Here is a 263,194-nt window from a genome sequence, read left to right on the forward strand (position 1 = left end):
AGGAGTTTGGCCTGTGAAATTCCTGGAGAAGCTTTCTGTTCACCCCAGGGAGCACCGGGCCGACTGCTGAGAGAGCGCCTTCCCTCCTTAGCCTTCCCCTGCCATTTGTCTTCCCTGCTATCCCCACGTTTCAGTTCCCCTAAAAATCACCCAGAGATCATTGGCCATTTCAGAAAAGACCACTGCTCCATCGCAGTCGAAATCTGAGCTTACACATATGGTTGAAGTTAAGCTAAGGTCTTCTTCCCAGAAATGCTTTGTGAAGTTCTTCTCCAGGCAAGTCTTTTCCAGTAAGATAGTGTCTCCTGCCTGCTATTTTGCTTAGTCTCGCTTTCTTTTATCTTCCTTGTCGAACTTAAATGTCGCCATTCACTGCTAGCAGATGTGGTTTGGGATTCCTACATTCTTTTATGCCTTTATTTCAGTGCTTTCATCACAGCTTCTCTTTCAGCTAGGTGAATCAAAGGCCTTTCCATAGTCCAGTCAATGCAAGCTACACATGATGGCTTGTTTTATTTGGCAATCTTCTCCAGTATGTGATTCATTGTCTGCAGGTGATTCATAGTTAGGAAATTACTTCTGAACCCTGCCAGTGCTTGTGGTTGATTAAAGTTCAGAAGTCCCTGTAGTCTGTTCACCAGCGCTTTTTTGTCAACTCAAATATTTTTGTGCAGTAAAGAACAGTAAAAAGTGGATGTGCTATTGACATGAGCAATTTACTTGAATGTTTGCATCTTTAGAAAGTTCTACCGAAATCTCTAGAACTGGCATGAAACTGTTCCACAATGTCTGACTAAATGAATCACGTTTCACAAATAAATATCTGTCAAATTGTTCAATTACTCGAGATCCAGTCATTAAGCAATAAAATAAAGCAGTAAATAGGAGACATCTGCTGCAAAGTGCTACAGAAACATAAGCATCTTTCTCAAGTTACCTTCTTTGCATTTCAGTATAATGATTCACCAAAAATGTCTTACCCAAGGCAATCAAACATCAGAAAATTGTCCCCGCAAAACAATACTGGCATACCATGGTACCTTACCCAAAGCAAATACAGCTTAACATCTTGGCGGAGGCTACCTAGGAACAAAGAGGAGAAGACTGATCAGTTGATGTGCTGCAGCATATTATTAGGTAAGATCAGATGGTTCAGGATACCAAACCTTGAAAGAAAAATAGAATTGGAGGTCATTGCTTCTGATCTTGAATTAATTTTTTGTAAAGATGTAAATGCTGCCCTTCCTTTGAAAGGTATTTCCCATAATGGGCGAGAGAGAACACAATTTTTTCTTTACATCAGAGATACTTTACATCAGAGGTGCTTGTGGGAATAACATTAAAACCCAAAGCATGGATAGTTAAGAGGTTTAAACACCGAGTCTTTCAAGACCGCCCGGTCAAATCCACTGCAGCAGTAACTGAGTGCCAAAGGTTGGTAACTTCCAGGTAGCTGCTGTCAGACCGAAGAGGGGATAACAGCTCATGTTGTTCAGGCACACCTCCACATCAGGACTGCCACTTTCCCCTGAAGGAGGAGGAACTTCCTGGCAACAGCAGCATACAGCATTGACCCATAAAATGATATTTCCAAGAATACAAATTAATTTAAATACCTTTTGGAAAGGCAGATAACAGCAGATGTAAAGAGCTGTAGACTCTTCCCTTCCCTTCAGGCAGCTCAAGCTCATTGCTTCATCTAGAGTATCAGTTTGCAGAGCAGTGCTTGATCCACATTTCTTTGGAAAAAAAAAAATAAATTAAAACTTATCTTGATTGTTATAGAATTTCCTGTGAAAGATACATTTTTCCTGCCAAAAGATTCCTACAATTCTCAAGTAGCACTTCAGAAACAGTAAAGCTGGAATGACACTTGCATATTTTACTGGTAATGGAGCATAGAAAAAACAGAAATGGAAATAATACCCAAATATCTAAAGCTGTATTATCACAGAAGTATCAGATTCCTTCAGACCTTTCTCTGCATAACTTTTCAGCACCAGCAGCCCTACCTAATGTTTGACTCACAGATTATCTTTAAAACTGGAATTGCACATATTAAACCCATACTGTATGAAGGTTTCTGTGTATAACTTGAAATTCTTTTCTAAACAGAAACCCTGCAACTTCACAGTGCTTCAGGTTGCAACAATTTCTCTGTACATATTTCCACTTACAATTGGTGGTTTTTGCCACAAGTGAGGTTTCAGATATCTATTTAGTGATTTTAGTTAATTTCTGCAGCTCTCACAAACTTGAGAAGCTCTAGCAAGTGCAATGTGTGTTTTAAACCTCCTCCCAAAATGCTTGTTTAAACAAATATTTTTGCCGCGTTCAATTTCCCCCAGGCAAATTTACTTGGATATGAAGTGGTTAAAAAAATCTCCCCCAGGATTTGACTGACTATAATTGGCAGCAATTTAGTAAGAACACTGGGACATCATGAAGTGCACTTCAAAACAAACAAACAAACAAACAAACAGACAAACAAAAATCTGTAAAACAGGAGATCAAGACCTCAGTTTTTCATCTCATCCAAGAAACTGCATCCAGTACAATTTAAATAAAGATGTTCTACAACTAGGAGCTGAATGCCTGTAGCCACCCTTTAAACCTGTCTCAGAAGACACAGAAATGCTCCCACTAAGGTGATCTTTTCCAAAAGCCATCAGCTCCTCCCTGCCAGCTGCAATGTGTGTTTGCAAGCATCACTGGCTCAGCAAAACTCCAGGTTAGATTTGCCCACTGGGATCAGCCTACAGCCCTCCTCTTTTATAAAAAACTACAAATAATGACAATGGCTTTGGCATTTTATTTGTACCCAGTTCTCAGCTTTGAGTTCCTGCCTCATTTAGACAAAGATATTTGGCTTGGTCACTCTTCCTCTTTCACAGCTTAGATATTGGTGCACTTAGCCTTTATGCAAACATGTGCTTTTCATTTTAAGCTATGCAAAACCTATGTCATGACCCTCAGGAAAAAATATCCCTCTGCAAATTCCAGGATAAAAAGGGTGGTAGTTGATTCAAATTGGTGTCCACTCTTCCATGGCAAGTGTGTGCACATCTAGCTGATAAATGCATTTACTTCCAGTGTCTCTGTACGGTTCAGGTGTCAAGAGAAGCACAAAATCCACCAAAGTGGCAAAAGGACTTCAATGAAGAGCCATGCCTCTGGCTGATCTTTCTAATTAACCAGCTAAGGTCCAAAACAACAAATGTGTCTTTAAAGTAAGTTTTGGTGTGTCTCTCATTAAGGTTCCATGGGATATAGCCCTAGAGGGCAGGGGTGGCCAAGACTCTTGGTTGATATTCAAGGATCAGCTGCTACAAGCTCAGGAGTGTTGCATCCCAACCAGAAGGAAGTGCAGCAGGAGGGCCAGGAGACCTCTTTGGATGGATAAGGAGCTGCTGAGAAAACTCAGAATTAAAAATAAGCTTATAAAAAGTGGAAGCAAGGACATTCAGCCTGGGAAGAATACATGGATGTTGTCTGGGAAGCTAGGGACCAGGTCAAGAAAGCTAAGGCCCAGTTAGAATTAAATCTGACTAGGGATGTTAAGGATAACAGGAAGGGATCCTACAGGTACATTGAGAATAAAAGACAGACTAGGGATAATGTAGGCCCTCTCTGGAAGCTATGGGGAGAACTGGGCTACACAGGATTTGGAGAAGGCTGAGGTTCTGAATGACTTCTTTGCCTCGGTCTTCACTGGCAAAGGCTCTCACCACACTACCCAACTCTTGGAAGGCAGACGCAGGGACTGTGAGAATGAAGACCTTGCGCCCACTGTAGGAGAGGATCTGGTTCGAGACCATCTTAAGAACCTGAACGTGCACAAGTCCATGGGACCTGATGAAATCCATCTGCGGGTCTTGAAGGTTTAAACTTAAACAGGGCAAGTTCAGGTTAAATATAAGGAAGAAGTTTTTTACTATGAGGGTGGTGAGGCACTGGAACAGATTGCCCAAAGAAGTGGTAAGTTCTCCATTCCTGGGAGTGTTAAAGCCAGGTAGCTGTCGTGGGTGACAGGATCTAGTGTGAGCTGTCCCCATGGCAAGGGGGTTGGAACTAGATGATCTTAAGGACCTTTCCAACCCAAACCATTCTATGATACTAAAAGTAGGATGCAAAAGACAAAGTGCACACACTGATATAAACTAGTGTGGTTTTTACCTTTTTTCTGAAAAAAAAAAAAACCCAAACCCCGGTGTTGTTATAAAATTCCAGTGTTCCTAGTTATGATATAGGGACTAATCACACATGGGGGAGAGACTGGAGGTAAAATTATGACTTTCTGAAATAAAACCCCAGGATTGTATGTCACACTCAATTACACAGAAGGAAAAGCAAGTGGAACTGCACATGCAAACACCACAAGAGCTGATGTCCAGACGCACCCTGGCTGCCCAGTCATCAGGAGATGGTAGGGAGGTAAACAGCATCAGGAGTTGCCCTGTCTCACTGGCACATTTTGGGGACATATAGAATAAATTAAAACCAAACAGTGAGCACAAAGCACTAACGTGGTGAGAACCCTTCTTGAAAGCCTGGAGAGACTCCTTGGAAACAACAACTCTTCAGAAGCATTTACAAATGCTGCCCCATCTGTAAACACATGAAACATCCTTAATGTAAACAGTGTCCTCCGCTCTGAAAGTGTGAGAAGAAATGAACAGGAAGCAAGGCAGCAGAAGGAGAAATAAATCAATGACGGAGTTTTATGAAACAAGACATCTTGGTCCTTACACATATACTCACACACCAAAATCGCTTATTAACTCCACATGGATCAAGCAAACTCTTTGGAAAAGAAAGCCTGAAGAGATGAAGAACATGAAAGGAGCATCTAGAAACAGATGGGACATAACGTTTTCAATAAACTCGAACATAGATGGGAATCTCACATAGCAGCAGCTAAACTACCTCGTGCTGTGAGCCCATCAAATTTCACAAGCTTAACAACATTGGACTGAATCTATACATGTGGATGAGAATATGCAGAGGATAAATCTAGCATGTTATTTGAAGCTGATGAGCTGTGTGGTTCAGCAGTAGAGACGCTCCCTCCAGGTTAATATAAGATACCCATGTAGCACATCGTTAGAAGCGGCAGCTTCTCAATGTGATTTGAAAGCAGAGGCACAATCATTTGCCAGTGTATCTTGTCTAGTCTATGGCTAATTAACTGATCTTGCAATTCCCTTTCCTGTTCTCTAAACTGTGACTGTGTCAGACTGGGTCAGAAATTCTTGCTCTAAGCCTCACTTTTAAATCTTTTTTTTTTTCTTTTTTCTTTTTTTAATCCCCAGTGTCTGGTAGTATTCTGTGGTAATTATTTGTGTTATGGGAAGGTTGACAAGTCCAAAAATAAGATGAGAAACAGTATGCTCTCCTCTATACAATATAGTGCAATTCATCTTACCCTGAAAATTTTACCATCAAAATAGGCAGAAATAACCAGTGATTCAAACACAAGTAATTAGCAATACAGAAAATAACCCCTTAGTTCCTTGACAACCCACATACTGTCCTCTCCGTGCTGCACATCCATCCTAGGCCTTCTAACACCTCATAATGACCACTGAAGGTTGTTTTTTGATCAAGAGCTGCTCTGGTACTGATGAATACAAGTATTTCCTGTGATGATAGAGAAGAAAAGCAATCTTGACTGCAGACAGAAAATGCCCCCAGGTGCAATCAGATTTCTGTTAAAAAAGGTTTGTGTATCTTCAGATCTGACGAGACACTAATAGGCACCAATTAAACCTGACAGGACAGATAATAAAAATCTATAGCTATCTCTAATATGTAACAGAGCCTACAACTTAATTACCTTAATCACATTTATCTTTACTGTGAGGCTGGCAGTTCATGACCAATCATTACACCAACCTCCATCAAGTGTTTGACAAAAAGCACCTTTGAGGGAAACTTGTGCTTTACAAGAACGCTCTATTAGGCTGCAGATTAAGAAAGGAAATCAGTACCTAGGGTCAAATAATTTTGGTACTATTTACATTGGAAAGAGGCTCCCTGATTTATATCTCTATAAATATTATCTCCTCACGAAGTGCCAGCTGCCAATGCTGGCCAAGCTAGACTGTGTAGGATGTAAATCAGGACAGGGCATGGTGCATCCTCTATATCTCAGGTTGATGAGTCCACTTCAAGAGCAGGTCCCTATGGGACAGCACCATGTAATGAGGAACCTTCCCTGGTGATGTGAGTGGAGGTGTAGGCTGTGACACAAGATGCACTCCAGAAAATTTAAGGCAGAATAAATAAAACAGAAATGAGCATCACAGGCACAGAAGGTAGGTCAAATTTGTATCCACACACATATATAATGTTTCTCCCATTTGGATAAATATGGATTAAGGGGTATCCCAGTAATTTGTAAGCACTCCTTTAAGAGGGATCAACAGCCACCTGCCTGACTTGAGGCAGGATTTATTCAGAGGACAGCAAATGCACCTCACCCTTCCCCTCACATCCATAAAAATGAGGCTGTGCTCTGGAAGGTGGATTTTTTCCTGACTATTTCAGACATTATCAGCCTTTAACACGAAGTCTTGCAAATGACTCACAGACCAGGTTGGTCCTGCCTTTTCATCTTTTTCTGTATTTTGAGGTCAGTCCTAATGGATGAATGAGCAATGAGCATGGTGCTGGGCATCCCCTTCCTGCTCCGAAAGCTCTTCAAGACCCACTTTAGCACTTCACACTGTTCTGGGGCACAAGGTGGTGCGAGTGATTCCATCATGGGTTTTTGCCATGATTTTGTGTAGTCTTGGCCCATTCAGAAAGGAAAAGGTGATGTCAAGGCAGAGTCCATGTTCAGATCAGAGCTGAGCTGCTGCCGTGGGGGATTGGAAGCAGAGATGGCACTTGGGTCACCAAGCCACCTCCAAGGATTTTATTTGTGAAGTGCCGTTGCTAAATCAGCAGAGGCTCTGCAATGCGCAGCCATTTGCAGGAAGCATTTGGGAGAAAGACCATTAATTTTGTTCTATGTTTCTGAAAAATGCCTGTTCAATTTAAACTCAAGGATATCTTTAACAAAAGATGGCACAGCAGGAATATTTCAGAGAGGAAATCTGGACCACTCCATAAGACATTGTTCTCCTAGTCCAAGTGTTAGAAGGATTTATGGCAAGATTATGACTTCAATTATTGCTACCACAACTGCTAGTTCTACCCAGTCATTAAATTCTGGGCTTTTGGAACAGCTAAGAGCCTTTCATAGTAAATAATTATAAGTACCCTTATTTTACTATTGGAGAAACAGGGACAGAGAGCACAGACTTTAGATCTTCCTGACATCCCGGTCTGTGAAATGTCCATACTAGAAAATTGCGATGCTTAGGAAAAAAAACCCAAAGATACAGGATCTAAGAAAACTTCAACTGTTTTATAGAAACATTTACACACATCAAAACATTTCATCCCAGGCCACTGCAGGTAGCTGCTAATTAAAATCTGGTGTGCTGCGGCTACTGTCTTTAAAACTCTGGCCAGCATATGTTTTATTTCTCTTCATTATATTTCTTTTTTAGTTTCTAAGCTTGTCTGATGATATTTTCAAAATTCAGCTTTATGTTTAAAGACTGAGTTTAATAAGCTTGTACGATATATAAAGAGATTATAATTTATTATTTAGAAAGTTTCCTGACAAGATGTCTACAAGAAACATGACCCAAACCACACTGCCTTGTAATAATACCTCTTAAAAATTCCTGACCTCCCACTAAACACTCCTGCAGACTTCCCTGCTTCAGTCCTCACTGAATATCTTATATATGTTCCCTATAACATTACACAGGAGGAAATGAAACAGGAAAGTCATCAGCTCAGACAGACAAACGATAGTAATTATCCAGCACAATGTTATTTTCTTCCCTTTTCTTAAAAATTAGCCACCAAGAACATGGTGCCCTGAAAAAGGGGAGATGGCACAGGCTGTTCCTGTGCATATAGGGGTGCAGTACCTCAGCGATACCATAAACTAAAGATTATGTCTCCTTTCCCAATGGTTTCCATGTACCCAATGCCCTCTCCTTACCCATGTGTGATGACTGCCTCCCTTCCCTGCATTATACTGCCTCGAGGGAGTTTATCTGTGGTATGAATCACAATAACTACTCAGCCTTGTCTTCAGGTCTGACTGCAAATCCTTGCTGGGCTGTGGGCCATGACTACCTTTCTGGCATTACTGCTGCCCCTGCGTCCCTGCAGCTGCTGGTGACAATCTGTTGGGCAAGGGGTCGGAACTGCATTGACACAGTGATTTGCCAGTTTGCGAGTTGTATCAGCATGGACCTCATATTTCCTAAAAAGTACATACTTTTCTAGCTGGAGAAGATTTCTTTTTTATTATTATTATTGTTTGGTGGTTTTGGTCCTTGTCATAGGGGTTTGTAACTTTAGGAGCATTACTATAAGAGAGCTTTTGTGTCAGCTCAGCCCACAGCATGCCAGGAGCAATCACTAATAGGTAAAACTACTCTGGGATTTTAAAGCTTTTAACAAGGCCCTGTCTAGACTTGTATTTAGTAGCAATACAATTAAATCATATTGCAAAAAGAAAAAAACCCAGAGACTAAATTATTATAATTACCTTTTGAAGGCACTTCTTCCCTGTAGAGGTCAGATCTTGATCTGATTTAGATCGGTACACATCAGGTGTTACTCCAGTGACGTAGCAGCAATATAAGGTTAAAGGGGTCATGGGTCAGTCTGTGAGACTAGCTAAAGCCTGGTCTATAGTACAGCTATATTTGCAATAAATTCGGTTGCTTTTTTTTTTCCTTTCTACAAACTTTGCCACAGGAGTCCCACAGCATGGGGTAGTGACTCGGGACCTCATGTGACACACCCAAGATACAGACATCAGTCATAAACCTTCCTGGGATGCATGGATGCATTTTCCCTGCCTGCTCCCCATGGCCATCTCCTTGCCTTTGCGTGTCACCACTCTACCCTGCAAACCCACGTTGTGGAGTGAAGGCCACTGACAGCTTTGCTGAAGGCAAATGCCAATAGGCTTCCACCAGTTACTGAGAAGAGGCATTTGCAGCCATTCAACATGGCACTGACCTAGGGAGTATTTTACCTCTTAAATGGGCTCATGATCCCCAGCACAGAGTGGGAGAGGGCTGGTGCTTATGTATTTCTCTCATATTGTCCCGGTTATATTTTTCCAGTTATGCTGGGGTGAATGGCTCACTGCTGTTACTTTCCTCCTTGGGCTTTTGCAGCCCTCTACATCAGATGCATTTCCAATGCCTGATATTCTTTCTGTAGATAATTAAACCTTCATTTGTTGCTTCCTTGCAACTCCAGATTTTAAAACTATACATTTTTTTTTTTCTGTTAGGTTAGGATTGCTTCCAACTTCCAATCCCCAATTTAGATTACATGCTCAGAAACTAACTCCAAACATTTATGCGTTTGAAGGTCACAGTGCTATTGATTGATTTCCAGTTATAATGTATGTTGTCCTAACATGAGTTAAAAACATTCTGGGCTAAATCCAAAAATGCTGGGATCAAAGCATCTGGACTTGTTGCTTTCATGTTTGGCACATAAAGGGGCTGGCAGTCACCAATGTGGTCTTGGCTGGGCTATAGTTGTTTTCATTCTCTGATGTGAAACAGTTGGGAATCACAGACCCTCCAACAGTTATAGTGGACTAAATAAAAATTGGCTTAATAACCTGCCAAGCATTTGAAAGTGCCAGTCTCCAGAGTTTTTCACAACTTATTGGCTATGGCATGTTTTCCTTTTCATTTCTCTTGCTTTTTTTTTAAGAAAGAATTTTCTATAAAATGGACTTTTTCAGTTCACTACTTGAAATAGGTGAACTCTTCATCTCATCAGACTCAATTTATCATCTTTGATCTGACTTCACTCATTCCTTTGGCTGTTCCATCTGAGTTTTAATTTTTGAAAAAAAAACGAACAACAACCCACAAAAAAACAACCCAAAACAAAACAAAAACCCCAACCCCAAAACATTTTCCCTATCTAACTTACCACATAAGGAAATAAACAAGGACCGATTTCTTGGCTAGCCCGCCTTAAAGATATCCCAGCACTGTATCTGCATGTCAGCTTTTCACTTTCAAATTCACTTTAAATAGATTATTCGTAAAGTTTTTTTATTAGTCTCCCTAAAATTCTTCTATTTATATTTGCTGTTTATAAAATAGTATCCAGAGGCCATTGTGCAATGCGCTGCACATAGTCAAAAGCCATCAAGCTCTCGAGACAAACAATGGAAATACTTTACAGATGGGAGCTGTTTTACAGATGGCGTACGGGGGCAGGAGAGACACAAAGGTTGGAGAGAGGAAGAAATATGGACGTTGGCCATGGTTGCGAAAGAAGCCAGTGGCAGAGCCAGGCACTTAACCCATGTTCCCGTCCAATTGCTTCCCTATTAATTTTCCTCTCTCATCCTTTTAGAAGACACATTGTAATTTTTACCCCCTTCTCTCATGTTCCTAAAAAAATAAAGTGCTGGAGATTGAAAAATTTAATTCTCCATGCACGTCACACATTTTTCAGACACTTGGCTAATTTCAAGGGACTTTGCAATGGCTTTCAAAGTGATGCTTTGGAGCAGACAGGGGGGCTGCCCCTGGTGAGGGCACCCTGGGGCGGTACCAGGAAGGTCACTGCCTCCAAAGTAAGAGAACTGCTCCTGTTATTTCCAGCCAGGCAATGGCATCTCGTTGCACATTAGGCTGAGGTTTACGCTCAGACAACTTTTAGTGTAGTCTATCTGTCAAAGAGAGCGATGCCGCTCCTCTCACTTCCCACTCTTGACAGCTAATCCACAGAAAAAGTGAATTTATTGTGGCCCTATCAGTGGTTCAGCATTGCACTAGACCTTGGAGTTCAAGACTGATGCCATAAATGTTCTTTGCCCATCCCTGCGAGGCTTGAGCAAATACCTCCCAAGGGACCATGTGCTGCAAAACCCTTTTCAGCTGCCCTAGTTGAGCCAAGATTCCTTGAATTCATGCAACTGATATCACAGGGGGAAATAAGAGAAAAAGGACTGCATGGTCCTTAACCTCTGAATGAGGAGCAAGGTCTTCTCTGATTTTTAAGCAGCAGATTTTCAGCATCTCCATGAACCTTGCAATCAGTTCTGAGATGGTGAGGCTTGGCCTAAAGAGAGACTAAAACCAGCTAAAGCTAATGTTTTAGAGACAGTCAGGACATGAGGAATGAAGTGTTTAAGTAAAGAAATTATTTCAGTTCTGTCACCTTTGGCAGGCCTAAGTATCTCTTTAGGACTCGTAATAATGAAAAAATGAATCTGCCGCTAAAAAAAGCAACACTCAGCACAAAAAATGTATTTACCTGTTACCAGCAATTTCACCGTTGAATTTGTAGTCTAGAGACATCTAAATGTAAGATTACTTTATACTAAAATGAATATAAATTTGGCCTGCTAAAGGATTTTGAGGACTTTTTTTGTATTCAGGTGAAACATTATCAGTTGGTGCTGTGTGTGGCTGCATTTATACAGTTTGCTTTTCATGTTGCCATTAGAAAAACCCATGCACATTCTTTCCATGTAAAATAATTTTGTAAAATAGCTTAGTCCAACAGTTACACCTAGTCTGAGTATCAAAGATTTTCTTTTATTTTTAATGTTTTGATTAAAAGTGAGTAAATGAGCATATGTGCAATTATATTTTGGGTGCAATAGCTTCAGCCGCCACATTTTGGCATTTTATTTTATTAGCTAAAAGCTCACATATGGTTTCCATGTTTCCAATCTGGCTTTAAGGATGCAATGGCTGAATTAAGCAATGTTTCTCCTCACTCCAATTCCCTTAGATACACTTAAAAAGTCCATTCAGATTATAAAAAAAGTAAATTAAGGTTTATAATATTCAGAAGGTGGCCCATGGTAGTGACTAATACAGTGCTATCTTGTAAGTACCCTTGCACCCTGCAGAAACTGTTAAAAGCCATGTTTCATAGTTTAAAATATTAAATCATTTCTATGATCCTGTGGGGCACAGTCATGCCTGAATGCCAACATATTTCTTTTACTAACAACAATTCTGTTGTATCCGTGCAGGAGCTGCCAAATCACCCCATGTGGCTACCAGGATTTTCAGGTCCTTCAGCATCTCCCACTGTTGGACCCAAGGGGCGTGGGGAGGACTTTGAGAGCTCTGTTCAATGCTGTCTGACAAAGCCTAGAGAAATGACCTGAGGGAAGGTGCTCAGGGCCATTTGATGCATAGCCATGAGGGTGATCAACAGTAGGAATACTGGATGGGATAGAGGTCTGGAAGAGGGGCACAGCTCCAATGGGGACATCACTGGGGAGAAACAAGTGTTCTTCAGCCTCAGAAACAGCCACAACTGGGGAACAGTGAGACTGAAGTACCATTATATATATATTTATGTATACACACACGTATATATATATGTAAGCTTGAGAAGACTTGAAAAGATGCTTGTTTTCACCAGCCGTTGTGCCAGCTATCTCCCAGTGCACAAAGTGTGGCTATGAAAAGGGAAATGAACTCTGAATCCCATGGGAAAAGAAATGACTCATGTTTGCAGCAGAGGTGGTGTAGCTTGGATATTATGCAAAGCTTCCCAACTGCAAAGGTCATGAAGCACTTAATAAAAAGAATGGAATTAGTGAGTCCCTCAAGAAGAGGTATTCTCTAACTGCACAGGCAAATACATGTCAGGGATGGTCTTGGCATCAGTGCAGCAGCTTGACTATGTGACCTCCCAGGGTTCCAGTCAACCCGAAGTTTCTGTGACCTCAAGAAAAATGCATCTAGCATGTCTGGAAGCACAGGAGCATAGGACTTCTCTACTGCATTTATGCAAAAGGAAATCACATTCAGGATATCCCTCTTTTATATCCTTCTTCTCCAGGTTACCAACCTAACACACAACCACAGTCCCCTTCGGGCTTCCTCATACACTCTGGTCCACACATTTCTGCTGTCAGTGTAAGATGATGTGTATGCCCTCCAACTCCACAATCACTGTTGACAGCAAGTGTGACATTAGGGTTTTTTTCAGAGCCACCTTCTCAGCATGGCTTCTGTTGGTGGTTGGCATGAGATGTTCAGAGAATGAAGTACTGTGATCCAATCTGTATCACATCTTACAGACATGATAAAAAAAAAAGATAGTCAGATACTGAGCCCAAACCTTTATCAGTTGTCATTGCCATGGGGGAAACCTGTCTGCGCTTTCATTACTTATCTGACTTTTTATTGATCAGTAAGTAATCTGCCTGAGTAAAAGCCCAAAGGCTCAGAGATACAGACTTGCTTCTCCAGATAGTCACGTTTCCATCTAAATCCATCCTAATCCAACGAAACCTGCAAGTTTGAACATAAACCATACCCACAGGTACACTTAAGTATGGGATTAAACATTTAGCTGAATAGGGTCCCTACATTACTAAGGCATTTGGCTGTTAGTGTTGGCTCTTTTTTTCAGCTAAATTGTGATGGGAAAAGGTTTCCACGCTGGGCTGAAACCAAGAGTTCTTTTCTTACCTTTTCTCTCTTTTTGGCTTCCCGGAATTTAGGCCTGCAGGTATGGGAAATTCAAGACCAAATCTTTGTTCAGACGCATTCATCTGAAAGTTGTAATCCCAGTTCTTGCACATATGAGCTACCTGACCACTGGGCTGTATAAGGCAGCAACATGCTTTTGATTTGGGTAAATCACAGAATAAGAAGTGGATACAGCGGAAGGTACAGCTTAAATTCACCCGATCCTCTGCAGGGCTTTGGTGTTGACAAATGATTTTCTAAAATTGTATTTTAAGTGTCCTAATGAACTCTAAACATTCAACTGCTATTTTAAAAGGTGAACACTGTTTTTTTCCAGTTCTTCAGAGATATCAAACTCCCATAACTTTGCCTGGAGTCATGAAGAAGAAGGTGACCTCAGCTTTTCTGAAAATCAGCTGTGTGTATCATGTTTATGAACAGAATTACTGTCTGCAGTTACTTTTTAAAATGTAGACCTTGGAAGTCTTCCCCCCCTTAGTACTAGTGAAATGAAATAATCAAAACACTGAGAGCTGGGAGAACAAGTGAATATTGTATTGAAAATTCCACATAGTGCCTGGACTGGTCCACATGGACATGCAATCTGCGAGATCAAGAGATGCTTCAGCCCTTCTGCTGACACTTGAAAAAAACAGTAAAAGGCTTAAGGAGGAAAACAAATTAATGGAAACACCCGCTTAAAAGGAACGTTTCCAGTCACTGGTACTCCATTCATTACAGGCCTGAGTGGTTCCAGAGACAACAGAAAACTATGCATTGTTGCAATGCCAAGAACAAGAGAGGCAATATGGATGTTGTGTTGCTACTCACGGCAATCTGAATGTTTTCATGCCCTTCCCATCCTGTTTGGAGGTGACTGCCATTGTCTCACTCATGACTAAACTTTGGGGTGTTGGTGGTGTTTCAGGGCCCTTCTAGCCAGCTGTAGCTTGGGTTGGGGTGCTGGCACTATAACTGAATCCGCTTGCACAGCCCCAAGAGCAGCATAAGGCTCGCGAGCAGGCAGACACCAGGCAGTTTTTCTGCGTAATGCATTGTCAAGCTAAAAAGCTTTTATGGGAGGTAAAGGTTTTTTATGGGAGGTAAAAACACAGCAGTCATTTAATTAAGAGTACCTCAAAGTCTTTAGAGAGCCACATGGCTGAAATTTTCCCAGGCCCACTGTGATAACCTTGTTAAAATTTGGACAACGTTATTTAATCTTTGCTCTGTAAGTCAGACTTCTGCTATTTCCCCAGTGTCACTGCAGAGTAGCAGTTGCCTACATTATGGCACAGACTCTCCAGCACAGCAAAGATTTGAAAATGTTACCATATGCTACAGGTATCTCAAAAGCACCAAGAAACTTCATCTCAAGACCCAGGAAGACATGCACAATAATATAGTGCTGTGGTCTTCTTCAGGAAGTGAACCAGCAGCCCTTCACTGGAGCTTCTTCCAAGCTATGTCTAACAGAGGGGAGGGTGCAACATTTCTGATTAGTACCTGAGGAATTTCTGCTCAAAATACTCATTGCTTCACAAGGTATGGCAGAAATAACCCTACATTGACCAATATTGCCTGTGTTGAGTTTGACAGGCCAATGGACCATAACCAGGAGTAAGACATCATCTTCCACAGCCTAGTGTAAAGCTCATCGTGGGTGTGTAATGAAATTGTACAACTTGTATTTTTTTGGCACTACATATATTCTAAACTAATGATCTTGGCTGAGATAGCCTTTTTTTTTTTTTTTCCCTTTCCTTTTTGGCCTCTTGTAATGTAATCTTTCTTACCCCGAAATTTATGGAAAGAATATATATCTGCTTTATGCCAATTGGTGAGGATCCGTATTTGCAAAGACTACTTTTGTTGTGCTATTTTGTATCTTGGTGCAGTTTTCTAGATCTCTTAAATGTAAAAATAAACAAATATCCATACATCTGGGAGCAGATTTCCAAGTGGAGCTCAGTGCCAGTTCTTTTTGCTTTTCTGAGTGCTCAGCACCCATGATGCGGCCAGATTTTAAAGCCAGTTCAGCTAAATCAGGGCCAGGTTTCCACAGAAACACAGAGATCCAGAGGCTCCCATCATGACAAATATGTGCAGATTCATCGTTTAACTCATCCTCCCACCCAGGAATGATAAAATGACATAGCAACATAGCAGTAATAACATCAGCTATTGATAACAACAGCTATGACCCTATGATGGACGCATAAACAGCTGGGAGGAATGTTGGCTGTGGAGGGCGATTGCTTAAGTCCCCAGTGAAGACCTGAGTGTTTGCTTATGTTCTTGCTTGGCAAGATACGGCACTATCAAGATACTATTTAGCATTTGAATAAGAGTATCATTTCTGACATGCCACTGATTCCTTGGAACATAAGAAAGCCACTGGGAAGAGAGATATGCCCTTGGTAACTGCTCTTCCTAACCGATTTACTGGGCCTAACCCTGATTTATGAAGTGCAACTCTGGACAGGATGTTGCCAATTGAGGCTGTACATAACATGTCAGCTGCAGAACTTAGGGATGACCTATGTCCTGCAGGAAAATGGCTCTGCACTGGACAGAAGATGATCCGAGCAGGTGTTTTCCATCTCCAGCTTCTGTGGTGAACTAAGTCATTCAGCTTGGTGACTGCCAAGTGCACATTTAATTCGATGGGAGAGATAGTTGTGTGAGCAAAGCAGGGAAGTCCTGCTCTTAGCATACAAATAGCCCGATGAATTTGTTTCTGCTACAATCCCTCCTGTTTTGTGTTTCCTTGCCACAAACATTTGAGTGAACCAAATTAATGGAAAAGCAATTCCATTCTCTCATACAAACGAGTTACTGGAAATCATTTTTGCACATACAAATACTTGCACTGGTAATCATGTGCCAAACAAGCCATGTGGTCAGAAGTTGGGTACCTGAATGACATCTCAATATCAAAAGCAGGAGCAGCGAATAGCCACACTAAGAAACAATTTGTTGAGAAATTAGTGAGAAAAACAATTGTTATTGCATAACAATTATATAGGTCACCTACCTTGTAAGAAATTACGCAGCATGTTGGGAACACCATTCATTTTGTCTGACTCCTCTGCATGCCACATCTTTTTCATAAGACTTTTCTCCAGTGTTACAAAAACCCCCAAGCAAACCCACACTTATTTGCTCATTGCTCGTAACACTCTGCAACTTTAAAAATTCTTCCTCCCCAGTGCAAACATACTTCCTTAGAGAGGCAGCAGCAGAGCCCTGCTAAGATGCTTGAGAGGAGGTCAAGAGAAAAGTCATTTACCAGGGGAATCTCTCACTCCTCAATACATTTTTATTACTACCTGTGCACACAGTGCTCCCTCAGAGGCTAGATGAATAAGTATGACGCTTTTGAGCAAACATTTACAATACTATTTGAACATGGTGGAAGAACAGTTTCAGCTTAAAAATGATACTAGTACCATGTTTACATTTTTTTTCCCAAGCTGCAGTTAAAATGAAATTATCCAGACAGACATTCGGCATGAAGCTAGGGAAAGCATGTTTTTTTTGGCCACTTCCACTACAGAATTTCACCTAAAAATGAAATACAAAAGATTGGGGCTGAGGGGAAATACAAAAGAAAGATTTGTTTGTAGATGAATTACCCTGTGCAAATCCATCCAAAAACATCAATATAATTGTTCATTAATAATAGACTTGGAAGGTACCTAGAAATGTTTCTCTTCTTTTGAAGTTTCTGAAGGCAAACAGAGTCCGTGAGCTAGCAATGGACTTGCATGTAGACTTCACTTGTAGTGAAGGGGTACCCTTTGCCTTCTCCTCCACCACCCAAAGTCTAGCAGATAAGGCCCTTGCCCATTTTGGGGCACTCTAGGCTCAGCACTCTGGTGGCAGATCTGCCCTTGGGCAAGGAGCTTTCCTCCTCTTTTTCACCTTTTCACATCCAGATTTTGAATTCCCAAGGTCAGGGCACAGCTTATGTTTTCTAAGATGATGGAGGCATGAGCTGGTCCTCTGGACAGTCTCTCAGCAGTGTTACTAACACCAGTTTCAAGAGGACTCCACACATACTAAAAGTTAAGCAGCGCTTAAGGGCTTTCCTGACTGGGGACTGGAGGAGGGTAATTAGCCCCTGTAAGGATCCCCATCCACCAAGCTGCAAGAAACTTCAAATCCCGCTGACTTCACTGGCACTTCAGGGCATTCAGCACCTTCCAAGATTAATTCTTCAAGCAGGGAGAGGTCTAGAAACATATATATATTAGAGCACTTTACATCTTCAGTTGCAGTAGGGCTCTTTCTGGTGAGCTTGACAAAAGGCAGATTATATGTTACCCTATGCCATAAACTTCAGCAATCTAAGAATTCAGAAAATACCCTGCTCTATTACTCTCCTTGCTTTGACATGAAATATTAAACACCGCTTACTAAAGTAATGTTATTGAACACAGATGTCCGCTATCAGATTCAAATTGTTCAAGTCAATCTAGGTTTATATATTTTCTTTACTTGTGCATTTGTATAAACCCAAGTATGCCCTGACAGTAATGATTTCACAATATACTATATTCAATTAAGGAGACAAATATGCATTTACATTTTTACTGAACTTGCTTCACACACATGAGCTCCAGCTCCAGCTCCAACTTATTTTTGACATTTGGTGGAAAATAAAGGAATAGAAAGGGTGCCACCTACGGAGTCACTTAAGACATTTTTGGAGGCCAAAAACCCATACAGATTACCAATACGCTTGTTCCAGTTAAAAATAAACAAACATTAAAGCTGTGTTTATAAGCCTGTGGGAAGATACGCAGATAGCGTTTTCCTTATCAAATCACTCAGGGACTGAAGGACGTACCAGGGTGTAGGAGATCCCAGCTCCACCTCCCTCTTGTATCTCAGCAGGTTTGAATCCACCTATTCCTGCAGAAAACCCAATTAAAATGAACCCGGCTCTGTCATTACAGTCCGCGAAAATCTTTTACAAGCAATGGACGGGATACTCAACACATGAGAATCTAGGAGTGTTGCCCCATCAACGCGGACTCTTCCTTGGGCTGCATATCGTTTAGCAATCTGTCACTAATTGGAAATGTATGTTTGTCAAAGAGCTGACACATAAACTGTACAAAGCAGATGAGAGTTAAGCAGATAGATACGTAAACTTACAAACCCACTGAAAATGTGTAGGAAGCCTTAAGAATGAAGACAGGCTCTCAGTACTATTTCAAAATCCAATGTCCCTTTTTGAGATCCATCAAAATATAGCCTCATCTTTAAAATCTGGCAGTGAGGCAGGTATATTGGAAGTGGTGTGCTAGTGTTGCAGTTTCCTTACTTGGGGAGGATAAAGTATAGTCCCCGAGTAAATAAACTTCAATGTTGCCTTGATATCAGTCAGAGAAGCTGCAGTTTATGGCTTTTCTTTAGTTGCAAAGGTACACGGCCTTGACAGCCTTGACTTCCACAGGATGAAGTCTATCATGCCCGTCAAGAGCTGTGTAAATACACCATGAAACAGGAGGCTCACATCTCTAATAAATCATTTTTTTTCTGGTGTGAACTGGAGCTGGTGATGAAGCAACACCTTCAGAGGGATGAGGCAAATACAAGAAATCCATCCTGACTGGCTGCCAATGACACAACTTTTTATTCTTCCTCACTGCATAAGAGCAGTGGGAGATACGATGTCAGGTGTACCCCATGTAAGGGGAATGGCATGAAAAGCACAAGTCTGAGATTTTTTCATCTTTGTTGATGTAGATCAGCTTTGGGATTGAAAAAGGATAGTTTTAAAGTGAAGAATCACAAGGCCGGGCAAACAAACAACTCAGCGACAAGTAAGACCTCTAGTACTATGGTAAGGAGGCACGGGAATAGGCTGATTTTCATCTACAGACTGCTTTCTCTTCCCTAGTGCTAGTTCCCAAAGGATTCCAAGTGTATGCCCAACACACCCTATTAATCCCTCCCTGCTGCATGCAAGCTTAGCTCCACTGAGTCCTCACCAGACCAGCAGATGCAGCTTTATCTTGGTCTTTGCAGATGCAGCCAGACCAGCAGTTTTCACAGGTATCACATGTATTTAATGTCTGCCAGACTTTCTTGTGCTGGGGACTGGTGTAGCAATAACATACTTGGGAAAATAATTGTGAAACATTAACAAGTCCTTATTGTTAACAGGTATTGCTGCCAGAGATTCCTTCAAGGCTACTTGGACAACACACCACAGTTGAGTTGGTAATGGCACTTTTCCCAGAGGGACTTTCAAAGTCTCTTGTGTGGTGCTTTGTATTCCTGGCAGCAGAGTCAGGAAGAAACAGAGTTTTCAACATCCTCCTTCATGCTTACTCAAAATAAAACATTCATTTATCGGCCACAGTGTTTTTCACATCTCCTGGGACTTGGCACACGCTTATCACGTGACAGCTGTAATGCAGGGCACTGAAGCACCGTTTATGTACTCAGATTACACAGGCTGCGGATTTGTCCCTTTTTCAATCCTGAGGTGTTCAGCGGCTGTTTTCTGCTAGCATAAGCACTTGCTGAGACAGGCATTAAAACGGATTTTTACTGCTGCCATGTTTAGGTAAAATCATTCTGCCCCAAACCATTAAAGGCCTTTCCTAATTTTTCCCACAGGAGGCAGCCCTGACTCTCTAGAGGACCTTGTATGGTAGTCTTGGAGTTATTTTTCTATGTTAACCCCCCCAAAAAAAAGCCTAAATCATTTTTCTTGAGCTAGAAGCCAGAAATGAAGAGAAAATTCACTGCAAATTCATCATGACATTACACTTAGTTTTTAGGGCAAACCCCCTGGACTTAGAGGGCTGGATGCACTGCCCAAGTTAGACATCTCCATTATCCCTCAAAGAGAGCACATTATCAAACTAGTGACTACAAAGTTAATCTGAAAAGCTTCACAAAGGAAAAAGAAACTCCAGCTACCATTCCAAAGCAAAAGAAAAAAGAAACCAAACCAAGACAATCCATGCCAACACTCTGAAAAGATGTAAAGATTTTCCAGGACCTTGACATCCACCTTAACTTTTTAAGTAATATATCCTGGAGACAGGATTCCCATTGGATCAGAGTGGAGACTTTCGCTACAACAATAGCTGCGCTGGCAAACTGTCTCCTTTCAACACATTTTTGAGTTTGTATTTTAAGTGGTTTTGTCACATTGGCAGCCAAAAATAACTTCTGTGATCAAATTCACTAGTTCTTGCAAAAATTTAAACATACTAAATATGACTGTGAACAGTTTGAATACTCCTTCAAGGTGTCTGTTCAAACTCCTGCTTTTGAGAGAATGGAGAAGGGCTCCATAAAGGGCTAGAGAAGAGCAAAGCCCTGGTCAGAACGGTTTGTTGTGAGGCTGCTTCTGCAGCACTCCCATCCCTCATTACCCAGGAACATGGCCCATATTAAATCTGATGCTATTACACTTGCTATTTTGTACTTCATATATACCCTTAAGGTTAAAGTAATAACTAAGAGCAGGCTTCTCATGTGCCTAGTTGAGCAAGTACAAGATCCACAATGGCTACCACAACGTAAATGTTAAATAGCAAAGGGAAAAAAACAAATAGGCAGGAATTACCCCCACAGCCTCTGCTTGTGCTAATCTTATTCTTTTCTGAGGACATACAGTAAGGAATCCTACTGCATTATCTTATGGGAATAGAAATAATTTAGAACTGTATTTCTGGTTAAACCCCAACAACCTCCAGCTGCAAAAGCCCAGAGAATTTTCATTAAGTCACTTTGTCAGTAATTTATAGTGCCTACTACTTACAAAACAATGACAAGCCAGTCTCATGTTAAGAACTGGAACAACAGCGTAGAATCAATGGGAGCATAGAGCATTTACACCCCAAATATGGCTCCATTTAACCAGGTGATATTCACTCAATTGGATCTGGTGGTCTTATGCTGGGAAGCCTCCACACCATCTTCAAAGACAGGGACAGAGGTCAGACAATCCTTGAGTTTCTCAAAGCTTCCTTCAATTTTCTGGACTTGTAGGTGAAAAGGAAACACTGATGCAAAGTACAAAGACTTATGCAAATTGGAAAGCTGCAAACTTCGTATTACTTTTGGTAAGAGGTCTGTGGAAGCACTAAGGCCACCTGAACGGAGCTGGATCTGAGCTGCTGTGGACAAACATGGTGGTCTCAGGGCAGGACCATCACCTTACAGCCTTTGCTCAGATGGGCCATGGTATACAACTGTAGTAGGTCATATTTTATTATATTAATTAATTAGCCAAGATTTGACCTCTGAGGAACAGCAAGCCTAAGTCTTTGATCTCTTACACTGAGAAATCACAGACCTTAAAATAATTAATTAGTTTAATTATCATTAAGCTCTTGGAGTCACTAGAGAGGAAAAATGAGCACATGCCTTAAGCCAAGATATTACATCTGGCCTGGAAAAAACACCCAGTAGATGATGGCATGAAGCATTTTAAACATTAACTATAATATCTACACCACATGCAGCTTCTCAAGATATTTTGCTGTCATCAGCTTACTAAAAGATAAAGATTTATAGAGCTATTACTGAAAAGGAAGCTAGATACTGCCAAATGGCATGGACAGTTAGATGACTAGTTGCTGACATCTTTATTCATATATAAAACAACACAACTGAGTTGTATTCTTTTTTTAAGTACCATGCTTGAAGGAATCAACAAAGCAGTGCCTTATCATACAGAAATTTTAAATCATTTTTAAATCATTCATGAACTTTAGACAGCTTTTGTTTTTACTGTGCGTGTACAGAATACTCCATTAGCACCCTGTGAACTTTTAGTGTTGACTAAAAGAAGAGATAAGCAGTGCTGGCTACAGATTGGTTTTACAGTGTCTAAGGACACTGAGGGGACCATACCATGGAGCAGTGCTTCAAGGATCACAGCCACACGATCCCTCTTATTCCAGTGCCATACATCTATTGGAGGCATACATGACCATTCCAAGTGTTGCAGAGAAATGGCTTAGTTACAGGTTTAAGACTTACCGGTGCTAACTCTGCATAGGTTGAGAATATTATGGTTTAATATTCCCATGTCTGTTTTTTGATCAGCTCTCAATAGCAATCATTGGGACTGAAAGGTTAGTGAAAGATCAACAGTTTCTTTAAATATTTCTAATAAAGAAATGACTGAATGAGTTGCAATTATTATAGAAGTCTTTATAATATAAGTTAAAAAGACAAACTAAGTGAACTCAATTATTCTATTCCTTGTTGAAAACTACAGGAAACATGAAGTAAATCACATACAACAAAATCCTGCAGTACTACAGAGCTCAATTTAAAATGTTTCCTCTAAAATTTAAAAATAAGTCGAAGCCTGCAGAGCAGTTCTCCTAGACGCTAACTTGCCGTATCTGCCCACTTCTCTGACTGCTTGATATACTGTTCCCCCTTTGTTAAACATTTTGAATTCAATTTAGCATGCTACTTCCAATTAACCGGCACACACTTACTGCGTTATTTGGCATTAAACAGTCACATGTGTTCCTTTAGCTCCTGCCAGTGTGAGAAGACAATACTTTTAAGGTTAACCAGGCTATTTGTTCAGCGGCTATTTGGCTCTGGGAAGTGTCCAAGAATGCTGATGGAAGCCTGCAGGTGTGCAGCTTCAAATGCTTTCAAAGTGTTTCATGCCCAAGTCTTCCAGAAATGTTACACTTCATAACCATCCCCTTCAAGCAAGATTTATGCTATGCTTTGAATATTTCTAATACTCTGAGTGCCAGAAACCTCTATTTACCAGGCTCGGTCACTGGACAAGTTGGTCTGGTCAGGGATCACGTATAAACCCATTTATGTATAGGCCATTATTTTATACAAGCTACTAAAAGCAGGTGTGATTTCAGTGTGCTTGCTCTGAATGTGAAGCCTATTGCTTTAAGACTATCAATAAGGAGAAAACAGGAACAAGTTTTAATGACATGTTTATATAAAAAAAAGAAAAAAAATCAGTGTTCTTTCACTATGATATGTCTACAACAGAAAGTACAGTACAGTTTCAAGAGATATCCCACATATTCTTTGAAGAGGGATTACATATTCACAGAGACATAATACTGCTATGCAAGTGCTTATTAAAAGCAATAAAAATACAGAATGATCAATTTATGCTCTACAAATTTGAGATTTGGTGTGTACCACTGGAAATTGCTTTACACAGTGTTAGAATTTAAAGGCTTGACACTGCAAAAAAATTACTGGGAACAGTTGCAGCTCATGCTGCAGTTATCCACAGGTCAACATGCAGGAGAAGTTCTTAAAGAACTGGGCACTGAGAAGGTTTCTGGCCTAACTATACAGATACATAAAATTAATACAAAGGAGGGAAGATGGAGGTTTCTTGGTCTATCGGTTCTCTCAAGAACTCTCCCTAAGCTTTTCTTTGCTCTGATAAGAAGCTAAACTCTATTATTTGTCACCATTAGACCAACAGTACAAAGCCATGATGGCTCCAAAATGTGTCTTTGGCTCTTCTGGGGATTACATAAAGGTATAATTTCCATGTTTGTCCCTTTGGCAACTCCTGACACTAGGATGGTTATTACTCACACAAACAGAAATCTGCAGCCAATCAAAATAACATGATTGGCAAGAAATCTGGGCAAACTTTAATAGCTATGGTTCCTCAACATCAAAAGGATGAAAGTAGAATAAGAATTTTTGGCAGGGGAAGTGGGGATTTTTAAAATTCTGATTGTTTTCCTATGAGGATTGTGTTATAAATACTGAAGACTAACTTAAAACATGTTCTGGTTTCATGAATTCACATTGAGTATGATTCTGCTGGACCCACTGAGTTACACTCATGTCACATCCACTCTTCTCAAACCGAGGTTATCTGGGACACAACAAGGTAAAAGAGTGGGATTTGGCACAGAAACTGCATGGCCGAAATTATTTGAGTGTCTTTCTGAATTTTTTTATCTATGCATGCAAGCATACTACAGTGGAATACAGACAGTGATCTTTTCGAGAAAGTCTAATAACTTCAGCCTTCTGGGAAATGGACAGCCAGAAAAGATTCCTACAAAGTGGAAGATGGACGTAAATTTAAATGTAAACCCTTTAATTTTCAACCAGCTCCAGTTCAGGACAGTATCAGCCTGTCTTTCACTGGAATGTGATGAAGCAAATGAGCAGCTGTATTATTTTAGTAGGAACTGCACTCACTTGCCACAAGATTAACCTATGGAAAGGCTGTTTTAGTAGACTTTCTATTAAAAAAGTCCATGCTAACTAATAAAGACTATTTTGCAGGCACAGAATTAGGTATTCTTGTTAATCTGCAGTAAGGAGCAGAATCAAAACATATGAATGAGATTGCAAGCAAGTAAACTTCCTTAATTAATAGAAAATGACATAAAGGTTGGGCTCTTCTTCTAGAAAACATCCTGTAAAAATTTTCCTTGCCTTGTGAAAAGTGAATACCTTCACAGAGAACCAAGAAAAAAAAAATGTTCAAAACCCAATCAAACTTCATATTTTAATATTTTTGAAATATTTTTGATTTTTACCTTTATATGAGTGTACTCTGAAAAAGTCATATTGAGCCCTGAATCAGAATGATCTGTTTAATGGCACTGAAATGAACTTCTTTCCCCAAGGCAATAACATAAAGAAGCTAAGAAGTATTTTGAAGGAGGAATAAATAAAAAAGATTATTACATGCGAATGGTTTTGTATGAATTGGTATTTTTTGATTTAAATAAAAAGTTTGCTGAAAATTTCCCAGGCAGATCTACTTGGGCCTCTCATTCATTGGCACAGGCTCAGCATCAGTCACTTAAAATATGTGTTTCATCATGTACTTAAAATTGTGACATCCCTTAAAAAAACATAATACAAAAATCTTTCCTTTATATTTACAGTTCTATTATCAAGGTACTGTGGAAAACATAAACAAGTATACACACATGTAAATACTATGGCTTGAGAAAGGTTTCCTCTTTGATTAGCTACTGTAATCACAGATCAGTATACACAGATAAGAAAAAAACAGTACATTTTATAAACTGCTGTCAAACAGCAAAATGTAATTTCTGGGGTTTATGCATTAGCTGCTGAGTAACCACACCAGTCATTGGGCATCTTTCCCTAGACTGAAATGTCCGACATACTGGAACAGTGGAAGGCCATCAAGGTATTTGGGCTGATACAGGTGGGTCTGAGGGAGCAGGATTTGCTCAGTCTTCAGAAGGAAAGACCAAGGGGAGGCATTACTGCTGTTGTCAACTACCCCATGGGGGCTGTAGGTGAGATGAAGACAGAGATGCATGCTGAAAGGATGAGAAGCAGTGGACCAAAGCTGAAACTTAGTAAATTCTGATTAAAAACCAGGAAGGAAAAAAAATAAATCATGAGCATGAAATTTTCACTGGGACAGAAGCTCAAGGGTTGGTGGGATCTTCATCCTTGGAGACACTCAGAACCCAACTTGGAGGATCTCTGAGCAACCTTATTTGACTTTGAAGTTGACCAGGTTTTGTAGAGAAGCCTGGAACTCCAGAGGTCTTTACAACTGAACTTTACGATTCTATGGAAAATCATTAATATAATGCAATGTTTTCATTACCATTGTAGTTTGGCTCTGTGGTAAACACATAGTTAAGATCAAAATATGTCAATTGCTTAACTTGGATTGTTCTTCCCCAGCAGTTGCTAGCATTTTACCTAATTGTCTCACACAAGATTTACCTTATCAGTTCCAGTTTAGTGAAATTGCTCCAAATTCACATAATTGCAGATTCAGACTCAGGCCACCACACCTCCAAAAGAACATTTAAAATGTCACAGCTGATAGTAAAGCCCTGCTGAGAGCCACACGCTTCTGACTGGTTTTGGGACAACAGCCATTTTGTCATATTTACATTGAGTAAAGTTTCCAGTGATTCACAACTCTGAAGAGGAAATGACAGGGGATCAGCATGAGCCTTGACCAGCATTGAAAAATACCAGCCAAACTTGTATTGCTCCTGGCAGATCACAGTTTGAATTAAACTCACAGGTGAGCAAGTGTTGCTTGTTTTTTACTGGACAGTTACTGACTGTAGATGTATTTAAGACCTGAGGTGAACCATGGGCTAAAACTGTTACTTCACCTTCTCATTATCCTACTGCAACAACAATCATCATCTTTGAAAATCACAGGTTAGCATCAAGTATTGTCACTTTGTCTCTTCTAAGACAATTATCTTTTCTTGCAGAGTTGCAATTTGTTATGATGTGCAAACGGCGATATGAATGAATCCAAGACCTGGTACTGCCTGTAATACCTGTCTACTGAGCCCATGGTCCTGATGCCCTTTAATAAGTGCACTTCAGATACAGCCAGACTCAACAGGTTACAACACAGATTTTGTAACTCCTAACCTAAAAAGTAGTATAAAGAGGCACTCTGAAAGGTTTTAGTCTGGTTAATGCAGAATATTAAAATAGAGAACATTTCTATATAATGACATAGTCCTGTATTAAAGAATAATGTGTCTAAATACACAAAATAGCACCAAAATGTCTCTGTTCTATTAAGTGACCAATAGCAGCTGTTGAATGGTATCAGGACATTTTAAAGCTGACTTAATTGAGGTATTGTGCAGTAAGTGCATATTAGAATCCTTTATATAAAGAACACAGATTATCTTTAAACATCTATCCTTGCTTACTGTCTGCTTTCTCCATCCCAGATAAAAGTCTTTTCGATGTTAGCAGGTACTCTTTGATGAGAACTGCTGCAGAGTTTGACTTGACAAAACACCAAGAAACTCAACTGACAAGGTGGTAGGATGCAGAAAGCCAGAATAATCTGACAGATGACACCATGCCGTTTGGAAGACAGATTCAGACCTAAGCAAGATCTAGATGGAGGCCTTCCAATCAGTCAATCCACACTAGAAATGCGGAACATAAATTAATTAACAACTGATCAAGGACTGTGGTCGCTTTTCCTTCAATTGCAGGTGTAAAATTAGACTGAATGCTTTTCTAGAACATACATGTTATTCAAAAAGGAATTAATTTGGTGAATCCCACTAGTTTCTGTGCAATGCCATTTTGCAGTGAATCCATACTGGCTTCATAATCTGTGAAACGCTTGTTAAACTTCACGCTGGTTGTTAAGTGGGTTTAGAAAGCCACTTATACATGTTGTGGCTCTCTGCATGTCAATATGTTATATACTGCTTATCTTGACACTCTTCGGAGCTGGTCTTACTAAAAACTTGCCCAAGCTTTCAAACAATGAATTATATCAGAAAGAATGTCCAGGGCAGATTAATGGAGAGGTAAGAGGCTAGGAATAGATACATGAAAGAAATCCAACTTTTTAAAAGGAACCAGCTACTAAATGGCCTCTGCAGTCTTCCATAAGAAGTGTGAATATTTTGGTACAATTCAAGCTGAATTGAATAACTGTTTTCATATCCAAATTCAAATACCGTCTGTGCATATAAAACAGCTCATTTATTAGTCCAAATGTTACTGTTGTAGAGCTCTTGGAAAAATATTCCCTCTTTCTTGAGTTTGTTCTTCATAAAAAGGAAGCTTCGGAGGGCCACCTAGAGAATTAAGTAGAAACACAGTTTCAGGTCTGTATAATATAATACTGAAATATTACAGAGATTATACATTATACAATTTACACTTACATAATTCAATAAATGGTACTCTTCAAAAGAATGTAGAGGACTGAGTTACACTGGCCTCCTCACAGGGGCAAAGAGAAGGCAAAACAGTAAAACATCTCTCAAGTGGAGAGGTACTTCCTAAACTAAATGCAGAACTATATGGTATCACCATCAAGCCAGATGTGATTAGAGTACAAGTGGGAGGAAACTTTCACTCAGTACTATATCTTGCTAAGAATAAAAATTATCTAAAAAAACCCAACCAAAAAACCAAAAAAGACAAAACCCAAAACAAAACCCTTTTGTGATAGGGTGATGAGGTTTTGAGCATGCTCAGAAATCAATCCAAATCTATTTTCCAATGCTTTGTCTACTTATCTGTCTTATCATGTCTCACCATGCTCTTCAAAACCTGACAGCTTTACAAAAAGTAAGCGAATATGGTGGCATGTACTGCAAGCAAGCCCCCTTATTCATTTTACAGAGGGTGTGGATATCAACTATTTCAGGGCAAGATTTCATACTGGCAGGAATAGAACAGTGATAGAAGAGGGTACCACACTCTGGCACAGCTGTGCTGGAGGTAGCCTCAGGAATCCTGCACCATGTTTGCATGGTGGGTTGATACTCCCATACAAATGGTCCACTGCCCACCACCATGGTCGATGTGTGATTTTTCCTACTAAGAAAGGCTGCACTTCTCCAGCTTGCATTACCTTCTTTGCAGGTTGGTCCCATCCATGTTGCTGGACATACGCAGTTCCCATTGTACGGATTGCACTGGGATTTGTTGGCACACTGGCATCGTAGGGAGCAGTTGGGGCCATACTGGTCTGACCTGCATTCTAGAAGAACAGAAATATTTGGAAGAGGGTGAATGTTCCCCTAGTAGTCTCCCTGTTCTCTGAGATCAGGAAGCTACTTAGATGCATCTGGTAACATTAAACCATGACATCTTGGAAAGCTTTGCAATCTTCAAGTTTCGTCTGCCCAAACTGCAGCCCAGCTGTCCTAAAAGAGTTCCCAGAATGGAAATCATTACTGGTGTAAAAACAGGGGTTGACAGCCCAACAGAAAAAATCTTGAGATCTACTCAAGAAAGTTACCATCAGCATCCTGGATCCATGCTATCTCCTGCATCTCTCCACTGCATGGCTTGGCTGTCACATTGTGTGCCAGCAAAGACCCTTCACGCAAAGAATGGGGAATTAAAAATTAATCCATTTTACACAGACTTTTATGTCTTACACCCATTACTTGACTCCTGGCAAATTAAACTTACAAAATGTCTCACTTCCAAATACAAACACATTTCATACCTAGGCTGATAAATCCTCACTGCAATTTTTTAATGCAGTGAGAGTACAGGCACGAAGCAAAAGTTGGCAGCAGGTCACAAGGCAGGGTGCTAAATACACTGTAAACAACAGCCCTTTCTCCCTCACCTCGCTAGAAAATACTGTAGATAATCAAAGTGCTTGCTTTCTCACACAAGCACCATTAGGTAAATTAAAGTGTGGCTAAGCCGTGCATCAGCTGCAGCCCCAACACATGGGAGAACTCTCCCTGTGTGCTCAGAGCTTGGCCTTTTCAATTAGCAAATGTTATGAGGAAAGGTCGCCTCAAACACCTCTGGACCTGATTTTAATTTATGTAATACCACATTTTCATGTTAATAACAATGTGTATTTAAGACATCTGTTTGAAAGTCTGCAATGTTAATTTACTACAGAAAAAGAGTGCCCATAAAAGTCTGTTATATTCTCTCTCTCTTTTTTTTTTAATTAACATTTTGCCTGTTTAATGGGTGCTTTACCAGAGTTCAAATTAAAATCAGGCCTTTTATCTTTATGGCTGCTGCACAGTCACAGCTGCTCACAGTTATATCACAGATGAACTGAGCCTAATTGAAAATAAAAATGCAAATAAAACCTAGCCCATAACAGCTTTTCATGGATGGGGGCTACCCCTGATGATTTAAGAAAAATAAAAATGATTACTAGAGTTTGCAAGATACAAAAACTTGGTTTGCATTTTTGGTGCTGAGCTTCCCCCTTGTGTTCCACTTTTGCCTAAAATGTTGCTGGAAAGGCCCCTGGATATCCAGTACCAGGCTGGCCGTTGGGGTGGCTGATGTACCCCACTGGAGCAGCCCCTGCAGTATCGGTGGGTTTGGTTTCTGACCACAGGACAGTGTGGAGAGGGAAGCAAATCCTTTCCCATTTCAGTTTTGCAGGTTGCACTGGCGCTTAAACTCCTAGCAATTACTTTACGTTAATAACAGGCTGTTTAAAGCTGCTTCCTGCCCTATCCTAGAACAAAAGGAGAAACAATATTTCCCCACTGTGACTTGAAGGCTCAGGAGGATTATGGTTGCTAGCGTGAATTTCCAGTGTTCACTCCTTTTACCTCGTTTGCCACAGCATTAAGATCACAAATCTCTTCCTACACTTGTTTAAACTGCTGCAATTCCTTTTGCTCCAATTATTACCTTAAATGTACTCCGTCATAACTGTGAATTTGGCCCAAGAATCTTGCCTGCCATTGCTGCCTCTCAGCTCTGCCACCATCTCATCAGGACACAGTGGTGGGACTAGTCTTCCCTACTGGAAAATTTTCTCACCTACAAAATAATTCTGCTCTTGTAGGCAACCATTTCCCAAACATATAGCCCAAGTTCACATGCTGCAAATGAAGGAATTTTATTTGGATTAAATGTTCATGGACTACTGATGAATCCTACAGGCAGGCATAGCTGCTACAGCTCTGCTAGCCTCATCACAGGGATTCTGCCCCCTTCCCAGGGAAGCAAACCTGGAGCTGGATATACTTTTGCATTGGTCTGAAAAGGGTCACAAATGTCCATGTGACAAAACACACTGTAGTAAGATCCCTCCTTCCCCACTACATCTGCAGAGATGTGAGCTTCGTGGTATATTCTTCACCAGCATGTGCTCCCCAAAACTCAAGGCAAATGACATTTTACAGCAGACCCATGAGCAGTTTTCCTGTCAGTGTATCCATTTAAATATTGACTAAATCAAGCGGTACAGCCTGTTGATAAAGCTGTTGATAATCCGTAAGAGTAATTTGCTACGAACAATGTGTTCCTGAATACCAGCAAATGTCCTTTTATAGGTACACTTAGACAACAGTTCAGATTGGTTTAACTATACAGAGTCAGAAAATATTCCCCTTACCAATGTCACATTTTTCTCCAGTCTTCCCAGGTGGGCAGAGGCACTTCCCAGTCTCTGGATCACAAGGAACATCTCCGCAATCGCACTGATGTTGGCACCTCTCTCCAAACCAGCCCCTGTCACAGCCTGAGAGCAAGAGTGCTTTTTTAGACACATATTTGAATAGCAAGACATATATTAAGCCAGAGGAGATTTTCCGGGATGTCTCAGAGGAAAGCCCATAAACTCTCCACTGAAGCTAGTGTAAATGCCAAGTTTAATAAAGAATCCAACACAGTGGAATAGGCATATTTATATTTATAAACTCTCTTTATGTTGGGTTTGTCTAATCTAACATATCAAAGGTATCTGTAAATCTGTCCCAGAAATGTAACTGGCACTTATTTTCATTTTTAATTAGAACTCTCTTGAAGACCATTCCATAACACTCAACAGATCTGACATGCACCTATTTAATAATCTTATTTGGAGTTTTAGAAGCAAATTTAGAATCAGTAAAAAGGACTTATTTTTAATAAACATGTGGAACTCATTGTTGCAAGACATCACGGAGACCAGGACTTTCACCATATTAATCGGAACCAGATTAGTTAATTTATAAGGAAATGAGGACACCCAGCTATATAACAGGTAAACTATCCCAAATTTAACATTTCAGGATATTCGTAAACCTTAAAACATGGAAGAAGTTACTCTCAACAGACAAGTATTTCAGTAATGGCATGGAGCTTTATGAGTTTTATTTTTGGTTTTTTTTTTTCATTTGTTGATTTGTTGTTTGCTTTTTGTTTTGTTTTGGGTTGTTTGGTTTTTTTTTTTGTTTTTTGGTTTGGTTTGTTTATTTTTAATTTTACATCAGAAGAGTACGAGTACCTTTTTCACAGTGTACACCTTGATAACCCAAAGGACAAGTGCATTGTCCTGTCACTGCATCACAGCTTGCTCCATTTTTACAGGCACACGTGTGAAGACAGCTTAGCCCATAAAATCCAAGGGGGCACCCTGAAAAAAATTAAAGTATCAAGTGAGGACGGTTTATGAAGAAAAACATACACCTCTTAAAAATTCTCTGTATTCTCAGCTACATCCCCTGGGAGCCAACAGAAATTATATTTACCATTAACTCTAACAATGCCAGGTGCTTTCAAACTTGTACTGCCCCAGCATCAGAGATATGCAAGTTACTCAGATCTGGAGCAGCAGGGTGATCTGGGACACACCAAAAATTTCAACTGAACTAGCAAGGAGTTTCTGTGACTACTCCGAAGCGCCAGCCACGTCCCATCACTCGGAAAACAGGGCACCCAGAGTGCCTCCACTTACTGTGCTCACATGAGTGGCCGTAGTAACCCTCAGGGCATTGGCAGCAGCCTGTGAATCTGTCGCAGGTGCCGTTGTGCTGGCATGAGCAGTCTAAGACACAGCCAGACCCATACTTCCCTGGCAGACATTCTGCTGGCAGAACACGGAGAGAAAAACAGACAAACAAAAATAATCACTAACCTCACCCAGAGAAGCTCTTATGTGATAGTTCATACAATAACTTGCAGACCCAAGGAGAACATTTGTTATGAAGATGCAGCATTTCTGCACAACTATGATGTATTGTATGTATTGTATGATGTATAGTAAGTATACATATTTGGATAGGATTTTTTTTTTATATTATATAGACATTCAGACAGCAATTTCCTTGTACTTTTTACAGTCCATCTTGTAAAATTTGTCTGTTAGCGTAGTTGATGTTGAACACACATCACATTGTAAAGCCACTCAGGAAATGGCATCAATGGTATCTTTTTTTTTTTTTTTTTTAATCTACAGCAATAATTTATTTTAGGCACTTAGAAAGTGTGAAAGAGAACATGAAACTTTTCCTCCTCTGTGTTATGACTGGAGTTCAGACTATTCCAATTCCTAATAAAATTGGGGGATCTCTCCTTCACGAATAGCAAGAGACTTTCCATGTATAATGAGATATCTGCTTTTACAGAACTAAATATGTCTCAAATTACTGAAAGTCAAGTCATGCAAAAGCGACTGTGCCAATGTAATTAACCTAGACATTATTTCTGCATAGGTTCACTTCCCACTGCTGGGATAATGTGAATCTGAGCAGACCAACTTAAATAAGTGTGTCAGTCCAAATAATCAAGGCTCATAACTCTGCAAATGTCAGACAACATCTTTAAAGAACATCATATCTAATCACTAGAAAAAGGATGCCTGTTTAGCAGTCTTCGACTTCTAGTCAAAACACAGTCAAAACCACACTGCTGGGGAAATCAAGACTCAGTTTTCCAATAATTTGGTTATTTCTCTCAAAAGATAAACCTTGAAGCTCTTTCTAGTGATATAACACACAGTCCCTTATATGATGTCTTCAGAGATATTTAACCTAAGCACATCTGTAAGATACATGCGCAACATGCTGCTCCACATGGTGACACCTGCGTGACCTACTGAGGCCTTGCAACCCAAATGCAGCCTACGGGTCATTACAGAGATTTCAAGGAATGGACAAACAGAGGTGAACACAGGTGGCCTACACAATGCAAAGTTAGCCAGTTATTGGTAAACTGCATTTTTTAGTGCCTGTCCATAGTGGTATTCACATGTGAGTGGCTCCATTTAATTAACATCATTCCTTTTCTCTCTGAACACATGTATCTGTGAAATGGGTCTCTGAGTCTTCTCCTGAGGTTCAAAGTGAAACAATTACATTAAAGAATGCTGCTAAAAAAGTGTAATTTCTATATGACACTTCAGATAGGAATACTTCCTTAAAACGACCAATTCCTGGAAAAGGTCAGTACAGAGTTTGAGGTGCACGTACTGTACAGATGTCAGGAACAGAAAGGCTGTAAGTCAGGGCCTGGAATATGTATTGCACCATGGCAGTTACAATGTAATGGTGACATTTGTCTTGAATGTGAACTCAGAATGAGTTTTTATTTCATACCAGTAAACTCATGGTTTCCTGAACATTTAAATCCATAACTACACAGATATCTCTCATGTACAGAGAGAAAAACGAGAACACAGAAATGCGGAATGATTTTTGGGAGATGGACAGAAGGAGAGATGTGGAAAAACTGTACTCAGGACTGACAGGAGGGTTTCTGGAGAAAAAACTGAGCTTATTACATTTTAATGAGCTGTGTCTTGTGTAAGAAAAAGCTGTCATGGAGTAGTAAGGGAGAAATAGCAGGACAATCTCAATTGCTTTTGACAGATGTTGTCAGAACTGTACTAGCAGGGAAGTCAATACATGGGAAGTTGAACTGCACTCCAGTGTCAAAGGGAAGAGAATAACAAGAGAGCAGGGTGATGTAGGATTCTGCTGACCTTGGAGGAGCACAGGAAAGAAGATACAAAACAATGTTGCCATGGAACAAAATAATACGAAAAGTTGGACATGAGAAGAAAGAGTCCATGTAAAGGAATTTATAAAACTTACAAAGCAGGACTCAGAAGATAACTGTCTCTGAAAAAAAAGACCTAAAGCTTTAACTAGGGACAGTTCTGTGTGAGAGAAGGTAAGACATGAATGCAGCTGGAAGGGAGTCTACTTGAGCAAAAACTGTCCCCTTTTGTGGGTCTGTATCTGTAGAGACCGTGAACCCTTGCTTGAATGCACACATTCACTATCATCAAAGCAGAAAATTACCTTTCTCACACAATTTTCCTGTCCAGCCGAGCCCACAAGTGCAGTTGCCATCCACATGGTCACAGATACCACCATTCTGACAGGTACACGTCAGGAGGCAGTTTGGGCCATATTGTCCCTGGGGACACACTACAGAGAATTAACAAAGTTTGGAAAAAAAAAAAAAAAAAAAAAAAAAAAAGGTTAGCATCCCAAATGATGAAGGTGACAGGGAAAAAATATAAACACATGCTCCCCACAGAATATCCCAAGTGCCTTGTGTCTGCAGAGAGCTGTGGGACACTCTACTCCATGCTTATTCGCAGTTTCAACCAAACACTTTGTCTCACCATAGCTTCTCACTTGGCTTAATTCCACATTCACTTCCTTTGCTCTCCTTCCTTTGTTTCATCTCTCAACTCGCCCTCTTCAAATCTCTGCCATTCATTTCTTTAAGCTAAAGCAATTTGCTTCTAAATTTGGTCCCATCTAACCACAGCTCCTTCACACTGCTCATGTCAGGTGGTTCAAACTACCCTTTTCACCTTCTTTATGTTCTGTTTGGACTGCAGTCTCCCAAAGGAGTTGCTTTGGCTTTTTTGAGAAACTGGTGCAATGGTATCAAATGTGGTGGAGCATAGAGGTGAGATGTGGGCAGGAGGAAGGCAGGGTGGTGGAGCGGAGAGGGACAGGGGCAGAGTACAGCAAACTGCAGTGTTATCAAGCAAAGACGTTGGGAAACACACTTGTAAACACTGTTTGGAGCTGAGTCCTATTTGCTGGTTGTTTCAAGTATGCCATCAACTGACAAGATGACCTTGGGTCCTGCTTTGTTACCTTGCTGACAGCTGGGTCCCATTTGGCCGGGAGGACAGGTACACTTGCCAGTGCGCGGGTCACACTGACCTTTACCACATGCACAGAACAGGGTGCAGTCCTTCCCATATCGATTTTCAGGGCAAGCTGAAGGAAACAGATTCTTTTGTTAAACACCCTGGGTATCCAATGTCAGTTTTCATTTTTAACATAGGCAGGATCTTAGAGTTAGCTTTGGTTTTATTCCAGTTAGTGTGCTTTAAAGCAACAACTATGAAACCAAACCCCATCCAAAGACACAACTGCTTCATTCTCTAAAACTTTACTTAAGGTTATAAATATAACCCATGGCTTCACATGGTACATACAGTAGGTTTCCTATCAAAAAAGGTGAGTGTACAACTGGAATATCAGCTGCTCATCCTTCCAGCTGAAGACTTCTGACAAGTCCTTCTTTCCTTAATATTGATGCTGTCCTTTGCTGAAGAACAAAGCTATAGACTACTAAATATTACAACACTGCCGTTCTGTGAGTAAGTTGAAGAGAACTTCACAGAGAACGTAGCTTTGGAAATAGCACAGAAAGTCAGCCACGCTATTTAACTCTGAAACAGAGAAGTAAAAGTAGAGTTGCCATGGAGTTTTTACCAGTTTTGCCATGACAAAACTTGATCTTTTTCCCATTTATTGAAACTAATGGCAGCACAGTGTGAAGCAAAATATTTGAGCTAATTTCTCAACCTAGAAATTTTAGACAGGAAGAAGGAACTTGAGCAATTCATGCTGAGCTAGCTTTAGAAATAGATTTGGGCAAGCAGGTTGTAATCCTGGGATGAGTGTCCTTGCTTCTACACATGCAGAAGAGAGAGAAAATATTTTGCAAGAGATTTTTTACAAAGCTGGAATCCTGATTTACAATTCAAGGAGGAGGTAGCTGGAATCTGTCTGTTTTTCTACTGACAAGCTCTTATGCAGATTACTCTTTCTGCTGTTTCTTGAAAGAAGCAGAACATGAATGTTGGCATACTTTTACTACAGTCGGCTCCAATAAAACCAGGCGTGCAATCACAAGTTCCTGATGCGGGGTCGCAATGGCCTCCATTCATACATTTACAGAGGTTTTGGCAGTTTGAACCATAAGTACCTTTTGGACACCCTATTTTAAAAGAACAAAACAGCAATTAGGCTATGTGCTATAGAGCCCTTTGCATTTCATGTCATAAGCATTTTTGTTACTTTCAATCAAAATAAGTTTTTCATTTTCTAACTCCATTCACTTCTAGAGGGCCAGGAGGAGGCACTGACGAGCAGATAGCTGCCTCAGCCAATACAGTCCACTGGGCAGCAAGGCAGCACTGACTTGCAATGGCAAACCCCTGAAGAGCTGGAACAACTGCTGCCACAGATCCCAGTCTGGCTACTCCTGGCTCTGTCTGCTCCTCCCATTCTTCATGTGTGACAGCAGCAAGAAATGCAAGCCCACTTCTTCAGAAGTTTTCCTCTTTGATTTCTGTTCCAAATCAACCTGTTCACCCTTTCCCTCCTATGTCGGAGATGGGGAGATGGGGCCCTGGTCCCTCTTCCTTTGAGCAGTGACAGCCTACTTTGCCTGAGGTGGTGAAAAGCCTTTTTCCATCTCTGCCTATTTTAGCAGTTATTTTAGCTGACCAGTTATGGATACTGGGGCAGGTCTCACCTTTTAAAGATGTTTAAGTTGGAGAAAGTTTCTTTTCCCTATAATCTACTCTTTCTCTCCAAACTGAAGTTGGCATTGCTCTGGCACATCTAGTGCTGTGCATGGAGGATGATGAAACCGTACACATGACAATAACATGAAATTTCAGAATATACCTTCTCAGAAGATAGACACAGGAGAGAGATGGTTTAAATGCAAAGCCAGAAAATTCTCTGACTAAAATCACAAAGCAGATGTATTTCATATTAACCAGAAGAAACATGGATGGATTGCTAAACCAGGGTTACATGGCAACAAGCTGTCCATGAAGAGGTTTTTGAGGTGGTAGCAAATATTTCTGGTTTGTTTTTGGACAGCTAATGTTGAAGGAGCACTGAATACAAGATCAGGGAGACATGAATGCATCTGCCATGCTTAGCTCATGTCCTCAAGATACTCTTTGGAAGGATGGAGCACAGAACGGAGGGAGAGGTGGGCAGAACTGCTAAGCACTTGCCTGTGTCTGCCGGGGTTGCCTTCAATGTGCCATCACTGAACTCTGGAGATGCGGGTTATCAAATTTTTTCACTGCATTGGAATAAGGAGAAACTGGTGCTTTTAGAGCCACATGATCATAATTGAACTGTTACACTAGTGCTACCACATTCACATGTTATTTCTTTGCTCCTTCCTTCTCTTCCCTTGGAAAAAGGAAAGAGTATGGTTACTTTGGAAATCTGGTTGAATATATATTTGCACATGTCTCCAAGCAACAGATCTCTCTCAATCTGTGCATAAGTAACTTCATTTTTTTTTTTTTTTTCTCTTTTCTGAGGACATGAAAGCGTGCTCTGAGCAGCTAGTGAAATCTCTGGATATTTTGAACTATTGAATAGAGAGGGAGAGCTTATGATGAAGCTTTAAAGGGATGTCTTTTAAAATAAAATGGAAAATTGGCTTCTCCTCGAATCAGGATAGCAGATCATAAGAACTAAACACAACACACTTTTATACCATGCAGATATTTGCCCCAGCCCTTCTCAAACATGGCTTCTTCTCTGAATACTTTTGTCATCAGTGCCTCATCTGTCTGTACATAAAATCTGTTTCATGTGCAAACCCTGGCATCCAGGAGAGAGCCCTGCAACATCTATTTCATTTACACCAAGACATAAAGTTAAGGACACACCCAGATTCAATAATTCAATTGGACTCTCAGTGAGTTTCTCCTCTTTTCCCTTTCCTTTCAGTCATCATTTGGCTTTTCTCTTTTTTTTATTTCTGTTTCCCACAGTCCCAAGCATGTTGCTTCTCCCTGGCAAAGCCCTCAGAGTTGTTCCTCAGCTCAACACTAGCAAGAGCTGCTCCATTACTGAAAGGGATGCAGTAACTCCCCCCTTACAAATTTATTTACCCTTGCAGCATTTTATTTATTTCGGTTCAACAAGGAGCAGCACAAGCAGGGCAAACACATCAGCTATGATGTTCACATGATTATTAATAAGGCCATCTCATCTGTTACTATTTTGTAGTAGATCTTCTATGCAGGTAGCTAGGGTAATTTACAAAGTGTCCTGCCATTTAAGTAGGTTCTGCCTTCATAAAGCGGGTTAGCCTCTAACCACCAGTTATCTCATAAAGACATTTTCTAATTTAACAGTTTCCTGTGCATCTGACTTATGTTTTTTGGAGAACGGCAGGAGTGGCAGCCAGATTTTACAACTCATTTCCTGATTTTTTCCTTCTGATTTCGGCGGGTTTGCCATGACCAAGAGCTCCTAAATCTTTGCATACCAACTGCATACACTGGGGCTTTGCTTACCAGTTATTAATTGCATTGTCAAAAAAATCACTTCTGAAGCATCCTGTTACCTACTGCTTGAAGGTGAAGCTGGTGATGTCTTTCTGGCTCAGAGTTCACCCAGTCCAGTAAATGTCACAGAAACATAGCATGTTTTTTTTATCCATTACACCACCACTTACTGATTTTTATTCATAACTTCACTCAAGTAGATCTGCCTGTCCACTGAGTTATGGACAACTGATGGGAACCTTATTGCTAGTTTGTCTACCAAGAGACTGTTTCAGCTCTTCACTCCAAAATTTGAGAACATGAAAGCCTTGTTGCTCTTGGCTCCTGGAAATTCGACTTCCCAGCCAGCTACACCTTTTATAGATACTTTCTCGAACCCTTTTTCACAGTACTATAAATACAGCAATAGTTGCCAGAAAACATTTCCAGCAGCATCCAGCCACATGTTGACTGGACTGAAGCCCATTTCACATCTTTGGGAGCAGCTCCCTATGCTGTTTTTAATATTATATCAAATGCTTCTTCATCCTGGAGCAGCCCTACATGCAATATTCCCGCCAAAGTAATGCTAGCTATCCTTGGTTATCAGACAGTCACTTTAGAATCAGGTCCGCAATCTCTCACTCCACTAACCTAAACCTAAAAATAACTCACTCTTAACATGTTTTCCATCAACTTTTATGTCTATGCAATAGTCTGAGTGGCACAGGGGAGAATAGGTAAAAAAACGCCCACACAGATGCACCCTCTCTGAGCCTCTACCATTCCATTACCTCTCCAGAAAACATCTAACAAAACCGTATTTATTAGGAATTTGCTGCACAAAATATTACGTATTTTTGGAATCAAAGAGAACACAATGCCATGAAGGCTCGTGTCTCATATGTTGTAGGTTTAATCCTGGCTACAGAGAATTCTGTGGCAAAATCCCCTCTGAATGCAGTGAACCACAGACTTCATTTTGTAAGTAATTTCTTTTTATATCAGGACTTCAGTGTAATTATGCTTTAAATTTCAAAATTCTGAAATAAAATCTTAAGGATCTAAGCAAGCTTAATAATTTACTGTAATCTACAGAGATTTAGTACTATATGCACAGGTAATGACTACTGAAAGATTGCTACATAAACATAATAGGCTAACCATGACTAAGTCTTTTAAAATGATACTGCTAAAAAGTTGATCTCTACTATCACTCTACTATAACATTTATTATAATCTAATATATAATGGATCCAGATGGCTCTAGCCTAGATGTTGAAAGATAGATTTTGATCTCACAGTGAGAACTGATGCACAAAGGAGGATAGAATCAATCCTTACATTTACATTTATATTTTAAAGAATAATTTGTGATGACATGATGATAATATAAATGCCCATCTCTAAAATAAGCCCCTTTCCTATTTCTACTGAAGGAATAAAGCATAGGTTTAACCCTTACTACAACCATATATATTGCAGCTGGCCTTTGTATCCAAAATATCACCCCAAAAAGCAAGCAAACCAAACAGAGCCACACTGGATTCCCAAGAAAAGAAAACGAGTGTTTGCCAAAGACAGAGCTTGAAAGACCACAGCTTTTTTTCTTTTTTTTAAATGAGACTTACGAGCCATGAAGTAAAAACAAAATTAAAGTTGTAAATAAAAAGGTAATAAACTGTCTCTTTCATTGGATACTTTGGTATATGTTTCTTATCAGTTGCCACATTCCGCCAGAAACAACTTTACAGATGTCCTAAAATACCAGCATGCAGCATGTGGATCTGGTAATACTTTTTATGATGGAGTGTTTGGCCAATTGGCATTTGTCCTCTACACTAGTCACCATTTTTCAATCCTGAGTAACAATTTGTTTAATTTGATTGCTCCTCAGAAGGCCCTACAACTTAACTGACTTTACGAATCACTTAGATTTATTGCCAATTGCAGCTTGTTGTTTTCTAATAACCATTTGTCCTTCCTTGAGCAGTCAGAGGTTTTTGTGAAGTATTTTGGCCTAGGTATTTGGAAATGAAAGAGCTACACAGTATTCAGGTGTAAATGTGAGAATGATATTGATATTCTTCAGCGTGGCATGAAATGGTAAAGAAATTAGCTAGCAAATGAGTCTTTTTTACTTTTTTCCCCATTAATCCCTTGCAATTAATACAGGTATTTTTATCATTGTAAATTTATCCCAGTCTATGCTTACTTCTTATAGTATAATTTACTTCTTATAACTAACCTATATTTATCTGAGTCAACACTGAAGGTACTGACACAGATGAACTCAGAATGCTAGCACATGCTTCTGCATAACTTGATCCTTGCTCACAAAGTGCGCAGCCCACAAAGATACTCACGGATGTTGCAGCGTGCCCCGTAGTACCCCAGGCGGCACATGCAGTTGCCCGTCACTGGGTGACATTCCTCATTCTCAGCAGAGCACTGACATACTTGGTTACAGTTCTTGCCATACGTGCCTGGTGGACAAGCTTGGGGAAGAGGAAATGTAAACCAATAAATTAAATTTGTCTTAGTAAATATAGAACACAAACAAAGCTCAAGCTCAAATTTATTAAATAAAAGCCCTGCCTACAAAATGATGCTCTCCTCTGGGACTTTGGATTTATTACATTTACTTGGGGGTTACTTCACTGCTTGATTTTGTTTTGTTCAGTCAATTTCTGCCCAACTGTCAAGGGCAAGATACAATTTTCTTGTCACTAGAAAAATCATAGGGAAATGTCAGGCAGAATTGACTAAAACAGCATAATTCACAAGGGATCAGGCATGTGGATAAAGACATTCTACCTTTTGCAGGGAGTTTAAACTTACAAAGCTGCCGTAGCACCAGCATCTTTACAGGTTTCTTTTGCCCTGTTGACAGTCTTATTGCCTAGAGGTTTTGGACATTCCACAGCTAATTCTTGTGTTTCATTAAGTTGCCCTGGTTGTGGGTCAGGATTTAACAGTCCTTTAGTGGATGATATGGGACACCAATGTCAATTCTTTTCATTCTTTTTTGCAGTTGTTTTTGGTTTTGCTAAAGCAGTGCTAGGCAAAACATTGTAAGGAAGAACAAAGTCAAAATTATGCAGCTGGGGTCACTATTTTCAAAGCCAGCTCCAGACAGGCAAACTCAACACTGAAGAAAAAACAGATAATGACATTTCCATGAGCTCTGACAGCAGGAATAGATGGTCTCTCATGGGGACAAGGCCAACAGAAAGAAGAGCTGGTGCTTTACCTATGGCAGAGTAATGGCTGCGGGCTGGGCTCTGCAATCATCTCCTTAGCCTATTTTGATACAGTTTAGCCCCCAGCTTCTCCCTGCCAGCCTGTGAGCTGCAAACCGAGAGAGGGCAAACCTGGCAGCCCAAACTGTGTCAGGCACAGGCTCAGAAGTGGACAAATCATTTGTGTGAGTGACAAGCAGTGCTTGCCCATCTTCACTGCTGTGAGGCTGGTGTTCTCTCCCTCTTCAAGCATTGTATCATCAGGCTTTTATTTAAGAAATTAGTTTCTTAATTAATTTACAAGGGAAGTATTTGTATTCTGATAACGAACTTACTTTTCTCACAGCTGTAGCCAGTGAATCCTGGAGGACATCCACACTCACCCGTCAGGTGATGGCAGGGTGTACCTATGGGACACCGGCACCTCTGGGCACAGCCCACACCATAGTGGCCAGGCAAGCAAGCTGCAACAGCGACAGGACATTGCAAAGTTACTCCCTCCAAAGGATCTGCTGCACCCATTCCCATGAGCACTCCCAAACCAACCCCACAGAGCAATGCAGGAATGAAAGGATCCTGTCATCAGCTCTGGATTTGGGAGTAAGGGACATGCCGACCTGAACTTCCTTCCGTAAATGCCCAGCAGACACTCACGTCTGTCACAGTGCCTCCCTCTCCATCCGTTTTCACAGTGACATGCTCCAGTTTGATGGTGGCAGGACAAGCCGTGTATGCAGTCACATTGCTCCTCACACCATTTGCCAAAAAATCCCACGGGGCAGACTGTGAGGAGAAGCAGAGAAAGCAATAGCTCTTCCCGCTGCATGGAAAGCATCTGTCACTGGCAAATGAGCCAATATTGTTCTTCTTGCACACGGTGATGTATATTTAGAAGACTGCATGCCCAGAAAACATAGTTGAAAATATATTAAAAAAATTAGTATTGGCTATTAATGATTCTGCATGTGAAAGCTTGTAAAGACTTAGTCCTAGCAAAGAGTACAAATCCAGATGGTGTCTATACAGATGACAATGCCATTCACATTTGCATGGTTATCCACAACGGAACAGATGTTTGAATGGTGAAAATATGCTGTGTCCACATACTGCTTTCCACCTCACAGGTCTCTGGAAAGTGATCAAAGAGAAAGTGAGCCCTAAAGAAAAGGAAGGTGGGCACTGCAAAGGCTTTACAGGCTATGCTGGTGTGTGAGGTTCCATGAGTCCTCCACACTGCAGGAGACATCAGAAAATTGCTTGTGGCTTGCAAAAAGTCACAGCATGTCAATGCCAAAGCTGAAAGCCCATTTCAAGTCATCTGATATCTACTGCTTACAAGATTTCTATTTCAGGGATTTACATGGCCCTAAACACACCAGACAGCTATGTCAAATCTGGGCAATCTGGACCACATGCAAGATTGGTACAAACTGAACTGTCACAGTCCAATTTGATGAGCTCCCCCTCAATGGCCCATAGAGGTACAGCAGCATGTGGCTGATCTGGCAAACTCTCCTTACAGCTCGCTCCCTTTTACATGTTCTTCGTTGTGCCCATAAGGTAGAGCAATACCTTCATTTTCTCAGCAGGCAGGGAACAGAAGGCCCAGAAAGCCAACTGTATCCTGGGCTGCATCAAAAGGAGCGTGACCAGCAGGACGAAGGAGGTAATCCTGCCCCTCTACTCTGCTCTTGTGAGACCTCACCTGGAGTATTGTGTGCAGTTCTGGTGTCCTCAACATAAAAAGGACATGGAACTGTTGGAACAAGTCCAGAGAAGGGCCACGAGGATGATCAGGGGACTGGAGCACCTCCTGTATGAAGACAGGCTGAGGAAGTTGGGGCTGTTCAGCCTGGAGAAGAGAAGGCTGCGTGGAGACCTCACAGCAGCCTTCCAGTATCTGAAGGGGGGCTATAGGGATGCTGGGGAGGGACTCTTCATTAGGGACTGTAGTGATAGGACAAGGGGTAATGGGTTAAAACTTAAACAGGGGAAGTTTAGATTGAATATAAGGAGGAAATTCTTTCCTGTTAGGGTGGTGAGGCACTGGAATAGGTTGCCCAGGGAGGCTGTGAATGCTCCATCCCTGGCAGTGTTCAAGGCCAGGTTGGACGAGGCCTTGGGTGATATGGTTTAGTGTGAGGTGTCCCTGCCCATGGCAGGGGGTTGGAACTACATGATCTTAAGGTCCTTTCCAAACCTAACTATTCTATGATTCTATGACATAAAATGATTTGGACAAGGGCGTGTATACACAGATGGGTAGAGACCTGCCTGTGGTGCTTCTAATATACTCGGTGAGTGCTCACACCAGCATTATCTCTTATTGCCCTACACTGGAAAATTAAGATACAAAATAGAAAATGACTTCACATTGTGGAGGCAGAAATGGCTGACTGCAGAAGAGTGTCCAAACAAAGCATCTGCAGAAGAAACTGCCCTTACCAACATCACAGCTGTCCCCAGTCCAGCCAGCATGGCAGATGCATTTTCCTGAGTGCTGTTCACAAACCCCATGGTGGCAGGTACAGTTCTGCTCGCATCCCTCTCCATACCTCCTGTCCCCACACTCTGAAATGAAACAGGGGACACTGACTGGGGGGGGGGGCAAGCTGGAAGGACTCCAGAAAAAACACATGCCTCTGAAATAGGCTCATCCTAAAAACCTTCAGTGAAGGAGATTTTGAAACCTCCCTTAACAAAATTCTCTAGAGATAACTTGTTTTCCTCTTGGAGGATTTACATTTTTTTTTACTCCTCAAATTGAGCTCGTTACCTATCTTCCCTGTCCCGAAGGGACAGAGAATAGCTTACTCCTCTCCTCTGTCCAGCAAGTTTCTAGCACCATTGTATATTCAAGTGCCAACGCCATATCTCCCCTCAAGTCTTCTCACCTCTGACTAAACAACCCCAATTTTTTCAGCCATTCCACACTTGGTGCTCTCCAGCCCTCTATGCATCCTCTCCTTTTTATGAGCTGTCTCAAACTGTCATCAGAACTGAACTTCCCTGCACAGCAACAAAAACAAGGTGCTGGAAGGATGGGGGACATGAAGAGACTCACTCAGCTCACATGCTATCCCCTTCCAACCCGGGGGACACTGGCACTCGCCCGTTACATGGTTACATGTCGCCTGGCTGTGGCAGATGCAGCGCTGGAGACAGTTTGCACCATACCATCCAGTGGGACAGGCTGTGAAAAGGAGGTAGGACAAAAGCCTTCCATTAAGAAAGTAGAAGAAGGACACAGGTTAAACGCAACCTTTCCCAGCTTACACCCCTTCTTGCCCTGGTGATCACGCAGACACTGTGGGAGGTACAACTGAGTAAAAATGAAGCCATGACTGATAAGGAATAACACAGACCAATGTAAAACTGGTCTGGGAACAAAATAAGTGATTAAGTGAATCAGCTGTGACCCAGCAAAAGGCCTCAAGATTTTCTGTTCACACCTGCGAAAAACATCTCTTGGTTCCTAACAGCTTTCTCAGCACCAAGGAATGGAGTTACTGATTTCCTGTTTTCAGAGTTTCTTTGTAGTCCTCTTAAAATCACAACTCCTTTTCTAATTGATCCTGCTACCCACAGCTGGCTGATGACATTGCACATTTTACCTAATTTTAATTAAGCAAGTTTATTAATTCCCATCACAACCAATTCCTATGGACAGAACCTACTTTTTTTTGGCACAAAAAATACACACCTCTGTCATGTCCTAGAATAACATCTTTTTAAGATGTTAACAGGAGCAAGTTCTCACTCTGCAAAAGCAGTTACCAGAGGACAGCTCACCCAGCCTCACACACACACCTACCACTTTACATTCAAAGAGAAAAGAAATTCCCAATGTATCATTAAAGAAAAAGGTTATGTTTGACAATGTCTTCGTATTTGACAACAGCTTTTTTAACTTTAGCTTTGGTTTTGTATTTGAGGCCTTCATGTAAACCAGAAAATTTTAGTGCTGACTCCAGACCGCAGCATACATAGTAGCATCCACAGCAGCATCCCTGGCTCTGTGGCACTGCTTACCCCCCAGGGGAGGCACAGAAAAAAAGAGCCTTCCGCATCAGGGATGGATTGAAGTTTCCCAGCTGCTTGTATGCAGGGACTAGGATGTAAGCCTCAGGGCAGCCTTTCTTTGCCAGCCTCTTTTCTTAAGGTTCCCTGAGTTGGGCTTGTATTTGAGTCACACGTATTGGTCTAATTGCCAAGGCTGGAAGTCCCAATGCCTTACACATGTTCTGGATTTAGGCTATGTCTGGAACAGTATACAGTAATGAGGAGGATCAGTCAGGCACATGGGACAGTAAAGCAGGCCATAGAAAAAAAACAGAGGTTCATTTCAGTGTCATAATTGGGAGTTTTATGGACCTTTTCTCCCTTAATCAGCATTCAGAATCAGCTCTCTTTCCAGTTTATGACTGTTTCAGAGTTTGCCCAGAGAACCAAGTTCCTGCACCTAGCCCCTGCAGCATGGTGTCACAGATGTATTTAATGGACCAATCCGTGTAATTGTGCAGATACAAAACCAATGACAACACAGGACAATTAGCTGATAATTAAAATACCAGTGAAGCCCCCCTGAGTAGAAGTGTAATTTTTCCCTCCTGTAATTCTCCGGCAGGGGGTTGAATTTCCAATTGTACCTTCTTGGCAGGTGGCCCCTTTCCACCCTGGGCTACAAAGGCACGCCCCAGTTACATGATGACAGAACGCTCCGTTGTGACACTGACATGTGTGGCTGCAGCCTGGCCCATAGCTGTCCCCCTGGCAGGCTGCAACGAGAGAATTCTGTAAAACCCCATCAGGAAGCATCAAAGGAGGCAATGCACAGAGCAAACCTGAGACACAACCCAGCAACAGGGAAATTAGTTTGAAACTGGCTTCCAATGATGCACTTTTCACATCATACGGGTGTGTAAGCCCATATACGAACCATGCCTGACACTAAATAATGTGGCTTAAAAATACGTATCATGTATGTTCTGAAGAGGTATTTCTCAAAGGGCAGGATTGCTTGGGTGATGGATCAGCTGTCATCCCCTGCCCTGCAGAATGCCTTTGTACTAAACTAATGGTCCAGCAGAACCGCCAGCTTGACAGCTCAGGCATTTATTTGCATCCTGGTAGGAGAACTGAAAACTTCATTGTTTTCAATGTTCATTTTTCACAGCTGAATGCCTTTGCTCACCCAGAGTCTCATTCTTTGGTCAAAGAGGGCTGATATTTTCAACGTGTTCTGTTAAGCAACTGGCTCCCAGGTGAAAACTTAGCCATCTCGCAAACGTACTCCTGCTGTAGCTCTGTTTTCAGTGCTGCTGCCTATGAAAAAAGGCAGTGATAAAAGTCCTCTAGTCTCTATTGCACTGGAGATTTGGATAGCTTTAAATGGTGGAAAACAGACAGTACTGCTACCCTGTTTTCTTCAGCTATCACCCCAAAAATACAAAATGAGTTGATGAAGTTGGATAGCTTCCTTATATGGTTTTTGTGCCTGCTTTACAGAGTCTCTCTTTCACTGGCATGAACATGTCAGAACCTCTTGTGTCTGCGGTACTGCTGGCATGCATTGAAGAGGCAAAAAAAGACCTGATCCCTGATCCAAAAGTGTTCTGCACTCACTGAATGTGACCATCTCCTAGGATCAGATGCAAACAATGACTTTTTACTGAAACCTCTATGCCTTTGAGGGTGCCAGAGTACAGAATAAGATGTAGGGCTGTTGGAGGACACATCCCTGGGGACTGAAGTGAGGCGTGAAACCATTTTGACCTCAGGGGTGAACTTGGTTGACATATCTGACCTGTTCTCAGCCCTGTTCTTCCCATCTGAGGACTTTCAGTTTCCCAATACAATTCTCACAGACACCTTTTCTCCCAGTACTTCTCTCCACGAATGTTCATTTTTGCCATTGGCTGGACCCATCCACACTGAAACTACAAGAAAGTGCAGGAGCTCAATCCCATCACAGTTAAAAGTTTGTTCTGCAAATGAGGCTTAGTTGCCAAGTTAAAAGTTCAGCCTGTCCTACACAGCTCTGGCTCAGTTTTGGGAGCAGAACTAAGTATTTCCACAATACAGACCAGAACTATATCATAACCAAGCCAAAGGAAAAACCAGCTCATAACCAGGTCCCCTGACTGGTTACTAGTGGTTTGTGTGAGGTTTTTGGAGTACGCATGCAAAGCTCTTGTTATTCTTACTGAGAAAACGCAGGAGTGTTCCAGTGAAAGTTCTGGTAAGAAAGCAGAAATTTCTGGAGAAGAAGATTTTAAATATTCTTTTGGGTGGATATAAACTTTTTTTAGCTTCTCGGTGGAACAGTCCTGATTATCAAAGTGCTTTTCTAAAGATTAAGATAACAAGTGATATATTGAAGCCATTTTATGGAGTTCCACAACTGAATGTACAAATATCCCTGGGCCTTTTCTTCTTTCTTCATGATAAATGCAAAGGAAAAAAGCGATAGAAAGGTTTAAATTATTACACTTCTTCCTGCTTCAAAATTTTCCACTCAGTGCCTTTCCTGTGTAAGAGGAGGATTTATTCGTTTGCAGTCTTTTATATCCCTTTTTGTATGCAGAGTACGGAACACATAAAATTGGAGATTTTCTTCCAGACTGGAAGTCAACAGCCATCAAAAATGTCGGGGAGAACAGGGAAATAACGGGCACTAAGACACTACAGGGTGTCCAGAAGCTTTGATTTCATGCAGCTCCGGTGCATTATTCTCCCCAAAATGAAGCTTCAGCTTTAAAAGAACAGGGAATTTGCAAAGTCAGGTGCTCACACACTATGAAATGTCAGACCCCTGGTTATCAGTTCCCATGAGCAGAGACTCTGGCAGAACCAATCTTTTCATACTCATACATTTTGCAGACCAGTTTGGTCTCTTCTATTTTACCACAGGGAACTGCTTCTGTGAAGATCCCGCTGAGCCCCAACAGCTCCAGAATGACACATTTTTATTACTAATAGAATCAGAGGAAAATGCAGATGCAGAATTGTGTTCAGCTTCTACAAATCATACGCAACTTGAGACTTTTTTTTTGGGGGGGGGGGAGGGGGTTAGGTGGTTTTTTGGGGGGTTGTTTTTTTTTTTTTTTGAGACAGCAAAATTTGGACAGGTTTGTATACAGAAAGGAAGGTGGTTACATCTCTGACACAAAGAGATGCCAGATGTCAAAACCTCACTTCTGTAGCACTAAGGCATTACAAAACTTTGTGAAACTGTTAAAACCCCACCAACAAATAAGCAACATACTTTTCCTAAACCTGTTTCCTGGAAACCTGAAATATCTTAGGCGGACACTCAACCCTCCCACCAGCCCCCTCCCCAAAATAAAAAAAAGAACACCAAACACGAACTTAAGCCAAGGCAGAGCTTGCTTCACAGATTTCATCCCAGATTAATATAATTTATTTATAAGCAACTGAAAAACATGATCTTGTAATGGAAAGTGTTAGGCAGCTTCAGCAAAAGGCATTACAGTCCATATAGCCCATAATTAGATAGCAGTGTATAAAATGCACTGCATGGCTGGTTTAAGATCAATTCAAATCCCATGATGTCAAAATTATTCCTCAATATCCTCCAGCACATTGCCCAAAATCTGATTACTTGAACACGAATGCTGTCCTTCCAGCTGCTAGAGCTAGCAAGTCCTAGGAACTGGCAAGGTAAGGATTAAACACTAAACAAAGATGGAGAATGGTGGGCTGGCATCTCAGACCCATGGTTGCTTTATTCTGAGCAGCTTTGGAGTGGTGTGGCTGAGCTCCAGTCTTAAAATCAAAATGCAGACTCATCATTTAGCCATGAGAAAAAGAGGTTACCCTCTGCATAATTAAGTGATCTTGCTTTTTTACTTACAGGCAAAGGAGGCCTTGGAGGCTTTGGCACCTTCACCAGTGTGAAGAATAAATCAAGTCAGCATAAAGCTCTAATGGCTGCAGCACAAGAGAATAATTATTTTGTTTCAATTCTCACGAGTAGAGGGGGGCATAGGAAGCTGTTGACAAAGAGCTACATTTCTTAATTGAATTTAATGAAATATGAAACAAAGCTTCTCATCTCTAATGCAGTCTAAGGAGCAGGGAAGGGCCAAGGTGATATATCGCTAATGCCCTGACTTGGCAGTAAAAATGGGCTGTGACCGAGAAGCAAACATTATACCTGTTCAGCATTACCTTTACTGCTCTGCAGTATGGCTGTAATGGCTCTGCCTCTGAATTTATTTTATGGTCAGCTCACCAACATACACCCACAGGAGAGTATTGCCACCACAATTTTCAGGTGGTGAGAGATAGAGATCCAAGCTTTCCTAGGGGGGCCCACGAGGAGGCAAAAAGGACTGCAATGGTGGGATATTTTGCAGAAATATCTAAAAAGCAGAAAGATTCACCAGCATTGACCCTCCTGTAAATAAAAAAAGCAAGGGATTTTGGAGAAGCCTTTCAGAAGACAGGTTATGTTATGCAGTGGGGGAAAATGAGGGAAAAATATGAAGAGCAAGGGCCACCCTCAAACAGGGCTGATAGATTGTAACACGGTGTATGGCTGGAGAATGGAATTGTTTCAATACAAGTAACGTTTCTCCATTTCTGTTTACTAAATTAAACCAGTTTCCTACTGCAGAAATCTGCAACCTATAGATTAAAGAAATCCTGTGAAAGTGTTCACTAACAATGGAAGTTGGCTCCTTGTGGAGCTGCTTTGGACCCCAGGCCTACAAACAGCAGTCAGTTTCAAAAGAAAGTATAGATGATGACATCACCTTAAAGTGAAATGAGAAAGTTGAGAGGCTAAAACCTGAAAATCTTAAGCCCCCCATAATTGCTAAATATTGCAAACAGGCTCAGTGATATCCATATGTAATGCCATGTAGCTAAAGAAAGTAATTTAATTTGCCATGAAATTTCATGAACAGTATCTCAGAAGAGGCAATCTTATATATGCATACACACAAACATACAAAAAACCCTTATTAGTGTAAAGATTGTAGGATAATCTATACTAGTGAAAATCTAGGTGTCTTTTTTAAAAACAACTTTTCTAAGAATTAGTTAAAAAGCTATTTTTTGTCATGCTCAAACAAGTAGTCCCAGCTCTGATTTTTCCACATTGTGCATTTCTAACCTGTAACAATAAACGGATAATTAGATGAGATAGACCAGAAACAGTGATACAACATTTCCTCTCTTAATGTTGCACAAAAATAAAAAGCAGAGATTCGTCATATGGTAGAAGACAGCTCTGCTATTTAAAAACTGATGCTTATAATGTTTGACAAGTGCCAACAGCAGTTAAAAAAAAAAGTTGATTATTTACACAGCTACCAAGAATTATTCCCTTTTTGGGCATCTTTGGAAAGGAATGTGACCTATCTAAAACTGTACACTGGTAGGTCATCCTACATTCCCAGAAGGAACCCATGTTAGCACTGCAAGAGTTTGTGAACGAGGATAGTGAGTGCAGCCTATACATACGCTGCTCGCAGGTCTCTCCCAGCCAGCCAGGGAGGCAGCGGCATGTTCCCAGGACACGGTCGCAGCCAGCGGCATTCTTGCACTTGCACACCTGGTGGCAGTCAAGCCCAAAGAATCCATCTGGACAAGCTGAAAATGCAAAACATTAATTTTTTAGCAGAGTTCCTGATTCTTTTCTGTATAAATTCTATCTCAGACATCTGAAAACACAGGGCACTGCTCATTTTTCATGGATGCTTTGTCACGCGTCACTGTGCTTAAGAGCCACAGTTACTTCAAGGGTTAAGCCTGCACAACTCTGCTACATGCATCATAAAACATGACCCATTTTACACAAGCAACAGATTTTTGCATAGAAACATGCAGCCAAGAATACATAAAACAGGAGAGAGAAAGGATCTGGATTCACACAAGCCAGTATCTGTGTTTCTGTAACTGACTGAGGACAACGGAAATAATTCAACATAATGCAAGACTATGGGGCGATCCGTGATGATCTCCCTGACTTCTAAAATGTAAAACTTATGCTCCCATTTACACTTTCCTAAAGATTTTTTTTTTAACAGGGAACATAAGCCATAGTGGTGTAATTTACTGCTGAAATGAACGCCTGGCAAAGAGAATGAATAGAGATGTCCAAGACAAATTAAATGTAGCAAAACAGCAGGGAGTTTAAGGAGCTCAGTACCTACATCTAGGACATGTAAGGAAGAGCAGACCCATAGATTTGATTTACATCTGTACCAGTGTTGACAGAAGTGAAAATAAGCCACCAGTGCTTGTCAGTGAGCTACATCATACCAAAATGCTGCTGTATTTGCCTAGGTGAGCAGCTCCATAGAGGAGCCTTCAACCCCGGAGGGAGGGGAAACCCCGCATCCATGAGCCTCAGTTCTGGGCAGTGAGAGCCACCGAGGGCAGTGAGAGCCACCGAGGGAGCCTCGAGGCCTTGCCAGGCCTTGCTCAGGAGCTGCAGCTCCGCTGAGGGAAGTAGGGACTCACAGGGGCGGCACCAGGAGGGACGGCCCCGCCCTGAGCCGGTAAAGCCCAACCCAGGAAGTGAGGTTCCTCGATTGTGTGGAAGACAACTTCCTTCTGCAAGTAATAGAGGAGCCGACAAGGAGAGGTGCCATGCTTGACCTCGTGCTCACCGACAGGGAAGGCCTCGTTGGAAATGTGATGCTCCAGGGCAGCCTTGGGTGCAGCGATCATGAGATGGTCGAATTTGAGATCCTCAGGAGAGTGAGAAGAGCGTGCAGCAAGCTCACTGCCCTGGACTTCAAGAGAGCAGACTTTGGCCTCTTCAGGAACCTGCTTAGGAAGGTTCCGTGGGATATAGCCCTAGAGGGCAGAGGGGCCCAAGGCTCTTGGTCAATCACAGTATCACAGTATGCTAGAGATTGGAAGGGACCTCAAAAGATCATCTAGTCCAATCCCCCTGCCGGAGCAGGAACACCTAGATAATGTTACACAGGAATGTGTCCAGGCGGGTTTTGAATGTCTCCAGGGAAGGAGACTCCACAACCTCCCTGGGCAGCCTGTTCCAGTGTTCTGTCACCCTCACTGAGAAGAAGTTTCTTCTCAAGTTTAAGTGGAACCTCTTGTGTTCCAGTTTGTACCCATTACCCCTTGTCCTATCATTGTTTGAAACTGAGTAGAGCCTGGCTCCATCCTCGTGACACTCCCCCTTTATATATTTATAGGCACTAATAAGGTTACCCCTCAGTCTCCTCTTCTCTAAACTATAGAGACCCAGCTCCCTCAGTCTTTCCTCATAAGGGAGATGCTCCACTCCCTTAATCATCTTCGTTGCCCTGCGCTGGACTCTCTCCAGCAGCTCCCTGTCCTTCTTGAACTGAGGGGCCCAGAACTGGACACAATATTCCAGATGGGGTCTCACCAGGTGTCCTGGGTTCAGCAGTAGCAGTCATGTTTCTCCTCCTTGGTAGCTGGTGCAGTGCAGTGTTTTGACTTTCGGCTCGGGAACAGAGCTGATAACAATGATGTTTTGGTTTGGCCAAGGACTTTGTGAGCCTCATGCTCTGCCAGGGAGGAGGGGAAGCTGGGAGGAAGCAGAGACAGGACACCTGACCCAAGCTAGCCAAAGAGGTATTCCATACCACAGCACGTCATGCCCAGGATGTGACTGGGAGTTAGCCGGAAGGGCTGGGAGACTGCAGGGTTGGAGGAGGTATCGGTCAGAGCATGGTCGGGTTGGGGGGGGCAAGTTATCGGTTGGCTGGTGGTGAGATGTCGTATTCTCTTCCCTTGTTATTTCCTTTATCATTATTATTACTGGTGGTAGCAGTAGTGATCTGTGTCATACCTTAGTTACTAAACTGTTATCTCAACCCGGAGGAGTTGCATTCTTTTTGATTCTCCTCTCCGTCCCTCTGGGAGTAGGGGGAGGGAAAGAAGAGGGGAGGAGTGAGTGAACGAGTTACCTGACTGGGTTTAAACCACAACACCAGGGCAGAGCAGAGGGGAAGGAGGACCTCTCTCGACCTACTAACCATCCCCCTTCTAATACACCCCAGGATGCCATTGGCCTTCTTGGCCACAAGGGCACAGTGTTGGCTCATGGTCATCCTGTCGTCCACTAGGACCCCCAGGTCCCTCTCCCCTACACTGCTCTTTAACAGGTCATTCCCCAACCTATACTGGAACCTGGGGTTGTTCCTGCCCAGATGCAGGACTCTACACTTTCCCTTGTTATATTCAAGGATCACCTGGTACAAGCTCAGGAGTGTTCCATCCCAACTAGAAGGAAGTGCAGCAGGAGGGCCAGGAGACTTCCTTGGATGGATAAGGAGCTCCTGAGGAAAATTCAAAGGAAAAAAGAGGCTTATAAAAGGTGGAAGCAAGGACAGGCAGCCTAGGAAGAATACAGAGATGTTGTCCGAGAAGCTAGGGACCAGGTTAGGAAAGCTAAGGCCCAGTTAGAATTAAATCTGGTTAGGGATGTGAAAGATAACAAGAAGGGATTCTATAGGTATTTAGCAAGCAAAATACAGATAAGGGATAATGTGGGCCCCGTCTGGAAGCTATTGGGAGAACTAGCTACCCTGGATTTGGAGAAGGCTGAGGTTCTTAATGACTTCTTTGCCTCGATCTTCACTGCAAGACCACACCACCCAAGTCTTGGAAGGCAGACACAGGGACTGTGAGAATGAAGACCTTGGGCCCACTGTAGGAGAGGATCTGGTCTGAGACCATCTTAAGAACCTGAACATGCACAGGTCCATGGGTCCTGAAGGAGCTGGCAAATGAAGTTGCTGAGCCATTGTCCATCATATTTGAAAAATCATGGCAGTCAGGTGAAGTTCCTGAAGACTGGAAAAAGGGAAATATAATCCCCGTTTTCAAGAAGGGGAAAATGGATGACCCGGGGAATTACAGACCAGTCAGTCTCACCTCTGTGCCTGGCAAAATCTTGCAGCAGATTCTCCTGGAAGGCATGCTAAGGCACATGAAAATCAACAAGGTGCTCGGTGACAGCCAGCATGGCTTCACTAAGGGGAAATCCTGCCTGACCAATTTGGTGACTTTCTATGATGGGGCTACAGAACTGATGAACAGGAACAAAGCAGTTGACGTCATCTAACTGGTTATGTGGTTTGATTGACAAGCTGGAGGGAAGGGATGCCATCCAGAGGGACCTTGACATGCTTGAGAGGTGGGCCAATGCCAACCTTATGCAGTTCAACCAAGCCAAGTACAAGGTCCTACACCTGGGTTGGGGCAATCCCAGACACAGCTGCAGGTTGGGCAGAGAAGAGATTCAGAGCATCCCTGAGGAGAAGGACTTGGGGGTGTTGGTGTTGGGAGTGTGTATATATATATATATATGTGATATGTATGTATGCATATGTATGTGTGTGTATTTAGATTACGTAAATTCATAGATAGAATCACAGAATGGTTTGGGTTGTAAGGGACCTTAAAGATCATCTAGTTCCAGCCCCCCTCTAGTCCCAACCTTTCACTAGACCAGGTTGCTCAAAGCCCTGTCCAACCTGGCTTTGCACACTGCTGGCAGCCACAGCTTCTCTGGGCAACCTGACCAGGGCCTCACTGCCCTCACAGTGAAGAACTGCCTAATATCTAATCTAAATCTCCCTTCTTTCAGTTTGAAGCCATTCCTCCTAGTCCTACCCCTACATGCCCTTGTAAAAAGTCCCTCTCCAGCTTTCTTGTATGCCCCTTCAGGTACAGGAAGTCTGCTTAAATTATATTAAATGTTAATAAATTTGTACCTATATGTCATCCTTTCCAGAGAATCCTCAAATCACTCAGTCTCAGGAGTGACAGTACTCTTTAAATAAGCAGTTACACAATAGAACTGAGCTCTCTGTCCTTGTTCATTTTAAATTTATATTTAAACCCTGATCCTTGCACTTCTACCATGAAATCAGAATGACTGGCTTCCCAATAGTCTTATGATAATTACCATCATATACACTACCCAACAGACCCCACACTAATTTCACAGCTCTTTGCCAGATCAGAACACCACCATTACCCATCTGGATCTTCCACTGTTGGACTCCTCTGCCCAACTCTTTTCTTGCCTTATGTCTTCTTCACACCCATGGTCTTTGTCCCAGTCTACTCGTACTGCCTCTCCCACAAATGTAAATTCAGCTTTTTAGCAGAAAGCACAACTGTCTGCTTTGGCTACAAGCGTGGGAGAAATTTAGTATCCATAGATTGAGGCAAACTTGGACTTTCAGACAGGAATAGCAATAGTGCAACACACTGTAACATCTGCTTTGGCGTTTCTATTCTCCAAACTCCTGCTTAACATGTGACTACATACGAGTGCTTCATTTCAGCTATTCAAATCAAAAAGCTCTTCCCTTCATCCTGTCCAGACTGCAGCTTCTTCTTTGGCATAAGAAAAATTTCAGGCTTACACCACTTTCCAGGTATGCACTGTCTACAGAAACAGAAGTGTGCCTCATACCAATGTAAAACTGTAACGCATTTGCCAGCCTCTATTCATTTCATACTGAGGACAGAGCTGTTATCAAGTTGTAAGAAAGAGACATCAGCATGTGGTTCCAACCTTTCTGTCCTTATTTATTATGCTTCAGAAGCGTGTAGAGCACAGCATACAAGAAAGGACTTTTACTCAACCCTAGGTGACTTCAAAGGCTGACAAAGTTTTCCATTGTTTAATGCAGGAACTACACAGTGTTGTCGGCTATTGATAGACATGCACAGTATTTATTTTTCCTTATATCTTGTTAAAGCATAAATCTTGCTGGGCTTTCTTATGATAATGATTAACCACTGAAATTCTAAGAAAGACAGTCAGACTGTCCTGCAGACAATGCTGATTTAGGCAGAGGCTCAAATGCAACCTTTTAGTGCTGCACTTCACAAGGGCTGTATGTTGCTTATATTAATGCATCAGTTAATAAAGAGACTGTAGGAAAAGTTCAAGACTCACTCCTGCTGCCTCCAGTTTGTGGGCTAATTGTCTGGCATTTTGGATATTCAGTCAGATCCAGCAGAGAGCTGGATAATTCTTCTGTTGCCCTGATTCTGTAACTGGACACCTGCCTTAGGCCATACAACACGTACCAGAAACACTGGGGAACAAAATTAAACAAAACCACAGTGTGGTGAAGGCAACTGCAACCTTCAAAACGGGAGCAGCAGATGCTCAGCACTTCACAGAATTAAATCAATTATAACAATTGCCTTCCCAAACAGGAGCAGAGCAGCCCTGGCACAAGGCAGGGTGACTTGGCTGGCTCAGTGTGGTATGGCACACTTCTAACTAATCAATATTAGATTTTGTAAGGTCCTGTCTTCTCCTTGGACTTTGAACTTAGAAGGCTGCAACAACTTCAGTTTCAGTGTTTCTGTGATGACAGAAAAGTCCTTCCCAGCCTTGGGGTGAACCGTCAGCAGTATGGGAGAAGCGTAAGGCAACTGCTGTGCCAGGTCTCAATCTCTGCATTATTCTCTGCAAGGCACAGAGCTTGGCAAACGTGGGTGGATTGCCAAGAGGACAGCAAAAAGCACATCCCTGCCAGAAGGAAATGCTGTTATTCTGAGAGCAACTAAAAACAGAAGTGCTAAAGCTCCCCAGAGAATAGCTGCCAAAAATGCCAAGAAGGCTCTACCAAGGGCAAACCACCCACACATTTTCCTCCCTCTTCATCTTTTGGAATCAGCTGAACAGTACTGGCTGAAACTTTCTACATGAAAAGGTAACACTGGTCAGCTCAGAGCACTCTGCCTGCTGGAGAGAAAATGGGTAGAAAACAAGGTTTTACAAACGGTAAGCACTAAATTCTACTCTCCCCTCTACCATCTTCTTTCAGGAATTTAAAAAGATAAAAATGTCCCACGTGAGTAATTTGAATGCTGAGACTTGTATTTTTTTTCCCCAGTGATGTCACCCAAGCTTCTCCATGTTCTTCACACCTACTTTGGTGAAGAGTATTTAGCCTCTTTGTCCCCATTTTGATTCCTGCTGGAATTAACATATTTAAAGCATAGCACAGGTAACTGTATCACTTCTCCAGTAACAAATAATAATAATAATTAAAAAAAATAAACTTGAAAAAACAGAGTTCACTAAATAATTTTAAAAGGGGACATAATTGAGATGCCATAAATTATGAGGCAAATTTTGCAGCAGAACCTTGAAAAGGGTATTTATTTTGTATAATAATTCCTGGTAAGAATGAGAGGGAAACAGCAAGCAGTATCTCATCAATGGAATTTGCTACGTTACTGGTGAGGCTGTGAAGCACCTTCCTTCCCATCAGAGGGCAGTAGCTGCTTACGAGAACTGCCACTTCTCTCCATCGTAGCTATAATGCTACCTCTGTAAACCGTCCGATAGGCAAAATAATTGTGACTTTGGTTTAATGATCATCATTTGTACACTCTTCAATCATTTACACTTAAATAACTTTCATAATGTCTGACTATGTGCTGCTTATGTTGCATTCAAGACACTATTTTATATGATCTGTGCAATGATGCAGCATGACAGTAAACTCCTTAGGCGATGCAACTCACAATAATGTATCTGAGGAACCCAATCCAAACTTTCCAACACTTTACCAAATGATCAGGTAATAGAAAATGATCTGTTGGCTTTATTAAAGTTAAAAGTATATCTGTTCTTAAAGAGTTCCTTTGGGATGATTCACAAATCCATGTTTTTTCCCTAAAACATGTCAGAGAGGCACTAGGCACACGCAAGCGTAAGGCATCTTCCTGTTCAGTGTTCAGACAGTAGGACTCTGCTTAAACAGAGTCTTCATAAAGATGTGATTCATAAGGAATCTAAGGAATCTTAATTTCAAGGAGTCTTAAGCATGTACCTCATTTTATCTACTTTAAAACATGCGCCCATCGTTAGGCACCTAGCAAATTCTTCCGGAGTTTGGATGGAAGTGCACATTTCAATAATGTCCTCCAATTTAGTTCAATGGTTTATTTATATCAGGTGCTGTAAACTGCAAAACCAACTCTGTGCATAAAAAAATCCCATCTGCATAAACCCGAAAGGGACTAGAGGGAGCAGCAGTACCTCTTTCACAAAAGGTTCCTGTCCAGCCCGCTGTGCAAGTACAGGCTCCGCTCACGTGGTCGCAGGCAGCTCCGTTCTGGCACTGACAGCTGTGCTCACAGCTCGGGCCAAAGCTTCCCTCAGGGCATCCTGCAGCAAAGGAATCAAAACCAGATGACAGGTTAATTCTGGAGCAGATCATGGATCAATGAGGAATTTTTAGATACATGGGAATCCTTACTATTTCCAAAAGAATAATCCAGGCATAATGGTAATTCCTTAAAACTGATGTGATTAAGTGTTCTCCTTGGGGTCCAAGTAAGTTGGGCTGTTTTTATTATGGTGTATTTTAGAAGAACGCCACAGTGTTGAAAATCTAAATTCTGCACAGGAAACTAATCTCATCTGATAGTTGCAAAGCCTGTGACTTCCCAGGTTCTGCTTGATGACACTTTGCACACTGGTCTGGAGTCACGTATGTGCACATCTCCTCTGGGACTTCACCAGCCAGAGAAGGAAAGCTCCCAGCTTTTGTGCCTCCTTTGGAGGCCCTGTCCTCTGTTTTCCTGCAAATCCTCTTTGCCCAGAAATCTGGAGAAAATATGAATTGTAGTAGAATCCTTCAGAAAGCTCCACACTGAATGCTGCGTGTACTTTGTTTTCAGGTTCTGCTTTGAAAAATCAAGCAAAGCATTACATCTGGAGGACAGATTAACAATTACATTTCTACAGCAGTAATATAAGGAGTTTTAAAAGATTTGCATGGTATTCATTATTGGAAGAAAGAAAACAACACTTGAGAATGAAAATAATTTCTTCCGGGATTATAGGAAAACCAATTAAGAACAGGACCAGTTGTGTAATTCATGTTAGACATTTTGGACAGGCTGAAATGTATATATATATACTTGGCTAAACACAGTATTACATGGCCTCTACTCATGTCTGAGGGTTTTGTGAACTCCTTTCTAAATGAGTTACAGAGATTATTGCCAGGTCTCTCTTAAAAATGTATGATTTTAGCATTTACATCAACAAAGTGAATTTCAGGCAATCTGGAAAGAATTACAGAGAACAGAGAACAACGAGGGTCCTCAAAGACAGCTCTTTATCTGGAATAAATGGATGGGTTTGGTGTTGCCTATTTGGTGCTATAGGTGAGCAGTGATCGGAGCCAGCATGAATGCAGTTGCTCCTGCAGCTTAGGGACCCTATACTAACTGATGCCAGCCCCTGGGTCTCTTATAGGAGATACAGGCTGGGATGGGAGACAGGACAGCAAAGTACCTTGAGTACCTCTTTGCTTTCAATCATCTGTGTCAGAAAACGGGCTGTTTTTTAAATGTGGAGTTGTTTGAATATATTTTTTGCACTTACAGGTGAAGTTCAGTGCCAGGATGGAACCAGTGTAAAACCCCATTTGCATCACCTCCTATTCCCAGAGCTGCAGGTCACCAGGCAGCATGCTCTACACTAGTTTAATGAGTAAATAGATAGGAGTGCACTTGTGCCTTAAAAGCTTCATCCTGCTCAGTGTTTACATTTCACTTGAAATTTCAGACAGAACCCAGAGAATCTGCACAAGGAAAATAGTATTCCAGTGCAGAAATAGGGGTGGGGCTCTCAGCTGAGATTTCTACAAACCTACACTGTTAAACCTTGAGGTGAGACTTTCAAGGTAATGGCAGAGGAGCAGTACACTTAACAGATGATTTTGCAGTCCACATTACAGAAAATCTGCCTCCTGCTTGAGCAGGCATGGGCTGCTGCAGTGTGTACTGAGATACATCCACCCCACTGGAGAACCTGAGCTGCCTGCAAAGCCACGAAGAGCCCAACCTGCAGCAAGAGGCTAGAGATGCCCCAGGAAGAAAGGAACTCTCCAGACACAGTAAAGATCTTGCCTCAAAGGCAGCATAAAATGTTTCGGGAAGAATTATGGCTTTCATAATCTTGCACACACACATATATGTATGTACATATATGTATATACACGCACAACTAAAGTGGGATAAAAAGCAGACTCAATAAAACAGGAAACCCACAGACAGACTACTAGAGGTTGCCAGATGTTTTGTCAGTGACAATGGCTTCCCTGCTTACCTTGCCAGAGAAGATTACAACCAGTTCTTTGGCTACCTTCTGTCTGCAGGGATGCTATTTTGAGAGAGGTCAAGAATGAAAGAGAAGTGGAGCTAGCACCTTTTTCTCTGGGAGCTGGTCTTTCCAACTAACTCTCCTTCCACTCCCTCTGTGCCAACAACAACAGGAGCTGTAAGATCAACTTTCCAAGATTCTTGTCTTTGGTCACTGCTGCTCCAGATTGTTTTGACATTCCTGTATGACGCCAACAGTTAATTCTGCCTACGCTACTGAGACCCTGGTAGTTATGTATGTGCTACTGTAAGACTGTTAAACTAATAAATAGAATATTTATTTTATTTAACAACTTAATACTACTACTACTACTACTACTACCTAAATATGCAACTTATTGCCACAAGATGAAGTAGATACCAAAAGTCTGCATGGAATCAAAAAGGAAATAGGCACATTAATTAGAAAAACACCCCAAGTTGTATTAAATATAGAGATACTGCTTCTGTCTCAAGAAGCTCCTGAGTGGCAAACTGATGAAACCTGGTGTCCTAGGTTTAGCTGTGAGAGGTTTTTTTCTCCTTCCTAGTAGGTGGTGCAGTGCTGTGTTTTGGCTTCAGTCTGAAAACAATGCTGACAACACATTGATGTTTTAGTTGTTGCTAAGTAATACTTATGCCAATCAAGGAGTTTTCAGTCTCATGCTTTGCCAGGGAGGAGGGGAAGCCAGGAGGAAGCAGAGACAGGACACCTGACCCAAACCAGCCAAATGGGTATTCCATACCACAGCACGTCATGCCTAGTATATAAACTGGGGGGGAGTTACCCAGAAGGGCAGATTGCTGCTCAGACCAGGCTGGGTATCAGTCAGCAGGTGGTGAGCAATTGTATTGTGCATCACTTGTGTTTATTGCTGTTTTTTCCTTTCCCCTTTTAATTTAAATCCTCTCCCCTTGTTATTTCCCTTAGTAGTAGTAGTAGTAGCAGTAGTACTTTTTATATTATACTTTAGTTACTGGGCTGTTCTTAACCCATGGGATCTACATTCCTTCAATTTTCCTCCCCATCCCGCCTGAAGAAGGAGAGGGAAAGGGGGAGTGAGTGAGTGGCTGCATGGATCTGAGTTACCAGCTGGCCTTAAACCACAACAGTTCTTTGTGGTACCCAACGTGGGGCAGGAAGGGTTGAGATAACGACAGATCTGACCAGAGTGCATCTAATCACAATAAGCATTCATTGCTTTGTATTGTCACTTGTCATAATATTGATTTATTTTCTCTCGGAGTTGTTGCACTTAGTCTCACAGTTTCTTTATATCACACCTTACATGCAGCCATGATTTGCTGTTTTAGTGTTTATCGGCTTTTTTGGGGCCTGGGCTTAGGTTCTCGTTTTGCTGTACTTTATGATAATTGCTTATGATACGATAGAATTATTGATCATTAAACTGATCTGGTATGTGTTCTCAGCATTGCCATTGCCTATGTAATTTGGGAGCATGCAATGGGAATTATTAATAGTTACACTTGGTTTCTTCCTCCCTTGGAGGGCCAACCTATGGAGGAGACATCATCTCGCATCTTCCCCTTCCCCACCAGGCTATTTACAATGGCATTTATGAATTTCAAAGACTGTGAATATCCTTTGAACACCCTTGAAACCAGCCTGCTTCTTTTGCTGGGAACCATCATTTTGTTGAGTATGGTTCAGGTCTTGTCTAAGGTTAAACAACTGTCTAAGAATACCACCAAGAGATTTTCCCTGAGGCTAGACAGTCATGAGTGGCAGGGTGTGTGGGACAGTATGGGCAAATATCTAGGCCAGTGCACCCCTCCAGTGTTTTGGAACTTCAACCCTGAACAAGAGCAAAATCCATAAAAACTAGTGAACACTTAAAAAAGGCATGCTGTCATCCTGGCAATACCAGGGAGATACAAATAACTGCAATGTGCTGGGACTTGGCCTATGCCTACAGAGTTCTGCTGAACAATACCCAGTACCCTCAGGTGGAAAAGAATGTCTCTGGATCTAACGGCAAAGCAACAGATACCATGGCTACTCCATCCCTAACAATGAGCACAGCAGCTATCCCAACCCCAGCAACAAGCACAGCAACTACTCCAACTCTAACAACAGACATTGCAACCCCTTCAACTGCATTGAAAGATACTGCAGTCACTCTAACCCCAGCTGAACCAAAAGACCAATCTGTGCTGCTATCAGTTGCCCCTATATGCAAGAGGAAATTGAAACAAAAAGCAACTCGTGTAGTGAAGCAAGATGAAGATTTCATGCCAGAACTACAGGGGGCAACACCAGAAAGAGAGGAATCAGTACAAGAAACAGAGGAAGAGGCAGAACAAGAAGTAATTTCTCAATCTCTGTCCTTTACTGAGCTGTGGAATATATGAAAAGATTTCAGCCATCTTCCAGGGGAGCACATCATCACCTGGGTGCTCTGATGCTGGGACAACGGGGCCAACAGTCACAAAGTAGAGGGTAAGGAAGCCAAGAAGCTAGGATCACTTGCTAGTGAAGGGGGAATTGACAAAGTGACTGCAAAAGAAAAAAGAGTCCTCAGCCTCTCGAAGCAGCTCTTGTCATCTGTGAAAGAAAGGTATCCCTACAAGGAAGATGTTATACGTTGCCCAGGCAAGTAGACCACGACAGAGAAAGGCCTCCACTACCTGAGGGAATTAACCATTCTAGAGATGATCTATCATAAGTCAGATGATACACCCATAGATCCAGATGAAGTCAAATGTACATGACCCGTGTGATGGAAATTTACATGGAGCCATCATTATATGGCAACTCATTGGCAGCAAGTTGGGTGGATGCAGCACCACCAACAGTGGATTAAGTGAATTGTTTGAAGACAATCCTGCCCCTCCATCATTTCAGCTGTGGAAAAACTCCTCTCCAGGAGTTCAAGCAATTGAGAGACAATATACCCAGCTCCCCACGTGTACAGACCCACATCTTGGCTATCAACAGTAAGTGCCCTATTGTTCGAGAGGGAAGATAAAGGAGGTACAACAACAGTGAATGCGGATCCTCCAAAGAAAGTTACTGTTCCAGACTCTGGTGGGCAGTTTTCCAGATGGAATGAAAGAGTTGATTTTACTCTGACTCTTATGAAAAGGAATTCTAATCCAATCCATTTGTATAAGAAGTAAGTGAAGAAACTTAAGATCACTATTAGAAGGGACCTGCCTACAGCCAGGTGGAAGAGAGGGACAATCAGATTTACTGGACTGTGTGGATCAGATGCCCCGGCACATCAGTCCCACAGAAGTATAAGGCTCTAGCAGATACTGGTGCACAGCGTACCCTGATGCCATCAAGATATCATTAGGTAGAACCTTAAACCATGATACCTGTGAAACATATCAGAAACTAATTATATTATAGATATCTGTATGTTTTTATCCTCTTAAGGCATCTGCTATTGGCCTCTGCTAGAGATAGATTAGTGGAGATCATGGGCCTCTGGTAAGACCATTGTGTATTTACAAAGAAATAGTGCAGACCTAAAACCAGATAAATAAAACCAATATGGAAACTTTAATAGCACAAGCCAAATAGACAACACTCCTATCACTCACATGAGGTCTTAACATTAAAAATAGATGTTGAGTCCAAAACGAGTCTGAAAATAACTTTCCTGGAAGCAAAATTAGGGAAACTATCAAACCCAAATGAAACCTGAGAGCCCTGTGATGTGCTGGGCAGACCGGAGGCAGCACAGCCTGGAGGGAATTATCAGGAAAAACACAATTTCTGCTGCTTGGTTTTGAAAATTCCTTGTGTTGACAAAGTGGCAACTTACTCCATTCACAGTGTTTCCCAGTGAATCCTGGCTCACAGAAGCAGGAGCCAGTGACTGGATCACAGCTACCATCGCTGTTATTGCAGACACACGTGTTTTCACAGCGCTGTCCCCAACGGCCACTATTGCAGGCTGTAATGTAAAAAGATATTTACATTAAGAAGCAACTTTAAGTTTGCCTAATGGATTATTTTACATCTAAATAAGACCAGAAAAATGCAAAATGACCCCTTAAGACACAGGAGTTCTGGACTAGGCTCTCCACTGCGGCACGGGGCACAAATTGATAGAAATAAATACATTTTTGCCAATTTACTTCAGCAGATATTATACCATCCACAAAAAAATAATCATTCACAGCCAATCCATATCAATCATTCCACAGTCACAAGTGTATAATTTCATGGAAATAAAACATCAGCTATTGACTCACTTCGCAAAAATCTGCATAATCAGAATAGCAAATGGGTAAAACTAGAGAGATTTGCAAGCATCCTCCATATTTTCCTCAAAAATACTGTGAAATGCAACAAGGATACAGACAGAGAAATTTCACAATCTTTATTAAAGCAACTTCCTGCTTTCATTCTAAAAATCACCTAACACTGACACGATTATGACAATGTACCGTAGCATCTCCTTCCATTCTTGCAAGGATAAAGATGAAAGTTCCAATTAAGGCAACAGTAACCTGGTTCTGGAGTTGGGCATCCATTTCAAGCCCGGTCTGCAATAGTTGGTAGCACTGCCTTACCGAGACATCTTTGCAAAACAACTTTTCTCATATCTTATCCTGAATAGAAATAAAAGCTTTTCTTTGCCAGGTCTCTTAATTCTTTACACAGCCTAGGGAGTCATGAAAGCTATCCAAATGACTCTACATGTTACCAACTGATTTGATTTTTAAAATATGTATATTGGTGGAAAATGCAGATTTTCCCAGAGTGTTCTTCAATACTGAGCCTGAGAAGCCAAGTCCAAAGCTTATTTCTATCAACACTAGCAATTAATTTACATGATTTTATGTGTTTAAGACCAAGTTTAGAAAGAGGTTTGCATTCTGTTGGCTTCTTGCAAGAGCGATCATAATAAATCAAGCAGAAAAGATATGAAAGAGGAAAAGAAAAGAATCAAACAAGATCACTTAACATTTATATGGTGCTATCTAAAAAGGGCAAATCTGCACTTTTACATGGCCATAAATATGGAGAGTGATGCTAAAGTCAACAGAAGGATGCTCTGTTCTTCCAGGGAATAGGATTTCTCCCAGCATTTATATTCACAAGTTCAGAAGTGACCTTAAGACACACAACTGTACGTGCCACTCACTTGTTGAATAAATCTCTAAACAAAATGAAAAATTGAGAATTAAACTTGAAACTAATCTGTGCTGAAAATGAAAACCAAAACTGTCAGTCAAAATGCTGTCAGGACAGATGGTATTAGGCAAAGGGATCCATAGCGTTAAAATAAGAAGTTATATCAATACTTTGTGCTTCATCAGCCATCTATTTCAATACTTTGAACCTAGATAATTAAGGATTATAACCACCCAGGCTGTGCAAACCCATAGACACACAATTTCAGAAGCAATAAGATTAGCAAAAGTATATTAAAAAACTGTAATAGACTAAGAACAAACAGAGCTGGTTTTTACATTTTAAGTTCAGTTCCTGGGAGATACCATGTACCCTGTAGGGTAAATACGCAGTTGACTTACGGTGTTTGCAGTCATGGCCAGTCCAGCCAGGGGAACATGTGCACTCTCCGGTGACATGGTGACATTGAGCACTACCACTACAGCTGCATAACAGCAGGCAATTTGGTCCATAATAACCATCGGGGCAGGCTGAAAACAGATGCACCTAGGTAGTAACTCAGACAGACTGATCTTTTCAAACAAGACAGCAACAGCTTGCCCCTAAAACATGCATAAGCTGAACCTAGAAATCACAGTGGAAAAATTAAACATCTGTAATTTGTATGCTAGGCGTTTGGGGCCAAGTTCTGCAAAGTGGGAATAGCTTGAGTTGCTTTTGGTTACTTCTCCGGCACATCAGGATCAATCAGAGGAGCAAACCTTCATCAAAAGTGAATTTGTGACTAACAAGAAGAGATGCCACCACAGAGGTCTTGCATGAAGCAGTGCTATCCCTGAGAGCCTGTCTATGCCAGCACGACAACCATACTCAAAGTAGCCTTTAATACCCAGAGACTAGACAAGGAGCCATACCACAGTAGCACAGACCACTTGTGTGAGCATATTCCTATGGTCTCTGGTCAATCTGCAGAGAGAGCACTGATACTATTCCACCATCCTTAGTGCTATTTAATCCTGAAGTATATATACCAAGGAGTGTTGCTGCAAATATAACCCAAGAATGATGCGGTATGGGCCAACTGGTCAGCACCTCTTGCCAAGCAACCAGGATTGCAATACAAGTATTGTGCCTATTAAACATTGTCTTTCTAAAGACATATTGTCATAAATTAGGTCTAATGATAACATCAATTTGAGATGCAGTTTAGCTGGTCATCTGCATTCATCTGTATTCTCCTGTATTCTCCTTCTGGTAAATAATGTCAAATTCAACCCAGAGAATTCCTGAAGCCAAAAGGTAGTTTATCTTGGCTCAGTGTATCTGACGTAACAAGCATCTCACAAAAGAGCAAGAATGTAGAAATCAAACCATAACTTGACTGCCTTTTCATGGGGATGGCCAATGTGAGGACTTACATGTGGAACAGGATGCCCCACTGTAGCCTGGAGGACAATCGCAGGCTCCAGTCTCTGTGTTGCATTGTCCCCCGTTGGCACAGGGCTCACAGGAGTACTGGCAGTCTGGTCCCCACTGACCAGCTGGGCAATCTGGATGAGAAAAATCACATGACATGTTCCCAGTTCCATTTTCTGTTTCAAGGAAGTTATACATTTGTGCCATTACCTTGAAGAATTTAAAAATATTAGTAAAATTAAGCTGGATAAAGGATGGTTGTATCTTCTCTACAGACCTACAGTGCTGTCACAGTAAACCTGAGTCAACACGCCTCTGTAATGCAGCAGATGAGAACACATCTAAAAAAAGACCCAAAGTCTCTGTTTCAACTTCTGTAGTGGTGTGCCTGTGAGGCAAACCCAGGTCGCCATATAACTCCACCTCCTTCATCAGGTTCCTGCAGTGGTGATCCACAACCTGGGTCCAGACAGGGTAGATGCTCCTCAGGTGTGCAACAGCCAGAGGTCCTGCAAGCGGTAGAGGGGGAATCCATGGCGCCTTAGTAGTTTAGTATCCCTGAGACTTTTTTAATCCATTTACTTAGTTACACACAGTAATGCTGTCCTTTTTAATTCCTTCTTCTGTTAACTTGCTGTTTTCCACAATAGCTGTCTTTGGCCAAGGCCCTTCAGCGCCTCCTGAGGAACACTGGGTGCATATGGCAGCACAGTCCCAAGTTCTGCTCTGGGACTCAGAGGTGCTGCAATACCTCAATATCTCTGCCCAACATGCATGAACACAGCCTAACATATAAATCACTATTATTAACTGGAGCAGAAAGGTGGCTCAGGGTAACTGAAGCATGTTCCCTCCTTTGCAAGCAACCCCCCGTGGTCGATGTCATGTGATCTGTACCAAGACTTACCCTTTACCCATTCTGCAAATGAAGCGTATTGCATTGCAGCAGTTTTGGTGGGAAACAGAGTCATTCCAATTCTTCTCACGTCTTCCAAAGAAAGACTTTCACTACCCTAGTCCAGCATCTAACACACCTTGCTCACATGTAGCACCAGTCTTCCCAGCTGGGCAAATACACTGTCCTGTCTTCGGATTGCATGGCGCTTCTCCACAGATGCACCTCTGCTTGCAGCTCACACCAAAACTCCCAGGCTGACAGGCTGGTCAAAAGAAACCCAAACACAGTTAGTATAAGGAAGCATTTCCAAGATTAGGTTGCTGCACAACCAGCAGCAATTTCAAACTGAACTGTGCTGGTACAAAGTGATCAATGTTAGCATCAGTGTCTCATCAGCTGGTGGTCTGTAGTTAACTGCAGCAGAGCTCTAGAAAGTCTGCCCCTGAAACTTTAAAAGGAACCACAGTTACCTGGACAAATGTTTGTTTTAGCAACTGGCCTCAGCCTTGAGCCTCAACCTTTGCAAGCAGGGAGACACAGTAGTTGCCAGGCTCCAAATATTAGTTTGGCTTCAGTGGGGAACTGCCAACCCGTACCAAAACCAAATGAACCCTTTTATTTGCAACTTCTGAACATAAGTTTCCTGAGTAAGCTTTCCCATCTGAAAAGTAAGTTTCTTGAGTAAGCTTTCCCATCTCAAGAGTACCTCCCAGGAAAACATGTGATGAGTACCTACATAAATGGCATTTTTCTCCATGAAACCCAGGTGGACATGGATGCTGGCAGACTCCTGTCTCATGATCACACAAAACATCAGTAGGACAGTTACACCTCAGTTTGCAACCAGCCCCATAAAATCCAGGCATGCACTCTGGAAAATGCAAGTAGACACACAACATATATAAGAAAAAGGAAAATTTAAAAGAACTGATGTCAGAAAATAATTTAGCAGAAACTTGCAGAAAATATAATATACATTTTAGAGGTGCTGATAAGGAAGCATAAATACTTATTAAACACTTGTGTGGACATTTCAAAGAGGTTACAGCTTAAATACAACCCATAAACAGAATGGCAGTGTACTTAAGGATATATTTAATTATAGCCATTACAGAATTACTCTTCTTATCTGTCTGTACCTTCTGCTGCTCTCTGCCTTGGTGCAAAGCCAGTGCTGGGAGAAGGATGGTCTCCCCCAGAACTATGCACATCACCAAGAATGCTAAAGATGCTAAATATCATCACTGTTATTCTCCACCAACCTCCTTCCAACAACTAGTGTCGTAAATCTGACACATTCCTGCCTGCCCAGAGAGGAATCTGAAGGAAGAATCTTTATTGTGTTACTCCATTACTGTCTGGAGAGGGCTACTGAGACATGCAAACATGAATGTGGAATACAATTCTCTTTCAACTACCCCATAAACTACAAAGAGTAAGTTGAATTCAAAGACCCACAAACCTGAACTAGCATTACTGAAACCGTTTACAAATAACCCTGCTGCCATAAAAGAGTTTTTGCCACTTATTTACTGTCTGTGCAGAAAAAGGAAAGAACAGAAGTGATAACTTCCAGAGTCTTCATTATTTAGGGCTGTATTAGAATTTGGTTTCTAGATTTCTGTTGTCATTTGCTCAGGCTAAAACTCCTGTGTTCTTAAGCTGTATTTCTTTGATGTCCCTGTAAGCCCTGTGATAGCCAGCACTCATGGGTGTTTGATGTATGAAAAACCACAGACAAAATAATTAGCAGAATACGAGTATCAGTATCAGCAGCAACCGAACAAAGCAAATGAGAAATAATGCTGTGACAAAGGAATAAGCAGACACAGGCAATCTGGCTTTCTATTATACCTTTCTGACATTTTTTGCCATGATAACCAGGCTTGCAGGTGCAAGCCCCATTCCTTGCGTTGCATTCCAGCGTGTACTCTTTCACGCACTGACACTCCTCTGAGCAGCCAGCTCCAAAGGCCCACCTGGGACAGGCTGCAGCCAGATAAAAAGGAATCATTAGCTCTGTAATTATGCATGAGTTATTTGAAATTGCATACTGCTGCAGAATGCAACTGCTGCAAAAAAGCAAAACGTTCATTTTACTTTCAGCAAATACGTCCACATTCCTATGATGGTGCCCATTAATGTGTGGGTGTGTAAAATATGGTTTACATGATGCCTATATTAAGTAATTAATTTCATTTCAAGCAATATGTGGTGAATGCAAGAAATAGAAATGTTTCAAAGAAAACTTAGTTAAGTTTCTGAATGAAAAAAAATATTTGGATACAATCCAAGACAAAATCTTCTCTTAAAAAAAAACAAACCCAACCAACCAAACAAAAAAACAACCAAATCACACAACTAACCTTGCATAGATTTAGGAACAAAAGCTGTAAGCCATATTTTAATATTTTTGTTTTGATTCTTTGCATCCCCATTTGACATTTCATCCTCATCCTGCCCCAGTCAGCCCTACTCCTCAGCTCCTACTTTGACATTATTGGCAGCCCCTAACTCCAGCTGGACTTTAGCCTCACTAACAACCCTGACATTAACCTGGCCAATCCAAACCAACCCTACCTATAGTCCTCACCTTTGCATATCAGTAAATCTCAGTCCTTATGGCCAAATTTAATTGCTAGAGGAAAAGATTAATGAAATTTCTGGGGCTTCCTGGCATGCATCCAGAGTCACATCCTCTTGCTATTCCCAGTTCATCACAGAACCCAAAGCCCCACTCATTTTGTATGTGATGTGGAATCTTTTAGACACCGTTATGTTGTGCATATGTTAAACAGATCCAAAAAATTACAGAAACTTACTAAGATGGCAGAAGCGCCCATAAAGCCCTGGGTCACATAGGCAGGCTCCATAGAGTCTGTGGCAATAGCCGTTGTTGGCGCAGTTGCATGGTTTATTACAGTTCTTCCCAAAGAAGCCTTTCGGGCAACCTTTTAAGTGCATAAACACAGCAAGGCATCAGCTGTTAAGTGTTAAAACATAAACACCAAATCAGCTCTCTTTTAGTTGGCACTACAGAAAAGACCAGGTTGCCTTTTTGCTGACCTGGGGCTTGTGAGCCCATCCTTACAAAGCACGTGCTTTTTCTCTGTCTTGCTTATTATTTAAACAAAAGTCACCGCAAAACAAGCTGCAGGGTTACGTCTCACACAATGGAGACTATTCTCATTAGCGCCACTAAGGTTTACTACACACAATTACATCTAGATAGAAACAAAGGGAAAGAAATGGTGAGGTTTCAGGCAAGACAAGGGGAGCCATACCATCTTCACAGAGCTTGCCGTGCACACCAGGTGGGCAGCGGCACTGCCCTGTGACGGGGTCACATGAGCCTCCGTTCTGGCACTTGCAAATGCTGGCACAGCCTCTGCCATATGTCCCTGGGGAGCAAGCTGTGGAGAAATCAGGGAAAATGAATGGGCCATGAAATCTCGTCCCTTTATAAAAATAACACTCCAGTCATCAAAACTGAGCAATGAGAGTTCTTTTAGTCAAGCGGCTCTAATCAAAGTTATATTCTTTCTATATAAGGTAACACACGTGTCTGATATTTACTATTTAATTTTAAAAGGACACCTGAATTAAGCTGACTTACGTGAAGTACTGCATGATGTATTCAAATTCTCCACTGCGTATGCTTCCCTCCCCACAATACACAAGGCTCAAAAAACATTGCTTGTTAAGTACAAAACTTTTTTTTTTTCCCCAAATACTATTATAAAAATAACATTATGTTTTTCTAACATAGCCTCTGAAATTCCCCAGATGATCATGGCAGAAACGGATCCACAACAAGATTCCTTCCTATCATCGCTCCAGTGCAAAACAAGTTGTGAAATGAAGCCTTGATCCACCAAGCTCATTACCTGAGTAAATACAGTTGCTGGAGTTATCTGACTTAACTGACATTTTATCAATGTACATTAAAAAACTTTACATTTCACATCAATTTCCATTCAGCTTCTTTGGTGCGTTATTACCAAAATTTAGTTTCAGTTTTCTCAACTGCTTGTCTCGCCCTGAACCCATTAACTATGCTGTATGCTAAGAAAAAAATAGAAAAGAGTGAAAGCAATCACATATGACTAAATCATAGATTATCTATGGTATTTATCATTGTCAATGGCTATGTCACTGGGTTGCAGGTTTTGCTCAGTAATGCCTTAAATGCATCCCATTAAAGTTCTTTAAATTATGGAGGTGATTTCCACCAGATTACATGCATGCATATCTACTGTAAATATAAAGCAGAAATGTTATTATTATTTATGAAGTGGACTAAAGAATATGTATCCTCTCTTGAAGTTTTTATGACCTGTTCTGAACCACTAGAGCACCATGAATAGATGTAAGAATAATCTAACTGGTCTAGTCTTAGGTAGACTAGAAATTACCATTTTAATTCTCTTCATATCTATTCTCTTAGCTGTCCCCAGTGTTTACAAACCAAACCCAGGATCAGCCACCCAAACTAATTTTGGGCAGACTGTTGGTTTCAATAATTTGCCTTTTTTTGTATATTTCTGTCCTTGTGATGATGCCCCCTAAACAATCTTGATTACGTTAACCTGAACATTGATGTCTACCGATGCTGAATAATAATTCTTCACTGACTGCCTCATCAGTGACAGAACAGACTTTCTGAGTATGATGGGCCATCGTGCCACACACGATAAAACAGAGGGACCTATCTCAAACACACAGGAGACCTACCATGTAGTCTCAGACAAGCAACAGACAAGTTTTGCCAAACTACAGATGAAGAACAGTGCATGGTACATCAAGAAATCACCACTCTGTGGTTCTAGTTGGTTCTGACACAGACTTCTGACCCAGAAGGATTCTCTGCCAGGAAGCAGGAATAAGGAGAGTAAAAAGCTGTTACAAAGGACACTGTTTGACTTGGTAGGAGAATTCTGAAATATAAAATTTCCAATATTAAAAATTAAACATCACAAGAAAATGATGCTAATAATAAAAAGAATGATAAGGGGAAAAAAAAAAGTCAATGTCTGGGGATGTTACAATGGAAAAAAAAAAAAACCAAGCTTAGTACACATGTCCATCCAGACTGTCACACCACCTGCCGGGACAGATTTCTGAAAGTCAGTAAGGCAAATTGTGGAATGAGGCATTGCAGGCAAAATTCAGCAGTTTTTAGCAGCAGAGTGAATAGGAATGAACACCAGACAAATACTGTACAATACTGCACTGGCAGGCAGGGACCCCGCTGTCTGAGGGCTTGTAGTATATATTGTAGCATCCCTTACTTTCTGTTTAATGTACCTCATTACAATAAAGTTTGATCTGCCTGTGAGACAGCTGTGCTCCTTAGAAAGCTTTACAGATTAAAAGTACAACAAGTTATTCCTATTTCCTACCTATCTGCAGCATCACACCACTAGGACAAAGTCCACACCTTTGAAACCCACTGTACTCACTTTCATTACAGATAATGCCAGTCCACCCAGGTGAGCAAACACAGCCACTGTGTTCACTGTTACATCTGCCTCCGTTCAGACAATCCTCACAGCTCAAGCTACAGTCATTGCCGAACGCGTTATCAAGGCAAACTGGAATGAAAAAATACAGAAAGCTTAGTGAGCATACAGACAAAATACTTCCACAAGCTTTCACCTCTCATCCCAGACATATAAGTGTAAAAAGGAACCTACGCAACGTTGACAGTCTGAGAAAAAAGTATTCATGTTGCTAGCATTAATGCTGGTAATGTTGCAAATACCACTGATTCATTTCATGTCCCAAATAGTGATTCCTAAACTTCCCTCTCCAAATTTTATAGTCAAAATAAAAGGAAAGCTGAGACTTAGCTGGAATTTATTCCTTTAAATGCTGCAATTTATTCCTTTAAATGCTGTAATTCCTATCAAAGAGCACTTAAAACTACTTTTTAAAAGCAAATATCTTGCCTTCAGAAAAAGTGAATTTGCACCTAATAAAAGCTTGATAATATTGTATACAATTAGAATTATTTTGTGGGAGAGAATCTCTTTTTCTCCATACTAGGCTATGCTTTTTGTTCTATTGCAGTAGGTGGACGTGGTGCTATTTAAGCTTAGCTCAGTGATATTTTAACAGCAGAGGCTGAGTGTTATTCTAGGAAAACAATGCATAATAGACATTTATCCCTACCTTTTTCTTCACGGATATGAAAAAAGGGTTAGTTTATATGGGAAACCTTATGTGAAAATGCATTTCTCCCTCACCTTCCCCAACCTCTTTTTTTCCCTTACGCCCACAGACACCTGCACCCTCATGATCTTTCCTTGTGAGGTCTATTGAGAAAGGCACAGAAAATAAATGTTACTTGCTGCTAAAATACCTTGGTGTCATTAAGATCCTATCCACATGGTCAGTTTACTGCCTCTGAGGCTTTATGGCTTTGGCTGGAAGCATTTTGGAAAGGGATTTAGAACAACACCTGAAAGCGAGGTGGCAGATTGTTTCAGCTAACAGTAAGTCAGCAGGCTGGTTGCTTCTCGCCAGCAATTTTCCATGTGGGGCCAGATTTCCTTTAGGTCTCAGCACCCAGCTGTTCTTTTCTCTTGTTAGCTCAACAAATGCCGAAGCTTCCAGAGACATTCAGAATCTCAGTGCTCCCACCTGGAACGGGTTGTAAATTCATACTTCAGGAGAATAATACAGATTACCGGTAAAAACATCATGCTTCTACCTTAAGAAGTCATTCAAGTTATAGAAAATATTTAATTACTTTTGCCTGTTTACTGTTAAAGCATGGGGGTTTACAATATAGATAGCAGCACAGAAAGCTGTCTGAAAGTATGAGAAATAAATTAGTATTTGGGAGTTAAAAGTGCTTATTAAACCATTAGAAGTTCCATTTCTCCCTCACCTTTTCCTTCCATCATGTGCTGCAAAGCCTCAGCTTTAGGACAAGTGCAGATGCTCTGCTATGACTGATAACACCTAAATTTATGTGGCTAAATATAAATAAAACATGCAAGAACTGGTCAATAAATATTTGATTCTGGTTTCTAGGCCTGATAATTTTGCCTGTGGTTATCTCATTTATCAGTTTCCCAATTGGTTACCAGTGTTGTTGAGTCCGACTAGATGCTATGTGATTTGGGAGGTCTTAACTGTTTTGTTCATAAAAATAAGTTAATTTTTTTATTAAAGCCAAGACCAATTCCTGATTTTTGCCTGTAGGGCACAGTACTCAGATGAGTAATTAAAGCTCATATAAAAATCACAGGACATATATAACAAAAATAAGAATTTTCTTTCTTCCCTGGTGACCACTGGCACATACTGTACTCATCAGGAAAGCAAGCACAGGGTTTCAACTCATAATACTCTTTAGGTGATGAAGTTTCTACCTTCAGGTGGAAAGACTGAAGTCATGCAAAGCTCAAGTGGGGTGCAAAACAGCTTTTGCACTCACTCCTGTGACTGTGTGGGTTCATGTGCTCTCTTTGCCACCAGTCATGCCAAGCCCTTGGCCAGCCTGAGCATTATGTGGATGTGTCCCAACTTTTTCCAGAGAACATGCCCAAAGCATCAAAAGGGATGTGAATCTCCAGAGGGTTGTTTTTTTCCACAAAAAAGAATGCAAAAATATTAAGCAAAAACCCTCCAGTGATTATAAAAGGGCTTGTTAAAAGGGCACACATGCCCCCAAACCCATTGCAATAACCCATGCAACCCTCTAGCCCTAGGATCTTTCTCTTGTTGCTTCTGAGGCTTTGTGCAGACTACCTGTTTTTCCAAGAAGCCTCCCATCCCCTGCCTGCTATGCTCTCGCTTTTCCCCTGCATCCGTCCCATCACATCCAGCCAGCAGCCATGAGCAGTGAGCCTCCCTGTTCCTCAAACGTGTCCCATTTGGGATGGGACGTGTAGTAACGCCACCTCCCTGATGGCATAGAGGACAGGCAGAAATGATTAAAGCTCATCCCTCCTGACAGGGACCCTCCATCCCTGACAGTATAAGCCCCAGCCAGCCCAGCATAACTCTCACGCAGAATTCTCTTTCTGACACTATTCCCCCAGTTTGCTGTAATGGCTAAAAGTGATGCTTGTTCACTCACCAACCCTGTGCACCAGGGTGAGCTCTTCTCGTGGATCTTCATCCTCGTAGAGGGCACCAAGTGTGTAGTGAAGGAGCTGCGGGGGATCTCTGAACTGCAGCCCTGGAGCCCCGGCAAACCCCACTGCTTCCTCTGCATCCACGTCCTCCCCACCTAGGGCTGACACACACACATGCCATCAGGAACTTGCCCTGACTCTTCCTTACAGCTTTTTAATTTATTGGGTTTTTTTTTAATTTTTATTATGCTGGTACATTTTCCACCTACACCACTGTGCAGTCTGCACAGCTGATTCGTTTTCTCATCTGTATGTACAAACAGAGTTTCTGCTATCCAAAAAAAGAGAAATGGGAGAAATGGGAGGGAAGCAGGGCAGGAGAAGAAATCCTTCCCTTTCCTTTCTTCTGGAAATAAACTCTGGTCATGGAAAGTCCAAAAAAAGAAATTAAATGAGGATTTTAATTTTCCTCACTAGAAGTCTGAGATTATTTTTAGTTAATGAAGGTCATTACTTTGGCTCATTTTGGAGATGACATATATAGAGTGAGTCTGGCTGTCCAATTTATCTTCAGAAAACCTAAAATTTGATCCTTAAAAGTGATGGGAAATCATTTGGCTTTCTTTTTGGAGCTAGTTAAAATATCAAACTCTGCCTAAGGTTTAACAGGTGCTGAAGGTGGTTGTAAAACTAAGTTGCTAGGCTAAATTCTGTACTGGTTACGCTGGCAGAAATCCAGAATCACACCACTGACTTTAGTGGAAAACTTGCTATAGTTTATAAAAGCACAATTGGACTACCTTTTTTTTCCACAGGATGTTAAACCTCACCAAAAGGTGCAAGAAAACTGTCAAAATAGTATTCATTTCAAGAACGTGAGGTTTAGGTTTTCCAGCATATCCAGGGGATTTAAGCACTCATCTCCCATTATCTCTGGCAAAACCCATTACTTGAGGAATAACTTGGGATCATGCAACTTGGCGTTGTATGTAGCTCTACCCTGGCCACATTCAGAGATGGATCCCAAAATCCCAGAACCTGTGAAAATCCCAGTTCTGAATTCACATTTTAGATCAGTGGGAAATACTTAATGGCCTCCAGTACGTAAAAATAACTTACCAATGCAGGACCATCTGTTAACACCAAGCCTGTAACCCTCCTTACACGCACATTCATATGACCCCAGAAGATTAACACAGAAATGGTCACAGTTGCCATTATTAAGATGACATTCATCCACATCTATTAAAAATAGATAAAAATGCTGATTAGGTACAAGTCCTTCTCTTTGGAGAGCACACTCTCTGCCCGGCTGCATCTGAAAAATTATTCTGCACATATGAAAACCTGAATTTTTAGTATTTTGGGGGGGGGGGGGGTGTGTGTCTGCTTCTCACTAGAATTTGAGCTATTAAAACATTTCAGGACAACATGGATTATTTCATTTATATTTTTGTCTCAAGTGAAAATAGCTGCTTTAAGCTGTTAAGCTCAGTTGATCCTCTGGTTATTTTGAAGGCTTTCCTTTTGTAGAAGTAGTCTTTAACACATATCAACATACAGTGTCCATGGAGAGAGGAGGAAAAGTTCCTCTTTGCTGGCTTGTTTCCCACAGCCCCACTTCTCCATGCTGGATCCTGGGTTATTACTGTATTCTAGTCTCACAAAGTGGAAATTACACGTTTGCAAAATCTTATCAGCAAAGCTCGCATACGGTCACTGATTCTCTTATTAGAGAAATGTCCACACAGCTCTGTGATGAGCTTTGACAGCATTTCTTCTATCTACTGCTGTGCTTAGTTAGACTGAGCCACTGGTATCAAGGGACTCACCGTCGCAGGCACAGCCATCGGCATTTGGCTGGAACCCCGCTTTGCAGGCACACTCATAGCCACCTGCATAGTTGATGCAGAATTGGGAGCAGCAGGACTCTCCGGTCTTGCACTCGTCCAGCTCTGCAAGAAAGAAGCAACTTGTTCAGCCCTTAGGCACAGTCTGAGCTGTTCCACCAGTCTGGCTCAGTTGCTATTGTGCTTTTCAGCACATGCCTTTCTATGTCTTCCACTCCCTTCACCCACATAAAACACTGAATCTGACAGCAGCTCTCTTCTACTTTCTCCCACAGTAGCCAATACCCTTTATGTCCAAGGAGAGGCACCTTTTCTTCAAGTCTTAGCTTCCATGAGGTGATTTACAAAACAAACAATGATTATGTCTCACCAGCCCACAAATACCATCTATTTAACAGTAATCTACATTTAACCATTTGTACTTTTTTTACATTCAACTTTATTCAAAACAAACTGGTAGCGAAACAGAGCTCTGATCCAACAAAGCATTTGCTGGACATCAGCAGCTTACTAGGTGCACTTGCAGTTTTTGATAACTAATTGCCCATTGCCTTATCTTGCCCTGTGTCCATCTGGAAATTGGTATAATTGACACTGCTATTCCGGTGATTAGACAGGAGAATCGAGCTGTTATCTTTCCACTGCAGGCTCTCAGGTGATGCCAGCCCTTGCAGCCTGCTGAGCAGGTCAGTGGCCATTCAAGGGCCACCTTGTCAATGCTGAGTCTGCAAAATGCATTTGATGAGCAGCCGCAGATGGGAAAGGTCAGTGTCTCAATTAACCTTGGAAGAAGTACCAACATTATTAGGAAACACCGACAGGAGAAAGAGGAGGAAGAAAATGTAATTAATCAATTGAGGTGAAGAGGTCAGCATGAAAATGATAAATGCAGGTTATTTGAACACAAGAGTGTTTTCCAGAAATGCTGCAAGCTGAGTTCCTCTGCAGTACATCAGACAATGCCTTGCTCTGGGGTCTAGCAACAGGCCCTTGTCTGTGCAGGAATGTGAAGTGTGCATCCAACAAAAAGGAGATTTTTGCTGTTAAGAGTAGCTTTTCATGTCCTCAGCCTTGCCAAATCCTTCCCCTGTGCTCTCACTTCCCTCCTGGACGCACCCAGTGTTAACTGCTTCCCTCTGAAATCCTCATCAGCAGGTCACTGAGCTGGGGCACAGGCAGGAGGCTGCTCTGCCTCCTCTCATCCGTACACAAACAAGACTGCATAAACCATCCTACCCCTGCAAGGCTCTGTGCCCAAATCTGCCTCCCTGACCTGCTTTTTAAGCTCCAGCACAGGTCAGCCTTGTAGACCTCAGTGCTTCCCTCTTCCCTCCTCTCTCCTGCACTTGGCCTTTTTTGTTGCAAGGCTCTTCTTGTCTGTAATGCCTGTCACATTAACCAGTGCTCTCACTCTCTACCTCTCCTCACATCTTACTATACTGCTGTGTGGTACCTGCTCTGGTTTTTTCCTCCCTTTCTTCTTGGCTATTCTTTAAAATTTTAATGGCATAGTGACAGCAAGCCTAAAGCGGAACACGATACAGTTTGCACAGCAAAAGGAGTAAACAAACAAAAAAATTGAAAATCACATTGTAAAATTGTTTAAAACGTGAATGAATTTTTAAGCTCTTTTCTTGAAATGAAAACAAATCTAACTATTGCTTTCACTTCCTAAGTGAGACTTCTCACAGTCAGAGGTGCAATCTCATCGCTGAGCCAGTCTGACAGAAATACAGCAACTTCCACAACACAAAGTGGGGTTTGCACATGAAGCACTTCAGAATAGCAATGCTACCTCTCCCAGCCAGAGGTGACCTCTTCCCGGCCGCCAGCTGACGAAGGGAAGGCAAAAAAGTCAGACAAGTGATGTTTGAGCTGCACACAATGAGATACGGCCACAGCAACTGGCAATGCACCAAACTGTCATCTTCCATTTGGGAGGCAGAACTCCTTCCCCATGTTAATTAATACTCCCAGCAAACATGCAGAGTGAGGCAAGCTGGAGCCGTGGCTTGGAAGCACCTGAGGATGGTATTAATTAAAACTTGTAGAAGAAAGGAAGGAGATGGGAAGGCATTTCCTTGAGTGACAGCTCTCCTGCAGGCTGCCCTTGCCGAGAGACCTGCCGTGTCTCCTCCCTCCTCCCACAGGAACACTGTATTTGTCATGAATTACCTGCACATGTTTTGCCATCAAAATCGAGGTGATAGCCATCGTCACAGGAGCAGCGTGGCCCCTCAGTCGTGTGTTCGCAGTGGTGAGAGCAGCCACCGTTGTTTTCCTGGCAGCTATCGACAATTTCCATTTCGATGCCTTGCAGAGAAATAAATCAAAATGATGTTAAAAAGCAAGCACAGGGGGAGTCACTGGAGAATAAGCTTTCTGTAAAAAAGTATACATAAGCTGACTGCTGTAGCAGGAAATATAAACTGAACTCCCACTCACACCACAGAGAAGCATGTTTTGGAGCCACTGAACTCTGGGTATTTGTCTCCTTGTGTCATAACAGTGTATGCTCTTGACTTGGGTAATGCGAAGCTGTCCACCGTTCCAGCAGTCTGCCTGCTACAGGAGCCCTCAGGTTTCCTGAGATTTATGCTTGCTTTGAATGCAATAGCAAGTTCTGCCCTTGCCTCAAAGGAGGAAAGGAACCATCTGAAGAACCCAGGTGGTCCATCTCAACCCAGACTGCTTGTGCTTTCCAATAAGGAACTTTTAGTGTCGTATGCAAATGGCAAAGAGTTGGGTTCTGAAACATCCACCAAACACAAATGTCTTAAAACTTTAACAGCAGAGTGCTGTGTGACACCAAACCACAAGATGGCAAGTCTGACACCTAACCACAAAGCAGAAGATTCCACAGGTTTTGACTGTTGGATCTAAGGTTAAATATAAGGAAGAAGTTCTTTACTTTGAGGGTGGTGAGGCACTGGAATGGGTTGCCCAAGGAAGCTGTGAATGCTCCATCCCTGGCAGTGTTCAAGGCCAGGCTGGATGGAGTCTTGGGTGACATGGCTTAGTGTGAGGCGTCCCTGCCCATGGCAGGGGGGTTTGAACCTGATGATCTTAAGGTCGTTTCCAGCCCTAACTATTCTATGATTCTATGTCCCTTCAACAGGGCACACAGCAATTTCCCTGCTGGGACTTTGCCCGTAATTAAGACAGTGTGGTGGCATGACGCCGTTGCCACCCCTCTTCACCCTGATGGACCATCCCCATCCTTCTGCACTGGGTTGTGCTGGACAGTCCTCACAACTGGCCAGGTCCAGTAGAAGTCCTCAGATAGAAAAGGGAACATCTGGCCACCTCATTCCTACCCAGGTACTTCATTGGATGATTTCTTCGGGATGAAAGCAAATTGTAAGCTCAGTTCTAAATTTTCTCCGAAGTTTCTCTGAAGTTTCTCCGAACTCTCCAGAGTGTCTCATTACAGAACTATGTAGAGAGGAATTAATTTCCCATAATATGCAGGAGAACTGAGAAACACCCTCCTTAAAGGAGCCACCATGCTTCCAGAAACAGTCCAGCTCAGAGCTGAGGCCATCAGATTTGGTGCAGAAGGATGGGATTTCCCCACTGCTGTGGCTCAGGGACACATCTGTGTTGGAGGTTCTGCTCCTACGCTTTTTGTGCCCTCAGGGAGCAATCCACCTGCCGAAATGCAAGTCTAGCTGGAAGAGGATATAAATTAGGAGAATATATATTGAAGGCTACATCCTGTGTATAGTATGATTATTTGCAGCAGGGAGAAGAAACCTAGTCTCCTGTCCTGTGTGTCAAGCTGGGATTTAGGAAACCCAGCAATCAAATGCAGAATCTGACTTCATATACTGTCTTCATCATTTACTTTGTCTCAGTTCTTCATCAGTAAAAATAGAATAATAGCTCTTCCCCCTGACACTGGGGAAATGAAAGAATAAACAAAGATTATAAATTTCTCAAGCACTGGGATAACCCAGATCATGAATAGATGCAGAATGTTTTTATTTTTATTTGCTTTAAATATTGTACATAAGGCACAGAGAATCACCATCGCCTGAGATTTGCAGGACATGGAGAAAATACATTATCAGAAAAATCACAATAAAATCTAAGTGGTCTAAAGCACTTTTTTTTTTTATCCCAAGATAACAGATCATTTCATATCTATATATTAATTGCATTTCCTCTGCCACTGCACTATTCACAGTTCCCCCCATAACCTATGAAATAATTCTCCAGGATATCTCTCACATAATTTTTTTTTGTTTTTAATGTATGTTAATGCCTTGAAACTGAATTTCATCCCCAATAAGTATTTCTTACACACACATTCTTAAAGAAAGCATACATTCTCTGGCATGCAGCATATTTTCCTAAGGAAATTCTGCTGAAAGCTCTTGCACAGTATTATTACATTGAATGGTCTTTGCCCACCTCTTTCCTAAAACAGGTCATTCTTTTGTCTGCATTCCAGTGAGCTTATGTTAGGTCCATAATAACACAAACTTTTCCACATCATCTCCTTTATTTATCTAAATTTGCCCTCAAGGACAGCCTAGGGATCACCTATCAACTAATAGTGCTGGAAATCAGTCCCCTCCTCAAGAAAAGCGGTGTTGATTAAGAAACCCTGCTGGCAAGAGATAAGCATGTGAGGGAAGACAACAGAGCTCAGCATCATTTTAGTTTGGGAAATTTCAGTTGTTCAAATATTTTTTGCATCCTAAACCTTGCTTTTTTCCTTTTTTTTTTTTTTAAGGCATCTACTTAATAGTGTCAATAATCTCAGAAGAAACATAAGTAAATTTAGAGAGATAAAGACAGGAGTAGAATATTACATTTCTTTCTTGCCTCAGATGTGGCATATAATAAAATTGGGAGGAGGAGGGCAGGAATGAATGTATTTCACAGAAGAGCAATATTTTAGTAGTTCTACACAGAATTCACCAGTCTCTGAAGATAAACCAACATGGCTATTTGCTCTTTGAAATGCAGTAATTAAGGTCTGTGAACACAGGCTTAGGAATATCAACCTGCAAAACCAGCAGTGGCAGAAGATGAAGAAAATAGTATTAAGCTTGAGCTTTTGCATACATTTATGTTGCTGTGAGTGCTAATCCAACTGAATTAAAAATGAAGTATAGCAGTTTGCAGATAAGAATGCCTGAAATGCATAACTGCAAAAGTGTCACTTACGGTAGCACTGCTTTCCATCAGCCCCCAGCTCGAAGCCTGGATTACAGACACAGGTGAAGGATCCCAGACTGTTCACACAACGATGAGCACACCTGGCTCTTCCTTCTGCACACTCATCAATGTCTATGAAGCGTAGAGAAAGGCAAAGACATTCATTTGGATATTAAAGTAAAAAATAGTATTTTTCTACATGCACATGGCTGAAAAGCACATCGTGATGTTAGTCTACAAATGACAGCATCTGATGAATCCAGGAACAGTGAATTCAACATTGCTCTACAAAATAACCTTTTCTTCTGAACACCATTGACCTTGAACCATTCAGTGTGAATATTTACAATACCAAGCATTATATTTACAGAATCAGTCAAAGCAACTTATTATTCCTGTAAAGAAAGCAATGGCCAAATAAGTCACATGAAGAATTCAGAAGAAATTCCTACCTCCCACTACCCTAAAATTATCACTAAGTCTTCAAAACTGCTACATTTAAATTAATGGAACAGGAAATAGCTGAATGTCAAATGATTTGGATTGAATAGTGGCTGGGTTTCAGCAGGTACAATGGAGACAGATCTCGGTCACATCCCTGAATCATGCTTCTACAGAAGTCATCTACTCTAACCAGCAGAGTTTCACCACACCTCACCACACCTATAAGTAAAGAAAAAAGGTGAGGAACTGTGGATGGAGAGACCGTTGTTCGCCCAGCCCTCTCTTAACGCTGTCAAAGCCCTTCTCAGCTTTATACTCACTAGTTTGTATTTTGGAATTAAATGCGACCAGAGGCATCCATTTTCCTAAAATCTCAGTGGGGCATAAAACTACTCATAAAGAATAATTATTGGGGAAAAAAAAAAAAGAAAAGAAAAAAGGCAAAGCAAAAACTTACACTAAACGCTGCTGCTGTGGAGCACAGCTGCAGACAACATTAACCTCTGTGCAAAGACTGACATTATCTTGCACACAGCAAACCCATAACCCACCTCCTGTTCCTTCTCTTGTTCTGACATTTTGCTTCCAAAATACAGATTATTCATTGCACCGATCCTGGGTCAGTGTCTCACACAGAGGAGAGAACAGTCTGGTGTGCAGCTCCTCACCTTTTGCCACAGCAAACCACTTTCTAACAGGTTTTATTTTTTTCTTCGCATATGCTGTAACCAGTGCCATAGTCATGGCCCCTTGTACTTGAACACAAGCAGCTTTACAAATGCAATCAGCCTACTTGCAAAAAGAGGCCTCAGGCAGTGCAAACACCACACACCGACTCATGAAAATTTCAGGATAAATGACAGCTTCTCTGAAGCAGCCATGTGAGTATAGCTGCTGTTTAGACTAAAGTGGGCTCTCTCTCCTTTTTCTGTAATTGTCATTTTGCAAGTAGACTATGTTGGCAAATTCTGTATATGTGCTTTTCTCTTTTTCTGCTTTTTCAAATAGAAAGAAGTTGGAAAACTGAAACAGCCACCAATCTCTACGTTTCTTCCTATCTTTTAAATACAGCTAATAGCTAAAGTATGACACTTTAGTTGCTCTCTGTCTCCTTCTAGCTCATCTTCCAGAGAGCCAAATACTAGCTTGAATTTTGCAAAAGATATTGAATAATTTCTGGAAGAAAAAAAAAAAATAATTGCATATCCATAGTAAGACATGATGCCTAGCAATTCAAAAGACTGTTGTCATGAAGGTGGGAAGAAAATTTGTTCCAATATGTGACACTGGAAGTTTCCTAGTGTGTTAGTTTATACATAAATTAATGGAATTGTCAATGTGTATCTTAGATAAAATGAATAACATGCTGACCCTAGTATTAAACCCACTGCTGTTTCCATCTATTAATCGTCAGTGAAGTGTCTACACTGCTTTAAAATACACTGCTTTTTCAGTAACCTTACTTATGAGTAATCGCAGTAAGAGAGGATAGTCACTGAGCTGTGCAATGTTACTCACAGAATAGCTTAGAGACAACTGAGTAAAATAATCAAGGTAGGAAGTATTTTGCAAAGCACCCAGCACCACACAAGACAACAATATGAACACTGGCAAAATCTTGACCAGGTTTTCAAAAGGAGGAGCTCATAACTGGTGTCCAAATACATACCCTGACAAGGCTGTTAAAAATCTGTGCACCATGAAGTCCACAATTGCTTTTTCCTTCAAAAAACTGATAATCTAGCTTCCAAGTATCATATTGAAAGAAAAGCAGGTATTCTGATAGGTAATTGCCCCACATTTCAGCTCAAAAATGCTTTAGATCCTTTTGAAAATCTCAGACTAAATACAGGACTTTGGAATTCAACTCTTTAAACACCTTTCTTTGGAAATCTTACACTTCATAATTTTCCTTAACAGTAGTTTGTCTATTAATATGGAAACAGTTCTCCAGCTAAAAAGCCCTTTGAATTCTAAATAGGTTTTTAGTGACCTGGTTCAGAGTTAACTTGAACCAATTTTCCAGGAGCTGTATCTGGGGCATTATTTTAAAGGGACCCTACAAGAATGACATTACAGTATCTACAAATCCAATTGCTAGAAAGCATGGTTTAAGAGATCACAGAGTAATTTTCATTAATAAAATGGTTCTTCAATAGTATTGTGTGATGTCAATATCACAGAAAGAAACAGCATTTCAAAATGCAGACATATATTTGTATAATATATTCTTTTCCATTCAAAGCCCAGCAAACCAGAGTGCGTATTAGTATCTTTCTTCCCAATAAATAGTCCATAGTTTCTTACCTAAACAGGACGTTTTGTCTGCAGAAAGATAATACCCTGCATGACACTCGCACTTTGCAGTTCCTCTCTCATTTTGACAGATTTGTGAACATCCTCCATTCCCAGTTGTGCAGAGGTCTATCACTGAAACCAATTAGAACATACTGTCAACTTAAAGGTCATGGTTTTGTCTGAAAATGATCTTACCTGCCACTGTTATAACTAACAACAAAGATTACTGTAGCTGCAAGAGATTAGACTGGAAAAGAAATATTTGACAGAATTTGGTGTACAGTAGAGCCATTGTTTTTCTGAACACTGTTTTCTCTGTTGCTGGACAGCATTTTTCAAGAGCAGCAACAATGCTTTGCACAGTGGGAAGCTGGGCTTGTATTACACCTTGAAAGTAGGATAAGATAAGTACATTTTATTCTTATTTTGCTGTAACTGAGCAGATTTCAGTAGTTGTCCTAAACAATAGCAATTAGCATTCCAATATGTGTGAACCCATAAACACATACAGCTGTGGAGTTTGCCACAGAACAGTGTGTATTTAAAAGTCTCTAGAGGAAATAAATGCTGGAGAGCCACAAAAGACCTCCTTCAGTCTAAAAACATGTCATTCCTGTTATACATCAAGATTTTCTTCCTTTTCTTGAACAAAAACATACCATCTCAAGGATAAGCCACTCTTAAGTGGCAAGTACTTAGCAACACATTTATAAAGTGCTTATAGAAGTCTCCACCTCAGAGATTTCATTGTGCTTCATGGGTTTATTTCTGGAATACATACCTGCTGGAAACAACTCTGATGTATCTGCCCAAATAAAGACTTTGCACACAGTAGAAGAGACCTAACTGGGACTATTTGGACAGGTCTAATTCGGGTTAAGAGCCAGAGTTTTCATACCAAAATCTGATATTCTGCAGAAGGTTGAGGTTTCAGTTTGGAGTACTAGTTATGCTAACACACTGGTGATTAACATCACATAGATAAATTTGGAGGACACCTTTGAAAATGTGTCCTCTGGAGTTCTGCTTAGCTTCAAATAAAGCTTTTCAAAAGTCAGAATTCAAGCTCTAATTCAGTTTTAGCATTTTACTAATTATTCTCTGATTTGAGACATTTGACCAGTATTTCTCACTCGCCTCCAACCTGAAAACTCCTTCACCAGCCAACTCAAGCTCTGTACAAGCCAACTTTTATCAAGGCATGAGGAAGAAAGTTAACATCAGTACAAAGCACTGGCAGTGCTGTCAGGGTTTCAGTAACCCTGGGAAAGGGTTGAAGCTGTTCTCATTTTTCATTTTTTCATTTTCTTTTTCATTTTTCCAATTTTCACTTTTCTGTGTAGTGAGTGGCATTTTCAGCCATCATTTGGCAAAGAAGAATATTCCCCCAGAACACCTTTAAATTCCCTTGTTTAACCTCTGCCATCTCAAGAACATAACAATTCAAGTTTGCAGACTGAGTTTGCCTTAAGAGTATTAAGAATAAATAAAAAAATCACTGTTAAGTATGTAGAACTGAAATTTTCTGTTGGATTTTCACCACAATAGGTTGCAAATATTTTTCCAAGGGACAGCAGCACTTCATTTTATGTAACACCTTCAACACTGACAGCTTGGATCTACAGTTTGACAATTTGTGGTTTACAAAAGATTCAGCATCAAGAAAGAACTCGTTCCTCACTGATATAAAATACTGAGTTATTTGCTGATTTTTTTCTATTTGGTTAAACTAAACAAAATTACTAGCAAACAGCATCTGTTAAACCTGCATATTATAATGGTTTTCAGAGCATCTAAAGCTTTAATTTGAGAATGATTATTGCACCAGAGTAAACTTGTAATACTGTGTGACATGACAACAAACAAACAACAAATTATAGGGTAGATGTTAGCACAACACAGTAATCTGAATAAAGATAGCAGCCTTGGAAGTCCTTAGACAAGGTAAAAGATCGTAAAGGAAAGATCTTCAGGACATAAAGCAACCACTGATTGACTTGTTTTCCACTGACATATCTGTTCCTTCCTGTTATAGGCAGGTTTCAGGAAAAACTAAAAATAACTCATTTGGCTCTTATTGACTTAACAACTTTAGTAGATAACAGACTGCATCATACAAAACTCTATTCCAAGCTGTTAAACACTATGGCAAAAAATTTAATGGAATGGTTAATTTCCTAGATGTTCTAGATCAGTCTGCCTCTATGCTGAAAGCTGCACTACCCTGCTAGGCTTGGATGTTTCTGTGTGGCCTTTCAGGGCTATGGGGTGCAGTATTAACTCCAAAGCAGTCAGCAGGGATGACTCCACACATGCAGCACAGCTACACCTGCTGCAGTAAATACCCTCATGACACTAGTTTCTCCAGCACTGTGCAAACCAGTGCCTACAGCAGCCATCCTTTCTGCTTGGAAAGTAAAATCAGCAAAGCTCACCTCCTCCCACCTTTTCTACTTACAACATCTCTAACTGCCAAGCCAACTGTATTCATGGCCACTTTATGCTCATTTATTCCTGTAAAAATCTTGTCCATCAGTTTAACTATCATTTTTCTTTCCCAGGTGTTTATTTGCTAAGGTATTTATGGCAGAAAGCATCCTACTCAATATTCATTTTGCCAGCTGAGCTCCCCTTGTGAGACAGATTCTCCTTCCTCTAAGGACAGTTGTCATCCCAGCGAGGGCTGCACTATTATATGTTGATTTATACCATTCTGAACACAGGTAACCAGGTAGAGACGTGAACTCCAGACAAGGTCTCACCTGCAGACAAAGCTGACCTTGCCCCTTAGCCGCTGTTCAGTAGTTACTGGCTGGTGATGAACTGCTGCCTTTGGTGGGTGTCTGACCTCATTAGCTTCATGATGTGAGGAAGCCAATGGCCACAGCTGCGTGTGTGGTGGCAGAACCTCACCAACTAGGGGAATGAACCTGCTTGTTTTGCTGCTGAGCTGAACCAGTCACTAACAGCTGAGATAGAGCTTTAAGTGGCACATGGAAGTTTGAACAGCTCCATGACCATCCAAGTGACCCAACCAGGCATCGCCACACTCAGACCCTGCCAATCCAACCTCTGTCCCAACACACCACCATAAAAAAAAACACTGAAAAGTTTTATGCAGGGGTCTGCATGCCCAGCTGGCTTGGCCAAGGACAACTTAAGTGCCAGAGGCACAGAGGAATCACAAGAGGTTTGGAAATAGGCTGGAGAACAGTGGAAGAAGGTCTCAGATGCCCTTTCCCCTACCCAAAACTCCCCTTGTCTGACTCTTTCTGGCAATCTTGGGGACAAAGCGCAGCCACCCCATGAAAGATGGAGAGGTGAGCTGGTTGTGGGTGCCCTGTAGAGGGAAGGACTTGGGGAGGCCAAAACTGAAGGCCAAGTGCTCAGAACACACAGTGTGAGTTGGAACCAAGCTGAACAGCAAGATTTACTTACACTTTATACACAGCATATGAAAGCTCCAAGCAGAAAAGAAGTCATATGGAAACGGTTTTGTGACAGGAATTTTAGTGCAGTATATCCACATATTTGGCCCTATCTTACTCTGGCATATTCAAGGGTACTATGTGTATGCACCTATGTTGGGGAAGGGGAGGAGTTGCCTTAAAAACTGATGAATACGTGTGAGAACCCCCCCTCCCCAAATAATCAAACGCAAAGGTAGCATTTCTGTTCTGCTTGTGAGAGTGTTTGCTTAGAATCCTGAAGGGGAGAAGAAATTAATCAGACTATGATTAGGAGAGACATAAACCAAAACCAGATAAAGAAAAGTTTATGTAGAATAAAACACATTATGGAATTATGTAGAATAAAACACAGGCCAACTTGATAAACAACTTGATGAGTAATAAGATGTTAGAATTACAACATGATTAAGTTCCTAACCTATGTCATCATCGTCAGTGTGCAACAAAGAGCAAGTGGTCTATGAGGCCAAAATCTTGTTCAAAATTGTGAATCAATGTGAACTTCACACCTCAAATGCGCCATTTTAAAATTCTGTTAATAAGCAATTCCTGGAGCTGCTTTTGGCAAGCAGGGTGAAATATGAATGAACACAGCCACCCGAAACACTATCCTGGGGTCTTTTTAATTGCCTTTAATGTGTGTCTCCAGGCAGGTAGTGCAGGACTTACCTTCACAGGATCTGGCATCCTTCTTTAGCTGGTAGCCTGGCTGGCACTGGCACTTATAGCGGTCTTCACTGAGCTGAACACAATCCTGCTCACAGCCCCCCTTGTTAACACTGCAGGAATTGATGGCTGGAGCCAAGGAAGCATTGAAGGAACACATGTCAACAACCCAAGAAACTTACTTCCTATTTTAAATGCATAAATGACAGTAAAAATACACAAACATCACCAAACAGCTTTCATAAATGCACCTGTCCCCATCGCCTGCGTGATTGCCCTCCCTTGCATTCAGGGTGCTTGCTTGACACAGTGTTCCATGTCAGCGAAAGCTGTGAATCCAGTGAGAGGCAGGTGAGATCCAAGAGCTGTAATGCTGACTGAAGTACAGCCACCCTTTGATCTGACAGCAGCAAAGCACTTGAGATTCCACTGAGGTAAGGAGGGAAAAAAGAAGTCCCTACTGGTATTTGCCCATTGTTGTTTTGTTGTTTGGTGGTTTTTTCTTTCCTGTCCCTGCTGTCATTTATTTAAAAAAAACACATATATACAAAACCTGTCTTTTAGTTTGATTTCCTCAGCCTCATGCATAGGAAGCTGCAAATAACAGGAGTCACAAGCTCCACAGGACAGAGTTAGAAAGTAAACCACAAGTAACAAGAGGGTCTTTAGTACATCTCTAAAGATGCTGCTTCCTTTACCCAAGCAAATTAATATTCTTTTTTGTTCAACTTATATCTCTGGCTTCTAGAGAAACATTTCTCCTCCTGCCAAAATACGTTATCACACACCCACACCTATTCGCACACTGCATATAAAAATAAGAGCGATCGACTGAACCTGTTGTTCAGCTGTACATATGTAAGTGTGAGTGTGTGCAGGACTGCGTCTGTATGTATTTTAACATCAGTGGATGTATTACGTTCTCAATGAATAGCTGGAAAGATTATTTGATTCTTCATGAAAGGCATCAAACTCCAGACCCAATGAAGTCAGCAAAGAGCTTTGATATTTATTTTAGGAATATTCATATTAATTCATTTATATGTAATAGACATTAAGAAAACATTAGCCACAAAAGCTGCTGTAGGAAGCAAAGTGTGTGTTAAAAATACCCAAAGAAAAGCAAATTTTTACATTATCATGGATGCACACATAGCAGCAGCCAGGAGATACCTTGCTGCACACTGGACCTGACCCTGGCTTCTGATCTTCACCTGTGTCTGCAAACCTCCCACCCAGTTGAAAGCAGCTTGGTTTCTACATGGAAGACAGCAGACTTAATACACTGAGCTTCCTGCTTGCTGCACATTTGTTTCCAAAGACCTGTTTTTCAGCAAGAATATTCAAATGAGATGAAAATATTTCAGAAGATGAAAATGGCCTTAAATCAGCTCCAAGTGATGGAATATACATCTCAGTTTTTAGAAGTGCATTTTCTCCCTCCTTTTCTGGTGGGCATAAGCCAATTTGGATGTAAGGGGAAATAAGCAGCAACCTGCCATACTGAGGATTTTGGAGGCTTCGAAGCCAGAAGGTGATGGGTGTAAACTCCTGCACAGAGAGTTTGCACTGAGGGGGCTGTGCTGCCTGGCCCAGCATGGGACTCTGCTGGCAGCTGTGGAGGGAGGGATTACTACTCCAGAGCAGCCACAGCCAGGTTTCATGCCTGCTGCCAAGGCATCGCGTGTGCTACGTGAGAGGAGGTGCCAGACTGAATGAGAAGAGCCACTGGGGAAGTAACAGGATGAATTGTGCTTGTGCTGTCTGATGCCAGCAATGCATCTTTGATCAGAAAAATGAGAGACTCGGCATATCATGAATGTAATCCCATCTCCTGTAAAGGGGCTTGTGGCTAGAGGTCTGAGCACATGGAGTTCAGGCAGAAATACCGTATGCCCTCCTGCAAAGATTTACTCTTGAAGTTTAGTAGAAAACTCACCCTGCCGTCAAGTCCAGAGAAATATACATTTTCCAACTCATTTATTTTTATAATAATGGTCATATTTTCACAGAAAACCCAACTATGAAGCCAGAGCTAGATGCATACACAGCAACCACGGGGTTAGAATATGCAGTCTCTTCAAGCCTGTGTTTTCCATCACCTTCAATCCAACCTTATCAATTACAAAAAAAACTCCAGACATACTGTGCTTTTACTGATGTGGAAAAACATAAGTTATAGATTTATAGCAATATCTTGTCACTTCCTGTTAAAAGCCTTAGTGTGCAAAAGTCTCTGTAAAAACCCACATCTCAACAGCTTTTCTACATAAGGCAGACACCAAAGATAACAGCTGGAACCAGAGATGAATGGGGGTCTGAAAACTCTGTTCTGCTTTCACTTCTAGGATTTTAAACAAGAACAAATTTCAGTGAAGACAATGAATTTACATCAGTCTAAAACCACAGCCCAATACTACAATAAACATGTATTCCCTCTGAGTTTCTGCCTTCCAGACACCAGTCAGCTAAACGTTATTGAAATTAAATTTATTGCGTTAACATAATCAAGGCACTAAAAACAAGGCAAAAAAACCCAGACAATGTAACCTCTGGCTATTTTAATTACCTAATTTGTAGTGAACATTCAGTCTGGCACATGTATCTAAAAGTGAATTCAATATTGAGCAAAATTGTGGGACCAAAAAGCTAAGGAAGAAAAGGTGCATAGAAAAAGATGGGATTCTGGCATGCCACATAGTATCAGAGATCATCAAAGGATTCAAGATGACAGTAATTTACTTTCACATACTACTTATCACTGAACAAGGCAACCCATTTTAGAGGTTGTTTGCCTTAGAGTATGGGCAGAAGTTTCTAATGAGAGCAGGCGGAATGAAAAACAACAAACTTCAAACCATGTATTTTGAGGCTCATACAAGCAGTGGAGGTGTGGACCACCAGCTGTTAGTGAGGATCCCAAACATACTGTGATGACATCGTAAGAGGACTGGACACTGGGAAGAGTTTGACAGAAGCTCAGTAATCTTCCATGCAATTACACAAGAAAGCTTATCCCAGGTTTTTGACTCAGATGTAGGCTGAATATCTCACAAGAAGATAGACCCGCTTCCTTATGTATGAGAACCATCCAAAATCTGCTTTCCCTCAAGTGATTTTGGCACTTTTGCTCCCAGAAACATAGGGTTGCCAAGAAGAAAAAGACAATGTGGAAGGAATGAATATAACAGAAGTCTGGGTTGGGTTCATCTGAAAAGTCTGTCTGCGGGGATGTTTGTTTCTTATTTCTGCAGCTGAGGTAATCACCTTCCATAAACAGTTCGTTTCCAGAATGTAGTTCCTTTTCATTTTTAGTATGTGGCAGAGATCTTTACATCTTCTAAAGTATCCACAGAAGAAATATAATTGCTAATGCAAGCCCGATTTGAAACACTAGATGTTCTGCTTAGCTGGGCTAGGTCAGAATGCCAATACCTAAAGGGGGTCTACAAGAAAGCTGCAGAGGGACTTTTTACAACGGCCTGTAGGGATGAGACAAGGCGGAATGACTTTGAAAGAGGGGAGATTTAGATAAGATATTAGGAGGAAGTTCTTTACTGTGAGGGTGGTGAGGCACTGGCACAGGTTGCCCAGAGAAGCTGTGGCTGCCCTGTCCCTGGCAGTGTTCAAGGCCAGGTTGGATGGGGCTTAGAGCAACCTCATTTAGTGGTAGGTGTCCCCATGGCAGGGGGATTGGAACTATATGATCTTTAAGGTCCCTTCCAACCCAAACCATTCTATGATTCTATGATTATTGGGTTTACTTCTTGATCAGATGAGTGCTCAAAATTGAATATATGAACTGCTCCTGCAGGAAAAGGCAAACTCTATCCCCAGTGGTCAGCAGTTAGTGCCCAAATCCTGAGGCTAGGAACTCCTGGATTACTGGTTTACATGAAAAGCTTCTCTGTCCTCATCAGTTAGTAACTGTCTTGTGCTCCAGTGCATGAGAGCTTATTATATACATTTATTTTGGTGTCTTGTCTAAACCTGAAACAGAATTCAATATCCTCCATTCAGTATCCGTTTTATGATAGCAGTTCTCTCTGAAACCTACTCCTGTCTCTCATTTTAGTATTTATTTCTGTTTCTCCTTGATAATTTCTGAGATACTGAAAAAAGAACTGACCATGTATTAAGGTTTTTAATAGCTTCTTGTGAACAAATTTGTGAAGTGAAAACTCGCTTTCTGATAATGTTCATAGCTAGGACAACTCCAAACGGAGCTTTCGATTATTTGTGCCATGAGAAAACCTTACTATTCTATGCCCACAGAAGGTTTTACACATTACACAGGTAAATTAATTTGTCGTACCACCTGCTTTTCGTGTTCATTCAGTTCTCTTGCTCTTTTTCCCCAAAGCCACTTTAGTCCTTTTTTGTATAAAATTCCCTCTCCCCACAGCCAAAAATGAGACTATTCAGGAGGAGTAACAGAACTCAGACATCTCATCTTTCACTTCTGGGTTTTCCCTTGTCAGACCTGATCAGAGAGATATGAATTTCTCTCTCTTCTTTTAATTCACAGAAAACTGCTAGTGTTTCTAGTTGAATATGCACTGCTCTGCTTTTACATTAATTTCTTCTCTCACACTAGTGTTTCCTTACCCATACCTTATCCAGCTAAGATAATCAAGAAAAGATTGAGACTTTACAGTATTTTTAATTGCAGTTAAGCAATGACCAAAACACTGAAAATCTCTGTATGTGGTAAACCAAACAAACCTAAAAGAGCAAGTTCTTTAAACAAAAAATACTATTCCCACAGCTTGAGCATTGGTACATCCCGTGTTCTAGCTGCATCAGTAAATTTATTGCTGTGATAATACCAGAAATGACTAATGACATCTTTGGCTGACGTTAATCACAACCAAGGGACTTTGTACAAGAACAATGACCAAACTGAGTGAACTTATTCTGCAGATGTGAGCTGACCAGACTTGACTGCTCTTCTCATATTACCTAAAACCAGCCTTAAAAAATTAAATAAATAACATACTTTTCTTCTTCCCAAATGACAGAATATTTTAATCCTTTTTACAAAATTCAGCAACTTGACTTCAGTACTGATTTAAATGTAAAATAAGGATGGCATATTTTATTATTGGTTTTAGCAACATGCAGAATTAACTCCGCATGTCTTGTTTCAGGGCTCAAAGCCCAACCTAAGAAACACAGGGTTTATTCTTCCACAAGCACATAAACAGGCACCAGTCATGGGCTGAACTGCCAAGATCCATGGTGCTCTCATCTACATGAACATACACAGGGTAACTCCATACTGTGAATCAGTGGCTTTTCATCCTGTTTTTCAAACTCAGGTACAGCCTTTGGGATCATATCCACCCTCTTCCTACTGTTTTGTAATGCCTGTTTCTTGGAACAGGATGTCTGTCAGTACAACTGCGAGCATCATTCAGATTAGCAGAGCAGCTGCCAAAACCTGCAGCCAGCCCAGGCTCTCCATTTAATGTTGGCAGAAAGGGGAGCATATCCACAAGCAAGCATTCATGAGCTGAAGATCTTCAATATGGGAGATATAAAACTGATTTAAAGAAAAGCAATCAGTTTGGTTTGCAACTTCTTTTGTTATTGGCTTTCATATGTTATCTTTTGTTTGAGTGTGCCACAGAGGAGTACAGCAGGGGTTTTGCTGGCTGAGCAAGGGAAATTAGTTATTGGTTGTAACGGAGATGTTACAAACAGGACCACAGCAGATGAAGATGTATCCCTCATGTACAGGGGCAGTGCAACCTTTCAAAGACCAGTGTAGATAAAGTAACAGATCAAAGGGCATAAGATCACTATAGGAACAAGGAGCTTTCACAAATCTATAGCACCCTAATTATCAGCCCACAGCACAAGCAGAATCTCAGGAAAAGTGCTCAAGACTCTCAGATTCACATGCATGGGCACCCCCTGATGGAGTTAAAAGGATTAGCGCAAGCTAAATATTCATTCATATACTTGGAGGAGAGTTTTCAGCCCACCCCATCCATACTTCTCACTGTACCGTACCTAATAACTAAAATGCAAAACAGACTCAAGCAGACAATTCTGCATTACTGTTTTACATAAAAAAACCCTCAACATACAGCAAAGACTGAAGAGATGAAAGGTAGGACTGTTTCCTTTCATGGACTCTCTGAAAACTAGAAGACCTCTGAAGGCATACTTAAATATTTCATTAGCCTTTTAGAGCTCACTGTCTAGCTATCAGACCATAGCACCATGTTCTAAGATGTATCTTAGTAATTCACAAATTTGGCCTCTGCTTTTGATCCTCCCTAGAGGATTTTCTGCTCTGCTCACTGTAGTGCAGTCAGAGATTTTACTTCACCGCTGCACCCCTTGACCCAGTTAATGAGATCTGCCTGCCTCAGCTCACCACCATCTGGGAAAGCCTATGGGGACCCAGCCTGGGCAGTCTGATGGACTAAAAGGCTAAATACAACTTCTTGGTGGCAATCACAAGTTTTTATTTTGTCTTCATTGCTGAAAACACAAACTACATTTTGGGATTGCTTGGTCAGAAGAGCAGTGTTCTGCCAGGCAGCTGTGGGCAAGAGATTTTGCTACCTGCTGTTTGTATCTCTCAAAAAACAGGCAAAAAGACTAAGAGGAGGAGTAATGGGGCAGAAAAGCCCAGGACAGTGCTGAAACATGCAGGGAGATGTGACACAAATTCAAAAAGCTCAGAATTCAAAAAAACATTTTTATTTGAAACTAAGATCCCCTATTTCCTTAATGCTTGCAGCAAACAAAAGAAATGTTCATAAGATTGCATCACAGAAACACTGGACACCATCACTCACAAATAAAAAAAAAGGGAACAATTGTACGCTCACAGAAAAAAAGGAAGTAATTTGGAAATACCCGAATCAAGCTTCTTGTGCTGGAATGGATAATGACATCCTTTGTGAATTAGTCAAAACTCAGACTGGGACAGAGGCAAAGAGGTTTAGCAGAGAAAACTGTGTCTTGAAGTATGGGAAGTGCTTGTCAACTTTCACTCACCTATGCAAGTGCGCCCATCAGCATGGAGCCTATATCCTGCCCAGCACTGGCAGTGGAAGGAGCCATGTGTGTTGACACAGCCTTGCTGGCAGCCACCATTCACCACCGCGCACTCATCCACATCTAGAGAAGAAAGGCAGATGATGAGAATTACATGACAGCCTTAGCAAAGACATACCCCATCTCTCCTGGATGGCAGGCACATAGCTTATGCGTAATGCAACCATTACACTCAGACTGGGGTTTTGTTTGCTTCAATTCTGTGCTGTAAACAGAGCAAAGAAAATTGAAATTATACGGTGTTTTTCAAAGTTCCTGCAGGCACTGCCTCTGTAGTTTGTACTTCTGAAGCCCTTGTTAATTAGAATGATCTGTGACATGGCTGTTTCCTCAGGGCCAAGAGAAAAATACAGCAAAATAATTAGGGCAAGGTAACACATCTGAGCTCGTAGGTACCACTGGTCAAACACTTGGCTTTTTTAAACATTTGCTGTATGAAGATTTGCTTTTGCACCACGCTTTTAATCCTTTTAGCGGGTGCTCTTGAAGGCACAAGCACATAAAACTAACATAAATGGAAAAAAGCAATGCAATAACAGAGCCCATGCTCTCAATCAACATTACATTTTCAACCACTGAATACACAGGGAGCTTAGACATTACATTTAAAAAGAATGATGATTTTGTGCCACATTTTCTGTGACTCGTTCCCCTTAGGCTTCCTAGCATTCACCTAAGCTTTCCACAGCATCTTTTCAGATGACCTCCCAGAAAAACTATGTGATTTCCTGATGATATTGTTTCCGAAGCTAAGCAGGTATCTTTCCATATTTCACATTTTAGGGAATAACATTTAGCCAAATGAAGAGGGAAACTAGTATTAAAATAGCTTGAGAATGTTGCTTTAAAGTTTCATCTGAAAATGATACACAATGATGGACAAAAAAAAAAAATCAATAACAGTTTAAGTAAACAGGTGAAGGTTTAGAACAGACCCACAAACCTGAATTTCCAAAAATACCAAATAAGCAGTGTCTGCACCTTTTCAGCAACACTGGGCTACTGTAAGTAGCACCTGACTGGCATGTTGACACTAGTGCCTCAAAAATTGACACAGAAGTCATCGGAAATAAGGGTCAGTTGGCCCATGCCCTGAACAAAATTGCACCTGGCAGATGTCTGCCTAGAATTTGTCTGCCTGTTCCTTAAGAGCCATGAAGGATGGCAATGCCACTTCCTTCCATCTCACCAAGCAGTGATGCCAGTACCAAATTACCCTCACCACCAAAGACATTCTCCCTTTGCTGAAGCCAAACTTCCCTCTGGCAAAAGACATCTAAAAAGAATGCCCCTTTCAACATCAAAGACTCCCATTGATTTAATTGCTCTTTAGATCAGGTTCTCAAATTATCTAAGGTGTTTATCCACCCAAGCACACCAAAGCAGGTGTGAATGGGGAGACTGGGATTTGAAGAAATAAAAAAGAGTGGCTGCAACAAGGGCTGCTGTGGGGAAGCCTGCCAGCAGTGGAGAACACGGCAACACAAAGAGGTTCCCCAATATTGCACTGGAGGAACAAGGGACCTGGCTTTCATATTTTTGCTGTTGATATATTTGCTTTGCTTTTAGCCTTCATGGTTTAAATTTTTTAAAATGCTTTTAAGTTTATTCTATTTTAGAAAAATCTAATCAAAGTTAAATGAAAAAGGAAGTTTTAAAGACGACTTGGAAAAGTACAGTGTCTTGGTCATAAAGAAATGTATTTATAAAGTTAAATTTTAATACTTCACATGTGAATTTCACTCACCTAAAATGAAATCCTGGTGTTGACTAGTGTTTAAATTCTGACCATTTGCTAACATGAACTACTTTTTAATCCTTCTGCTGTATTTGCTGTTTTATTAGACTGTATACTACATTTCCTACTGCCTGGAGACATCTGGAATACTCTTCTTTAACAGAAGTTTTGCTTTTTAAAATGTAAACAGTATGCAGAAATTGTTATTCATCTTTTTGAATTCTATGCTGTTAAGAACTAGCCTGATGAAAAATGTTAGGACAAAATCAAAACCAGGAAACTATTTGTCTCGAGTATCACAGAAATAAAACAAACAAAAAGACTCAGAAAAATATAACAAGGAAGCAGCTGAACTGTATAGCACATCACATTCGAGTATTTATACCTCAATAAACTCAAGTACTGGGAGCTTCAATATAGTAATTTTATAGGCTACAATCAGCTGCAGAATTAATCTAATATACCAGATACAGTTTTAAGCTATCGTTTCAGCACTTAGAAAGGAGAAAAGATTAGTTCAGCTAACAAAAACAAGCACTTGGAGTTAGCTCTATTTGTTGGACCCTATTTGAACATTTAAGGAACTGACTTGGTTTACAGGGGATCTCTGCAGCTCCCGCAGCCACTGTGGCTCTTCTTTCAATGGCATTTCCCTCATGATAGCACATCCCAAAGGGCCATGAAGCAACTATATTGCTGAAAGGCAGTATAATTAGAAGAAAAATAAAGACCCTGAAATAGTTGTATGTAAGAGCTATAGCCAACCCCACCCCAAGACTCCCTGCAGCAAGTCAGGACAAAAGCAGAGGTGAGATCAATGAACCTGCAACGCGACTCCAAGACTGTCTTGCATGGATGCCACGTGAACAGCAAGTTTGATAACACACAATCCCTTCTAGTTTCAGGCTTTTTCTGCAGGATCAATATTTTAAGGATTATATGTTGAGAGATTCCTTCACGTACTACAGACATAATCATGAAAATTGCACTGCACAGTCACCTTTCAATGTCTCCTACATCCCAAGGCCAGGAAACAACTTTGCCCCCAGTTACAGAAGAAAAATGCCTTAATTATCTTGTCCAGGGAGCAGTCTGCAAAGTGGACACTAATCTAAATGTTTCAATTGCACTTGAAAGTTATGAAAATCCTGCCTATTTGGACTTTCATATTTAAATTGCTATCCTGGTAACGAACATACACACCAGAAAAACAACAGCTTATGCTGTTACAGGTACAGACATAGCTGCTTCTTTTTCTACATGGAAATACCTATAGAAATATAAAATTATTCTAGAATTATGAAGTTCTAAAAATATCAAAAAATATTATAGAAATATAAAGTCATTCTATTGTAATTCTAAAATATTATAGGATTATGGAAGATTGTGTCTGTTTAAGAATACATTATAATTAAATTTGGATTCATTTCCACTGCAGATCACACTGAAACACCTACGCGCTCAGTCCTCTGTAGTTACAATTTAGGACAATTATCTGAATAACCCAAATTTCAGGCCATTTACGGCTTGCATCTCGTGAGTCAGACTGCAAGGAAAGTGCCTGCATTCCCACAAAACAGAGACAGAGCGATCTGCTGAGACGAGAAGTGAAATGAGAACAGTGTGTGATCCCAGGCTATCTTGCAAAGGGGATTATGCTGTTGATGAATAAAGCAGAGTCAGTATGTGAATATCCTCCTTCCCACCTATGGAAGATTTCAACAGACATGCATTTTAGTGGCATTCCCCACTGCAGATGTCTCTGCTTTCCATGTTGTCTGTATGAAGTATGCCCCCACTCCTGCACAGGGATACTCACTTTTCATCAGGAACAACTTGGCAGGAATAACCTTATGGTAAGTCATAAAAACTAAAAATGAATTCTACATGTTTCCAAGTTGCAAAGTATTTTAGCCACCATGACTAAGAGCTTTTTTAGCTCTTCATGCTTCTGAAGCCTGTGCACTTGGACTGAGCTCAGTGCATTTTGACTGCACACTGCCCTTTCCTCCATCCTGACAGGATGCACATCTCAAGTCTCAAACATGGAAAAAGAGGATGCAGTGTACAAATGCACAAACCACTGCCAGCACAGTGCCCCTTTTCCAAGGGCAGATCCTATTGATGAAGTTACAGATTTTTAAGTCCTCCATATCCTTGAATAGGTTTTTGATAATCTTCAAGGAGGTTTGTCCCTAGCTCACTTGATGAGTCACATTGGTAATAGTTTGTTTGCCCTGACCCAAACCTTTTTAAATACAGAACTGTGTGATTGCTTGTTTGGAATTCAGGGTCATCACATCAGTGGCTTTTTTCATATCCTTACTGAAACATTTAGGAACATCTATGATCAATCAGCTCCTCAAAAATAAGCAGACAGTGGTGTTAAACACAGATAATTAGTGAACCTGAAATCATGCTTTTATAAAGGAAAAAAAAAAAAAAGCAAGGTGTTGCCAGATCAGTTCCCTACCAACAAGCAGCTTAGCTTTTTAAACCATTAAGAAATGTAAACAACATGCAAAACTAAATCCCAAAACAAGAAAAACACCAGTTCTGATGGCAGAAGGACTGAGCTTTTGCAGTATCCTCTCCATTTTTATCATCTTTCCCTTCTTTTCTGGCCATGCTGTGCAACACAGAGTTGTGAGCAGGTGGGCTATTTTTCAGTTCCCTATTTTCACGTTCTCCACTTGCGGCAGCCCAATGCCACTTGCAGTCAAGAGCAGGTTGCAGCCACAGCTCCCATGTCTCCAGATGGAGGGGAGCTGACATTGACAAAGGTCCTTGTGCTTACACTACAAGCCAGGTACCTCCTTAAACCTGCCCTTAAACACCCAAAGAATCAGAAGCTTCCAAAGGACACTATTTTAACCACTGGAGAACTACTTAATGCAATCTTAAGTCCTCTTTGGTTTTAAATCCTCTTTTTTCAAGGAACTTGTCTAGCAATTTCTACAGTGACTGCTCCCACAATCAATGCATCACCTGCTCTCCCACAGGTCTGCATTGATGCATCCATGACCACCTGTAGGCATATGCATATATTTGAGCTCTGGTGCAGAACAACTGCTACTTTGGATCTCAAAGTGCCTGCAGATCTGCCTTTCTAATTCAATTTACTTTTTTAAAGCACCGCTTTCTTCATAAGGTCATTATTTGTAATTTTTATCACTTTTCACATGCCTTCCTTCTGTGCACATGTGTGTGACTGCTCTGAAATTACAAGATGAAATGGTCCTTTAATATTAAGTTTACTGCACACTTTTCTTGCTTGTGTATTTTTAGTAAAATCAAAGACACAAGGTTACTTAAATTACAGCCCCTACTGCAGACCTGAGTCCCCCTCTTTGGTCTGGCCAAGTCAATGACAGCACACACATTTTGAGAATCATGAATGTAAAGAGAGATGATGTGCCAAGGGTGTCACACGGATGGCATGCACATCAAGGACACTTTTCAAGAGCACCATGCACAGCCTAAGCAGGGACAGGTGGCAGAGCAAGGTTTGCCTCTCAGCAAGCTTCACAGAGCCAGTGACATTTCTTCTGGGTGACAAATGAAAAGACTTTCTCTCCCTTGACTGTAAAAACATGCACAGATTGATAACTGTTCAAAGCCACTACTTTCTAATAGGTAAGCAAAGAAAAAATTTTCAGCGTCCAGACGCTGCTGGAGAATAAAAAAAAAAACAGAATTGGGCAGTTCCAACCTCATAATTTGAGGATTTTTTTATTTCTAGCAAAACCTCTTTACTTTGGCAAGTAAAGAACAATATGGAGCAGCAGAGACCAAATAGTTGTGAGCATCACACACCCCTCACTCTAGAGACTTGATATGATTGAAAAGATTGTTGTCCATCTGGGAGCTGATGTACAAAACATGTTCTGGGTACATGACAGCACAAACACCTGAGCACCGGACCCAAATAACTTTCACAGAAGCATAACTGTGCACTTTTTACCAATTGCCTAAGAAATACTACATAAAATTTGAATGAATGACACATGCGTTTCCATTTTCCAGTCACCGCAGTCCCCACAGCTCATTGCAGAAAAAATGCAACCAGCAGAAGCAGGGAAACACAAAAAACTACTTGCATTTATTCAGAGGATGGCTTATGCTGATGGCTTTAAAGTCACAGTCTAATTAAAACTAATTATAGTAATTATTTATTAAAAAATCATGACCAAGAAGAGGAAGCATGATCTATTCTATAGAGCATTTTCTTAAAATTCAGTAACAGCAGGGGTTTGTCTCTTCTTTACTCAGGGAGCCCTGTGGATCATTGGTCCACAAGCAATATTGTAAGGATGTGAGGATTAGTCAGTAACAATGGTGACAGAGAAACACAGGAGATTGGATCTTACATGAAGAACAGACACAGGAACACTTAAATGGCTGTATTTGAAATTATGGCAAGTGGATAAACTGTTCAACTCAAACATTTATTTGGAAATAAGTTAAAAATCTGGCTTACCACTCCCTTGCCCAGACTACCTCACCAAGTTTCCTCAGCTCCAGATCATTTAGTATGTCTGACATGGAAGCTCTCTTATTGTTTGCTATTTAACGTGGTATTTAAAATCAACAAAGATGTATGACAGTGCTTTCCCTTCTGTTATTTGTAATGGCACTGTGATTAGTCTCTTTCATGTGTTCCAAAGGTTGTTTAAACTTCACACAAGTCATGAAGTGAAAATATCATATGGTCTTTTCCCCCACTAATTTACATGGTGGATTTTACTCACTAATTCAGTGTGTTTCTAAATTAAATAATTCATATACTTAAGGGAAGGAAGGGAAGCAGGCTCGGTTCCCAGCCATTCATAAACTCATCACAAAAGTCAGAAATTTCTATAAAAGCAAAACATAAAATAAGACCTGCTACTGCTATAAGTAAATTTGTGACAGATGAAACTCATAGGTTCCTTTAAATCAGTCTCCCCAAGTTTTGAGTTTGAAACTGTCCAAACTCTGACAACCACTATGAAGCCACTCACAAATATACCCACTATTAAGCATGACATATTTTGCTCTTGCAGCAGAAGTTTTTAAAATTATCTGTCCTGTTTTGCTAACACTAACGTGGTTTTCAGGGTTCAAAAGTCTGACTGGAGGAGTTTTGAAACTCCTGTTGCTAGAAAAATAATTGTCCGTTTTTTCCACAATGGAGGAAGTCTGATATTAGTATTGACTCTAGGAAGAAAAATACAAGTTTAACATCTAATCCAAAATAAAGACTATAATTCAACAAGGAAAAGCAGAATTTTTATTTGTATTAATAAAAACCATTTTTGCTTCATTGAACTAAACTGAGGAGCAAAAAGGGAGAAGAGCAGTTTTCCATGGCTGTGAGATTTTACATTGCAAAACCCAGGGCTTTCTTAGGCTTCACTAAAACCATAAATATGGTACAAGCTCTTTTGAGTGGTTTACTAGAACCTGATGTTAAAACACCTTTGTGAAAAAGCTTTCAGCATAGGTAAGTGTGCTCCTGCAGAGCTAGCTGGGCCATTTTGAACCGATAGCACTCCTAGGCTTTTATTTTTTCTCCTAGGTTATTTGTTTCTGCCCTTCCTAGGTCCTCCAATGGACTACATGAGCATCCATTGTCTGCTCCAGTTCAAAGTCAGTCAGGTTAGCTCCAATCACTGCTGAAGCTTACTTGAATTTCAGTAAGTCACAGGTGACTGAGGCAAGCCTGCTACAATAAAGTTAACTAACAGAATAGCTTCAGCAAACAATACTGAAAGGAGCATGTCACATCTGATAAGAAATTGGTGAAAAGGCATGGTTAAGAGATCCCTTACCCAATTTAGTCTCTGCAAAAGAACTCCCTAATGAAAGAGGACCCTTGTTAGAGCAGTGAGTTTCTCCACTATGTTTCTTTGCTCAGGATTAAGGACAAAGCAGCTTTAACCACTACTTACTTCGGCGAGGCTATCCAATTAGCCCTGTACAGAAACAGGCTTTCCAAGTTATCTGATTATTTACTTTCCCCTGAAAATTGACAGCATTCAAAAATAAAAAAACAAAACCAAAGCTTTTTGTTTTTCACTGCCTTTCAGTCTGTCACCTTCCTTTAGACCTCCCCGGTGATTCAGTCACATTACAGAAAGGAATCTTCTACCCTGTCATCGATATCTTGCCCTACATTTCAGATGTTTTTCCAGGTAGCTTCAATGACTTCTACCTGTGCCTAGGTCGCGTTTCCACTCTCTCACCCTTGGTTTATTTGAACACCAAAGGGTGGAGACCATGTCACTGTAAAATGCTGAACAGCAGAGTCATCTATGGAACTATGTCTGTGTTCAGCAATAAATATTTATGCCCAGTTCTGAAGGGAGATGCCTTTCCCAATGAATGGTTTCAAGGAAAGAAGAGGACAGAGGCATCTCTGAGGTACAGCTTTTTGGGGATATTCAGGAACAGCAGCAGAGGAAAGGCAGAGCTGCTTCTAGCACACAAGCCCAGTGCAAGCTGCCCTATAACCCGCTTTTGAGGAGGAGTCTCGTAAAAGCACTGAAAGGCAACTGATCAAGTCTTAAAGACCTGAATTTAATTTCCCGATCTGCCACTGGCCTTATTGGAGAATAAATACATGAATATACTTCTGTGAGGGGTCATGCAACTCTCTTAGTGGGGTATGCAAGTGATTTCAAAGAACAACATTGATTTGCCAAAGATTGTGGTTATTTAAACTCATTGTGGGGATGAGGGTAAAAGATGCTCCAAGACAATTTTTTAACTTTTTTTTTTCTTTTTAATAGCACTTTCATGTGAAGACTGGCACAATGCAGCCATTGAAAGTGGTGACTTGTTCCTTGCCAATGACTAGATTCCGCAACCACAGTTCCTTTCTTCAATGTCCTTCAAGAGCGGATCACCTGGACAGAGTGACACAAAAATATAAAAAAGGCCAATATTTGTACTGCCAATTTCTGCTTACTTTCAATGCCGGATATGCCAGTCACTCCTGAGATATTTAACAGTGGTTTAGCTCAATAAACAGCCAAGAGCCCCTCATCCACAACTCTATATGCAAACCATATGTTGCAGTTGAAAACTCTGAAAATTATAATTAGAACTGTCCATTCAATTTAAACGAAGTCAAGAATGAAAACTATTTCAAATTCAATAAACAGGCCATTTGAAAGTGTAGACACTGTGGAGGACAAGCTTAACAACTTAATTGACAGGGAAAGCTTCATTTCTAATCCTCATTTTGATACTGTCTGTAGCCTCAGGAGTCAAAACACATCACTGCTCAGTCCTCAAAATATGCAGAGAAAATGAAAATGTCAGTTGAATAAAAAAAAAAAAAAAAAAAAAGCAGCAGCATCTGTTTGATAGCTGTGTAAGCCTGTGATATATAAACTGCTTTAGAGTCAAGCAGCCCTAATTAGCGTTTCAAGGAATTCTTCATTAAATATACACACAGAGACATATACCTCTATATATGAGTTTTAAGCAGCTATTGAGATCAGATAATTTGCAAGAAAATCAGGGTATAGAATTAAAGTAAGGAACATGATAATTTCGTGGACCAACCTCAGACAACACTGTGACATTTTCACACAGCTGCAAAGCAATCCTTTTCTCCATCTTTTCACAAAGCAGATCTGAACATTTTTCTCCACTCAGTCTTCAGAACAAAAAAGAATGATCCATTTCTGAATCTTGGAGTAGCACACAGCATCTCAGCAAAATAAGCCAAAAAGAAAAACTGATAGGGTTACCAGCCTCCACAGTAGGGTTATACTAACAGATATTTTGGCAACTGCACGCCCTTGACGACTCCAATTCACATTGATATGAAACCCACGCAGATGGACAAACTGTCAGTAGAAAAGTGGTGCCAGGATAAGTGAATGACCACATGAGATAACAAGGAAGTACAATCTGAAGAACAACCATCCAGACAAATGCGTAACTTATGATCTTTAAAAATGTTTATGTACTGAAGACAGCCTCATTAATTTTACTGTTTCCTGCAGAAAAGAAGTGAATGTACCAGCTGTAAACAGTAAAGTTGGAAGAGAACATTTTGCCTGTGCACCACAGCAGTGCAGGTTGTAACACAGTAATTAAAGTTTTATGTAATTTCTGTTTAGGAGAAAGGCTCTGAGATCACCAGCATCAGCAGCTTTACTTCAACGCTCCTGCAAGTTTTACTGATGTGGCGCAGAATAGAAGAAGAAAAATTTCTTATGAGGCTATTAATTTTTAAATACAGTTCCCCAGTGCAATTCAGTCATGCCATGCTGGGAGGTAGGTGGGTGGCAATGGAGGAAAGGATCTCTATGAGGAGATGCACTTAATAAGCGACAGCATGATACAGCCAAAACTCCTTGCACAGATTCAAACCCGAGATGTACTAAGGAGGTTTATATCTTGGGCCATCAGCATGTTCTCTTGGCAGGATATGACAGTTGGAAGAAACAGTTATGAAATATGAAGACAGAAATGACTGAACTGATGAGAATATCCTTTTTTTTTTTGTTAGCAGCAATATTAATGCCCACTTGCTGAGCTCAGCAAGTGTCTTTACAACAGTATAATGCATAGAGAAATGTCTTTTCCACACACAGTAGGTAAAATATGCAAAAGAAAATGACAATCATGCAAATCACAACCTGATGTTTCCATCTTACAGTACATATGCTCTGCTGGTCAGAAACATCAATACTATTTGTGACAAAAGTCCTATTGGGTTGGCAAAAAGCTTTAAAACATGACATGGATAGACTCATTTTGCAAACTGACTGGAACATAAGCCAGTCTTGGGAATAATTGGTTTTGGAGGAGCAATTGCCCGTCAGAACTGTATTGCTCAACACATGAAATGTGTGTAACACTGGCATTGTGCTTGCATTGACACGACTGTGAGGGACTAGGAAGACAGGGAGGGAAAACACAGCATGCAGCCACTAAGTTCCATCTCTCTTCCAATCTCACCTACATGAGACCATAACAAAATCCACCCCATTTCTGTAAAAACAGGCTCACTGTCATTGCTCTATAGCCATTACTTCATTAGGTGCCTCATCAAGAAGCCACCACAAGCATCCACCCCCACTGGAGCTATCACAGCTCCAAACCGATCTGCAACACAAACCGCCAGTGAGAAAAACTAGAATGTTATACAGATTTTCTTGCTTTGCTTCCTTATGACATGTATTAGTTGTGACTGCCAAGATTCAACCACAAGAAGACAGTAGTGGCATTAATACATCCCAGACCTGTCCACACCAGCTTCCAGAGCTGGATCCTAATGAACAATGTCACCAGGCACAGAAGATACTTTTTCTTCTCCTTTTTTTCCTCTTCCCAAGATTAAAAATGACATCAAATTAATCACTTGATTGCTCCATTTTTATTGTTTTGATATTGTTTATATATATATATTTAATTCCTTGGCTGACACTGAATGTCTTCTGGAATAGTAACTGTTAACAAAGTTCTCAGGTGGGTCTTTCAAAGATCTGGTATGCAACAACAGCAGGTTTATTTCAAGTTGGTCTTCTAATAAATCTCAGTTAAAGCCCTCAGGTACTCATGTAATTGAAGTCTGAGTAATCCAATACGATGTTGATTACACTACTGATCTTTTAATAAGGAAGCGTAGCCCTCCCAGCAGTTGCTATCTTGCTGACAGTCATGTCTGCATCGTTTCCTTTGGGCCACTGCTTTGAACAGAGCTGACAGATTTCTGTTTGGTTTAGATTTTATCACAAACTGGTTTAAAGCTTTTTAAGGATATATCAGATGGCTTGTAAAGTCCATGTGCATTTCAATAAAAATGGAATTTCTATTAGTTGTCTTAGTGAAGACAGGTATTAAATGCTTCTAAAGAAGAACAGAAACACCACTCAGGAGTTGTACTTCTTCCTATCTCTGTATCTAGTTAGTCCTTGTTTATGTAGCCTTTAAGTAAAGATATAGAAAAAGCAGTAGTTACCCTGCACAATACTCCACTGAAAGGCAAATGTACACATTTTTCCTTTCATAATTTCCATTTAAAGTATGAATTGAAGGTTCTAAGCTTTGCCTCTCTACACAAGGATAATTCAGTTGCAATTTACATTTTCGATGTGCTTAAAACGAACACCAAGATGACTCGTGCTGTTTATAAGATGCTTGTATTTGCTGGTAAATACCTTGCTACAAGCAAGCTATAATTTAAGTATTCAAAAGTCTTGTTTCTGCATAAAATTACTACTAACCGTAATTTTGGAGACCATGACCAGAGCTTCAATTTCAGGCTTGCAAAGCTCTTCCTACACAATGATTCTTAAAAGTAAGAGTGTATTTTCTTCTCTGACAACGGCAATCATTGTATCTCTGTAATTGCGGAAAAGATTACCTAGCTTTTAATACACATTAGTCAGCTGCAACAATACCATGCTTCTTTCCTTTCCTTTAAAATAAACTAATTATTGTCAATCAGCCCAGTGGAATGTTATCAATCTCTATAACCCGCCTTTCAGAGGTAGTCATAAATGCTGGAAACTAGCTAATATAAACTAATCAGAGCTCTAGAAATATCTCAAAACATATTTGTACTGCAGTCTATCATTTTTGTCATATTATTTCTAGGGCTGGACAATAATAGGCTTTTCATAAAGTTACATAGTGCTTTTCATCTGACTATTCAAAGCTCTTACATTAATTAAACATTAAATCCCTGAGTGGTGTAGCAAATACTGTAATATTTCCCAACCTTAAATGTTTTCATTGTCCAAAGCTGATCAATAAAGCTTTGTGCATCAAGAAGTGTGGACAAAGAAAACTTTTCAGGCTGGTATGTTTGCTCATGCCCAACTTTCTGCAGAAACTCACAATTGCAAGAGCTGGAGTCAGACACAGCGAGCCCCGGAAGGGGATGACTGCCACTCTCCCTGCACTTTACTCAACTACTCCCTTCCAAAGATAATAGCAAATTCAAGTGCACACTTTGTTTTTCCTTCCAGCTGGTAGAACCCATGTGAGGCTTTTCAGATCCTGGAGGAAGACTAGGGAGCTGAAAGCCTTGGAGAAGCAGCCCAGGTGCAGAGTCTATAATCAGCTGTGATGCACGGTAAGCTTTCAAGCACCGTATGCGCTAGACTAGCAGATGCCATAGGGATAGGACTCTTCATTTGTTGTTACCTGGGAGGCCTGTGACATCTACAAACAATTCTTCCCTTTCAGTCCATGTTAGGTCAGTGACTAATAATTCAACTCGTAACTGAAATGTAGAACGTGGTGCCAGTTTTCTGTGGTTTATGTGCGCTTTTTAAAAAACACGCTGCTTTGGAACACAGCAGCAGAAACGTTATGACGTGCTGATAAACTGCACTACCCTCAACCCTCTGTAATCCTCACATAACCTGAAAATTAAACTGCCAGTTGCATAGTTTATGCAAAAGGCTGTTATTAAAATGCTGCAGTTGAATTAAGCATTAAAAGAGAAAACTCTAGACACCAAAAAAAACCTCCAGGGAAAAAAACCTCATTTTTCCTCCACTGAAAAACCAGATATTTTTCCCCCATGGAAAAGGAGATTTACCAAGATTATCCTGAAATAATCACTCAATTCTTGAAATATAAAAGGCCCCAGTCTGCCTCCAAGAACCAAGGCTGCAAATGCAAGCAGGACTCCTTCTGCTCTTGCTTTGGAGCTTCAGATTAGGATATTGCTCTTGACACCAGCCATTTCTACCCAAGTGGCCTGCATAAAACTTCTGCTTAAAAAGTGACCGAAAACTGACTGTGTCTGTCCTCAGCTTCAATCAATAAAAACATGCATCTGGGATAAATGAGCTCACTTTTCAGTGGCAATACTCACTCTGGGAGAAGCTGTCATAACTGCTAGTTCATCTACCCTGAGGGATATCAGATGCGAGACACTGCATGGGTTAGCTCACAGCCGTCTTTTCTCAGCGTGTCAGAGAGGAGTGGAGAGACTTGAGCAATAGTCAAACATGAATCAGGAAAAACCTAAACAAATGCAATTAAAATAATAATAACACCCACCCCCATCACCCCACCCCCAACAGCCCAATTATCAGAGCATTAGATACTGCTTTTGGTGAAGACTGCCAAATATGTGCTCAAAAAATAGGCTGAAGTGTCTGTTCTGGTCTAGTCTTCCCTGAATGAAGAGAAACAGGTCAGACAAAATGACTGTGATTTTGCTGAGTTTGGTATATGCTACATTTTAATAAGACTAACAGGGTTCGTATGTCTGCAACATGTAATTGAGTGGATTAGGCTTAGGAAGGTGCACAAAATGAGAGGGACTGACTAAACCAACCCATGGCATTTGCTACGTGCTGACAGCTGCTGTGAGCTTCAAATGAGCCTGCCAAAATTCAACTCAGGTCCCTGCCTGCTTGGGCTTGCCATTAATCAGGATTCAGGTAATTAATTTAAAAATCCGATAACCTACAGTTAATGTTACCTTTATTATGACTCTCTTGTAATTTTTACTGCTTTGAGCGCATTTTTTGATGTAGTACTACCACGAAGACACAAATGCAGAAAGATGACACTATTTTCTTCAGAGAGTGCAACAGCTTCTAGCAGCTATTGATCCCAGCTGGCTCCAAATGCAGCACAGGAGCGTGTAAGAAAGGTCAGAAAAACAACCCCCAGTGTTAGTTTCTCAAGAGTCAGAGACAAATGCTTTGAAACAAGAATCCGTAATTTCCAAAATAATTGCTCAGGAGTATAAATATAATTGCATTTCCAACAACGTTTGCAAATGTAGCAAAGCATGTCTTCAGTAGTTTCTGCCTGGATCCTCTCTGCAACCATACACAAATACCACACAGTTCTCCTGCCTAAATCCAACAGTCCCCAGAAAACCACAGAAGTCCAACTGCATAATGCTAAGTAGCATTTAAAATGAACAGTTAATCCTTAATCTTAGCTAATGTGTTTCCCTTTGTAAGAGAAATAAGGGCATCCTTGCTTTCATCAACTGGGATCTGAAATCAAAAGCAGTATTTACGCTTTCTATTTGTGACTAAAGATACTGATCTGACAGGTAGGAGCAACCATAGATAAACAATATTTAAATGCAAAAACAGGTATTGCTTCTGGTTGAATTCACTTCAAATGATCAAGTAGCTACCACTATCCTGGATGTATAAGGTAACGAGAAGTAAATGTTTATTCTTTGGCCTCTGACAGAGTGCTTCACAGCTTTTTTGTTTTGAAACTTAATTACTTGGGGAGTTTTATGACTTTGCTATAGGAACCTATGAGAGCACCTAATGACAAGGTTGGAAATACCAGAAATTAGGTTTTGTCCTCCTTTCTCTCACTTTTCTTTTTTTTTTAATTTTACTTATTCTTTTTTCTCCTCCTTTCTGAATGGCTGTAAAAAACCCAGCACATTAAAATATCCTAGTAACCAATATTTTTCACCTAGGGTCTATTAAGGTCGCAAGATGGAGTTGTCCACTCCCCTAATTCTCTAAGGTGCACACTAAGTGGACACAGTAATTCAGTTACAGACAATTAGATAATTGTGATAGAGTTCATGGAACTGATGTTATTTCTGTACCTCAAGACAAGGTCTTGAGATAGAAAAAGATGAAGGATGGGTGGCTTCACCTCATCTATGAGTGCTTTCACTTGATTGCCCTGAGATTTGAGCTCATGCAGAGGGGTACTTGTTGCATCTATAATCAGAACTAGTATAGTTTTCTTTTTGTAAAATATAATTCATTTTCCTTATTCTCCTTCTATTGTAAGTGTTCCTGACCATAACTGTGTCATGGTGTGCCATAATGTTACAAGTCAAATGCAACTTTCTGGGATAAGATAATGAAAAGGCATCCTGAATCCCTCCAGTGCACTAATTTCTTCTGTTCTATTAAAAAATAAAAAATTTAAGACCTGCTTGTCTTTTCCCTAGACGTTTATGGTATTATATCCTTAAGGCTTTTTTTTTTTTTCATAGGAAATGGCAGAAGCCTTGTGCATTGATTTGTTGGGCAAGGAAAACAGTCCAAATGCAGAATTAGTATCAACAAGAAGAGAGTTTGACAAGACTAAGTTACACCTCAAAACTTACAGACTAAATAAATGCTGAAGTCATTTTCATTTTAATAAGAACTTTCTTTCTCTTAGACAATTCCCTCAATATTCTTTTTAGTCCAGCTATTAACTCTTCAGTGTCACCAGTGTTCGGAGAATTTCTGTCTGACCTGGGATCAGGCTAAATCAGTGACACCAGTGACTCTGACATTACTGGCGTAAACAGCAATGGCCTTGCAAAGTCACACACTGGCTCTGGATACAGCTGCCCCAAAAGTCCCTATGGCAAAAGTCAAGAAACTTGCCTGGGCTCCAAGGTCTGACCAAAGCCGCTGGGGATAGGGTTACAGCCACTGCAATACTACTCTAATCAGTAAAATATAAGCTTCTTTTCATCACAGCTAATCGTAAGACTTCATTTGTCTCTAACTTCTTTCAGTTATCCTGACAGATGAGAGCATAATCATATAAATAAGAAATGACAGTTTACCAAAGAAGGTTAACATAAGGTCACAACCCTTTTTCATTTGACTTCTGGGCTTATTCATGTGTGAAAACATGCTTTTGTAGTTATAGCCTCAACCCCCCTTACAGATCTTGACTTGTGTCAATAATTGAGTTTTAAAATGTTATTTATGTTCAGAAAATATCATTTCTGCTTTTTGTGATGTTCGAGTAGAATTGTTTTATGTTAGTACAAAATATTAAATGAGAATATTCATACATCTCAAGTGCACCTCACTGACATAAGTCATCAGTGGTACCTCTGCTCGTCAAATAAGGAAGTATTGCACACACACATATTTCCTCTCCCTTCCTCAGACCAAATTACACTTTTCTGAGCAAATCCACCCACAGACACTCTCCAGACTGCCCATGAAACACTGAATGCTGGTACAGACCCACAGGGCACAGAATCAGGCTGATAGTCTGCATGTATGACTATGTCATATATTAATTTGCTGTATTATTTGTGCAGTGACTTAAATCCACATCATTTCTCATCATTAATTTCCATCAGACACGTGAAAAGGGAGAGGTAAGCATGAGCTTTCTGTCAAAATCTGTAATGCCAATGTAACTATCTGCCAGAAAACATTTCTCTGTCAGATAAGAAAATGAAATCTGTCTATGAACACTGAAGAGTAAAATCTGCAGTACAACATGTAGATAATTAGTTTTGAAAGGCTAATCAGTTCACTGCTCTGGCTGGCATTGCTATATAGATGCACATGCCTTCCACTTACTGCAACTTACCTCTTGATGTAAGTATCCCCCACTGAAATGAGGTAAGGCTTTATACATCACATCATCTGAATGATACATCCTGACAGAAAAGCTCCCAATGAGCTAGAAAAGATCCTTACAAGCCTCGGGAGGAGTGTGGACCCCGCAAGTGTGGGGTGTCCCAGGCTGTGCTGTGCTATCCCCTTCCCCACGTGGCTCTAATCAGCTGCGGAACCACCTGAGAAAGGGAAGATTTAGTCAATGCTGATAGCAATAACTTGTATTAAGATTATTTCCCCTATTTTATGGTGTTGTCTTGTGCACATTCATGGAGCCTTGTGTCGTACACACACTTTTGACAACCCAGAAAACAGTGATGCTGGGCATCTTCAGTTCGCTGCAGCTGTGAAATTAGGCCTCTGGGTCTCCTAAAATTGCTCATAAAACCCTCAGCTATTATTGATCAAATCAGAAGTACACTTTATTATGTTGTTGGGAGTAGTAGATTTTTATCTGCTTTCCCTTCTTTAGCATTAAATAGCTACAAATACCTAAAACCTTTTTTTTTTTTATAGATATATTTCCTGATGTCTTCCCTTTTTAACAGAAGGATGCTCTATTTATTTTTTTTTTTTTTTGAAAAACAGGATCAATCTTCACACTAATAATGACTTTTTGAATAAAATCTGTACTACTTCCATGGCGCTTTCTTAATGATACACCTTATTTATACCTTGGTTTATAAAAAACCTGTACATCCATTGATCATTTCAGTCACCAGTGAAATAAAACCAATCATGAGATGGATAACAGGGGCAGAACAATAGAACAAATCTATTTAAGGTTTGAGTTCAGACTAAAGGGTAACATAAAGCACAATGATGCTATAAAGAAAGAATAACCCAGAACAACTGTAAGCCTTATTCCTCTAAAGATGCTGAATAACCTGAATGAGAAGCTGGTTTACTCTCATCTGCAAAATGACCCCTCTGAGCAATGCAGAAGCGTCAATAAAACAGCAATCCAGTATTACATCCTGAAAGACCAGCACTTTCCAGCAGCATAGAGTTTTGTTTGGAAGATCACTTTTCCCACATGTAGTAATCAACCACTAAGTTACATATATTGCAATATTTGATGCTAGAGGTCGGCTCAAGCTGGCCTTCTTGCAAGTCAGTATAGTCATACACTTATTGTCATTATCATCTTCACAAAAATTCAGGTTTAATTACTGTCACTGCTACGTTCACTTTGTTCCATGACTTGAGCATTTCCAACTTATTGTAAGTTTCCATTTTTGTCTGAAGATGTTAAAAAGTGGCTTAAAATAAGCTTATAATATATTTTCCTGTAATTCCTGGTTAGAATCAAACATCTTAAACTCTGAGTTTTTAAAGAATGTCAAAATACTCAGAATAAAAGAACTGCGCAGAATGAACACTAGGTTAACTTACACAAAATTATGGAAACAGGACTCCTGCATGCTGAGCAGTTTAGGATGATAATGAGTAGGATCCCTTCTTTCAAAAACTCAGGCTTTGGACAACTTTTACACAGATCTGATAGCAGTAAGAAGCCATCAATGTATGAACCTATATGCCTGTTCATGGCTATACTACCAGCTAGTCTGAAAAAAAAGATAAGAGAAGGCTGAGGTGAAGTAGCAGGAATCTGTGAATCATAGTATTTCTGGCTTGGGTTCTCAAAAGGTCAAAATGAAAGCATGGAGGACCAGAATGAAAAGCTTCTATCAAAACAAAATAACCATCCACAGCTTATTTACACTGTCAAGTTGGATATCAAATGACAGGTTGCTGTGGAAAATAATTCTATGATATTCTAAAAAAAAAAGAAGTGCAGCCAAATAAATTACAAATTTAGGATATAGTATATGATCACAGCCAAGAAAGACATTGCTTTATACAAACCTTAAGAAATTTGTGAGATACTATGCAACCGGAAAAAGCCAGAGAAGATGGTTTCTTGTGAAAAGATAAGAATACAGCTCATGAAAACCTATCTAGTGCCTTTCACCTGAAGATAATCAAAACCATCAACGATACACTTTCAGCAATGAAATGCAGCTGAGGAAGCAATCCAGGCACCAGCCAGTATATACAAGATCATACAGCAGTGAACATTCATTACCTATGTTACAGCAGAGTTCAAGAAGAAGGAACTGCTCTGGCCTGCAATACAGTACACCTTGGCTACTTTACACCTTATCTCCTCTACCTTTTGCAGCATCTGATTATGCAAATTTGTAGTGTTTGTAGGTCAACAGATCAGATGGGCTTACTTACACCAAGTCTATATTTACCAGTCTATATGTAAGAAGTCTAACCAAAATTCATCATGTGTTCCAACATAAGCTTATGTCATGTTTTGCTTCTCCACAAAATCAAGCTTTTAGAAGGAAAATTTTACCCTATAACGCACTAACTAGACTTACATTTCCTTTAGGAAGAAGACAAATGGTTTTACATAGCATGTGGGTTTAAATCCTTTTTTATTCAGTTAATCTTTAGCTGTGGAACTGTGATTGAAATGCAAAAAAGTATGCATATTTTTGGATAAGAACCATTTTGTTTTAGAGACAGACAAAATGTTATCAAACATATCCACGTTCAAGTTTTTAAATTGATGATGGAAATTCCATAATCAGAACATGGCACAGCCAATCCAGGTTAAGTAATAATATTTCTTCAAAAAAGAAAACAAAATCCCAACCCTTTGAAGTGTTCTTATAGTTATATCTTCATAATCCAGACAGGAGAAGATCTGCACTCTTGACAAGTCTGAGTATATGCTCTTCAGCTGGCTCCAGATAAAAACTAACATTTCCTTTTCCTCTCCAATGTTTTTTCTGATTTCTTAATAGCAGTGGAACACAGTACAAATACAAAGCATTACCTCTGCATGATTTTCCATCTTCCTCCAGTTTCTGGCCATCTGGACATTTACAGTGGTAGCTGCCGACAGTATTACAGCACTGGCCATGACAGCCACCATTCTCCATGCTGCACTCATTTACATCTGTCAGAAGAAAGTGAACAGCAGTCACTAAAGAGTCAGCATTGACCACATTACTTGGTTAGTTGAGGACAATCGTGTATGATGCTGATGTAACAAAATGTGAGCATTACTGAGAAGTATGGGTAAGGGCCCTGAAAGCAACCACAGGAGCAGTGACTGCCACCTATGTCACTGTGCCCCCCAATTTAACCAGGAGGTGCAATGGGGGAATTTTACTCCCCCACTTCTGCACAAGATAAGCCGCAGACTACACCTGGCTCCAGCTGCAGGTTCTACCCAACTCATCAACTCCCTATCTCTGTGCAACAAGATCAAGAACAATCTTTATACTCTCATTTCCACCAGGCTCCTTGTGTATTAGGTTGCTTCTAGCAGTTATGGCAGATGAGAAACCTCTGAAAGGTGGAAGTATTTTGAATCAATTAAGGTCCTGTTTCCTTCAGATACATGTGTACTAGTATCTACACACCTTACTTTTTCACCCGATCAAATTAGTGCTTGCAGACACGCAAAAATAGAACTTTACAAATTATAAATGCAGAATGTTAAAGAATCACATAAATAAATAAGTAAACAGGCAATGGTTGAAGAAAAATCAATAGTAAAGATATTTGCTATTTAGCCCATGTACATAACAGCCCTACATAAGAATTTCTGAGGAAATGTGTTAGAAATGACCAGGCCAGTACTACTGCTCTGTTGAACAGGATCAGGGACAACAGATGGTATGGAAATATTTCCAACTAGAAAACTTGTCAAACAGGGCAGTAAATGTAACAAAACCAGCAGGTATTTGCTGCACTGATTTCACTATTCTGGAATGTATACTTGTACCATTGCTTTCTTGCCTGCTTTGCTCTCTCTCTAGTGCTAATACCACACAGAGATGTAATCCATCAGTGCAGGGACAGCAAAGAAATGTCATAAGAATAATGGGCTTGGGGTGTCTTTTTTTCAGTGTTTTGACATATGTCTTGAACTGACTTGGTGGCAGAGCAGACCTGCTTAGCGTGTTGGTAAGGGGAATGCCAGGGCTAAGGGGACACGCCACATTAGCAAAGACTGGCACAAGGACACAGCTGACAGATCTCAGATCTGCAAGGCCTTTGGCACTGGCAGAAACCACACGTTACGTTCAGAGTAGAGAGCAAGAACAGCAGAGAGGAGTAGAAAGATTAAGCAACAGAAGATGAGTATCATCGTGACTAAAAATTGCAGGCAGTTACTTCATACTAGTAGCATTTCCCATCTCTAATGAGGAAATGCAGCTTTTTAAAAAAACTTTTGATTAGACTCTGGTCAAAAGAAATATAGAGTGCTGTAAAGACAAATTAGAATTAAAAAAACACACAAAAAAAAACAACCAAACAAAAAACAACCAACCAAAAACCTTCCACATTCATGCAAGAGAAGTGAGGGCCTTTCAACTGCAATTTTTAGCTGTTAAAGACTAAGATTTACCAAGTGTTAGTTCTTCAAAGATCTTGAGCTTAACTTTAGTAGCTCATTTCTGATCCTGGCTAAAAAGCAAAGGTTAAGACATTTTTGAGGAGGTTTCAGACTATTAAAAAGCTAAAAGAGAAATACACCCTGAAACACAAACACCTACTGAAGCGCAGCTGAAGAGGCACAAACTCACTAAAACCATCCCATTTCTTTCCAGTTCTAAATTCAGTGTAATGACTGACACAACAAAATTTTCTTTGTCCTCAGTGACAGTGAAAAACATTGGCAAGCTGTATTAAAAAAATAAAATATTCAGTTATCTCTGGGCTACACAATTAACCAAATTTTAACTCGTGTGAAGTCTGCAAAGCTCTTCTCAATTTCCTGGGAACACAATTTAGACAGAAACTTTTCAGAAGAAAAACACTTCCCCTCCTCTCTCCAAGATGTAAAAACAAATCATATCAAAATAAGAAATTCATCTGTTCACTTCTCTTCAGCAAGAGATGGAGAGAACATATGACAAGCAACAGATTTTAGACATATTCCTTAAAGCACTGGAAGAAAGCATGCTAGCGCTGAGCATCGTGCAGAAGACCGACAAAAGAGGCATGTTCCAAGTGATTTACTCCCCCTAACTAGGAGACATCTTGATGTGTCTTGTGGTAATAAACAGTAATGAGCCACATAATAACCCTGCTCCACACTTTCAACTTCTATTTATACTAACAGTATTGAGAGCTAATAAAATCTCTTGCTCTTTTTATTTAAAAAAGAAAATGAGAACTATTTTACTGTGTTCAGCACCTACAACGCTACGTGACCTCCTAGAATAAAATACTAAGTGATGTGGTTTACAATATACAGCCAAACTTATTAAAACCAGTCTGTATTTTGAACCAAAATATTGGAAGAAAACCTTTCTAGCTGAGGAGCTAATCATTATCCTCTTGATTTCGCTAGGATGTAATACATTCAGAAGTGTATAGTGCTATTGCATACTAATGCACAGAATGTTTTTCCTTTTGATTGCAGTGTGTTTCTATTAGCAATCAGAAGTCTTTTTCTTTCTTGTTCAGCATAAAACGCTGTCATTCTCCTATGAGTTTTGCCCCTCACAAAAGTATTAGCGCTATATGACTGATAACCTCACCTTCTTCTTTCAACTCTGTCTTCCTAATGCTCTGTCCTGGATTTCCTTGTCTCTGCCTTAATACCTGTTTTCATCCTTTGATGAAATGTTTTCATCCATTTCTTTGCTGCTTCTTACACCAGAAATCCACTGCTTTTTCTATCATATGCAGAAAACCTGACTTTTCATCCATGTCTCCAAAACAAATACCTTATTTACAGCTTATCATCATAACACAGAAATTATACTTTATATTAAGACAACAAAATAAGCTTTTTGATACAGCTTTATTCCTAGTACAAAGCACTCGCACTTGAAGAAATACACTTGGTAGAAAATATACTAATTTTAACCTTAATGTTATGAAAATTTGCTCTCTATGCATCTGTGTCCCTTACTGTACCATCTCCTGTACAAGACCTTCACCATTAGCTATACCTTGCCAAGTTGTTTTATGCAACTCAGTAATAAAGGTCAGATGTTGTTTCTGTCCAAAAAGCATTAAAATAAATGACCTGAATGTGAAGTAATAAAGAATGTGTTTTACATTTGTAAAAAGACAGTTCGTATAGCTCTTACAAGCCACAATTGGCTGTTCTATATTCCTAAAACAGAATAGTCAGAAATAAAAGGAAAGAAAAAAAAAATCCAACAAACCCCACAAGAAAACCAGTTCTGACAAATGATAAATTTCTGTCTGCTTTCCATATTCAATGTCACTCAAAGTTGCAAATATATTTGACTTTTGAATAGCAAGAAAAATGACAAACTTTCTGAAATGTAACAAGTCTGCCATGTTAGGTCTGACAAAGTTCAATATTATCAAGACTATCAATCCATCTGTAATGACATGCTGTAGGTGTTTCAACAAAAAAAAGAAACAAGTGATGTTTGCTACTGCAGTGTTTCAAAACTATTTATAGAGCAAATGTTATAACACAAATCCATAGGACATGCTCGGTGTGAGCTTTCAGTCCCACCATGCAAAGTCTTAAGGAAATAAAAACCATCATCAAGATTAATTTGATATTAACTTTATATATGATGTCTACCACATGTGTGGAAAAATATCCATAGCATTTTTTTAAAGCCACTAGTACGGCAAAACGTGGACTGTAGACGTGTGCCTATGTTCCACGCTCCCTGCACATGCAGTATTATAGAATGTGAAAAGGTATTCCTGTTTAAAGATCTTGTCAAATATTTGATTTGTAGGGGATCATCCCTTTCTCATGAAACAGACCACCTTTGTCCAATTATGTATGATGTATGGTGTATGGTGTATGATAAATGGAGAAGGACTGATTCCAATCCCTTTCCTTCTCGTTTAATGCTACTCACTCCCTGTCTAAAATACCACACAGCAGAGCAAATAGAGATCCTCAGCACCAGGGAAAATAACCCTTCACCAAGTTTTATGCAAGTCTAAGTTATTTCAGATTTCCTACAAATAAATGAAAACTATATATAAAAAGAAGCAGACACCAGACAAAGTTTTCCATTGGTAAGTCCAATTCTAACAGAAGCAAAGTGTACTACTAAGAGCTCTCAGACGTAGCAAGTAGATGAAGAAAATAAAAAAAAACAAAACCAAAACAACAGTCTGAAAAGCAGGAATACTTTCATACCATACAATCACAGAATGGTTTTGGGTTGGAAGGGACCCTAAAACTCATCTAGTTCCAACCCCCCTGCCATGGCCAGGGACACTTTCCACTATGCCAGGTTGCTCAAAGCCCTATCCAACCTGGCCTTGAATTAGGGTAGAATTCTCCTCTCCACAATTCTGTGCAGAGCTACTGGTGAAGGCTGCAGCTCTGCTGGTCTTCTACATGAAGCTGCCCTGCCAAGGCTTAAGCCTGCCATGACTGCACGACTGGATGGACTTGCTGAAGGAGAAAGCATCTGCAGTGAGTAGGAACCACATGCAAGGAGAGGCCATTGTGGGAAAACAACCAACTTCATTTTGGCAACAGTTTGGATGTTTAGATCTATTGGACACATCAGCTAACTGCTTACAGGTTAAAGTATTTTAAAATAGATTTTACCTATACAAGTTTGTGTGATATACATTAATATAAACACTCACGTTTAAGATAATAAAGAGAATCTCATAACTGCACTCAAACCCACTTTCCAAGGTTTCTATATTTATCAGCTGTTTATGAGCAACAACTTCATTTAATGCAGCCACATGCAAACTTGCCATTTCAGTGACCAGCCCTTGGGGCTACCGCGTTCTCTGACCCATAAGCTGCTGACTTCAGTGCATGTCAGATCTCACTGGATTTGTAATGAACCACTGAAGTGGAATAAATCTGTAAAATCATTCACATCATTATTGCAGTACAACAAGAATAAAGCCCACCATCCTGGAGAGGGGAGGTTATTTTGATTAGTTTTAAAGTGTTAGGCTAACACATCACACTTCAATTAGAGGTCAAACTAATGAGAACATATTTATTTAGGAGGAAGACAGCATTTCATTAATAATACTCCTTCTCAGTTGGGAATTTCTCCTGAAGGCTATGTTGAAGATAGTCTGATTTCAAGAATCTAAATGTTAAATATCCTTATCTAAGAAAAAGGTTTGATTACGCTGTCTAACAGGCACTGGCAGCTTATATAAATTTAACAGCAATTTAGAAATGTAAATTCCTAACTCAAAACACAACTAATACATTCAGGTACAAAATCCTCATAATGGTTAGAATCAAAGCCTAAATACACTTTATAATGTGCAACTTAAGTGCATCTATATGTGTTTCTTAATATATCTGAGTGCCTAGTACTTGAACAAAGGATTGTATATGCAACTATATTACAATTCACTTTGATATGGGGGTGTTTTAAGTGAGTCTCTGTAAACTAAAATGCACACTTAAATTCTCATTTATAGATCTAAATAATTTGATTAATTTTTTTAAAAGTGCTACAGATCCAGCAAATAGGTAGTTCCTTAGTTACAGCTTTAGATGCTGTTGTTTTAAATTATGGCCAAGATGGTCTGCAACCAAAACCATATGTCTAAAAAATCATGAAACTAGAGACTCAATTTGAACTGTAAAGGCCACTCAGTGCTATGACACAAAGTAATAAATATGAACGCATAGAACTATACATGATAGCAATGTTATATGTAAATATATATATATAATTAAAAAATATATTGGACAGGCTTTCAAGCACAATGCTCAGACTCCAGAGACTGCATTTGTCTTTTTCTTCATTTTGTGCAAGAGCTTTGTAACAGTTGTCTTTGAACAGTAATTGTCTCTAAAACATAAATTACATACACCACTTCCAGTGCTAAACATAAATTATCTGCCTGAATAGAAAACAAAGCTGCTCATTCTGATAGTCAAGCGCAGTCCTACACATGTATTGATTAAGCACTCTTAATGCCTTATTAGATTTTCTTCCTCCACAAAGTCAATAACGGGATGAATATTTCTTCTTGTGCTGTTATGAAGTATCATAAATCTGAGCTGTTATTAACAAGTGTCTGATTAGTGGAGCAAACTTATCTGAGAGTTTGGCACAGACAGTTTGTGTGTGAATTCCCAAAAGACATCCATCATTGCCCTTGTGTCCACTGGCAGCTGCAGTACTTGTGCCTTCACAACTTATCACCCCCTTCTTACTTTTTATCCTTAAAAAAAAAAAAAAAAAAAAGAGGAAATTGCTGCTACACTCATTCCTCTTTATCCTCACGTCACATTTCCATATGCAAAGAACATCAGTCACGTCACAAATGCATGCATGGCCCACATTCCTCCAGGATGTGGGTCTCTGCCATGGTTTGCTTTCTTTTGTTAGTGGGGCACTAAAAAATTCCATTTCATTGAACTTAGATGCAAAACCAAAAATCAAACAAAGCCCCTTGTTAAACATACTTCTCTAGTATTAATTTTTCGTCATTAAAATCATCATCTGAAGAAAATAAACAGATTCATCAATCACTTGTACTTGCTCACATTAAGAATAACTGCTTTGAAGTCAGAATGAAATTCTGCAGCGGGGAAAAAAAACAGGCTCAAAGTTTAAATAGGTCAAACAACAAACTTTTAAACCTCAAGATACTGGCAAACACTGCTGTGCTAGACCATTTGTTTGTTTCATGCAACAGGAGAGAATGGTCGATGCCCTGCTGCAGGTACAGAGGTGGCCTGTTCCACCCAAGCTTTCCATTAGCTGAAGACTAGACTCAGTTCTGGTAACTGGCATTTAAAAATGCTTTAAAAATTTCTAGCACTGGTTACAGCAGTTCTCTGTAAGCATATACACGCCTGCTCTCTTTTTTTTTTTTAGCCCAAACCCAAACTGTTGTGAGAAAAAATACCAGTTTTGAATTTCTTTTTTTTTTTTTTTGTCCCTCTTTAGAATTCTCTGTCAAGCAAGAATGACTATTTCCTAATAGCAAAATGCAGGATCTAAATCGTGCACAGTTTTCCTTTCTACACTAACTAGAATAATTGAAAAGTGTGGCAGGGAAATCTATCACAGTACAATGAAATCCTGTAATTGTACTCATTTTTAAAATACATTTTCCCAGACAAGTTATGAATAATGCAACTAAACATCCCAGAACATCTGAATTAAGCAACAACAGACTAACAAATGCTAATTGGCAGTGATTTGAGATGATTGTGGAGCGTGGCTGGAACTATGATTACAAACAGAGCTTACACATCCAGCCCAAACCTCAGTACAGTTGCTGCAATTAAAGATATTTTATCAAATTAGACAAGTGTTTGCCTTTGCCTGCTATGATGGTTATAAAAAAAACATAAAAGAAAGCATCGTTTGGTGTAATTCAGCTTTCCTTATATTATTGCTCTTGCCAAGATGGATTTCTTTCTTCAACTTTTCATACCACAAAATGGAGCCTTTTTAGAAAGAATTCAGGACTCTGCAGTGCCATCCGTAAAAAGCCTTTGCTTTTGCCTAAAAGTGCTTTTGTCCTAAAATACATTCACTTTGTGATACACCTGACTTCCAGTACCACCAATGATGGTTATGCACACACAAACCAGAAAAAACTTAGAACTTCCGAAGTTTGATTTCACAATGTAAGCCATTACATATTTTGCAGGCAGGTGATTATTCTTTAGAGATCACTTCCAAAGCAGCAATTTATTAGCAAGACTTCAGGACTTTTGGCAAATGGGTTTCTTTCACGCTTTGAGTGCTAAATTGCGAGCATAAATTGCAAACACAAGCCAGGAGGTTGACTCCAGCCAAGGCAAGTCCTGGTGTCTAAAGGGGAGTTTGCAAAATGCGCTCTGAACCCAAGACAGGCTTGCTTCTTGCTGTTTTCTTGGGTAAGAAAACCAGTAGAATTTATCAGTCACTGGGTCACAAACTAGGGCTGGCTCTTTCCCAGTATTTTCTATTATTCCCAATAAGCTGCCCAGCTTCTCCCTCTTGCTCCTGTATCTCAAGAAAATTTACATGTAGAACTTCTGCCTTTCTCCCAACTTCCTATGATCTCCGATAAATCAGAACTGAATTTAAAAGGGTACAGAAAAAACAGGTATGCTAGGTCATTTCTAAAAGCTTAGCATTTACAGTCATTAGGATTTTTATAAATCTCCATAAGGACCAGCTGCTTCTATACTAAAAAAAAATCAAAAAAAAAAAAAAAAAAAATCAAGGCTATGAAAAATTTTGGAGGATTACAGGCCAAGATAGCTGAAGAGTGAAAGCCAGTATATCTAAGTGTAAATAACCTGAAGGTACCCATGGGTTAAGTAGCAATAGCATCTGCAAGACCAAACACAAGCTCACAGACACACAGCAGTAGCATCAAAAAAGAACATCAAGGAAACAGAAGCAACAGCTCCTGCATCCTGCTCAACCTGTATTTTAAAGAGATTTAAGGCCTCTTGTCCTAGGAAGAGCACTTCAATAGTCCAGCACATAAATAACAAAAGCAGGATAAAGATAGAGGTGTACGTTGTTGATGCCTTTCAGACTCACTGTCCTGGGTTCAGCAGTAGCAGTCATTTTTCTCCTTCTTAGTAGCTGGTGCAGCGCTGTGTTTTTGACTTTCATCCTGTGAACAGCGCTGATAACACCGATGTTTTTAGTTACTGCTCAAATGTTTACTCTGGCCAAGGACTTTCTGAACCTCATGCTCTGCCAGGGAGGAGGGGAAGCCAGGAGGAAGCAGAGACAGGACACCTGACCCAAACTGACCAAAGAGGTATTCCATACCACAGCATGTCATGCCCAGGATGTAACTGAGAGTTACCCAGACAGGTTAGGACACTGCGGGGTTGGAGGAGGTATCAGTCGGTGCTTGGTTGGGCGGGATGGGGCGAGTTATTGGTAGGCAGGTGGTGAGGTGTTGTGGTGTTGTATTCTCTTCCCTTGTTATTTCCCTTATCATTATTATCATTGGTGGTAGCAGTAGTGATTTGTGTTATACCTTAGTTACTGGAATGTTCTTATCTCAGCCCGTGGGAGTTGCATTCTTTTGATTCTCCTCCCCATCCCTCCAGAAGGAGGGGGAAGAAAAGGGGGGGGAGTGAGAGAGTGACTGCATGATTTATGGCTGACTGGGTTTAAACCACAACACTCACCAGGATAAAAGCTGAATGAACAGTTTCAAACAGACATAAATATGTTTGCTCTAGGTAAAACCTGTAATGATGGGTCAGATTCTACCAATTCACTGGTGGCATACTTTGCTGCCCCTGTGCAAAGTGGGATGTTTAAAAGCTCTGCTGTATTATTACTTGAAGATTAACGTATAGCAACAATTTGAGTTTGCAACACCAGGAATCTGGAGTACAGCAAGCTCCAGCCAGCAGCATGCAGGACCAGGGAACTGGGTGCCACGAAAACAGCTTAGTTGGAGGGAACTCAAATCATGGTCTTAGCTTCTAGTTGCAGAAAAGAGGACAAAGACTGCTATGAGTGTAGGATAAAGTGTTTATTCTAGCATTTTCTCTTACTCTGTCTTTATTCTGTTCAGAAAAAGAGCTAATCAATCTAAGCAATTGTATGGCTCCCTTTCTCTAACCCTGAAAAATCGATGTCTCAAACCCAAGAGTGTCCCTGCTTCCACTGCAGCACTATGGAAAAGGGACACTTGAAGCACTCCACAGTAAATTTTGGTACTTCAATTCACACTGGGGCAGTCTCTCACCTGCCACAAAATACTATCTGATGTCATGCCAGCATGTGGGCCAGAACTGCAGGTGCAAAGCTGTCAGTGCTGCCACAAGAAGAACACCCCAGCAGAAAGAATGTCAAACCACAGCACATGCTGCAGCTGCTGCTGTTAAGGCCAAAGCACAAGTCCTAAAATCATCTCACAGAATCATAGAATAATTTGGGTTAGAAGGGACCTTAAAGCTCATCCAGTTCCAAACCCCTGCCACAGGCAGGGACACCTTCCACTAGACCAGGCTGCTTAAAGCCCCATCCATCCTGGCCCTGAGCACTGCCAGGGATGGGGCAGCCAGTTTCCCTGGGCAACCTGTTCTAGTGCTTCATCACCCACACAGCTAAGAATTTCTTCTTATTATCTAATTTGAATTTATCCTCTTTCAGTTTCAAGCCACTCCCCCCCTTGTCTTATCACTAGTCCAGGAGTTGCTGCTTAACATACAAACAGGCTGATGATTACAACAGTATGGTCTGTTACACCTAGCAAATTAAGCATCTTAAATTTCAGGGCACTCCTATTGTAATAATCCGGTTCCTTATGAGCTATTCTTTTTCATAATATAAGTTACTCCAGGACTAAGCATGTGAGCAAATTAGTTCATTTTTCACATGAATAATGAAAACCTTGCCCCTTCCTTACTCCTGCCCCCCCCCATTACCAACTGAAATTAGTGTAAAAGATTTCTCAGCAGAGAAAGGATGATGTGTGTGTGCCCAGCTTCTTGGTTTAGAATTAGAATTCATTATTAAGATTTAAATGGAAGCTCCTATTTTCTTATTTTCCTTAATAGTTGTCCTTGCCAGTCAATATCAATCACTGGTAGAACAGACCCTACTCATCACCAGATACAGCCTGGGATTAGATCAAACAGCAACAAATGGCAGGCCTTTGCTACTGACTTAAATGGGTTAAATATTTCTTTCCTCCTTGTCCTCCTGAATATTCTCTTTTGTTTGCAATTTCTAGAAGATCTTCCTAACAGTTACAGAGGCAGAATTATTCACTGCCCTGACAAAGATCCTGTAATAACTATAGCTGTAAAGTCATCTTACTTTCTGCTACAGAAAATAACTTTTCTGTAATCATTCCCTGCGTGGCTGAAACACAACCATACAACCAGGTCATTTGTTTACTAGAGACATGAGAACTCATTATTTGGTTTACACAGATAACACACTATTACCACTTGGCTGCACTCAGTCACTGTGTCTTCTAGTAAACAATCTTATGTGTCAAGGGCAAAGGAACCCACACGTTAAATAAATTAATTAATTAATTAAATCTTCATTACTTTAATTTGTAAAGGAACTCAAGGGAAGTCATTATTTCCAGAGAATTCATTGCCTAATTTGTCTTCTGAATCCTTCTAAGTTATCTGACACCAATGGGTGCTTGTTAACTACTTTTTTTTGTGACTGCAGGGCAGGTTTGCTAAGGAGCACAGCAGGTAAGCAGAGTTATTTGGTGCTGAGCACCTCAATGAGAGGGACCCACTGGTTGCTTCAGAAAGGCAGCTATTTCATTTTGTGTTAAATATGAGCTAAATATTTCAGAGAGGTCTGGATCCTTCTGATGGCAGTGAGATGAGCATCCTTTAACTGAAAGGAAATTCCCACTAAGGAATCGAAGCAGGACACAAAGATGGATATGGAGTTAAAACAAGCTTGAAAGAAGAAAGATGTACAAACCATTAACTTGTGTACAGTTTTTACCAGACAAGTTCAAAGCAAAGGATGGAAAAAATTAGATTTTCTTTTTCCAGTCAAATTAACAATGAGTGGCAGAGAACAGCTGTGATTTCTCATGGCCTTTCCCAGCAGAACAGCACAGAGGCATCCTTTAAAACAAATAAATGAGGCTCAGGGTGATGGTGTAAGTCAGACACTCTGCAGAAAGAACAATTTGGCAGAAAGTTACCTCAGCCTGATATTGGCATTTGAACCTAGGACCTTCACTGCTTCTGCCAGCACATGTGGTCACCACATGCAGCAGCTGTTGTTAGCAGAGGTAGCAGCCTTAGTTTTACAGCCTGGGAGTTCTGATTATAAAAATACGTGATCTCAAGGCTTTTAAACTCTCAAATGTCAAAGGTGATCACAGGCAAAAATTAGAGGGCTGAAACTGTTAATCCTGCATTGCTAAAACTGATTCATATCAGAGCCAGAAAGAGCAAGTTTTATGTAACCCAAACTTTACATTCTGGTTCCCAATCCAAACTAAATTTGCCTTTTAAATCTATCTATCTGGATGTCAGGCACCTGGTTTTAATGGAAAGACATATCCATTTTTTTCAGGGGGCAAAACCAAAAATAAATTTGCATTTGTGTTTTCAACCAGGTATCAGTGAGGTGGCGTAAGTCTTCAAAGTTCCTACATCAACTGCTCATTTCACACATGATCATTTTACACCATACAACATGCATTCCTCTACTGCTAACCACACAGTGTTCCTCACTATTAACAAAAGGTATACCATTGTAAAACCCTAAATAACACACTCCTATAAAATTGATGGACTTAGGATAGCCAATTGTATTTTCTGAGCAGCAGTAAGGTCAAAGTATTAAATTTAATACTCCTAAACAGAACATGTATTAGAGATAAATTCAAAAGTTTTTAAGATCTATTGTAGATGTTTACTATATTAAAAACAGACATCAAAGGGCACACACTATTAAGGGGCAGAAGAATCCAAACGCAGCCATAGAGGCTGTGTGGAAATAAATATGTAATCCACCTGGGAGTTGTGTGCAGCACACATAACTTCACCAAAGACTTCACCAAAGTCTTCATATACTTCAGCAAAGTATATTCTATGGAAACATGTACTGTTTGGAGTTCAAGTCCAGTTTCCCAAAGAGTGGGGAAGCAAATCAGTAAATATGTTTTCCTTCATGTTTCAGCTCTCTTTTACAGAGCACTCAGAGCATCTAATTTAACTGAATCTCTTCAAACCAAACGCTACCAGCTCTTCAGCAAGCAGAAAAACAGTTGTACAATGTACGTCAGAAGAATCCAAGGCTGAACAGCTTGGTCTGAACATACCCCAGACTGGATTGAGCACCAAGAGCTTTCTTGCTGTATGCGCAAGTCCCTCCTAAACGTGAGTATCTAAGCCATAGGTCGATGCCAAGTTCTCAGCTCAGGTTTCCACATTTGGAATTTCACCCTTTTGATTCCAATCAAAAAATAAATCCTCATATTCAACCAGGCTAATTAATCTTTTGCACAGAAGAGACAGCCAAATTCACTCTGACGCACAAAAGGGAAGTGTGATATATGAGCAAAGTACATGTAGTATAATGTTATGGATGCTTCTGAAAACCTAGCCAGAAACATACGTTGCTCTGAACACTGTAGCTGTTGCCAACAGTTACCACCTAATGTTGTCTGAGACACTGCAGTGATTTCATGTTCAAAGGAAAAGGCAAGGACTCTGGTATCTCAGATACCACGCTGTCATTACTAACAGCAACAGTGAATTTTTAACAACTGGAGAACACTCCTAGGGAAAGCAGTGATCATCTTCATTGTGTGGGATGCATTCACTGCATGTGTGTCCCTGTGTTACTTAAAAACAACACTCCACCCCAAACCCCTGAAAGTTGGCCGGGAAGCTTTCTGGCACAGGAACTGACCCAGCGAGGCCATCAAGCTGATCTTCAATCACAGGATACTGAAATTCTGACTTTTACTTTTTCTGTGAAACTGTATCACCTCTTTGGCACACCTAGAAACTTAAAAGGCCTTATTTTACTAAATACTTTTACCTCTTCTCCAAGTGTGCCCACATTAGGAGCATTAAACAGTGAAAAGCACTGATAACGTGGATGCTCCTGCACATCTTTTTTGTTTCTTTTTTTTAATTCAGGAAAGTTGTAAACAGTGACCAACACAAGTAATGCTAAAACCTGGTTACTACAGCACTAGAGCAGAAGACCACGGGAGGAATTTAATAGTTTAACTTAACAGACAATCTTCTATACAATATAAAGCTAAGAAGGATCATTTGGGAGTTTTAGACAACCCAAATTCACTAACGGAAATTGTTGGAAACTGGCCTTGTTACCTAGTAGCCAATCGTCATGCTAGTATAGCCCATAATTCACCTTCCCACTGGGTATTAGAGGAGCTTTGTGAGATATTCTGTGGTGATAATTCCTGACACTTGGAGAGACCTGGACCCAGCATACACCTCTGCCAGATCCATGACTGCTCCCTGCAGGATCAGGTCAGATGTCCCAGTTGCAGTGCAGTCACCCAGGTCTGGGTGACACTCATTCTTTGCACCACTGTGGACAAGTGGTCACCAGAAACAGGAGGATGAGAGGACAGCCACAGCCCAAAAAGGAGCAGCTGGTTAAATTAAAAATTGGCCAACTATAGTTTTGTGGGGTTTTCCCCTCAAATAGTAAAGTATAATTATAAGATGGGGGGAATAAAATTCCAAATTCAACCAAGGTCATTAATGTACAAAATGCAAATTGTCTCCCATTTGTCAGAGACCCTGGGGAAGTCTAGAGATAATTGAAATGATAGATGAACAGAGCAGACTAACTGCTAATGGTCTGTATATCAATGAATCAATGTCACATTTATGAAGGGCTTTGGGAAATTATTTGAAATACTTCATCTATAGCTGAAGTTTAGCCTACTTTTTAATGTGGAAAAATCATGATAAAGTTCAGTTTATAGTTACACAAGTGTAAACCTGTGGTAATTTAAGTTCAGTACCAAGATATTGAAAAACTACTTTGTTTTGTGCCAGAAACGTCCAAATTTCTCAATTACCAGGGATAACGGTATAACTAAGAGCAATATATATTTCAAAGATAATAAAATATAGGACCAGCCCTCACCTTCAAAGCCTTTAAACTCATCCATTATCCTGTCCATCTAATTTCCTCCAGAATTTTAATTAATTGGAAAAACAGAGAGTATATATACCACTGATTCTCATGTTTACTTACTTTCCTCATATTTTTAATTAAGAATCGAACTGCTTAGAGCAGGGACTGTTTTAAGATATATTTATGGGGCACTGACCAAAAAGGAGAGGGAAAGGAGAAAGGACTAGCAGAAATATTTCCTTCTTAAACAGAAAGTGAAACAAATCTTGGAGGTAATATTGGTACAGTTGCACAGAAAATTGCATTTCCAGTTCAATAGAGGAAATACCACAAACCAGTAAGTCACTCTGCAGAGTTTTCTCCCACTGGTGTACAGGCCACAGAACGTCAGTAAGTGACAATGACAAGGCATAAATAAAAAGAAGCTTTTGAATATTAATGTTATTTTGTTTGGATCTGTAAATAGTTGGGATGGGGAGGTCAGTTCAAAGGGTTGGCTTGGTTTTTGTTGGGTTTTTGGTTTTTTTTTTTTTTACTATTATTCCCCCTCCAGTATTTTTTCTGCTTTTCTTCAAACACAACAAAAGGGATCAGATGAAGAGAAACCAATAGGACACCTGCAGGCTTTTTAATCCAAAAAGAAAAGCTTTTTCTAGCAAAAAAGAAATAAACCATCACATCCCACTTAAGTAGCAGAACAGGTCTCATCACTACAAAGTCACCTGAATTAAACCCCTTTCATTCTCATTCTCACTGAATTAAATCACATGAGAAAACAGGAAGAAGAGATGAATTTTCATGAATTCTATAGAATTGAGAGAGAATTGCTTCATCTGTAAATATTACCATGATTGAGCAGCTTGTGGAAACATGAAGTAATCTGCAAATTACATCTGGTTTTCCCCAGAATTTGAATAAGCTGGTTATATGTAAAACATACAACTGATTCTCCTATTACAGTATTTGGCACATGAAGCAAGAGAGCAAATAAGGCTCTTAGGAAAACATCACTGTCCAAGAGGAAAACTTTGCTGTTGTCTGCGGAAAGATACCATGTATGCATTGCTTGTAAAAAGTCCACACTGAATTTTCTGGTCATTACTCCTTACAAACCTTTAAAAAGGGAATCAAGAAATCCCACCAAGGTCCTAAGAAAACAAGGAGGGATTCCCATGTGTTGGAATGAATCTTCTTAATTATAAAATACATAAAAAATCTCCATAGAAAGGGGCTCATAATATTATTAAATTTGCAATACTTATTTTCAAGAAGGAGGACAGAAAAAAGGACGGGAGGAAGGGAGAGAAGAAGGAAAGAAAAACTAGCAGCACAGACAAATGAAGGTGTCTACAAACTACAAGACAGTCTTGGGGAAAAAGTCTGATCTGGATGTTTCAGTTGGTTGGGAGAGCCTGAAAACACAAAAACAGCATCTGCTTGATGCTGGCTTGCTGGCTTGCTTATTTTTATATATATATATATATATATATATATATATATATATATAAATAACCCATGTCCTGTTTCCCCACCCTCCCCCACCCTTTTAAAATCTTAATTTCTCTGTCAATCTTCCTTAGTGCAAGCTCAAAGTAACCATTCTAGAACCAGTAATGTAACATCTTGCCTTAGTTATGTGAACACATTTTTCCTCTTTTTATCTATCATTACACATTTCCCAACTGGTGAACAGAAAAGGGAGCAGAAGTAAGAAGAAGGGAGCAGGAATGCTCCCTCTCCAAGGTTTCAGAGCAGCCTCCCCCCAAAGAAAGAGGTACAGAAAAGAGAGAGAAGTTCTCCGCTGAAGAGTAAAAGCTCCAACAAAGAACAAAAGTTGATCCTCACAGAAATCTTCAACTTTCCAGTGTAGGTGGATATCAAATAATTCCTCTAAGTACCTGAGTTTTGCTGCTTTCCACCTGTGCTGAATTTCTACCTGGGGCTTCATGGAGACACTAAAAAAGCAAAAAACCCTGGCCTTTATGGATTTTCAGGTGAACGTTAACTCTCCATCCCCATGGGCTCTAGTGCTATGTAATCTGAAAAGGGCTATGGGTCAGTCACCATTTCGCCTTGCAGGTGCACCATGAGGCTCAATTAATGACTTTTTGTGGAGTGCTGCCTCTCTCCACTGTTGTCATAGCTTACTAAGTAGCCAATTAATAAAACATTGAATTCCTCCATTTGCTGAAGCACATTTGTTCTCTAGATTTTAATTTTTTGAATGAGTGAAATACGAATAAGATAATTTACATGAGTTAATGATAGAGTCTAAGTTAACTGATCAGTTATTCTGCATGAGGAGATACATATTCGCAGGAAACAATTTATACGCAGCCTGTCAGGGACATAATTACCTGCAATACCAGAGTCTCAGCACGCTCTTCTATTTTTGTTTTTTCCTCTTTTACAGATGTGTCACTCTCAAAGTCCTAAGTGAAAGCGGATTACCTGCCACTGATTACCCAACACATTCACAGAGGGTGGTAGGGGAGCATCTCTCCAGGAGATAAGTTTTGATTTGTGGGTGAAATACCCTTCCTAATTGAGCCATGCTTCTTTCGCTAACAAACCTTTCCAAAACCCTGCAATAAATTTGTCTCTTTGTGGAGTAAGTTTTCCTCACATCACATTCTCCACTTTTTTTCTTCTTATTTCATTAAGATTTTGAGTTATATATACAAACTGTTCATTTCAAATAGTCATTATGGAAATACTGCAAACCCAGAAGATGTCACAGTAATTTCTTTTACAGCTTTTCTTTTTGTAGGCGACATTCATATTGCAGAATAATTTAGACAGTAATTTAATCACAGGGTTTAGAGGTCCAGCAAATGTTACATTTACATAATGTCAGTCTTTCAGCAGATAATTTGATCCTTTGCATGTGTTAAAAGACGACATGGCTTGTTAAGTTCATGTTAGTACGTTAACCCAACAGATGAATGGCTGGTTTGTTAATCTGCCATATATTTCTAATTTTCCTAAGAATGATTAGAAAATTCTATTTAGAGTAAATTCATGAGCACCTTCATTCCAGAGTGGCAAATCAAAAAGATGATTAAATCTCAAGGTCTAAAATCTCCATAAAATGGTCGTATGTTCTTACTACACAATAAATACCAAAATTTACCTTATATAAATACCACATAAATTAATATTTTGTTTATGCCTACTTTGAGTACATGTGACTAAAGGTATTAAAATGTGCCTCATAACTCATAAGGAAGTGTGGGTATTTTGTAGTTTGGAAATGTAATATTCTTCTTTCTCTTGTCAAATACTGCTAGAGAATGAAATAGGATTTAAGAAATATGATTTAGTCTCAGTGTGGTAATGCTACTACGCTGGACACCTGAAAGATAAAAGGTGGTAAATCATTATTACTCAAAGATAAATAGCACATCTATACAAGTGATTTGCAAAAAGTACTACTGTGTATTGAAATTTGGAAGAATAATAACCTAGGCAAACAGCATCTCAGGAGCCTTAACACTGAATATTTACATTTAATACTGTATTTCTGCCTTTTTATTTTGAAGTTGCACATGGTAATCTGGCTAGCTACATTAAAATTGAAACCTTCCTTTTAATTTAAACTTGTACAAGACCAGAATTTACAGCAGAAAAACTGTTGCACCATGTGGCTAACCCATGGATATACCCCTATTTTCCACTACTTCACTTGTCTGGCTTTACAGGTACTGTAGTTAATCACAGACAAAATCAATAAGCCAAAAATTACACCTGGAGCTGATAGCATATTTTGATCATTTACTTCTACCTTGGAACAATATCACCACCCTTTAAAGTAGAAACGTGTTTACCTAGAAGACAAATTCATACAGTCTTCTATCAACGAAATATATAACAGACATCAAGAGCAAGGGTCTGAAAGAAGCTGAAGAGCAAGGCAGCAGAACAACACCTGGAGAGAGACTCATTCTCCTTAATCCACTCAACTGACAATTGTTACCAGTCCTACAGTGCAGTGAAACACTCACTTTCTCTCCTGGCACTTGATTTTGAGAAGATTGTATTTCATTTCTAGAACAATTTTACTTCTTATCATCATACACTTAATAGATGGAAGCACTGCCCGTTCCCCCTTATTTGTGTGGTATTGTCTCTCTGCAGGATAATGGAGTTGTAACCACAGTCCTTGCTGCAAGCTGATAAGAGACCTAATGCAAGTTGTGATGCAAGGGCCATTACAGGGAAAAAGTAGAGCTGCTTAAAAGCACATAAAAATTTCAGTTCAATAGTTTACAATCTATATTCTCTCAGAATTAATTTTAATTATGAAAGTAAGTGAAAGAGGTTTTCCATTCATCATTTAAAATTAAATCCAAACAGCATTTTTGTTACAGCAAGTTTTGGCTGAAGACTACAGAAAAGTAAGGAAACCCTAACTCTTTAAGATGCAAGACAATTGTATATCACCTGAGCAAATGAAAAAATGTAACTGGTTAATTTGCATTAATACTTAGATGATAAAGTTTTAAAACAATTCCAATTAAATCACATAGAGATTTAATTATCACTAAGGTAAGAAAAAGGATTATTTGCTATTGATACTTAAACGCAGCGAATTCCAAATTTACTTAGGACACAGCATCTACAGGAAATTCAGAATGTACTGATGAGTTTGACATCCCTGTGATAAAATTATAAGCTCAAGACATTTCCTTTGCATTTATTTTTTTAACATAGTTTGTATTATAGCATTAAGACTGTGTGACATCACTGAATGTACTTCCTTACTCAGTTGCTAAGTCCTTAGGCAGTTTAAGGAAATAGCCTACCAATGAGAAGCTGGATTTTATTGAATCAGAAGGTCCCACCAGTTGACCCCTTTGTCAGACTGGCACAGATATTACAACCTGTGGGTTTGAACTAGGAATACGTTGGAGAAAGCATGCACGATATCAAAGTAGTCCAAAAGTCAATGTGTATATTGATGTATAATCAGATCTTTAATGGCAAAATCCTTAAAGTTCTTTACACCCATCACATAATTAAAAGAACTAAATGTTTTCCTAATTAAAGTGTGAAGTGCCATATCCTGATCTATTTTATCTCTAACATGTTTTTGCTGTTCTTCTTGCAGCCCCTGACGTTTACCTATGGAAAAAAAAAATCTCAGCCACTTGGAGTTCTAAAAAAACCCCAAACCTGGCATACTAACCCAAATAAAACCTCTAACTCTTAGACAAAAAAGCAGTGAAAAGTTACAGAAGTTACTCCAAACGTCTCATTAGCACTTCTTCAGGTAAGAACGAGTATTAAGAAAATAGCTCTGTGAAGAATGAATGCCACATCTACTTGTTGCGGCTATAATTGTATGAGTGGCTTTTTGAATTTCATAGCCACAGCTATACATCCTTCACTGACAATTATCAGTGAGCTTAACTCAAAATAAAAGCCTAAACCAAGATGAAAGCAAAGACACGATATGCTTACAAACTGAAGAAAATAAAATCTCAAAAGATCAGATTTACTTTATGGTGAATATATGCTCAGTAAGAACACATATAACACTGATTTGTATCTTAACCTTAGTGAAGCTATAAAAGAGTAATATGTGCAGCTCAAATATTACACATGTGTTCCCTATTGTATATCAACACCGCACAATACAGCATGATAGAGAATATTTCACCACTCTATTTTGCAAACAAACGTCATTCAGGGCCAGGAATGAGGAATTACTTTGGTTTCTTTTACCAAACTGTTACACAACATTACTGGAAGCCCACTCCAGCCTTTGCCAGTGTCACACCTGGGATGGATCCACTACTACCAGGCACAGGATGTGCAACTTGCCTGGTTTCCCTAAGAACCCACAATTATGCTAGTTAGCAGCTGGCACCAAAGTAAATCTTGCCTAATCCTTGCTAGCACAGGTAACCTTCTTCTTACTGTAAGAACAAGTCATGCAGTGTAAAGTGAAGCAGCGCCTTTATGATATAGAGGCTTTTCTTAAACACAGGTTACACATTTAATTTGCTAGTTACTAAAACCTCCAAACGTGTCAGTAGAGGGACACTGCATGATCACCAAAGTAATTTGAGAGAATTAAGACTAGACAGTATATAAATGACAAAAGCCTCAGGAGAAATCACACATTTCTTGATGCTAAGCATAAACTATCTGAAACCCCAACTAGTAAACAATAAGCTAACTGATACAAGCCCCCACCGACTGCAAAAAGGGAATACTTCAGTGATTCGATGGGTAAAACATCTCACCTGTTTGTGCTGTCCTGCACAAGGCATATAAACCTCTGGGCTGGTGTCATGGCAAAGTCTGGAAGACATCAGTCTCAGATGGGCAAGAAGACAAACAAGATCTGTGATTTAATTAGGTCACAACTTTATTAACCTATTTCTTCAGGGAACTACCAGTGATAGCTCACATAGTGATTCATTTTTTAATCATTTCTGTCTGGTAAGCAGTTGTGTCAATGTTTCCCTTCCCCCTCCTCTACACAGCAGAATTCCTCTGAGTAACACTGAAGGGATCTAGGTGTGTGTAGGCGCCTTTACTATTATCAACCCCACGCTGTACCCCACTTCTTTTTAGGGACAACTTTGGTGCTCCAGGGAAGAAGTACTTGCACAGGCAACATGCATGTATCACAGTCATTCAGTTCCTTCACCTCAATCTCAACGGAGTATGGAGACAATTAACAATTTACAGAATGGTTGAGGTTGGAAGGGAGCACCAGAAGTCATCTAGTGTAACCTCCCTACTCAAACAGTTCCCTAATCTAAAAAGTTTCAAGTTCTCTCTACAGAATTTCCCACTGGGAAAGTAGACGTTAAATAAAAGAAAAAAAAAATTAAATAAAATACAATATATTCAGAGGGCAGCTATGCATTCACATCACTCCTATTCACTCCTGTTGCCTTCTGGCCTTGTCACCACCTGAAGCTGGTATAAGCATCTCCTGTGTGTGCTTCAAAGGCTGCCAGAAGTGATGAAAATTGTTGGAAGAAGTAAATGACCCTCAGAGACCACCACCACAAATTTGTATGCATGCGGGGAACTTTCTGGAAATAATGTAATCCATACGTAACCTCATGAATATGTACGTATGCCCAGTCACTATATAAGGATGGCTTGTGTAGCAACACAGGGACACACGTTAGGAGGAGCTAAGGAGCTATCCCCCGTGTCTCCCGGCATCACAATAAAGAGTACCTGCTTGTCAACTTGAAAACTTTGCTGGCAAGTTTGTTCCTGGAGTTTTCTCTGAATCAATTCCAATAACTCCCCCATATAAAGTCCCCTTGTCAAATCCCAAATGAATCTTGTTTACATGCAGAAGAACCATCACAGGGCTCATCCTCAGGGGGGAAATTAGTCCATCTGGTATTGCCTTGGCTGACCAAGAATTGTTTTACCTTTGAGGTTAATTTCCAGGGGAATTGCCTGTCTACTTAAGACCCAGCACACAATAGAACCAAACGTTAGCTCTCATCATCATAACTTTTTTAACAGAAAGGCTCCAAGCCAAAGGCACGTTCAGACAAAAACACAATAATCAACTTCTATGACCCTTGCACCTTTTGGGCCAAGTACTCTGAAGGCAGAGTTCCAAAGACTTCAGTGTTACATGAAAATATGTTAATTGTCCAGCCAAAAGCATAAAACCCCCCAAAAAACATTCTTCTTATTGTTGCTAGAAACCAAATGAAAAGCAATTCATTATTGCACTGTAATTCAGTGCAATTTATTGGTTGATTTGCTGTGAGGGATTTTAACTACATACTAATACACATACTATAAAAAGAATGCAAATTCAGTAATTCAAGTCTAAATGAATGAGAAGTAACATTTTCTCACAGTTTGCAAGAAATTAACCTTTAACGTCTTTCCTATGCTTTGGGAATAGCACTTGGCCAAAAGCTCTTACAATAATAAAGCAGTGACCCATAGCAAAGAATAAATGTCAGAGTGAAATGATAACAGCAAGCCTATTTGTCAGAAAGTGGTAATTTATAAGATTTTAATTTGAGTTCATCATGGGGGGTCAGTCTTATCAAATAATTCAAAATGTAGGTCACAATTATAGCCCCTGAAGTGCAGTTCTGCTCTGAAAAGTGACTGCAAAAATGGCATGTTTATTATTTCTAAATGATTTCTTTATCAGATGTATTGAGTTTACAAGTAAAATGGTAATGGGACAGATTTGCTTTTTGCTTTCTCCAATTTTTGTATTTGTGTAGCTCACTGATTTCAGCAGTTATTTCTGATTTACATTATCCTAAAAGGAAAATCAGACCCCACAGTTTCTCACCTTCCCACTCAAAGTTCTGCAGAGCCAAATTATGTCCTTCTTGCTCCCTGTGTCACCAAAAGCTTTCAACAAATTTACACGTCTTAGCTAACTGGAATGTAAAAACCCTAATTCTCCCAATAATGAGGAAAAAATACAATCCACCTCTCATTTCAGGCAAATTCCTTGGGTGGTGTCAGTCACTGCAGCTCCATGAGAATCAATGGAGTTTGCTAATGGACAGCTTTCTCTACAGCACTGCCTCTTGGCTTTGTTGGCTCTTGAAGTCAAACAGCAGAAGGAGAAAAGGCATATAACAGGTTTTTAAATCCCCCTGCCGAAATCAGTAACTGCAAAATGCTAATATCTTTGTGGAGCATATCAGTAGGAATGGCTGGAATCCAGCATACATTTCAAAGTAAACCATACAAAGAAGGTAATCCAGGAAAAACAAAGAATCCAATATATTTCTTACCTTTTCTCATATTTTTCGCACCTGTGAACCCCGTTCCAGATGGGTTCTTGATATAACACAGTGTAATTGCTTATTACTGCCAGCTCCCCAGCCTATTTTCTGAGATGCTTTTGGGCTAGTTCTCAGCCAATTTCCAGAGAAATTAAATTAATTTTCACGAAGGAAGAGAATGAAACAAGAGAATAGGGAGCATGTCCCACCAGCTCAAGACAAATGTGCTTGCTCCACCCTCACCTGTGCAAAGGTATGGAGACAGGGATGTTGTTTATGTGCAGGGGCAACTTTGCCTCTCAGTAATAGGCAGAGTGAGTCAATTCAATTTTGCTGCTGCTAAGAAGCAAGTCCTGCCCATTCTGTTGTCTTGAGAACTTCCATCTTTACTTCTTTTTCCTTTAAACTACCATGAAAGTTATGAAAGTTGAAGCACTCCTTACTCATCTTTGGCAAAACAAGCTGTAAACATAAAGAACATCAAGAACAACTCTTCTTTCCATGACACAGCATGGAAGTAATCAGAGTTTGAATAAATCAGACTTAAACACAGTGCAAGTAAGATGACATGAAACATCTCCATAGTCTCCATTCAAAACAGGGTCATATTCTAATTCTGTCATATCTCCAATTTTATTAAGTAATTTCATTTGCTAATTACATTTACAATCATAGAATAGTTAGGGTTGGAAAGGACCTTAAGGTCATCTAGTTCCAACCCGCCTGCCATTGGTAGGGACACCTCACACTAAACCATGTCACCCAAGGCTTTGTCCAACCTGGCCTTGAAACACTGCCAGGGATGAAGCATTCACAACCTCCCTGGGCAACCCATTCCAGAGCCTCACCACCCTAACAGGAAAGAATTTCCTCCTTATATCCAATCTAAACTTCCCCTGTTTAAGTTTGAACCCATTACCCCTTGTCCTGTCACTACAGTCCCTAATGAAGAGTCCCTCTCCAGCATCCCTATAGGCTCCCTTCAGATACTGGAAGGCTGCTATGAGGTCTCCATGCAGCCTTCTCTTCTCCAGGCTGAACAGCCCCAGCTTTCTCAGCCTGTCTTCATACGGGAGATGCTCCAGTCCCCTGATCATCCTCATGGCCCTTCTCTGGACTTGTTCCAACAGTTCCATGTCCTTTTTATGTTGAGGACACCAGAACTGCACACAATACTCCAGGTGAGGTCTCACAAGAGCAGAGCAGAGGGGCAGGATCACCTCCTTCGACCTGCTGGTCACGCTCCTTTTGATGCAGCCCAGGATACGGTTGGCTTTCTGGGCTGCAAGCGCATATAGTAATATAATTTTCACATAATTCTGTCTTTTGACATTCTTCTGCCACAACTTTCTGTAAGCCATCATATGCAGTCATAACTCTCAATGCTGACATGCAAATAGGTAATCAAAACAGACTGAAGTCTGTATTTGTCTGCCCTAGAAACTACCATAGAAGGAAAAAAAAACCCTACCATTGGAACACAAATTTTATGGGATTGCTGAACTCCTCAATTGCAACAAGTAAAATGCTTCTGTTACTTCAAAATACTTTTGAATTGATCTCATATTCTTCAAGCTATATTCCCAAGCGAGGGAATAACTGGACGGTTATATAGACTGAAGATCTAGTGGCACTGTCTGGGTTTGACAACTGAAGCATAACATTATATATAATACCTTTCATTATAAAACAAGATAGGAGAAATGCACCAAATAATTCCTTACAGACAATTTGTTGCTTAATGGCCTGAAGCAATACCAATGGCTGTTAGAGCTGATAAGACAGTCCTTAACCATAGTAATAATCTATACACTGGTATTAATCCTGTCATAAAGTTCAAGCAATGGTTTATAACTCCAAATATTGGCAGAAGCAACCAATTTTCTGCCTCTTGGAAAGCAGAATAACTTACATTAAATAAATCAGAACTCAAAAGCAAGGAGAGAGTAAAAGAAAAACTCCTGCCCTCCAAATGTACATATGTTTGAAAATACATAATTACGTGTCAGGAGACAGAACATGAGGTAATACATTGAAACGCCTTTCTTCCAGGTCGAGTCAGCATTCAGAGAACATTTAAGGAAGATGCACATGGCTTATTTTTCTGTGTGTTTTTAGAAGAATAAGCCCACTTATTAGGAGAAAAATGCCTGGCAGTATGTGTTTGGTCACAAAGGCACATGAAGTGACTGGAGAGCTTCTGGAAGCAACTGATATTTTGTCTAATAATCGGCTAACAAAAGTAGTTGGAAAAACACATTCTCTTTTATGGTACCCAAAGCTTCAATGAACAGCCCAAATCTCTTGAAAGACAAAGTGTGAAAACCTAAAGAGTGACAATGACAGTCAAAATAGGCCGAAACTCAGTCCTAATGAATACTGCATACTATTCATGCTTTTAAAAAACAGCATTGGGGTGCCAAATCCCACAGTGGCAAGCTATCTCATTAAATTTTTACATTTAACTTCTGATCCATGCTGGAATAAACTCGGTAATAATTTCTCTGTTCAAGTCATGTACTGCATTTGAATTTCCAGATGGGTCTAGAGCAGATGCAAGTTCAGGAGCAGCAAGGTCTGGATTCCTATTAAAACATCTTGCTTTTTCTTACAAAGGATCAGAATCAGGTTAATTAATGTTAGAACCATTTTTTAAGTTCTCCCATGCAGTATGAACTTTGAAATGAAAGCACAATATGCTTCAATAAGCATATCTGAGTATTTTGTATCTTTGCTTGCACTGCACAACAATGGAGTGGGAGTTGGCAGGGTTGCACTATTTGATTTTTATTCCCACTGCTTCCTTGGACAGTGCCTGCAGTGGTGTCTGTCCATGATCAGGGCTTCTATGTACTGCTGGGATAGGAAGAGAAAACCAGCATATTTCTCCTCCCCACCTTTCTCTCTCACTGTACCTTAAAAAAAAAAAAACAACCAAAAAAAAAAAACAAACACCCAACAAACCAACACATTTTAAGTAAAAAGCTTTCAGAAAACACACTGGCCTTTCGGCATTTCAACACCTTGTGTATCATCTTGCTACTTGCTTCAGTGGCTACATTACTCTTGCAACCTAGCAAGGGGTGTGAAGTTATTTATTATTGTATATATTTTCCATACAGATCATCAAAAGATAGTGAAAAGTGTGTGCAAAGAGGGTGAAAGAAATGTAATTACTCCTGCTTGATTACTCCTGTTTATTTCAGAAGTTGGATACAAGTCATTGCCATAACATTTTCATTTTCCTGGATACACAACTGGATTCTAATCTCATTTGTGCGGGTGTAATTGCAGGAGGATCAGTGAGCTTCCCCCTCCATTTACATTTTAGTAAGTAACAGCAGGAATCAGGCCTGTAACCCTTGATCGTTAATTCTGGTTCACCTCTCTCATGTAACAGTAGCTGTCAAAAAGATTTTAGAAAACTGCCAGTCTCTGGTAAGAGACAAAATCTTGATTAATAAAAATAATTTAAAGCTGAGTTTGTTCTATTGGAAAGAGAGGTCATTGGCACACTTGGTATTCTTAGGGGAAATCAAAGCAAAGTCTGTACAGAGCCTTCTGCCAAGTGAGCTAACAACTCCATTTAACAAAACAAAACCATCCTGATGCTTAGAACTCTTTCCTTAACAAATAAAAATCTAAGCAAAATGCAGAGCAAGTAAAATTACTTCCATGATCAAAACAGAAGCTAAAGACCAAACTGTGCATGTTGAGGGAAGAGTAGGGGGGAGAGTTTTGCTTTTATCAAGTAAAAAGACCAATGGAAATGATCAACAGTGAAAATTCAGTTATCTCAGTTTCTGTTCAGCTATTCTGTGATTTACTAAGAAGTTGTTTAACAGATTTTAGTCAACAGCTCTGCTCAAACTGAGAAAGTCAAGAGAAAGACTCTGTAGGAGTTAAGATGATGTTGCTCAGCCTGACTGTCCCTTTATTTGCATTCATTTTATGTGTGCACTTTCTTCGATACCAGCTGGCTTGGTAACACTATTGCAGCTTGCTCATCTGAGAGCAGCTAAAGAGTTGACGCAAGGGCTGCAATCATCAGGTTACTTCACCCGCACATACAGATCTGCAAAACATCATGAGGCTCAGCAACTTTCATTTACGACACCTTTCAAAAACAAAAGCAGCCCATAGAGGGAATTCCCATACAGGCCCAAGCATGCTTCTATGGATGCAAATATCCTTCCCATGTATCTCTACTCATGCTTTTACACAAGTACAAATGCACAGGTAACAAAGTGAAGTATCCTACCAGTTAGCAGACACGTGTATGTACAGCACTGCTTGTTTTTTAACTGCTGATAAGTTTTGTGAAGATAGAGATTTTTGCTCCAAATTGAAATTTGGAGGAACTATGCCAGGGCTCCAACAGATGCAATGCAGTTCAGTGAGGGTCACCTCCAGCTAAACTCAGAAAGCAAATCTAATATTCTGAAATCTCAGACCGAAACCCAAAACACCTTTGCATCAAGTTTTTCCTATTCAAGTTACTAGAGGCTACAACTAAGGAGAAGGGAAAAAAAAAAGTCAAGATTCATTCTGTGAAGCTGTGCTTCTACTGATACGAGTACGTGGTACATGTTGCAGATAACTAACTAGCTACATGACACTATGTATTGGAGATGAAACCAAAGCAAATGCCAGCATGATATATTGTGTCAGTAACATCAAAGGAGAAGGGGAGGGAAAGCGAGTGTGAAAATCAAACAGAGTACTTGGGAAAGAAAGCTAATTTTGAGTTTGATGTGCACAAGTGACACTCATTAAAAATTGACGAATGCATGTGAGAGGATGCCACCTGGGATTATGCAACTGCTAATTAACATTTAACACCATTTTCTAACCTTATAAAATATTCTTAGCCTGCTGAAGGCTTCTTCATAACAACCACAATGAAAAAGAAAAAAAAAAATTAAAACCCAAAATGAAAAAAATCCCCACTCAGCACCTAGCAAGAGCAAACCAAATGAGGAAACTTTATTAACATTTTAAAGCAAAATAGGAGACAAAAAAGGCTTGTTTAAAAGGACACTGCCAAGACAAGTACAGTCCCTCAGCAAGGGAACAGCTGTGTCTGTGCCCCTTCTCCGTCTCAGTTACAGGCACACAGCTAAGCCCAGCAAAGGGGTCCAGCAAAGGGACACAGCACTGGTGGCAGGTACCACTGGGTAAAGGTGCCTCCCACTGCAAACGCAGCCAAGTCCTGTTAGGCTCCCACTGTCCTGCGGCTTTCACAGGGGCACTGTCAATCCTGCTGGATTTTCATAGAATCATTTCGGTTGGAAAAGACCTTTAAGATCAATGAGTCCAACCATTAACTTTAACACTGTCAAGTCTACCACTAAACCATGTTCCTAAGCGTCTTTAAAATACCTTCAGTACATATTGATAGCAAATGAATATAAAATCCAGCACATATGAACCTGATTTCACCCTGAATGACACCCTCCTACTTGCAGTAGGCCACAACTGAGAGTATGATGTCAGGTCTCTCACTGCTGAGGTTTAGCACAAGCCTTGCAATTGCTGCTGATTTTCCCTCCCCAAAAATGTCTTTGATTCATGCTACTATCCAACAGCTGAAGCCTGGTTTCTAGTCCTTTTTGTAACAGTATGCACTCCAGGACACCTAGCACCTATCCTTGCTGTAAGTTCACATGGCTTAGGGGTCCAGAATAGCAATTTTGAGAAGATGGGTAGGAATTACTGGAGAAAAGAGGAAAGAATCGAAGAGAACAGAAGAAAGTAAGAGAAAAACTGGACAGAAAGCAGATAAGATGACAAGAAGGTTTGAGCCTGGTGGAACAGATCACTGTAGTGAGATGAAAGGGGCACATGCTGATTCAGCACAAAGTCCAAGGAGCTTGGGAACTTGCACTTCAGAGCATTTAAAAAAACCTAAGCCCAAAGAAACAAAGTTCATAGATTACATTTGGGACTGGCTATTTATGCTGTGTGTTTACATTGAGCGTTTCATAGTGTAAAGAAAGAAAGGAGACCAGAGGGACAAACCCAAACAGAGCTTGTTTTTACAAGGCCCAATGCACAGACATCATCTCAACAGATCTCCCTATGGTAACCACAATATGGTTCTTTGCAGTTACAAGACATTTGTATAAACCCAGGAGCCTTCCAGACTTTTATGTATCCCAGAAAGAGTAGAGGTTTTTTAAAGATAAATATCTAATGCTGTATATATATGCTGTAACTTGATGAAAAAAGATGGCCCCATGATATCTCAGATATGGCCCTATCTGCAGAATACTGACATATTTAGATATATTTTAGTTAATACATTGGTATTCGCATAGCATGCCCAGGAGGATTCTTACATCTTTCCTCACGTGCTTTCAGATGAACTTGCTAATTGGATGGTTAAATGCTTTACACGGAGGCAAGATAGAGGTTCTCCCTTTTCACTGGAAAAGAGAATGGGATTAACACTTACACATAATTCTTCACGAAAATCAGAATCTTTTAAAACAAAGTAATACCTCCAGCACTTTCAGATGCGCGGCAGTTTAACCACGTCCTTTAAGTTTCATAGATATCAATAGCTACTGTTGTAATGTAATTTAGCTGTACCCAAAAGATGTGCTGTGTTGCCCTGGACGTGCTCTCTGTTATAATTAGCAACTACTATGGTATTCTATCCTGAGTAATGGATAACAGGAACAACACACATTAATGGAAGATGGAGCATACGGGGGAAAAAAAGGATGCTTCTCTAAAGAAGTGTAAAAGAGGGCAGAAAAGGGGCTTAGTGTACAAGCAGCAGCTTACATACCAAGCTGTATACCAGCTACAGCATGAAACATCAAGACCAAGAGAACACAGTCTAGGGGCAAGTAGCATTAGATAATGGCTTGGCAGACAAGAGTACTGAAGGAAAGCAGGGAACAGGAAAAATGTTTATTTTTAAATAAGAATTTTTTATTCTTGCAGAGTATTAAAGCCATGCACTTCCAGATGTTCTGCTTGGGACTGTCCAAGCCTCCACTCTTAGCTCCTGTCCTTTTGATTTTATGGGGCAGTGTCAGGAGCAGGCACAGCTCTGAAGTCAGAGTTGTACCCAGAGCATGACATTACTGCACATCCAACACGAAGGGCTATAACCTATAGAAACTGTACAGGAGATATTCTCTAAACAGAAGGTGAAAGGGATGTCAACAAAGGAAAGAAGAATGAAGGCTGCCTAGGATCAGTATTCTCTCTGTAAATAAAAATATTATGGAACCAATTAGAAAGAAAAGAGGTTCTTGGACTAAAAGTGAGCATTTGATCAGACCCAGGGCAGGGCTATGCTTCATGACTGGCATCCATATTACCTTCTGAGTGTGCCTGCCCTCAGATTTGGATTTACAAATCCCAGATATTATGTTGGCTTCTTCCTTGTTAATTTCAAAACCTGCACTGAGAAAATGGAGAGGATGAAGTCTAGATTATCTATTTTTGGGCTTTAAAGCATTAAATATCATTGTTTTAAAAATTTAAGAAGTATGTCCTTTTCTGAAATGGCCCCTGTTTAAAACGTAAAGATTTATTTTTACATAGAGATACTTATTTTGCAGAAAACCCAGAGAGATAAAGCTTACTGATTGCTATGAACTGTCATCTTCATAGGAAAAAGAAAAAAAAGATCAGAGCTTAAAATCTGCCCAAAGCTTCTAACCCTTAAGCTAATAAAAGAAACAGTAAATCAGCTTCAAACATATACTACCTAAAATTTTATATCCTCAGAAAAGACACGTATCTGAAAATTGTTACACCAGATATGAAGAAAAAAATGAAGACCCCATCTATATGCCAGAGGGGAATAGAGCAATTAAAAACAAGCAAACAAAAAAAGCCTGAAAAACCTATTCAAAGAATAGGGAGTAGGTTATTTTGATTGCCAGAATGCAAATAAAGGATAACATAGATAAATGGCATGCAGTGATGTGGGTTTTAGTTGTTTGTTTGGTTGGTGGTTGTTTTTTTGTTTTGTTTTCTGGGTTGTTTTTTGTTGTTGTGGTGGTTTACATTTTGGGGTTTTTTTTGTTGTTTTTTTTTTTTAACTCTTGCCAGAGCCTTCCAGTGAGATTTCTGTTTGTATTATAAAGTAATATCTTGGGATTTTTCTTATTTCTGTCTTTATTTCCTAAGCATTTGAGTTTAGAAAGCCACTGGACATGAATTTTGGAGCATACTCAGAATAGGCGGCTTGTTTTGTTTAAGATTATTGTTAATAATTGAGCATATAACAGATGTTTGCATTTGTCCATACTTTATTCATATGTTTCTCTGTCTGTACCAAGAGGCAATTCAATATCCCAAAGACAAGGAGCAGACTTTCTGTAGCAAAGCGCTGATTTCTTGGTCCACCACATTTGCCAGCTGCTTCAAGGGGCACCACATCAAGGTGCATTGGAATATTTAATTCATAGAGCAAATATGATCAGATTCATAATCAGGAGAAATGGTAACATGGATTTACTGTATTTCACAGGAAATGGAAAAATCACATTCACTGGCAAAAAAAAAAACCCTTTTCAGTAACATTGGATGGGTATGACTGATTTATATTGCTTCCAGACATTTTTACCTTTGGTTTATTCACAGTTGATGCCACTACAATTTTGTTGGGAATTTTCATTCCAATTTGGTAAATGGGAATTTGAGTAAGTCTCTAGCTGCATTGGACAAAAACTGGTACTACCTGTCCAGCAAACCTAACAATGAAGTTTTGGTACTGAAAGATGAAAAGGTATTATGAGACATTTTCTGATGGACTTCTTGTATAATCCCAGCATTCTCAAAAGGAAAATTGAGTTTTCTACTTTTCAAGAGGGTAACTAAGGGAAAAGTAGGTACAGAATAAAAAATGTGACTCCTTTCCACCTTCTAAAATGACAGTAATAATAAAATCAAAAGATGATGAGTTTATAAGTTGTAGGCTATGTAAATTGCAAAGGAAATGCTGTTTTCCTTATTTTACAAAATGGAGCCAAGGTGCTTTCTACAAAAATATATCTATGATGCAATAGGGATAAATTTCATTTTGTTTCTAATCAATGTGCCTTGAAAGTCTCCCTCAGATTTATGACTAGGATAATAAATAGGAAGGTTAAGAGTTTAAAGCCTCCCTGCCTTCCCCCTTCAACAAACAGTAAGCTTGATATTTGCTAATGCAAAAGGTATCTTACTACGATTCATTCAACTGTTCATTGTCATTAGCTTCATTGCAAGCAGGGGAAAAGCAAAATTGTTCTCTACTTGCCATGCATAGTGTTTTGCTAAGAAAACAAAGCACATACACGCACACATGCGTGTACATCAATAGCCCGCAGTGATGATAGCCACACAGCCCCTGAAACCAAGTATGGGTCGCCTTAAAGTTTGCTTACGAGGTCTTACCCACCCTTGATTTCTGGAGCCATGGGGGCAGCTTTGGGTGAGTGGCTGCATCTCTGTGGAACCCAGCATGAGGCAAAGATGATGAGCGTGACATCTGTCTGCATCAAGCCCTTATGGATTGATTATAAACCAAATGGGTTTTGGCCAAGAAACCCATATGCCTGATCTAATGACTTATATTTCCTGCACAACATTCCCCTTACATCATTTGTACCGTCTCTGCTGCACTTTACTAGGAGACTAATAAACATTCCACACTTATTCTGCAATGTATTTTCTCCCTGCAAGACAGCCTACTTGCTATTAGCATGTAAACTGCACGCTTGCCAGTCAGGCTAACCTCATCAATCTTGTCCAAGGCAGAGGAGCTTGTATCTTCCTACTGTATTTCTGGGATTGCACTTTCAAGTTACTCACCCATTAATATGAAATAAAAATCTTAAAGATTTCATTTCTAGACTTCAAAAATAGGACATACTAATGGAAAGAAAAAGGACCACTTGAGTTATTTTTAAACTCACACTTCAGGTTTTTAACCCAGAGGAATCCATTTTTGTGTTTCCCAGAAGAATATATTACAATTTCATCCCTGCTTTTAATTAAGAAAGCAGAATGAAGGAATTAAGATTATTTAAAATAGCTATCAAAACCATGTTTCTGTGTTTATGCTCTCTCAAAAATGACTAGCAACTCACCCCCAGAGGAGCAGAATAAATTAAACATGTACCACACTAACACAGCTTCTTATTCAATATTCCTGCATGCCCCTTCACTGCACGGAGAAGATTAACTTGATGCCTTGAAGAACAGTGCTCTAACTGCACACTGCCAGCATGCTCTCCAAGGAAGGCAGTCTGTTGGGAAGACCCTACAATTGAAACAAAATGAGGAAAGAGGGCACCCAGAACATCCCTGATGATCAGTGTCTGACCCAGTTCAGCCACCTGGCTGGTTGAAGGCTGACAAATCAGTATATCACAAGGGAAAGGAAGTTCTTTCTTCATACTCTGTTGAGATTTCCCGAGACAAAAATTGCATCTGGGCCACAGGGTACAACCGTTGCTGATGAGCACAGAGTTTATCTAGTCTTTCTGAATTATATTTTACATACTCCACCTACTGTAAAACTAAGTTCCTCATTTTGCATTGCTTGGAAAAGTAAATTTTTCACTTTCTCTAAAAGGGAAGCTTTGTTTTGCAGTAAGGAGAGACGGACAGAGAAAGATTATGAGCCTCACTCAAGACTGTACAGGAAAACCACCAAATAATAAAAAGACCTTTTTAAATTTCACCTCTGATATCTTAGAACCAATTTCTGAATTCCTCTGGAGGATTTGTGAATGAAGAAATTCAATACGTTTCCTATGCCTGAATTAACATGAGCCTTCATCTGACAGAAGTAAACCTGAAACTTGAAAGATTAGACCACAAACTGCAAAAACATTTGCCATTTCAGAAACTGTTCTTTAGCAGTGCTACTTCCTAGCAAAGCTTTTCCAGATGATACCTCACAAATTGAACATTGCTGATAACATGAACAAAAGCTTTCACTTGTAGGAGGGTGAGGGGGAGAAAGCATCCACATTATTTCATTCTGAAGAGTGGCTGTTGTACAGCAATTACTTTGCATAAAATCTTTCATAATGAATTAAGAACACCAAGTCACTACAGCATCCAGTCTGACATAGCAGGCAATCCAACACAGAAATGATTCATAAATTAAATCATCCCCAACTAAGACCTTCACATATCACTGTGTAATAGCTCCTAAGGAGTCATTATGGGTATTCTGTCAATAATGGATAAACTTCATGACCCTTTTAACTCCTACCCCCCCCTCAGATACAAACCATAATAGCCCATTACTCCTTCTCCCCTCCATGATTGCTGCACTCTTTTCTCACCCCCACAGAAGCCAATGAGCATGCTGTCACTGATCTCCAGCAACAGAAACTCTCCTTCCCCTTGTCTTAATTTTTACAAACAAGGAATTCAAAATGAGTGGTGCATCCAGGGCTTAAGCTTCAAGCAGAGGACATGGAGAAACAAAGGAAATTAAGGCTTAAATACCCTCTTTGCTTATATTGCCAAAACTCTGCCCAAACCATCATCTGTGTGACACACAGCATACTATAGTGGTGGGCTTGTCCAGCCAGTTTAACTGCTACCACTTTTGTTAATCCTCAGTTTTCTGCTTTAATGTCATACTTTTATGTGCAATTTCACTAATAAGAATTAATAAAGCCAGAAGAGAAAGTCCTGCTGGACATGGTCTATCCAACTTGGTGGGTTTCGCAAATATTCCATCATAGTGCAACAAATTACCAGACAGAAACGATCAGCTATCTGATCTGCTAAATGCCAGCACTTCCAATATGAAACCAGCTGGAAGGCACCTCCTGTAACATAAGGGACCCAGGAAGCATTTCAGCAGTTGCCACCAACTTTTCTACTGAAGTGTTTAATATCAAGAAAACTGTAACTTCAAATATGAAATAGATTGTTTAGGGAATAGAATAATTCAATGTGAAACTCCAAGTCTGACGTCTTACCGCACTTGTTTAAAGCAAGCGATTTTGCAGAGGTTTCTTTCAGTAAAGGAAACATGGCCAAATTCAGAAATGAGCATATTATTACTAAAAATAGCATTAACAGATTTTACCTTTATTAGTTTGAGGACTAGTTCACAGAAGGAATTTGTGTTCTTTTTTAAAAAAACTTGACTAAGAAGCCTGTTTTTTTTTTTTTTTTATGTACAAGTAACCATCCTGCAGCTTGGTAAGAAATAACACAAAAGCAATGTTCAAGATACAGCAACATTTCTGTTTAGATAGAAGCTTTATGAAAAGAAAAAAAAAAAAGGACAAAATGCCTTTTAAGCACAATGTATGTACAAGAGAATTTTTACTTCCAACAAAATCTGTCCCAAAACACTGAACAATTTGGATGTCTGTTTGAAATTACTGAAAACTAAAATTCTGAGTTTACATTACGATGCTCTTTACAATGTAGCATAGTGCAAGTCAGTGTAAGCTGCAGCTTCATACATATAGAGCAAAACAGAATAAAATACAGCCTTCCTCATTACTGTAGCTTTTGCAATTTCATTGCTATTCACCTTACACATTGCAGAGTTCACTTGTGGATCAGTCACATCAATTACTGCTTTATGCTATGAGGCTCTGATATTACCTTAAGAAAAGCTCTGTTCATCCAAATTCAAAGGCTGCCAAGGTGCAGTCGTGACTTAAACATTATCATTTAGTTTTCTCACACAACAAGGAAACCTACCATTGTGAGAATTGGTAATCAGCCAAATAACCTTGTATTCACTTCAACTACAGGTCTGTAGTTCTAACAACCGAGTAGAAGTGGGGCTGGGTTTTTTTGTTTGTTTTTTTTTCTGGTCGGTTGGTTGCGTTTTTGGGGTTTATTTTTTGTTTGATTTTTTGGGGGGGATGATTGTCTAGTTTGGTTTTTGGGTTTTCTTGGAGTGGGGGGGGTGTTTGTTTTGGTTCCAGCAGTAAATATCTTTTGTAGTTTACTGGAATTTTCAAGCTGGAAAAAAACAAAACAAAACAAAAACACCAAAGGACAAGAATGCAACAAAATATACAAACCACAAGAACGGCACATACTGGGTTTCTTCCCAGTACTCTTTGGGAGGAGGGTTCATTTCTTCATTTCCTGGGAGGATATTTCTTTCAGGGATTTTATGCATGGTAAGCAGTAACAGTAACCAGAAATATTTTCATTGCACCAGCCTTCTGGATCCACTGGGGTAAATCGCTTCTTATAATAGTAGCATCAAATTCTTCATGACATTTTAAACCTCTGGATGGCTAAACTCATCCTTTACTTCTCTAGTAATTACATTTTTATACAAAAGAACTATTACCTGGTTAACAATTTAAGCTAGTACTGACACATTAATCTTTCTGTTCAGGTAGAGTCTTGGGCTAAGCGTACCTCTTAACAGCAAAGCCCTGGCTTGGGGAGACACAGACAGGTGAGGCATCCTGATATCACTTCCAGTCTGACACTGGGGAAGGTCAAAGAAATGACAACTTGCAGTTATTAAACTTGGTATAACTAGGGTTCAATCCCCATCCCCCCCGCTACTACTTTGCAAGACAAAAGAACTCAAAGTTTATTTTCATATTTTCTGTGCTGTTTCCATACCTGCACATCATGAGCCACAGCTACTAACTGTATTTGTGCTGAGGCTGTCCCTGGTGTTCTTGCTTTTGCATATACAAACATACACAAACATATGGGATACGTAGTACCCTGAAAAACATCATTCCCACTATCAAGAATTCTGAGAATTGTGGATTTTCCAACTCCATTCATTCCCACCGAGAACTAAGCCAGATTTCTGTTGTCATGCCAGTTGCTGAGCAGAAGGTGCCACTAAACCACACAATACATGGATGGGACAGTTGCATCAACACACTGTCAGCTGTGGGTACAACAGGGGCACATCTGCAAGTGGTATAAACAATAAGTGAACCTCAACAAATGCAGCCAGAAGGATTTATAGGAACTGAGTATCTTCCCCATCTTATGCAGTAATGTGACAAGCAAGATCATGGTGCTGGCTTCACCTCTCCCACAAGACATTTACACCAGCACCAGTTCAAGTGAATCTATCTGCTCCTTATGACTCTACTTTTACATGTGACACAGCTACACAAGCACTAAAGTCTCTCTCTTAATTGCTTCTCTTAGACTACCAAGCTGATATCAGAGCGCATGATCGATAACTTCTTTAGGATTATAAAGTGGTGGGTGAAGCAGCCAAGAAGATGGCCACGCTTCAGGGGGAGCAACTCAAGGGGGGGTGGCATCAGGTGGAAGGGGAAGTTTTTATTGTTCTCTGTGTGTTTTTCCATATATAAATCTGATTCAATGTCCTTATATTTTAGAGCCCCACAGCTCCATAACCATGCCTGCTCTTAACCTACTCTTCTTTCAATCAACTCTTTGTCACTTGCCACTCACCAGCAACTCTTCAGGCTTGAATGGTAAACCCTGGAACTGGCATCACAGGGCCAGACACAAGACTGAACATGAAAACTATCCCTGCGCACCACCATGTACTGATCTGTACAAGGAAAAACAGCTTCATACATTCAATGTAATTTCAAGCGTATCCAGGGAAAATTACATCTACAATTCAACTGCATGCTGAATTTTCTGCAAACTTGGATCAACGAAGTATTGATATGTGTGAAATCTAAGATAACCAACTGCACTGTAGTGTAAACACTTGACACACACACTTGGGCTGCCTAGAAGAAAGAAGTACAAACACCCCCAGGACGACAATTTTCCTTTCACCGAATTTATTGTGTACCCAGATATCCAGTAAGGCAAACCTTTCTTGATCTCTCAATTACATGTGCACTGTTTTTTATTCACATTAGAACACAATTGCTATGCACTGGTTTCAATTCTTTACACATTGTGTATTGAGTTTTTTATACCCTTACCTGGCCTAGTTCCATTTATTAGGAGCATAGTAAAAATGACTGCCTTCTTTAACTCTTTTTTTTTAGCAATGCCTCCAGCCTGAAGACTTCATGAAGTTATAAGCCAAGATTTATATGTAATGAACTACTGAAAAAGAAAAAGGTCTTAAATAAGATTCTGTCTTCAGTAAAAGAAGCAGTATATTTCAGATAACAATGGCTGTTTAGCGAAAGGGAAGATAAAAGTGTATTTAACAAGTATTCTGACACCATAAACTAGAATATAATATTTGCATGCTCAAATATATATCAGAAAAAGATGCTAATTCAAATCCTTCCTCTAACTTGTCATTGTAAATTGAAATCCCAATAATAAACTACGCTACAGACTTACACAGCTACACAGTCCAGTCGGCAAAGAAAATCCACCTAAAGATTTTATTAAAATAAACAAAATATGCATATTATTGTGAAATAGCAAGAAGAAATACTGCAATGAGGTTTCCTGCCTCTGTAGCACATACCTTCTCTCAAATATCCACTCATAATTTTTCCATAGGAAAATTATGCAAAATAATTTTCCCACCCCATCACTCAGTTCATAGAATGGACACAGCTTTTATACAGAGAAGTTACTAAGTGAATTAAAGCTTATTTTCATGTGTGGCTTCCTGCTTTACTGCATTTTGCCAAGACTCTTCCCTGACCAATTTTAGTTCAATACATAATTTTAAGACTATTTTATTCATACAAACACACGAATTAGACCATGAAACCACAGTACTTAGATTCATTATGCCCCAAAACAAGTCCTGAGAATCAAACTCCAAAGGTGGTCCTACAAGCTACTGTCATGTGTGGGTTTTATGTTTTATTTCAAATGACAATAAATCCATTTTCACTGTACTGATAGTTGACTGTGACTAGATAGCTTAGAATCAGACTAATTTTAGATAGTTTCGACTACTTCTGTATCTTAAATTGAAGTACCTACAATGTCCAAATAGAATTTATATCTACATTACGTAAATATCACATAAGCCTGGAAGCCAAAATGAGAACACCCTTTCCCAACAACAGGAAATAAATAATACTGAAATAATATAATACAAAAACCTCATGGACAATTTCTTCTAAATTACAGTATTAACTTTTGCTATGGTTTTAGTATAAAAAGCTTCAGTTTATTATATTGACAGAAAAGCTTTCTAAAAATCTGTTTTTACTTTCAGTATACAGAAGGAAGATAATGGTGTAAAACAAAGGTTATAAAATGGCTACAGAAGGATAATTCCAGTATTTAATTGCCTTAAAACCAGCAAATTTGAAATCTTATTAGTGCTAAAGAGCAAGTTACCAGTTCTGTACCTGTGACAAGTAGTGTCCCTAAAATAAGGTGAGAATGAGTCATAAGGCTTGAATCTCAACCAGTGCGCGGATGTGAGAGTGCGGGGCTGAGAAAGTTGGGGCTAGTTCAGCCTGGAGAAGAGAAGGCTGTGTGGAGACCTCATAGCAGCCTTCCAGTATCTGAAGGGGGCCTATAGGGATGCTGGGGAGGGACTCTTCATGAGGGACTGTAGTGACAGGACAAGGGGTAACAGGTTAAAACTTAAACAGGGGAAATTTAGATTGGATATAAGCAAGAAATCCTTTCCTGTTAGGGTAGTGAGGCACTGGAATGGGTTGCCCAGGGAGGTTGTGAATGCTCCATCCCTGGTGGTGCTCAAGGCTAGGTTGGACAAAGCCTTGGGTGACATGGTTTAGTGTGAGGTGTCCCTGCCCATGGCAGGTGGGTTGGAACTAGATGATCTTAAGGCCCTTTCCAACCCTAACTATTCTATGATTCTATGACACTTGCTGTGAAAGCTGGTACTTTACCCACCTCTCTCTACAAAGTTCTTGGAGAATCACAAAGAAACATTTAAAAAAATTTAATGTAAATACCTGATCACCGGTATGAAACCCAGCTGGCACTTAAACAGCAACTGAGAAAAAATACAAACCAGAGGGCAAGGGAAGTACGCTGCTCAGGAGGTGAACAAGAGCCACGAGTGATGTCCATGCACCTGGAGCTGATTTCAAACCCAGGCTACATTATTTTATTAATTTAAACAGGGCGATGGAAGTTTTGCATTGCTTCATCTGCCTGCTTCCATCAGTTGTACTGGAAATAAGAAGTACTCTTGGAAGGCTTCTCACTAAACTCCTGAGATTATAAACTCCTGAGATTAGAGAAGGGAACTGCACAGTTTGGTGGCCCAGCAAAAGTACTGAAAGTGTGTCCTATATCTCTGGTCATTCATTTAGAAAACAGGGGAGAGAAGGGAATTGAAAATACAAAGGTAGTCTAAAGACAAAACCTTTAAAGGACTTATATGATGTGACTGGCCTATGGCAGCAGAAAACCGAGGACTTATATGATGTGACTGGCCTATGGCAGCAGAAAACTGGACCTCATTACCCAGGCTGATCCAGCTACCCTAAATTTCCATAAAACAGGCATTATATCCCCAAAAGGTCCCATTCTGTCCTACCCCAGCACACTTGCACAGTTCTGGGAATACAGCACAAGAACCAGTTTTTCATTCTGAGGCTTAATTTTCCTTCCTAGCATCGTGCAATCAGATTTGCATTTTACATTTGGGAAAAAAAACCTACACAAAAAAAAAATCCCTACAATTAGCAATTTCTGCTACAAAGAAATATACTTCCCAGTAATTCTGAGTACTTGAATGCTGTTTTTTTCTTAAATAGAGTGCTCTAGGAGATTCCCAGGAGACTGTCTCACTCCCAGGAGATCTTTAGATTTAGCTTGATCAGTTAATTGGTTTCATCAGTTCATTTTTTTTTTTCATGCTGTATGTATTACTGTCCATGAAGGTCCTGCTATCAAGCCTTTCCTACAAGCAAGCAATCTATTATAGTTTCTTCCATTAGAAGGTTGGACTGTAAATACATGCAGAAAGTACATCCACAGGTAAGAAGGTGTGATTGGTACATACTTATTTTCAGCGTAATGCCAGGCTTTAAAATCTTCATAATCACAATTTAACATTTGAAAGGTACCCCAATCCATTGCCATTTTCTAGCAGACACCCATGCTGAGCAATAATTGCTTGTACTGTAATAAAATAGATTGATCCTCCATAGCAATATACTTGCAGCTTTTCTTAAATCTTTATTTATGAGACCCGTCAAGTAACCCAATAAATGAAAGAAAATATGCATCAGGCTTCTCACTTCACTTCCTAGAAAGATTACAGTACGTCATCGATGCAAGGATCACACTAAAGGCTACAGAGTCTAAATAATTTCAGAGTAAATAAAACACTAAGGAGAGGGATCTCTACAGAAATCCATGCAAATATCAGTTTACATGCCCATGTTTGGCTCTGAATTGCACAGATGTAGGTCAGACTTCAAAAGGAACACAGTCTATTTGACAGACCTTCTGGAGATATTTATCTGACAAATCAGCCCCCCTCCCCCTTAAGATATTACCTTTATAATGTACTGGAAAAAAAAAAAATTGGCCTTTGATATTCACCTAACAGTACACTGGGTTGTGTTGAAATTAATAAATAATAGAACCACTAGCAACATGCTATTGATTTTCTGCCAGATTTGTCTATCTCCTCAGAATTTTAAGAACTGCTTAAACAGATCTATCCATTATGTGCTGGAAAGAATTTTAAAACTCCCCCAGTAGGGCTGTAGTTGATGACATATTGACAGTATCTCAAAATGAAGTAATTTTGGACACACTGCCTATGCAGTCTGTGGATACAGAGCCAAAAACACACAGTTGAAGGGCAAAGTGAAGGTCAAATACCTAAAGCACTCAAAAAAGCAGATACTCTACACCCCTATTGCCTCAACCCTTGGTCATCAGTTAGTGAAGACAGAAGCAATTCTTGTTATCAACTGTACAAATAAAATTACTAAACCTTTAGACTGTTTTTTCCATCAAAATCACTGCCCTAAGGACTGAGATTTTAACTCTGCTGCTGAAGAACTGACGAGTTCTTATCTTTATTTGCTAATATAAACAGAACACCTTCACTAATTCCCCAAAGCAGCTCCCAGCCCCTTTACAGAGTGTTCCTGAAGTTCTTTTCCTGTGCTCTGCTTCTACTGTGGCACAATTTAAGAGAACGTTTAATGCATTAAATCTTGAAAGCTTCAGCGTTTTCATTTGAAATGTAGGGCACTAGAACATTGTCACCCTGCTAATAAAATGGAATGGTGTGGTTTCACATTCATGTACCAATCCCTTGGAAACTAAGGGGATTTTTGGGGTGGGGTTTTTTGTTGGTTTTTTTTTTGGTTGGGTTTTTTTGTTTGTTTTATTTCTTTGCATTTTAAATGCACAAGTTTAATAGAACATACGATAGCGTTGGTTCAATTTTGACAGGAAACTAAAACAAGAACATATTAATCAGCTGCATAAATGCTCCTTCTTGTGCTATTCCTATTTTTTGCTCTTTTGCTTGAGTAGAAATGTTTTCCTCATTATGGTCTTGATTAAGAAGTCTGATGTGCTGACCTTGAATATCAAATTAAGCTCCACACTGCAAGCAAAGCATCCTATCTTCTCTAGTGGCTTATAAACTCATTAGACACTTTAGACACAGTTTTAAAAATTTGCTGACACTAAGTTCATTTAATATGGAACAGAACCGTTAAGATTTATGAGGCAAATCTGCAGTTAAGTGAAATATACGATCTCCAGGTGATTTCCAACAGGAATCCCATCTAGGTTTTGCTTTCCTTTTAAAAAAATGCCCTCTTAAATATCAGACTGTTAATTATCTTCTAATTTTCCAGTCAAATGATCAATACAAAAAAGGAGACAGCAGTCTAGCAGCTGTTGGTACAAATCTGAGCCAGACAGGCTACAGCACTGAAAGACAGCGTTTGCTTCGTGCTGCATGGCTTGGTACAGTTGTGTTGTGCACAGAAGTTCAAAAGGAATAACTCTGATGTAAAAGTTCACTTGCTGCTATGTATTGAAAATAATTTATTTCAGCTGCCATGTTTCTGAAGCTGCTGCATCAGAATTTTAAATCTTTTTGCCATATATATATTCTCCGAGGGCACACAATGTGAATCATGACTCTTTTTTTTGCTTTCATGAATTCTAGACTTTGACAAGAGTTCACAGAGAAAAAAAAAACTTCTGAACATCAATCAAGCCCTGTGTGCCTGGTCTTTGCTTAACATGCTTTTTTTTTTCCATTTTGGCAGGGTATGTTTTGTTTGCATTTAAAATAAGGCATCTGATATTAAATACAAGTCATTTAGCTAAAAGGCAGTTCCACCAACAATGCCAGTCTCATCTAACATGCAGGATAAGAGTCACAAAAGAAAGTTTAATTCAGTTGTTTGTAAAGACATTTAAAGGGGACGTCAGGATGTAAAGCTTAGTCACAATATGAAGGAGAGATAAGGTGAGGGAGACATGGGGTAAAATTTATTATTGGAGTAATATTCTCACAAGACTAATTTATTCAACATAAGGAAAAGTATGTGTCACATACCCTCATGCTGACAAGAATTAACTAAGCAGATACACTGTAGAGAAAGGGTCAATATGACGACACAGAGGCACCTAAAATACCTAGCAGCCTTCCCTAAATACTCAGCTGAAATTATTCTCTCTCATGTTCCGCATGCTGTGCGACAACAGTCTCAAGCCGTATGGCATCAAGGATGCTGATGTGCACTTCTGCTGTCATCCTGGCCAAAAACCCAGAACAGCAGCAGCTGCCACAGGGATGTCTCTTCTTCCACATTGATCATTTTGCTAAATAACGAGGATCAGTGCAGCTGCACACATCACAGCTCCAGGGTGGAGGCTGTGTGGCTCATTCCAAGACCTTCTTGGAAGTCTGATGCCAGTCTGTGGGTTACTTGTTAGAAGAGGATCCAAAAATCAGACTGGTAGGCAGGATGCATAACAAACCGATGCAGCCTTGAGCACAAAAATGGAGTTTTTATGGAGTTTTACGTAGAGCCAATTTTGCCTCAAATATATACTTCACAAGAGAATACAAATAAGTAAAAATTCGATATGCCAATAGAAAACACGTGTGAATTCTCGGGTCGGAAATGTTTTTCTAGTTTATTCAAACTTGCCTGAAGCAAGAGTGGCATCAACAGAACCTGATATTACTGCTCAGTTGACTTTTCTATTCTTACAGTTGTTTGAGGGGAAGCAGATATATCTAATGTCAGCATTAACTGCTGGAGCTGCAATATAAGCTAGGATGACAAGGTGAAGAGAGGGGTCATATGCTGACCGTGTGAGTAAAGAAAATAGAGAGTGTAATTTCAGTCCACAAAATACCAACATGCAAATATGAAAGGACAACAAAAGGACTTTATCCCATGTTCAAGTTGACATTTCTAAGATCTGTTACAGAAATGAAGGCTTTAAAAGTGTCACACAGCTAACTACATCAGTGTGTGACCTTCACTAACCCAAGTAAAAGTGAATCTAAATAAAATAATCAAAAGATGAGGTGAGAAATGGGAAGAGACCACTTTTGCTTCCTCTTGAACTAGAGAGTAAGAAGAAGAGGAAAGAACTGCACTCAACCCTGAATGGGGTGAAGAAAAACATTAGCTAACATCTTTTACTGTAGCTAATCTTTCCCTGGGCGAATACAATTGGCTTTAACGTACAACAACAAAGAAGTCTGTCCTGCGTTTTGGCCACTGCCCATTTGATAAAGTACCAAGGAGTGTTTAATTAATGCCACAAATCCTTCTGAAAATCAGAAATAATGTACTGGGGTTTAGTTAAATGCAAAAAGAGAGCAAAATAGCAAAACACAACATGAAAAGTTGTAACTTGTGTTCAAGCACGTTGTACAAACCAACCATTTTTTTTTGTATTTTGCACTTAATCTATAGCAACACATCTAAAATTTTTAAACTAAAAATACCAAACATAATTTTATGTGTTTCATCTATCCCTTTTTCTTCTCTTCTGTTTAATGTTATAATGCTTACCTTTGATATTCCTGTTAATGAATATCTGCATTTGTTCTAAAATAATGCACAGGATGCCCTTCTCCCATTGCTCCCCTTCCCAGATTAACCACATCTTTATTCCCCAGTTAGCTATTGCAACACACAACCTGATCAGTCACCCACAGATGTTCTGCCACGGCTTGCATTAGCATGAAGTTTCACTCAAAATTTTTAATTGAAACAGAGACACAAAATTTGTGGAGTGTGGTGTGTTTAAGAGACACTCATCTTTTTGTCCTGTTCTACAAGAAACAGCAGTTGCACAACAGGGCTGCCTTACCCTCTTTCTGAGAACACTTTCCTTCACAGCCACTTCCACACAGACAGCAATGCTCTTACTGGCATGAAGGTAGACAAACTGGGCAGGTAAAGGAATAGGATTTCCTCCCCTCTTTCCTTTCGTATTTTCTATAACTTCCTGAAAAAAAACACACACACACACATCCCCCCCCAAGAAAAAACCCAAACCAGACTTTATACAAGAAAGCCAAGGTCCATAAAATTTTGTGCTCTGAAATGTTTAACTAAACACAATGAAAAAAGCAAGTTAAGGTTCAGTCTATGTTTTCAGCAAGAGCTGCCTGCATGTAGGTCATAAAATAAGATCATAAATAGCGGTTTAGCCCCTCAGTTTTTAATTTCTTTGGATTTATGTCTGGTACTAAACCAGGAAACCAAAATCCAACAGGAAAAGAGGAAAACCCTGATAAAACTGTGTCCACTGGGAGATGGATTAACAGCAACAGAACTGAAAAAAAAATAAAAATAAAAATTTTATGACCATAAAATCTGAAACAAAGATACAAATACTAGAACATAAGGCTTTTAAAGCAATCACTCAACAACTTTATATAGGGATTAATAAAACACATCTGCTTATGCTAGCTGGAAATCCTACCAGTGGCCCAGGAGCTTTCTTCCAGTCCCAGGTCTATACTATTTGATGGGAATCTCTTAGTCTCTAATATTGCCATCATCATTCTCTTGTGAGATCTTTCCATTTTACCAAGGGAGAGACTGAGTGCCCTGTCTGGGCTTACAAAGGAGAGAGCTGCTGCCTCAGTAAGTACACACACCATGCCGAGATCTCACACAGCCTCATTTCAATCTTTCACACACTGGGGAATGTTTCCTTGTTGAAACACTTCTATTCTTATACCTACAGTGAAGTCTCAAATTCCACTGGCTGCTGCTAGACATCTGCATACTGCATGCATTCAGAGTTCTCCATTGTCATCTTAAGTGTTAGAAAGTCTAGTAACATTTGTGCTTTCAAGTTCTCCCAGACCTTACAACCTCATTTCTATTACTATTTGATTTAGCAAATACCAGCTGCTTGTTTTTCCCCTTCCCTGATTGAGCACATTTTCAACCCCCTTCCAACCTCAGAGAGATGCTGTGTTCCTCAGTAACAATGTGATCCCATAAAAACCAAAAACTCATCCCATCACCCATTTTTCCCCCATGTGGCTTAGCCTTCTCTGAAATAAATTAACTATTCTCCTACCTTTTCAAAGATCAGTGAATCTCAATCAGCCCTCATTAGTGAATTCTCTCATCATAGCACACAATATAACTATCAAAAGAATTTCCTGAATCTTCCATAATCTTGTTAACAAGCCAGCAGAAGCTTCTGGATGGAAGGGTTTAAATACTGCTATGTACAGTTTAGTTTTGCCGAATTAAATTCTTTCCTTATGCACCCAAGAACAGAAATGTATACAAAATACATGGCATAAACTGTTTTTAAGTCTGTAAAGAGCTGGCTGCTCTGTTTCTGGTGTGTGCTGCCAATCAACAAGCAGGAATTGCCAAAAAAACCAGACAGACATAAAAGAAAAACAGGAAGAACTACCTTGAAATACCCAGCTTTCAAAAAGAGGTCACGTTTTTAGATTAGTATCTGAACTTGGGTTAACCTACAGAAAAGTCTTGATCACTTGCAATATAAAGACACAAGCACTACCAGCTGGGTTAAGGATGTACCACAGCATTATTAAATGGTATCCTTCATCTTAAAATACTAAATGTCAACATACTGAAGGGGTTTGATTTTCATTTCATGTTGTTCCAATGCTACTGTCCTCTCTCAGATTTCTCTCTGTTCTCATCTCCTTGCCTTCTCCAAAGGTACCCTCATAGGGATACTAATAAATGGAATAAGAATAATGCTAAGTGTGGCAGGTATCCAATTTCCAAGCACAAAGCTCAAATCCTGAGTGCTCTGCAAGTCCCCAGAGCCCAGGCCAACCTACATGAACTTATGTATAGCAGGTTCTGTGCGTAAAGTCACTTGCTTACGTCCCACCCCAAAGGAAGACAATCTTATTAAAGGAAGCAGCACAGTGGCTTAAATGAAACTTTAATTCTAATCCCTTTATAAGGTAATCAATCAGGCATTAAAAACAGCAGAAAGATTAGCTGCAAAATTATCTAGTCCTCCAGCTGCTAAGGATTCATAACCGCCTTCCTGTTTTGCAGCCTTATTCAAGCAGTGAACTTCAAATCAGAGAAATTCATCTTCTGTCACTAAGGAATGTTAAAGCAAACCAGCTGCCACTCCTTGCAGCCAAGCGCAGCCTATGGCAGACCCACAGGACAGGCCTCCCCTGCAGCATTCACCTTCAGCTCCCCCAGAGCAATGCTTTTATTATGAGAGTGCATAAAGCGATAGAGGATTTTAAGAGCTGGCCCATTTTCACTGCTGGGTAGATATGAATTAGCTAGAAAGGTTAAATTGACCACTTGGATTAGTACAAGTGTACAAATGCATACATACACAAAAAAAAAAGAGTCCTGCAAGGAAGTGCTGTGTTTCCATGATGTTGTTACTGCCCATTGTCAGAGATCCCTCACAGGTTAATAAAAACAATGAATCTGACATTCCTGCATAACACAGCCACAGCTTTCTTTCACAGACTTGCCCAGCACAGCATGAGCAGGCTCCCAGAAAAACAAAAAAACCCACAGAAATTTCAGCTAGTAATTCTGTTTTGATCAGAAATAAATCTGTGTTTATCCCTCATTCTATTTAACCCACAAGCTAGATTTTAAGGTGCCGAGGCATACTTTAAATGCAATATATGATGTTGGTTTTCTTTCTCTTGAAGCAAAAAAAAAAAAAAAGGACAAAAGTTTACTAAGGAGAAAAAAACCAGCAATTTTTATAACGAGTTAAAGTTATGTTAATTTAACAACATTCCAGGATGACTGCACATGGATTCTCAGACTGTCAACTACACAAGTTAAATTCCCTTTGTAGTCTTATACGGCACCTTGGGATCTCCTCATTGTTTTAGTCTCCTAAAATTAGTTTGGATGCCTTGCTTGAACTTCTTTTTGTTTGTCCTAATTTTACTTGAAAAATTTTCCTATAAAAAAACACTTCCAAGTGTGATCAGTATTTCTGCTAACAGAAGGTGCTTTCTTTCACAGTGGTTATTATTTTCAGTTTTCTTTTAAGACCTAAACTTCCCTCTCCTAGTAATTAATTCATTCAGCAACAGAATTTCATAGTTACCCTGGAGGAAGAAGGATTCCTGATAGCTCTTGTCCTGCAGAGAGCAGAGATGCCTATGTGCACACTTTCTGCTGCTTCACTGCATCCACAGCTACTCTTATCTACAGCTCAGGAACGTGCTTTATTTAGAGCCATGAGTAACGTGGACCTTAGTCACCATATCCGCCTTTCTAATTTTTAGAATCATGAATGATGCCTTTGGGAGCTGATGTACAACAAAGAAAATGAACTTGAACGATGACCCCATCCATGCCATAAGAGTTTATGTTTGAGGATAGTAATTTCTTCTTACCTTTGTGACAAATGGATAGAAAAAAAAAATCTATTAGCGATGAGCAGCAGAGAGCTGGGGGCAGTCTCTTTTGAATCCTCAAGGGAAATTTAGCTAGACAAATTAAACATCCCAATTTAGATTTCAGCTGGTTAACACAGCATAAAAGGGCAACAAGAATAAAATTTTGGGTTTCAAGGTTCCTAAAGCCCAAGACCTACTACTCTCCTGTGCTTTTACTTCCGAGATCAGGCTTTTGTTCAACAGAGAACCAGATACAATCTCTGCTCACCACACTACCTTTAAAAGCTATTTCTGCCTCATCCTGTGCTTGCTTGTCTAACTGCTAACAAAATCTGACATAATTAAGCTTTAAGAACTAAAGCTACTGTTGGGTTATTTGTCTGCACCAACTCTTCCAAACTTAGAACCTTAGATGGTAAAATTCCTTTTGTTTTGCTTAATTTTACTAGTCTTGGAGTGTTTTGTAACATGGTAAGTTTTAGAAAAAATATAAACTGTAGGACAAAAGGAAGAAAAAAAATCCAGTTACTTATTGTGCATTTCTTTGGCTAGAAGAGATTTATTACTATTTTTCCCATTAGGAGAATACCAGAGAATCTGTGCCTTTCAAATACAGTTAACAGGATGATGGACATATCTCAGAGTACAGCTGCCAGTGGAAAAAATAACAAGAAGCTGCAGCTCACAGGCAAGGAACTGCTAAAGTCAGGGCAAGTGTGTGCTTGACTAGAGATCCGTGTGCTGCAAATCTGGTGACAGAGCAACGGATTTTAGCAAATGAAAGAAAATCTGATAGTGAAATAATGTGCAGGAAGACCTGGCAACAATCATGGAACAAGACCGGGGAAACCCACTAACATGCACTAGAAATACCAAAAGAAATTCTGGGTAGCAGGAATTATTTTCCAGTCATCTTTTAACTACCTACTCCACAGTTCTGAGAACTTCTAAGTGCTTAGAGTCTCTCAGAAGAGAAATTTTAAAAGGACAACTGGAATTGTACTTTATCAGGATAATACTTTCAGAACTGTCAACAGCCCTCTCCCACACTACTTAAAGACTCTATGTCTTCTTTGGAATTTGCTCACAGATTTGTGGAAGAAGTGGCATTTGCCTGGGAGTTGTCCCTCCCCCAGGAAATATTAATGATAGTTAATGAAATTACTTCAGAAAATGTGAATGGGTAGGAAACCAAGGAGAAAGTGCATACAAAAGTGACAGCATTCATTTTTGGGTCAGCAAAAAATTAAGGGAGGTTTTAAAGTTTTACTCCTGAAATAATTAAGATTTTAAAATCCTTTCTGTCTTGATGAGAGAAAAGGTTTCCGTCTAAATAACCCTGTAGCAAGGTGCAAATTGTTTTACATATTAACGCAATGTTAAGTCTATTTAACAGAAAATCCTCAATTGTAGTTAAGTGCCGGTGTTCCCACATCTTTTATGTCCTTCAGCACTGGCTTAGTTGACTGGTATAACACGATCAAGTGCATAAGAACTGTCAGGAGTTATCACATTGTTGTACCTAGAAACCAGAAACTGAGCATAACAGTTAGCCACAGACAATTAAGCTAACTGAGCATGTTTCGCTTATCCTGATACTTAAGAGCCAGAAATACTGAGTGTGCTGGTGAATAAAAGAGCATCTGCCTGATAACATCCATTTTGTGTGTGAGTTACAAGTTTTAGAGAGCAATTATACAGCATTTTTGTTTCAAATCCAAATCAGATGTTTAAACTATTCTGTGATTGCACAATTATCCTATTTTATAAGGCAACCCAAACACCATTTAAGAAGATTTGAGTACTACTGTGTATTTTCAATTTATTTGCAAAAATATAGAAACTGCTCCCCCAGACATGACAAGAAGCAATGGAAAAGGCATTTAAACAAAGAGCAGAGGTGAGAACAGCCTTGCTGGGCCAATATCACTCCTCATCTTAACAGGAATAGACATGCTTCCAGCTCTCCTGCTTCATTATTTCAGGATTATTAAACATGCAACAGCTGCTGATAAAAGAGGCGCAAAGGGAATCCAAGGCGGCTCATTCCTACCAGCTTTCCCATAACTCTCATCTGATAGGCAACAGCAAGAGGCAGAAGAGTCCATTCCCCACAGCACAACAAACATCCAAGTATGAGAGACTGCTACAGTAAAAGTTCTCCCTGATCTTTCATTTAGACTGGGCCTGTCATCTGCAAATCTCGTCAAGCTATGCAGTGAATTCTCACAGGAAGTCAGAAAATGGAAGACAAAAACATCAGCCCTCTATTTGGGTAGACAGAGGCTTTCCACAACCCATTACAGCAACAAGCTGAGAGCTAGGAAAGGACCTAAAAGCAGTACTGTATCCCCAAGTTACTTGGTGAACTGCAGTACAACTGAGTTTTCTTACTCAGACTTTATCCAAATGTAAAATTGGGAAGGAGGATAAGTCAGATGCTGCCCTGGACAGAATAGAAGCTGAGTAGACATTAAGCATAATTCTGTTACTCAGGAATTATTTCTCACCGAAACATATTTCTGCCACACTGAAATTGTAATATTCAGCCTCCAAATCCACAAAACTCTTTCCAGGAGTATTCAGTACAAATTACACCCTTAAAAAAAGCTTTGATTTATCACGTCTCATTTATATAACATCCTTCTACAGTCTAAAGCTAAGTCAGGGCTTTCTAGCAGATTTCCAATGATACTGTACTGAATTAAGCAATAATACTGAAAAGTCAGGATCAACTCTCAGCTCCCACAGCAGCGTTTTTGAGCAGGGCACAACAAACAAGAGTCTGAATGCTCACTTGCACCTCTCCATTTTCAATTCAGGAGCACGATCCCATGCAGGAGCAATCGAGTCATGTTCACCTGCAGAATGACGGGGGCTCCAGCTGTTGACCTTTTCAGGTAAACCTCAGCATGTCCTTTTAGTCTTTGGCAACATATTTTAAGACTAGCCTTTTTCTGAAGAAGTCATGAATTACATCATCTCTGCTATTTAACCTGAACTCTCAGCAACTACTCAGTGCAGGCTTTAGTCTTCTGTCCACTAGGGCCCATCATGCATTCTTATGACTCCCAAGGGCTGGCAAACCAGAACTCTGAAAAACACCAAACCAGTTGTTCTCGCAGCAAAAATGTGGGAGAAGCCAGGGGCAGTGGCTAGCAGACCAGATTGAACAGTGCAGTGCAAAAATCTTGGCAAAATAGAAGGATCACTACTAAATCTGGCTTCAGTCTGCCTAATTACTTCACAGCACATGGTGGGAGACAAGCAGGGCTGCCATTCGAAAAACACAGCAGAAACTGAGGACTGCAGACTTAAGGCATTTGGAGAACAATGACAACCCCAAACCACAAAGTAATTATAACTGAAAATAGTTGCTTATTAATTTGTCTGCCACTAATATGCTTAATGAAGAACCATTACTGTTCAGTTTTATGGAGGAAAAAAAATCTAAAACCTTTAATGGGAGTAAACTAACTTAATCATTCCTCCACATTTAGGAAATTGGAGTTTCAAGGAACACAGAAGACAGTAACAATGACAGACATATTTTGTTTCTTTCTGCCTTGCCATCAAGTACATTTTTATGGGCAGAGTACTCAAACTCATTCCTTCAAATACTTCAGAAAATGTATACCATAAGAAATAATCTTGCAATAGTACAGGGACAGACCAGATGACTGAACAGTCATCCAGAGCTCTAACTTTTAACACTGATTTCCTAGACTTTCAGTAGAGGCTGTATGGGTATGCATAATTTGAAAGCTCTTTTCTTCCCAAGTCATCCTTTATTTACCTTTATTCTCTTTGCTGACTTACAGAACTAGCTTTGTGACTTAAGAATTTTGGTAAGCTTTGCAATCAACAGGATTAAACAGTGTGTGTTGGGTGAACTACAGACAGAATTCATTTGTCAGATCCCCAGTGCCCTGACTTTAATCAGGGGTAATAAAGTCAGAGTATTGCTAATCCAATCAGCAAGTCCAATGAAAAAATAATTTTGTAAATGCAGTTCAAAACCTGCCCTTTCACTTTGCAAAGCGTAAGTTCAATGAAAATATCTTTCTTTTACCTCTCTTGCTCCAAAGGTCCCTAATGAACAAAAAAGTGGAGGCAGAGAAGTTGTGTATCAAAGCCCAGTTGTCCCTTGAAATCAGACTTTAATTATTAATACATGTGATGTGCTGAGCAAAGATAACATACTCTAGGTCTTTCAAGCTTAAATTGCCAAATACTATGTTGCAAAGCTACCTACATCACTTAAAACCAAGCAGACTGCCTTTACAAGAAGTTTTTCCCTAATAAATCATTTACGTTAATATGGTATTTTTCTACTTTTTCTGGAGATAAAAAAAAATAAAAATCAAAACTTAAGATATTTCTTTTCCCAGGAAATCGTTCTCAGTGAACAGATACTTCTTTTTTTGTTGCAAGGACTGAACAGGCCACCATGATTTATGGACACTTGCTGACTCTCCTGGTACAGACCGATGCCAAGAGCTTCACCAGCTCACCGGCAGTGAACATGTATGGCAGCACTTTATTGAAGCAAAGGGAAAACTAAGGAGTATGTACATTACAACTCTAACTCCCTTAATCTGTTCCAGGAGTTGTCACTACTTTAGGAAGAGCTGTAGTAAGTATTTAATTTACTAATATGTTTGTTCCAATCATTTATTATCTGCAAATTAGCTGGGTTGAGAACTAAAGCAATTACAACCAGGTGGGAACAAACTCCCAGATTTTATTACATTCTGGACTTTTCACACATCTCACTGAGAGATATTCCTTATCTTCTTAATGGCAAGACATCAGCTTCACACATATATTGGTGAGGTCAATGACTAAAGTAAGAAACATTTGTGCGTCATAACTTTCTGCCACACTTCTGAAGAAAGAATGACAGCAACGAATGAGCACAATGGACATTGCCTACCTTAGTCCATGGGCTCCTCAGTCTAAGTTGCTTACACTTGACTATTACAATGTTAACCTGTGGCTTTTGCATGGTCAGAAAGAAAACCTAGTGAATGCCAATCTCTTTCAAAGGGGGTACTTCCCTTGATACTGCTCCCAGTTTTATGGCCACAGCAACCCTAACTTTCTCTGGCTGATACTATTTCAGTCTAAAACTACCCCTTCTAAGTAACATGTAAAGAAGTATGGACAAATCTGAGACACTTGCATATAGTTAAAGGGACATATGTCACTTTATTATTTGACTTGGTTTTCAAGCCATCAAGCACCATATCTCCAAGCTTTTCAAAAAATGAAATGGATGTCTTTCCACCTTACCTTACACTTCTTTATGCAGGAGTTTCACTCAGCATGGTTTCAGAGAGATGTGAGCTCCCTTTGTCTCTCTATCAACTTTTATAGACTCCAAGAGTGTGACCAAGAACAAACAATTCTTTAAAAATTCATTATTTAGGCTTTAAAAAAAAAATCTCCCCCAAAAGCACAGATATTAATAGGAATTTAGAAAAATACATGTCAAAAGTAACATGTGTGAGAAGAAAACCCATATGTCACTAGAACATCAGACACTCCGAGATCATCACAAGAACCATCTTCTGGATCAGATTTTGAAGAGGTGTAGAAATTATTCAAAATCACTAATGACTGCAAGGAAATGAGTTTGCATTAATGACAGGATGGTAACTAATGCCATTCTGAGTTTGCTTCTTTTATTATTATAAGGTACGCTCTCACCTATGTCATTGTTACTTTAGCTGAATAGGTTGTTTTAGACAACTAAGCAGCTGCTGTAAAATAATCACTGCTAATACATTAATTATAGCAATATCATCATTAACTTGTGCTCTCTCAATCTGTTGCCTCCACCTGTTATTGTTAAGTTCATATTTATCTTATTACAATACCTGGGAAAGAAACTATCTTCCTGTTATATAGCTGTACATTGCTCAGCAAAGCAGGGGCCCAAGCATGACCAGGACCTTTATACCCTACTAAAAGAAGGGAATAAAATTGTTAAAGATCTCTCTCAGTTTTGTCTATTGCTACTGGCACACGATGTCGTGACTGGGGAGCTCCAGCCTAGAGGTTAATGCATTTTCGCAAGAGAAAGAAGGAAGCTCGTAAACACTTCATAAAGCCCACAAGCACTGATGAAAAGCAGAATATACATCAAATATAAAACGTAATTCAGGATGCCAACCTCTTAACAGGTAGGCACTGTCTATTTGAGCAGACATTTTTTGTACTGATGTTGGTTTAATGAAGCAATTTTTGCTAGCTGTTAAAAGAAAAAAAATCACTGTCTCTTCATTCTCTCTTCTTATTATACCCTGTTGATCACTCCAGTAGATGCTCTTTTGGTCCTCTGAGTCCTGCAGGAAGACAACACACAAGCCATAGGTTGACTGAAAGTTTGAGATATGTGCTTGGATCAGCTCCTGACCAAAGGTGTGTAGTTTTAAGAAATGGTGACAGCTTTTACTGTCTAAACCTGAAAAATAAGTTGTCTACAGGATAACCCCAACACAAGCCCACACCTTACCTGCAAGTCTACTCTTAAAACCAGGGAACATCAAGAAAAGTTTCTGAAATTCTCTCTAGACAACAAAACTATTTCAAATTTTCGCAAGACAATGTAATTACTTCAATTAATCTTGACACTGATAGACTGTTTCAGGGCATATTCGTAAACAGCCTAGGGAATGATAATTAAGCACTTAACTTGATGAACAGCAGCACTTTTTTGAAACCAGTCATTAAAAGTAAGGACTGAGTTACCTGCCTCATTGTTTAACAAAATTTATTAGAATAAAAATGTGAAATAGTTACCCTGGAGGAGCAATCATTCTTCATAAAATATTAGATAGTTATATTTAGTTTTCCCACAGAGTTTCTTTCCTGGCTCCAAATTTCTTGGCGAAGAAGGTGGCATCTCATTACTGTTCTTGCTCTTTTAAAAGAACACCGCTTGTGATTTAGAAAAAAAGAAGACATTTATTCAAGGAAGTGGGTGACCTCTACATCCCTTTTGACCCTCAAAATTCAGAAAATTTAAGGGTTGCAATTTCTTAGAATTTAGTATTACTAAATTACTTTAGTATTACCTAAAGTATGGAAATGTCACAAAGTCACAATTGAGGTGTGTTATTGATAAAGCATTTTTCTTAATAATGTTTTTCTAATGCTAATTTATAACTACTTTAGTAGTTTATAAAATCCATACATTCATTAACACACATAAGTTTTCCAAGACCTTTCATATTGTCAAGCTTCAACAAGAAAAACCTAGGATGCTTCAGTTTTGAAAAAAGTTGGCTGTAATAGACAAATATTTTAGTCTCTTTATAGCCAATTCCTTTATCAGTCTGTTATAGACCAGATTAAAGAAAAGTATTTGAAGATATAGCTCAAGCTTCAGGAAAAATACTGTTTATTTTTTATATGATCTTGGTTAGGTTAATGGGAAGACTCTAGTGACTTCCACTTATGATTGTACCAGAACATTCCTATAAGAAACATTAAAAAGAAGTACAAAAGAAGCATTATCATTATTAAATCTCAGTTCCCTTCGTATATTCAGTGGCAAACAGTCTCTTTTCAAACACAAAGAAATTAATTCAGTAAAAGAAAGATCATTAGTCAAGAGATCACCTTTCTCACTAAAGGTACAATTAGAGCCTGGTCTATTCCCAAAGTTGACAATGGAAAGACTTAAAGAGCATTTGGATCAAGCTGAAGACAGGAAGAGTAGAGAAGGCCTGACCCAGATACCTATTTCAGATTTGTTTCAGTTTATGGTGTCATTAATCTGGCAGGATAGGGCTGAGGTGGGAGTAACTGCATATTAGCTTCAGACAAGTATGGTCTTCAAGATCTCATTTATGCTACACTGCATTTTACTCAATCCAAAGAACTTTTACTAGTGCTATGGCAGTGGTAAATGTTCAAGAGTTTAGTCAAAGAAAAAAAAAACCCTCTCCTTCTGGAAATGACCACTTCAGAAGACTGTGGGCATCACTCTGCAACCCAGAAGTCTTATTTTCACAGTTGTCAAGCTCATATACCCCAAATGACTTCCCAAATTAATTAGGTAACTGGCATTTCTGAAAAAAGCTACAGTAGCTACCCTCTTCTTCAGGAAGATGAGCAGATTACCATCAGAATAGATACCCTTTGACAGCAAGGTTTAAACACTGAATGAACTAGCACCCAGGAGTTACAAAAATAGCTTAAGGAAATTTAGCTTAATTATTGCCAGTTTCACTAAGTCATTGTACATCCACAAACTGATCAACAATGTGCCTCAATTTCTCCCATTTATCACAAAGTTTATAGAATAAAAGAGATAATGTGATAAGGGGATGATGTTTAAAAAAAAACCAAACACCTAACATTAGTGTATTGATGCCTACAACTCGCCCCTGAAAAAGAGGAGGTAGACAAAAACATTTTGGCAGTCAGCCCTGCAATTTCAGTAGCTCTGCGGTGGTTTGTATTAGCTGAGGGGCTGCAACAGATGAAGCTACATTCTGTTCTTTCCTCATATTGAAACTTTTAGTGGGGAAAGCAAAACACCCTCAAAGCTCTAACCTTGTGTAAGCATGAAAGGTTAACAGGCAAAAATCAGGCCACATTATGAGAGACTATGAAGGAGAAAGAAACCTTCCTGGGCAAAGCAGTTATCTGCTCTAAAAGCAGAAAACAGTCAGAGATAACACAATTTGCTCCCAGAAGATAAAGTTTCTGCTGCCTGTTCAATGCAAAGGCTTCTGCTTGTTCAGCATAGTACTTTCTTTTGTATTTGTTTCCCTTAGAGCTTGGTGATCTTTCCTGCATTCAATTGCTCGTCTCTATAACAAAAGCAACTATTCAGGACTTGTCAGTGCTGAAATTCCTTATCTTGAATTTTAAGGACAGATTACAGTAACCTCACTCACAGTGAACAGTATTTTATATCAAGTGTATGCACCATTGTCCCCAAGAGCACCAATGCTACAGAGTATGGTGCAACAGGAGTATAGATATCACAAATGATCAAAAGGTTTTCTCGCCACTTCATGCCAGCTGATAAATGGACCAATGCAATACAAAATTTTATTGCTACAGACTAAGTCTCTGCCATTTATTACCTAAGAAAATTTAACTAAGAATACACACCTGCATCACAACAATAGGTCAAACTACATTTGTACAAATCTGTTCATTTTGACTATTCTTAAAATATTTCTCCCAGCCTGGATTGAAAGCTCTTGTAATATGCCAAGCAAATCCAAAGGGGAGGCTAAATCTTTCTTGCTTTGGAAGAGATTCAGATGCCAAACCACAGGAGTTGCTTTCACTTTAGAGAACCAAGGCTTCTAAATTTCCCTTTTCTGTCAAGAATTACTGAAAGGAAATCACTCTCTATATGAGAAAAAGGAGATACAATGTTATTTCCAAGAAAACAAATTTGCAGGACTTCATCTGTCACATCTCAGACAAGAGAAGATGAAAAGCCCAAGTATCCATGAGCAGAGACACACAAACCTTTAATCTCACAGATGGGATTGACTTGGAGATTGCCAACCCCAACAACATCAAGCTGGCAGCAGTCCCTATGATGGGTACTACAGTCCAGCCAAGTGTACCATGAACAAGCTGCCAAACAAAACTCACCCTCTGACCTACAAATTGTGCCCCATCAATTGTTTGCAGATGAAAAACTAAATTGCTGAAAATTTGCAATGAAGTTAACCTCTTCATATTTTATTCAAGTCTGTCTACAAATCGTTTTCACTCTTCATTGAATCAAAGGCTACAGTAGCATGCTTAAGATTAATTTCTAAAGACTCTACAGCCTTGGTGCACCTTACATGCCCCCTAAATCCCATCATCTTCTTCACAGATGATTTTCTGAATGCCAACAGTAACCACGGAACTTACCAACCCCATACATCAAAGCTAAACAGAATGAGCTGAAATTGAGCCAGGATTCCTAGCAACCCCTAGCAGGGACAGAAAGGCTCTGTAGGTTACCTTTCAAGTAAAACCATCTATGAAGATATAAACATAATATTTCCCCCCTCCACTGTTTTTTAGTTTCCGACTTCAAAATTATCTTAAATAAAATTAGTGCTTGTATATAACCCAAGAGCTTCCCTTCCTCCACCATTACTGAATCTCTTGGAGGTAGCCTGGGGAAAAAATCCAAGCTAACACAGCTGAGAGCACATAGCAGGGTGAAACTGTTCCCATTCTGAATTAGTTCAAATGAACCAGAACAAAATGGTAGGAGAAGGAAAGCAACAGTATAGCAAAGCAAAAAGAACCCACCAACAGAGAGTACATAAAACAATCCTACAGCAACGCCAACACAGAGCCAGGTTTCCTGACTCCCTTTGCTTGCCCAATATATCACTCCCATAACACATGGTGAAATTCTGAGAGAGTACTAATGAATTATAAAAATTCTGATTCTTGAAGTTAACATATTTCTGCACTTTGCAAGAGGGGCTTTGTGCAAGTACCTTCTGTGGGAGAGCAAAAAGAAATCATAACATTCTTCACAGCTACAGATTACTATTAAAGTCATGTCACAGATGTTGTTTTCATACAGAAAAGTGCCTTCTAAAATGCCCACTCTCTTTCCCTTTCCAAAAGGACAAGAGGTTTTACCTTGCAGGATTAGCAATCCCTCTTGCAACTGCTTGGATCCATCAGCCAGTCAACCCCCACTAGACCTGCCCCTCTCTGCCTCGTTATGCAAAGTGCGTGGGAAATTTCCAGTGGATATAGCCCTCCTCTGCAGAGCGTGCCCCTAAAACAGAAAGCTATACTGTTTCCATTGCAAATATTATTCATTACTTGTCACCAAGGCTAACAATATTTGGTTGTGTGTAACCATAAAGATAACTTTCCCTAACAGAGAATGCAGACTCAGTGGCTCTTTAGGGGTAAGAAAGATAAATAGATTTACTGAACATTGATGCTACCCTAAAGTAACCCAGCATCAAATATAGCAAGGTAAGGACAAAACAACACCAAGCAATGGCCTATACAGTTTCTGCCTATCACAAATAAGAAATTAAGGCCTTTGATAAACAAGAAATACTCGTGAAGACTTGAATTCATATAAAATGGATTTTGTTTAGAGTCATTTTCAACTCCTAGTGCTTTCTTACAAGCCTTAGGTCTTCACTTTTAAATAATGAACCCTTTGTTTTCTGTCACACATTCACAGTAGTAGAAGCCAGATGTGAACTGCAGTCTCATTAAAAGCATAGTCACAAAGGGTGATGGAAGCTTAGAGGACTTACGACCAAGCAGGGAGGTCTGAGACTTCCATAATTCTTTTGGTGCGAGAATACACTTTCAGAGAATAAAGCTGTCTAATGTGAAACAGCCTTTGAGCTTTCAAGTAAGTATAGCACTGAGAGCATCACTGTTTGTAAGCACCAAGGAATAAAGATAATCAGCATTTCTTATGTTTACTTTATCCTACACACCCTGAAAATAAATATAGCTCCTAGCCAAGTAAGGACTATACTCCCAATACTAGTGCCAAACATAAATGGCTTTAACCCATTTTATATCTAATAGCTCACTAACACTGAAAACATCAGTTTACACAAATCACCGTACAGGAAGCCTGAAGTGGGAACAAAGACAACTCCCTCCTTGGAAGGGTTTCCACCAGAGACAGCATGATTAAGGCACATTTGTGATCCAGTACCTTGAAAGGCAGCTTCCCTACTCCTGTTCTGGGACAAATGGAAGGATCCAGACCTGATGTTTCACATGATTTCATTTTCTTTTCACACAAATCATGAGGAATATAAAGTGTGGATTGGATGAAGTAATCAGAAGGATTCACTTAAAAGATGGTAGTAAGATCCTTGTATGCACTTTCCAGGCTCAAATGCTTAAATTCTCAGGCTAACAGAAGAAAAACATAGCCAAAATTAACACTGCACGTTCAGTTCAGACTAGATAAGTCTTCAAAACTTGTACCAGCCATTTCAGTAAAATAGTATGCTCCTCTCCTAGAAGACACTGGAAAACTATTGCATCTCTATTTCCTAAATATTAATCTCATTTTAAATAAAGCCATGTGTCCCACTTTCCCTTTATCTGAGGCATAAAGAAGACACTGCATTACAGAGAAACTGGGCAGATTTTCCAATTCAAACTTATCTCCTCTTTTAGGAACGATATAGTGAATTTAATCCAGAAAACCTGTATCGTTAATATGTGCTTACAGGCATTCCCTTGAGTTTTCAAGTTTGGAAAATGGTATGAGTTATCATATCAAAATTGTAAGCACCAGACAGGCAGAACGGCAGCAGCAAGGTCTATGATTAAACATGAAGATAAGGTGAGAAGAGAGTTTCATTTTCACATAGGCAAGTACATTTTTCTTTTAAAAATATGAGTGCTAAATTTGCCAGCCCTCTCGGCACCACTGTTTAGTGTCTTAGGTCTACTTTAGTGTATTAGGTCTACTTAACCACGATTAAGAGATGTAGTCCAATTCTCTTTGTGAAAAAAAAAAGAAAACTAAGAAAAAACATAGCAGTGAATTAAATATTTCCACTTGGTAAACAAATTGCCACAAAAATAGGAGAATCACTGTCAGTACTAGCAGCAGTGGCAAGACAGAGATTTCTATTCAACCTTCAACTTTGCTCTAGCTATCTGAAGAGCTTAACATGTTCTTTTACTTCATAGTAGGCTGCTTAAAAGGGATAATAATTCAGCGTTTTCTATGCAGAAAAAAAATTAAATTTTCATTAAAATAACTGCTTAAGTTTTATATACAAATATTGCCCTGAAAGTACCACTATCAGGAGTGATAGAGGGAAAAAAAGTTATAGGCATTTAACTAGTGAATCAAATCACTGGAAAGTAGGACATACATAAATTTTAAAATGAAACCACTTCCTTTTTTAGTGAGATGTCATCTAGATGATATTTCTATTAAAAAAAAACAAAAAATAACCAACAAGAAAACCCCACAGTTTACTGGCTCAGATACTGCATCATTATTATTGCTCATTGATTGCACAGGCAATAGTACATTAACAAACATCCCCTCTGTTTACAGCATGTTACACCTTTCAGTTTACAAGTGTTTGCATAATATTGCAATAGCTGGATTGAAAATACTACACAGGGAGGAGATCCCCAACTCAAATAATTGGCCAAATTCCTCTTCTGAGACTTTCCACATAACACAAAATAACTGTGGACACCTGATGAAACAGAGACATCCTTGGGCATGCAAAAGAAGAGAATACTGCTGACAGATTTTCTACAGATATCACACAAAAGGGAAAGCTGCATTTGCAGGGGTAATGAAAGAATAAACAGCACACTGAGCTACTAATTTCACCCAAGCCAGAATCATACTTACCTGAAGAAAGGTACATTTGCTTCTGAATAAACAAAGCATCACACACACAACCAAAGCCTACCATTAGCTACCAATTACAGTGTAACTACCCATGGCATAGTGATTGGACTAAACAACTGAGATGATCATTGTTTCAAACAAAAGTTCCTGTAGAAAACACATTTCTGATAAAACCAGTATTGACACTTTCCAGTGCCAAGCAATAGCAATTAAATACAACTATAAACAGAGAATTTGCTTTCCTATATAATTATACTCATTCAGATCTGTATGCTTGCTGTATGAGAGGAGGGCCAGGAAAGAGACAGGCAGTGAGCTGCACAGGTCAATTCAATTTATTTGAAAGTCTCAGGGGATTTCTAAAATAGAGAAGCCTTATGGAGGGGTAACGTCACAACACAGGTCTGAAGCTAAAGACGGTTTAGCTTTAGAAAAAGAAAATGCAAAAAAGAAAAAGATGAAGCACAAGAGATTAATTGTTCTGATCACTGTCAGGCATTTGATTACTTTTCTCAAACTGACAAGGTGAGGAAAATGAAGGTCAAGAAAATGGCTAGCAATTACAAAATAAAATATAAAGAGGAGAAATAAAATGCAAAGACAGGCCATGTTGCAGGTAATGAAAGTGAACAACCTCTTGAGACCCATCCAAATCCCTGGGGTACCTTTTTCTGTTAAACGAATTGCTTGATATTTGGTTTATCAGTAGTTTCATCTCTTTTCTAATTTTCAAACGGTTTTGCTCAAAACAGGAGCTAGTTTACTGCTGACTTTAATTTAGATTTAAAATTCTAAGCCTACTTTCCCACAGAAATGACAGTTACTCCAGTCCATTTATTTCATTGGACTCCCAGGTACATACTTTTGAATGGGCAAACTAATTAACAAATTGTTTTGATGTTTTAATGAGGTCTCCAGCTCTAGACATGTTTTCTGTCTGGGTAAAAAAAAAGTTACTGCTACATCTTCTCTCATCTATCGGGTACTAAATCATCCTGTCAGGCAACCTGCTAATCTGCACATCATCTGGGTCTGTCTGCAGATCGCAGCTGCCAGACCTGGTTGCCTACCATCATCAATAACAGAATATTCATCTGGAAAGCTTAAATTATTTTTGAGATGCCCATTTTTACATGTTGACTACTGTAAAAAGGATTTTATTCCCCCTCCCCCCTCCACCCTGTGTTACTATTTCCCTTGCGGATATCCATACGCACTTCTGAAAACACCGGTCCAGATAAGTGCAGCCAAACTCAGTGCTGTTTGCAGCCATATCTCAGTGCTGTTTCTTCAACTGGTTCCATTTTTCTCTGCAACATCCAGAATATATTTCCTTGCCTTACCATACTTCAAGGTCCCCAATAGCTCTGTCTTATCAATCAAGATGTCAGACTTCATTACCCATATGATAAAAATAAAAGAAACATCTCTCCTAACACAGGGTCTTATGTCATTCCTCACCTGGCAGGACCAGGCAGGGACACAACTTTCCCTAAACAAAACTAAATCATATCCCACCTTCAAAAAAACCCTCTACCAACTTAGAAGAAGAAGAAGCAGCTCAAAAATTAAACCACAATCTAAAACAAGAAATAGTTTAAATTTCTATCTCCCTGTCTGTTAGTGTCTATTGCCTCTTACATTTAAGACGCAACCAGGCAGGGATAAGCAAAAATCCTTTGTATTTTCACCACTTTAAGGACCTCATTCATAACTAAAGGCCACAGGAATAATGTTAACATGAAATCCTGTCAAAAAAGTGAAATATTTCTTATCTGTACAAGTTACACAGGAAAAGAATCTACTGTGTTGCATCTGTAAGTTCAGTATAGGTAGACGTCCCCTGTATTTTTGTCTCTTTTGCCTCAGATCACCAGGAATATGCTCCTCCTCCTCCAGCCTCCACCCAAAGTTTCTATTTTGGCAATACTGTATGTTGATATATTAAGTATTGTATTTTCCACCTCAACCATCTCCAGTATCATGCTCAGAGCAACTGGGTACTTGTTTACGCTAATGTGGTTTTATTACACCTATCAATATTTTCTAGTCTTCTAACATTACTAACTATGGAGTATATATATGCTGGACAGGTAGTGTGCATTAATTTTACTGCCAGAAAAAGTAAGAATTTCTCATTGGAAGCATCTGGTAAAAACACGCCAGGAGCCTTGAAATCATGACTGGTGCTCTTGCTACTGGCAAAAAATACAAGTAAAAACACACACACACTTGATTTCCCAGAACCTGTTTGCCCAATAGGAACCATCTGCTCCTATTCATTGACTCCTATGCACCCTGATCCAAAGTTCATGAATCCAGCAGCAAACATCCATCCTTTGTCTGCAATGGTCTTTGCATTAATCCAAAGCAGAAAATAAAATAAGGAATGTTAAAATGAGCTTTAACAATCTATAAAATTTTTCCATTATGCAGCTTACAGAAAAATATTAGCACTATACTTTGGATTTCCATAACGATTTACTTTCTTAATAACCTCTTGAGGGCATCACAGAACACTGAATGGTTAAAAATTACATGGCAAACACGAGACAGCTCTGAGTTGGCATTTTATATGCAACAGCAGCAGAGATCTAAGTGGATTGACTTGGGTCCTGCAACCAAAGATTTCAGTAACGAGCCTGAGTGAATCTAAGAAAGAGAAGAACTACCAGAGTTTCTCTCAACTTTACTCAGCAACACCTGTATATTTTTGTCCTCTGAAAGCATATATTTGAGACATTTAAATAACAACAGATATAGCTGGTGCAGAGCAACAGATTTTTACAAAGAGAAGTTGTAGAAATCCTGTGTTCTGGACAGCACACTGTTACTCATCACAGACAGCAGTAATGGAAATCAGGACTATGTGAATCCTCTAAGCTGCTCTATAAGAATACACTGGACCATTCTACATAAGCCATAACAACATTTGTTATTTTACAATGGACTTTTAGATTAACCATCTTACCTGTTTTTGTGATGCTGCGCTTGGTGCATTTCAACACAGCAGTCCTAGAGAAGGTAAATCATTCCTCTAGCTTCCTAACAAGAAAGCTATAGTAAATCTCTGAGGAAGTACATATTGATCAAACCTGTCATAATTACAAATCCTTCAGAACATTTCATTTTCACCAAGGAAATGTTGCCAGTATTGGGGAAGACAATGTATCTGCAATGAAATCTGCTCTCTCTAAAGATTAAATTGGAAGAATAATTCCAACTGAAGGTCAGATTAGTATGAGTACTGGCTAATATTTATTACAGTTCTAAATCATAGTCTTTTGTAAATGATAGCCAGTGAACAGATGTAGCATTATCAAGTAAAAGCACAAATAGGAAGATGCTGCAATATGCCTACATTCATAGATTATTTAGCTTAATAATAATTATTTTTCCCCAAATTCTGGGGAACTTACAGATGCAATATACCAAATGCTAACATGCAGAAAACTGTTTTCCAGATTTAATTTCTTGCTTTCTTTAAAGGATAGCAGCCACAAAGGTACACCATTTGAAGAGCCATAAGAACATGAGCACATTAAGCACAATGTTACTAGAATTTCTAAAAACCTTTCCATGAGCAGCCTCTCTCATCCTGGTTAGCTATTTAAAAGTTATCAAACATCACACTACAAGATAAATTCAGTTTTATTTCAGAAACTGAGGAACACAGATTAACTGACAACCCTAAGAACAAACTGGTAGTAAGAAATGAGATCAGAAGCTGCTTATTATAATCCCATAAAATGCATTTCTCAAAAAAGCATCATTGAAGAACTTAATCAGAAGCAACCTTTGAAACTGTTCTAAGAGGTGAGTAATATATACAAGGCATAAAACTTGATATATCTTCAGCTATTTTCAAATCTCCAGATACATAAGAGGAAAATAACAGAGGAGGAAAAAACATTACAAGAACAGTCCAACAGACAGATGTTTTCACATTTTGAAGGAGTTAAAGATTGTTAAAAACATTTACTTTAAAATAAGCTACCCCTGGACAACTTCTAGAGCTATCAGTGGGGTCTTTATAAGATATATAAGCTGAATTCTGCTTGAAAGAGTAGTTTATTTTACTCCTGAAATAAATTGCAAACACTATTCTCTCTTTGAAATCCAGTACGAACCTCCATTCTCCTGCAAGGGGGCAAACCTATGTTTCAAATTTATTAATGATTCCTCAAGTTGTTATAGAAACACAATTGCAGGAAGGAAACATCTAGAGACATGAGCCTCTTTCATGTTCACTTTCATAGGAGCTGGTTGCTGAGGTTACATAACAATGGAGTAAGTTGTACATCCAATTCCCTCTTTTACAAAGGCATCACAAAACCAGGGCTTGCAACAGAACAATGCTCACTTCAGCAACTACTGTGCTTTATTTACCATATATGCATTTAGAGAACATAGCTATCTGTTTTCTCCAAATACCTCTCAGCTATTTTAAGTAGAATCTTCAAAGACAACATAAAATAGCTTTAACTGGGGAAGCAAAACACTGTAGTTATAAAATAGGCTTCCACTCTACCAACTGCTTAAGAACTTATAGCAATGCTAAATTCAGTTTTTACTTCAGTAGGGCAATTGAGTTCTCAACAAGACAAAGTAACTTGATGGAGGTATTTTCTGAAGATGGGATATGCTTTAGTCTTGTTCAGGGTACATTGTGTACCTGCCTGGTCCCACAGGGTTAGGAATAACATAACAGTAAGATCTCACAGACTTATTTACACTCTAATACCTTTCCTCAGGAATATAGATCCCTTGGGCTTCCAGTAACATCCCCAGAGATGAACCTAAGTATACTTTTTTAGACTTATCTAGCATGTTCTACTTGCTGTCAGTGTCAAAAATTATTGGTCTATTTCTTCTCTTCAAAAGGCACAAAAATTAGTGAGAAAAACTGATCATCCAAAAGAAATAAAGGTTCTTGTTGTTGCTACAACATACAAGTAAGAGCATTTGAACATAAGGCAAGTTAGCAGGGCTGAAGAGTCAAGCAAGAAGAGAGAAGGCAAAGGAAATGAAAGGGTAAGGTTTGTTTTCATAATTAAAAACAGATTTTAGAAGGAAAACTCAGTTTCACTACAGTCAATGGGAGTTTTACCATAAATTTCAAGGAAGCCATGACTTCACCCCTAGACAGTTAGGAAGTGCAACCAGCTACTTAAAAAAAACAAGCAGAAGCATGATAAAATGAGAAACCTTAGAATCTGGCAAATCCCAGAACAGCAGTTGACTATGAATGAGATATGTGATAAATGATGAAAAGTATGTTAATTTTTCAATAGGTTGGAATAAAACCAAAGTTTGCAATCTCACTCCACATGCCCAACATAGTTTTTGTGAAACTGGGACTAGAAAATCATGGTTTGGTAGGGGTAGGTGTCTCACTGGATGACTGAACAGTCTCAATGTATTTGATAAGCAACTCCTACAGTACTCCTGTGATGTTATGCACAACCACATTTACTACAGGAGGACAGTACTTAGTTAAACAGTGTCAAAACAAAAAGCACTTCAGTAAATTTTGCAATTCTTTTGCAAGAAGGTCTCTACTACCATTCTTTGGGGGGGGGGGGAATAGCTGCCACTGTATGGGGTTTTGTGTTTGTTTGGGTTCTTTTGTTTGTTTGTAGGGCACTTTCTGGATTGGTATTTTGCCTCTCTTTTTTTTCCACTTTGCCCTCTTGGCCAACTGTGTATCCTGGCCTGCATCAAAAGGAGCGTGACCAGCAGGTCAAGGGATGGGATTCTCCCCCTCTATTGCATCCTAATGTGACCCCACCTGGAGTACTGCATGCAGCTCTGGGGCACCCAACACAAGAGGGACATAGGCCTGTTGGAGGAAGTCCAAAGGAGGGCTGCAAAGTTGAAATGATCAAAGGGTTGAGAGTTGGGTGTGTTCAGCCTCAAGAAGAAAAGGCTCCAGGGAGACCTTACAGTAGCCTTCCAGTACCTAAGGGGGCCTGAGAGCACTGATGCCCTGGCATAGGTTGCTCAGAGAAGCTGTGGCTGCCCCATCCCTGGCAGTGTTCAAGGCCAGGTTGCACAGGGCTTGGAGCAACCTGGTCTAGTGGAAGGTGTCCCTGCCCATGGCAGGATATAGATGGCCTATATGGTCCCTTACAACCCAAGCCGTTCTCTGATTCAACAATTTAAGTTATGATTATCTGCGTTACTCTTGCAATAGTCTCATAGAGGGGATTTTTGCCAGCCTTTAACTAGAACCCTCAAAGCATTTCTGCACCTTCTTGGCTTTTATACAAAATGAATATGGACAGTAGGGCTCTGCTGCCATAATCATTTTGCATACAACACCCTTTCAAACACATTCAGAAACAATTCCTTGCTGGCATAGCTTGCACCGAGTCCCAACCAAATAAAAATTCAGCAGTACTGGTCCCTGTATAAAAGTACTGGAAAAAGACTGTGCACCAGTGCAATTAAAGGAATTGATCTTATTTACAATTTATTAATCCTAAGTCTTCAATTCTGCATGGGAAGAAAAAGGTGACTGAATTTTAAAATGAAGAAACAAATATGCTCAAAAGAAGATGGTCTTTGTATATTTAGTTTCATAAAGAAGTTTTTTTTTCTCTTTGTAAGCCTTCTCTATATGGAGAATATATCTTTTCGCTTACTGTTTTTCCAGTTCTTAACACAAGCTTCTGATTCATGTTAGAGTGTCTAAACTCTCCTGTTCAACACTAAGGAATGCAATCCTCTAATCAGACCTCTAACAATTATTTCAAAAGGCTCTTTTTTTTTCCTTCACAGAAGTGGTATAAAGAACTCTCAATAATTCCAAATACATGATTTGTGTATCATTTCTGTAGATGGACCTTTATATGATTAAATCAATGATGGCACATGTCTAGAACTGGCAGGCTTCACTTACTGAAGATTTTAAAAAATTAAATGCCTTAGTTTTATTATGCTATTCAGACTGTATTCTTGTCCCTTTTCCTTGCCACAGTCCAAAATCTAGATTAATCTCATAAATAATTTCCTGTAAACACCTGAACCATGGACTAGAAAGGAAATTTATCCCAAGCTCTTCCCACCTATTGTAATATTCTCCAATTCTCTAATGAAAAGATCTCAGACTTCAAGAACAGCATGTTATTTAATGATTATAGTTCAATAAAGGAGATATAATCCAGAAAGGCTTTAAAAAGAGATATCCACTGGATAAGATCCATGTACATTTCAGTTTTGTCCAATAAGAAAATTGGTTTAACTTCCATGACAAAATTTATGATGATCCTGTCTTGCAAACTATTCCTCACTAGAGTCTTAGAGGTTTGACAGCATGCCCATAACAATTGCACTGTCATCCACACAGATGACTGATTATCACAAAAGGGTTTAAGTCCAGTGTGTCCTACTGAACTTTCTTTAAACTCATAGAAGCTATGTAATTGCTCTAGAGATCTCACAGAATTTCTCTCATTTTAATTCCAGACGCTTATCAATAGGTTTGACCCAGTAACGAGGCTTTCACTGTCTTTTGACGGTTTATGCTCCAGACAATCAGGGACTTTGGGAACACAGGTCTGCCAGAGGACTAGGCAAAATGGTACTGGACCTGTTCAACCAGCAAACTGAATTTGCAGAAGGTACCACATCTACAGGAGATACTAAGGTATAAATTAACTGGATACCTTCCTTCATTCCACAACATAAGGACTAGATGCTCAATACAGCATCTCCACAACAGGAGAAAAAGCTCCTTCTTACTTTCTACCACAAAACCTTTTGCAGACTGGTTTTCAAATTCTCCAGTTTCAGTAACATAAGGTGGTTTCAGACTGAGGCCAGTAAAGCTGCTCCTTAAAATGATGGAAATAGAGGAAAATTTAGCAAGATAGTTTACAGAAAGTTAACTGGCTGAACTTACAGAGAGAGAGTTTTTCTCCATTAGGCTGTTACAGAAAATACAGAATTAAGACCAAATGACCTTCTGAACCTCTGAGCACAACTGAGTCTACAAGACAACAGAAGAAGATACAACAGTAATTGTTCACCTCCAACACTGACCGAGTCAATTCCCACAGTGATCATCCCTAAACTGACTGCCAGAGGACGGAGATTAATGTGTATTTTATAGTTGATCCCCTGCCACTGCTGCATTTTCCCCTCCATGCTTCCAACATTTTCTCTTCCTTTGCAGCCATCATTGCCAGGTCCTCAAGGTTTCCATGACTTCTAGCGAGCCTAAAAAGAAGGGGGCCTGTGGGGCAAAGAGGTGGATAACTCAAATATGTAACTACATTAGGGAGGAAAGTAGGCCACCAATCTGACAGACAGGAGTTCCAGTTGTCACAACAAACTCCCATTGAGTGCTACAGTCCAGGATACATAGTGAAGTTGACAGCAGTGGGGCTAAAGGACAACTGAGACAGATCATGCTTAAACATTAACCTTTCTTGTATCTCCTCCTGTAATCCAGGACAATCTCAAAACCTACACATGCTCTGCTGGCATTTCCAGTACTAGTCATTCCCGGAAAAATAGGTAAAATTATACGCTAAAAACTTTACAGTCCACATTGAGGATAAGCGTTTGAAATTCCCACTAAAGCAAAACAGATGTTGGAATGCAGCAAGGGAACCAAGACTTGCATCACGGCACAGAAATTATTTAAGAATTATTAAAAAGTGTTTGGAAGACAGTATTTCTAGAATTATGCCAACTTATTAGAAGATGAAGACTCAACTCTCATTTCTATTGTCTGTAACACACATTTCTCCAGAAAATGGGTGAAAAGGGAAGATGTGGTTTTTCTCAATGCCAGGCACACACATGGATCTGACACTGAAGAAAGCGTTTCACAATATTCCCCAGTGGCTGCAGGCATGATCCAGCAACCAGACCATTAAGAATATTTAGTCATAACAATGGTACTTTGCAAATAAACCAAAAGCAAATGAAACAGCCGCAGCATTAGATAAGACATTGGATAATTTTGCTCAGGACCATATTTGCTAGTGCTGGGAACAGCCTACTCCACTTTTACTACAATTTCTTTGACTTCTAATAGGACTGGAATTTCATGGGAAGGGTGATGCCTTTTTTTTTTCTTTTGCCTTTTTTTTCCCCACTTTTTTTTAAAAAATGATGCTGTAATTCAAATCCTGGTAACCTTGGAAACAGCCTCTCCTCAGATATGTCTGTGTCAATTAAAGTAATTGGGACACTCTAGCTAATGGTGCAAAGATTTCAGCATCTAGGATAGGGCTAAAGCATTAGTCCTAAAGGACACTCAGCTGAGAAACAGATCCTCTGAAGAAATGATTGTCTAGAAAGGTGGTTCTCTTTTTGTAGGCATTTGTCAGAAAGTTAGCTGGGAAGAGGCAAGCTTTAAAGAATGTCCTTGTATGTAACACAGGAAGCACAGGGACTATTTAGTAATAGTGAGCTCAGACTTGGTTTTACCAGAGTATGCTTGTATATGTACGTAAACAAAACTCCCTAAGAAAAGCAGAGAAACACCATTCACCCCCCACCTTTACGGAAACCAGAAAGACTTACTTAAAAAACAGAATATTTTCCAACATACTTTGAGCCATATAACCAGCAATCAATCACTCAGTTCAATGACATGCATCAGCACCTTTCTGCAGATATATATGTACAATCCCAGAAAAGGTTTTTGCTAAAATGTATCTTGAGATCCACTCCCCCACACCTGAAAAGGAGGCATAAAAAATTTCTTCCACAGAGGATGCTCACTGAAAGAATATTGGCAGATAGCTTTGCTAATTAAAAGATAGAAACATTTTAAAGATATTTGCTCATTTCTGCATACTAAATTACTGCACAGCAAAAAGTGATTTTTTCACTAAATGCTTCTGGTTATTATGCAAATGGCAAAATGAATTGATCACATCTAATACCTGTCCTTTCCATCCTATCACTAGCCAGGACACAGAAAGAATTACGTAGTGTTTGGGGAAAACTAACTAAACAATGATAGTTTGAAACTATTATTATTGTGGATTTCAGTTGTCACACAACACTGGCAAAAGAAATAAAATAAGGAAGTCTGAGCTTCAAGGATTTTTTTTCCTATATTAAAGATCTACTTTAAGTCTTTTCTAAAGCCTAGACGATCCAGGCCTTCTAGGGTGAAAGGCCAAAAGTGACCAGCATATAGGTTATTCAGACCTAAGCTGAGGTGATTAAATGATCCTCTGATATTGTTAATAATGGAAAAGACAAAAATAAAAATGCAGACAAAAGAGCACAGTAGCTGAGTCAGGACCAATACACACATTCGCTACCAGCAAAGGCATAAAAAGATGAGAAAAGTCACAGTCCAGAATCAGCTGCCACAACTGCTGTTTCAGTCCCTTTGAGAATTAACTTTATTTATGTAAGAAATCTGTAATGCAATATGGAATAACTCAATCAACAAGATTTCAAATGAGAAGCATACAAGCCTAAGGTGGAACAGCTGCCAAACTGGACTTGGGACAGCTCAACTCTAGAAGACCATTTTTTAGTTTAAAGACTACAATAAGCAAAATCAGGAAATATTATGCCTATAAAACAGTTTGGAAATATGCTGTAATATTCAGCAAAACCAGAAAAGGTAACGTAAGTTTCAACTTCTTAATCTTTACAGTTCAAATATGGAAAACACATTCTACTCACAGAAAACCTAGACAGGAAAGATTTCTATAATAATTTATTCTTAAAAAGTAAAAACTTGGGTGTGTATTCTCACTCTTAACATTAAGCTCAGGGTCCAATTCTCCTTCCACTCATTCCAAACCAGTCAGTCTCACCTCTGTTCCTGGCAAAATCTTGGAGCAGATTCTCCTGGAAGGCATGCTAAGGCACATGAAAAACAACAAGGTGCTTGGTGACAGCCAGCATGGCTTCACTAAGGGGAAATCCTGCCTGACCAATTTGGTGGCCTCCTATGATGGGGCTACAGAACTGATGGACAGGGGTAGAGCAGATGATGTCATCTACCTGGACTTGTGTAAAGCGTTTGACACTGTCCCACACGACATCCTTGTCTCTAAATTGGAGAGGCATCAATTTGATGGATGGACCACTGGGTGGATAAAGAACTGGCTGGATGGCCGCACGCAAAGAGTTGTGGTCAATGGCTCAATGTCTGGCTGGAGACCAGTAACGAGTGGCGTCCCTCAGGGATCGGTGTTGGGACCGGTCTTGTTCAACATCTTCACTGCTGACATGGACAGTGGGATTGAGTGCGCCCTCAGCAAGTTTGCCGATGACACCAAGCTGTGTGGTTCAGTTGATACGCTGGAAGGAAGGAATGACATTCAGAGGGACCACGACACACTTGTGAGGTGGGCTGATGCCAACCTCATGAAGTTAGCTATGCCAAGTGCAAGGTCCTACACCTGGGTCGGAGCAATCCCAGGCACAGCTACAGGCTGGGCAGAGAAGAGATTCAGAGCAGCCCTACGGAGAAAGACTTAGGAGTGTTGGTCGATGAAAAAATGAACATGAGCCAGCTTCAGTGTGCGCTTGCAGCCCAGAAAGCCAACCATACCCTGGGCTGCATCAAAAGGAGCGTGACCAGCAGGTCGAAGGAGGTGATCCTGCCCCTCTTCTCTGCTCTCATGAGACCTGACCTGGAGTATTGTGTGCAGTTCTGGCGTCCTCAACATAAAAAGGACATGGAACTGTTGGAACAAGTCCAGAGGAGGGCCACGAGGATGATCAGGGGACTGGAGCACCTCCTGTATGAGGACAGGCTGAGAAAGCTGGGGCTGTTCAGCCTGGAGAAGAGAAGGCTGCGTGGAGACCTTATAGCAGCCTTCCAGTATCTGAAGAGGGCCTATAGGGATGCTGGGGAGGGACTCTTCATTAGAGACTGTAGTGACAGGACAAGGGGTAATGGGTTAAAACTTAAACAGGGGAAGTTTAGATCGGATATAAGGAGGAAATTCTTTCCTGTTAGGGTGGTGAGGCACTGGAATAGGTTGCCCAAGGAAGTGGTAAATGCTCCATCGCTAGCAGTGTTCAAGGCCAGGTTGGACAGAACTTTAGGTGACATGGTTTAGTGTGAGGCATCCCTACCAATGGCAGGCGGGTTGGAACTTGATGATCTTAAGGTCCTTTCCAACCCTAACTATTCTATGATTCTATTCTATAATTCTGTGAAGGAGGCTAAGTTTGACATTCACATCAACAGCACCAAAATTAAGCTATAAAGCTACAATTGCATTTAAATAGTTGTCTGACAATCACATTGCAGAATAAACAGAAACCTAAAATTAATTCAGAGTAATTATTTATATAGGCTTAAGTGACATGAGCATTGTGGATTTATTTGGTGAAGATGTTATCTTTGTTTTACTACCTCCTTTTATGCGAATAGATGCTGAATTTTGCTTAAGCATCTTGCTTAAAAACATTTTATATTTTAGCCTAAAATATCTTCTGCTGAAACTACTTTTTAAATGTCAAACTCGTAAAATAAAACACAAAATAAACCACTTTGTCTCAGAAGAAAATTGAGTATGTGTATTTAGGCTAAAATTTCTGCTGGAAACATGAGCAGAATTTAATATACAATAAAGGCTATTGAGAACTTTCCAAGAAAAACAAGCTTATTCAGTTTTAGATCATTCACTGAAATAAGCATCTTACAGAAAACACATGAGTTGAAATCAAATTCTGATGAAACATGGAGGAGGCATATGCTAGTGCAGAGCATAGATGCTCAGCAGCTCATTCAGATGACTGCTAGAGATCCCTGGTCTGCAATAACCCATAACAGCCCATCTGGAGGGGTTATGGACCTTGAAACCATAGGATTTTCCTTCAGTCACAGAACTGAGACATTCTAGCGATACATCCCCTACATCTAGAAGCCATGCTGGCCAGGGTCCCAAAACAGCCAAGCTGCAATGCTTATGCAGAGCCAGGGACATGTCATACTGTGCCACTGAACAGCTCTTCATTATATTAATGAGCATAATGGAAACTGCAAAGATTACTTCACGTTTTTCAATACCTGCCCAAACTGTCTTCAAGTAACACATGTACTCTACCAAAGCAGAATAATGAAGATCTTAAGGTCCAGAAACACTTGAATTGTGGTGCTCTGTTCTGAATTAGAGCAAGATCAAAACAAAACAACTCTCTAGTCTTGAAAACAATCACAGAACAGAAATACTGTTGCCTGGCTAGCCTTATACTATGGCATATTTTCTCTCCTGCTATTTGCAAAGGCACGTCAGCCCTCACAGTCTAATATTCAGTATTTTGTTCACTTCAAACTAAGTATGAGATGATGAAACTCATGAAACACAATGGTGCCAAAAGAAAGTCTGCACCACCATTAATTGCTATATGAGTACATCAGATCTGTCATGCACAGTGACATGCCAGGCATAACAAGCATCTCTGAAGTCAAACTCCCAGTTTCTGCCACAGAATAAAGGATGCTGATGACAGATGGGTAGAGTTAAGCAAGCCATGCAGCCAAAATCCTAAATAGATGACTATAGCTGCATTTCATTGCCAAGACCAGAACACTAGTTTGCATCAGAAACCACCAACTTTCTGGCTTCAACCAGGAAAAAGTAAAACCTATAAAAATTAATGTAACTAAAAGGAAATAATCATCCACAATACTGCCTCCTATTCCTACGTTTTCTCCTCCGGCTTCAGGACTATTCCCTCTGCCTACATAGTCCCAAAACAACATAATTGCAGAACTCATTCCACATCACATAACACTGCCATCCACTTGAGTCAAAACTCCTTTTTTCCCTTCTATCTGATCTTTTTACCCTCTCCGCCTGAACTAGGATGTACTTTCTTGCCATGCTGACTGGCCACCAGTTTAAAGTCACTGGACAGAAAGGTTCAATCATATCTTCTGCCTATGAAGTTCAGCATAACCTCTGCTAGAAGGTGATAATTTCTCATTTACTCCATGGTGACAGCACATCAGTTGCAAAATTATTCTGAAGCTTCAAATCACGTTTAGGGTGCATGCAGTTAGCAAGGACCCTGCTAGACAGATCCATCATATGCAACATGGTATTTTACCACTTTGTTCCTGCTCTCCCAGATTCTGCTGGGACAATTTGTTTCAGGCCCACTCATCTAAACCCAAAGATACACTGTTACTCACTAAGACTTCCCAGCAATTTCAATAGGAGCTGCAAGTGTCTAAGAATCAAGAAGTTCCTCTATTTTATCCAGGCTAACTGTGCATCAAGTCCTCTTTTGCCTCATATCCCTCCCTCAAAGCCAGCAAGGCTGAAAAGAGTGTAAGACAAGGCAATTTCAGTCAAAGTTTCTCCAATTATTTCCAACGTTCATTTTTTTTCCTAAGAAATGTAACAGGAAGTTACAGAGTACTGACATTTATATAAAGTTGCATTTTAAGCTTAAAATCTATTCTCAATAAAGTGAAACAATTTTTTACTTAAGTATGAGAACGAATGGTATCCTGACAAGTACACTACAGTCAAACAAAATGGCAAAGTTTTCAAATATTTTCCAATATTAGCAAATTGTGCAGACTTACTTTGCTAGTCATTGCCATCTGGTCAAAACGAAAACAATCAATAATACATTTCTACTAGAAGAGAAATCTAACATAGCACAACACCATACTGTTGTATGTAATAAATCAATAGACCACCTCAGTTTTAACACACTTGTTGCAATACTTTAATGAAAATTTTGAAAGGAGTGGTTTTTAAACCACAGAATCTTTCTTCACTATGAACACAACAGGCTTTTCATGAGTGTTTCACCATACAGATAAAATTGTTTATAAGAAAAAACTATCTAAGATTTGGAAAGGCTTTGCAACTATTAGGAAAAAAAAACCGCACACATTCATAACATGTAGCTCATAAACGAATAAGGTGAGGCTGCTTGCTCCCAGACATAACATAGGCCATGATAAAAACTCAGTTTTACAGCATCATTTCATCCTTTCTGTGCTCAGAAATACAGTTTGTAGCCTCAGTCATCTATTTTTCGGTGATATTTATTCCTACTTGTAAGTCCAGATACAAGGAAATTTATGCTACATCTTCACGAAATCAGAGAATCATAACATGGTTTGGGTTAGATCATCTAGTTTCATCCTCCTGCCATGGGCAGGGGCACCTTCCACTAGACCAGGTTGCTCAAAGCCCCGTTCAGCCTGGCCTTGAACACTGCTGGGGTGGGGCAGCCACAGGTTCTCTGGGAAACCTGTGCCAGTGTCACACCACCCTCATAATGAGGAATTTCTTCCTAATATCTAGCCTAAATCTACCCTTTTTCAGTTCAAAGCCATTACCTCTTGTCTCAATGTTGCAGGAGTCCTACAGAATAGCTAACACCACCTTCAACAGTGAGCCAAGGAGGACAACTGGGATGAATAGGATGCGGAAAGGCATAGGACAGTTGTGAGTCTCTGGCTAGAACAGCCATTATCCTCAGTTTTTTGGAAAGCTCAGTTGGAGCTCTACGCAACTGTTCACTCTGTTCCTTTCCAGCCTCCAAGAAAAATTCTATTACTCCATACTTATAAAAGGAATATAAATTTTAGTTGCTGCTATTCTAGCAGTGGTAAGACATAGGACACGTTCCAAGCCACTCAGTGTAGTATATGCTGGTCATCCCCAGGAGGTGGTCAGATGTACAACTGTGTCATTTGAGAAAAGTAATAAGAAAAAATATGGCATGCTTTGCATATCAAAACCTTCATATTTATCCAAAACAAGATTAGACTGCTCAGCAGAAAAGGTTAAAAGAAACTTTGAGGAAGGCCAGTTTAATATTTTGACATTTAAAAGCAGTATTACAAGAAGTGAAGAAGAGTAGATTAGTCTGATTCAGGATAGTGGGGGGGGGGGGGGGAGAGGGAGAAAAATATGCATGATTAGAACTAAAAAAATGGTTTCTTGTTCTCATCTAGGAACAAGAGACAGTAATGAGACAAGAAAAGGAATAAATACTAATTTACCTTCTCCACATTTATGGGTTCAGAATGGTTTTGATTGATATTCAGAGGGTTTGTTGTGGGAGATGTTTGGTTTTCATCACTAGTTTTAAGTCTGCTTTTTTAAAAAGAAAAAAAAAAGCACCAAAAAACAAGCACTACACACACCAAAAAAGAAAAAAAAAACAGTTAGGATTACTCCTAATGAAGGAATGGAAGCACCACATACTAGTCCCAGCCATTAAAAGCTTTAAATCAGAAACTGATCCAGGAAAAAAAATAGTAAAAAGCCTTTAAACTTGCAGAAGCTTCTCAGACTCACCCCTATTATCTATTCCAAGAGAGACTGTCTGTTACCAGTTCAAGTTACTTACAGACAACCATGAGCCTTTATATAACAACCTATGCGTGCAAAGGTAGGAGAAATGAGAGGACGTAGTAGCTTTTCAGGAAAAAGATCTTTCTGTTCTCTTAGGCACTACTGCCTCTGCATCTATCCAGACATATGAAGACACCTTTTTCCCTATGGACATTAACTTACCATAAATTACTTGCAGGGTCTCTAGATAAATATCTTTCACCCAAGTGTCTAATTTTCAGAGGGGCTAGAAGAATGGATCACGATACTATTAAGATGATCCATCATCATCCTGTAGAAAACACAGGAGCTAAAACAAAAATACTCCCTACCCTTAACCAGTAGATTCTCAGAATAATGTGTTCCCTCGCAGGAAAATGCTGTCAACTTATCCTTCCCACACTGTGTTTGGACCATGTCTTCACAGCCTCCATTTGACATAGGCCTGATGTGCAACTGAGTCAGCCTTCCCTTCATGTCAGTATGTGCATATGGTACTTTTGAGCACCAAGACCTATTTTTGCAATATAAAATCTGGCTGCAGACTGCAACAATAAGAAAAACATACTGGGTTTGATCTAATTTTCTTATACATAATTTGTTGAAATGTTAAGTGCCTAAAGATAAACCAGATTTAGGACCAGATTTTAAACATGGTGAAATACCTGCTACACAAAACCTTTAAACAGAGGGTATGAGAGATCAAGTGCAATGCAAATGGCTTCTGTTAGGCTGTGCAAAAGCAGAGGTGGGGCAAGTGCTCATCAAGAGAAAACAAACAATTAACACTTCCACAGTTCTGTTGGTGGGTACACTCAAAACCACTGTTCCGCTAACACAGGCTGATGATTCTTTAAGGTCTGGAGAACTACAGGAAGGCCTATATAGTTCTCAACTGCTCTGAGGAAGCACTTATGCATTAATCCCAGAAAGCTGAGTGACAGAAATACAAGAACAACCTTTTATAGTGGAAGGAAAGACTTGGACAGGACAGAGGACATAATGCCATTAAGCATCTGCCTTTGCAAATTTGAGTTGCAGCAACACAATCTCCTTCCAAAGCCAGAAGGGACAAGAGCTTCATACATGCTTTCCAGAATTTCTGTACCAACTTTGATGATAGTCTCGCGCAATAAAATGCAATGCAGAAGACATGCTCCACAGGAGATTGCAATATGCTCTGGCCTATGTCCTAGGGACCAGCAAATAAAGCCACTTACCTGGGAAAAGGAAAATGAATAGCTTCATTGTATGAGAGCAGAGTGAATAGATGTTGTTCCAGTGCTGTTGTGCCTTAGTGCAAGTCATCAACTAATTTAGCCTATACACATTAGACTGCCATTAGGGAGAGACCAGCATATTTGTCAAATAGTATGGTATGTAGGCAAGGGTTCTTCACCATTACTAGTTGAAAAATCTAACCAGGTTTCCTCTTAGCAATGAATAAGGTTAATACTGACCACAGAGATAGCCTATGAAATGGTGAAAATGGTGACAGAAATATGAGTATCCCAACAACGGAAAAAAAGGAGGGGACGGGGGTGAATCTGTTTAAACGTACAGTCAGGAAATTTGATATTGGAAGGGAACAAGCCAATAAATCAGGTGATAGTTACCGAGTATCTATATCAGGATAAAGGGGAAAAAAGGCCCAAGGCATTATCTCCCATGAACTGTACAGACAGACCGAAATGCATTGCAGGTCAGCCAGAAGTGTTTGTGCAAGGTAACTGGCCTATAACCTCCACTACAAGGAACCGTACTTCAAGCATATTCAACTTCTGAACTCCAGAGCACAATGTTGCCCTGATAACATATTTTCATCTGGTTACAAATCTCAATGTGCTGTTCCTATGCACACTTGCCAGTAAAAGAAAAAGATGCCACTGAATTTGCATTTTTGAAAGCTTATGTAAATGAGCATTCATAAAGAGGGCACAAGAGCAATACATCAATTAATAAGGAAAACTTGCAGTGACAGAGTAACTCCACTTCAAGAACTTATGGTTAACAGAGGCCATGTCAGAGCATGTTTAACCTCACACAGTTCCTCTCCCACAAGTTTTCCCCCACTACAACTTGTGCATCTCTCCTTTTTAAATGTTCAGATACATTCACTAAGTACAGGGACTGCATATTCTGGGGTTGTTTTCCTTTAGACAGCCTTCCTTACGACTAAAGCATGCAGAATGAATCATTACTGGGATGCAGTAACGGAACTCTGCAAAGTGCTAGAGTTCACTAAAAGCCCAGCTAGACTTCTACTAAAGCATGCATGTAGCATACTGCAAGTCATACAATTCTTCTTTATTAGTTTTTTGTTTCATTTTAAATGAAGACAGCATACTGACATTACAAAAGCTTATTTAAGTACACACAGGAATTCTGAGAAAATGAAAGAAGTCATCAGGTACTGGGCAAACCTCAGTTTGAACTGTTCTGGGACAAATAAAATTCTCATCAGTTTTAGTGATTCATACATTTTAAAATTACTGGTTAGCTTTATCCTTCACCTCCAAAAAGCTGTCCATATTCTATGATAGGATTGATAACATTGCAGTTGTTGGTGAATTGTTTGATTTGCCATCCCATTTTCTTACAGAATTAGATGAAACCAAAAGAAAATGTTTTCAATGAAACTAAATTAGCTGCTCAACACAAAAATTCTAAAGAATTTATTCACATATACAGTAGTTCATCAGCTCTAAAACTCTTGGCTTTATTATGTGCTTGTCAGAATAAATGATAATGCCAAGTGGCTGGCGGGATAATGAACAACTGCCATGATAAATGAATTGTCACACAATGCTATCTGAAATTCAAAGATGACTACAAGAGCAACACTTAAAGCTACACCTACAGTTTCTTTTTCCATTTTTTCCCCATGTGATGTGCAATTTTCTTCTGTCTCAAATTTGCTTGGCTGGAAGAGAGGTGGAACATGAAACAAATTGTGGCTAAATTCTCTAGAGATGTGAAGTAAATTCCACTGCAATCAATGTATGATTGTACATTCATGTCACAGATGAATTTGCCCTGGGCACAAAAAGTTTAGCAAGCACTGTTAATATATTCACTTATTTCGCAGTTATTCAATTTGCCCTCTGATGAGCATATATCTGTTATCTACTCTGTTAGCACATTCTCCTTTCTGTTGCTTCCCACACTATATAAAAATAAAAGGAAGATTACTACAAGTGGAGATTGTTGCTTTACTGTGCTAAGGTTAAAAAGAACTCCAAATTCAGTTCCAAAATACATTCCTATAGTACCACTTCCAAGTCAATGAAAACAGATTTTAACCACAAAGCAGAGAAATCAGGGAAAGAGAGGATTTAATTGAACTCTCAACCTCTTTGACTGTGCAAAGACCCAGAAGAAATACACTGCAGACTGCAGTTTGGAAAACACCACTTATATAAACTCTCTTTATTTATAGCAGTACCACAATAAGCAGACAAAGCTATTGAATTAAGCAAGCATTATACACACCTTCAAGATTATGTTCCATAGGGTACAAAGATCCAAAATGAGAAATATATTCAGAATTCTAAACATCATATTGAATGTGGCCCCCCCCCCCCCCCATCCCAAATGAGTTACATTTACAGTTTCTACATTATTTACAGCATAAATGCAGCACTGGGATGTAGAAACCATAGAAAGAGTTGCAGGGTGGGGTGGAGAAAGAAAGAAAAAAGAAAAGTAAAGTCACACTTGCACATGCAAGTGTATATTGGACATTTCAGGTTGAGGCAGAGGTGCAGGAAGAAGAGATGGATGGACAAGAGCAGCCCAAAAAATCTCCACTGGAATGAGCTATTCCCCCCATCCCTGTTAGCTTTTTGTTATATACTAACAGGTTTTCTAGTATTCATATGTGAAGTAAACTAGGAAACACATCTACCCTCTAACGGATCAGTATTGCTTCCCCTAGCTCCCATCAGCTTTTCTGAACTCCAAAACAGCACGAGCTTATGGAGAGAGAAAACAAATTCAGGTCAGCAGCCCTGATAACAAAAGCTGTACTTGCAGTGCAGGTAATTGTGAGAAAAGCAATTGCCCATGAATTCTCACTGAACCAAAAGCAATTAGATTTTACAAAAAAGGAAACTGTTAGAAATAAGTTTTCTTTAGAAGGATATCAAAGACACTTCAGTACCGTACAAGCAATGCACACTACCAGAATCTTCCAAGCGTCTTAAAAATAAGAGTAGCCACTTTTGTTACAGATGGCCACAAAATAAATTTGGCCTTTTCAGCTTTGGTTGTACTTAAAAAGAGGTTATTAGGAAGTACCTGAAGAGGCAGAAAACAGTTTTGAAATAACTGGATCTGAAGTTTAAGTCAGAACTTCAGGCTTGGAAAGTAGCAAGGACAGGGAACAAAAAAAAACAAAAATATGATAAAGAGAAGGAAGAGAAGGAGGAATGATCAAGATATTCAATAGGAATGAAAAAATTTTGAAGCATCACAGGGCTAGTACCTCCAGAGACCATGTCCTCTGTAGCTGCCTTGTCCTTCACAGGAGAGGTGACAAAGCGAAAGTGACAGATTTCTACCAAGGCAGATACAAACTGTGCTTTAAGCAGTGCAATTCAATGTTTCATTATTACTGGGGAAAAAAAGGGTGGCACCTAAGAACTGGCCTAAGAAGTACTGTGCAAGGCTGAGCTTTGAAAGAGTCATGTCTGGAATTTGACAAATATTCATCCATCTTCATGTGCTCAACAAAACATACCTTAACTGGGGCCTACTTTCAGAGAACAGGAAGTCTTCTAACAGAGAAAACAGAAAATGATTTCAGATATTCCAAAGCATTCCTCACCTCAAAATTTAAGAGAGCACAGAAAGTTATTTTAGAATGCAGCTGTGACCAATGGTGTTAGAAAATGACAGCAGAGAATGTCTGAACTGAGTAAGCTGAAAGCCTGCACCACAGGGCAAGCCTAATTGTTGGGGTTTGTACTGTTCAGTTGCAACCATTTTAGAGATGCTAGAAAGCCTTTCTGAGCAGGACAAAATTAAGCAAGAGTAGTTAAACTTGTTTCACCTAATTAATGTGTACAGAAATCTAATTTGTATAAAGTCCTGACCATTTTTCTTCTAGAATTAACCTTTAAACTGATCACTGCCTACAAGCAATACTAACATTAAGCTCATACCACAACTTTCAGAGATTAATTAAAAACATTATGGGTCATATGCCCATATTACCATTGAAAAACTACCGAAATCGCTGGGAGTAAGATAACAACTGAGCAGTGATATAACAACATGAGAAACAAAATCTCAGACAACCCCTTGCTACGTGCAGGGACACCTTCCACTAGAGCAGGCTGCTCAAAGCCGTGTCTAACCTGGCCTTGAATGTTTCCAGGGATGGGACAGCCACAGCTCAGGGAAAAAGATGACACCACAGGATCTGCAACATATATAAAATGCTGCAGTTTTGCTTAATGTCTTCTCCTGAAAACACACTGGTGTGCATGTGTGTGAGAGACTGATCAAAATCCACTGTCCATTGTCTTAAAAGATTGGTATGAGAAGCTGAGATGGGACTCCATCATCCACGGTCCGAGAGATGGGTGTGAGGAGCCAAGACTCCTCCATCCATTATCTCAAGGATTGCTGTGAGGAATTGCTGTCCATTATCTCAAGGACTGCTGACAGACATGTGCAGTTCAAGAGCTGGCTCCTAGACCAACAAAAATGGATGCACATGATCCACAAGGAATGTGCAGTACATGACATTAAGAACAGAGATACTCTCCCCAGCACATAATAAAAAGGGGAAAAAGGTAATCACTGTGGTGAACAACGTCCACCACTGATGACTACAGATCCTGGGTGGCACCTTCCAAAGGTGACGACTACAGACCCTTGAGACAACTATCTGTCTGCACTCTGAATGATCACTTAATTTCTTTTTTTTCTAATCTGTCCTATTTTTTTAATAATTTTATTTTTTATAATTGTCTTTTTATAATTAAACAAACTGACTGATTGCTGTACTTGACCTCATTTGTGTCTTAATTCCACCCTGGGATCACAAATGAAATATTTCCAACACTTTTTTTTGTTTGTTTCCCCCCCCCCCCATTCGGACCCTGACAATGTGCCTAGTTACACAGAAGAGGCAATGTGTCTAGTTACACAGATAGCAGCCAACAGTTTTCTGGGGTAAACGGCATGTTGTACTGAATGGCACCAATGCAGCCAAGATTGAAACCAGGCATATAATCTGTATCAAACTTAGATTTTTCACATCCTTTAGACCCAGCTCTTGTTCAAATCCTACTTGGAAAAATATTTGAAGCTGTCTGTGGAGGTTGTAGCTTCTAGTTTTCATGTTTTCAGGACTCAGGTTCACTTTAAAATTTGAAAATTTCCATTTTATAAAAACTGGAAAACATCAACCAAAAAAAACCCTGAAATTCAATTTCAATAGCTACATGTTTTTCTATAGTATGTCAATCACAGTAGTCTACTACCAATATATCATTGAATAAAGTAACAAATAAAGTGAAAATTTATAGCGCCTTTTGCACATGTTTAGCCTTCTCCCATCCCTCTCCCTCATGTTTCAAGCAAGGATAATGCTTACTTCATAAGACTACTACAGAAATACAGCAAAAATCTAATAAAAGTATTATTTCCTTTCAAACTCGTTTAGCTACATGTTGATCACACAACTGATGCTTAGCTTAGACTGCTCAGCATTAGAGAAATCACTCATAATACAAAACACATGCACACACACTGCTATTCAGCAAGTTCAATACCTTAGAATATTAGGTATTCTAAGGGCATACAAAGACAGGCTGAGCAAGTTGAGGCTGTTCAGCCTGGAGAAGAGAAGGCTGTGTGGAGACCTCACAGCAGCATTACAGTATTTGAAAGGAGCCTACAAGGATTCTGGGGAGGGACTCTTCATTAAGGACTGTAGCAACAGAACAAGGGGTAATGGATTCAAACCAAGAGAAGGGAAGTTCAGGTTAGATATGAGGAATAAGCTCTTTATGATGAGGATGGTAAGGCACTGGAACAGGTTGCCCAAGGAAGTGGTAATGCTCCCTCCCTCGCAGTGTTCAAGGCCAGGTTGGACAGAGCCTTGGGCAACATGGTCTAGTGCGAGGCATCCCTAGCAATGGCAGGCGGGTTGGAACTACATGATCTTAAGGTCCTTTCCAACCATAACCATTCTATGATTCTGTTCTATGACATTTGTGATTAGTCTCATTTTTGGGTGGAAACACAGAATAAAATGTTGCATGCCTGGCATGTCCGAGCAAAAGCCAGATAGACAAAAAACAAACCTCATACCACAACACCCTGGGGAAATCTTTGTTCATTTCAATACTTGTTCAGTCAGCTGTCTCCATGAATGACAAGGTTTTATCTCTAATGTGAATGGCTTTGAAGGCTACTTGCATTATCCATTCTTCAGCAGCTGCTGCCAAAACCACAGGGTTGCAAACTTATAATTAAATCCAGCTGCCACTACTGTGAGTTCAGTTATATCAAAGTGAACAGCAATGGCCTGTGGTTGTGGCAAGATTCTGTCTCAATTTCTAGACAATGTAATTAACTCTTTTGCCCCTTTTAGATTAAATAAACATCAGCATTGAAGGACACTGCTAAATGACTGTAAAGTAATATTTATATTGAAGTCCGTTGCAGTCATCACACCTGAGAAAACAAATTCCTAGGTGGATGATGGCTAAAAACAAATAGCTGTCTCCTTGAAAGCACTGAGAGGAGACCCAAGGAGACATAAGGCACAGGGTGCAAGGAAGAAGGGAGAAGGACTTGGGGGTGTTGGTTGATGAGAAAATGAACATGAGCAAGCAGTGTGCACTTGCAGCCCAGAAAGCCAACCATATCCTGGGCTGCATCAAAAGGAGCGTGACCAGCAGGTCGAAGGAGGTGATCCTGCCCCTCTGCTCTGCTCTCATGAGACCTGACCTGGAGTCTTGTGTGCAGTTCTGGTGTCCTCAACATAAAAAAGACATGGAAGTGTTGGAACAAGTCCAGAGGAGGACCATGAGGATGATCAGGGGACTGGAGCATCTCCCCTATGAAGATAGGCTGAGGAAGTTGGGGCTGTTCAGCCTGGAGAAGAGAAGGCTGCGTGGAGACCTCATAGCAGCCTTTCAGTATCTGAAGGGGGCCTACAGGGATGCTGGGGAGGGACTCTTCGTTAGAGACTGCAGTGATAGGACAAGGGGTAATGGGTTAAAACTTAAACAGGGGATGTTTAGATTGGATATAAGGAGGAAATTCTTTCCTGTTAGGGTGGTGAGGCACTGGAATAGGTTGCCCAGGGAGGTTGTGAATGCTCCATCCCTTGCAGTGTTTCAAGACCAGGTTGGACGAGGCCTTGGGTGATATGATTTAGCATAAGGTGTCCCTGCCCATGGCAGGGGGGTTGGAACTAGATGATCTTGAGGTCCTTTCCAACCCTAACTATTCTATGATTCTATGATCCTGTGCAGAAAGGAGGTATAACAAGATACACATTAACAGATCTATTTGCCAACTTTAAAACACAAACACTAAAATAAAGCAAACATCAATATCCAACTTGAAAGAATTTCAGGCAAGGGCTGGAAAGGAACCAGAAAAGGAACAACAGGCCTTCCTTTAACAGTAAGATCATTTCTTGAAAGCCATTGTGTCTTAAATCAGACTTAGGGATACAGCCTGACTGGGTAGCTGCATATGCAAACTTCTAGAAGTATAGCTTTTTCCTTCTGCAGTCAAAAACTGTTCATATCCACATGTTAAAGTGTTTAGGCCAGCTAAAATAATAAGCAACCTAAATTTGACTCTCAGTCATAACCCCTGAAGTGCTGCTCAAGAAGCCTCCACTTTCTCACTTCTGTAAGAAACGTTGCAATGACAGTGCCTCAAGAACATTCCATGGGAGTAAAAGCAATCAGCAACAACATGCTAGAGTGATGCTGCTGAAGTAGAAAGCGACAACCAATCAAGCTTGCTTTTGTGAAGAGTTCTCATTTTTTGTACCTCTTTGGAAACACATGACAGTGCAATCACTTCCAAGGATGGGCAAGGTAACACAACTGAAGACAGAAGCGCCTGACCTCCGACTCCAAGCACAAGAAGGTTAAAGAAAGGTGAGATCTATCTGTTGAGATAAGAATGAGATGCATAGCAACAATCTCTGCTGGATATTCTGCCAAATCAGTTAAAACCCTAGGTTACCTAGATAATTTCAATATAGGGGTTACCTACAGATCTACATTAAAACTGCGTTGAGTGCTGGGAAAAGTCTAGCCACAGTACCACGGGCTATTTAAACTCACCTGTATTACTTGACCTAATTGACCGTGATCTAGCTCAGATACCTCTGCACTGCACTGAAGCAGACAGGCTAAATACCCAAATAAATTCACTCACAGTCACAGAGACCTGCAGGAGTCATGAAATAGAATCCAGATGTTTCTAGAGACTCAAGGTCTGCTCACCTCCTTTTGATAGGAAGGGAGGAAAATAAAAAGCACCTGCAAGCATCTCTGGGCTATGTTCATCTTTTCTCTGGTTTACTATCACATTTCCTGAACCAACATCAAATAAATGCTAGTAGCTAGAAAGCAAGTTTTCTTCCATTACTTTTTCTAGCAAGGAAAAAGTAAAGATCCTTTTGGATCAAACACAGTAAGAATGAATATGCTCTCAAGCGGTTATTCTTAGGTTCATTTACTTTTGACATATTTGTTTGCTGTTTCACTCCTGTCATCTGTCTACCTGTCGCTTTGCACTAATGGCTGTGAAGCCCAGGCACTCAAAAGCATTTCAGCAAGATGGGCTGATTATTATATCCTGTCATACCTAGGCAAGAGCCAGGCTTGATTTTTAAATCAGTGTTTTACCATTCCCATATTAAAGTGAAAAAGCTTTTATTCCTCCTAGCCTTTCAGTGGCTACTTAAAAGAGCTTTTTGATCTGTAGAGGTTCATATCTCACCAATGCTAAAAGGTGTTACTATAGACGATGCTGGCAAAAACTGTATGTCAAGAGGAAATTGAACACAGGGAATGGCTAAAGAAGAAAGAACGGAAAGGCTGAAGGAAGCTATGATTTTGGGTTGGTTTTTTTGAATCCTCCATAGGATCTTGCTTGCTGAAATAAAAACTGTAAATAATCTCTGAATCAACTGCTATCAATCATTAGAACAGATAATGCCATTAATCTTTTTTCTTGAGATTTTACATAGCTTGGACCTTTTGCAGTGTTTTGTGCACTATGTTCGTCTTCTGCAAGTCTCTGCATAGAAGAACTGCATAGAAGAACATTCAACTCATCTTTCCCAGGAGTTTCTAATCAGCTCCAGCTCTGTGACATTTTATATTTAGGACCAACATTTGATTTGTATTAATTTGTGACTATATATGTCTGTAATTTATTATTCAAATCACAATCTCTTTTAAGTGTCAGGATACCTATCAGTTGCCATCAAAGTGCAGAATACAGGAGACAGATTAGAGAAAGGTGTATTACCATAAGACCAAACCCAGAAGGCATTATTCAATGACAGCAGAGGACTGTTTTGATAGACCTACATGTAGAGGTTATCATTTTCATAGAAATAGATTTACATTTTGCCTTTTTTTTGTTTATTTATTTGGTTGGGTTGTTGGGGTTTTTTGTTTGCCTGTTTTAATACTTACAATACTTTGTTGGGTTGGGGTTTTTTGTTTGCTTGCTTGCTTTTTCTTTTAAAATATTTAAGAATCTAATGTGAAATTTATATGCTACATTAAGGCTTGGAGGATGTGTGGGGGAAGAATTAACCGATGTATATTTGTTTCTCAGGTTTTCAAGGCAAACAGACCCCTGAAGTGTGAAGGTCTCCAACTACCCAGTGAGATCAGAACCTGCTAAAAGGTTACATCAGAAGACTTTCCCATGGCTAAAATTTCATTAAAGTTGATACACCAATTATGGACTGAATGAACAAGACACCAGCATTTGTCTCTTCCCTCTTGCTTCTGCAAGGGCCAAAACCAGATTTGTAGATTTTGTGAGGCTTTGCAGCCCCAATCTGAGGCAGAAACAGGCAGTGCTGACAGCAGCTTCCAAGGCCACCAAAAAGCAGATCACACAAGCAGCATAGGAATGAATGCAGCAGACAGCATAACACCAAATTAACCTTGACAACTCTAAGCTGACAGGGGCTGATGATACCCAGGATTACACCGAGAAATACAAAGGCTGAATTCGGTATGAACTCACCTGACGCCAGTATGCTACAGACAATATCAAGCAAGGTGAAAAAATACATACTAAGAGGACTAACACCCTAGTAACAGAGGTATCTTCACATGAAATAAGACACTGATTTTTAGTTAATGAGGGGAAATTTGAAAATGTTATCCTGATTTTAGACTGAGCAGATTCCTAGATCTCCTTTTGGGTTAGCTTTCTTGCCTACAGGACCACTCTACATGAGTAAAACATACAACTTGCCATGCCATACAAATATGCATCTAGCAGTTTTAGCAAGGGCAGAGTTGACTAGAAAACTGAAGTAGGACTTTAAATCAAAAAACAAGTTAAACAATGGGGATTTTTCAAATGCATCTTAAGCAGTACAGCACACTTAGCACTAAATAAAAAAGTCACCTGAAACAGGCTTTGAAACAGTTTTAAAGGAACTGTAAAACCTTCCGTGTTGGAATGACATACAGAAAAGACAAATACTGGATTCTCAGGCCACTTCATCTAAATCAAGAGCTTTGCATTTGTAATATGCCCTATTTATATTAAGGTTGTTTGAAGTCTAGACTGCCTGCTATTTCATTGAACTAAAGCAATTTGCTTTATATCTGGCTGAGATGTCTGCACTGTCTACTTCCTTAACATCAAGCACTGGTTGCTGGGTACAATCAGCCTGCCACATAAGACAGTAAAGCACCATCACACAGAACTGTCTCATGCTGCTCATTTCTCCTGTGCGGTTCACACATGACAAACAGAAAGGAAGCATCATGGTCTACTCTACACTTCTGATAAGATGAAACATGTCAACATACCTTGTTAGCTGTGCTTGTTGTTTAAAACACATTCACATTTTCAAATTTCACTACTTGGAAGGGTTTTGGATACTCTAGTACAACAACACTTATTACTTTGACAAGTGCTGAAAATGACACTCATTACCACGGCCCCTAATGCAGGCACAAGCAGTTATACAACTTTCAAGAGCACATACCAAACCAACAGGATACTCTCAAGCTGTCAGAAGCTCACATGACACTAGCGCTTCTTTCCTGCAACACAAAGGACCAGAAGCATCTACACCTTCATATTTTCTGTGAGCCAGTATTTCTTAATCTCAAAACCAGAAAAGTATGGTAGCAAAAGAAAAAGTTACAGGGCTGATGGGTCATTTTTTCTGGGAGCTGAAAAGGAGCAGAGAGAGAACAGAAGGGCCCACTAGGAGTAGAGGATAATCACAAGATTTCTTTCTACCAGAGAACAGGTACCTGTCTATCCTCAGCAGTCTAATCAGTCATCTCTCCTTCCCTTGCAATGACTGGCTTGCTAGCTCTTCACTAGTGAGACTATGTCATTTGGAGCAGAATGACTGTACTAAAAGAGAAAAAAATCCTGATAATCTTAAAGAGATTACATGCACTACTCTAGAGTAATCTGAATAAATTATCTTTGTGTGATCTTCTTCCACCCTCCTATGGGCTAATGATAATGTTCATGTTAAAAATTTTGTCTTTGATAAAACTGCATGGCCAAAATATGAATACAAAATTTTATAGCCAAAATATGAAAACAAAATGACAGAATCACTGGCAATAGTGAAAGCCTTTCTATCAGCAACACTGCTTAAGTACTTTAACAAATGATCTACCCTCACAAATACTCAAACATTAGGTAGTTCCACTGGGAAACTAAGATCCATGCCAACTAAAGACACCTCTATGGATAACAGACCCATGGGAGTTTTAAGCTTGATATTTTGAGGAACCTACAAATAATGAAAACTTGTAGTACCGTTTCATGGATATATACTGCCCTGTAAGATTTACCTAGGCCTCCATCTCAAAGAAGAAAATATGCATCTCTAGACGCGATCAAAATGGCAGTCAGAACAATAATCAGAAGTTCTATCAAATGACTTTGCAGGAAAAATATTTCCTAGAGGAAAATTGAAGAAAACTCTTTCAGAGTGAATGAGTATTTTGAGTTGCGAGAAGATCCAGCCGAATGCCTGCCATTTGACTCAATGGTTAAAAAAAAATAATCAAAAAATCAAAATAACCACAAACAAAAACAACAAAATACAACCAAACCTTTAGGTAGTTCTGTCATTTAAACTCTGATCTACTTGGATTAGGAGGTGCTGATGTTTTTATTTATATAGTTCAACACCTTAATAGCATGTGACCAGAGGTAAGGAAGAGATTGACAGTTAGTCAATGAGCTGATTAATATCTCTTAAGCATTTCATTTTAGCTACACATTCACTGTGCATTTTGCCTCTATATACACATTCTAATGCTATTACCTTATGTTTAATTACTTAGGTCTCAAAGCACTTTACAAAGGAATGAGCTATCATTATCAAAATTCCATATACAAAAAAATGGAGGCATAGCAGTATAACGTGTTAAAAGTTACTGAACTAATATCCAAGGTCAGTGGCAAGCAAAAGCAAAGCCCTTATCTCAAACATCGGGCGAGCACTGTATTCAGCAGACTACACTGCCTCTCACGATGTAGTTTCCCAAGCACGCAATCTTTAGTCATCTACATCAGGCATTGTAAGAGAATTAATTTAAAATTCCAACAGCATTACAGCCAACACCACATTGTAAAACTGAAATATATTGACACTTAATAATCTGTTAAACACTGGAATAATGTGTTCAGATTTCTTCAAATAATTAAACTCAGATAACAAACATCCTGTCATTGTAAGATAACTTCCCTGACAAGTCTGCCTTGGTCATTCCTTACCTACTTTTATCTGTCTTCTGATAACAGTCATCATCTCAGAGATGCTCAGCTGCAGTTACTCTTTCCTAATTACAGTAGCCTCTTACGAAACCTTTGTAACACTGGTATTTTGTTTCAGTCATGAAATACTAAAGCCTATTCAGTTCTCATTCTTGGTTTTGCTCGAATTATTAAAACCAGCAGGAGGCACTTGGTAAAACCTGTAATAACTTGAGGCTTGATTTTAAGAATCAAAACTAGCCCTTCATTTTAAATTGAACAACTTTATGTATACAAGGAGTAAATAAAGCTACTCTTGTTTGTAGAACATGGCATGCTTTCACTAGCTGAATATCCAAGTACAAGTCTCAGGGCCAAATTAAACAAGCTGAATGAAGTTAATTTACTTTGATGTCCAGCTCAGCTGGCTAGCAGGCCTTGAACAAGATTGCCAGCACAACTAATGAATAACAATGAAACCAGCATTGCAGCAGATTTGATTCTTGGCAGTGGGTTTTACCATTTCTCTTCTCTGTTACATGTATTTCCTCCCCTTCAATGGGCTCAAGAGAAATGGGAATCTCAACTCTCAAGCAAGTAAAGAAACAGAAGGAAATACAGCTTGCAAGTTTACACTGTAATTGATGTAAGTCTATTATCACAAGACAAATTGCAGCAGACAATGTAAGAGACAGCTCAATCTGTTACTGGATCCTTGTAATGGCTATATGAAGAGCTCAACCATTTCATCCATAAATCTTTCTTCTAAGTTTTTATTGTTACTTGTGAGGGTAAAATAATAAAACTATGGAGTACAGTGTTGAAGCAATGCAGCAATACATTTCCAGTTACAATTACCTAAAGTTCATTACAGGACTCATAACATTGTGCTGCAGGCTGCTAAAGCACGACATGATAAAGTTGTTAGATACAATCATGCCAATTGTGAATAATTACCTCAGATGCAGACTGCTATGATGCACTGGGCTGTTATAAGTCATGCTCAATGATCCATATCAAACTTTCTGCAGGACAGACCAGGACAAAGCATGTAGCAACTTGATTTGCAGGAGGCTGGCCTACCTACTAACTTTATGGCAAATATAAAGGTGACAAAGAGAAAAAAATAGATTAGGAATGTATGCTCTCATTTATCTTTTAGAATAACTGAGTTTAATAATATTTTTATAACAGTTTCTTGCCTATTGCCTGTGAATCCTAGTGCCCAGCAGGGAGATAATGAGGGCCACTTCACAAGTGAAACTTCAGAATTAGCTGTCACTACTGAATGACAGAAACAGAATGAAGATGAGCAAAGAAGTTTGAGAGGGGAGCTATAAAATGGAATAGATAGGACAATTTTGCTCAAATGAATGTACGTATAGTTAGGAAATGCTCATGGTTCCTCCTCTGCCAAGAGGCTAACAGGAGGCCGCAATACCAAGATTGATGGAAACCGAGATTACAATCAAGGAATGCCTGATGGGCAGCTTTCGGCTAGACATCTGTGGTCCCATATCCAGTTAGAGCCTCCCTTTCCCTGTAAAGCCCCCAAAAGGACTACCTGAACACTCCTACCAAAGACTCCACTGAGGAACGCAGCTGAGAGGTAGAAGTGTGCCTCTGTACCACAGCATCCTCTGACAGCTTCATACATTATACTATAATCTTTTCCACTAATATTTTATAGCACATGTTCCAAGATTATAAAACCATGGTTTTCCTAGCACCCACCTGTTCCTCAAAGCAAAAGATGCTGGTAGGAAAGATTCCTATTCCTTTGGGTTAAGTATTGGAAGGAAAACAGTTTATTTACAGTCAGGATGCACAGAGAAGTGGGGAGGAGGGGACAGACTAAACTGTCTATAAGCTCAAGATATTACTGCTAAGTAATGCAGTCACATTAAATTCAAGCCAATTTACAAGAGCAATATTCCAACATCAGACAGAAAAACAGTCTATAGCTTCTGATTCCTCAGTACATTTCCTTTAGTTCTGCTTAGAACAAATACAATACAAACCTCACCAACATCTAACTGGAGATGCCTGCAACAGTTAAAGAGGCCTTACACTCTAAAGTTACCTTGTTTTTGTTAAGCAAGTGAATTGTCCATGAAAGTAGGTTTTTCCCTTCAGAATTTAATTTATAAACTCATCCCTACCAGACTGCAACAGCAGCAACTGTATAAACCTAAAAATTATGACTACTGAAATTCCATTCAAACCTCAGGAATCAATAGAAAGCAGACAAACCATGAAAATAAAAATTCACCCAACTGCAAAAAGCAAGAATTTCAGGATACCTCACACTGGTTTTAGTATCTGCAGTCACCAACCTGTGACATAGACACCACACAATCTCATTTCAGTTTGAAAATCTGACCTGTGTTATCCACATGTTACACCCACATAACCTGCCTCTTAGAAATGCCTTAGTGCTGTAGGTATTAGCAAGAAACAGGAGACTCAGACTAGCAAAGACTGTTTAGGATTTGCTGAGACTTACATTGTATTTGGCAAAAGCTTATTATATGGGCTCCTTATAGATCCTGATCCTACTTACCTTGAACCAGCAACTTTACTGTAATTCAATAACAAAGTAACCTGCATTGGTGTCACTCTGGTTCATATCAAGTGGCATACGTAAGCTTATTTCTATGGGCAGTAAAGAAAAACACAATTACATCATCTCCCTTAGAATGTGCTTAACTGAACTCATGTCTGAAAGGAGATACTGGCACACTGTGGTCTGATGTAAGTAGACGTTTCCTTGTAAAGAGCTCTGCATTTTATTTAAATGCTTCCTTATAGTGAAAGATATCATCTATGACCAGGCATGAATAAATAAAATAAACCACAAAACTGTTGCAACATTTGTTTACTTTTTACATTTCCCACTTCCCATGCCTGCTGCAACTCCAGCTGCTTTATACCTTTACTGAGGGAGGCTGCTACCTATACAGATGCAGCTGCTTTGGTGCAGGGAGCCCACATTATCACGTAAGACTTGGTGGAGCCCAGAGATCAGAATATGACAAAGGTTATGAAACAAGCATGATAGAAGCCACATATCAAGTACAGAGCTTAGCTTTTTAGCTCTTAAAGGGATCGTTGTAAACAGTTACATTCCTTCCAACTTATACTTCATGACAGATGAGGCAGGTGAAGATGTGAACATATGGGAATTTAAAAGTGAAAGACTTAAATATCCAAAAATCCACCTTTCTTTGAAAGAAACACAATGTGATTCAGTTGAAGAGGAAATTATCATTTTCCTAATACAAAAGAAGTCCTTTGTCCCAGTCACAGCCTACTCTGAAGGAATGACTTTTTCCTCCTCCCATAAGAAGCCAGATGGATGCAGTTCTGTAATTTTAGAGAGTTTTACACAATATGTGATCATCTTATTCCACATAAATTACAAGACAACCCATTGTGGGTTTATTAGAGTATGAACCAGCGTATGAGAGAAAGATTCCCACTAAGAGTGGGTGATAGTATAAGTTCATAGAATTTAGTCTATAATAAGCTAGAACACAGTTACTGAAATGAAAGATTGGTGCATGAGTTATTTCAAGAATACTAGGAAATATATGCTAGTGATCTGCAAAAATCAGGCTTCTTACTTACAGATGCACCAAAAAATCCATTAAAAAAATACATTCAGTGTATTTGCTGCATTTTTTTACCTGCTGTCCAAGCTGTTTTGTCTCAGAATTTATTCTCACAAAGGTAAAAAGCAATGCAGAGAAACTTAACAAGAGCATCACAAGAACATCCAAGTTCAGAAGCAATAGAAAGATATTCCACTGGATACCACTGCTGATATTCAATGGTATTATCCACTACAGAAACTCATCTGATATCAACCATGTTAAATTTTCTTCTTGCTTTGTTAAAATTCGATACTAAACAAGGCAAATGCTGGAAAGTAAGAGAATGACCAAATAACAAGTCAGAGTGCAAAGGCAACTTTAAGTCTACATAAATAAAATGTTCATGCTGTAACAAATATCGTTAAGCATGCTTTTTACCCAAGCACCAGATGCATTTGAGACATTTAGTTTGACTCACCATACTGGCAGCGAGGACCCTGAAATCCTGCAGGACACTGGCAAACCTGGGATCCTGCTTCCAAACACTTCCCTCCATTGAAACAAGTGCCAACAGTGCACAGCACTAGGACACACAAATAGAATGAAATGAGGATGGGTGTGTTATTGTTTTTTGTGACAAGGGTCTTCCAGAATTCCCTCTTCCTGTCATAGTCCTCCTGTAACAGGAACTTCCAAATAAGAAGAAACCCAGCTTTTTATTTAAGTGGCGAGGTTAGGCTGCAGTAGAAATTATCATCATGGTTGGAGCTACCACGTTGATATGAAGAAATTTAAGTGAGAAATAAGACTAAGATAATGCAGTTTAACCTGAGTATGCTTCAGAGGCCAAATGCAGTTTCTTAGGACTCAAAGCAATGTCTGAACCTAGTATTAAAGAAGACATGAACTGCCAGAGAATGATGCAGCAATGGTTAAGAAACACTGGTGTACTAAAAGATGTTATATATATCCAAGGGAATTAAAATATTTACTTTCCTCCAACACCGAATATTATCCATTTACTATAAATTAAATTCAACATACTTGACCAAACTTGCAGAGTATCACACATAAAAGACTAATTCAACCTCTTTCGTGCCTTTAAAGAATTCAAAGCAAGCCTGCACCGCTCTTTCAGGAAGAAAAGGATTTTATATTGCTATTGGTGTTCAAATACTTAAAACTCCTTTACACCAGAGATTAAAATAAAGATTGTAAACATCTCTTACAGACTTCTTACAACTAAACAGGTGCACACTAAATATGTAGATTCAGTCTGAAACTAACAGGAATACCTCTTAGACTTTTTTTAAAAACAAAGAGACAAACATAAAAGCAAGCTTTCTGAGTGTATCCCTTGAGCTGGTATGAAGATTAAAAGATAGAGGAACAGATGTTAACTTTCAAACAGAAAATACAATTACTGACAAAACAGAAACAAAACTAAACACCAAGTAGATTGCTATCTTCTACTCATTGTTAAGAGTGGCTAAATTGCATCCTTATCATTTAAATTAAATTCCATCTTTCAGAAAAACATCCAGTCATGATTAAAAATTACTGATAGGAACAGGTTCTCAGATGGAGGACCCTAGTGTAGAAACATAATTGCTTCAATGGCAACAGCAGCAGTGAAAAAGCCAAAACCAGTTAGACTCTGCAGTGAGTGCTACATCCAAGAAACAAATGCCTTACAGCAGATTTCTTCACATAATTTGGGTAACAGCAATAAATTTGGTTGGCCTGTGAAAGTCAGGCTGGCACAAAAATGCTGCAACAAATATAATAAAAAAATTCAGTTTCCACTGTTTAGAGATACCTGGTACTTCTGCCTATGACAGCTTCTGTATTTTTAAATGAAGTTTTCTTACCTACCCATCAATAGATTGCCTCCTTTTAACTGGAAATCCCAGTTACAAACAGCAAGAAACAAACCCCATCTTTCTAGAATTAAGCATAGGAAAGTAAGACCTAAGCATGTCACCTCTCTTGATTTGTCAGGGTTTTGCCATCAACTTACAGTGCAAACAGCCAGGTTCACTGTCATGTTGGACCCATCCAGGGCAGCACTTATAGACAGTTTGACGCTCCAATCTGTACACCTGCTTGTAAATTGTGTAGTACCCAGACCTTTAAAGAGAGTAAGTTTGAGAGAACACTCAACTTCTATTCAAGTTATTTACATCTCATCAGGAATAAAATGTACTCATGTAATATTTACTATACCTTTTTTCAGCCCCTAACAGTAGTTGTTAAAAATGAAACAAAGAGCAAAACGCATCCTGATAACATCCAATGCTCTATTATGTCACGTCCACATATTTTCTGATTAATTTTATTCAGGCTAGTCAAAGGTGAGTAATTTTGGTTTATAATCAATTTGGGGTTTAGTCGTTGGGGGAGTCAGATCTAACATCAGTTCTAAGCATGACAGAACTAGAAAGAAGTTCATTTTTTCAAAGTAGACAACTTGACAGCTAGACTTGACCTGAAAAAGACAGAACATTTTCCAGTGATATATAATTGTGATCCAAAGCTAGCCAAGAAGTTCATGATGCACCCAAAACAAAACAAAAAAAGCTGCATTTTCTACTCAGTAATAACTGACAAAGTAAAACCTCAGCAGGACACCAATTATATTCATAACTACATCACACGTCTCTGATGATGTATTTTACAAACTTCCCTCACAAAAAAGAAAGTTATAAAGAATTTGCATTAAGCTCAGTAACAATCAATTTATAATTATAGATAATGGACTACCTTCTCTCATAGCCAGTACACCACCTTCTCCTTGCGCAACCTTGTTTCCACATCTTCACCATTCGACTAAAGGCTTGGACACATGGCTGTGAGTGTCCTACCAACGCCAACTCAAACGCTGGACAGACATTTGGCCTTGAGGGAAAGAAAGATACTCCATTATTTCTAGCACAAAACTTAGAAGTCTAGAGAAATACATAAAATCATGTTGTGTCTTAAATTTAATAAAATTTGAAACAGGTTTTTAAATTGCTATTTAAAAAAAAAACTAGTTCTATGAATTTTTTCACCTTGACCTGATCAAACAGCCACCTTGCTAAAAATCCAGTATCAATAAAAAAACTGACAAATCATGATCCAATGACTTCAGAATGGCAAATGGTCCACAGGTCTTAATGGAGCCAAGATTTTATTACAAGTCATGAGCACAAACACATCCTGCTGGCAATTTTTACATGAATGCCCCAGCTAGCAAAACATAACTGTATGCTCTTCCCAGAAAATGAGCCCAAGTGTTGAAGCACGATTTGACTGACAACCCAGCAGATGCTCTTTGCTGTCCCTCAAAAATACTGATCTACAGCAACTCTTTCAGATGAGGTACTGCCTGACAAAGGATGGTGCCTCACAAGCTGAGGAGCAGATGACTGAGGCTAGGGAGCTTGAGAGGATCTTCCTACACTAAGATCACTGCAAGTCCCACCACTAGGTCTCGTACATGCACCAGCCTCTATTTCAGTTGACGTGCGAGGGCGGGAATGAAAGACTTGACAGCTATAGGCACTGACCTCCACAGCCCAAAGCTACTGAATAGCTAACATACATACACAATGAAAATGCAGTGCCTGCCTTATAAACAGTACGCAAACATACAATGAAACTCAGGCTCCATACAAGTCAATGGAAGATTTACACTGGATTCAAGGGCAGATGAGATTTATCTAATCTAAACTACTTGTTACAGCAAATTCATATTCTGTAAGAGCCCCTCTCTGCTATCAGCCCCCTCAGGGAAGCACATGTAATTTGTAACAGGAAGTGTGTTGTTCTCTGCTGATTATTCCTAAAATAAGAAGACCAAAATAAAAGCATTGCTTTGTAGGATGGCATGTAATCTTCATCCTGCTACCTAGCCCTAGCTAGAAAAATCATAGGATTTCAGGAGGCATGGAGGGAAAAATAAAAAAAAAAATAAAAAAAAAAATTACATGTTGACGGTTTTACAGAAATTCTGTCAGCACTATTACAATTTCTTTGCCGTGCTGTAATTTAGGAAATGCAGTATGCCAGATAATAACTGCATAAAACTTGCAAGGTCTACCTAAAGCTACCGAACATGGTGCAGTTTGTTGTTATCTTTTAAGGCAGGAGCCTTCTGTGACAGAAATGAAAGTCAGTGATTTTTTTTGTAGCCTACAGATTGTTAACATTATTAAATCATGAATTCCCCAAGACAGCCTGTTCTAGGTGGTAAGGCTTTGCAAATTTAAGCACAGGGGAGCTAAAAACAGGGTCCTTGCATACCCCCTCTGGTAAATGGTAAACAACATTGAATAGTTGTGCCACAGTGGCCAGCAGACAAGTCTTTCCCCATTTTACATTTGAGACCCCTCTTCAGGCCAGAAAGTAACAAAGAGTAACACACTTGTTTCCTCTGTCAGTCATCAGAGGTATGAATGCAAGCCTGTGCTGGAAGACAGGAGAGGTTTTTTTGCATTAATAAGAAAGAACAGTTATGGCCCAACACCTAACCGCCAGTTAAGGTTACCATTAGTTACACTGGATATTCTTAATAGCTCTTTCAAGCTTTATGGTGTTTATCTCAGAGGCCCAAAGTACTTTATACCTCCTTATTATGCCTGAACACCATGCAAGTTAGCCTTTCTAATAAAAAAGTAAGTCTTTCATCTGCAGGTCTTCAGGTAGTTTAAATTAAGCCTGTGCAGCACAGGAAAATATGGAAAGCATGGTCATTTTTACTGCTGAGCTACTCAAAAGAAACTCTGCCTGTCTACATCAAGTCCACTCCACAATATTCCCGGAACTGTGCAGAAGACACTCAGTACTTGCAGATGCCAGTCATGCAAAACACACACAGAATGAGAAACCCAGCCAGGTCTCCAAACGTAGTACAGCTCTCCCCAGCTAAAGGTAATACCCAAGATACCCACCTCAACATAACAAGGACCTTCACCCAACAAGGACACTTACGCAGGACACTTAAGTAGAGGAAAAAAAAAAAACAAACTGAGAGATATTAAAAAAAAAAAATCAACCACCCCACAAGGAATTACAGGTAGCCTACCTAAAATAAGTTCTAAAAAAAAGGCTCACAACTATATACTCTGGTTGTCTTATCTCAACAGCACAAAAACATTGGTACTAGAAAACATCCCGACAAAAGTTAATTTCTTAGAATCATGGAATGGTTTTGGTTGGAAGGGACCTTAAAGCTCATACAGTTCCAATTCCCTGCCATGGGTGGGGACACCTTCCACTAGATCAGGTTGCTTCAAGCCCCATCCAACCTGGCCTTAAAAACTGCCAGGGATGGGGCAAACACAGCTTCTCTGAGCAACTTGTTCCAGTGCCTCACTGCTCTCACAGCAAAGAACTTCTTCCTAATACCCAATTTAAATCTACCATCTTTCAGCTTAAAGGCATTCCCCTTTATCCTATCCCTACATTACTTTGTAAAAAGCCCCCTACCAGCATTCTTGTTTCCTGAACTTGAACGCCTATTTCTCCCAGGCTTCAAAGGAAGTATTCATCTCTATCATTCTAAAGAACACTTTCAGTGGACATCCCTCCCACATTGCTTCATATTCTGCCTCCTCCACTCAGTCCATTTTTATACTGTTCCTTATTTGCCATTCCTTGAGTTTGCCCTCCTCAGTATTTGCCATTCCTTGAGTTTGTCCTAACTGCAGTTGCCAACACCATGAAGACAGAAGGCAGTAGCACTGTAGTTCCAAATATCCTTAAATTCCTTCAGAAACCACACTTGCTCCATGTTCCCATGTCACCTCCATTACCTAACAATTCTTCCCACGTCTCAGCTACCCCTTCCTCTCATATTTCATCACCATTTAACATATTTAGCTTAAGTTCAGAGCCATTGTTCCAAAACCATTCTTAGTGCAGCCTGCCATTTGTTTCACATCCAAAAGAGATCTTTGTACTCTCAAGATCTTGCCTGCTTTTTTCCATTACGTCAGTTGGTCTAATAAAACCCCTGCCTTACTTAGCAACCATGCCTCACTTAACAGGCTTTTTAAAATGACTCTCCCTCTAGTGAATAGAACATCATGTACTGATAATTCATGCATATCTCCTTTTATTAGAATTGCCTAAAACTTTCCAGATAAAGGTACATTCATATGCATCACTCTTCCACAAATAAAAGAGAGAAGCTGACAATTGTTACAAGGACAATACCAAGCCCATCCTACAAATACTTACTCATGTGATATTGCCATGTTTCCAGGAATAGCTGTATTGACTTCTATGATATAGTTAACAGGAACAAATGACACTCAGAACAAAACAAGCCAGCAGCATAAAGTCATACGTTTATTAAGATTTATTCAAAGTAAGCCATTCCTCCTAGATGCCCTTGGGATAATTTAAAGGCAGATATCAAAACCTCTGCAATTAAATTGCAGCAATTGCATAACATGTAATCCTCTGCTGGCAAAGCTGGGAAATAAAACATGCCCTCTCCAACAATTAGCCATCCTCACAACTCCCCCACACATTCAATACACCAGTTTTTAAGCCATGTGACTCATTGCTCTGACACATTACCTATAAACTTAAGAATAGTTTCTTGAACAAGGCTACAGCTGTTGAAAACAGGTTTGTATTATGGCATTCTATTAATTGGAGGCCATCTAAGATTGATTTGAAATCTCAAGTGGATGTAATGGTATATTTAGAGGAAGAAATTTTTACTCCCATGCCCTTTGCACTAAGAAAATATTTCTTAATGGAAGCTTAAGTGTTAAAACAAGCAAAATACACAAATGCATATTATGTTCCATGATTTGATTGATATACCAGCCCAGTAAAACCTTTTTATACTGATGCTCTCTGTTAGCCAAGACTAACATGAAGGCTATTATTAGCTTGTCAGTCTGACTCAGGCAAGCCAGAAAGCTCTCTTAATATTTGCATTAAGAGATTGCACTTTAAACAAAGACACCCTACACAACCCCAGCTCAAGACTCAAGATTCTAATGAGCAGATAATTAGACCAACATGAAGCAGGAACAGCCTTGGCTAATCATATGGCTGTGATCCCTGTGAACCCCTGCACAAGAGGAAAAGTTCAGAGAAAATTAAAAATATTTCCAGGCAGGATATAATTCATTCCTGTGTTTAGGATTTTAAAAGGAGTTGGCATCTTCACACACACAAAAATAGTCAAAATAGCACCCACAGAACTTTATTAAATACAAAGATGGCAAACCTGGCTCAGGAAGTCTATGAACCTCAAGTTGTGAGGCTGAGGCAATTATTCAGGCAAAGACTTGCTGCATGCCCACCCCTTGGCTTGCTCTCCTCACCAGCCATTTGTTGCCGACTCCAGTAAGCATCCCACAAGCTGAATGGACTTGAATCTCAACCACCCAGCATCTGGACATACAGAGAGCATCCTTGAAGTCCTCCAAATCACTGGCAATTGTAGCCATTTATCCTGACCTGCAGTCCTACACCTTCTACCTCAAGCTGTCACCACCAGTATCACCTCAACTGAGCTACCCCAAGAAGTGACTGTAGCCTTCCTACTACTCATGGCAAGAAAAAAACACAACACAAACAGCCTGTCTACAATGTCCCAAGTGAGGTTGTTCACAGTTTTATCCTTTTCCATGATTCTGTAAGTCTGAGAAAGACATCAGTGTAGCTAGGTCTTTTACACACACTCGCCAGAGCATAAATGATTTTATATAGCAATAGATGACCTCTCATAAAGAAGTGCACATGTTTTTTGTGTAACAAAGGAAAAGACAGTTACAGGTCTAGGCCATCTGGAGCAGAGAGGCAGCTTTCTGCACACAAGCCTGGCACATATGGTCCGAAAGCGCAAACAGAGGCGAGGAGATGGGAAGATAACTGAAAACACTAGAGGTCGACAGGGAACAGTTCACCATTTCAAGAGGCCCACCGTATCCCTGTGACAGGGGTATTTTGTTATTCTGTTTAGCATGGGCCTAACACCTCTCTCGCTGACGAAATAAGTCTCTCATTGAATCCACCTTCTTCCAGCTCAAATCAAGAGGCTAAAGGTAGGTAGATTTAATGGGAGACAAAGAGAGAGAGCAAGCACATATTAAGATATCCCCAAAGGTTTATTTCAACAGCGAAAACTTTAAATCAAAACATTAATGTATAAGCAGGAAAGCGTGATTTGGCTGTCTGATTTTAGGTCTTTCCACAGAGACTAAGTGAATGACACCACTTTGTAAGCTAAGCCAGAAGGCTGTTAACATCTTCCTAAAAATGATATGTTGTAGCCTGCACTGACTCAGCTGAAGAATCTGCAGCATGAACACTGTCGATCTTCCATGAAACAGTCAATAGATGACATCTGTCATAAGTGACTTGCCAGAATTCCGTATTTTCAAAACACTAATTGGTCGGTGCTCCTTTCCTTTATGCTGTTACCAAAAGCTTAGAAAAGCACAGTCTACATGCTTTCCCAACTTCAGTTTGGAAAAAAACATAACATAGACGACTAGAAACATAGACGACTAGAAACATAGACGACTAGAAACATAGACGACTAGAAACATAGACGACTAGAAACATAGACGACTAGAAACATAGACGACTAGAAACATAGACGACTAGAAACATAGACGACTAGAAACATAGACGACTAGAAACATAGACGACTAGAAACATAGACGACTAGAAACATAGACGACTAGAAACAGGCTGAACAGCCCCAACTTCCTCAGCCTATCTTCATAGGGGAGATGCTCCAGTCCCCTGATCATCCTCGTGGCCCTCCTCTGGACTTGTTCCAACAGTTCCATGTCCTTTTTATGTTGAGGACACCAGAACTGCACACAATACTCCAGGTGAGGTCTCACGAGAGCAGAGCGGAGGGGCAGGATCACCTCCTTCGACCTGCTGGTCACGCTCCTTTTGATGCAGCCCAGGATATGGTTGGCTTTCTGGGCTGCGAGCGCACACTGCCTGCCCATGTTTATTTTCTCATCAACCAACACCCCCAAATCCTTCTCCACAGGGCTGCTCTGAATCTCTTCTCTGCCCAACCTGTAGCCGTGCCTGGGATTGCTCCAACCCAGGTGTAGGACCTTGCACTTGGCATGGTTAAACTTCATGAGGCTGGCAGCTCATCAAATAAGAACTTTCCTTAAGGAAACCAAGATTACCGTCAGGGCTAAATTATCTACTCCTGTGATGACAATGGTTTTGCTCCAGAGATACACTAATGTTGATCAGAACACAGTTGTATATTTTTACAATGGCTTGGGCTAGAACTGTCTCAGGGTATAAAATTGTCTGAATCTCCTCATACCTCCAACTACCCAAGCAGAACATCCCCAGCTTCTTATAAAAGAGACTTCTAGAAAGGCAGGTTGGCACCATGCACAAACATGCTACACTGTAGGGGAGAACCGGTTAGCAACACGATGCTGTATGCAAACAACATATTCATTAGTTTGCTATAAATAACATCTCAAGTGGAAAGGAAAGAAAAGCAAGTTTTATCTGAACACAAAAAAGTCAAATTAGGAATTAGGTCACAGAAACAAAAGATCCAAAGGACAAGTTACCTATATATACACACACACATATATATACGTATAAGCAAAGATAAAGATAAAATTTGTCTCTCTCTATATATATTGCTCAACAGCAACAATAATTCACAAAGGCTGAAATGACAGAAAAGGCTTTTCTTCCTTTTTAAAAATGCCACACAGCCCTTCTACCCTTAATCTATTTTAAGGCACATTTCCCTGATAAAATTAATCAGCCCTACCAGAGACAATTAGGACATCCTGCTCCCTTGACCACTAATCAATCCCTGCTCTCTACTGATCCTGTATCAATATTTGTGATGTTTATATGCCCTCTGGGATACAGCTTGTAAGCACCAAGCTCATTTAGATTAGATCTCATTATCACTACTATTCTCTGGATCTGTGGACAAAGGTCCACCACAGAAGACTCTCCTAAGCCCACAGGTTACTAATGCACTGCTGTGTCTTATTCACATCCTCTCTCCGATTACATGGTGCAGCTAAATAACATGAGGGTTCTTCCAACCTTTGTGCACTGCATCTAGATTAAGAGCAAATCAATACGAGATGATTAATTACACACTCAGCTATTATAACAACAATAAGATTTTTAGTTCCGACTGCTATCAAAGTGCAGCAGCTGTCATTTAGCTTCTATTTAACTATCCTCCTCCCTCCCCCAAGACAGAATAATCTGTTTTGTTTAGCAAGAGAAGCAGAAAATAAACATGCACATCCAGACTATTTAACTATGGTTTGCCAGGTCACCTTTTGTTTTGCATTTTAAATGGAGACAATTATTTATTTATTTTAAAGTGTCACATAGCCTCAGCCCCCAGGAACATTCAGTTTTATAGTTTCTTCTACTGGCTGACCTCTCCAGGCACTAAGTGGCATCTGCAAGATCAGGAGACGTAGGCATCAAAGAACACAACCACAAGACAGCAAATGTATTATCGCCACTTTAGCACACACCACCAGTAACCTCCAAATACCCATCCCTGTTTATGCTCAGAGAAGTATGCATATTACTTGTATCTACTGTACCCAATACAGTTGATTATCCCAGAATATGGCTGCTTTGGCATGAGTTTTATTGTAAACAAAGAAAATTCACTACCAAAACAATGGTACAATAATTTCAGAGTCTACCTGGTATTACCATCTTCTTACAACCATTATACTCTTTATTGGTACCTTTCTAAGCCCATGACTTAAAGAACAGCATCCAGGAGCTTGTCAGCATCACTGCATGTGGTGAGGCCTAGCAAGCCTCACACAGCACTGACAAATCCTTCCAGCACACACACTGCCTTACAGACAATTTAAGAACCTTTGTCCCAAGGATCCAACACTAATGTAATGTGAAAACCATATTGGAGGTCACACACAAAGAAGCTAAGAAATAGTTTGCACCTACTCATTGTTAAAAAAAGAAAAGACAAGTTGTCTAGAATTCAGACAATACCAAGCATTAAAAAATGTGAAATTATAAGAGGAAAGCAATCATACAGCATCAATCATCTCTGGATGACATTTCACATTAACTACACCCATCTCAGTTACTACTCCATTGCAAAAAAGTAAGTAACAAAAGTCACCCCTGTAAATCTGCCACATACACACACCCCCAGCTTCTTTTGGCAAGAAGGCACCAGAGGGCCTGATGCTAAAATATTAAAATACAAATCACCAAAAAATGTGTCATAAGGAGAAAAAGCTCATTTTGGTTTTCAGCAAGTGTCACATTGAGAGTGAAACTAGTTAGAAGGTACCAAAATCCTCAGTTTCAGTTTGGCAACCAGTGTTTAGGAATTGTTCACTGCCTTTCTGATGTGTGTCAGATTTTAACAGTTTAGAGCCAAAAATCTCTTTTCTTGAAAGCTTACTTATGAGGTAGCATGCAATATATGCAAGAAAATACAAAGGTTTTAAGTTTTAAATATTCCAAGGCTTTTACTGGTACCACTTAAGCAAATGCCCATTTGATTATTTTAAAAACATTAAGCAATTTTGGTAGAGCTAAATGTTTTCAATAGTGGTAAACAGGGAAAAAAACATCAAACATGTATCCAAAATATTAGAAACCAATACTGAAGTTCTAAATATCCCATGAGTTCCTTGTGTTACTTTACTGACAGAAAAAGGATGGACAGGCCTTGCCTCATGAAGAATACAATTATAAGTGATCAGTTCATGCAACTGCTTTTCACCTTTGATGATGCATCTGTCAGGCAGGGAGAGTGCTAGCAAAACCAAACAAAAGGATAACCCCCAAAGAGTATTACATGGGTTGAGGTGTATGTAAATTTGTTTCCTGTACAGCAATATCCTCACCTGAAAAGACTAGGCCCAAAATACACAAGTGTTTCATCATTTGATATTCTGTGAGTTATAAAGCAATACAAAGCACCTTACAAAGCCTCCTTCTCCAGCATAGCCTGAGATAGTATATTTTTAATAATGAATTAATCTGTGTACACAGAAACACAGTCTGGGCATAGTGTTCCCTACCAAGCAACAATTTGAACCAAGTTCTGCTCTGACTTACAAAGGGAAAGCAGTATGGTGTTTCTACTACAGAATGCAAAAAAGAAGTCAGAACTCCCACTAAATAACATTCCCTTTTTCACACACATAAAGGCAAGTATTCACCCATAGGTCAAAGGCACTGAGAAAAATACAGCACACTGCTCAGCTTAAAAAAGCTCAACCCACATTATATCCAGAAGCACACAACTTCTTATGCCAAAGGCAGAAAACTCAAGTTTACCTCCAGAACAATTAATGACTAGTTTTAAACCAAGAGCAGCACGGAATCCAAAGTATAAACCCAAGACTACATATGTTCAGTATGCAATTTTAAAATGCTTTGATTTAGCAATAATGAAAGGAAATTTCTTTCTGCTCAGAAATAAAAGTCATAGATTTTAGAGAAGATGCAAGCAATAACAGGCTTGAATTTCAGAAAGAGGAAATCTATTAACTGTGTTCAAAGAGAGAAGGTATTTAATTGGTGAATAACACAAGTCTGCAATATGGTCTGTTAACTCTGAGAGCCAAAGCATTGCTTCCATCAAAGAAGGTGCTGCTGACAAGTCATCCAAAGACTGGGATTTACATTACCAAATAATCTTACCCCATCTCAACCAGATTTTTCTTTAAATTTACTAAAAATATTCCATGTTCTCTGCCATATCTAGATCATGGCATATCTAGAACTATGATAAGTAAGCAGCACAGGATATGAACAAAGAAGAAAAAAGCTGAAAACGAGAAGCAGGCAATTTTCCTAGTAATCAGAAATACTGCAAACACGCACTAAATGCACATAATAAATGCATGCATAAATAACTAAACTATATCAGTATTTCATAAAGCAGCACAATTAAACCTAAAGAAACACTGACAAGTTCTCCCCTCTTAGGGTGCATTTTGAGGAGTAACTTAGGAAGTCAAATCCCATTAAAAGTGAATGAGAACTGGGGCTTACCTACCTTAAACTTGCAGATTTAAGAATCATACAGTATATATAAGCTATTGTGATTATGGGCAGCAAATGTCTACACTTCTTGTAGGGACATTATGCGATACCCGATATGAAAATCATTTATAAATATTTTATATAGACATTTATAAAACTGGTATTTTACAGTTCATCATGAGATCAAGCTCATCTTTGATAAATACAGCTACTTCAGGCTGTCATACTTTATTATTGTGTATTTTCAGTCTTACAGCTATTTCAGAGTTTAGGAGGAAGTCTTGATCTCATTTTTCCCCCGAAAAGCAGGAGAAAAATGTCAGAAATCAGGAAAAGAACTATATATAGCCCTTTTCCATCTGTTAAAAGGCTAAATAAAAAATTAGTTTTCCTTTAGAAACTCTGAAACAGAGGCTTTAAGTCCAAACTCTGGAAAAACGTGATTCTGTGTTTTAATGCTGACCAGCACGAGCTCTACCTGGTGGTCAGATACTGTAGTGCAGAGGCTAGAAAGACATTCATCATGATATTCACGTTCATGGAGAAGCATCTCAGTCTTCAACATTTATTTTTCTTTCCTAGAAAGAACTACTGAATATTAAAAGATTAGCAGGAGAACGGGGGGCGGGGGAGGGGGGGAAGGAATGGTAGAGGAGATGGGACTGTCATATCTTTTATGTCAAAGCATTTATGCCATGATTACTAGAATCCTAGAACCACATTATCCAAACCTCAAAGGCTGGAGGTAGCTACTATCCAAAAGTACTGAGGATTTACTGCAACCTTACAGATTCTAGGCAGACAGGACTGAGAAGTAGTATTTCAGGTTTCAGCTGAAAAAACACCTGTTAGGTAAAATTCAGTAGTCTAAATCAGAATTTGGCAGCAACTCTGGATTGCCAGCATCACTTCAACCAATGTTAAAAAAAAAAAGTAGAAAAATTTATATACATTAGTGGAAAGCCAGGTCCTTCTCTTAACCAGAAAACCTGCAGTCTTCTTTTAACTATCAAGTCTCTGAACACAGGATATCTTATTCAATGAAATTGAAGGAAATTCTACTACTTTACTCAGCTCCAAGAACCAAACATGCTTTGAGCCCTCATTTACCACTAGGAATACAATCTTTCCTCACACCTGCAAATTAATGTCACTGGAGAGGAAAACACAGTGTATTGGCTAAACAGCCGATACACTAACACAATTTCTCACCGAGAAATTATTACACAACCAGCTTTTCACATCATTTGGACAGCATTATGACAAAACTCCAGGTGATACAGCTTTAGCTTGTAGCCAAATACTATATAGAAGCAATTTTTGTGTTGCTTTTTTGCACTGCATTCCAGCATACTCAAAGTCACACACAATTTGTTCCACTATAGCAATCAAAATTAAGAAGCACCTCTTTCTATGAACATGCTTTGTACAATAGTTTATTTTGAAATACACTGAAATAGTGTCCACAGCCACATCTGTTTGCAGTGAGACATGGTGCTAAAATAGTCCTGTATCTTTGTAGACCAATAACTGGTACAATTAAAAGACCAAGTTTGAGTGTTGCAAATGTAGACACCATCCCTGCATTGCCCTTTCGGGAGTAGGATTTATCTGGAGGAGCACAAACAAGCCTGCAGTGCCCCGCAGGACTGAAGAAGGTGGAAAACAGTTACTCAGGCAGGAATCCAGCTCTAAATCCAGGTGTTCCTTGGAATGTGACCAAATTTACTTGCTTATGGATAGAGTGAAAATATGCAGCTGCAACACTTGAGCAGTCAAAGAAACCTAAGCAAAATTTGTTTATTCCCAGATTTCTACTGGATTCTTCAAAACCAAATCACACATTTTAACTGTCATCCTGGACCTGCAAAACCCTGTAGACAGGGATGAAGTTTCTCTCATGACTTTTTCAAAGAAATTCTCATTCATACCGCTTGGGAACAGAAAAATCCATTCTTGAGCCACGTCCAAGTCTTAACTATGAAAGGTAATATTTATCGCACAAAGGGGGTTCCCAGCACATACCTCATAACCATTCCTGACTTTTGCTCTGTCCTGTATTGCAACTGTGAGCCAGAATCTGCACTTCTAAAACTTGCAGTGGAGTATTTCTCTAGGAGAGGATTTACCACTTCTGACAGCAGTTTAAGCCCTCTGCAATTAGCTCTGATTTCTGCACTGCCCCACAACTATCCTACCCTTCTGGGATGCACAATCCTGAAAGCAAACTCAACACTAGATAACCACACATCATACTTATAACATCATTAGGTACTGGAATTTTAAACTACAAAGCTCACTGCCAAGTGAGCTGCTTAAAATGTGCTTTTTATGATGAGAGATGGTTAAATCCTTGTTTCAAGGCCTAAATAGCATGCTTTTTGATGAAAACTGTATTTGTTCTCTGGTTGTTCCAGTGTTCTCTAAACTTCTATTAGAAGATCATCAAGGGCTAATTGTCTGGAAATGTAGTTGATGGAAATAGCTAGTCATCCTATATAATCTGTTCTACATTAAATCTCCTCAGGGGGCTTGGAAGAAGAATACCAACATCCACGCAGATCCCTTTCATTTTTAGCTGGGAGCAAATACTCGAGCTAGCAGCGGAACAAAAACAATTATGAAGAATATCCTGTATATCCTCAGCCACAAAAGATCTCAAACCGAAACAACAGCAAATTCTAAAGAAAGTACTCAACATGGTACGTTCCAAGGAATAAATTTGTTGTTCTTATCCCATGGACTGCAGATGACCACTATCAAAAAAAACCCAAAACAGAATTATTAGAAAAAAAGTGATTCATTAAGTAACCTTTTGAGCATTTCACTGTTTCTTGGCGAAAGCTGACAGGCTCACTCCTAAGGGGTTATCACGTCTTGCATTTGTTTACATCAAAGGTAAGTAGTGTAAAGCAAGTTTGGAGTAATACGTATACTTGCCCTAGCTCAGGAAAAGTAATGAGAATTACAGCAATTGCAAGAATATGCTTCTTGGGAAAAGCACTCAAGGCTCTGCCACGGGTATGGATGGGGTTTGGTGGGCTTTTATGTTGCTGTTGGATAACACTGCACTGCTGCTCCTAATTACTTGAGCCCAACAGCAATATCCTCATACGGTGTCATTTCCGGAAGGAAATATTTAATGTATTCTTTCAGTGACACTGCATTTAAAAAGGTAAAAGCAAACACAAATTGTTTGGAGGCAATTTGCTGTTAACATCACCCTCAGCTTCAAAAGTGCAGAAACCTAGTTATTACCAATGTCTAATGCAAACAGATTAATGTATGCCAACAGTATTCTTCCTCACAGCAGAGTAATTGCTTACAAAGAGAGCAAGAAGCATGCCTGAAAGAAACACAGAGCACTTTTAATAGAAAAATGCTTTACCAGAAAATCAACTTGACTTCTCAAAACACTGTGATACATACTTAGTGCTCTAGCAAAATGGAGTAACACAAACCACCTTAAAAGCACTTCTGGTAAATACATATTTACATGATAATGCATAGAAAACCAATGAGAAATAGGCTTAGAAATTTTTAATTTTGTAACAGAAGAAATAAGTAGAATCAAACCAAAAAAAAGACAAATTAATTATAAAAGGGTAGAAGTTGATCAAGTCAAATAGGAAAAGAGGTTAGAAATTAGGGTATGCACTGACATCTGAACAGGCTGTTGTCAGGCGCTGCAGTTTTGGGGACATGACATTCCTTAAAAATACAAGAGGAGTTTTGCAGAGGACAAGATGCTCAACACAAAGCAGGGCACAGTCTCCAGCAACTCTATTTTCTATTTCAGTGAGCAAAAACTTCAACTGTTTGACTTTGAGCATGCTACCACCTATTCTGCTTTAGATTTGCCCAGAATACTACCCGTTGTCAAAAAGGTTATACTGCATTCACATTTGCTGCTCATGCCATGCAATACACCTCATAGAAACTTCCACACGTATATGTGGTCCCAACTCCTTTGTGTCTGCAAACGAGCCGTGCTTACATCCCCTGGTGGGTGCTTTCCACCGCTCCCACCTCTATCTCCTCGTGGTCTAGTGCTCCTCCTGACTACATCTAGGTTTTACTACACTGATTTTCCTATTGCTATTCAGGTCAAGCTCAACGTAACCCTTCAGGAAGCACGAACCTGTGCAGCCTTACAAGCCTCAGCTCCGCCACTCGTTCGCTTTTTAAACGAGAAGAAACTGACTCGGTGATACCGACGCGCTCCCTGAAGCTCACTTCAGATCTCGAATCAAACTCGAGCCAGCCCCTCCGCCTTCCCCCGGGGGCTGCGGGTCTCATCAGTACCCACTCAAAGACAACCCCGCGGATCACAAACCTGCGATGCTGGGGGCGCTTGGGCAAGTTAAAGGCGCACCCGGCTAAACTTTCTGTGGGGATGACCGCGGAGGTGCGTTCCGCGGGGCAGCCCCGCGGGAGGCCGGAGGGGGACAGGCCCCCACCCGGCCACAGACAAAGCCCCGGTCCCGCCGCGCCGCACTCACATGCCCCGCTGCAGCCGCGGCTCCGTCGCGCCGCTCGCCCGAGCAGCCAGCGCCCAGCACAGGCCAAGGTACAGGCCCGCCGGCCCCACTCCCATCGCGCCGCCAAAGCAGGGGAGACGAGGGTGACCGCGGCCCAGCGGCAGCAGCACCTCAAATGCCTCCCACCGCCGCCGCAGCAGCAACCCAGCACCCGTCGGTGCTCCAAATCATTTAAAGCGGCGGTGAGGCGCGCCACTGGCGGGGCGGTACCGGACCGCCCCGGCCGCTCCCCGGGGCGGGGGGACCCTGATGCCCGCCCCCTCCTTCAGCGAGACCTCTTCCTCCGTCTCCTCCTCTGCCGCCTATTTCCGTCTCCTGCGGGACCCGCCCAGGGCGAGTCATAGGATTATAGAATCTTGGAATGGTTCGGGTCGGAAGGGACCTTAAAGATCATGCAGTTCCAACCCGCCTGCCATGGGCAGGGGCACCTACCACTACACCAGGTTGCTCAAAGTCCCGTCCAGCCTGGTCTTGAACACTGCCAGGGATGGAGCAGCCACAGCTTCTCTGGGCAACCTGTGTCAGTGCCTCACCACCCTCATAGTAAAGAACTTTTTCCTACTATCTAATCTAAATCTCTCCTCCTTCCTTTTTCTTTATTCATGGTTGCCACTGGGTCTTCTCCTGCCCAGCTCTGTCCGTGTCCTTCCAGCCTCACCTCTCCTTCTCTGCAATGTCTTTTTAGTTCCCATTTGAAAGGGACTTTCCTCCTGGTCCAAATTCCTGTTGGGTACAGCACGGACAAGTGGAGATAAGCAGAAATTTGGTTTCATTCAATAGCAGACGAAGTTATGTGCAACCTCATGTTCACACTGGTTACCAGCTCTCAGAAGAGCTGACCAGCCCCTGCACTCTCTCCCTCTGCAAGGATGCCAAGCCATTTCTGCTTCACTGTGAGACACATCTTGGCTTCTCTTTTTTTCTCTGGTCCTTATTTGTTCTGTGTGTGACATCCATTGCAATCACATCTGAGCACTTCAAAGATGTCACCATGAAATAAATGCATTTAACGTCATGAGGGAAGGCTCACACCACCACTGCTGAGAGTTAGTGACAGCAAGGATGTAAAGCTGGGAACCAAGGAGTAGTTTCTTAAATCCCTGCCTTGCCTGCTATCTTCTAAACTATCCATCTTGTCATCCTTATGATCTCTCTAGACCTTTACTGCTGTCAAACAGCGAGTCTTTTCCCTTTTCTGGCAAGAGAAGGAAGACCAACTGACCTGGAAAGAAAACTGTGCATAGTAGCAAATAAAAAAATGAGAAAAACACACCTTAAGCATTTTATGGTCTAATGTAGAACTCAGGGTCCATTACACCACAATTCTCCTCTCTCTAGAGAGCCGTGACAAGCCAGCTGTTGGGCTGTGACCAAGCAGATGGGTCCTGAGCCAACCGGTGCTAAAGACAACTGCGATTTCCTTCTACTCCAGTGGAATGGGCATGGTCTTGAGTTGCTGCAAATTAGCTCCTTTACAAATCTGTGACAGAGAGAACTGTTGGGTACACTGACACCCTCATGGGTTAGGAGTCAGCCTCAGTTTTACAGTGCATTAATTTGTCTTCCTTTCAGTCCTGTAATAAGATACACTGGCTTCTTCTTTACACGTGCTTCACAAGCACAGTTTCCTGTATGGTTTTTATTTTCTAAGGCCTTTGCTAAATTGGGTAAACATTTACCAATCATAACAAGAAAGCTTGTTTTATATTGTTCATTGCTTTGAAGCTTGCATTGGCATGAGCCCTTGAGATTTTATTGACTGATTTCTTTTTCATGGTGAAGAAAACATATAGCCTTCATCTGACCTCAGAGCAGAGTAATAGTACCCTGAAATTTCCATTGAATGGCTAAGCCATTCTTGTGTCTGGAGAAGTTCTAACTCTGCAGGACCTTGTGTTGAGCTAATCTCATTACTTCCCACAGAGCACATAGTTTTCTAATCATTTCATTTCTTCAACCCCAGAAAATCTTTTTTTGTAAAGTAATAGACCTTCATTATGTCAAGAAAGAGTGTTCATTATGTCCTGTGATGTCCAACCTGGATTATTTTCAGGATCACATCATGGCAAAATAGTAAAGGATCTTACTGCTTGGCTGGTTTCTTCTAGGAGAAGTAAATCAGTCTTTACAAAATATTCTAATTTTTTTCCACCTTAAAGAGCTCAAAAATCAACTGTTCAACATTACTTTTCAAACCTGCATGTGATCATTCAAATTATACACAACATTTATTACATCCATTTATTGAATAACAGAATAGCAACATGCAAACTGGAAGGTACCAAAGTGCAGAGTATCTTAGTCGGTGAAGGCCACTTAACAGATGAAACCTTTGCCTAAGGGCCACACAGCAAAATACAGCTGCAGCTGAATTCTGAGGACAGAGCAGTGTACAATTTCCCTGCAGTCTGTGCAGAAAGCTTTGCAGGCCCCACTTCAGCAACTGTGACACTGACATTCACCTGAACTGAAATGTAAACCCAGGGCAATGTGCCCTTCTTACAAATACTATCTAATGTTTTATCCTCAGCTGTATTTTAACTGAGAATATCCTGAAAAGCTGTTGACTCAAATGGGACAGTTCACATGAGTAGGAGTTACAGCACTGGTGAAGCAGTTTCAAAAGCCTGCTGGGATAATTGATCTGACTGTGCCCAAGTCAGTTAACTCTTCAGACCTGATATGGATAATACAGCGATAAAAGCAAACTAATTTATTCTGATTCTTACAGTGGCAACAGTGGGCTAGGTCAGAAAAAAAAAAAGGGTAGTGAATACAGCATCAGTGACTTCTTTATATTCCACATCCCTGCCTTGATCAACTACACACATATCTACTGTCCTGAATCTTATTTGCTATGCAACTGTACATCTTTGATATTGATAACTACAAACCACATAGTGGCCACCACCAAACCAGTTGCTGAACATGTTAACAAAAGAGTTCCCTTCCAGAATGGTGAAATGAGTAAATTAAATTGAATCTTGCTCTGCTAAAGCAACTTTTGAACTCAGCAGCTAAAGTGCTGATTCGTGTTGGTGCAGGTGAGACATAATCTAACTCAATTTCATAGAATACAAACAGTTAGAAAAAAACAGCTTTTGTCTTCCATGTAGCACTGAATGACTTTCTATGGGATGGAAAATGTATAGTTTTTATTATTACCCTCTCTCATTGACCAGAATTTTTTTCTGAGAGATTCCAGTGCAATCCAACTTCAGCACATTGTTTACAACACTGTCCAGATCATGAATTCTGCAGAAAAGTTAGTACCTCTCATGGAGATTCAGCCTATCATCTCCATTTTAAAGCATATTTCCCTCCTCATTAACATTTTAATTTTGATTTATGATTTTCTCTTCCTACAAAGATGTTGTGACAGTTGGTGTGTATCCTCAAGCATGAATAAATGTGTCCCCAACTTTAAGTCAGTAACACACCACCCTTTTCTATTTTCATTTTTCTGTCTAATACTCAAAGTCTCCATTCTCAGTCTTTTTCAGTCATAGCTAGTTACAGGATTTAACATTCCTTTCTGACAGAAAAAAAAAAAATTGTGCAGAGATTGTAATTAGGAAGGCTGTGCTGTGGTCTGTTATTAGCAGGAATTGTGATTTTTGGAGTGGTGGGTTAATTGCTAATAACCATATGCAATGCTTCTCTCAAGATGTTTCCATTACAATAATTAACTTAGCAGCTGGGATAACAGACATTTACCATTTGTCTTCACAGTATCCCCGATTTAGGGTTGTTCCAAAAACCTATTTGAATTTTGTGTTTTCAATTCCCAGGTGTAAGATAAAAAAGAGGGGATGCTGAGAAAGGGAAATTTGGAAAGTTGCAAGGATAGTACCTGTTTTCAGATGTGAACTGCCTATCAGCATGTCCCCAGGAATTCTGAATTTTTCTTTACTTGTCTTAGTCTTGGATCATCGTTTTCATCAGCACCAACTGGATGGAGAGCATGGCAGACCAGCCTGAAACAGAGAATGTTTTCAAAGATGTGCTGATTACCTGTTGCTCAAATTAATCTGATTAATCTTTAGCATTCTTGCAGATTTATTAACTGAAAAGTGCAGAATTTATTATGCCAACTCATAAACTTAACCTCAAAATCCCTATGGTTTATGATTTTTTTTTTTAATTCATGTTTCATAGTCAACTGTATAGATATAAACATTTCTAAGTAATTACTTTCTTTCAGTGATGTCTCACTGGAGTTCCTTCCTTCACAAGGAAAGTAAGAGCTTCACCAGAATTACTGTAATATTTTTAAGTATATGGCTAACCTGAAATTTAAGGAGAAAATAAAGTTGTTCTACAAAGCCAGACCAGATGACAAAGCAATAGCAGTTTTGCTGATTCAATTAATTAACAGAATATATTGAAGGATTAATTTTGCTAAAAGATAATTGGTAAGACTTTTAGCACCACTATGCTAGATTTTTCCCTTTTTAAAGTTTGTTCTGGCCAGAGCAAACTCTGTACAATCCTGAGTTAAAGAAGGTTTGATAATACCCTTAAAGATGTAAAACAGCATCCCAAGGCCACTGGAAGCATTCTCTGTTGTAATGAATTGGCATTGTTTCATTGGAGTGAATAGGGGAATGCTAATTTACAGTAACTGAGGATCTAGCCAGTGTTGTTAATCATAATTATGGACTTACTCTGGGAGGTATATTTTCTAAAGCAGTTGAGTAAGACAAGAAAATTAAGTTCAAATTATTTTCTTCCACAGGAGGTAAAAGTAGTACATAAATAAATACTTAGTGTTGCACTAGATCTTTAAAACATATAATAGATTTCTGGCACTGCATCATTCTCCGATATTTTTTTCCTACAGCATATAATAGTAAGTTTCTGTTAACAGTGCTCACAGACAGCTTTGATTATAACCACTTGTCAGGGAATGGATCACGAGGAAAATAACACCATATTCAACTGTGAAAAACACTGCCTGAAATACATTAATACAGTGATAATTTCTGCTAATAGAAGCCTCCAAACTCCATCCATTAGCTCTGAATTGAAATTCCTTCTTCATTTCTATCTTTCTGAGCATTTCTGCTCTCTGACCCCCTCTTTCATTATTTGGTAGCAACACAACCATCCACAAATATTAACTGCCACAAAGAGCCAAAGCCCCGCACTAAGAGTAGTGACAAACTTGCTATGTGTTTGAGCAAACCTGGCTGGGAATGGGAACCAGGAACCTGGCAGGAGTCCTGCCTGCAGCAGGCACTGCTTTCCAAGTGTTAGTAGCGCAAGCAGTGATGAGAGGCAGGGCGTGCATAGTTCAGTGCATTTGCTTTGTAAGGGAATTTATTGCCAACAACCTACTCATTCCCCAGTCATTTCCACCCTACCCATCCAACAGTCACCAACCATGCTCTCCCATTTGCCTGATAGAAGCATTGATGTCTGAGGATCATCCGGAGGAGAGGCCAGGAGGGTTTAGAAGGGAGGGAAAATAAAGGGGGCCTGAACAATCTGAAGCCATAGCAGTCTCTCTAAAAGAGAAAAGAACTTTCAAATACAGTATTACTTTTTGACAGAATAAGAAACCATTGATATTCAAGTCAGGAGTATATTTCTGTATGGAGCTATTACGTCTGATTGAGAAAATAAAATATTACCCACATTGACAATTACTTATATAAAGATTGCTGATGTCATTTCTTAGCTTTTCTCTTCAGCATTAGTTAACCAAAACCCTAGCAAGAACATGCTAATGACAATATAATCCTAAAGTAAGTTTTATGTTGGCAGGCAATAACAACTGGGAATACTTGTATCTATTTCTGGATTTGGGATAATGACACTCCAATGAGTGGCTCATCTATACAAGTATACAATGTATACAAGTGTCCTTGTATACATTCAAATTAAAACATCTGGGGGGACACTCGCATCTTCTCTGACCTACGCAGGTGAGAGCCACACGTAACTCAAATAAACTTAATGGAGCTATTCCAGCCTCATCTCAATACAAAGAAAAGAATTAGGGGTTGGAAACTTCAGTGCAATCCACTATTTTGCAGACCAGTGCAATTATTATAGAATGTTTTCTATGAGGAAGTACCTTTTTATTTTTGAACAGTTCTTATCTCAGTGATCTTCTTTTGGTCATGCTGCTACCCACCTGAACAATCTGCAAACAGCTGAACAATCAACTCATTCAGAAATTCAGCAGAGTGCCTGCATGCTTATGTGTTCAGAGAAATCAAATTTGGGGTATTCATGCTCGGGTTGTTTAAGGGCTCACCAAGTCAGGAAATACAGAGAGCCCTTTGAGACTTAGCCAACCAACCACAGGTAGACAACACGATCTGATTTTCAAATACTCTTGATCTACCCAGAGGGTAGAAAATTTCAAAAAGCTATCTCCAAGAAAACTTAAAAAAATAGGCAAAAAAAAAAATTGTGATAAAAGAGATCTATTCCACCTAATGATTTTTTCAGTTAGTCCACAGCATAGTTCAGTGAGTGTCAGGACTATACTAAAGGGATGAACTCAATCACACAAAACAGGCAATAACAACACTCCAGCAAGTGCTGCAGGTAAAACTAGTCTTAACTGGTGCTAATACTTCAAGCATTCTAATTTATCCTCTGGGGTAGGCAGCCCCCTCAAAATTTGGTTTTTAGATATTAAAACTAGTAACTCTCATTTACATCACTGAAAATGCAGTTGCAAAATATATCAAGAAAACGCTCAGAAGTAGAATTCTCCTCAGGGCTTCCCCGTCCCTTTGGAATTGCTCATGTATTTCAGATGTGAGCTGCTTGGAAAGCCTGTATTTATTCCTTTGTCTAATAAAGAGCTAAGTACATCACTGGTACTTAAAATACTAAAATTCACAGGAATAAATGCTTTGTTTGTTTGCTTCCAATTAGGACCTAATGAAATCCCAGGAATACACTTTCAGGTAATTTGTCACAAAAGAAGTGAAACTCAATAGTGTGTTTCTCTGTATAACTTTCCCCTCTGTCTGTTCTGCTGACACAACTAGACCACACTTCATTCTCAGAAAGACATTAGAACATTACTTTGCTGGCTTTTCCTCTAAATTACCCACCTGGCTACTGTCACCATTGATCTTTTAAGTCCTTGACTGAGTCAATTAATGTAGTGCTTGGAGGGAAAGAGGGAGGGAAGGCTGAAATGAAAGAAGAGAGTTTTTTCCTTTTTCTTCATGTCTTTATTGCCTTTGAAAGGTGCGTTATCCATAGCATAAAGGAGCATTTGTCTGTGCTTTTGTCTTCTGAGAGACAGATCACCTACCATAAATCTATTTACCAACTATTAAAAGAAAGCAGGAGAATTTCATGGGAATGATGAAACCAAAATCTAAGCAAAAACAATATAAGGTTTTGTTTTTCCCCTATAACCACTTACAAACTGTAGCATGTATTTTGAATGAGTAGAAACTACAAGATCTGACCTATATTTTCAGATTATTTTAGAACTAAAATAGATGTTTTAAAATCCAGATAACTTTGTCATATTTTGATAAAAAAAGAAGGTTTTATCCCTCCTCCCTTCCTTCTGGGCTCTCTCCCCGTGGACAAGAATGATCCACATCATCTACAAACAAAAATATTTATCTGGATTTGTTTCTAACTAAAACGGGTCCAACTCAGGTGCACAAACATACTGTTTAAATGCCACAGTTAGTTTAGTCTCAGACCAAGTACATGAGGAAAGTAATCATCAGGGTCCATGATTTAAAAACCAAAAAATCACTTAGGCATACTTTTCCCTTATTCTGCTGAAGCCCTTTGCTCCAGATCCTTCCCTAACTCCTAAACTTTTAGCAGGCTTTCTTTCCAAATGTCAACTCTAGGAGATGATGCAGTTGAGGGTGTTTGCAGGCTTTCCCTCATATTACTTTAGCAAAGGTTAGTAACAAAGACCTCTTAAAAGAATAAATGAGCGGTTATGAAAGTTAGCAGAAGATAGATTCTGTTTTCCTACTCATGGATATTTGAGAAGCAAAGGGGATTCTTGTCTTTGTAATAACTGTGATATATGAAAAGGTATTTAATTTCTTTTATTCTCAAGGACACATGTTCTGCAACAGCTCTCTTAATACATGAGAGTTAGCCTCATACTGCCATGCAAATATATATAGGTATTTACATATTTCAAGGCAGGATTTAAACTCTTGTCTACTGGGAGCTGATGAACTGAAAATAGTTTAATAAGCTTTCTTTTCAAATTCTTAAGGGAGACAGATATTAGCATCAGCAGTATTTGTTGCTAAATGCAAATAAAATCATTCTGAGTATGGGAATTGCGCTGACCATGCTTCATGAAACAACAAGCAGAGAACTGCACCAAGAAAGTAGCAATTAAATATTTCACACATGCCTGCATGTCTGTTTATCTACAGCTTAAAGGGCTGTACTATGATCATGTCCAAGAACAACAAAATGGTGTTGGAATGGAATCCCCAACTAATAATTCTGTGCTTATTATTAACTGGTGGAGAAACCTACATTGCTACAAAGACTTACATGGAAAGTATCTGAGGAGAATATTGAACAGTCAAAAAAGCAGTCTTCGCTCCAACAAAATCAGCATTGATTGAACTAAGTACTGCAAATCAAGCATGTTTTAGTAATTTAAGTATCAAGACAATAAGAAATTAAGAACCTAGATATATGGAGGAAAAAAGGCACTGTGAGCAGTCACAAGCTTTTTAGACCAACCTCAAAATTTGTCTAAAAATCAAAAATATTTCTGAAGGTTACTATAATTAAAGGTAAATGCAAATGGTATAAAATTCTAAAGTTTATGAAGCTAAATCATGCCAAATGAACTCAACATTCTTTTTTTATTAGTGCCTTTTTAGATGCCAGCTCTAACCTATACAGACTTTAGTGGAATGTTTAGTACATGTGGAAAATTACTAGTTTAACAGCTTTCTGTACAAGAAAAGCTAAGGAGAGTATAATAGGGAGTAGTGTTCAAAAGGGAATTGTTTAGTTATGGGAAGCTCACTAATGAATCTCTGAAGGATGAGACTTGGGGAAAAAAGTAGTACAATCTCTGCACATGGCACAAATGATAGGCATAACCTCATGGAGTTTGCTGGGGAAAGCGTAAGAAGAGTTGAAGAGAATGAAAATATGTTGGAAACACAAGATGACTTTGAGGCTGAAGTAAGACAAGGATGAAATTTAAAACCACAAGAAGCTAGATTATACACTTGGGGACTAATAATAACAACAATCTTTGCTAGTTTTGCCATGACACACAAAGAGAAGAAATGGAGTCACTCATGCACCTATTAGGATGAAGAGGAGAATAGGAAGCCAGGAAAATAGAGAGAATTTGATCTGTTTAGATGAGCAAAAATGAGGCTTCTTTAAATGAGTAGAATGAAAGCTAGGTCAGAGAGAAAGATGGTTATGTGCCTGCTCTTTTAAAACACACTTTGAAAAGCAGGGTGGGACAGGATAAATAGCAGGGGCACAGAAGAATGTTGGCAAAGCTAGAAAACAATGCTGGCTTAAGAACAAGCCACTCCAAACTAGCCATACGCATATGTTCAAACAGTAAGTGTCTGGAATATCCTCCTAAAACAAGCAATAGGAACAAATTAAAAAACTAGCTAAATGATGGAAATTTGTATGTTCATTAAAAGAATTCTAAAATACATTTTTATAATAGGGAACTGGATTTGGTCACCAGGCAGTGCCTTTCAATCCTATGTTCCTTGCTGGTTTTCATCCTGTAATTATGGATCCTATCACTATAACCATAGTGTGTTGCAGACTTGGGTACAAGAATAACACACTGGTTTTTCACTAGTAACTCCTGAATGAAGTTACTAGAGAAAGAGGTTCTACCTCAAGTAACTGTATGAAATAGTATTGGAGGTTGCCAATTTAACTAACTTTCAGTGAGTTTGAGTAACCAACCCTTTTGCTCCCTGAAGTGGGAATAATCTTTGTGGTTTGTTTTTAGGATGCAATAGAATCTTGAACCTTGCTTTGGGAACTTTAGCCTTATACTAATACAAATAATAACATAAAAAAACCCTGGCAGACTAACCCTGACATTATAGCATGCTATGATGCTTTCTCTTAAGAGAGGAATATATTTGTCTTTTAGATCACAGAAGAACATCTAGAGACTGAATAAAAACATAAACCAGCTACATTTTAAAAACGCAAATTAGCATGCACCCATCTATTGTGATAGCATGGGCAATTACAGCCGTGGTGTCAAGACAGTCTAAACCTAATGGCTGAGTTTATTTGCTATGTTACTGGTCATGGGGAATGATCAGTTTTTATATTTTAATTAGAAATAGAAAAATAATATCTGCCAACTTTCTTTTCAGTATAGCAGCAGCTTCTTTTGCTACCATATAGTTACTGATGAGCCAGATCTACTGAGGTTAGCACTGCAGGGATAACAGAAAAACAAGAGAGCTTCTACTGTATCTTTGTACACCATCAGCAAGTTGCCTCCTAAATTTTCTTTACAAGACCTTTATCTCTAGCAATGGTGCATGCAGGAAATAGACTGGTGATTGATCAGCAATTGCAAAGTTGATTTTGCAGATCTAAACAACTGCAGAAGAAAATCTCACTCCTACTATGTCATTCCTTGTAGCAGCAATTTTCCCACTTCTGTACTAAATTCATGGTAGGAAAATTTGACAGAAACATTTAATTTCATTAAACTGATATGGTAGATAGCATTCGCTTAACATCAATTAGCTTGTACTATAGCTGATAATTTGGACCAGGGCAATATGCAATTGACATTCAGAGCTTGGTCTGAACATGATATAGATAAAGGGGGATGCCTCTGCAGCTGTGTCGCTCCTCCCCTGTCACTTAACTATGTGTGTGTTGAAGTATGTAGCAACCCCCCAGGGCATCTGCTGCTGTTATTACAAATTACATCAATGTGCTAAAGTTTAGTTTGAAAAGCAGTTTCTCTTTGTATACATTTTTTTAATAACTCTCAGTGAAAATGGAGTTTGCATCCTAAACTGATGGAATATATTTTGGCTACTGCAGCATTACTGAACTTGAAACTTCAAATTCATTGTGGTTTTTATATTTCCTTTCTGTAAGTGTTGAGCATAGCAGTGATATTTGGATATACATTATTAACTCTTAAACTGTTTTGTCCATCTTAAGGATTTGTTTTCACTTGAAAGTCAGTAAATACAGTACAGGAACCAGAATTTAATAGCTTAGGCATTAAAATTATATAGAAAATTTGGTTTATTTTCTCACACCAAATTTGTAGGTGACCTGAAAGAAGTAATGAGATGCTGGAGAGGGGCTCTTCATCAGGAACTGTAGCAACAGGACAAGGCATAATGGGTTAAAGTTCAGGTTAGATGAAAGGAAGAAGTTCTTTACTGTAAGGGTGCTGAGGCACTGGAACAGGTTGGCTAAAGAAGTGGTAAATGCTCCCTCCCTGGCAGTGTTCAAGGCCAGGTTGGACAGAGCCTTGGGTGACATGGTCAAGGGTGAGGTGTCCCTGCCCATGGCAGAGGGGCTGGAACTAGATGATCTTAAGGTCCTTTCCAACCCTAACTATTCTATGATTCTAAGAGTTGTAAAGTTCTAAACAAATTAACCTCAGCCTGCTTAGCTCCTGAAGTAGAGTTTGCAACAGCTAGTCTTGCAGCAGAGAAGAAACGGATTCTCAGCATCACCAAGAAGGAAACTATATAAATTGTCCTACAGAAAAATATAAAAGACAAAGGTGTCCTGACTCTCCCCTTTCTCAAGCCTTAAGTACTGCCCTATGAAAAAATGATTATGCCTGCTTGGAATTTCAGCCTGGGATCATCCTGATCTTTACATCAAGTGATCACTGGATAAATTGGCAAGCTTTAGAAGAGTGAACAAGACCAAGCAATCTCTTTTTCATCTTACTGCCTCCATCTGCTCCTGCACCACACTGAGGAGCCAGAGTCTGTTCAAAACAGCTTCATCCATCTATGGTCCTGCTTTGGCTTCCTCTTTCTCCCAGCATTTTGCCAGAAATCCTCAATTTCTCATCTTTATTTCTCCTTTGTCAGGTGCTTCCGTAAAGAAAGGCTGGCAAATGTACAGGAAACACTGACAAAAGGGCTCTTCTTTTGAACCATTGGGCAAGAATACAGACCTGTATACTCCAGCATAATTTCTAGTGAAGATAGATACTGGCTTCATGTCTTCTGTAGAGGTTATCTCAGGTAGCAATTTGCACAGAGGGATGTCAGCATGGTACAGGCAACGCTGATTAGCCCTGCTAAGGCAGAGACAGTTTTGGACACAGCTGAAACAGAATGTTAAACACTAGGGAAACATCACTATCAAAACCACGACCATTATGAGCTTTAGGCTTGCAATTCTCCCTGTACTGCCAGGATTTAAGTACCTGTATTTCACCTCAGTATCCTAAGGCACTGGGGGGGGTTGTGCTTTAATTTCAGATTTCCCTTTAGATTCTTCCAGCCTTGCCAAGGTGGCCTAAGGACAAATCCATTAATGCATGTGATATGCAAGTTTATTTACATTATGGGAATTATGTAAGCAGATAGATCTCACCAATAATTAAAGTCTTACGGGTAAAGTAAGATGTGACCATTTTCTTCTTCTAGCTTCTCAGAGTTTCTGTGCTAGTCACACTGTCCATACACTTTTCTTGTGAATAATTTTAAGGGGCAATGTTTTAAGGGATGATGGTTCCAGTCCTCCCATCTACAGAAGCTATGTGAGCTTCTCTCACCTATTTCTCATAGAAAGAAACTAGAGGAATTACCAATGTAAAAATAGGGATTAGTAAGGGAAGGCTCAAGCTCTCTCATTCTGATGACAATCTTACAAGATGCAATAAAATCAATAGTTTCTTTTGCTGAAAGATTTCATTCTGTCTACAGCAATGACAAGAGGAGAGTGGGCAAAGAGCTCTATTAGCTGTTCTTCAAGAATCAATCACAGTTATAAGCAACAGTCAGTATGACAGCAACTGAACAATGTACAAATACTTTTTTTCACAAAAATATCCCAAATTTCAGAGAAAAGGGATACTTTTAAAGAGGTAGGAAATTAATATTCATTCTCTAAAAATCAAGAAAATACTAAGCATTTATTACTGAAGACACTGAAATATGCTCAGTTTCTTCAGGGATAAAAGACTGAATCATACAAATTCAGTCCACCTGAACAAGAATATTAGATAATAACCAAAATTCATCTGAATGAAAATTTTTTCAGTTGTATCAGGAGGTTCAAATTTCAAGTTGTGCTCCTAGAAGGAAGTGCCCATGGCTGTGTCACTTCTACTGTCAAACAAGGACTTTTCCTCATTCACAGTCTGTCAAGCCTCTGAGCCTCAGGATCTGGTGAAAGACATGAGCCGAGCCAGCACAGAAGCACTGTCTTACACCAGATGAGAACCAGCTGTGTTACAGTGCCCTAATATATCTGGATGCATCATAAAACTGTAATTGGCAATTACAAAGTCACATTACGTGGTATATAGTGAGCTATTTAAATACATTATAAGCACGTATAACAAAAAAATCAGGTAAAAGGCATGTTCATGCATAAATAATGAGGGAAAAATATGACAATCAGCTTTTTCGATTTCATCACACTGAAATTTCTGTATGGTCTCAGCAGTGTGGAAGAGCAAATAAAGGCAGAGCAAAGAAAGGAACTGTGCTTGGAGAATTATTTTGTGGTGACACTGTGTGAGTTTATTGTGGCTCAATGGCAAGCACAAAATAATGATAGAGACCAAAAGAAACTGGCTAACACACCCCTACTTCTGTTTGAGGTGCAGGGGTTTTGAGATGCTGTAGTTAAGGAACAGCGTTACTTTGAGAAAAAAATAGACAATAGATGAATGTTGGAGTTACAGACAGAATGACTTTGTAAATGTGGACAGCAGACTGTACTCTGTCTTTTCATGCTGTCATGTTTCTTTGTTGATGTCTGTTTTAAGATCAGTTTGTTCCAGGCATCACCAATTGTCTTTTGTTTTCCCACAGCAGGGAAGGCTTAGTTAATCCATATGTCACGACAAAAAATTCAGGCTTCTCTTTGATAGGAACCAAGCATGACAGTAAACTATTGAAAAGGCGTTTTGGACTATCATTTCTTCCAAGCTTATTTACTGACTGGATGGCTTTCAAAAATAATAGGTCTGTTTCCAAAGATAATGAGCTAAGATGTGGTTCATGAAGTCCATGCAAGCGCACAGACAGACTAATTATGAGAAATAAACTAATAATAAACTATCTGTCTCTAGAAATCACTATCTGTTGTGATACACAAGTCTAAACTTCAGGGGACATGAATGTTTCCACCTGTTCCCTACTGCAATGATCTTATTAGCCTTAAGAGATGTAAAACAAATTTATTACTATTAAGTCTTAGACAGATCAGGATGTTAAGAACGTTATCTGATCTTTGGATGTGGGAGATGACAATTTTGCTGAGCAAACTCCAGTTCTAGTGGGTGGTTATATGGAGCAAATGCTATCTCACTAATATTTAGTTCAGGTTCCAGAATCCAGAGATTTATAAATCTGACCTGGCAAAGTGAAGCACCGCTTATTTTCCCTTTTCTAGGACAGATGGTGGACAGGACACAGCTACATTTTGATTGTAGAAAAGGCATACTAAAAAAAATAATGTGGCATACTTAGGAAATGTAAATTGTTCTCTCACAAAGAGATTTCTTCTTCTAGCAAACAAAATGCCTACAATTTTATCTTCCAGAAAAAGGGACTATGACCATCTTCTGCTGAAGCTGTAAGAATGCCTGTCACTACCTAGTCTAGCCAATTTTTAACTCTTAATTCCACAAGAAATTTTCATACTGCAAAGAGCTTTTCAAGCATGTTTACGACATAACCAAAATATGGGTATTCCAAAAAACCTTTACTATGTTCTTCTCCCTGTAGGTGGAAACCAAACAGGACTTTCTATGATTACTGACTATGCTCATGCTGTAAAAACAGTTGTAGAGTTGAAAATTGTGGGCCATTGTGTGTTTATGACTCTTTTAAGGCAGCACTTTTAAGGCTGACCCTGAATCACCTTTACAGAGCTGCTGAAACATCTATGCCTTATGTTACCAAGGAAAGAAACTGCTGCCTTAAAATGTTCTTAACCTTGTTCAGTACATTCTCATGCCATAACTGACTTGCTTGTAGTTGCCAATAAAGCACAGTCAGTGAGTTTAGAGATGACAAATGAAAGTTTCAGAAGTTGCTTCCAGAATCATTAATAATTTTTCTAAGAATTAAGAGCTCCCTTCTAGCACTGTGAACTCAAGACTGTTGTGGATGCTCTAGGTTTTGCTTATATTCCTATGAATTATTATATGATTTCTACAAGCACACTTCAACACATTGTACTTACATCAACACTTGATACTTTGCAAAACTTTTGACAAATACAGTTTGTTCTGGGTATATATGAACAATGAAAATAACATGGAGCTATAGACTCATCATTATTTTCTAAGCCATATTTTCTCTTTTGCACAAAGATGTTAATTGAAAATAAAATGTGTTTCCGATGCTTTACAATTCCTAGGATTTTTCTTCCACAAACACTTCCTGTAGAAGCTGTTCCTGAGAAAAGTGAGTGACCAAAAGCCCCATTTGGAGCTGCCTTGGTGAGTCTCCATGTACACAGATTACCACTTTTAGCACCATGAACAAAACTCCAGTTTGAGCAGCTCCCAGCAAATGTGGGACTGCACAGTAGTAAAATGTCCATTTAGCAGAACTGAACAGATGCATTTTTATTTATGAAATAAAACCTAGATTGTAAGGAGTGCAACTCTGAGACATAAATAATCCTACAGTGCTACAGCAACCCTAATGCAACACATTTTAAATCAATTTGCCAAAAAAACTTGTGCACAAGCCAAAAAAGCAGTTGAAGTATACTAAATTGATACCTGGTAGGTCATTTCTAACTAGCGCAGGTCAGACAGTTACCTGTTGGTTTCAATTAATCTTCAGAAAAACACCCTTGTGTCATGGTGTACTGTGAAGAAAAATAATGAGGCAACATAAAACAAAGTGCTTTACTTACAGTGCAGGCTTTGGGCTGTGTGAATCAAGTCTGTACTGAAAACATGCAACTCACCAGCACAGTGAGAACAGCAGGTCAGTGAAAAACAGAACAAAGAGCCAGGGTGGGGAGAAGAAGGAAATTAGAAAGTTTTGTAAGACCCCAGTTTCTATCAGTTAGGTATAAGCACTTTATGACTTCTTTCCACTGAAACTCTATGGATTGTATCAAGGAAATTAACATATTCTATTATTATCTCACTTGGAACTTCTTTAGCATGTTCATCCTGTCGATCTCAAAACACTTTACAAACCTCTATCAAAAGCTGCCTTAAAGTTCTGGAAAAATTTTCCTGAATGTTATCAGCAGTTTATAGACAGAAAGAAAACAAAGAAACAAACACCCAACCCCCCCCCCCCCCCAGTAAAAACTCATAGCAGTCAAATATTTTTTTGTATTACAGTAACATCTAGGGATACCCACTGAGACAAAATCAGTTGTGAAAAAACATACAGTGAGAGATTCAATTTTTATAGAATAAATAAACAACACATGGGAAAAAGCAAATGACCATTCCTAATTCACATGGAATAAAAAGGCAATATGTAACATGTCCAAAGTCAAGCAGAAGCAGAGATGGGATGCTCAGAGCACAGTTATCTTGAGGCCCATGCCAGTGCCCAAGCCACAAGTATTAGTACAATAGAATGTTCTTTTGTTCTTTCTTCTTTTTTTTTTTTTTTTAAGACAGTAAAGGGCATATAATTTATACATGAAAGTGCATCAGCTGATGGGAAGTTTACATAGACATTACATGCAGTTACAGTTTCTTGTTCAGTGACACAGTGAACATCTTTGAACTCTATGATGAAACCTCCACCACCTGGGGAAGGTTTGGGTTTTTTCTATTTCCTATTCACTATTTTGGCTCTGAAATAAAACTGCAGATGTGCGGAGAGAGGAACAGAGTACAACAGTAGCTGTCCTACAGGGAAGAATCCACCTAGTGGGCAGAATACATTCAGCTACAGATGTGCAGGAAACCTGTGGCACAAGAGAAGGAAGCCAAAGATGGGCTCATGAGAGCCAACAGGTTTCCACAAAGGTGTCCTGGAACAGAAAGGTAGATGGGTTGAAAGATCCTCTCACAACGATCATTCAGATCAGGAGACTTCTCCAGCACTTTCATGTATCTCTGTGAAAGATATATGCTGCCTTATAGAACTCTGTGACCAGGAATTTTTACTATTTGGGTGCAGCATCATAGCACCAAGGACTTGGTTCCACTGGGCAGAGAGCAGCTGGAAGCCACCTGCAGCACCTGCACAGCACCACAGCCACAGGACAGCCCAGAGCCAGAGGCTTCAAAAGATCATCCAGTCCAAGCCCTCCAGTTTCTCTCTCGGATTTTGTGACAGAAGAACATCTGTAAGGATGTAACATCCATAAGGAGTAACACACTCCTGTGCCTTCTGTAGTCCGCAGGATCAATATACAAGGTCCCTGGGCCTGTGAGAAGCTCCGAAATACCATAACTGAACAGCCACATAAAACAGTATTTTCAGAATTACGCCTGCTTAATCCTTCAGATTATATTCCATGTAGCAGTAATCTAAAGCAGAACACATGCTGTTGCTGTTGAGGAATCATAGAAGGTAAACAGAATGGAAATTTAAAGAAGTTGTAGTTAAGATCATGGAACAGGGAGAGAAAAAGAAGAGGAAGAGTAAATCTCAAACTTGCTCCCAGCTTGGATGCCTACATGGCAGCAAACAGAATTACTGGGAGAAGCCTTATGTCAGAGAGAAGTGCCAAATGGACTGGAGCAGTTTATTCTCTGGTGATCAAGGATGCTCTGCTTTTGCTGAGAAGTTCACACATCAGTGCCATCCATATACCGTAATGGATAAACACAATGTAAAAATGAACACTGGAACCATGCCTGGACAGTTTCAAGAGCAACCAATCCATCATGACAACACACATACCTATATAAAGTAGAATTGTACTGTGTTAATTGGGAGCCAGAACATCTCAGCATTTTACCACCGGGTTGTAACTGTAAGAACTATTTCTGTCACTACATATTCTCATTACAAGGTGCTAAAATTGGCTAACAAATATACTGCTCCTTTTTAATGTATAACATTACTGTACTTTAGTCACAGTTTCTTTTCTCATTAAAAACAATTTTTCATTGGCACAAAATAATTGCTGCAGTTGATTTGCATGCAGAGGCTTCCATATCACTGCCACATCTGGAAACATGAAGTCATATTTCCTTGAAACCCCCCCCAAAAAAATTATACACTTACTTCAAAGGAGTTAGTATTCAGCATTTGAGTGCCTACTAAGAACCCCAGAAGGATTTGTTTCTGCAAATATTGCCACAAATATACTTCAGTAATTTACTTTTGTGGCAGTTACTATCACAAAAAGATGAAATTACAGGTCATACACCTCTCAATCCAAATGGAGATTCCTAAAAAAACTTGGATAAGCCTCTTTGCTGATGAATATGCATCAGAAACATATAGAATCATAGAATAGTTAGGGTTGGAAAGGACCTTAAGATCACCTAGTTCCAACACCCCTGCCATGGGCAGGGACACCTCACACTAAACCATGTCACCCAAAGCCCTGTCCAACCTGGCCTTGAACACTGCAAGGGATGGAGCATTTACCACTTCCTTGGGCAACCCATTCCAGTGCTTCACCACCCGCACAGTAAAGAACTTCTTCCTTATATCTAACCTGAACTTCCCCTGTTTAAGTTTTAACCCATTACCCCTTGTTCTATTGCTTCAGTCCCTGATGAGGAGTCCCTCTCTGGGATCATCGAATATGGATAACATAGCTGAATATGGATAACATAGGTGGTCTTTGTCCAGAAGGCAGCTGCATCCTAGAAGGAACATAGAAAATAAGACACACAGGAAAGTTGGAGTAGGGATTCTTTTAGTGTGTTTTTCTCCTTTTAAAAAGCTTACTAATGAGCTGGGTATCATCAATCAACCTGTTTGTTTGCCTTTTCTTTTTGTTCTCTCCATTATACTCTTCAGTTGTATCAGCATTATTGGCCATTACTGGATGTGTTCTAGTGATGGACATATGCTAGTTAAAAGCTCTTTACCACACATCAATCACATCCCAAATGAACTGCTCATACCCTATATTTTGTAATCCCTTTTCCAAATTCGGTTGAGGAACAGGGTCCTGATCTCAGGGGTCAATATGGCCTCAAAGTCTGTATAAACTTCAAGGCAGAAATTGTTTATAAGATACTGGACAGAGAAGAAGTATAACAAATTACAACATCAAAAACCAGGCTCAATCTTTAGGTACAAAGAAAAATAACTTAAATTGGCAGGAGGACATTCCTCATTGTTTTTTTTCAGTAAAAGCAGCTCATTATTTGAAGTAAGAAACTCTCCCCCAGCCTACAAAAGCTGGAGATTTATAGTACAGTCACCATCTGGCTTTCTATGACATGAAGACTTTTCAACATGGTATCCAAAACAGTCAAAGACCAGCAGTTATGGTATTAACATAGTGTGCAGAAGCCATGGTTGAATTCCTCCTTTCCCTGATTCAGAGACAACTGTAACCTCCATATGCAATCTCTCAGGTAAGTTTTATCTTTAAGCTGCCTTGCTGTGGACTCTGACAAGACTTATCCCTCCATCTCAGAAACAGAGCTTTGACAAATAGTGTGTTCCTTTTCTGTTTTTTTGCATACCAATCTTCATGTTAAAAGCAGCTCAGATAACAGAGCTCAGATAACAAAGACAAAATTTGTGATTGAGCATAGAGGCTCGTTTACTTTGCTGTTTTTAAAGGCAGGATCCCAGACAATGTTTCTTGTAGTCAAGGAGAATTTGAGTTCAGAGGAATTTAAATTGTGTCCCAACAAAGCACTATGGCACAGAAACAGCACAGAAAGCTTGGATGCATGTTCTGGGTCAGTTTTATGAATAGAAGGTTTGGGGCCCATGCCGTACTGAAAAGATTCCCAGTGATTTCAAGACTTCAGGCCAGATCTCGTGGGTGAATTTTCCTATTATACAAGACTGCTATACATATGTTTAATTGCACAATTGCCTTTGTAAGTGAAGAAAACCCCCACAAATACTATCATTAGTCTGTGGCTTTGCAGTCTGTCATAATACCTGGGTAAGCACTGCTCAGCTGGAACACACTCTGCAATTTTTCACATGATCGCATACAGAAGTTGTGACTAGTGGTAACAGTTTTGGCACCCTCAATAGTGTTTATTATTGCCAGAAAAAAATCCTGAACTAACTAAAAATATTGGGCATATGCTACTTACAGGTTTACCATCAGAGGATACTCTATACATGCCTTTTAGAAGGCAAATGATATCTCATGTTTGCTTCTTTACTGCTTCTCATTTAGCTGACTTCCATTTCTTATACATCTTCCATATTGTTCACATGCTGAGCCAGAAGCACCAACCTTTAAGCTGTGTACGCAAAGGAAGAAGTTTACCAAGCTGCTTTACTTGACTACAGTGAGAAAGAAGGTGCTGGAACTTTGTGAAAAGAAGGGATATTAGGGCTAGGCTAACACAATGGAAGAGACAAACTGCTTTGACCCTGTGGCAGCAGGAGAAGGACAGATACCTTCGGGACAGTAAGGTGCAAAGTGAAAAAAACTGTAATAGCCATAAAAGCAACTTGTCTATTAGAACCAGGAAATTTTAATGTTACAAGTTAGCTCTTGAAACAACTATTAGGTTTTCTCTGAGGATTGAGGAGCCAGAGATGGCGTTGAGAGCAGCCCACTCTCCTTCAGCAACAAGGTGTCTGTATGCCCAGTTGTGCTTTGGCTCCCTAACAGCACCCAGCAGAACAACCTGGTGGATGCCATAGCTTCCATTCATGCAAATGCAGGTCACCCAGAGCACTCTACTATCCCATGAAGATTACAGATCATATTTGCCAGGCAGGAATTTTCACAGAATCATAGAACGGCTTGGGTTGGAAGGGACCTTAAAGATCATCTACCCCCTGCCACAGGCAGGGACACCTTCCACTAGGCCAGGGTACTCAAAAAGCCCCATCCAACCTGGCCTTGAACACTGCCAGGGATGGGGCAGCCAAAGCTCCTCTGGGCAACCTGTGCCAGTGCTTCACCGCTCTCACAGTGAAGTACTTCTTCCTAATATCTACTCTAAATCTATTATGCCAAACAGCAAGTTTAAACCAAACCCTGCTCTTCTGGAACAACTGCTTTCCCCAAAAGTGACATTATGAAGTGTTGTCCAGCCTCTGAGAACCTTGAAATTTTCCATTCTGGGTTCTGTCACACACAAATGAGCTAACATGGGTTTTGAAGTAAGCTGTAAAAAGTACATTGCTAACAGTGTGAACCTGGAAAGTCAGGGTTTTAGCTTTTCCCTTCAAATAAGGAAAGAAACCTGTTTTGAAGCAAAATATCGTAGCTATCATAATTCCTACTCAAAAAAAGTAAATTTATTTTACATTTTCAAAAATTTACTTTGTTTCAGAACAGGCCATGTGCCTTTGATATTTATAGAGAAATACTGGCATATTTGGATTAAGTGATGTGTTCAAAGAGGATGGGTAAACCTGACTGATCCTGAGGCTTTATGTCTTCAGAAAATCACATAAAACCCACTTCTTGAACTAGTTTCAAAATTTGCACTGAAACACATGAACAGATCCTGAAAAGACATCGTATGGTGACCTGGGGGAAAAAAAGACAGATTCAGAAAGTTTAGTAAGCTGACTTTGAAACCTAATATGCCTCCAAACATCACTGTGATAAGGCAGGAAAAGGAAAAAAAAAAACAAAAAACAGCCAAGGTTTTAGGACAAACAAATCAAAGTGGAGTGTGAAACTTAGAATGTGATCTAGTCTGTGGTTACTATAATCTATTAACCAAACTTTATTTATGTGTCCCAAAACAGAGACAACCCTCTTTCCTCAGAATACCCTGAAAAATTGAAAAAGCAAGAGTATGACTTCAAAAGCTCTTCAACACTGTAACAGTAGATCAAGTGCATTTTAATTAGAAAAAGATTCAGACTGCAGAGTACAGGTCTGGCTCTGGACCTAAAGTGTTCCAACGTGCAGTCTGGCTGTCATATTTCAGATGGGGCCTCTTACTTTTACTGTGGAAATAAAAATGAAAAAATTCTCCACTGTAACATTGGTATGAGCCCAAATTGACAATAAAATTGCTAGAGTTTCTTGGGATTTACTCTAAGAGGAAGTTTTATCACTGCATATCAGCATTAATCATGCATTAGGCTATAAGTCAAGTCAAAACAAAGTAATCACATATTAAATTTTGAAGTAAAAAAAAAAATCAAAAGTGAAATCTTGAGTATACTATATTCAGTAATCTGATGGCGACTTTAATAAAACCAGTATGTCACCCAGAAAACTGCAGGAATTCAAGTTTTTGTTTTATATACATAACATGCATTACATCATATGCTCCTCTTCTGAGCGGTGAAGACTTTAGGTAAATATATACACATACTTGATTTTATTAGGAATTGCATTCTTATTAATCAACCATTCTTAAGGATAGTAGTTCATGAATTACTTTCCCTAACTGTAACCTTCAGGCTTGGACATTTCTGCTGTCTGAAACTGGAGGAAAACATCGGCTTTCTTAGTATCATGTTTATTCTGCATGCACTATATGAACTCAAAAGCCATGTTGATTTGTTGCAGCAGCCATCGCCATTCTTTAAGGCACTTTACAGATAAAACAAGTCAATTTTAAGCAACCAGGAAGTTTTCCAGAGTCACTGTAGAAAGCTCACCATAATAAAATGTTATTTTACCAGAATTTGGCAAATTCACTCTCCTCATTGCCAGTATTTGAATGCTTAAATATCCAATAGTATATTTTGATTTCCAGTTGTTTTGGTTATTTATCCCCTTGGAATAACACAACTCTATGCCAGATGTACTTAATCTTCCTCACTGCTTCTGCCAAATTTCTGTTTTCTGTTTCCCATTTGCTTAGTGTTCGTATCATGAGCAGTATCTCTGTGTCACTTCCTCCTTATATGTTCAGGCTTTTCCTTGAATTATGCAATATGTAAGAAGAAAAGCCAAAAGGATAATGAAAACTCTTTATGGATCCTATTTTTAAATACAGGATCTTCTGTGGGGCTGTTTGAAAAGGAGATTCCTTTTGAAAAGTAGATAATGAACAACATGCTAGAAATAACACGCATGTACAACCAGTCTTACAAAATCTCATGCCCCAGCCCTCTAGCAGGCCAGCATAAGTAAAATTCAAAAAACACCCTGCAAAACATCCAAAGAGAAACAACAGAGAATCAGGTCTGTTCAGAATTCACAAGTGTACATGACGCTGTGGGACTCGGGATATTTACCAAACACATGGACTATCACCAATGATCTGGGCCACTGGGTTGCTGACATCTCTCTCCCCCTCTCCTCCTTAAGGATTTGCCTGACTTACATCTCTGAGCCTGGAGACCAGGGGCAGCATAGAAAGTTCAGTGCATTCCTATTTGTTCTTTCTAGGACTGTGTGAATTACCACCTTCTTTCAAGTCACAGGTCTCCCAAATTCATGAAGGACCATCAGTCTGCTGGTAGTGACATACTGTAGTTCTGAACTCCCACCTAGGGACAAGGTTATTTTACATTTAAAATAGAACAAGTGGAAAATAGCAAGAATATGTTCATCGTATCCTAAGATACCCTATGAAGCAGCAAGAGAAATCTAGTGAAGACAAATGCTGCCTTTGGGTTCCTGATATAAATGTATTCTAGCTAAGAACTTTTGTATCATTAAATGGTGCCATGGTACTAGGCAGCATGCTGGAGTACGATGATGACTGTGTTCTAGCAATGTGATTCCACTTCAGAACGTAATCAGGAGCAAAACCACTGATGCTGTTTAATGCCCTAATCCTGTTCACATTCCTGTTTTGCTACCAGTTTTGTTACTTTTGCCTAAACAAACAGTTCCAACAGAAGCTTACCTTTGAAAATCTTGTGGTTTATAGTTTACTTTGAAAAGTAATGGTAGCTTTCCTGTACTTCCAGTATTTATAAAGTATTTTTCCATGTTATTAGATGCTAGTTGATGCCACATTTCAGCCTTTCCTGGTGACTCACTCTCCTCTACCCAGCCACCTATTTGCATGAAACTTTCAGGAATGTAATATCTGAGATTGCTGCCCTCTGATAAGTCTGCTTGAATCAGACAAGGAATTATAAGGTTTTAAAGAGAACAATGCACAAACACAACACACTTGGCTGATTGCAGAATCATTTTCTAAGGAAACTAGTTAAATAGTTAAAATAATTAAAAAAAAAAACTCAAAATCAAACAAAAAGTGATGCTCTGTGCTGGACTCCATGCCTCTCAGACTCTTTTTATCAGTGTGGCCAGAACACAGAGTCTCTGATAACACAGATTAGTAGTTTTTACTCTCAAGGATCATTATTATGCAATAATTCCATACAAAGGGTTTTAATAGCAGCCATAGCACTTCTTTATTCACAGTGTAAATGTGCTGTGTAAATGCTTATAAAACTTTATGAGGGCCATTGCCTCAAAGCACTTACAATTCAGGTATGATTAATAAATCATGCATGTGTACGCTGTCTCATGTCTCTCCCTAACCTTTCACGGCAATACTTCAGTCGGTTTGCGTCACATCACAGCCAAAGAATTCCTCTATGCTCATTGAGAAGGGCTGGAGTTCTTTTTTGTTAGCTAACTCTAAAAGACACAAGTCCCCCTGAAGCTGTATCAGAGATGTGATTAACTTTCTATTTTTTATTTCTTTTTTCATCCAAACATGATCCACCACCAGTTGCCTTCATCTCACACACTCCCTGCCTTGCTTACTGATGCTGCTGAGCACCAATACCCTCATCAATGATGTCTATTTCACTGCCTGACCTCTGAAATTCCATCAGGGGTAGAAGCATCACCTGGTTGCACTCAACCTTTGGACATCTCCCACTAGGTGGCACCAGCTATCTGACATTCCTCTCTCCACCCTGCATATGAATTCCCCTTGCTTGGCTCCAGGTCTTCCCTTCCCTTTTTGCAGCATTTCCAAACACTGAGCTCATCGGTTTTAACAACTGCAAAAACAAACAGCTCCTGGGATCTTTTTTTCTGTCCTTTCAGTGCTGCACGTATCCAAGCCAAAAGACAAGATTTTTCATAGACAAAAATATAAATTTCCAATGTAATTTCTACAGCTAGTTCAAGAACCTTACTGGTATAACCATTAATTGCTTCTTTCAGAACCATCTTCATACAACAAGTCCTTAGTGGCTCTTTACTTTGTCATCCTCACATGTGCATGAATAATAAACCTACCTCTGCAAGAATACCTGTTATCCCAGGCAGACCGACAAGCTGGGCAAGCAGGTAAAGCTGCAAGGAAAACTGATATGGCAGTGACTGAGAGCTGCCAGCAGGCATTTCTCTTGTAGTAATCAGGAGGATGGGGAGATTGTCCTACACAAAACCCTTTGAAGGGAACTCAGAAACTGAATCAGATAAAATAAGGCTTCAAGGCAAACAAAAACCCCAAGTAATTGTCTCAGCAGGAAGTACTGTCAATAGGCCTGAAGTAATTTGGGGTATCTCAGACATAAAATATACACGGGGCACAAGGATGAACAATTTAAAACACAGTGAAGAGCTATAATTATATCACTGAAATGGAGAAAAGGTTTGCAAACCTGGGGAGAGGGATCATCGCATCTGTTAAAGTGTCCAGTCTTGTGCATGGAGCCATCTGAACACCAGGACCATGTCAACCCTGCAGCAGCTCACATGGTAAAGAATCCTACTCATAGTCTTCAAGGCATTAGAGCTACTGGTAAGACAAATACTTGCACAAAAGGTAAACACTAACAAAAAACCACCCAACTGCCCCTCCAACCACCACCTCCTCTCCACTCTCCCCCCCCCCCCCCCCAACACACAATGAAGTCCTAAATACTAGGAAAAAAAATAATTGAGGAAACTGCAGAACTTTCTGAAACACCACAAATGAGGAGGGTTTTCACTGAAATTAAGGACTTGTTTTCTTTAGCAAGAGCTCGGTGAGTTCCTAGGTAGTCTTTCAGAAACTGATGCCTAGACACTGCAAACAAGTACATACGTATTAAGTGCAACCACTCCTAACAAGTTCAACAGTGACACTTGAAACACAAAATGTTACAAATCTCTGAGGAGAAGAGCTTAAAATTTTTCTGACAGGTTTTTCTCAAATTCAGCTATTTTCTCCACCCTCTGTACTGTTTTCTGTTCCCAAACAAAACTGTAAATTTCCTTGTTCTGGAACTAATTTTATTTTGTAATGTAACAGTAAAGCACCTCCAAGACTAACAATTAGGCCAGACAGTGATGCTTTGTGAGAGAAGCCTGTACACATTTTCCTGGTGTATAAGAGCAGCACAAAAGCTAGAAGTAAGTAACTAAAATTAAAACTGCAATTCAGGGATAACCCTGTAACTGACTGGAAAAACAGTTTCTATTTGGAGTCTGGAAGGCCACGATAATATCACTAACAGAGATGGCAGTCCCATGAAGATGAAAATGAATATGAATCTGGCTGTTAAAGTCCCAATTTCAATTCAATCTCATTTAAATTTCTTTATCTACATTTCTTGAGATTTTATATATAAATTCCCGAGTGCCTGTTTTCTCTTCTCAAATTAACTCTACAAGGTAAACAGTTATTTCCAAACTCTGCCTAAAAGCATCTATTTCAGATCCTTAAAAGATCAGATATCACAGATATAAACATCAATGAAATATTCATTAGTTCATCATGAACTAGCTTATCTTATTATACCAAAATGATAATGGAAACAATTTTGAAGATGGGATTTCTCTTTTCTGAAAGGCCAGGCAGTTCTATAGCTGTAGGATATCAGACTCTGGCTTTTATTTAGGTACTGGAAAAACAAAGACTGTGAAAAAACAGGCAAGCCAACAAGACTGGAAAAAGCAGAGAATGGAGCAATTCAAAATTCATTGACCTATTTAACTTCTCCATCTGCCATGGCTTCTAATCTGGACAGCCCAATGGGAAATGCACCAGGAAAATGTAATTACTATGGATTATTGTATGTACCAGAAAAAAACAATGTCTGCAGTCAGCGTTCCCAAGCTTCAATATTTTCCTCTAACTTGTACAATATGGAATGAAACTATCATCTTTTGAAATAGTAAAATAGGGAAACCCACTTCCCTCCCAAAATTTTTCAGCCAGGATGCAGGATTTCCCAACACTCTACTGCATGGAAAACTACCCGTCTCCTGTGACCAAACTGTTCTTGTATTTGCATGTTGCTCCTCCAGGAGTTGGATTTTTCTCCTTGTCCCACCTCACTGCAGGCACAGCCCCATGTCTTTTTATGTGTAGTTGCTCATACTACAAAACACATCTTTCTACAAAGGGCAGGCTGTGTTTGCATTATTGTTGTTTGCATTTCACTTAGTGGTTCAGATTGATCTATAGCATAAAGCAAAATGCACACGGATTCCTGTCTCAGAGCACTTCTGTTCAATGTAAATAACATGTTGTTAGGTAAGTGCCTAAAGGCTTAAATATCCAACCCCTTAATCATAAGAGCATTCATATTATCATTAGCACTCAAAACATTATTATTTTTCTTTGTTGTAAAATGCCAACCCTCAGGAACACAGGGGTTTCCAATTGTAAGTTTTTTCAAGGTGGATCATCTGACCTTTTTTTAAAGTTCATTCATGATTAAACATAGTATATAAATTATTTTGGATCCTAATATTTCAGTGTTTACTATCAGTTTTTTATGGTAGCTGTCAAGAACAATGGAGCATGTAATGGTATAAAGAAATTTTTCTGGAGATTGCAACAAAAGGTTGATCAAATTCCAGTGTTTCATAGAAGTTATTCTGCCTTGACAGGCAACTAATAACTCCAACACAGAACACACTGGAGTATTGCCCCTTGAAATTCATTTGTGGTGGCTGTATGGCAACGACACAATGTATGGCAATTCCAGGTGAGCCCTGTATGTCTCACATGAAAGGCAACGCTGCAGATCTGTGGCATACATAGCTCATTGCTTCCTAGTCCTATTAAAACAACTGTACATTTTAATGCATCTGCTTGCCTGCATTAATTATTTAAAAAGGATAATGTTTTGGAGCCAGTAAACTGACAAGACTGTTTAAGTCAGGAAGCACCAGAAACAAGATATTCAAAGTCAGAGGATGGCCTCCTTATTCATCTCCACTAGTAACAACATTTTCTTACCTCATCATGGAATACTGTTTAAATTATTATATGTACATATACAGAATTTCCTTACCAGTGTTTTACCCCCATTCCTACCATGAATGCCTAGTGATTTAGAAAAATGTATCCATGAGGTAGAAGTCAGTCATCATCTACTGTTTTACAGCCAGAACTGGGGCACCAGAAAACAAATGTCAAAGCTGTGTTGGTCCAGTTTGGGATACCTTATGTTTGGGTTTTATTTTTCAGAATATTAAGTAGCACACCATTTTCAGTATTAAAACACAGTTCTCCTTGTCCTGAACACAAATTAGACATCAGCAGAGTTCAACTGATTACTGAAGCTGGACCCTCAGACACACACAGCTGATAGGTCAGCTATAAAAAGCCTGACTTCCACTAATGTCAAAAACTATGACCTCAGGCAAGATTAAATTCAATTTTCCCAGGAGCACTCATCTCTTGAAGTCCAACATTCTTATTCCTTCAGTTCCTGACTACTAATAAAAGACACCAAATGTGAAAACAATCTTTGTACACATTACTAAGCTTTAGTCACTGGACAAAAAGATCCTCCTTGCCTAATCATCTGCAGTTGGAATATACTTTGTAGCTGGAGAGATAATAACATATCTTACATGCCTTACCTCCTGGCAACCAAATAAATGGACTGTGACTTGTATGGGACAACCTTCACTGTACATTTCCATCATCACTTTGGATCTCTGATTCACTGATTGGTAGGTTTAAAAAAAAATACAAAAGACCTGATGCCTGATCTATTTAACTGCTGTTTTCATTGGATCATTCTGGAAAAACTCAAAGATGTTCAATGGTCATTTTCATTAGAAACTCGTATCCCTAGCTGGAAATAATCATAGCATATTAAAACCAACAGTGAAGAAGTGAAAGAAAATGTAAGAGAATTATATTAAGAAGAGGAATGCAAAGGGAGAGAAAACCCAAGTAGTTCTGTGATGTCCAAACTGAGGGCTGGGTTCCCGCATCTTGTGGTTAGTGGTCAAGGTCCCAGAGAAATGGGCCATTTCTAACATCTCTCCCTGAACAGCTTCTCTGTTACCAAGTTGAGTCTGAGCATGTTTACTTCTGTTAGGAAATTTACGAGGGTTTACTTTATATATTGCTCCTCTAATTCTCAAAACTTACAGGAACTTTGTTTTGCTCAACATTTTTACAACCCAGTTAAATTTGTCTGAAATTGGCAAATGTGCTGGCCAACTGCTTGCATTTACAAGGCACAAACTGACAAGACAGTTTGACTGCACAAGCCTCATTTGCTTAGGAAATTATGCTAAACATGATAAATAGGTGTGTAGAAATGCCTGCCCATGAATTCCCTTTTGCAGCCTCCAAGAATTCTTCCCATGGTACAACATGGCTCAGAAAGCGCTCATCCCCCCCCATCTTTTCTGATTGTATCGGTAACTTACTCAGTGATTAGTAACATTCCTACCCTTGCAACTAATTTAATGTTTTTTAACATATTATAGTCTCTTTTAGATCCAAACCTTTCTATTTTGGGACTTCCAATTCAAATTTGCCTAATAGCTTCACATAATAGTCCCTTGCTCCCAATAAATTCCTTATTTTAACTCTAATTGGTTTGCTCATGAAGAATCACAATTTACATGAGCTGAAGAGGAGATATATCACTAGCTATTAGTGAATATAAGTAATATTTGATTAAGCAAAAGCAGATACTAATTTGCTTTTTTCTCAGCATTTGTTAATGATAAGGCCAATTTCTACGAGCAGATACAGTATATTTACAACATAATTGATTTAATGGGTTTGGAATAGGTACTAAATAATGATGCCAATTCATTGTCCTCGTAAATTTATGATACCTGTTCATCATAACGATAACCCAAAGTGAATACCATGATCCGATGAAGTTCCTGGTTAGGCAATTGCTCTCCAATGCAAAGTAAACAAAAACTAAAGGCGTAGACTGGTTTTTAGGACAGATAATGGAAGCAACAGGCTGCAACACAAGAAATTAAATAATGTGAGTAGCTGAAATACTGAAGTATAAATCCCAAGTGATTTCAAAGTCTCAGTCTAGAAGTAAAGGATTGTCTCATTCTGGTAAACTGAGCTAGTCTGAGGAGCCTGGTAATGCAAAAACGAGTTTCTGAAGGAGTCTCGAGAAGAAAGAAAACTGGAATTTCCTCCAGTAGTGAAGTCCTAGTAGGTTCCTTAGGATCTATTTTGAGAATGAAATAGATACTATATACTTGCATGAAGATGAGTCAATTTTAAACACTCATGGTTTTGGAAAAAAGCTTTTAAATGTAACTTCAAGAACTTCAGGAAGCTTCTTAAAGGCAAAGCTTCTTAAAAGCACTTACTGCCTGGCTGTCTAACTCTTAATTTTGAATCCTTAGTTCCTCAAACAGAAAGCAAGGCATTCCATTAAATTAGAAGACAACAAATATAAATTTGAAATACATTTAGATAGGAATCATACCAGCTTATGGTACGGGCTGCTATTAATTACTGGTATATGTTAAATATTTGAATAACAAATTTTTAAGCCTCTTTGATGTAGTTTTTCTTTTAAGGCCAGAACAGTATCTGTGAAAAACATAGATCAACGAGTTAAGATACAT

At 39.6% G+C, this 263,194-nt stretch overlaps 1 protein-coding gene across 1 annotated transcript; it reads right to left on the reverse strand.

The window, feature by feature from the left end:
- Positions 1-28,034: 28,034 nt before the first annotated feature.
- On the reverse strand, positions 28,035-232,297 carry LOC130600356 (multiple epidermal growth factor-like domains protein 6). The gene is made up of 38 exons (XM_057411612.1): positions 232,163-232,297; positions 217,395-217,529; positions 216,652-216,761; positions 215,110-215,214; positions 118,164-118,286; positions 98,192-98,314; positions 91,178-91,303; positions 87,048-87,170; positions 84,306-84,428; positions 81,303-81,440; positions 79,110-79,232; positions 78,397-78,519; positions 77,280-77,438; positions 74,650-74,781; positions 72,472-72,600; positions 72,010-72,138; positions 71,042-71,176; positions 69,924-70,058; positions 69,324-69,449; positions 68,292-68,423; positions 67,275-67,403; positions 65,555-65,686; positions 59,647-59,775; positions 52,086-52,214; positions 47,243-47,371; positions 45,658-45,786; positions 45,039-45,164; positions 43,248-43,376; positions 42,929-43,057; positions 41,718-41,849; positions 36,912-37,040; positions 35,906-36,031; positions 35,090-35,218; positions 32,743-32,874; positions 32,293-32,421; positions 31,420-31,545; positions 28,936-29,064; positions 28,035-28,150 (listed from the first exon to the last, which is right to left on the reverse strand). Exons 1-38 carry the CDS (start codon positions 232,255-232,257, stop codon positions 28,071-28,073), a joined length of 4,797 nt encoding a protein of 1,598 aa, XP_057267595.1. The 5' UTR covers positions 232,258-232,297; the 3' UTR covers positions 28,035-28,070.
- Positions 232,298-263,194: the final 30,897 nt, after the last annotated feature.

Source organism: Pezoporus wallicus, unplaced genomic scaffold, assembly GCF_028554395.1.
Source record: "Pezoporus wallicus isolate ANWC-B61680 ecotype Strahan unplaced genomic scaffold, APGP_CSIRO_Pwel_v1 contig_6899, whole genome shotgun sequence".
Lineage (NCBI taxonomy): Eukaryota > Metazoa > Chordata > Aves > Psittaciformes > Psittacidae > Pezoporus > Pezoporus wallicus.

Bases quoted from the DNA above. Each gene is read 5' to 3' on its own strand.
- LOC130600356 (XM_057411612.1), bottom strand. From the start codon at position 232,257: ATGGGAGTGGGGCCGGCGGGCCTGTACCTTGGCCTGTGCTGGGCGCTG. The intron at 215,215-216,651 runs GTAAGTTGATGG...TGTGTGTCCTAG, and splicing joins TGAACCTGGCTGTTTGCACT to TGCTGTGCACTGTTGGCACT. The intron at 35,219-35,905 runs GTAACAAAGCAG...AATTCTCTGTAG, and splicing joins GGGACCCAGCTGTCAGCAAG to TGTGTCCCCAGGGACAATAT.